Raw genomic sequence first — 288,358 nt, 5'->3', positions numbered from 1 at the left:
TGTAGAAAAGAAAAACAAGACTTTTCTCTGAAGTAAAATCCCACTTTAGCTTCTTTACAAGTTGTTGAACATGAAGCTTAAAAGTCAGAATCATCAATCAAGAATCCACGGTATTAATAAGAAGACATCAACTCAATCACATCACCATGAGATGTAGTAATAGCAGGCAAGCTCAGCGGCTTCTTCAAGTTTAAAAAAAGCTGAGATTGGTTTTTTATCAGCATTAAGAACCAATTCTAACTCACTCAGTGTCCTGTATAAAATCAAAAGCTTCCTGTAAGTGAGAGAGATGCTGTGTAGGAGCAGAGCAAGAAATGACAGTGTCATCAGCATATAAATGACAATTTGCACTGGGTACATTATGACCAGTTCCATTTATATCAAGTGTAAATAACAGCAGTCCCAAGACTGAGCCCGAGGCACTCCATTTTTAACTTCAAGATATTTAATACGAGACAAAAAGATATGGTGGCTTTTAGTCTACTGGAACACAACTTCAGCTCAGTCATCTTGCAGTCAGATCAGTCACACCCCATATTATTAACTCTTTTCCTTTATAAAAACGAGGGCTGCACAATATTGGATTTTTGCTGACATCTGATGTGCCAATATTCCTAAATTCATTTGTTCAATATGGATATTGAATATTGGATATTGAAACTGATATAAGAAAATGTGCTGCCCAAGACTCCAAACTTAATGCTCCCATTATAAGGAGAAGCAAGGGATGACACATATTTTATAAAGAATCAGTCAGTATGTTTAATAAATAAATACATTAATGCCGCTGTTATCTTATTTTAAAACTGTATTGTTTTTCATTATTCTTACCAGTACTTGGTTTTAAAGGTGACATATTTTACCCCTTTAGGACAAGTTTACATTGGTGTCAGATGTCCCCAAAACATGCCTGTGAAGTTTGTTTCTGAAAACAGTGGGTAGTGGTGGGGGGTTCTTCTGATTCTTGTGGGGATTGTGGACAGGCCAGGGGATCATATTTGTTAGAAAAGCCTGAAAAGGTGTATTTTGCATAATATATGACCTTTAAAGCGGTACTACCACCAGGTGGTGGCTATAGCACATCTAAAAGCTGTCTGAGAACTGCCATTATAATCACAAAAGAAGTAGAGAGCAGGCAAGTCTAGTGATACAGCTGCACCAAGAGTTACACTTTACTTCTCTAAACTTATAAAATAATCTAGTTTACTTAACATTTTTATGTAAATGACCGGATAAAGAATCTACTTATCTTGGCACCAAGCAATTAGCACCAAGCAGTTAGCCTGTTAAAGGCTATTTTAATTATGTGTTAGCATCAAGCTAACAAAAGCCAATATTCATGCTGGTCAATCTCTTAGAAACTTTGAATTTTTTGTGACTTTTGAATTTCAATTTTCTTTGAATTTAACATCTGATACTGCTGATGTGTAGCCAATCAGCATTGATTTTTGTTTTTGCCTGTACTAATGAATTACTTTGTAAGCTTTTTTCCGCCAATAATTATTATGCTAGTAATATTGTGCATCCCTAGTAAGAACATCAATCAGACAAGTTACAAAATAATTCAGTCCCTGTACAGTGTGCTGATAAAGATGTGAACTATTTAGACCAGTGTTTGTTTCTGTTAGGTTCTAAATATTGTTATTTCTGCAGTCAAACTGGCATTTTATCATGGGTGTATATATGGTCAAGTCAAGTGGACACTCGCCTGTTTCCACCATGCAAACTGTGTCAGATAAAATCAAGCCTTCTGGGAACATGATCAATGCTTTTGACCAGGAGCTTTATTCATCCAGTAAAGCATCTACTGGGTTAATGTTAAGAGGCATACATTAGTATATCAGTAGAAATATGATGAACCACTTGGACTTTGATGTTACATCACACACCCTTCACCTTGACCCCTGTGAGTCGTTAGTGACTCGATGCATTTCTGTGAGCAGAAGGACACCACCTGTTTTAATTCCTAAATGAGCCTCTGTCCAGATTGGCATCTGGCCCAAAGTGTCATAACACAGGTCACACCAACAAGCCCTGCAGTCAATCTACATTACACAAAGTAGAGTCAATGTCAAACATGACACTGAAACAACAACCAGGGTCGCCTGTCCATCAGCCTTGTGACGCTGATTAAAAATACCAATGCAACACCCTAAATCAAATGTTTCCATTCAAATAGGTGAGGTTTTCATCAGATTATCCCTGCAATAAATGTCCTATTGCTGTAACTGACAACATGTGCATTGAGGCTTTAGTCTCCCCCGCAGGCAGGTAGAGGTTTATTATGCAAGAGAGGCTATTTTGACTACAGGTCTGTGAATTTGATGTTGTAAGTGCAAGCATGACAATGTTTGGTGTGTGTGTGCCAAAGCTTTACCTGACATAGAGGGAGCGTTTCTCACTGGTACGCAAGGAGCCAGATCCTGAGCTCATGCTGCTGTTCATCATCTGCTCCCTCAGGTCGTGGATCTTGGACTCGAAGCGACTATACTCTGCATGAGAAGAAACAAACAAACCAAGTTAAAAAAAACGCTCAAAAATATCCTCAAGCGTACTTTTACACCTTCGGGATTTTTGGTTGGTACATTCAAGGTCAAAGCTTTCTTGACCATGTAGAATAAAGATGCCAAAAACGCGCTGAACTGTGCCCTTGTTTCCCTGGAAAAATTGCAAAAGATGTGTCGTTATAGCTGCAGTGCGCTGGAGTGAATAAAGGGAAGGTTCAGCGAATCCTCAAGCTGATTAATGACCCCAGGAACAGATGGTTTATCAAAGATCTGCCTTACACATCCAGTAATGTCTCATGTCAGGTAATTAATTATACAGATTAATTAAGTTCAACATGGGCTCTTTAGTGTGGTTAAAAAAAGGGAAGACCTCCAACAATTTCCAATGCATGACCATTTGTCATAGGTGTGCAAATCCAGTTGCTGCTCAGGAGCACAGGGATGATATATGAATCCACCTGGACCTGCTCATTAACAATGCTCTCATTAGCCCGCTGTGCACCGTGTCCTCTGTGCCCAGGCTGCTGGAACGAGCTAGGCCAAAGCACACGGCTAGATAAACAGAGCAGCAGATGCAGCTAGAAAAACAAGTCGGCTAGGTGGCTCATGTGATCACACAAAAGAGATGTTAGAAGTACAAAAAAGCAGCACACATTTGTAATAAATCAAGCCGTTTTGACAGTTTTATTTTTCACATTGCTCATGAAAGAGAGGTAATTGAAGTTTTAATGAATATTTTCAGTTATTTTTCATGTTAAGTGCAGGGATTAGGCAGTACACAACGAAATATAATCACATCATGAATGTGATAATGTGAGCCACTACTCTAATGGCCCAACATATCAGTGTCTTAATCATAATTAGCCTATAAAAGTATAAGTGCTGGAGAATATTATCCACAATTATTCTGCATATCTCATTTACTGCCATTCCTTTTATGGGTTGACTCCTACCTTATGGCTCAACAATCCATATCAGGCAACACTTCCTGTAACGTGCACAAGAGATTAAAGTCCAGCTTCTGTCAAACAAGCCTACAAGTAGCCTTGAAAAACAAACATCCATGACAACAGAGAATATTTAGCCGAAGTCAGTCCTAGTTCCCAAGAAATTTTGGACAGGTGCAAAAGCAAAATTGAACTCTAACCCCCCTTGCCGAAACCTAAAGGGGAACCAAAGCAAACACAGGCCCTGCCCCAGGCCTCCTGCCAGCTCCCCACCCTCGTCTCTGCTCAAAGGGTTAACAATACAACAGGGTGACGCTGCAAGGTGAGGTAACCAGACACCGCCTGACTGCCTGTAACCAGGAGCAACGTCGTAGCACTCCTAGAACAGGGACAGCACATGCGGAAGCAGCCATTCAGACTAGTCCACTTGGCTCTCAAGCATAGGAGGTAGGAAAGAAAGGCAGCCTGGGAGAGGAGGGGTCGACAGACAAGACAAAGAGTAGCTTTGGCAGAGCAGTTAATGAGCTGCGTCACAATACGACCAACCTGAAGAGCTGGCTGTGTGCTGTGCTGCTGAGATAGTGCTTTTAGTAGCACAGGTGATACAGCTTAGCTTTTTTAACACTCATTATATCAAAACGATTAATCTAAATACTGAGGAACTGAACCACTACCAGCTCTGCTGGAATCAGACTTATCCATGCCTATAGTAGAAAATAAGACGGTCAAAATTTCTGATACAATATTTGTTTACACCACGTACTTTAAAACAACAGTATTTCCATTTTTAATAACCAATAGTTTAAAAAAGTATCAAAAAATACATTTACACACCTTATTTGCATATCAAGATTGATGGCTGTTGAGATGATAGTAATCGCAGTTAATTAAGGTCAACGGTTAACACACTCATTTTTAAATCTTGATAAATTTCATGCTTTATTGTCCCTTCTGCACACTTTGGTTAAGCCGCTGCAGCATCTCCCTGCAGCCATAGTGACATTAAATAAGTCCAACACTAGTCCTTAATGTCTCATTTCACTTAAAAAAACTGACAGCTCAGTGGACGAGTCAAAAGTCATCTGCACCTTGTGTTATCAATTAGTTACCTTTTAACAGTTCAATTATTTCCTCTTCAATCCATATCAAGTTCCTTGTTTGAGGTTGTGTTCATGTTTAATCATCAATCTACATTTAAAAGCAGGTCTGTATTCAAACCTGGAATCAGTTACCCGTAGTTTAAGACAGAAGAAAACTCCAGAATGATACAAAAACAGTTTTGAATGCAAAATAGTACATTTAAACTGTGATTAAAAAGATGCAATTAATCAGGATTAACTACAGAGGTTATAAGATTAATTGCAATTACAAATGTTCATCTTTTGACAGCCCTGATTTAGACGCATCTCTGCTATGAGCACTGTGACACTGTCTAAACTGTATAACTACATTGACAGTGTTTTGGCGCTGAATAGGTGACAATAAATATTACTAATGTAATTGCGCCATGTCTGTTTGTTGTGTGTGTCTGTGTAGATTTGCATATTCCAGATTTGCTCCAATTGTCCTTGAAACATCTAAGAAAACTTCTTGGGTATACTGGTTTGAAACTGGGACCATGAAAAGATCATTAGCATGTACAGATTTTCTATAAAATCCCAAAATGTTGTGCCAAATCATCATTCGAGTTCTGCTGTGTCCTATTTACCTCGTTAACTAAATGTCGGAGCCGGGAATGACGTCACACCTGAGTTAAAGCCATTCAATTTGCTACGAGCTTGTAAGAGTAATTACAGAACCAGAAAACAGATGGACTTTATTGAAACACGCCCACAAGGAAACGTATTTGGATGAGATGATACACCAGCTCCATGATCCCCACTCAATGTAAACTCCCTTTAAATCTCTTTTCTGTGCACATATTAAACAAGATCAAACAGGTCGCATATTGGTGTTACAAAAATTCACTGACAAATTCATGGCTCAATTGCCTCTTTGTCAGCTGTAGTTGCTAGTGCTGTGTAAACATGTTTGAATATGGATCCGTCTCTGTGTAGCCAGAATCACACGACACGTGGGCCATGTGATACTTTGTTAAAGCTCCACGAAAAAGTGTGTACACTAAAATGTCATAAATAAGTCAAAAGGTGCAGCTTTAATGCTCCCCTTTGTGTTGTTGGCCAATCACTGCACATATGCACCAATGCATGGAGATGCTAAGCTCATATGCAGTTATTTGGGGGGAAAAAACCCTTTCTGTGCAAATTGGCCTGATTGCATTTAACATCTCATTGTGTTAAGAGAGTAAAGATTAGTTTACTATCTGCAGGAGCTGATGGAAGTGTGCGGCAGTTTTTATGATGTACAAACTTTCCAGAGATCAGAAAACAATTTCACCTCTGTATGACTCAAAATAAATTATGAAACATGATGTTTAAATAAGTTTGGTAAATATTGCTTTGACGTTGCTATTTTTAAGCCATAACCAGGAGTTAGATAAGTCTGGGACTCCAAGCTGCTTTCTTCATCCATGTGTGGCACTGTTACACATGACAAGGATGTGGATGTTTTTTTAGCGTCTCCTTTATTCTGAGAGGAAACTTAATCAGGGTGGCGCTGAGGCGAACATATCAATATTGCCTTTAATTAAACACACTGTTATTCTAAATATTTGACATGGATTGGCAGAATCCGTGTGGTATGAATGCGGGAGTTTGCCCGCAATATATATTTATAAAAACAAGAATTGACCTAATATTGGATGCCTACAACTCCAGCCTTTTTGCAGCAGGAGCAAAGCAGTTTTCAACATTGATTTTTGGGAGATTAGAATTCTGGTATTGTTAGGAATGAGTATCAAAACCCAGTACCAACATGGTACCGGTACCAACACAGCTAATATCTACTGGACTGGATTACAACACAGATATTGATACTTCATTTTGATAACCCCCACCACCCCAAATGAAAGGCAAGGAAAAAGTTATGGAATTTGTGTGATATATTTGCTCTCACTTTATTTTAGCTGAGCATAAATGCCTTTAAATTGTTTCGCAGCCTAGAGCTATGTCTCTGATCTGCTTGCATTTTCCTACCAGGAAATAATCACAATTACCTTTCACTGGTTTCCCTTTCATATCCCATGTTCTACTGGCATCTTTCAAAGATATTTCTATAGATCATTTACAATTCCCAGACAACTTTTATTCTCCCACTGACTTTCAGCACATTTTTTTCCTCTAAAAAGTATCCATTAAAGCCCTGTTTAGGCACCAGCACTATCAAAAAGTATTGATTTAGAACTGGTACCAAAAAACAACAAACCTCTACACGATAGCCAGCCCTAGTTATCATGACAACCGTGTCCCATGAACACTACACAAAAACATGATATAATAATTAAACTCTCAAAACCCAGATAAAGTTACAGCTCTTTACAGTGACATGAATGTCACTGTAAAAGTGTCAGTGAAGAAAGCATCCACCTGTAACACAAACACAAGAAGGACTCTCCCAGTTCTTAAACAGAGAGCAGCACTGTGTGACAGGTGAACACAACGTCACAACAGTTCCACTAAAGAGCAACACATTATACTGAAGCTTAGGTTCTGTAAAGACAAAGATCAAAAGCAAGAGGAAATGGAGCTGAAAATATCTTTTGACGTGTGCAGCGACTGTGAGGACATCACCCAGACAAATGACGGTAAACTAAGTCACATGATGTTAGACTTCTCATTCAGATCTCATATACAGTAACTCTACACACTGATGATGAGTTAATTAGTGATTGACTGGGGCCCATAAAAAGAGCGCTGATCTTGATATCATTTCTCGGTCTGATATTGACCCAAATACCTTGACACAGAGCATGTACTTTGCCATTCAATGGTTTACATTCAAGTCTGTATACTTCATCATGCAACATGCCTGGTTACACATCATCTGAATGAAAAACAGTTTCTTCTACACAATGAGACATCTTATATTAAGTAAACACTAGTATTTCTAAACTGGGGCCTGGTCCACAAATAGGCGGGCATTTCTGATAACTGAAAACTCCTACCAGGGTGAAGATTTTAATAAACTCTATTTACAGAGTTTATATGAAGACAGGGAAGAATAAGATCTTGAACTAGACTCCTGTAGTGCTCACACATACACTCACAGATTCTCTCCCACCTGCCTGAAGACAGACACCTAAATAGACTACCAGAGGTCACTGCTGCTTCGTACAACACTCTGAAAACACAAACCTGGGCCCTAATGTTATTGGATGAGACCTGGTTTGGGTTGATTGGAAAACTTTGAAATAAAATGATCATTACAGAGAAATGGTGAGAGAATTTTTGCATGTCAGCCTGTTTTTGCTTCTGCTGTTGACATGGCGTGCTCTTTACGGCATGTTACGGTTTGTGTCAACAAGTGGTTAAAGACGTTTTTGAGAATGGTGCTTGTGGATGGGATTATTTTTTTAAAATTTTTTTAAAAAGCATGGCCTTACCTTTTTCTCTCTTCCCTTGATTGCCATCCTCACTTACATTACCCAAACTTTCACTAAAAATCAAATCTCTTAGAGAAAAACATATATATTTTCACCTCATAAAAAGTCTCAAGTTTATGAGGTATTAACTAAGTAAATTTGGCATTTAACACTCTATACTGTGGATTCCTGCACTTAAATATAGTTGTGAAAATGACCAAAAAGAAACAATGTAGGGATGCACAATATTGCAATTTGCCGGCATCCAACATGCAGATACTTAAAATTTCATTTAAGCTGATACAGATATTGATATGGGTACATAAATGTACTTCAGACCTTAAACTTTAGTCATTAAAACACAACGCATTTCTAAAAACACACTTAGAGGTTTAAGGAATGAGGATAAACAAAGAAAAACACTGGTCCTGTCTGAATCTCCACTAACTTATTCATTCATTTAGAGTATTTACAGCCATAAAAGGGGCTGACTGTTTATTGGGGTGGCATTGAGTAAGTTTTTACTTATAACCCCTTCTTTTTAAATGTGTAAACCAAATCATTAAGTGTTGTTTTTCATTTCTATTCCATGTATGCTTTTTATGTTTTTCCATGACTAAATGAAAACTACTTTTTCCTTTTTATAAATTTTTGTGTGTTTGAAATAAACTATCAAACAAATAATCAGTATCAATGCTGAAAAAACAATATCGGTCAACCCCTACTATATATCTATATCTATCCATGTTAATTCTGTAACATTTTGACGAGATGAATTTATTCACGTTCATTTGTTTTCATGACTAAATTGAGACAACGCTGTAAATGATGAATATGTTGGGAAACAAAATAATTCTTTTCATTAACCTAACAAAATTAATCTTGATTTATAACACCCTGATAGATCACGACAGCAAATAGCAGCACCAATGACATTTCAGGGAAAGAGCCCCCTGAAATCTGATTGGCCACCCCAGACTCTTCAAAGTGAATGGCTATTTGCCTTGTCAGCGATTAAATAGCCATTTTAGCATAACTTAAGCTACATTAGACTGGTTTAGCACTCTCCTCTGGCATTTATTCAACTAATAGTCAGACAAAGTTGAAAAGACAAACACAATTCTGACCAAACTGTCACTTGCATTGGAGAGAGCATGTATTTGTTTGAAATGCAGGGATTTTCAAAGGATATACAAATCTTAACTAGGATCCCGCAATATTATCAGCATGATATCAGCAGATAATAGCTTATAGTGAATTATTGGTATAGGCAGATATGACGATTTCTGTTGATATTTTGGCAATAAAAATCTCCCCATATCAGCGGTAAATATTGGCTGTAAGAACCAATAAATTAGCAGAGTTTTAGGCTGGACTAACAGACCTACATCAGCTGAAATCTTTTCTTTTTTCATCATCATTCTTTCCACTTTAAAGTGTGCTTTAAGAACTGAAATGTGCTGACTTTTTCAGCCCCAGACTTTAAAGTGTTTTAAGGACTGTAGTTTTAGGTCTGAACTACATTTAAATCTGCTAAAATCAGTTTGCAACTATCAGAAGGAGATATTGGGAAAAAAAATCCACTATCTTGCATCTCTAATCTTACTAATTCACAAACCATTGAAAATGCTGTGGCCTTCAAAAACAAGCACTAATAATATATAGATAGGCCTGGCAGTCTGATTCAACTGATGAGATAAGTGACCCTTACAATAACTTATTACTAAGAGCCAAAGCATATTCATCACAAAAAAGTCATTAGGGCCAAGTCGATTAAAACATTCTTGACTAGTCCAGCTCTTAATCCAACATCAATTACTCATTAGCATCCCTACTTACAAATACACATAAGAAATGGCAGCCCACAATGGAAGAAATCTGTCCCTTAAAGTACTTAATACACAAGAGCGAGTCTGTATTTTTAGGAGTGACCCACAGGATGAATAGGGAGCTAATAGAAACTGGGACTACTCTGCATCTCTCACTCCCACTGTGTGTCCTCATTAGTCGTACAGCTTTTTTATTTTGGGGGACGGTCGCTTCTCTTTTGATCCAGTTATGCAACACAGCAGGCATGTACATGTAATGTGAGTGTGTTATGTTCTGTGGGAGAGACAAGCCAGTGAAGACACAAATCCCATCCCCAATGTAATACACTGCTGAAGGAGCATGCAGACCCTGCTTTAAGTGTTGCTGCCAGTGGTGTAAGTTTAGTAAGAGTGCCTTTCCTCTGTGGGACTCCTTCCATTTCCTACATGCAAAGATTTTAGAGTAATTATACTCTTCGATAGTGGTACAAGGCGGTATGTGGAAATACACCCTTCACGTCCACTCCTTTCATATAAATGTGAAGTTAAGACTTAGTGATGCTTCAGTAAGCCACTGAGAGTCAGGGGGGCCTCTCGCTGCAGCCTGTCTGCTCTGTTTTACTTGTTGTCTCTTTTGCTGGCCCTATTTCTGATGTCTCAGGACCCCCAGACCCAGAGCACACGCATTGAGGCAGAGTCCCCTGAAACCCAGCATTCATGCCTCCTTCTAACATTCTTTTCCAAGCTTACCAGGGTTTCCACCTGCTTCATACTAAATATTAACAATACAGTGCTAAAGGATGCTGTAAGCATAACTGCTAACAGATCTGAGGTCAGCAGAGGGGACGCAGGAAGTCAATCATTTGCCAGCACTTGACTTGTGTGTTTATGCATTGTGCACAAACAGATGACTGTCCTTCACAGGGTTACAAAGGGGGCGCAGAGCTGAAAGCATGGTTTGGTATTGAAACAAAGGTTCCCTTCAACTAACCACATCATTATTCAAGATGCTGCCTGATTGGTCTGGCATGTGAGACATCAACTCACATGGACAAGAAATTGAGCATTATTATGAGTATTGTGCAGCACGAGGAAAATCTATGCCACAGTATTGTCAGTTTCGATCCCAGCACGTGTTTCTGTTTTGTCCCTGTCAATTCCCTGATCCTGTTCCCCCTCAACCTCAATGACCTTGGAGAGTTACCGGACATTGTCAGTGCTTATGTTTTATTGAACGAAAAAGGAATAAAGAGTAAGAGCATGCAACAGCTTAGGCCCCCTCACATTCCAGTCATAGTCCAACCTGAGAAGTCAGGCTAAATCTAAAGCTCACAATATCCTTTCTATTGTTGTCATAGCATTACTGAAGCATGCTCAAGGAGGCATGGCAAAGAAACGTTGCTGAGAAAAATGCAAATCTCAAAGCCAGTGGAGACTTATACACAGTCATTCTTAAATTTAGGGCACCAAAGAGTGAGGGCTACAGTTTTGGGATATAAACCACTGATTCTGAACAGGTGGGATGGGAAGCTGTTGGTTGTGAATGTTTGCCTGGAAACAAAATGTGGCAAAAAGTATGTGAAGTAAGGAGGCCCTTAGAGGACATACATCCTTATAGGGAAGGGGTGTCCAACCACATTAGAACATGAAGCTAGGCTGTATTGTACTTCTTAGTTTCAGCATAAGGTAGTGCTACCATGCTACTTCTGTAAACAAACATTTTGACAAGAACAATTTACTGATGTTCTAGTGACTAAATTGAGACACCAATGCAAATGGTTAACATATTGGCAACCAAAATAATAACAAAATTGTGATTTATAATGCCCCGATTGATTACAGTAGCAAACAGCAGTACCAAAAGCATTCTAGAAGTGGTGCCAGTGGTAGCCAGGGCCCACAGGGCCTCCCCAAAATCCTTAAAACCATTGAATTTTTTGCCTTGTCAGCTGTTAACTAGCCATTTCAGCATACTCAATCACTAAGCAAATCTAAACTAACATTTGATTGGTTTTACTCACCGCAGTACCCTGAAGAAGAGGTATATGGAAGTATTACAGAAGTGGCCCTACCTTCCCTATACACTTCTGCATGTGGCCCTTGGTGGAAAAAGTTTGGACGCTCCTGTTATAGGGGATACATAATATTGTCAGCTGATGTCTTATGCTATAAAACTCTGCCTGTATCAGCTGTAAATATTGGCTTTATGACCAAATAAGTAAGCAGAGTTTTTAGCTGGTACAACAGCAAAATGTCAGCTGAAGTCTTTTTCTTTACTCATTATTTCTTATTTCCAAGGACTACAATTTGTTCATCCTCTGACTTCAAATTGTATGTTTTAAGGACTGAAGTTTTAGGTCTGAACTGCATTTAAATATCTGTATCAATAAAATTAATTTCTAAATATTGGCCTACCAGATATCGGCAAAAATGCAATATCATGCATCTGTAATCTCTATATTCTTTCAAGAATCTGTGGTGACAACCGGTTAATGCTAGTTGTTTTCTTGAGATCTCGACTTTTTTGTCTTATTATCATATTATAAAACTGCTTTTTCCATCTTAACGTGTGCTAGATCTCTAGAACCCAATGAAAGTGTACACATATTACAATAAAATGACAACAGAAAATTAAGGATGAACGATATTTTATGTCTGGTATCGCCAGATATTAGCTTAAAAAGGCAAATATCAGTAAAAAATGTATGATGATATTTATTATCTTTTTCTCTATTTATCCTCATTCTTTAAACTTTAAAGTGTTTTTAAGGACTGAAGTTTGTTTCCTTGGTCATCCTCAAACCTTTAAAGTGTGTCCAAAAGGACTGACATTTCTTGTCCGAAAAGCATATTGAAATGTGAGTACTGATATCAGTTATCGGTAAAAATATCAGCAAAATTTCCAAAATATTGCATCCTTACAAAAAATATTAAAAAACATGCTTGCATGCATGTATGGCTTCTGCAACGATGCACTTTCAAAAACATGTTTGTCCTGTCTATTCTGCAACTTTTTCCATCAATTAAAAAACTGTTTGAAAATGAAGAGAAATGGGGTCAGGATTTGCCATCGTGGATGTTGTGATGGGTCCTGAGGCTAGCCCGGCTGAGAATCACAGAACTAAACCAATTCAAACAAATGAGTTATAACTTTAGGATTAGTCACCCTGTTTATAGCCATGATGTCAGCCACCTCTGTGTCCAAAGTCTGCCATGTCAGTACAAACAAGTGTAATATACAAGCAAATAGGTGAAATCACAGGTTAGCTCACAGTTTTAAGACACCACAACCTGGCTGACACACACCTGTTTGACCACACCTCTGTGTCCCCACCTTAAGGTTTAGGTTACATAAGGACAGTAAAGCAGGGGGGTTTAAGTGACTAAATCAGTCCTGTTGTGAATGAATTGCGACATAGTGCTATTTTAACTGGCCTCAAGTATGACTTAATGGAAACAGTGACCAAAAAATGAAACAACCCCAAACAAACACAGGCTCCGGATAATGACAGGGGTGTATTAACAGTATAGTAGGGGTGAGGCTATCACATGTCTGCTACTGTTACTCATTAATGTAAATGCTCTTTTTTTAAAGGGTGGGTTTTCACCGCTAATTCTTACCTTATAGGAGCTAAAACAGCCGGAATCTTAATAACTGATGCATGGGTGAAACTAGCTTACAGGTTACAGCAAGGAAGAGCAGCACACTACCTCTGCACTGTAGTCCAGATAAACCTGTTTTACAATGATAGGACTCACACCGTTTGTTCCTGTTTCACTGACTAAATGTTTCCCATGCTCTCTCTTCCCCCTCTCACCTCAATCAATTGAAAACCTGGTTATTATTTCGCTGTCGCAGCCGGTAGTTTCTTCATCCAGCCATTAGGGAGTTCATGCGGCTTCTTCTGCTCGGCTGCTGTTGTATTATTCGAGCCCATCCCCCATCCGCGCAGGCTGGTAGACAGATAAAAGTTTTTTTCGTCCTCCACCTTCAGTTTGAACCCGTTTAAACTTTCCTCTCTCTTCTAAGTAGCAACAGAGCTCAGATAAGTCTCCTCTTTCCTCCGTGTCCGGGTTTAGAGTCCACGAACAGTGGCTGCTCTCTGTGGTTTGAACGGGGAAGGACAACAGCGGTTCGTTTGCCCGCCTTGCAGTTGGCTCAACACTTCAGCCTGCTAACACAAGTGCCGCCCCTAAACCTGAATACAGCCTGCCTGCCCTCATTTGCAGCCACTTTATCTCACATCCAGCGCCAGGTAAATCTCCAGATACTCAGCTATACTGTAAAAGCACTCGTGAATTAGCGTGGCATTAGTCTTTAAATACGAACAGAAATATGTCAGAAACGGCCTAAATCAGAGAAGCGGACAGTGCGATATCCTGACTTTTATCTTCTCCCACATGAGCTAGTGAGCTTCAACGGGATCCTACATTTCCCACAATGCAGCTTGACAGACCTGCATGGTACATGCTACCCACATCTTTTGAAATATCTGACAATTTGAGGAGCGCTTTGTAATTACGTGGATAGAAGATTTTAACTTATTTGAAGGAAAAACAAAGGTGGAAAACAAGTACCCTGTTAGCCTTGTTTATGTTAGCGAAGTACAACTCTGACAAAAGAAAGTAGATGGTTTAGCTTTGTCCAAAAGATGTGGCTTAACACACATCTGCCAGAAACACAGCATGTGGACTTATATTTTTGAGCAACCAACAGGTATGGAAGCCCATTTCCTCCTAATAAAAAAGAAAAAAGAGTGAAAGTAAGGCAATTCTCGAAAAAAGAAAAAATCCCAATTCATAATTATGGGATAAATGTCAAAATTATGAGATAAAAAGCCATAATCACAATATTGACATTTTAGCTCATATTTTTTTCATAATTTTGACTTTTAAGCTCATAACTATAACATTTTATCTCATAATTATGATACAGGATTCTTTATTTTTTATTTGCCTAACTTTAACATTTTTCTTTTTTAAGTGGCGTAAATAGGCTTCCATATTTGTAGGGGTTTGTTGGACTGCTTCCTGGAGTTGAATTGCCAGATTCGGCAAAAACATTTGTGACACTGCCACTTCTAACATTTTTAATACATGATAATAAAGTTTAAAAAAAACGTGCAGTCCAAAATGTACAAAAATGTATGGGCGGCCTTTTCTTTTCACTCTACAAAAAGGAGATATGAAAACAAAACATGAATGACTAAAAAAAGTTCATATTCATTACAATTTATAAAAAGTTGAAATTGTGACGGGAAAAATTCTCACAATTATAGGATAAATTGTCAACATCACAAGATAGTCATGATTATATAATTGAAGGTTATAATAAGAAGAATTTAAAATTAAGAGATAACGTTAAAATCACGACATATGATAGAAATGATGACATTATTATGAATTAAAAAGTCACAGATATATTATTATTATTATACTGTGACTGAATTTTAACTTATGAATCTTGACTTACGTTAGTGATGTCTACATGGACCACTTGTAATCTGAATAAATGCCTGATCTTAATAAAAAAATCTTCATACAAACACTTCATGTGGAATTCTCTGATCCGGCTCATTTGGAACAAGATTTCCTTCTGATAAAGAGGGGTGGTTATGCCAATGGTCATTACGCTCAGCTCCCATGAAAACACTCGATTTGATCGTCTCTCCCTGTTTGGGGGGATTCTTGTCTCACTGTGTACATCTGCCCTACGGACAGAAACATGGCAGCAGCGAAACAAAACTTGTTTGTTGCCAAGACAACTTTCTTAGTTGAAACTTTAAAAGAGCTCAGAGATCTTGACCAGATAAGATGGCACAGACACATGAAAGTAGAACTATCCAGTACTGATTTTGACAGCTGTTTTATTTTAGTCTCAGTTGTAGTCCCTAGATTAAATATCTTTTAGTTTTAGTCACATTTTAGTAATTTTTACCCTTTATAGTTCTAATCAAGTTTTAGTCAATAAAAACTCCAAATCATTTTAGTCTAGTTTTAGTCCAAAAAGTCCCTACAGTTTAGTCTTTACATTTAGTCCTAGCATTTATTCTCTTGCCTTAATCTTGTACCAAACTGTAATAAGTTCTATGCACTCTGCCAAACCTGGGGTCCCTTCTTTCTACAGCTGAAAGGCAGAAGAGCAACAGATGTGTTGTATTTCAACAGATTAACCCACAGCGGAGAAATATCATGGATTTTAAATGACTAAATGAAATTTTAATCTAGTTTTAGTCATCTTGATGAAAACTAAACTTACAGTGCTTAACAAATTTATTAAACCAACCTAACCATAACCATAACCAAAGTAAGGTTTATGCCACAGCTGCCCTAAATTAACAACATTGGTAATTACCGAAATCATTTTTTATTTTTCTGCAATGGTTAATACACCAATACGTAGGATCTCTTAAACCCAAATGATATTTTCAATGCTAAAATATAATTATTATTGTTACTCGTGAATTTTCAAATTTACTGATTTACAAAAAAAAAACAAAAAAACTGAAAAAATAGTCAAGCACATTAATATTTCTTGATTCATATGTCAAATTATAGTTATTTACTTGCATTCCAGATAAGTTAGTTTTAGTGCTTGAATGTTATGCTTGATTCATTCCTGACTTCTCAGAGAAGCCCAGTGAGCCAGCTCAAATTTGGGTGAATTCAGTTTGAAATCCCTCATTCCTGTTCAAAATGGTAAAACGTCGAGAGCTCACTGAAAATGAAAGTGTCTGCATTAAAGCACTTCATGATGCTGGATGGTCTCTGGGACAAATATGACAGGTGGTCTAATAAATTTTTTAAGCACTGTATTTTAAGTCAGTTTTAGTCATCAAAGATCTATTTTTGGATAGTCTAGTCTTTCTGATGGAAAAGAGGTAGTTGATGAACAATTTTAAGTCCTAGTTTCAGTCAATGGAATTAACATTTGAACAATGCAATATTTTCGCAGAGTGAGTAGTTAAAAAACGAGCGAGTGAAGATGGTTCATTCACAACAGAAGTATAGAGAAGAAGAAGATTGTTCTTATTTGGCAAACTTTCGGAAGATATGACCAGTGGGCCATTACTGCACGTCAGAGCATTTTTATTAAGATGAAATGTTTGATGCATGGGCACACCTATCTGAATAAGATCGCATCTTTTAGTGTTAATGTGAACAGAGACATTTAAATCTCAGGTAAGTATGAATTTCGGTCTGTGAAAAAAAACACTCATATAACCACAGCTACTGAGGGACTTTTTCTAACATCAGTGCTTAGTTTCAAAGTTTTCCTCTTCTTTTACTGGTCAAAATGGGCCTTAAAAAAATTTGGGCTTTACAGTACTGGCAGGTGAATTATGTTCTTGATTAAAGTTGTTATTTCTTCTATCAGGCTATAAGCGTGAATTCTTTTTGTCCCTAAAAGTTTCTCTTTATAACCCCAGTCGACCTGTGGAAGTGTTTCCCATTCACTACAGTCAACAAACCCACATAGCAAGCTATCTGGGCATTATTTACCAAGTTGTTAAAGCGCAGTTATCGCTAAAAGTTTCAATGATAATTGAAAGTTAACAGTATAATAACAGAGGAGAAGTTTTATCGTGGTTATTATTATAAACAGAAACTATTTTAATCGTACTTGTGTGTGATTTTCATCAGTATTCCTGGCCAGAAGGCAAAACTTTCCCAATCCTCTTAGGTTTCTGTTATAAATTTGTACTCGTAAAGCCAGAGCTGGGATGCCCCTAATGACAACATACAAGCAGCCCAACTTTAAACCTCAGCAGCCATAGAAGACCTTAGAAAACTTTTTTTCACTCTGATTTGATGCATTAAATCAGCACTGTATGTCTTTAATATGCCTGAAGAAAAATCCTGGCTTGTTCCCTGTAGCATTTAAACCTTTTATTTGGTTAGATTTAGTTATTTGCTAATCATACATTTGATAAAGGGGTCATAGAAATTCTAAATTGCAATGCCATTTTGTTTGAGTTCTACTTCACTAGCTAATTCAGTTGGTATATATTGTAGATGGACTAGTTGGGGGTCAGCAGAGTCTGGATAGGAGATATATTAAACTCAGATGGCTGAAGGGTCTCAAGAATACTGATTGATGAAAACTCTTTCAAACACAGCCTATTCAAACTGATAATTTAAGACTCATTTTGTCCCAGTATCATGAAGTATTCATGTGTGATATGAGAGGAAATAGCCTCACCTTCAGGCCTGTACTGAGCAATGATGGTGACAGTCTGCCCGGCTCTCTTCAGAGCTGCAGCCGCCTGCTCATGTGTGGCATTCCTTAAGTTCACTCCATTTACCTGCAAACAAAAATTCTTTAAGCAAGATGATCCAGATAATATCCTGAGGGTGTTTAACTATGTGCATCTGTGGAGAAAGCAAGTTCAGCTGGATGGTTTTGTTTCAGTGGGTGGAAATACCTTTTGCCTTTATAAATATAAGGGCTACATTAAATATGACTCAGTTATAATTATTTTTCTTTTACTGAAACATAAGTCAGTAAAATAAAAACATGCTGCAGCTCAGATATTTAATGACCCTTCAATTGAACAATTTGGTGTTTGCTTTAGTGTACACAGCACTGATATAAAACAGGCATTTATTAAGAGCAATGCTGCTTTTTGAAAGGTTAACAGCTATAAAATGCAAATAAGGGGATTTAAATATGTAATTTATTGTTTACTTTATTGATTCACAATATTCTGTTATCTGGCACAGCACAGTTAATCCCCCTCTGAGTTGTTTTGGATTTAATGTCTGGCTCAAGGACATTTTAGGAGGGCAGATGTTTGCAGGCTTTCTAAACACCATGCCCCATGAATTCTCCTCTAATTATTGTGACTACAGGGTTTCCTGACAAAAAATATATATGAAGAATAATTTGAGCCAGCTTCGAACATGTCACGGTTGTTGACAGGAGCAAACTCCATGTTGAGGGATACTGACCGAAAGAATCCTGTCGCCCCTCCTCAGCTCGCCGCTCAAGTCAGCTGGCCCTCCTGCCAGGATGAAGGATACAAAGATGCCTTCCCCGTCCTCCCCACCAACGATGTTGAAACCCAGGCCTGTGGAGCCCTTGTGCAGCAACACCTTCCTTGGCTCCCTGCCAAAACAGAGGGACAGCGTTAGGGTGAAGGGCAGGGCAGAGGGTAGGTAGAGAAAGGGAAGATAGAAAACTACAACCAATCAGGGTTCCCACTGCTCTTTGGACAGGACTTTTCCTGGAAACTTTCAGCTATATTTAGTTGGTATGACAGGGACACAATGTGCCCATGCACGACTATATCCTTTCTCTGGAAATCTGATTAAAAAGATGTGCACTGTATGGCTATAATCATGGAATTTCAAAGGCTTATCATCATCATGAAATCTTAAATGCTTACAAATGATAACAAACTGATCAGAGAATTACCCAAATACACCTGCAGAAGTATATAAACCATAGGAATTTAATTTAGGGCTGTAAAGATTTATCACATTAATTTTTATTGAGCTTCACAATTAGTGCACTAAATCTTTTAATCACGATTAATCACATGAATTATTGTCTCTTTTAACAAAATTTGGTTTAGCCATTGCAGCACATTCCTGCAACCACAGTGATGTAAAATAAGTCTACCACAGTTAAAGCTATCTGCAACTAGAGTTATCAAAAAGTGACATTTTTACTGTCCCCTTATTCCTTTTCAATCCACATCAAGTTCTTTTTCTGAGGTAAATTAATGCAAAAATCTTTATACTACAGATAAAGCAGGTCTGTATCCAAATAGGAAGTCAATTACCCTTAGTTTAAGACAGTGGTAAAATACAAAAGGACACAAAAACAGCTTTGATTGCAAAATAGTGGAATTTTGAAATGCTATTAAAAAGATTATCAATTACGATTTACAGAAATTCTCAGATTAATTGCAATACAAAGTTTTAATTTTTTTTTTTAACAGCCTTAATATGATTACATTACAATAATATGGTGGGCATTTACAACCTAATTTTTTATCCTACTTCCTATAAAAATCAGCATATTTAAAAAAATAAAGAGCCATGTATTTTGCACATGCCTTATTCAAAATAATATCACATTGATAATCACAAATGATGTTGTACAACTCTTTTCATGCATCAGATTTTGGTCGCAGTTCTCTGTCTAGTGCAGGTAGCATGTTGCCTTTTCTTAAAACTAAGGCTGCCAAAAGATTAAATATTTTACTCACCATGAATCCCAGAATTTCTGTTACTAATTGTGATTAATTGCACCCTTTTTATTGCCTTTTAAAATTCCACTATTTTGCATTCAAAGCCATTTTTGTGTCATTTAAAAAAAAAAATTCTGTCTGTAACTAAAGCTGGGGACACACAACTAGACTTTTTGCCAGATTTCACCCACGATCCCCAGTTGGGCATCAGTCTGCACTAGTTGGGGAAAGCTGGCATGGCTAGTTGGTTTAAAAATCTGTTATTGTGGGAGAGGAACAGACCTGACCTCAGTTGCAGTCGCTCAAACATGTTTGAATTTGCGGAGCCAAATCTGGACACTGATTACCAACCCAACGACAAACACGTGTTGCCAGTAGCCAATGAAAAAGAGAGGGTGGGACAAAGGAAATAGCGTCAGAAGATGACGCGACATAGCAGGATTATCAAAAATTTTAAAAATGTTTGTTTTCTTCGGCTGCTTCTTTCCGCTCCTCCTCATTTCTTCTTTGTAGAGTTTTAATAGAGGTTTGCAAACAACAAATTGATGCATTTCTGCCACCAGCTGGGAATTTGTTTACCCTTTAAACCAGGCCTATTCAATTAGTGGCCTGAGAGCCACATGTGGCCCAGCCTGTGGTCATGCCAGGGATGCAGAGGGCAACCTGTTTGGCAAGTTTTCATAAATTCTCACAGTATTTCAGACCATGAATGCAACACTCCGTGGCTAGCGAAGCTGACAGAAGTAGCCCCAAGATACCGAGTATAAAACATGTCTTTTTCAACTGTCGCTACAACTGTGCAAATTTAGTTTTTTTGCACTTTAAGATTTGCCTAGAAAAGATGTGACCAAAATTATTCTTTACAGAATTTCATTTTAGTTTTTATTCTATTTATTTCAATTTTTTTTCAAGTGGAAAATTACATTTCTACTACCTCAGGTTATGTTCAAATACAGCTCTGTTGTTGTTGTTTTTATGATCTTTTTCATGTGCTTTTGTCATGTTGCCAAATTTAAAAGTGAGACTATAAATAAAAAGTGCAAATTTTTCATCAAATTGATCTGTATTGGTTTAAAATTTGACATTACCTGCTGCTTACTGGCGCCCAACACGTGTGGCCCAGCTACATTTCTTGGTTTTAAAATTTGGCCCAGTTGAATTTGTAATTGAATAGCCGTACTTTAAACTGTTGCCCTCACAAGAGTTCAATGCGTTCAGTTGGCTTTAGTTGGTGTTAGTCTGCAATCCCTCATCAGGCGCTGTTGTTAAGTGTGTGATCCCGTGTCTTTCAAATACAAAAATCTGCTGAAACCAGTCAGTTAGTGCGTACACCTAATCTTTTAAAAGTCTGTAACGACCGTAAAAGCTGTGTAGTGTGTCCCCAGCTTAAGGGTAATGGACTTCCTGTTTGGATATACACCTGCTTTTTATAGGTAGATCGAAGATCCTAACCATGGAAAAAGTGACTTGTTATGGATCTTAAAGGAAATAAGTGAACAGTACAAAGGTAAATGTTTAAAGACACAAGGTTCAGATGACCTTTGACTTTTCCACTGATCTGTCTGTGAGCTTTAAAGTGAGGTGAGGAGCAGTGGTGGACTTATTTACATCACTGTGGCTGCAGGAAGATGCAAACATGGCTTAATCAAAAGGACTGAAAGGGACAATGAAGCATGCGATAATTCCAGATTTTTTTTAAGTGCATTTATTGTGGAGCTTGATTAATCACGATTAATCTTGACAGCCCTACTTAAAACTATTGTCCATGAACGAATGTTAATATTTGATATAATCCTTGCATGATTCAGCCCTTTCAGATTACAATTTAGAATTATGAAATAAAATATGGAGAATATTTTAAATACTTTCTAAGAAAGCTGAGGATGTTCCAGGACATTTTGATCTTCCCTTCATTTTTCATGTGTTTTCCCCTGACTAGAATATTAGTTTTCCAGGTTTTCCTGTGTGAGTGGGAACCCTGCCAACACTGAAACAGAAAGAGGTACATAGACCGAGGCTGTTTCATCTAGCAGCCATCTTTTATTGTCATGTTGTTTTTAAAGGTATAGCTTGAAATAAAAGTTCAATGATTAAGCTACAGCACCAATCACCACCAGAACACAATACAATGATCATGCATTTATCATACTGTTTATAAAGAAAACTCTACCATGATAATACATCTGCTCTATGTACAATAAAAGCAAATCAAAAGAGGCAGCACAATCAGCTAAAAAAGCCCACTATCTGTCTGTAAAACTTTCTGCTTTGCAATCTCATGGAAATGTACACGTGTACTCACTTCAACACCCCCTCATATTAATGTACGCAGACACAATGAGCCACCTCCTGCTTGAAAGACCCACTGAAGCTCTGCTTTAGCTTTAGCTGCTATGACTCATCCTCCGGCAGGCTATTCAGACTGCCTCAGTTTTTCTGATGCTAAAGAGGCCAAAATCCGCCGCTGTGGTCCAGCAAAAACCCTCGGAGATCACACTTCACACGGCTGCAAACACACTCACAAGAAAAGTACAACACAAAGCCATGCACACATACTTTATAAACTCACATACATGCATGCACAGACAGTAGGGAGAGACTGGCACAGTTTCCTCTCCTTACAGAAAACGCTGCATGGTTCCCATTAGTGGTTTCCTCAGCCTGCGGTCGACAGGAACAATTCCCTCTCAATCCCTAATGGCTGCGCTTTAACTTGCTGTTTAGACCATTTTCCCATCGACAGCAGCAGAATCTGCATTCCAGGCTCTCCGAATCAAACCCATGACTGACTGGAAAAAGCCCTGATTATTCCACTAAGAGCAATTGAAAGACCTAAAAATGTGCCTGGAGAAAGCGGAATTGGACTGTTAACCTGCATTTGATCAAAATTAACCTAAGTGAGATGGAAGACCACGCATAAGGATTGATTAAAAGCAACATTTTGATTCTGGATTTGCAGGAATCTTTAAAGGATTTCTATAAGGCTGATTCAAAAAGTCTCGGACCATCTTTGCTTCACTATATTCTTACATTTTTCTATATTCTTTAAGATCTTTCTCTCACAAGAGATAAAAAACTATCAAAACAGCCTTCAAAAATGCTGAAAGAACTGACTTGCCTACAGACGTCAGGCTTAAAATAACCTCACTTTCCATCTTGAGCCTTTTATCCCAGCTCGACACATGCATGCACACATTTCCATGGTTACCTTACAATCCAGAACCAGTGCTTGCTTCTGAAAGAGCATTTCCTAGCAGAGCGTTCAGGCAGCGACATAGAAGATGAGATGTTTACTGTGAACATGTTGGCTATGGCACATCGCTCAGCTCAGTGTTACTCCTTGGCCCCCCGTTTCTATCTGGAGCCGCGCTTTTAGAAGCTCCTTTGTTTGAGGCCTGGTTGTTTCCTATCTCATCCCTGTGTGCTGTGATGGGAAGCAGCTCCTCTTTGGGTTGTCACAAATAACTCTCTCACCATCATCACCAGCAAGGCCAGACTTATTACTTAACCCTAACACTCCCAAGCGCATCATATTCTGTACAAGATGAGGCTCACATCTGGAATGACCAAAACTGCGCTACATCAAAAGAAAGTTGGATGCTCCGATCTGGAGGTTATCCAAGTTTCACACCATGCTGTCCCCTCATTTCTGCTCTGATGCTGCTTTAGACCAAACCCCCCCCCCTTTAGATCCAGCACACCAGCATTCCTGTCTGTCGGCTCAGACCTCTGGAGACTGTGCAGACAGATTTCCAGAAGCTCCTTGCTAATTTGTCTGAGTGTAAACAAACTGAGAAGCTCTTGAACATAACTTTCCTGACTTTCAGGGCCTTTGATTTAACGCCCCCATATTCTGTGCATACTGAAAGCAAGATTTCCTCACACTAAAATCAAGTGTGGACTACAAGGAAAAGTAGAGGCCTTTCTTTTATCGTACTTTTTCTATAGGACATTTTCATAGAGTGATTTCCTAACGATCCACTCCTCTCTCTCTATCACAAGACCTGCCTCTCCTCCCTCCTTTCCCCTCCTTTTGCCTTTTCATTCATGCCAGGAATGTAAACAGTTATAAACCCTTTCTCTTTGTGCAGCCATTTCTCCTTTTCTCCAGCTCAAACCCCACTCCCACAGCTATATTTCCCCCACTGTCTGCGTTTGGCCCAGGCTGCCGCAGCTCAATCCTAAAGCTGTGAATAGATATCTAGGCTGAGGGGTTCAGCAGGTCATGCTGCCCTGGACTCAGCCCAGTAATTGGCTCTGCTTGGCTGATTAATGGTGGACACTGCAGATGGACGCCATTTCCCACAGACAGGCAGTACCTCTCACTGCACTTTCTCTGGCTTTATCTTTCCCCACAGCTTATGTACAGACGTAGATGCTGATAAAATCAAAATGCTGCTTATCTCTGTCTGCTTCCTAAATTTCAGCCATACATTCTTTGTTGCAGTCTTGTAATCATGGTGTGCTATCTGTTTGACATAGAGCAAAAATATGTTCACTGCTGAAGTGACAGATGGTTTAAGAAATGTCATGCTTCTCACATTTAAAGCGATGAATGATTAACACCATGACCCATTTAGACTGGATGCCATGTTTGTGTGTCTACACCTTTAAGACCAGATGAACCGTGACACTGTAAGACCGAGCAAGCTTCTGAAAATGGAAATTAAAAATAGCAAATATTTTTCTGAGTTAATAGAACACATTTTTAGTTTTAAATACACAGTGCTCAATTACTGTAAGTGTGAGGGAAAGGTTTTCCAAGCATGCCCTTGGGCACTGGGCTTTCGGAGGTATAATTTAAAGGAAACTGTGTTTGCATGTGTTCTGATGCTGCCTGTTACGCAGTTATCACTGTTATGATATTTTGTACATATTCCTGAAATTAGAGTCGCTTTTTCAGACTTTTGCACCTTGGGTGAAGTTACTCACTCATTTAGTCAGGTCCAAACCAATGGGACACAAATGTAGCATAGAAAGAACCTTGCCCTGAACTTAACAGAGAGTTCCTGATTAAGAGGTCACAGATCTGTCACTTTTTAAATATAGACACCCAAGTTTGTCACCTAAGTTTCTCACTTAGAATTGAGGACCATTTTTAAATTTATATGATTAAAAAAAGAAACTATGAGAAAGTCTGTCATTATTATACATAATTATGAGATAAAATGTCAAAATGATTAGATAAAAATTTGCCATTATGAGATAGAGAGTCAGAAAGCCATAATTATGAAAGTCAAAATGATATTATAGTAAAAAAGTACATAAATAAAATATAAAAAGTAAATATTATGATATTAAAAGTCATAATCTGATTATAAAAATGAGATAGAATTATGATAAAGAAGATAAAATGTTGGAATTATGACGTAAAACGACAAAATTATGAGACAGAAAGACATAATTGGGAGTAAGTTTTAAAATTCTGAGATAAAAAGTTGAACTCATGAGAAAGAAAACTACAATTATAGAATAAAAAGTCTCAATTATAACAGAATGTCATTGTGATGACAGAAAAAATATTAAACAAAAAAACTCAAAATTGTGAGGCAAAACTCAAAATGTATTTAAAAAGTCATACTTATGTTAGTAGGTCAAAATTATGATGTTGAAGTTATATAAATTGTCATTAAAAAGTCAAAATTAAGAGTTAAAAGTTATAATTAAAAAATACAATAATGAGATGGTAGGTCATGGTTATGAGATAAAATTGTGAAATTAAAAAAAAAAATCATAATTATGATATAGACACTAAAAACTGAGATAAAAATTATCAGATTAAAAGTCTATATCATGAGACAGAAAGCCATAATAAGAGAAGTCAAAATTAAAACTTTTTTTTCATAATTATGACTTTTGTAATAATTTGTTTCTTAACTCATTTCCATGACTTTCCATCTCCTAATAAATGTGGATGTAAGATATTTTTTAAATTATTGATTATTGATTGTTATGTTCATATTTTTATTCTGAAGGTGTGCAAATGGGCCTCCATACATTTGGTAGAAATTAATGTGCTAAATATAATAATGTGAAACCCACGAGTGAAATTAGCAGAAGATGGGGATTATGTAACTCTAAGAAAGCATGTTTTTATGACTGGATTTAAATGGAATATTCAAATACATAGATATCTCCACAGCTAAATTAAAGACGGTTAATGTGATAAAAATTCAAACATATATCATTTAGAAGTATCATTAAGTTACCTGAACTTAAGTGCCTGTTGCGTGACAAATTCTATTTCTTTGCTCTAGTATTTCTTGGACATTTCTGTAATCAGTTTCATCTGTTTTTTAAGTTCCTTTAACCCAGTGGTTCCCAAAGTGGGCCATGGGCCCCCCAGGGGGGTGTGACGTCATGATGGGAGGGGCTAAGCAGCACAAGCAGATGACTTCAGCGCTGCAGAATAGGAGCAGTTTATTGACGTCACCTCAGATTCAACAATGTCACTGAGAGCCTTGGTGCCTCTTTCGTTTTGCAACATCATACCTGTGTGAGACAGTTGTTTTTTCTGCTGTTGCTGCAATTAAGACAAAAAGCAAATCAAGGCTAGACACTGAAAATGAGACTGCCAGCCTCACAGCTGCACCCAAGACTGAACAGATCTGTAGTACTAAAAAAAGCCCACAGTAGTCACTAAAACTATTGCAGGAGTTATAAATCTTAAAGATGTTTGTTAAGTTTGTATTTTCAGTGAACTGTTCATCTGCAGAGAGTTAGAAATGTAAAAATCAAAATTTGTAGGCTTTATGTTGTGGCAAATTTGTGTGCAAAAGTTGTGAATGCCATTGTGGGGTAGAGAGGTGCCTGAAAATATTTTCATCTGCCAAAGGGGGGCCTGACAAAAAAAAATTTGGGAACCACTGTTTTAACCTATCAGGTTTTACAGTATTGTGTGGTTCTGCCTTTAAGACTGGAGGTAATGTCTGCATATTTTGGTTGATCTCGCTAGTTTTACAACATCTGACATCTGACGAATGCACTGCAACGTGATTTGCTGAAATACAAATGTAGAGGGCACATGCAATTAAAAAAAAATTAGACAACAACAAAAATTAACTGGACAAGTAAATCGTGACAGCAGTAGTTATTGAGTTCTGTGGGTTTTGTGATGTAACATCATCCCTTTTTGTTGTTTGTAGATGATTAAATAAGGCAAAAAAACAATGATTTACAGTAAGCACCGAGGGTTTAAGCTTCCTGTTAGTTATTATTAGTCTATCTGCTAGAGAGGCTGGAAAAAAAATTGGTAAATGTTGAAGTTCTATTTTTCAGAAAACCCTCATCTTTTGGGGGGTTGTTTACTTCTAGGCGGCCTAAATGGGTTAAATGAGCACTCAGCTGAATCTGCTCTGATTACTCTTATGTTAATCTTCATTTTGCTTTTACAGAATCAAAACCAAAAGGTCAAAGTGTTTCTTGTCATTAATGACTCAGAGGTTGTGTGTTCCTGAGTAGGAGACACATGTAGTTACTGATTAGCTCACCTGCTGCAGTCCACAGGCTTCTGTGCACACAAGCCTCATCTGAACAAAGCCGCCTAACTAGAAGCATTGTCGTGCATATCTAACAACTGCAGCCCTGATAGGAGCGGCAGACTTGTTTGGTGATTATGCACACAGTCACCACTGCACACAACATATGTTTACACTAAACATGCACTGAGGTTTTTTATCTCTTATCAGGGTCCAACGTGGACGGAGACAAGAGGGCTGTGTACAGTACCGACATATCTGCAGAAGAAGGGGGTAATATCAGATGGAGAAGAAGGGGGAGGGGGTTGTCGAGGGATGTGACTGTGATGACACCACTGAGGGGGAGGTGCAGATGGGCAGAGTGCCGACACAAGCTCTGACTCACTCCTCACACAACCAGCCTGCTCCACTTCTGCGGAGGCCTGCACTTACTACAGCATCCATCTAAAATAACCCCCTTTTGCTCTGAGCCAATGGGTGATCTGCTATCTGCCCGTCAGTCTGATGGGGTCTGATGCTTGTGTGCTGTGATTGAGAGTCAAATCAGCCATGAGAGCCCTCTGAGACAATGCCTTGTACATCCACTAGGGGCAAACAGGTGCACCACACATGATCACAGGTCTTATGTAACTCTCATTTGCACCGATGACTGACGACTTGTTTGGTTTGCAGGATGTTTACCCGCAGGTCTGTGTCTGCATTGCATTTGAGATGTGTATATGTGCTTGAGAGTGTCAGCACATCATGAGCGAACGTCTCAAAGCACAGTATGTATGTGTGATTGGTGCTGGCAGCACGGGTGACAAGAGGGGTAAGACCCGGGTGCATGGCCTGGTTTTCCCAGTGTGCAGATGAATCATGACAGCTGCAGGACTGTCTACTGCTACAGGTCTGCTGGCCCGTACCGGATCATGCTCTTACTGCCCGTTACATTTATGGAAACAGTGAGGTCTGGTGTTTATATTTACATGCATGGTGCAGCAGGAAACATTCCAATGCTGCATTCCAGCATGGTTCATGTTGAGTGGCCACAGTGAAGTTCTCCAGTCCTCCTGTACTGTCTTTCCTTTTTAACACCACAACCTGCCTTTAGTTTTAATAAACAGCAAGCCAGCACATGGCTCTGCCAGCTGTGTGTAGGATATACAAATATAGCCTAATTTGAACATGATTTCAAACCCGGGACAGAGTTTATGCACTATTAACATTTAAGGTGTTGCACCAGCTGAACAAGAGTAATCTTCTTGATTGCTGCTGCTACACCTGACAAGCTTTAGCACCTGCTGTACTGAATATGGAGTTTACCAGTGTATAAGTAGGGGGGTATTCCAAAGGACATCTATCAAATTTAAAGATAAAAAGTGTTAAAAAAAACATCAGTAGAAAAAAATGATCTCTCATATCTTAGAGTGAATTTAAGAACTGTTCAACTCGCATTGCTATTATCACATTTATATATTTTATACATCTTATACATGACGAGGATGTGAGTGTTGCGATTGTTTTCTTTGACTTTTCCTTCATCCAGGGAGGAAACTTTGTCAAGGTGGTGCTTAAGTGAACACATTAATAATACTATTGCTTAAATGCACTGTCTGTTATTCTGAATAGAATCCGAGAGTGATGCGGATGGGATTGGACAGAGCTGTTGTGGAAGCGTTAATGGTCAGAAATCCAGTAGGAGCGGGATTAAGAAGCATGTAGTCATTCTAACTTCTATAATCATTACTAGTGCAGTTTCATTAAATCCAAGAGCCATACTACTTCACTGCTATATTTATCAATAATAGTCTCTCTATTTCATTGCCGTACTAGCTGATAGGAATAAGCATGATAGAGTCCCTTTCTTTTCTTTGTAAATTGTTTTGGACTGGTTTTCATGTGGGAAATAAACATTGGGTTAAGCTGTGTTGGAGTGTCCGACCGTCTTGAATGCACCATGACAGCAGTGCACGCGAAGCTGCGGCTCTGTCACCTTTAAATGACATCAGAAGACTCAGGTAGTGGGGAACGCTGCCACTGAGAAGAAGAAGACGCCAACTCGGATTCTACAGCAACCAAAACCCCACGGATTTGAATGAAACTAGTCTTTGTTTTTGAGTTAAATCTCAACTAAACAAAAACTGAACTGAAAGAAAGCTTGGGCTCACCGATCCACGCAACGCTTCAATACCGAACTAGGCCGGAGGCCCTGACGACCACGGCGTACAGGTGAGCTTACCCAGCTTGTGTTTCTCCATACTGAAAACCAGTCCTGTTTTCCTTCATCTTTTCTGTAATACACTGGATGTTAGGGCTAGAGTTTTGACATTGTTTACTTACCCAGGGTTTAGCCCGTAACACTAGCTGCTAATGCTAATACTGCATTGTTCTGTTTTCTATCAACCATAACTGTTACTACGATTTTTCCACATACTGTTACCATTATAAATAAAGTAATATTAATTTCCTACAAAACGGGAGATAGGTTTATGGCCACAACTGCCATAAATTTGTCTTTTATATGTTGTTTTGTTGTTTCTCTTGTCCTTCTCCACTTCCTGCTTTTCTCCACCTTCAGCAGAGAGCATTTATGGTATAAATGACTGACACTGGTCTGTTATGAAAGGGTATAGTCTTTTTAAAAATATTAATGATTAACACTGGTCTTTATTATAATAGGGTGTAGTCTTTATCATAGTATTAATGATTTACACTGGTCTCTTTATTATAATAGGGTAGAGTTTTTTATTATAGCATTTATGATTAACAGTGGTCTTTAATAAAAAAGGGTACATTATAAAATCAATGATTAACACTGGTCATTATTCTTAAAGGGTGCAGTCTTCATTGCAATATTAATGATTAACACTTGTCTTTATTACAACAGAAACTGTATGCTTTTCACTGATTGGCCAGATGAAGTGAATAAACTATTTTTTCAATGATATTTCCATTAGTCTAGATGTAACGCTCCTATAAACCTTTCATCTCTGTGATGCAACCAAATAATAACACAAGTTTAGTTCCAAACCATCTACTTTCAATGTACGATCAGATTGTTAACTATAATCTGAGAGAGAACTTCAACAGCTGAGCTGACAAGGGACGGAAACTTTGACTCTCTTTCACTCACACAAACAAACAGGGATAAAGACACTGGTGTGAATTCAGAGCACATATGACACAATATAACACATAAAATGCATAACATAAAAGCAATGGGTTTAGTCACAAAAACATGAGCACATTCATCCATCAGGAGAGCAAAAATGGCATATTTGCTGATATACTGGGATAATTGAGTAAAAGAGAATCATGTAACACTGAAAAGAACATACTGCCTGAATAATATCTTTACTAGAATCCACCAGTGGAGGTAGTCTGGCCTGATATAGAGGCTTAGACGTATCCAAGCCTCCTGACAGATGGAAAAGAGCAGCTTGTGGGAGCCTGAAGCCCTTTCAGCTGCACCCCTGTGGAGATGTATTTGTGCAGAGCAGGTACGGCTCCATTTTAAACCACACTAAAAAGGGAACTATTGTTTTTGATTCATAGATATGAGCTGAGAAAATAAGTGGACCAATAATGACTATGGGGTAGATTCTTTCAAATACCACACTTGAAGCAAATCTAAAACAAAAATAGGGCACAAAGGCCAAAAAATAGTAGGCTACTTTCGTCTACAATGTTTAAGCTCTTTGGTTGATTTGCTGTAATACTTCCTGAAATAATTCAAATTAAATTGTGAAGGATTACTGTAAAAAGTGCAAAATGCATTTTTATCAATAACAGGAGGGCTTCAAACAAACATGAAAGCAGCAACATATTTAAAGCAACACACAAAGCAGTTAAAAAGACATGAGGGAAGGAGACATTGACATGCAAACACAGACATAAAGCAAAAACAAAGCTCCATTTAAAAATCAGAACTTTCCCTTACATCTGCCTCTCTTCTGTTGCCATTTCTTCACACTTGACTTTTTCTACCTGTGCAATCTGAGCAAAAATGTGGCGTAACATTCTCCAGGAAAGGCAGGTCCCTCTCTGGCCCTAATCCTGCTACACAGAGGAGGGTTAGCCAAGCAAGGCGTGATGGACTAGGTTAGTACCTGCCAGAGAAGGGGAGTGGACCTTGGCACAAGGGAGCAGGGGAAGGACAGAAGCCTCTGTAGAGGGCCTGGGGCCCCTTGCTGTCCCCAGGTTTGTGGATGACACTGTAAATAGGTTCAGCTCTGCTGTGGGGGTACAGGAATCACAGTGAACGGGACAAGTGCAGGACACAAAGAAAGCACACAAACCAACAAAGATGCAACAAAAGCACATACAAGTCATGTAGACAGCTTGTACAAGGACATTACAGGGTCACATAACACACACTCATCCAGTAACACATGCACTCCGAAGCACAGCACACAGACACGCTTCAATGCCAGCATGCTGTTACACGCACACATAGGGGGAATACAGCCTCCTCCCCAGAGCTGTGGGTTAAGATGACTCAAGGCCCCGTGGGATTCTCCAATCAAACCTCTACGACTGCTACTCCTGATCCAGTACTTGGATAGGATGTCAAAGGTTAAAACACAGTCATAACAAGTACGAGAAGTGACAAGCGGCCTCCCTGCAAAGTATTTGGTCAGCACACAGCCACCACATACTGTCTAGCTTTAATATAGTTTGCACCACCAGGACCACCATCAGCTAAATATCTCTGAAAAAGCACTGATCTCTTAATGAATAACTACATATCATCATTCACAGCTGGACGTACATGCATGTAAAAGAAACAACACCCAGAAATTGCATATTGACAACTTAATGGAGGCTGCTGGGGACAAAAAGAAACCCATGCAATCTTAAAATTACTTGAGGAAAAATTCTAACTTAATCTTAAGAAATTTAGATTTAAAGTAATGTAATTTTTCACATACTACTCCAACAAATGTCAGCAAGGCCTTTCTGTGATTCTCTTAGTCTCCTCTCTGTGTGTTGTGCTAGTCTAAATGTACAATCATGGAGACTGTGTATAACATATGTGAAGAGTTTCATTCATAGGGGAGACAGTGTATAGCCTACCTTGTGAAGTCTTCCTCCCCCAGCATGTGGCGTGGGACTGGCGAGTATCTGGACGGGGTGACCTGGGGCGGTGGGTAAACAGGTTTAGGCTCCATTGCCCCCATGTAGTTGTGGCTGACATGGTTGTCCACCATGGTGGGGAAGGCTGGAGGGAGGGCCAGGCCGGTAGGGGGAAAGAAAGAATGATTACAAGACAGGCACAACAAGGACAGAGCAACACATGAGAACAACAACACATTGCCAGTGACAAAGGTAGATGAACTGAAATCAAGTAAAAAAGTTGCAATGTGAAACACAATGGCTGGAAATCAAAGTCCTGAACTCTGACAGAGAGGGAAGAACGTCAATCTTTATAGTTTGCTGGAGTATAATCCATGGTCTTAGGGCATCAAAGGATTAGCTTTTTTACCAAGGTCAGTACAAGCTCCATGGACTTTAACAAGTAATGAATCAGCAGAGCGAAGTCATGTAGCTACCAAGATTCGACTCAAGCAAGGTTGAGATGGAAGGTGATAGCTTTCCAGTGAGGGTTTTAAAGACATATAAAAACCCATATTTGTTGCACCTCTCTCCAAGGGAAAGCCAACCAGCCTCCTCATACAGAACACAACAATACACACTGTCCAAAGGCTTTAGAGCTGGAGCTGAAGCATATCTTTAATTATTACCTTCCAGCTCCCACAGCCAATCACAGCTCTTTCTCTCAACACAGCGGTCCATTTAAATATGATGTACTCCTCACTAATCCCTACCTGCATTAATCCTGATGCACCATACTGCTGCTGCTGGCAAAGCTTAACCTCCTCCACCCCAGCCTCCTCCTTTATAGCATAAAGCTTGTTGCACCCTCATTTTAAGATTCATGCTACTATGTAGTAATTGCTTTTGAACTAATATTATATTCAAAGTGAACTGTCATCAATATATCTAGCCATAAGGAGGTTTCTAACCATGTGCACCCTGGAAAGTCAAAGCATGCTGCTTGACTAACCCAGGGAGCATGATTTGAGCAGATCCTTCTCCCCTGAGTAAAACTGTATATCAATTTTGCAATTAAATTGTAAAATCTATGACAGGAGTGTTCCTGGCTGAACTGTTTTACTGTGAAGGAAATGAGCCTACCTCTAGAGCCATGCAATTGCCTTTGTAATAGCAATGATGTAATAAGCAATGAGAGGACTAGTCCAAATTATGAATGTACAGCTTTTAAGAAAACAATATTTTTTGCTCCGTTTTACGCTAATATTTGCACAGTAAGTTACTAGCACTGTCTTTGTGTGATCTGAGATGTTTCAGTGATTATGTGCTCATGTTAGCTGTCATTTAAAGCCAACAAAGCCAAATTAGGGGATTTTTGTTAAACAGTTAATGCAGTCCTTGTTCTTCTATTCAATAGCCAATTCACAAGCCTAAAAAAAAAATCTCTGAATTAACATTCCTGATTGAGGCAGCTGAGCGTGATAAAACAAGCGTCTCAAATCCAGATCATCTGACTACAGGGCACACTGTCAGAGGGGGGTTAAGTCTGCATCACAGGCTCGCTTAAACCCAGACAACTGCAAACATCAAGAATATACAGAAAGCCCTCGATAGTCCCGCTTCTAACGCTAAATCACTGTTGTGTGGAAATCTGAGATGCTGCAGCTCAAGATCGTGGGCTATCATGAGCAGGTGGGATGTGAGAAAGCAACCACACTCAGTGGGAGGCAGAGAGCTGCGCTTGTTGTTTCTGTGGGTAGGATAGGATTGTGTGTGTGTGTGTGTGTGTGTGTGTGTGTGTAAGCATTCACTACATTCACTATGTGGGTGTGTGGGCATAACAGTTTTGGGAAGAGAACAGTGATCCAACTTTAAAATTCATGCAGGCAGGCCTACTGTAATATCTCTGCTAAAGATAAGGAAAAAGGTGTTTCGCAGTGAAAAATACTCAAACATGGTCCTTCACTTATAAATCACAGTTTCCTTGCGTCAAACACGTAATATAAATAAACCTGTTCAGATTTTGGAGCTTGCTGCTTATGGATTAGTGAATAGAAGATTTTTTTTTTAACATTTAAAGTGAGGGAAAAGGCTCTCTGTGCTTTACACATGCACTCCTGAAAATTTCAACACAGCCAGCGCCCTTGAAATCTTCCAGAGAGGCTTTTTCACACGTTCCTTACACCGTATAGTGGTGTTGGATGCTATCAAAGTCACAGATCAATGTTCATAACATATCCATAACAAGCAACAAGCAAGCCTTTTAACTGATATGTGTGATTAGTTAATTGGAAGTATTCACTGCATAGACAGAAGAATGGAAAAAGCATACTGGTGAGCAGGAAAGAGTACCAGGAAGCCTCATTACATTCACTGTTGCATGACATAGACATAACCACCTCCTTTGACACTCAGTAAAATTTCCAGAACATTTCCTGCTACGTTCTCATGTCAGCTCTCCCTAACTTTCATAGTTATTCTTCCACAGAGTGAAATATTCAGCCATTGAGTGTACACGTGCAGCTCATCGGAAATTATTTTCAGGAATTTGTGCAGATTTGAAAAAGACTGTAATGCCTAAACTGTCAAATAACAAAGTCATAGAATTCTGATTGCTTGGATCTGGAGTCATTTTATATTGTGCAAAGCAAATGAATCGGCCAGGTTTCATGTCTGTCATCAGGCAGATCCATCTCAGCTTCAGTATGAAACAATTGTGCCAGGATGCAACAATCAGCTAACCTGGCACGTCAGATGGATTTGTTTCACACATCCATCTGGTAAACCACTCATACACAGCATTTGGGAAAGGGCAGATCCTTTGAAAACAAACTCAGAGGGTGATTAGATGAACGCTCTGTCAGTCACATCGGGGCCGATCAGAGCAAAAAAAAACACGTGACGTAGCCGCTACCGAGGAGTAAACTCTAAAGAGAACTGCATAACGGGAACCATGGTGACTGTAGACATGTCAGTACACAACTTTTGTGGTTTTTGAAAAGAAAACAACTCAATGCTGTTCTTTGTTTGTCTTTTAATGAAGAAATGTCATCAAGTTCTGATAAAACTGGTGCTTTAGCAGCATCCACACTAATTTCTTCCACCATAATTAAACCAGCCTCTTGTTGCTGCTTGCTTACGTCATGACTCCGCTGTGCCTGAAAGTACTCCCCCCTCGTTGTTGATTGGTCCTGTCACTTTCTAACCGGGCCCAAACGGTTCAGACGGGAGCTTTGCAAGATGGATTCACCGGTGAGAAACATGGAAACAGGCATATCCATCTGCTTTGCAAGGTTAACAATCAGCATCATTTGAAGAGAATGAGGCAGTAGCAATGGGCGTGTTTAGTTGTACTGCAAGCCAGTAAACAATGGCTGCTGGTGGAGAGATTATTTAAAGACCCTGTAAAGTAAAATCCAAAATTTGTGTCTTAACACTCTTGATATTTTGGAATAAGGTTGCCGTAAACATATAAAAACACTGAGATCTACTTGTTACTGAATTTTGGATTTAGATCGATCTAAAGTTTTTCACCTTTTTCCTGGCTGGGTTTAATTTGGGTGGGGCAAATATGTGAGCTGGTGATGTCATAAATATGATTCATTTAGCTTTAAAGTTTTAAAAATATTTGTGGAAATGGTATGTGCAGAAATTTAATTTGCAGAGATCACCTTATCACTTCCATTTCAGTTTTTCACCTTGTATACAGTATATGTGTCTGAAATTAGCATTTTTACCCTTCATACATTCATTTGGACGACTTAAGAGAACAAGAATATGTAGATACGTACTGCTGGAGTAGTCTGGCGGGGCGTACATGTCATTGAGGTGCACAGGTCCCGGTTTGGCCACCTTTAGATAAACCATATCAGAGGTGTTCTTCAATGCAGCCACTGCCTCCTCATGACGCACATCCTGCAGCACGATGTTGTTCACCTGAATGTGATGATTGTCAGGAAAAGAGAGGAGGATGAATCCGTGCATCAACACCTGAACACCTCGTGTCTTTGCTGCACTGTGACAACATCAGCCATCACACCAGCCATCACACCAGCCAACACAATAATGAATCATAGCTTGAAGGTATTATGAGACTTCATAGCACAGTGAAAGGTTGGTGTGCTGAGCGGCGTTAACAGAGGTCAGAAGCAGTAGGTAGAAGGTTGAGAAGATGCTCTGAATTTCTTCAGTTGCTCTTTTAAGATCCAAATCCCTGGAAACATGCTGTCAATCTAAAGTTATTCAACACCCTGTATTTCAGCAGTATTCATAGGAAGCATCATGCACTTTCTCAGTAACTCAAAGAAAAAGTATGTGTGATCTAATACAGAAATGACGTTTAACACTGCTGCCGGGACTTTGTCTTCTGATCAGATGCCTTGAGTGCAGCATGGTTAATCATCTACTATTTAACTGTAACAAAAATTAGAGTTTGCAGCTTTTTCACACAGAGCTGTGCAATTAACACAGCACATTTCTGCCAAAATATAGAATTGATGGTTTTATAAACTAAATAAAATGTAAAATTGTCTAAAATTACTGAATCAAAGTAACATGAATTCATATTATTTGTTACTTTCTACCTCCTCAGTAACAGAGCAGTTGTTTGCAGGTTTTTCTCTACACTAATGCTAGCTTTAAATTATGTCTTTTTCTCCTAATTTAATATTTCTTCCATTTATGCACCACTCATGGGCCTTTTAAATGTCCCATGTCCCGCTCTTGAATGTTACATTATCAATCATCCACACAGTCACACTGTAAATGCTAATTTGTGCTGTCCGTATCGCTCAGCAGAAAAAGACAGGATGAGGCAACCAACCTGATAACATCCTGCACTTAACATGTCCCATAAACAGTCTGTCATCTCAAAACCCTTCCTGCCCAGCGGTAGCACTAAGCACTCGTCATCGCCGCTAACAAGAACTCATTTTATCCGACTACATTTACAGCTAAAATGACTTCATTTGTGTTTCGACAAGTGGGTGAGTCAGAGAGAGAGGCTCATACAGCGAGCAGGCGGTCTCCAGTCTGCAGGCGCCCATCTTTTTGGGCAGCTCCCCCCTCGATGATCTTGGTTATATAGATGCTATTGTCTCCCGGGATGTGCTGGTTTCCAATCCCTCCAGCAATGCTGAATCCCAGCCCTGTTTGGAGAAGACAAACAGTCAGACAGTCAATACGAGCAAGTATTTACACATTTATCTATATTCCATGTCTGGAGCTGCCTCTTCTTGAAGGTATACTTCATTTCTTTGAACATAAAATTGATTTAAAAATGTACTTTTTCTCTGTATTTTCAAACAAAATAGTCAACTAATCCTGAACAGTTTGTCCATTTAAATGTGTCTGTATGAAAGGCTTGTAAGGCAACAAACCTATCAGTCAAATCAATCAGCTTTACTGGCATGTGTTTGCATTGCCAAAGCAGTGTAGAAATAAATCATGAATTAAATATTGCATGAAATGACAGGAAATAATTCTAACTGCTGTACACACTATACGGACAAAAGTATTTGGCCACAACTGTGTATCTAGCAATGGGTTTTTCTGGAGAGCTGACTGACTTTAAATGTGGTACTGTGATGGATGCAACCTTTGCAATAAGCCGGCTCTTTAAATTTCATCCCTGCTGGATATTCCACACTAAACTGTAAGTGATCTTATTAAAAGTGGAAGCGTTTAAGAACAACAATAACTCAGCCAGGGAGCGAAAGACCATGTAAAATTAAAGAGCAAGGTGCTTAGAGGTTACCAAGACTCTGCTGAGTCCATAGCTGTGGAGTTCTGTACATCCACTGGCACTGATGTAAGCACAAAAACTGTGCAGTGGGACCTTCATGAAATGGGTTTCCATAGCCGAGCAGCTGCATGCAAGCTTCACATCACCAAGTCTAATGCCAAGTGTCAGATGGAGTGGTGTAAAGCACAAAGACACTGGACTGTGATGCAGTGGAAATGTGTTCTGTGGAAGTTTCTCTGTTTTGCAGTCTAATGGGGAGCCTTGGATGGCGGGTGCAGGGAGAATTTTAGCTCTCTGACTGCACTGTGCCAAATGTGAAGTTTGGTGGAGGAGGGTCAATGATATGGGCCTGTTTTTCATGGTTTGGGCCCCTTATTTCTAGTGAAGGCCAATCTTAATGCTTCAGCATATCCAGATGATTTGGACGATGCTATGCTTCCAACTTTGTGGCAACAGTTTGGGGAAGGCCCTTTTCTATTCCAACATGACTGCACCCCTTAAAGATGTGGTTTGATGAGTCCAGTGTAGAAGAACTTGACTGGCCCGCACAGAACCCTGACCTCAACCCCACTGAGCACCTTTGGGATGAACTTGAACAGAGGTTAAAAGCATGGGCATAGCACAGGGGGGAAAAGGGTACTGATTACCTGGGCCCACAGGGAGGGGCCCTTGGGAAGCCTGCAATGAAAAGTGTGTTTTCATTTATTTATTTTTTAGTAATTAGTGTCATTATTGAATCAAAAGCAACTAAATGGATTTGGTAACACACTGAAATTTGTATCAAATAGAGTGAAATAATATACTGAAGGGCCCCAGTTCCTCCCTTTAAAATGTCCAAATGGTATAGTCCAGCACTGCCAAATAATGCAAGTAAAATAGATTTAATCATAGTAAAAAATTGCTCATACATTGGGAAATTATGGTTCAGAAGTACATTTAAATGCATTGATATTTTCAAAAATGATGATTGATGATTGATGATTGTTGCTTAGCTCGCCAGCTAAGGGGGGCCCTGTGTAATATTCTGTCTGGGGGCCCAAAATCCCTAGCTATGCCCCTGGTTGCCAGGTCTTCACATCCAACACCAGCGCCTGACCTCATAAACACTCTACGGAATAATTGGATACAAAAAAATCCCCCCAAAACAATCCAAATTCTTGTGGAAAGCATTCTCAAAAGAATGGAGGCTGTTAAAAGGGGTTAACTCCATATTAAAGTGAATGCATTTGAATATAAGGTCATTACAGTTCCTGCTGGTGTAATGGTCAGGCAGCCAAATTCTGTTGTCCATCTAGTGTATATCAGAAATTTAGATGTGACTTGACAAATTTGGTTTTCACTTAAGTACTAATATATTAGTAAGTACAATTATGATTAAAATAATAAATTAATGGTGTCTTTTTCATTATGTTGCTGACCTTTTGGCCCTTTCAGCAGGTTAACCTCCAGGATCGTCTCAGGTGGAGCCTGCCTCCGTCGCACCAGCAGCCGCACCACCGGCCCCGCCTCCTTCAGGGCTTCCACCGCTCGGCTGTGCACCACCTCAGACACATCCACATCATTTACACGCAACACGCAGTCGTTCACCCTGCAGAGGAGAAGTATTTAATGAGAATCACACTCCGCCTTGTCAGTCAACAGATAAAAGCGATTGAGTTAATTCATTGTACAAAGGCATGGGAAGACCTTAGCACAATCAAAAATCTCCAGAGCACACAAAGAGCACTCCATATCATCGTTTTTGCATGTTTAAAGCTTTAATTTTCCAGTGAATCATAACTTTGAGGAAACAGAGAGCCTGGAGGCAGTGGGCTGAAGGAGCTCTGCCTCCCACACAGCTCTCAGGCCGGACACTTGGCTGCAGAGCGCTTTTAAGTGGGGAGTAAGGAGGTGAAGTTGGAGAGAGGATGGAACATGCAGAGCAGGAAAGGAAGGAAAGAGTGAGGAAGAGGAGGGGAGGGTAACATGGGGATCTTACCCCAGCCTTCCGTCCATAGCAGCTGCTCCTCCAGGAATGATCTTAGTGATGAAGATCCCTGGATCATCAGGAATGTGGGGATTGTCTATTCCTCCAGCGATGCTAAAGCCCAGGCCAGAGTTCCCCTGCACACAGGTCATGATTGGCACTTTGATTAGGATACAATAAAACACATACACACTTAGAGGTAAGTGATGGAGCAGATGTGGGTTCAAGGTCAGCACTGTATGGCTCTTAAGTGTATTGGTATCTCAGAGGAACACGTGATCAATGGAAACTGCTCCTGGGATTTCTTCATGTGTTGTCCATTTTTGTAGACACGTGTGTATGTCCTTGCATGTGATGAATGATAATGGCATGTATTCCATTAGCAGAGGGCACTTCATTCAAAATGTCATGCTTTCTCTATCAACCCACAGAGCAGCGTCAGTGTTAGAAATGCCCTGCGCCCTCACAAAAGTGGATTTATGAGGCAAAGTGAAGATGAGAGGAGAAGCGTAATTTCTGTTGCATGATTCAGAGTTTAACCTTGTAAAGCCAATGGATTGGCTAGATTCCATGTCTGTCATCAGGCAGGTCTATCTTGCAAAGCTCCAGTCTGAAACACTGTGCCAGGTCTGAGAATGAAACGGACCAATCGGGCTCATTTGAGTTAAATGAGGCAGTAGCTATAGGTGGGGTGTAGTTAGACTGCAAGCTGGTAGCAATGACTGCCATTGCTTCAAATGCCACCACATTTGAATGTAGCTATAGTATAGTGGCAGTTTTATCAGAACTGGAAATAGGTTAAAAAGTATAAGACAATTGTTCTCAAGTGAAAATACAGTAGAATTAAAATTAGTAGCCTATAAATCTACTCAAATACAAGTAAAAAGTGTTTAATCTAAAGTTTACTCAAAGTACTGAGTAGCTATGGGGCGGAGCCAGAAGTGTTTGATATCTGGGGCTTAGCCCAAACTAGTGTCTAGGAATATGCTTACCAAGTCAGTTTTTACTCATCAGGCAGTTATAAATATAAAATCATACATTTCATAAATTTAGATTTAAACCACCCACAAATTTAAACATCATTTGGGCAACAATGATTGAGCTCCACTTTTAAAAAGCATCTTTAACAGCTAGCATCATTTATTTCAAATGCTTTGGCTCTCAAAGTGTGCCAATCATTCTAAAACCATGACACACTTTACTGAAGATCAATAATTTTCACTTTTTCTACCTAAAAAATTGGAGAACTGTCTAAGGTTTCTTTTTTAAAAAGGACAATAAGAGCCAAAACTAACAGACTGAAAAACAGCACATACCCCAGAGCAGTTTCAATAATAAATGATAATTGCATCAAATGGAACTGCGCACAATTTCGTTGTACCTGTGTACAATGACAATAAATAAATGATTCTGATTCTGAATGATTCTGATTAATTCAAAGGAGCATAAAAAGTGTGGGTTTCTAGATTTAGATACATTATCAAAAATATAGAACATGTTCATATCTGATACAATGTTAAAAGTATTACTTATACTGTAGTTTTAGCTCTTACAGGTTATATAAAGTGAAATTACCATGTCCATACAATAAATGATTTATTTTTGCATTTATTGATCGTAATACTAAGCAGAAAAAATACTTCCACCAGCCTGAAAGTTTTGGGGCTTTTGAGAAACATTCAGGGCCCTGTAAACTACCCCCCACTTCGCCTATCATAGCTACTGAGCAGTCGTACAGTTAAACGTGACCTTCCTGAGAATATCGATCTCCAATCAGGTTATTTAGGTAAAGTCACAACTTCATAGTCCTAACAGTTGAAGGTAGCTTTATTTTTCTGAGTTGATTGAACACATTTTTAGTTTTAAGTAAACAGTACTCAATCACTCAACATATTATTTTTAAATTACACACAAATTATTTGATAACTGTCCCTTAGTCTGCATATTTTTCCCAGCATGCCTTTGGGAATTAAAAAAGTTTGCACCATGAGTGAAGTTACTCACTCAGTTAGAGCAGTCCCACCTGTGAAGCGTATCTGAAAATGATGGAAGAGGACGTCCTGTTCAGAGTGCACTTTTCAATTAGAGTCACTTGAAATCCCTTAAGTTGGCCTACCTTAAGATGCATTTATGTTCAAGTTAAAGATAATAGAAATTAAGGAAAACAACAGTGGATGAAGAACATGTAGCTCTACGAAAAAAACTTCCATATATTGTTTTGTGTTGGACTTAAACATATTTTTTTAATCAAAGGCAAGTTACCACAGTGCAGCTTACCTTAAAAAAGCCAATTAAACCAACATAAAAGTGTGAGCAATGATTAGTAACAAAAAAATTCCAACCTAAAAACTTTGACATAAACAGTTTCAACAAAAGTTTTGAGAAGGTTCATGTTGTTTACAGTGTACTTCAACAGCTGTTTTGGACTGTAATGTGGAATCACTCTCGATATGTGCTACGGACTCTCATGTAGTCAAAACCAAAGTACTGGCCAGCTTTAAAAAGTTGACAGAAAGCTTGGACCTTCTCATTTGGACTTTTAATGTGTTTTCTTAGCTCAGTAGTTGATCTTTCTTTAAATCATAATAAAGTACAGAAATTCACTTGAAATATACTTAAGATAAGTAAAATTATAGATTTTAAAATGCACTCAAAAAGTACACAATAAGCTACTCAATTACAGTAAGATAAATAAATCTAAGTAGGTGCTCTCCATCCCTAAAACTGAACCAATTTCTTTATCAAACAAAGAGAAGAAAACCCCAATGAAAGCTTTTCTTGGTGGCTGACATGTTTTTGTTCTGCTTCAGCATGCGTTTGCAGAAGTTACGGGGAAGTGTTGAGTTGAATTACAAGCCAGTGAAACTGTCAGCTCGGATGTAGCTTTAGTGACAGTTTTGATCAGATTTGGATGGCATTTCTTAATTGAAATAGGAGCAAAGAACCTCACTGTCAGTGGTGGAAAGTAACAAATTACATTTACTCAGATAACTGTAATTGAACAGTTTTATTTTGTGTACTCTTTTGAGTAGTTTCAGTAATGATTACCCAAGTACTGAGAGCCCTATTGTAGTGCTAGGTGTTTTGTTTTTTATTCCCACTCTCGCCCATTTTTGGGGCTTTAGACATACACCAATTTGCGTGAAAACTTGGTTGATGATTTCTAAAATGGCCCTTAGAAAATCGTGCTTTTATGGAACAATGTCGAAAGGCAGTTCTACTGAGATTTATGAAATTTAGTGTGTAGATACGTCTTGGGGGGATCTTCAAACAGCCCAGTGGGACCATGTTTCTATTCCATTTTATCCATTTTGAATAAATTAGTCAAAATGTGAGTGTTTTGGGCCTGTTTCAGGGGTCATACTTGATCTAATTAGTTTTACTTGTTACTTACAGCCGAGTTTACTGCATGTCCTCTCTCTCTGGCCTTTCTCCTTCTACCTGTGTGCTGCAGCACACCTGATTATGATTTCCAAGTAGCTTTCCTCCCTTTAGGTTAAGTCCCCATGCATGTTTAGATTGCTGGGGTTGGTTATTTTAGTTTGGGCTGTAGTTTGTCGGTAGTCCTGATTTCTCGTTGTTTCTTTTCAGTCTTAAGTAGGTAGTTTATGTTTTTGGTTCAGGTAGCATTTTGTCGACGGCTGTCGGTCCAATAGCCTATCACACGTTATTTTATTCTTTTTGGCTGGTACCTACAGCCCCTTTTGCTTCACTGGTTTGATCTATTAACTGATCAAACTTCTGATCAATAAAGCTTGGCCTATTTTTCAAATTTTTAGTTTGTTATTTTGGTCCGTTCTTTACATGTTGCTGGTCTCTTTGTGTTCCAACCTTATTTTGTTGCTAATTAATTTGTTCAATTCAAGAGGCCATGGCATACTTTAGTATAGTTTTGGGGAAGTATTGTACTTTCTTACATTGTAAAAAGCATCAAGTAATAGGTAAAAAAATAACACTAAAAGACAAAACAAGGAGGTCCAAGCTTTCTGCTGGTGACATGAAACCGGCCAGTAGTTTGGTTTTGATTATGCATGAAAATCAGTAGCACAAAAAGAGAGACTGATCTCACATTTCATCCCAAAACAGCAGTTTTATTTCATTCTTGGGTCAAGTCACTCATTGTCTTAAAAACCTGGTTGGAGATTCATATTCTCTTAGAATTGCACATTAAGGAACACTCATATTTTACCGTGAATGCACCTTGGGTAGCCAAAAGTAGCTTGAGTGTTAGTAACTTGAATGCAACAGTCTTGTACCTTTTCCACCCCTGCACACTGAAAGCCTTTCCTGGCAGAAAGAGGCTTTTGTTCTTCTCATGACCGGCCTTGGCATGACTTCGATGCACCAACTAGCTCCAACGTTAGAAGACTTCAACAATGCCTGGCTGCGGAGCTCAAGTCACCCACCAAAGCTGCACATGCCTACTACCTCATCATGTCTTTTGGCTCTGATTGGTCCATAATAATTGTGACAGATAGAACATTCATACAATCACCCTCTTAGAAATTTTTGACAAGTCCTGCCCTCCCCAAACACTTTCTATCGGCTTTTGTCGGTATAGATGTGAAACACATCCCACGCAAATGCTATATGAAACAGTATCTCGCGTGCCAAGTTCACAGAGCTTCTCGCTCACAGCAGGACCCACTCCCTACGACAGCCCTGTCCCTCCTGACCCCTCTGCAATGACAAGAGGACCCATTTGGATCTGGTGGGTCTGGGCACACTGCTGCATCTGACAGCCATGGCCACAGAGACAGTCAGCAAACAAGACAGCTGAGAAAAGACCTCACTTTATTATTTTCTATAATTAATGAGCAACAGTCGCAACAAATTAGGACAGAGGGAGTCTGAGGCCTCCCAGTGTGCTGCTCTGGAGCCGAGAGAAGAGGACCGGGCCTCACCACCAAATGTTACACACCCACAGACCTTTAAAAGTGTGACTTAGCCAGGCTTATTTAAGCTTTCTGTCTGCCTCTCGCAGTGGAAGGGGCAGAGAGGGGCTCTGCATCCATCAGGGGTTTGGAGGTGCATCTATATGTGGGTGGAATAATAAGAGCAGAAACATATAGCGCTGCCTCTACAGACCGATTCAGCACTGACAAGTGCAGCAGAGCCTGCTGAACAATTGAACAGAAGAGCACTTTACATTTCTGGCGTCTGCTGATGACATGTGCATCAGGATTATGTAAAAAGCTACGCTTCAGTGGCGTTATTCTGTCCTCATACTCACACATCGGATATTCTTACAGCAGTGAAGTAACAGCTTTAACTTCACAGGCGTAGCCTATCATATATGATTTAAACAACATTAAGAGATTATTTTTTAGGAAGGGGGCTGTTCATGTTCCTTCTGAGCAAAGACTGAGATATTTACTACCACCTAGTGGAGGAAAATCCATCCATCATGCAGATATCATTGAGCAATAATGTGTGTAATGTGGAGAAAAATGAAAGTAGTAAAGCTCACCCGCTCCAGAATGATCTCCTCATATTTATACATCCCATCACTGCCATTTACCTGTCAAAAGAAAAGCATAACGCTTAGTGACAACACTGAGCTTGATTCCTGTCATTTTCTTAAAACATGGTAGGAAGCATGCAAATGTTATATCTGAATCCTTCACTATCTCACACAGAGAGGCATGGAGAATGGGATTATTGACAAAATACACAGAGGACACATTCACAATTTTACTTTCTAGAAATACCATCATGCATTTTAAACTTGCGGCAGTCAGATCTGCTTATTTCTTCTTTCTAATGTGCTGTAAAGTATGCGACTGCAGAATGCACATTCCACACAAACAGGCGGGGTCAATAGGATAATAGATGATGGTCCAAATGGCAAACAGTATGCTGCTAGCAGGAGGCAGCCTTGTCAGCCACGCTCACACTGAAGCATGCTCATGCGCCGACACAGAGGGAGTGAGAATGAGAGACATGTATACTGTACAGAGAGAGAGAGAGAGAGAGAGAGAGAGAACAGATACTTACATAAGGGCCTGCATCTAGTGAGTCTGCGTTGACGATGATGGGGGGAGGGTTGGCCTGTGAATATGAAGAGATACACATTATCTCGGTGTGTGAGGCTGGCAGCACACAGACGTAATGCGGTACACACACTCTCACTTGGGAGCAAAGTGAACGGATGCCATGGGAACAAGTTGGCAAATCTCCTAGGGCCGAGGTGTGTTTGTGTGTATGTGGAGGTGGGGTGGGGTGGGGTGGGGGAGCTGGAAAGGTGTGAGGACTGAGAATGAAGACTGGGGCAGAGAGACCTCTACTTATTAACCAGAACAGCCTGGTGTCCTGCGGTCAGCTCACAAAACAAACCGGCTTGTGTTCCAGACGCTACGTTTACCCCACATCATCCGTCACTCCTCACTCTTTTATTTCGCACCGTGTAGTACCACATTTTCACATGTAGAATTTTATAGAGGCCATTCAGTTTGTATGTGAAAACACAAGAGGAGCATCATGGCAAAATTAGCCTGATATTAACATAGAAAGAAGAGGGTGAGTGCTACATGGGATCAAAAATCTCTAAAATATTGCAACAAAGATCAGGTGCTCTTCAGGATGAGAGGATAAAAATGCACCAAAAGAAAGAATGACCAGCCAGGTTATTTGCAAATAGAGTCCATGGTAGAAATGGCAGAAAAAAAAATGAAAATCTGGGCATTATGATGAGATAAAAATCCTTTAATAATCAGGGGTATCTACACATTTCTATACCAACAAGTCTTCATTAGAACATCGGTTTTCAGTTTCAACTACCATTTCTACTATGGACTCTATTTGCAAATAATCTTGCAAGTCATTCTTCTTTATTTTTCAATTTTCAGTTTCATAATTATTCTATCTCAGCTTCATTTTGCATTTGCAACGCTAGATTATTACTAAATAACTTGAGATGCACTGATGTATCAGTTTAGAATCGGTCTGACATCGGTTTATCATCGGCCATCAAACAAATGATGTTGCATGCCCACAGATTTGGTTGGGCCCCTGACAAACCCAAAGGTTGGGCCCTCCACCTTCACAGTAGTGATTTAATGATGATAACAAGGATTGTATACTTTAGAAGTAGCATTGGTGCTAGCATTCCTTGCTAACAGTGACTTTATTTTGGAGCTGAAATAATATTGAAATCATTTATTTGGGCCATTATCCACTTTTTCCCACTCATTTAAGCCATTATTATTTGCCTTACTTTTCATATATTTTTAGCAATTCTTGTCTATTGGTACCCATTTTGCCTCTTTTTCTGCCTGTTTTGCCATTTCTAAACCAATTTTTGCCACTTGCCACCCATTTTTGCCTTTGTTGACCCATAGTTGCCACTATTAACCCCTTTCACCACATTTTACACCCCTCTTTTCCCATCATAGCTGCATTTCACTATTTATTATGCACATTTTTGCCATTTTTAACCCATTTCTGCTAATTTTAAAATCCCATTTCAACACCATCACCTTTCCTGTCCACTTTTCCCATTTTTACCAAATGAAGCTCAGAGTTAATTCATGCGGGACATGGTAGTCATGCAACCAGCTGTGATCAGCTGACAACCAGCTGATCCCAATTATCACTGCCAGGCTCCCACAACCAATCAAAGCTCTGTCTCTCAACACAGCGGTGTATTTGAATATGACGTACTTCTCACTTCCCTGCTTATATTTATTCTGATGCACCACGCTGCTGCAGCGGGCAAAGCTTAACCTCCTCCACCCCAGCCTCCTCCTTCATAGTATAAAGCTTGTTGCACCCTCACATTCAGAATAATGCTTCTGTGAATTAAATGCTTTTGAACTAATATTATTGTATTCATTATGCATTGTCATAAATGTATGCATCCATATGGGGGTTTCTAGCCAAGAGCCCCCTGAAAATTTAAAGCATGCTGCTCGACCAACCCAGGGAGCATCTTATGAGCAGAGACTTCTGAATATTTGTTGCTCTAATAAGAGTAGTTATTATCAAAATTTAAAAAAAATGAAATATGGTTATCACAGCTTTACTTTACAATGGATCATGATTTCCTGACCCCCTTTATCCCTCCTTATGGCTGGTCTTGGGCATGAACACACATCAGTCATTGATGTTTAACTGTTGCGCCCAGTCACCTTTATTCTGGCATCTGGTCCTTCTACTACTGTATCAGATAACTCATTTACATTTTGTTATGTTGAAGCCTGATGCTGCAGTTGAAAGAAAATGATTTTATTCTCATTAATTTACAATCAGTACCCCATAATGAAAAGATGAAAACAGAATTTTAGAATTTTTTTGCAAATAAAGGAAAAATAAAAAACTGAAATATCACACTGACATCAGTATTCAGACCATTTGCAAAAGCTTGAAATTTAGCTCAGGTTCCTCCCATTTCTTTTTGATAAATTTTTCATATATTTGCAAAAATAATCTAAAATTCTGTTTTCACTTTGTCATGAGGGGGTACTGAGTGTAGATTAATGTGTTTAAATGTTTTTGACTGTAGCATCAGACTGCAACATAACAAAATTAGGTCATTCTACTTCCTTTTTGACAGATAAATGAAATTCTGGTTTATCAACAGCAATGGAGTTAAATACGGCAAAAAAGAAACATTATAAATATTTAAATCTTTCATCATGGGACGCTCAAAATTGTGATTAAAATTCAATTAAATTCAATTAACTGTGCAGATCTACAATTTGGAAAGTCAGTAAAAAAAACTGAAAAATAAATAAAATAAATTAAATGTCCCGGTCTCTTGAGGATTTTTGGCTCGTGTGTACCTGATTTTTAATATCTAACTCATCCAGTAGACAACATCAGAAAAGTCTGTTTGTCAGTTGTAGTCTCAGATTTGTTCAGTATCTTCAGATTTGGATATTTAATTCAAGCCAAAAGGATTTCAGCAATCTGAAGATTAATTTGAGAGATTATAATTGCATAAAATTGTTGACTAAAATAATTTCGGCTCTTTAAACGATCACCATCTGCTGGTTTTTTAGTCTCATATCCAACAAATCCCCGTGGATCAACGGCTGGAGAGGCAAAACAATAAATCCGTAGCCATGGCGTTATAGTTAAAGACATGAAAATTAAGGACTGACTGTTTTCTGACCTATAATTCCTTGTCAAACTAATCTTAAAAAATTGTCAACAGATATAAAAATATAATAGCCCTGTGGAGAATTGCTGGTCTTATTTCCTCTTTCTTCTGTCAGTAAAATATCAAAAACAATGACTTCAGTAAGACTGTCCAAACTTTACATAATGAAAATGCTCTGTTTGAAGCTCCCCTCTGTGGCATTAACATTTCTTTTAATTCTGTCATATCTTGTTCTCTTAGGGCACATTTAAATGGTAAAATGTAAATCACAGATAGGCTACCAGCCCCTATTAATGCACAGAATCAGCCTTTAACACCCATTACAGCTCAGTGAGCTAAGACAGGGTTAACAGTTAAACTTAGTTTCCAGTGTAGCTCTTTTGTGCCACCTGGTGTTTCTTTTTCCACCTCTGGCCTGCAGAGGAGCTGGAGTTGAGACCTCAGAGGAAAGACAGCAGAGAGGAAACAAGAGGGACACACTGGTAACGGAGGAGACATCGGTTAGGTTTAGGAGCCGCATCATGGCGGTCCACTAACTCAGCACAGTGGCTGTCTACTCTTTATTGATTTGATCGAGCTGTGTGGGTGAAGGGATGCTGACAGCGCTGCTTGGGGAACTGACTCCTCCTGAGGTGCAACACTGAAGAGCAAATCACTAACTCTGTATCTTATCCCAGCCTCCCCTAGCTCACCCAACCTCCCCTCCAACCACTATCATGCAGATAGTCTGTGTCCAAGCAGAGTTTTCTCATTTAACCTCATCTTTCACAACAATCTTACAGATTAAACAACTGATGTGAACTGTTATTCATTTACTAACTTTACTAAATGAGGCCAGTGAACATATCACTGATATGAACTAATGTAAACGTGTCAGAACAAGCACAATAGCTTCATTTTCTCTGAAGTCCTAAGGCATACACTCACAATAGCAGGTATACAATAGCAATTGTAAAGTGGAATCACTGTTACTGACCTCAATAATGCTCTACAGAATGAATGGGCACAAATTCCTTCAGAAACACTCCAAAATATTGTGGAAAGCCTTCCAAGAAGAGAGGAGGCGGTTATAGCTGCAAAAAGGGAGGGCAACTCCATATTAAAGTACATGGATTTAAATGCAACGTCATTACAGTCCCTGTTGGTGTAATGGTCAGGTGGCTGCTTGTCACTTATGTTAGATGAAGAGCAGCAGAGCTCCAATTATCACTACTTTGTTGAAAAAAATAACTTGTAACTTTTGGAGCCCTGCAGGGTGCAAGATGTTTTTGCTTGTTAGAACTATGCAGAACTTTTAGGCGCGTTGAAGCCAAAAATTGGAGCTGAAGTAAAGGGTAGGTGTGGTGAGCTCTCCTTGCATATAACCAGGGGCATCGGAAAATAACGTGTTGAAAAAATAAGGAGTACTACGGGGTGGATGTGGGGAGTAAGTGTGGCCTAGGGTACTGTCTGGGCAAGTAGGTGGACATCTCGGGCGTACTAGCTGGGGTGAAAAGAGATGGCATTGAGCTTGACCTTGGCTGCCAAGCGATACCTGTGTCGACGTGTGTCAAGCTTGACTCTGCCTCCCTCCAGCCATGCATAGTTAGTGGCCAACACGCCTAAAACTTATGCAAAGACTGTATGTAATGTGGCCAACAATTTTAACTGGGGATGTAGAAGAATTATGATTTTTCTGAAGATATATTTTGGGGCTTTTTATGCCTTTACTTGCAGAGAAGGGCAGGGGTAAGGAGCAACAGGCCCGACATGAATCCAGGCCATCTGCCTACATGGGGCATTTGTCCACTAGGCCAGCTGCTCCCCCAATTATGATTTTTAATTTCAACAGAATTTCTACAGTAAATTGATAAATGTCCAGTTTTTGGTGCATTTAGAAATTCCAGTATTGCAGTCAAACTGCTTTATTTTCATTTTTGCACTCTCTTAAACTTTGGGTAACTGATTTCCTGTTTTGATTCATACCTGCTTTTATTTTGAAAGAAAATAAGGAACCTCTGGCAGATCAAAGATTTTGGCATGTACTTTACATGGCAAAAGGAACTTGTTATGGACTGTAAAGCCTACAAGGTGACTGTAAAAGACAACACAAGGTGTAGATTTAATTGCAATTAAAAATTAATACACTTATAATAGACAAAGATTAATCAAGATTAATGCATATTAATCAAGATTGACAGCCTTAGTTTGAACTAATCCCATTCATACTATTCAAGATTTAAAGTTAAGTGTCTTACACAATCACACACCAGCATGTTACTGCAGGAACTGGGGCTCAAACCCCCAACTCGGTTGAGAGACGACCAACTACTGAACCACAGTCGTGTGTATGTTTGTATCCCATGTACCAGTGGTGTAATCTGGGATAACAAATATACCCAGAGGGAGTATTGTATTGTATTATATTGTATTGCAATGTATTGTATTGTAATAGCTAACAAATTAAACACAAGGCAAGTCAAGCTAGTTAATGAAATGTATTGTGATGCAAGGAATAAAGTACTGTTCACTGGATTATGATTCACAGGAGTTTTGCAGAGAAGGCTCTGCTAAAAAGATGCTCCCTGGGTTATTCAAGCAACATTCTTTGACTTTTCAGGGAGTGCATGGCTAGAAACTCCCATATGGATACATACATTCTTGATAATGTGTATTGAGTACAATAAAATAAGTTCAAAAGCAATCAATACATAGTAGCATGAATCTGTATGAGGGTGCAAGAAGCTTTATGCTATGATGGAGGAGGCTGGGGTGGAGGAGGTTAAGCTTTGCCAGCAGCAGCAGCAGCAGCAGCGTGGTGCATCATCATTAATGCAAGCAGGGATTAGTGAGAAGTGTGCCATAGTTAAATACACTGCTGTGAGAGAAAGAGCTGTGATTGGCTGTGGGAGCTGGGAGGTGATAATTGGGATCAGCTGTTTGTCAGCTGATCATGGCTGGGTGTATGACTACAGTGTCTCACATGAACTAGTGCTAGTTTACATTGAAGGAAATACATTCTGCCTCCTCTGCTATAAAGTTCCATGTACAAATTATTTTCAAACCTGGTTATGTATTTTTAAATTGATCTTAAATGACACAACTTAAGCAAAAGCTTTTGGAGTCAATCAATTACATATGGCTGCAACATTGAAAAAAAGGCAGCTAAGCCAAACTCTAAAAAAGACATCGTTCTGTGATTAAAATCATCCGTCTCCTAACAAGCTGTTCAGGTATCCTTTCACTCCTCCAGTCCTTCTAATCTGATGGTTTCCAGATAATCCGGAGCTGCAGATTTGACCTGCTCTGCTCGGTAGTGATGCACCATGACTCTGGACAGCTGTGGCTGACCACCTCCCCCCCCCCCCTCCCCCCCAGTCAGCACAATCAGGCCTTGGTTGTAATCTGCATATGGACCGACAGATGCTCACGTCTCTGCTTGTGTTTGCACATTTCTCCGGAATGCACTGCACATCGTTCCCCTTGTTTTTTTTAATCTTAGAAGCCAACTTCTAACACATGCCCCAAATCCAGCAGAGGGTTTGGTCGTAAAAAAAAGCATCTGTATTTTGTTTACACAGCAGCCATGTTAGTGACAGTCTAAAACCCCTAAAACCAAAGCACATACGGAGAGAAGTGATGAAACACAGCCCGAGGGGAACACGGGGGAATTCATTGGCTACTACTGTCCTCTGGTGACTGATAGACTAAAGCTACTGAATCCTCCGCTGAGCCTACATGTGACAAAACACACCTGCAACAGATGGACGCCTGCAGTGCTTATCATGAGTATCAGAGTGGAGAAATGCTGTCAAATGGGATCAGCGAACCTACAAGTACAGATAAAAGACAATAAAAGCCAAACAGCAGACTTATCCTGGCCTGGGATTTCTGTGTAATCCCTCTATCTGAATCTCACATAACAAGCAAACAAAAAGGAGTAATAAAAGATAATCTTGACACATGTAGGCTCAACATGCATTTGTTTTACATTTGGTAATTTACTCAGGTATCTGGGATTAGGTTGGATTACCCCTCTCTCCTTAGGACTGCTGTTTACCTACATTTTTATCTACGCTCACCTGCTGTCCACAGGAGAACACACCTTATAAACACACAGACATTTATGGCACAGACAAAAGTGAGAGCAACATTCACACAGTAGCCATTTTCTTTTGATGTAACAATCAGGAAGGGAAGCTATAATGCTGCCATGCTGCTGTGTTCCTGTTTTCAAGTCATTAAATGGAGGAAATGTGACCATTTCTATCACTAATTAGCTGAAACATTTACTTATGAGCAACTGCAGGAGAAAGAAGAGTGTAACGGAATATCAACCAAAGCTTGAAGTAAAGTAACACTTTGGTTGACTCTGCAGGTAATGTTCAACAACAGCTAACCAGATCTCAACAATATCTTCCTAAGATTTTTCTTAAATTTTCTCTTAAGAAAATTCCGGGTGATAAGTATGACCCCATCTTAAACTGCTGAATTGTTCAGACCTGCATGCTTGAATCAAATGAAAGAATGAATGCCAGGAGTGTGTAAGCAGGAAGCACATGTGCATTCATCCTAATTAGCACAGGGAAACGCCCCTTTGTGCTCATATAAGGGCATGGGACTGCAGAGCAGTGTGCAAACACAGAGGGCACACAGGAGTAAGAGGAGAAGGAGCACCATCCAGATTACATAAACTGTCTTGATACTTTGATATACTTCAGTAGTTCGTAAGCAGATGTAGTGCTGCTGCACCTGACACCAAAAGAGGAAGATTTAATCATATTGTTAGCACTGCTGCATATTAAATATATGCTTTGCATTTCTTAAAAGTATGATTTGATAAAATCACTGATTTATTCTAAAACTTGATGCTTTAAAATGATGGAACATCTTTAAAACACGTCTATACCTGCTGATGAACATATACCTGTGTGTTAAGATTGGTTTTTACTGTTTTAAATAAGTCTTTGACAATAAAACTCTTACACATGTGCTAAATTAAAAGTTGCCTCTAAAAAAACTAGAATATCATGAAAAAGTTTATTATTCCTTTGATTTTATTTAAAAAAGTTAAACTTTCATATATTTTAGATTCATTTCATACAAAATCAAATACTTTATTGTTTAAATGTTGATTTAAAAAATCAACTATCTCATAATATTATCACAAAACACCAGTCCAAAAAAAAAAAACAGTTAAATTGTAAAAACTGTTAACTGTCAGTATGATGTATACAACATATAAATTCTATATTTTTTAAATATTGTAAATATATATTAAAAAGAAAAAAATGTTTTGAGATGGTGGATCTTTGATTTTTCTGAGCTGTAATCATCAACATTAACATGAAAAAGTCTTGACTTTGTTTAAGATTAATCTTGCAAAAATGAAATTTGAACTTTCTGAAGTAAATCACAGGAAAAAATATGAATTTTACTTGATATTACATTTTTTTAGATGTACTTAAAAATTCACAATTACACATTTTGTAGCTAAGATCAAACACTGCATGTCTTACTTGATACCAAACCAAATGTAAGTCATGGTTTTTAGCATAAATGTTCTCACATACAAGTGTAAAACTGATAAAAAATGTAGTAAAATGGAATTAAAAGTTCTATTTTGTTGTGTCATTCTTCATCTAGCACATTTTAGAGCTGATGAGTGCAAAATTAAACATTTTATTCATCAGCACTTAAATGTTCAGAAGAGTGCTCTGGAGAGTTCTTAGATTTCTTTCTTAGTTAATAACAAATCACAAGGAAGAAAACTTGTGTGAATGTCAAAATCCTCTTTAAATCTGCTGAAGGTTTAAAGGACAAATGTCTTCTTAAGAATGGTTGTTGAATGAGGTCCACTTAAATCAGGCTGTGTTACAGACACAGTAGACCTTTTGCTGACACGTCACTACAACAGTTTTACATGCTGTTGACATTAGGCTACCATGTATATTAATGGATAATTATGCTCAAAGCTGGAAGGCTGAAAAATTTAAAGACAAATCATCATACCTAACACAAACGTCAGTGACTTTGTCAAATAAAGGAATTCACCTGGAGAGCTCTCACAAACAGAGTAAACAACTGGGAGAGCATACATGGCTGTCCTCATGAATAACTCTCTTTTTAGTGTTCATTAAATGTCAAAATATTCTCATCAGACAACACAGACAGGTCTAACCCACAAATTCCACATACTCTGCTGCACCGTAGTCAGCATTTTGCACATACCATACCAGGGGTAAATTTTTGAGAAGGTTTTAACATTATCAAAAAATGAATACCATCCAATCCTACTGCCATTAGCATTCATGATGTTCAACTCCTGAGTCAAAGCCCAGCATGGAGATTGTGGAGGATGCGTGGAATGACTGGGCCAGTCTGGTCCAGTGGTGTTTGAACACAAGAATATTTATCTCCAACAGCATTATTTAAACTGTCGGTCTGACTTCAACTCTAAACATTATTACCATAAAATCACAACTCCCTCATCCTTCAAAAATCCCCAGAGCTGTTTTAAGAGACAGTTTTTTCTCTCTTCCACTTCACACCGAAAATTCATGACACAATGAGCCAGAAAAACTGTTAATGCTAAAACACAACAGTATTACTGGAGACAGTGTCAAAGTGAATCCCAGTCACTCACACATTTTTTTTAACCTTGCAAAGCAGATGGACTGGCCAGGCTCCACGTCAGTCATCAAGCAAATCCACCTCACAAAGCTCCAGTCTGAAACGATTGTGCCAGGTCTGAAAATGGGTCTAGCCAATCAGTGTAATTTCAGGAGAATGATGCAATAGCTACTGCCATGGTTTAATTATACTGGAAGCTGCAAATAGCCTGGATGCAGCTGTAGTAAAGCATTTTATCAGAACTGGACCACATTTCTATATGACACTAAGAGCAATAAAACGCACTGAAAGCTTTCAATGATGGAAAAGATGTTTTGCTTTTCTCCTGACCTTCTTCAACATGAGTTTATGATAGTTACAGGTGGGGTTTAGTCATATTGTAGGTATACACTGGCTGCTGGAGGAGCAATTAGCTTGGATTTTGCTACAGCATAGAGGTAGTTTTATCTGAACTGGACCCCATTTCTGTTTGTCATTCAGGAACACTCTTTTCACATAATAAACCTTTAAATTGCAAAATGGAATTAAAGATTAAATTGGCGGCCTTGCTCATGGTAGCGCAAATCTAAAGTTGAGGGTTCAACAAGCTTTATGCTATGAAGGAGGATGCTGGGGTGGAGGAGGTTAAGCTTTGCCAGCAGCAGCAGTGTGGTGCATCAGCATTAACGCAAGCAGGGATTAGAAAGAAGTACGTCATATTCAAATACACCGCTGTGTTGACAGACAGAGCTGTAATTGGCTGCTGGAGCTGGGAGGGAATAACTAGGATAATCTGGCCATCAGCAGATCACGGCTGGGTGGATTACTACTGTGCCCTGCATGGACTAAAATAACAGAAAAACTACACTGAAAGCTTTTCTTAGCAGAGAAGTTGCACATCAAGTTTTTACATCATCAAGCTCCACTTTTGGAAAACTATGATGGAGTATTTCTGCCTACTGGCTACTACCAGGACATGCTTATTACCTGATTTTGTCTTGTAGCTCTGATTGGCCCGTGATGAACATGACAGACAGACTTTTTTAAAAGTCCTGGTCTTCCCAAACACTTTGTATGAGAAGTTTTCAATGTAGAACATATCAATTATGAAATAGTTTATTTGGCATGTCAGGTCAAGATTTTAAACATTCTGAGATACAGTAAGACAGATTATCAAGGATGCACAGATTCTATATTCGGGCCTGATATGGCACAAAAACAGGGATATTTATCTTATCAGTCTTCATACTTGCTTGCAAAAAGGCCAGCAGAAGGAACTGATATGGAAGTGATTGTCCAAAATCAACACAATGGCTTGACATTGTAAAATAAAAGTACTCCATGGAAAAACTGAACCACTGTTTGAGAAATAACCTAAAGACCAGATCAGCACTGGAGTAAATGGACTGAGTTTCAAAATGATGCGTCAGCTCCTTCAGTCTCAGTGGTGTGAACTGGTGGGCTTTCAGGACATCACAGAGCGGTCGTCATAAGTGGTTGCAAGTTTCAACCCATCTCGTTGCCAATCTTTGGTCTGAACTGGGCTTAACAGTAGTCTTGGCACTATTTGGACACCTTACACAAGGACATGGAAGTACGTGAGCATGCAGGACACAAAGGCCTCATGCACGCACAATGACAAAGAGACCAGACTGCTTCCCCAGCATGAGATCATTACAACAAGTCCCTGCTGACCACAAGGAGCGATGAAAATTCAGTCGCTACAGAGCTCTCTTTCACTCACTCCCTCGTCTCATCCACCCATCTGTTCACAATAGCTTCTTATTCATCAATCTATCATCTTGCTCTTCTGTCAGTTGTGTGTCTGTCTCTTGTCTCTCAGCATCACGTTAGATGTGTATCATGCCTCCCCAGCACTGCAATGCACAGCACTCGCTCGGCCGCAGACCCTCAGGACAGTAAACGCCACACAGACTCCCACCGCACCACAGCAAGCGCAGGGCACAGGCTCTATCCAAATTGTTAAATAATCAATGTGTTCCCATGGCAACCAGCACTAGACAGTATTGGCCAGAGAACTCCGTTTAGCCGCCTCCCCCTGCTTCACCTCTCTCTGGGCTCTCACTGCAGTTTATGCGGCTCTGTGCTTTCACATGCGTGGCCATGGGCTGGATGTGCCTGACTGCCTTCAGCTCTGCCTGTTACACACACAACACACATATACACATATACACACACACATGCTCGCTATCAAGTTCATACATCATGTCTTAAATAATGAAAGGCTGTGTTAAAAATTTAATCATGGCTACAACTGAGTCAGGACGGCAGATCTGCATGATTACCGGACATGCTGCTATTTATTATGTATGTGTGTTTAAACATGAGGATCTTAAGCACTTGACACTCATGAATCAGCTGAAATGCCTTTGGTCTCACTCATCTGTGCTTAATACTACTGATTTTCCAGCACTGTAAAAATGAAGCTATTTTAGGGGTGCAAAAACCTGCAGTTCCTTGAAAGTCCACTGGCAGTACAATCCATGGAAATCTAATTAACACCCTCATGTGAAAATGTCCATTTTTACAGCACAAATGAACATGTTTACAACCTGGCACAAAAACTTGTATGTCTTTATATGCACTCGCTGTGCAGGAGTACATATTTCGTAACTCATTTGTTTAAAGGATTTTGAAGCAGCTCTGCATAATAAGGGCTACAGCTGATACGACTCACAGGTGGGCATGTTGTACCTGGTTGCTAAGGCTACGAGATAAGTCTGCACCATATAATGCTTTCCTACATATGGAGCTTGGGACTGGATGATATTTTTAGAAAGTGATGGGTGGTAAACCAGTATTAATATCGTCACCAATAAAATTTCTGACACTGAATAGATTTTTGCAACACCGTCATCACCAGCATGTTGTGTTGTTGTGCATATGAGGGATAACTGATGCCACCTTTAGTGTAGAAGAGTGATATGTTGTAGAAAACAGCTCAGACTGAGTCAAATCATCAGTGCGTTTTACTCTGACGTGAAAGATCAGACAGGTAACGAGTTAAATGTCTCCCGTCTGTGTCACTGGAACTAACATGCATAAAGGCCAGCTCACCGTAATTCAGTCAAATTTTGGCCCGACTGCATAGTTTCAGCTCATCGTCACACATCGGGCCCAATCATGAACCTTGGGAATGACAAAAACTCTTGTAATATGACATGATGAATGATGCATCCAAGACGCCCCATGACCATGACTCAACAAGACAAAAATGACAGAATTTAATGTCAACAACGGGAATCCTGACCCTTACAAAACGGAGAGCAATCGCTCCTTATCTTTTACTTTTTACTGCGATGTCACCACTGTAATTTTTACTCCCCCCAGGAAACTACTGTGTACCTTTTGTTTTATGTACTTCACATTATTAAATGCTAAGGGTGGGAGAAAAAATTGATACAGCATAGTATTGCGATATTTGGTCTGGTGATATATCATATCATCTCGCTTACCAAGTATTGATTTTTTCAAATTCATTGCTAATATAACTGAAGTCTATGATAATGGAAAAATAAAACAAACGTTTGGACAACTGTTTGTCCAGTGAGGTCAGCAAAGGTGACGATCATAGAGCAGGAGAAAGTTAGTACAGCAAACATGGCAGCACCAGGGGAAGGACATTAGGAATGCAAGTAGAGCACAAATGAGATGGACATGACACATGAGGTTTGCAAGAAGTGCTTCATGAAAATAAAATACTGCAGAAATATTACAAACATGAGGGCAAGACTTATGCCTAATCAGCTTAACAGTGAAAAAATGGTATAGATCGCAATATATGGTATCACAATAGTTACTGTAATGCAAAATGTTTGCAATCACAATAATATCGAATCGTGACCCAATAATTGTGATAATACCATATCATGGGGCCACTAGTGATTTCCACCCCTATTACATGCATACCTTAAAGGGATACCCCAACATTTTGGCAAATTTGCCCATTGCCATAATTACTATAGTCTTAGAAATAGGTCTGTTTCCTTTAGTTGTCCGTGCAAGCTGTTTCTAGATCTGGGGGGACCGTTAAACCAGCTGCACCAGCTAACGCTATGTTAGCAGACAGAATTTTTACTTTTCCTCATCAAACTCATCAAATACACAATCCAACAACTCCAAAATGCTCTCGTGGACAAGGTGTGACCTGCACATTCACCACGCTATTTGTTCAGATACTAGTTCAGAGTATTTGCTTCATGTGTCGTACTGTTACATAGTTATACGTTATTATTTCATAGTGTGGTGAATGTGCAGGTCACAACTTGTCCATGAGAGCGTTTTGGAGTTGTTGGATTGTGTATTTCATGAGTTTGATGAGGGAAAGCAAAAATTCTGTCTGCTTACATAGCGTTCGCGGTGCAGCTGGTTTAACGGTCCCCCCAGATCTAGAAACAGGTTGCACCAACAACTAAAGGAAATGAACCTATTACTAAGACTACAGGAATTATGGCAATGGGCGAATTTGCCACAATGTTGAAGTATCCCTTTAAGTTCTATCTGAAGGACTACTGTAACAGACATCCATAAATGTTATCTGTAATCCATCAATAATTGTTTCTTCTTTGTTGTGTTCCTCTTCTACGAGCAAAAGGCCACTCCAATCACACAGAGCACTTCTGTTGTAGAGTGATTGACACTCTTATATGACACTATGTTAATTTCTAAGACCATGCAGACTACCAGAAGGATGCAATGAGGAACGTGCCATGGATTAAGCTGATTTTGAGATAAAGTGAAGGTTCTCTCTCTTCTCTTTCTCCCACCAGAAGGACCAGTTGACGGGTCAGTATGGGTGTAATTTCAGTCACCCAAGTTTTTCTTAGGTTAACAAAAGCCCTAGTAATAACAGCAACATACATGTCTCAGTCAGCCTTTCTGTGGCTGGAACACAAGCTCTGAGCAGCAATGGATTGACCCTGTTTGTCGTGAACAAAACACTGCAGCAATTCAAATAATTCCAACAGTGATATGTGGGAGACAACAGCTGAGTCCATGTCCAGTCATCAGCATGTCCCACAGAATTGCGAGCAACACGGTTACAAACTGGACATCATCCAGTCATGCCGTTGGACTTAACATGCAACACAGTAAATGGAAAAATACGATTTTTTTTTCTTGTCCCAATTCAAGGTCTGTAATAACAGCAACAAACAGTGAGTGCACCTGCTTTGCAAAGCATCTCTGTCTGCCTGTCAGGGGCTGTAACACAAGCTGCAAGATCGTCCTGGTCTGTTTCTAGCCCAGTGCTTCAGCAAGGCATATAACAGCTAAAACTACTGTTTCAAGGTGTGTTTGAACTCATGACTGGCTTGTTTTAAGTCAGGGGTGTCCAAACTTACTGAGGGCCAGATACAGAAATACAAAACGATGGTGGGGCCACTTTCTTATACCCCATCTTGAGGATATTAAAATTAGTAAAACCAGTCTAATGTAGGTTAAAATATGCATTTTTGCCTCTTTTTAATCCTACTCTATCCATTTTAAACCAATGTTTCCCTACGTTTGCAGCTTTTTGCCCATTTTTGTCACTCTCTGCTACTTTTAATCAATTTTTGCTACTTCATGCCTTTTTAAGGCTATATGAAAGTTCATAAATAGATACAAAAAACAACAAAAAAAAATGCTGCTTTGATAAGAGTGGTTATTATCCATGGCCCTAAATTTGGCTCAGGCCCAGAAAGCCCTTCCCCCATATAGGCAGCCTTGGCTGAAATCAAGAAGTGCAATACAATCAGGCATGAGCATCATTTTTTAATGTGGGCCATATTTCATTTTATTTGAGCATTCTCCATGGGCCAATCAATATGGACCATGGGCCACATTTGGCCTCCAGGCCATAATTTGGACACCCCTGTTTAAGTCTACAGTGTTTCGAAGAAGTGGGCTGTGGCATTTAACAAGGTCAGAGAAGCACGGTTGCTCTGTTAACACACCAGCCAGCTGCTAAGTACAAGCAATGAAACACACTATCTCCAACAAGTTCTTCAAAAAAAGTCTGTAGTTTTTATTTTGCTGAAGTGCTTTAATCGCAAACACATCAGGAAATGTGGTTTAGTCGGAGGCAGCTTGACACAATCAACCTAAACTACAGATGCAGTTACAAAGACCTGAACACAGAGCCTTATAAAACACTCCAAAAACAGTAACCTCCATATCTAAACCATTCCCCATTGGGAAATTTTGCATTTGAAAATGTTGGTCCAATCATGCATAGTGTGCATAAAAGTGGATGTACTTTTTTCTGACTTGTGTTTTTTAAACCCCCGTCTTCATCTCAGTTGGAGTGTAGAAGAAGAACGGGGAGGGTTCAGCATGTGCAGAGCGACGGCATGCTGACAGGGCAATAACCCCTCCCTCCTTAGCAAACATTTCCACATCACTTCCTCCCTCGCCAGGTTCACCGACATGGCAGCTCGGTCTCCAGTGGTGACATCGCAGTGAAATATGACAGTCAGCCTTGCTCAGATGATGCACCCAGACAGTCAAATGATACAGACATCGCTAAAGGAGGCCCACAGTCAGAGCTCATAGCAGATAAGAGACTGGAAATAGAAAATGTAATATTCTTTTGTAATGCATTTTATGTTCTCCTGCAGAATGTGGGATGGGAGACGCAGTCGGTGCTGCTTCTGCTCTGATCCCCGCGGCTCTCATTGGCCTCTTGTAGGCCACGCTGCAGTCCAATCAATACCGACTCAATTACCATGCATCCAACATCTCATTCACGCTGTGGCCCCTGCGCCGGAGGGAAGAGGGAAGGAGAGAGGCAAGGTGAGAGAAGAAGAAGAAGAAGAAGAAGTGACAGACGGATGGCGGTGAGAGGGACAAACACATGATGGTGAGAGATGTGTTATCCGATGCATTGATGTCGCATTCTTTGTTGGAAAGAAAAAGGAGACGTAATAAAGAAAACCACAAAGCGGTAAAGGGCAGCAGCTCCTCTCCTGCTACAACACAAGGCATTCATTTTAAAAGGAAATTAATTAGTCCCCTCATAAAACAGCACCCATTACAGCTCAAAGTTTCCTGATTTGATGGCTGTGATTGAGCATTGTGACTATGTTTTATCTCTCCCCTCCCCCCTCCCTCAAACGCACGTTCATGAAACCATAATTAATAGCCCGTCACAGCTGTCAGCATCGCTCCCTCCTCATCTTTATGTAATATTACAAAAGCATTCTCTGGCTTACCTCTCTGCCATGCTGAGCAGCTCCACACAGAGCTGGCTAGTTTGACCTTCAGGAGAGGCAGCCACAGAGGGGAGAGTACTTAACGAATATTCATGACCATGTTGCTCAAGGAGGCCTTCTACAAGCCTGCTGACAATTTATCAGGTGTAAACATGGCAGGGTGTGTGTTTGTGAGGCTTTCACTTAGGTATAATGTGTGTGTGCATTTATACTTGGTTAAAACTAATGTTAGTTCTTCATAATGAGGAGCTGTGCTGCTAATCTACAGTACATCAGTCACCAGGATCACAATCACACAGCCACCACCAGGAGGCTAAACTAACAGCTAAAGTGAAAGCATCATAAAAGAAGCCTGTCATGTGTGAGTGTTATCAGTATGCCTCACATAATCCCGCCCCCACTTATTCCTCTACATCAGAGGTCACTGCAGCGTGTTACCTCACAGCTCTTGACTAGTTGCTACCCCCTTGTTGCCAAGCTGAGACAGCTCGGTCCTCTCCGGTGTTTCAAATCCTGCGCTGATGACAAGGCACAACAACCGCGGCACACACGACTGAGCGCTGCCATTTTGATGCTCTCACCAGCATCTCGTCGCCTCCTTGGTCGACAAGAGGGAAGAGTTTAACTGCTATGGTGTCATCGGGGAGAAAAGGGATTTTTTTAAACACATCTTCTAGGGATGCATGATATCGGTATGGGCAGATATTAGCTTAAGAAGTTAATCATCAGTGTTGGCAGATATGAACATTTCTGTCAATATATCAGCTGTAAATATTGGCCTATATACCGAAAGTAAACGTCAGCAGTATGTGCAAATAAGGCTGGACCAACAGACCTACGTCAGCTGAATTCTTTCACTTTGTTTAATGCATTCCTACAACTTTAAAGTGTGTTTGAAGGACTGAAAGTTGTCTCTCTGACCAGGATTTTAAAGGCTGAAATTCAAGATCAGAACTATATATTGAAATATCTATGTTGTAGGCCTTGGCAAAATGGCTTGAATATCATTTTTTCGCCCTTTGCGGCAACAGAATTATATCACAGTATTACCAATTTAGAAGAGACAATGCATTTAAATGCATATTAAGTGGTTACAGCCCCCTTCTCCTCATAAAACAAACCTGTAATAGCATACCAAAGTCATGCCTGGGCTTACGACCACAGAAAAACTCTCTACTTGTTCACATTTTTATAACAAAACCTGTAGTTTTAAGTTTATCTCCTCATTCACTGAGATGTGTCAAGCTGCTTCTGAAAACATCGCATGTCCTGATGTTGGCCTTCACAATAAAAGCACTTTGGGACAACCTGAACTACAGCCTTTTACTATGAAGGATTTGTCAGCTGTACCAGGTTTATCATTGATTTAACTTAGCTCTAGCAGCAGTTCTTGTGAGTTTGTGCTACTACAGAGTCATACAGCTGCTTCTCTGATCTTATTTATCACCACAGCCTGCTTCGTTTAATCATCATGGATTTATAACATGAAAATCATCCATTTAAACACACTTTTAAATAGCTGTTTAAGGCGTTGTAACAAGAGTTGCTGCAGAGCTGGGCAGAAGACAAACCATCTTCAGCCCAGCTTATATTAAAGCCCACGGAGTGGCTTTGCGAAACAAGTATTTGATTGATGTTGCTGTTATTACAGACACAGAGAAGAGACTACAAATCACTTCTGTCAATCACAAATCCCTTTGTTATGGTTTTGGCAGCATTGTTTATGCACCAGTGATGACTGTGTTGCAAAAATCCATACCATGGCAGGAATATTACTGGTGACAGGACTGACACTGGTTTAAAGCCAACTATTACTGTAATAATGCTCCATACATCCGTCTTCTTCTGCTTATCTGGGGTCGGGTCGCAGTGGCAGCAGACAAAGCAAGTCAACCCAAACCTGCCTCTCCCTAGCAATGTTTTCCATTACTTCCTTAGGGATTGAGAGGCGCTCCCACACAAGATGGGATATAAAATCCCTCCGGCGAGTTCAAGGTCTGCCTCTGGGTCTCCTCCCATTTGGATGTACCTGGAAGATTGTTAAAAGAAGGCGCCCAGGAGGCATTCTGGTCAGATGTCCGAACCACCTCAACTGGCTCCTTTCAATGTGAAGGAGCAGCGGCTCTATTTTGAGATCCTTCCGGATGTCTTAGCTTCTCGCCTTATCTCTAAGGCTGAACCCAGACAACATCCTGAGGAAACTCATTTTGACCCACGATCTTGTTGTTTCTGTCATCACCCAGAGTTCATGACCATAGGTGAGGGTTGGGACACATATCGACCGGTTAATCGAAAGCTTTGCCTTTTGGCTCAGCTCCCTCTTCACCACAACAGTATGGTACAGCACCTGCCAAACTGCTGATGCTGCACCAATCTGCCTGTCATTCTCACGCTCCATTCTACCCTCACTCAAGACCTGGAGATACTTGAACTCCCTCACTTGGGGCAAAGACTCACTCCCCACCTGGAGGGAGTAATCCAAGGTTTTCCAGCTGAGGACCATGGACTCAAGCTTTGTGGTGCTTATTCTAATAAGCACTAATGATACTGGTGTCAGCTAACATGAATTTGTAAATATCAGCATCATATATCGGCAGAAATCCAATACTGTGCATTGCTAGTACGTTCATTTATTTTTAAGGTTTGTAATGAGAAGCATGTTTTCCGTGTGACTCTGTAAAGATTCTGGTGCTGTTGACAAGGTAGTGTCTATTTTTATCTTTTTTATCTACTGGTTGGTAAGACAACAAGCCAAAAGTTGATTTTTTTTCAGATTGTGAACACCTTTATCAAGACTAAGGAAGGAGCAACAATAGGAAGGTAAGTGAAGGAGTGTGTGAGCAAGTTAGGAACCAAAGAAACACAGTACTTTTTTTCAACCATGCAAAGCAGATAGATTGGCCAGATTCCATGTTGTCATCTAGTGGATCCAACGTGCAAAGCATCGAGTTGATATACCTGTTCCCAGTCAGAGAAAGACCGGACCAGTCAGTAGGGGTTTAAATCACCAGTTTCTTCACGATACAATATGATACTGGTTCTTTGGACAATGAAACAATATTTTCCAATATCACAAAATCTGCCACATTACGATTTCCATACAGTAGCCTGCAATTGTTATCAGAAACCTCATAACACACCTTTCATAACACAAGGACCAAAGTAATGAAGTCCACACCTTTAGGGCAGAGTGAAGGGTGGATGTGGTGAATAGGCATGGCCTAGGGCAGTGGTTCTCAACGTGGGGGTTCCTAAGACACTGAGAGTGGGTCTCCAGATACCTTAAAAAAACCAATATTTTCTTAATCACACTTTTGCCACTATACAACAATTTTGCCACATATTAACCTATTTTGATCACTTTTTCCCACCAATTTTGCCAATTTTAACACATTTTTGCCACTTAAAAAACATTTTTGACAATTTTAAACCCATACCACTACATTTTTCTACCTGTTTGTGCCACTTCTAAAACATTTTTTGCCACTTCCTCTCTATTATCGCCTCTATCTAACTCTAACTCTATCCACTGTCCTCCTAACCTGGCACGCCAGATGGATTTGTTTCACACATCAGTCTGGAAAACCACTTATACACAGCGTTTGGGAAAGGGCAGAGACTTTGAAAAAAGCTCAGAGGGTGATTGGATGAACATTCTGTCTGTCACATCTCTATTGGCCAATCAGAGCAACAAAACACGTGACGTAGCTGCCAGTGAGCTGCGCCCCTCTGAAGGAGTAAACTCCATTAGAGCTGCATAATGCGAAATGTGGCGACTGTAGACATGTCAGTACACGACTTTTGTCGTTTTTGAAAAGAAAACAACCCACTTGTGTGCTTTGTTCTTCTTTGAACAAAGAAATGTCTTTAAGTCCTGATAAAACTGGTGCTTTACCAGCATTCACGCTAATGTCTTCTGCCATAATTGCATCAGCCTCTTGTTGCTGCTTGCTTACGCCACAACTCTGCCGTGCCTGAAAGTACTGTCTCTCAACGCTGATTGGTCCTGTCACTTTCTAACTGGGCCCAAACAGTTCAGATGGGAGCTTTGCCAGATGGATTCGCCAGTGAAAAACACGGAAATGTGCGATTCCATCTACTATGCAAGGTTACTGTCCTCCTCTATCAAATAAAGGCACAAAAAATGTCCAAAGAAAATATATAAAATATGGATATCAAAGCTTAACTTTACAATTGACCATGCTTTTGCTGACCCACTCCCATTTATCCCCCCTTTTGGGCGGCCTGTCTGCACATGAATATTCCTGATTGTACATGGCTGTGTTCAACCACCTTCAGGTACCAGGTCTCTGGCATCTTTATTTGTGGGGTCCAGCGCCACAGGCCTAGGGTACCATCTGGGCAGGTGGTAGGGTTTCCACAAGCTCCTTGTCACATGTTGGATGTACAAAGGGCCCGAAAAACTGCCAGCAGTCTCCTGACATATTACCAGGAGGGGAAAGGCCTGGACAAAAGAGATGAACCGCTTTCCCCACCTCTCCAGCTCCACGTTGTGGTACATCATGCCCCATGACGAATACTGGGTGCCCTACATGCCAAAAACGTATGCACGACTGCACAAAACATAAAGACCACCAAAGTAAAGCTCTGCTGAGTATTTTCTTTTCATAGTGATTGAAATAGTGTCTTAGTGCTGTATAAGAATCCAAGCGGACCAAAACTTGTGTCACATCTTAATATGTAATCTTTTCTGTGGTTGTCATGTGATGTTTGTGAGTCATTTTGGTGAAATGTTGAATTAAAAAACAGGGTTTTAGCTCCACAAGTTTCTTTTGCCCTCCAAGCCTCCACACCATGGCTGAAAGCTATGAATTGACAATACAGGCATTTATAGAAGAATCTGACTCCCATTAAAGGTATCCACATAAAATTAACAACCTGTAACAACCAGAAAACACACCTGATGTTCTGGGATTTGTCAATGAAAGCTCTCTGCTCTAATTCTTGTTTGCCATGTTTGTTTTCTTCCTGAGCACCCCAGAAAACAATCTTCAGTGCTGCAATTAAACCCTTTCCTATCTTAGACCTATTTCTGTCGTTTAATTGGGAACATTAGACTCTGATTCTGCTTCATGAAACTCAAGATGTAACAAACATTAAGGCCTGGAGGAACCTGAACACCACCTGATGTTTTATTTTGAAGATTTAGGGATTTTGTGTCTGATTCTCAAACAAGTCACGAGTACATAATCTAATTTAAAGTTTTTTAATCACCTAAAATGTGACTGTTTTATAAAATAAATAGACAATGGCTTCTCAGCTTGTGCTGGTTCACAAACCACAGTCATGAGACAGCGATAAAACCCCAAACCAGAAACACAGACTACTTAGAGCATCACTGTAAAAATAGTCCAGTGAAAATCACAACGCTAACTTTGACCCAAAGCCAATGAAACCATTGGTCCAGACCTCCCAGGGGGGCTCAGCTGGTCTGTGCAAACAGCAGCAGAGATCCTCCTGTCATGGCTGAGGTTTCATGCTGTTCTATAAGCTCTGCTGGGGAACGCCCACATATTCACATATCTCCATTCACTACCCGTGCTGAGTTTTGGCTCACAATAAGTGTAGGTGTTGAAAGTGATAAAGAATTACAGTAAGTAGGACAGCGGGCGAGGCAACAGAAAGAAGCTCCAGTTTCCCTGTGATAGTTACGAATACATGAGCACATTTATCCATATGCTGATGGATTTAGCGCCAAACAGCAGAGGGGAAAAAAAACAGGGCATTGTTTGAAACATTTGTAGCACTTTGGTGATTGCCAAATCAATCTGCCTCCTGTCGAGGGTCCAGATTTGCCCTTCTTCTCTGCCCACCTCGGGTAGCTCAGGCGCAGCACACCGTCGCTGAAAGAACACGTCTCAGCAGAGATGAGAGCCGCCGCCTTATTGGACGATATGAAGGCAGATCTGAAGACGGTCACAGCTTTAAGGCTGGAGGGATTTCAACAGAGGTTCCTGTGATGAAGCGCAGTAACCAGCTGGCTGTCAAACGCAGTAAAGCTCCTCTGTTGAACAGAATCAACCGTCTTCAGACACTTAAGCACAACATTAATACAGGAGGAGAGGTCTGCTGCAAACAAGCAGGTCCAGGCTGAGCAAATGTTACTGCTTTTCTCAGTTATCATCATTATCAATAGGAAAAAAGGGTTTTTCATCTTTAAATTCAGCTTTTTAACCTTTCATTTGGACATGGAAAAGCTGCTAATTCCTAGTTTACAACATTATGAGTTGGGATTAAAAATGCTAGAAGGTTATGCTGTTAGCTGTTTATTTAATCTATTCATTTAGTCTATATAAGGGAGGCACAGGTGAACAGATTAAGCATTGCTTGGTGCTACTTCTAATTTATGAGAAAATCAATTTAGTCAAAATCAAGTTAAAAATGAAAAGATTGCTTAATTAATGATTTTGATAAGAATATTCAGCAAAATTGATCATTTCTTGAATCAAGAGAAGTGACGTTAGCTTCTTAGCACCTTCAGTTTGTGGAGTTTAAGGCAGAATCTTGAACATTTGTGTATTAATATGCTGCAGCATCCAGTCTAGCCCACCTGGACCCAGACAGCCAGTATGTGGTGAGCTGGATCAGGCATGGGAAACTGGGCCAGACGCCAGTAGAAGCACAGCTTCCTGCTTCCACTCCCGTACCCAGCAGCTGACCCTTCCCATCCCTGCGCTCTCCTGAGCACATCAGCATTAGACACATGGTCTTGCCATCGATACCCAAATATGCACCAAAGAACAAAGGAGTCCAGCCAACTCCTCTGCCCATTAGTCAGCATCCAGGCCTCATAAAAGTATAGTAAGACCAGGAGGACCAAGGATCAAAAGACCTTTGCCAGCATGGACAATGTCACGCTGCCTTGCTCACTTGCACAAGTCCAAGTCTGCAATTGATCTCAGCCTCGCAGATAGCAGATCTATGGATTACACTGCCAAGGTAGGCGAACTACTCCACAACTTCCACACTATCACCATTCACAGTCATACTGGTATCCGTTTGAAATTTTGGCACATTGGAGACCAGCAAAAATCCAAAATCCTGTATCCCTAATTTACATCTCAGTTCCCTTTGTACATTAAGAAAGACTGTGAGCTGATGTCTCTATAGAAGACCATGGGTTTGTAAGGTTTTTACATCTTCCTGCTCAGGGGCCACAGATATAAACCTCTGGATCAACAATGCTTCACAGCTAACTGACCACAGAAGGAGAGTTTGAGCGTGACCACTACTTACATGTGTGATGCACACATGTACACTCTGACAGACTCAGCAGAGAAAAGAGGTAACACTTCATCAACAGGGGGCGCCAAAACGGACACAAATCAACAGTTTCCTCACTGGGTTTTTAAGCCCAGCTTCTTTGTGACAACAATATGACAACAACGATTTAAAGTTACAGCTAACAGCTTATTTATACAGTTAAAACAAAAGAATATTTGCAATTTTTGCACATAACTTTGCTCAAACCACAGCTGAATCATCAAAATCTGATGGCAATTCATCATTTGTCAGAATACTTCATCTATAGTCGTTGGATGTCAGCTGTATTTGTTCTACATGTGTACAAATGGGAGAAATCCTGTCACCCAGTTGGAAAAACAGTGTTGTGAGTTCAGTATAATGCAGAAAAAGTGTGTGGTCTGGGTTCAAATTTGGCCTGTAGGGCTATTTCTATTGATACTGAGATTTAAGTTAATAAGAACAATCAATCATTGATTTCAAAATATCTGCATTTGTGCATAAATTCCAAATAATCAAATTAATCTGTCTTACCACTTTTAGCTGCAGCTGTAGCCATGCAACAAATTCTGGAATTATACCAGCCTAGGGCTCCAATCCATGGGCCAGTTGGCCAATACATTTACTTTTACTTCAGTAAATTCTAACCAAATAACTGAAATACAATGGTCTTGTACTGTTTACACCTCTGCTTATTAGCAGATCGCAGTCTGGAACCAGACCCAGATGCTGTCCGATCTGGATCCGTGTGTACCTGCTATATCATTCTGAGGAGTGCTCTTATCTCAACCTGTGCAGCTCATTTACATTTAGAGAAATCTATTTTTAACTGTGCAGCTTCTCTCGTCTTAATGGTGGCGACATGTGATGTTACTCAGCCAATCAGATGAGTTACAGCTGCAGACATACAGATATGTGTTGGAAGTCTCAAATGCACAGCAGAGAAAGTAAGTTAGAGACACTGTGATGTAATAAGAAAGGATATCAATGAAAAGAGACTTTATATTTGGGAATGACCGGACTGTTATGTTTATTCTTCTCACAGGCAGATTAAAGCCTGCATGCATCGCATGTTTCAATACGCTTGCAATCATAATCTCAAACATTACTAAGAGTTAAAGCACACATCTTTAAAGAACCACATAGGCTAAGATCTGATCTGAGGAAGTAAAAATGAAACGATCTTAGAGCCTGATATAATCAATGACATAATCATTATCTGACAGCATAGTTCCCTTAAAGTTCTTTGGCCCTGAAGTTGTCATATAAATCCCCTCATGAGTGAGAAGTTTTCTGATATGGGCCTGATTTCAGCTCAGATTTTACTAAATGTGATGTGACAGAGGGAAAAACAGAGAAAAGCATATGTAAAACTGTTCATTTTTTAATGTGTTGAGATTTTTTATTTAAAATTTGGTTTTGAAAATTAATACTGAAAAAAACAAAAGTGAGGGAATACCAACACTTTACCCTTGATATGTATTTTTCTAATACCAAGCCCTTTGTATTTGAACAAAGCTCTTTTCAAGAGCCGTCTTTGGGACGCCTGGCTCATATCTAAATAGCCTACAAAGCTGCTTTTATTTGCAAAAAATATATTTTTTATTAACACTGTTTCATTATAATTACATCTTACTTCCAGTTCATGAAACATTGCTGCTTTCAATGATTTTGTGAACAAGACCGAATTATATTACAGGACAGATAAAATTACAATCCTGATTTTTGCTTAGGGAAATTCTATTTAACCAGATCACAGAAAATTTTAATTTATCAAGACTTTTTGAGGCCCAAACAAAAATAATACAATTTTTGCACCATAAGGCATTGGTGCTATTTGGATTTCCCTACCAATCAGTGAAATTTCCTTCAACTTGCATGTCTCCATCTTCTCTTTCTCTCCTCCACTCATGCTAACTAAATGTGTGCATAAAAACTGTCGAGTAAACAAAGCAAATATCACAAAAAAGGAGTAATACACATTTTTTAATGCAAATGACACATCGTAGATGCAACAAGGTATTCAGATATGCCTATGTTAAAATGCCATCTATATTTAAGACCTCTCAAAAGTAAAATATGACTTTTTTAAGACTTGAAATGCCATGTCCATGTATGTAGGTGAAAAAAATGAAAAAAAATGCACTACTTAATTTCCTTTGATGAACACCAGGCCGCTTATTTCAGCATTTTTTGGCTTTGAGCATGTTGTTCTCTTCAGCCGTATGATAATATAACTGCAGCAAATATGACAGGCCTAGTTTCCTTAACCTCATAAGATCTTTGTACTAACAAAAACCCAAAAAAAGGTCTTGAGTTCTCAGTGTACGGACTGATGTTGCATCATTCCTCCTATTCAGACCCCCTCCTCCTCTCTCTCTCTCTCTCTCTCTCTCTCTCACTACCCTCCCCTCCTGCCTCCACGCCTGCTGAGAAATTCTAGTGAGCATATGCAGGGCTTGGATTTGGCTGATTACATAATTGGAAATTTTAATGGTGAATATTAATCCACAATGGCCCATATTGGGTTTTATAAGCAGGCTGATCAGGATCTGCTGCCTCTCAGAGAGCAGCGGCGGTCCGCTGACAATGTAGCAGTCTTTATATTACACAAGTGGCATGGCTGACACAGCAGAGCTCCACTACAGTCTTACACAGCGAGGCGCACCAGCACATGTATGCATTTGGTGTACAGGAAGATGCATTTCTCTACATGCAAACAGATCCATTTTAATGTGACTCGTGCTCATGTGTCAGTGAAGCGTAAAAAAACAGCACAGGGAAATCCAGAAGGCTTTAGCTGCCTGCGTATCAACATTGCAGTCTGTGGGTAATTAGCTAGCTGAGCAGCAAAGCTACTGTGCAGCTCTGACTGAGCCTGCACCATGGCAACACACAGGGCTGTGTCTGAGCACATGCTCCCATCTTCCCTCCCCCCCTCCTCCTCCTCTTCTTCCTCCCCATTTTTTTTCACCTTTTCATTCCTCTTCCTTATCCTCACTGGCTTCTACATCTCTCATCTCTTTTTGGTACGCCACACCTCTCATTTGTTCACCTCTTCCCATCGTTCCCTCTCTGCTTGCTGCTCTCTTAATCCCCCGCCCCTCCTTCTCCTCCTCTCTTGCATCATCACAGCTCAAACTGACAGCTGAAAAGACGCTCGCTGGTTCATGTTTTGGGGAGGGCTCGGCGTGTCTGCCTTTTCCTCGACATTCTGAAGACAAGATCCAGATATTTTATGACTTATGGCATCGATTGGGCATGCAGAAAACACAGACTACTAAAATCTGCATGCTTGCATTTATGATTGATAAAATAAATAAACATGCCCTTTTAAACGGGATCAAAATTTTAATCAACATAGCATAAATTGTGTGTAGACAACAAGCTTTCCCCTACAATGTTAAAAAAACTGTATATCATCAAAAGTGATTTTTGCATACATTTATTAGCCTAGCAAGAGTTAGATGATCACACTGATATTACTTTGATGCCTGGACACTACAGCGCACATAAAGCCAGATAAATGAGATTTATAGCTTAAAGACTGCAAACAGGGTTAACAGATTACACAAGCTTAACACACTGTATATGAGCGTTAAGTTGTTAGCATTAGAAGTGCTGGTAGGCAGATTTTTAACCTCTAGGAAAGCCAGGCTCGCCGTTTCCCCTGTATCTGCAGTCATTATGCTAAGCTAGGCTATGCTAACTCTATATTATTGATGGATTTAATGGAAATATATGACTGGAATCTGTCCATTCATCAACCTGGGAAAAACCAGACTATCCCTTTAACATACTGGTTCCCAATCTGGGGTCCAGTGACCCTAAAGTGGCACCATAGACCTCAGAGGGGCGCAGGGTTCTGTCTGCTCTGATGTCATGATCTGATGTTGGGGCTTAATGATTTTAGGAAATACAATAAATGGGATTTTTCTCCCAGTATTGTGATGTAATATGCCATTTTTTAAAGTTCCCCACCTTGTGTATTTTTCTGCAAACACAAGCAACATTACTGAGAGGAATCATGGAGACACTGCATGACATTTTCAACATGCATTGCATTCGTTTTAATAGATTAAAAACAAAAAAGGCAATGTAGTGCAGATTGTGTTTGCAGGTGACATTGCCTCCATGTATCCTACACATACTGCTGGCCAGAGTTTCCAGTAGATAGTACGTGCCAGAATGTTACAGTTTAGAGCAGTGTTAGTCAACCCTGCTCAACCAAAGAGACAAATTGTTGAACAATACATTTGCAAGACACACAACATAAGTGGTGAAAGGTGCCAATTAAAATAAGGTAAAGGTGACAAAAATGTCAAAAGCAGTGAAAACTGGGAGAAAAGTGGCAAAAAGGGCAGAAAGTGGCAACAGTTGGTTAAAAGTGACAAAAATATAAGTTACAGGTGGAAAAAAAGTTAAAATGTGGCAAAAACACGGCTAAAAATGAGTGAAAAGGGACTGAAATGGGCAAAAACCAGCACAAAGTTGGGGAAATGGACAAAAAATGGCATCTAATTGCAAAACGGACAACAAAGGCAAAAAAATGAAAAAAAGCCCCCCCCCCAAAATGGCAAAAATGGTAATAAATGTAGCAAACACTGGGAGAAAATGGCAAAAAGGGGAGAAAAAGTGGCAAAAATGGGCGAGGAGTGACCAAAAAACAAGTTACAGGTGGCAAATGCAGTCAAAAACGTGGCAAAAAATGAGTGAAAAGTGACTAAAATGGGCAAAAATCAGTAAAAAGGAGGGGAAATGGACAAAAAGTGGTATGTAATTGCAAAATGGGCGAGAAGTGGCAAAAAAGACAAAAAATTGTGAAAAAACAGAATTAAAGTGTCAAAAATGGGTGAAAAATGCCAAAAAAAATGTGGCAAAAATAGTCAAAATGTGGCAATTGCAAAAGGCAGCTCAAATGGGGGAGAAGTGGCAAAAAAGGCAAAAAGTGGCAAAAATTGCAAAAAGCAGGATAAAAGTGTCAAGAATGGGTGGAAAGTGACAAAAAGAAGTGGCAAAAGTGGCTAAAAGCAGTAAAAATGTAAAAAAAAAAAGTAGCAAAAATTGTAAATAAGGGCAATGGAAATATACAGACAAAAAATAAAGGTTGACAATTAAAGCCAAGTGTGTAAGAGTGGAAAACAAACTGATTAATGCTACTTGCAATGGATAATTTCTGAGGCCAACGTTTTCTTTTCAAGGTTTTCTGGGGAGATAATAAATTATTTCAAATAAGACATAAAAGAGCCACAAATTCTCACAAAAGAGCCACATGTGGCTGCAGACCCACACGTTGAGTATCACTGGTTTAGAGTAAAATGAAAGGGAGGACAACAGCTGTGAGAAGAACTTTGTTGAAGCACGACTTGATGCATTCAATATTGGTGTCATTATGCATCAATTATGGACCTCATGTGATTTATCTTTTGGATACTGGATTATACATGACCTCCCTGATAAAAGCTAATATAGAAAAAAAAGGCAGTTGCATTTTTTGTGCAGCCCAGCTCAAGATTCTTTCTCTATCTTCTTAAAATCATCAAAGTGTGCAATTCTGCAAAATATCAATTTAGATGGATGATTGCATGATTAAGAATAGCTAGGTAAAAGGCATTTAACTATCTGTGTGATCATGGGGTCTGCTGGGTTTTTATTAGTGGGGTCTTGCTCCACCTGAGAGAGTACAGTCTGGATAAAAAGACACCTTACAGCTTTCAGAGGATTCACAAGAGCAGCCCCTCCCCCCGTATAAATCAGACATGACAGTGGCATTTCAAATATGTGTCCTGATTTATTTCTAGCTGCAATCGGTAAAGCACATTAAAACACAACACGTCTGCTTTGTTCTTTCCTCACATGTCTCGGCTTGTGAGGCGTCAGCTCTGAGGCAACTCTTTCTGTCGTTACTGAGATGCAGCAGCAGCAGCGGCAGCAGACCTTTTGGACTGCTGTATATGATGACAGAATGTAATCCTTTTTTAAGTCTAAGAAGCTAATCATAGCATACAGCATACATTACAAGGTTATGGTTTTCTTTTAATAGAACATACAGTTTGTTTCACAGCAGTGGGAGGGATGGGGAAGCAGTCTGAGTTGGACGTGTAAGTTTGTAGTGTAATCTCAAGTTCATGCTGCAGAATAATTAAATTACAGGATGGAATATGGCTTAAGCGGTTTGTTAAATACGCATCCTTTGACAGAATGACCAACATGAGAGCTGGATTTAAAAACATATCTGAATTTTATAGAAACCTTTCAATAAAACCAAACATTCGACACACTATATGAGCAAAAGTATTTGGCAGCACCTGTCAGTTATTGAATTCAGATGTTTCAATCAGACCTGTTACCACAGCTGTACAAAATCAAGCACCTAGCCATGCAGCCTCAATTGCAAACACTTGCGATACCAAACAGATCGCTCTGAAGCGCTCAGTGACTTCAAGCTTGATGCTGTGATGGATGCTACCTTTGCAATAAGACAGTTTGTCATATTTCATACCTGCTGGATATTCCACAGCCAACTGTAAGTGATATTATTAGGAAGTGGAAGCGTTCAGGAACAACAGCAACTCAGTACTCACGATTTAAGAAAATAATCTCATTGAGATTTTTTACCAAATATTGCAATTTAATAAGCGATTATTTCTTAAGTCCCTCATCTCATGCATTTTACAACAAAACAAGAAATAATTCATTCTATACCATAACCAACACAATATTAGATTAAAGTAAGGCAGAACAATTTTTAAAAAATACCTAATTCTGATGATCTTTTCACTCATTTTGCAAATTTGATATGAACTGTTGAATTAAAGGGAATGATCATTTGTTACATATTTCTCATATTCAATAAGAAAAACATACAAAAATGAAGAAAATTTGATTTTTTTGTGCCCTATTCTAAAAATATGGCACTAGAATGATTGCATGATATGTAATGCGTAACATCTCTGCCGCATGAAAAGTTCTAAACAGGTTTTTTGACTAAAATTTCAGTCTAAAGAAATATTTCACCTTCTGAGATTTGAAAATTGCAGTAGGCCATATTGCAATTCAATGTAATTTTTGATTAATTGCCCAGCCTTAATAATCACAGAGAGGATCAACAATGGCTGAGACGCATTGTGTGTAAAAGTTGAAAACAAAAAATGTACAGTGGGAGCCTCATGGAATAGGTTTCCATGGCTGTGCAGAAGCATGCAAGCCTCAGATCTCCAAGTCCAATGCCAAGTGTTGGATAGAGCGGTGTAAAGCACACTGACACTGGACTGTGGAGCCAATCTTAATGCTTCAGCATACCAAGACATTCTGGACGATGCTATTCTTCCAACTTTGTGGCAACAGTTTGGGAAAGACCCTTTTCTATTCCAACACGACTGTGCCCCAGAGCACAAAACAAGGATTATAAAGACATGGTTCGATGAGTTTGGTGTGGAAGAACTTGACTGTCCCACACGGAATCCTGACCACAACCCCATGGAGCACCTTTGGGATGAACTGGAGTGGAGATTGAGAGCCAGGCCTTCTGGCCTAACATCAGTACCCTACCTCATAAATGACTATCAGAATGAATGGACACAAATTCTCACAGAAATACTACAGAATCTTGTAGAAAGCCTTTAAAGCAGAGAGGAGGCTGTTAAAGCTACAAAAGGGGGCCAACTCCATATTAAACAACATGTGTTTGAATTTAATGGCATTACAGACCCTGTTGGTGTAAGGGTCAAGCGTCTGAATACTTTTGTCAATATTGTGCAAATGCTCAGTCAGAAAGAACCTAATCTTTGCTTTTACTGTTTGTTACTAAATCATGATACATTTAAGTCCATTATTAGTGCAGTGAAAAGAATGACTGGCTTTGTGGACAAGTCAAAAAACATCAGCAATTTGTTTTCAAACATATATCTTTTCACCATCCCTCTTTTTCAATCCATAACAACTTCCCTTTTCCAGTAGTTCATGTTGTATTCTTTGATTCAAGCAGAGTTCCTTTTTATATTTCAAAATAAAAGCATCACTATATCCACACAGAGAGCCAAATAACCTTAATTAAGACAGTACAAGAATCCAAAAACAAAAGCTGTTTAAAATGCATCACAGAGGAATTTCAAAGTAGATCAAAGAGGAAATTAATTATATATAACTAAACTCATATATTAATTGCAATTAAAAAAGATGTTTGACAACCCTGCTCACTGCTGTTGATTGTACACTCTATGTATTGTAAGGAGAAAATCTTCCTCATGAGGGTGTTACAAATGGCTTTTTACTTTGTAAATCTCACATCCTAACAAATATATTTGTCTCATTTCTGGTCAAAAATGTGTCTTAAAGCATCAAGAGGAAAAACACCATGCAAAGACATTACAAGCAAAAAAGGCTTGAATTGCCTGTAATGACTAAAAATCGCTGCCAGAGCAGCAATCAAATGTACTCGTCAAATTTCTTCAACTGGAATATACTGTCTTATCTCGAGGAATTTAACAAGTACATTTACGACTCCTCGGATATGAAGCTTAAATTAAACATAATGATCCATTTTTGATAAGAAATTAGACATGTCAGCTTGAAGAAAAATGAGTGGAATCGCTCCAGGGTCTTTGTAGTATTCACATACAAGTGCTCTTTTGGGCTTGTTATGCTTGAGCCATCATGTGAAGGAGAAGCATGGATAAATTATGAATCCAGTTAAAGAATACAAACTGCAACTCTCATTCTAAAACAATCCAAGGCTAACTGAGGGATTTACACAGAGCTGAAAGCACTTAACATGGCAGGACTAGAGTTTTTTAAAGATATATTTTGGGGGTTTTATGTTGTTAGTTTGTGGAGGAGGACAGCGGATAGAGAGAGTGGATGTGGGATGGGTGGGGGAGAGACATGTGGGAAAGGAGCTGTTGGCCAGACTTGAGCCTGGGCCGCCTGCACACATGGGGCCGTATGCACCCCAAGACTGGAGCTTTTAAGATTTGCATCAGTCTTGACATAGTGCTGAATTACTTTTAAATGAGCTCACCTTATTTATGCTGCTTTACTGACTGGATTACACAAAACTTAAATCAAAGCAGCCATGATGATTTCACAGAAGTAGCTACGTAGCTCTCACATAAAAGGTTGGACCACAGCCTGCTACCATGCTAAGTGCTGATATTTTCAATTCCAAACAGGGCCTTCAAAAGTTTTTAACTGCAACTAATTTTAGAATTTCTGTATAATTAATCGCCACCTTTTTTTTGAGCATTTAAAAAAATCCCACTATTTTGCATTCTGTGTCATTTTTTTTATTTTACTACCGTCTCAAACTTGACATCCTGTTTAGATACAGGCCTACTTTAATGGGTAGATTAAAGATTTTAACATGAACTTAGCAGAAAAAAAGAATTTTTTATGGATTGAAAATGAAAATAAAATAAGAGAACATTAAAAAGGTTCAGATGACTTTGACTAGGCTGCAGGGAGAGGCTGACATGCCTTAACCAAAGTGTATTTAAAGGGACAATAAAGCGTGTAAGTTTCTATAAGCATCTGGCTGATCATTAAATCTGCTAATTAACTTTAGTTCTGACATTTCAACCCATATTTGAACACTAGATTGATCATTTTAACTCATACAACTTCCTACAAAGTTCAGGAGTACTTTTCAGTGCTGATCCAAGTAGATGAAGAAGATCCCTGCAGGTCTCATCCTGCATACCTCAGTCTCCTCCTCCAGTCCACCTCATTTGTTATCCAGCTTCTCAGAAGTCTATGCCTCATCTGATCCTGCATCCTTCATCCACACCACCACATAGGGGGGTATCCTATCCTTGCAGTATGAAGTCATCACAATGGAGTCTAATGACCAAATACACTGCACATTTCCCTTTCATTAAAATGGTAAATTATTGTTAAACCTGCATTAGCCTCTCCTTATTGAACTGATGTATGTTTTTGCACCAGTGATGACGAAGTAATGTTACATCACACAGAACCAGTGAGGGTCAATGGTATCAATGAGCAAAAAAAACATGATTAATTCCCAGGTTTAGAAAAATCAGAACTGGGCTTTTTCTCCATCCCTCCTTATAAATGCTGACAAACTGATCATAGAATAAGTCAAACACCTACTAATGAATAGCACTTAGTATGCTACACTAAGAGTTTGGGCATTTTCTACCTAATTTTTTCCTTCTTATATTCTCTAAATAAAAATCAAGCTACATAGATGACAAGCCAGCAAAAGTATTCATCAGCAAATACTGGAAAACTGCTCAGTCTTTCCCAGGTTTTCCAGGACATGTGTGAACCCTGCAAATCCCTCCATGTTTAGTGAACCACAATGGGGCATTTTTGGGAAAACTGATTCCATTTTCAGGAAGAAAAATGATCTCTCTCATTTCCTTGGCTACCATCCACATCCTTTTTCCAAAATGTCTGATATTTAGCTGGGATTGCTTGTATTGTTCCTCTCTGGTACAAGGTAAAAGGCAGGCTCTCTTCAATTAAAATGTATTGGGTCTACACACATAAAAACAATCATTTATAATAAGCAGAGAGGTTTGATTTAGGGATCATCTGCAGGGCTGTGTATGTTCATCAGACATGAAAAAGGTTTGCTCTGCTTATGTTTTGTTTCCTTAGTTGGGGAGAACACAGGAAGTCTCCAGGAGCCAAACATATGCTGTTACTATATACAGCAGGTCTATACAGTTCAGTTCACATACCAAGATGTGACTATAATGCTCTGTCTGTGAGCCAGAGAGGAAGAGAAATGTAGAGTTTCTATTAAGAAAGACAGAGTTATTTAAATTAAAAAATAAAAAAAAAACATTGTCAGACATTATAGTGTGGTAAAATGTTGTTGTTATGTGCATTCTTTCAGGGATTTAGCCAAAAGGCAACAAATGAGGTATAACCAACCAGTACCCTCTTCCTAAGGTAGTCAAAATTGGCATTTTTCTCTGAATATTAATAGTAAAACAATCGCCTGAGAAATGTTTAATATAGCAACAAAATGGCAGTTTGATTCAGAAGAGGCATCTACCAGTACCACCTGATTTATCAATGAGTCCTTAAAGGGTTCATTTCTGGTTACAGTCATCTTTCCAGCTGGCTAACACATTCCTCATGAGTAGGTTTGATGAAAAACAGGTAGAGATATAAGGTATTTTGTTTGTGTCATTTATTTTTCAAGCAAAATTTTGAAAAAATGATGAGATAACCCAATGACAACTTCCAGTGTTGAAATTTAATTCAGTGCAGACTTGTGAAAAAAAAAAAAAAAAAAAACAGCATTTTTTTTTTGGAGTGTACACTTGAGGCTAAATGCCAAAGCCTCCAAGTCTGTCCATGATAGAATGGCCATTTAGCAGCAGAAATAAACATGTTTGCAGCCTGGTACATAGAGCAAAATTGCTCTTTTACTGGCACACATTGTGCAAGAGGTGGTTATTTTTTGCAACTTGTCTAGTTTATAAGGACTATCAGGGGTATGGCTAACAGTGTTAATTTCGTCGACTAAAACCATGACTAAAACTATTTGTCGACAGCCTTTTTTTCCATGACACAAACTACACTAAGACTGATAAATGTAGATCTGTGATGACTAAAACTGACTAAAATGTAACGTAGTTTCAGTCAGACATTCAACATCCATGATATTTCTCTACCGGTGGTAAATCTGTCTAAAAACAATGCAGCTGTATCTCTTCTGTCTCTCAGCTGTAGAAAGCAGGGACCCCAGATTTGGCAGAGTTCAGAGGACACACTACCATGACTTGGTATAAGATTTAGGCAAGAAAATAAATGCATGGACTCAAAGTAAAGACTAAAAAGAGATGACTTCTTATAGGCTAAAACTAGTTTGTGTCGACTAACACTAGACAAACTAAAAAGGGTAGAAATGACTGGAGTGGGACTGAAACTAAAAGACATTTTGTCTAAAGACTAAGACTAAAAATAGCTGCCCAAAATAACACTGATGGCTGATCTGGTTGACAGTCCATGCACTGCAACTGTTTGCCAGGAGGCAAACCCCAAAATTCCACATAATCTGCCTGCACCACATTTTAGCTGCACGGTGATTAGCTCTGACCGCTACTGTTGCTAATGAGGGAGTGTGCCCTGGAGGTGTTTATGGAGCGCAGCAAAGCAAAGTGAAGCGCAGTCTGGAGCTGGAGACTGGAGATCAAAAGATCACTGGAAGAGATTACTTTGCCTTTCTGGGGTTGACTGGCCATACATTTCAATACTATTCCATGATTCTGTTGTTTCTAGCATGTTTGAGTGCATTAAGAAGTTTAGAGTAATGATTTAGTATCAGGAGTCCGTGCATTGAGTTGTATTTTGAAGTTGACTGGACGCTTTGCATTCTTATTGCCGTTAGGTTCAGTCTGCTGGATTGACGCAGTTTAGCTGCAGCCGGTGCCAAATACAGACCTAGCGCATATCTTGAGTGGGCTGGAATGAAGTGGCTCTTCTAGAGCGGTATCACAAAGATTGACAAGAGAGGGAGCTCTGAAGTGCACTTCATGTGCGGATCACTGTGTAGACGAAATGTGGAATTTGGGGGTAAATTTTGGGGCCTTGTCAATCTGGTGACTCAAAAGTGTATAAAAATCACATGGACTGATACTGTTAGCTTTGTTTTGATCACTTTTCATGACAAGAAAAATCTCAATCATACTTAATATACAAATTTTCTACTTAAATAACAGGAAAGTATTCAGCTGTGTCATGACCTAATTCTACTGAGCCTGGTTTCTTTGAAGCAGTGAGTGAAACATGTAGATATTGGACCATAAAGCACATGCATCCTCATATAAAACCCAAAACTCCACTGCTCATCAGAGGCTCAGGACTGAATGTGTTCACTGCTGCAGCATCCTCTCTGAATCCTGCTCTACCCCCTCCCCAAAATGAAGCCTTTGATTCGTACTATGCATGAAAAAGGAAAGAGCGGAGGAGGAGAAGGCCAGAGGAAGACAGGAGGGGGATGATAGAAATGAAGAACACTGAAAAACAGCACACACATGCACCGCAAACACACACACACACTCACACACAGAAATGAGAGGCCAGACCAAATGGCTGAAGGGCTGCTTGGATAATGCATTAGACAGAGATGGCACTCTGAGCAGCTACACATGGTAAGAAATGCACTGCTGCGCCAAATGTCCTCCACTAACACACACACACACATGCATAAACACAAATACACACATGTTCACAGAAAATGGAAGAAAGAGAGAAAATTATTCTCCAGGGTTTTTACATATTTAGCAGAGAGATATGAAAACTGACCAAGAAATAATACTGGGTTTTTTTTGCTACTAACAAAAGTGTATCCATGTCTGATGGTCAGGTAGGGATATTTTTAAAATCCTCATCTTTGTCAATGAAAGGTTCTACTGGTTCAGACCAGAAAAGGACATATTTTAGGGAAGGTTTTGCTAAAAAAGAACGAGTTTTGGGGTTCCCTACTTTTGAGGTTGTGAGGGTGGGATGGGGAAATCACTCTTTATATGTGTATAAATACAACAGCATTTAATTTAAACAAAGACAACTTGAATATCATCCACTGTTATACTGTGTTTGTTGTTTGTGTTGAAACAACCAATCAGCAGAGGTCCACAGGACTGTTGCTTAAAGTGCATTCACGTAAATGTATGGAGAAGTAAACCTCTTTGAGTCTTATTTTGGATATGTTCGTCTTAACGCCTTTCTCTTGATTGAAACTAGCATGCTAGCTAATAACATGAAATATAATAGGTAGCAGATGCTAACATTAGCTAGCACGCTAGCACGCCAACAGTATCAGCTATGTCACCAAAGTAGCATTCATTGAGGATGCAAAAATCTTGGGTGTTTTTGAGTGTGCCAGTAGTATACTGAATGTTTCTCTCAGTTTGAATGCACTCAAAGTATTCAGTAATTAGCACTTAGTACAGAAGTCTGCGATTTAGGACACACTGATTCTTGCAACGGTACAACGTCACATCTAAACTGTGCAGAGTTGGTTTGCAGAATGTTGCTAACATTAGCAGAGCGAGCACAACAGAGCTAGTTCTTGACCCTCTTTGCAGGTTAGCAGCTATAATCCTGAGCTGAATGTCATCACAGTTATTTTCTAGCTCAAAATAGAGCTAAACCACCTTTTTTGTTAAATAAACTAAAATACATAAACATTTTTATCTGATTAATGTATTTTGGTTTGAAATATATATTTTTCACATGGACATAAATTTGATCCTTTGGCAGTGAGTTCAGTCATGATTAGCTACTTTCACACTGCCTCTCTTTTCCGTGTCTGTTATTCCTTCGTTCTGCAACGCCATTCTGTATGAAAGCAACCGTTCTGCAATGGGGGGGGGTCGATCTCGCCCCATCTGTGAGAGACTGCAAGGTTAGAGAGCTGATCACACTCTGTACAGGAGAGGAGAGAGCAGACACATCTCTACCCACAGCAGCATCTGAAAAGTTTCACGATGTGTTCAAGTGAGCTTGATACTCTGAAGTTTCCAACCTCCAATGTAAATACGTGCGCTGTGACACTGCTTAAGGTCGGACCTCCAACTCAGAAACATGGAGGAAAAAAAGTCTATTGGATCTAATCGATCAAAATGAATGTTCATGTTATTTTTCCCGTATTTCATTTAGAAAATACAAAGTTTTGAACTGAGAAATCCAGAGTTGAGTTTCATTGAAAGCAGCAGCTTGGGCAGCAGCTGCCATTTGATTACGGGATGCCGGGGTGTGTGTAAGCTTGGGCGTGCACGGCTCTGTTACACCTTCGTGTGAATTGCTCGTTGCGGAACAGAGACGGTCATTCCTTTTCGCCTTTATTGTTAATCTCTGTGTAAAAACTTCTATTGCTATACAGCAACCAGCCACAATTGAGATATATTTGCCTCTAATTTCTAGGGTTGTCGTGTTGCCCATTGCTGGGTTTGATGCTTTTATGCCGTGCCATGATTGGGGAAATCGTGAGAAGGAAACCAGACTTTTGTTTTGAATCCACTATTGATGCAGCAGCTTTAATCAAGAATGGACTGACAAGTACGTCCTGATCATGCAGCATATTTGCTTCTTTCTGGCTGACAGGCAGATGTTCGTAAAGTGCGTCAAATGTTAAGTCATTACTGATAAAGTTTATCTTAATTTTTTTATGGGTTGTTTTAATAGGTGTTGGGATACAAAGAAAAAAAATCCCCTAGATACATTTTTTTTTCCACTGTACGTTCTCTGACTTTAAAGATCATTTGGGGGCCAGATGGGAAGCAGTGGGGGCCTGATGTGGCCCCCGAGCCGCCAGTTGATATTCAGTGTCCTACAGCATATATTTTTCAGATTAGGGAGGCCGGAGTCATTAAGAACAGCTGCAGTGGCTAAATGTGACAAGCAGCTGTGTTACATTTTAGACTGTTTGACTCCTGGAGGATGTCAACAATTAGCTTAACCAACTCATAATTCTGGTGCCAACTACAAAGGGATCTGAATTTAACAGTTTAGCTGGCTAAATTGGGGCTATATTCCAAACCAAGCCATGCTAATTTACTTTCCCATCACCATTTCGACTGCCGCCTCCAAATGCCGCAGTGACGTCAAAGCGATTTGCTCGCTGTGATTTGCTCTCTCCTTCTGCTCCTGATATCCCACCCTCTGATGATGAATTCTCAGCCCACAGATGATGTGAAAGTGCTTTAAATTCTCAAATGATGATGCTCTGTTAGCTTACATGCTAAATTTAGCTCCTTTTTACACTCTCACTCTTAACTTCCACCAGTCAGCTTTGACTTTCTGATCTCTGTGCTTACTCCTTCAGCACTACTACTGATAACTGTCTATTAAACCAGTAGTTCCCAAAATGGGGGTTGGGACCCCCAGGAGGTTCGCAGGATGCTTTCCGAAAAACAAAGCGGAATGCATTATGATTCAAAGTGGTACATTTTATCCATTATTGTACAAAATATTGTTAAAATAAGTTCAATTAAAATAAAAGACAAAGTTATTATGTGAGATTGATGCTTAAATGTAGGTTAAGTGTACAAAACTTGAAAGAAAGAATCAGGAAGGAAGCATCCCTCCTTACTACAGTCTAAAAACTGTAGTAAGGAGAGCTTCATGGGTTTTGTTTAAGGTGCTTTTCAGCACGGGACTCGTGTAGTCAACCAATTAACTAGAAAAATTTCCAAGTGTTATCTTCAGACATTAAAACAGCTTCATTTGGACCTTAAAACAACACTTGATGTGTTTCAACATCACGCTTCCATCAGGAAGTCAGAAAACAGAAGCTTCTGTTTGTTAAAGAGGAGAGGCAGATATGATGTGATGCTGTTTTGCTGCACTGATAGAAATGTATACAATGCTGACAGGCTAAAGTGTCTTGCTTGTCTTTCCTCTGTTGAGATTTTTCCTTTATAAAGTGGCTGACATGCAGATTTAGTCATGCTTATACCAACCATGAGCTACACTGCTTTTAAACAACATAGGCTCTTATAATTTGTAATTTTTATTCAATATTCAGTAGTCATCCCCTGTTTCTTTGCTACTGCAACTACTACCTTCTTGTAAAGTGTTACCAAAATAACAGCTGATATGATGGTTGAATAAAAGCAATAAAAGCACAAGCGCTGTTGAAAGCACCCACACACCCACACAAAAATGAAGAGGAGTCAGAAGGCTTAGGGACTAGCTCTTCTCTGGTATTGATTGGATACACACATATTCCATGGCAGCATGTGGGTGATGGAGCTGGTGTACCTTGCTGAAAACGCTAGCAACTTCTTGTTACAAAAAACCCCCAGCTTTTGTATGTGCACACACAGAGCCGATCACACACGGACGTCTGATTCTTTTAATTGACAGTGACAGTGGTTTCGCATTTAACGCTGCCGTCTCGTTCCATCAAAGGCCCAACGTCCCTCTCCCTTGCCTCTCTCTCTCTCACTCGCTAGCAGGAAATCTGACGCTTCCATCGCTGAATCAGGAGTCCACTCTGCCCCGCACAGCACAGTCACATTTCTAGGCCAGTCGCTTCTGTGATCAGCAAAAACCTCTAAATAAAACAAAGCAGGCAAACAAACAAACAGCGTTCCCCTCCCTTCTCTTTTCTCCCTTCCTCTCCTCCCCTGGCAGCAACAGAGTCAGAGAGGGGAGCAGGAGAGCTGATACGGGGCTGAGCTCTGGCAGGGCCTCTGACAATGACCATATGGATCACTGGGACACCGTAGCCTCAGCTTCCAGTGGGACAAACACCTCCACGCTACAGAAACTCAAATCTAAACAAGCATATTTGTAGTTAAATATCTAATTGCATTTATTTTAAGCTACATTCAGCTGCTCTAAAATAAGGCCTGAATTGCTTGTAATGCTTGCATAAACATCCACCAATGGGGCAAATATTTTTTCGAAAGTCTTGAAATGAGATTTGATTTGAAGTTTTTGTGAACACAGATCTGCAGATTTAGGCCCCTGCAGCACTTTTAAACAGTTCCTTCACATGCATCAAAAAGTTGCACAAAAAACTGCATGCTTGCACCAAATGAGCAATAAATTCCTTGAAATCCTGCACCTCACTCAGGGAAAATAATAGCAGATTCAGTTTGCGAGTGCATTGCATAAAGGTAAAGAACAACAGAGCTGCTGAGTGGAGGCTGTGTAGGAGGAGGTGGGCTTCAACACAGCTCAGGAGCTCAGGTCTGGGGTCACAGCTACAGCAGCGTTCCCTGCACATCAGCTCTTCAGCTCCCTTAATGGTGGCTCATTGTCGAAGCTCCGTGCTCACGTCAACGTCTGACCGGCCTCTGCTCAGGCACTCGGTTCCTGCCCTCTGTTACACCGAATAAAAAGCAAACTTTTGTCAAATGGACATAAATATTTCAGTGAACCTTGTTCCCTGTGTTTCGTAGTGCATTTCTCATGAATCACCGTCCCCTCCTTACCCACAAATTTCCATGGGTAAGGAACACTTTGTTTGGGGGGTAAAGGTCTGTGTTAGGCGTGGGTGTGTGTGCTCATGCTTTTAAAGTGTGGAGGCGGGCTTGAGAGAGAGCGTGGAAAGGAAGATATGTAGGAGTTTGCAAGCAGGAATCAAATCTGATTTTTGTGATACGCTGGCACCTGCATCCTGATTTAATTTAGCAGTTTTAAATCCTGCTACAGTCTTCCAGAAGTGTGTTTGGTGTAATTTAGGCAGGCCTTAATGCTCAATCCAATTTTTTTTTTTTTTTTTTTTGCTCGGATTTGATTTTTTGATTTGGCTGTTCATGTTACATTTTTATTCTGGCATGTATGCAGACTTCCATATTAACAAGTCACAATCCTAAATAACCGAATTGGGTTTTTCCCCTCAGATATCAGCTCATACAGAGACACTTGATCTGACCATGGCTATTATGTTGATCGAAGTCTACCCCTCTGTTTCAGCCCTGCTCAGAACGAGCTGTTTCTGTGTCTGTGGCTTTAAATTTTAATGAGCTATCTGACTCCGCCCCTCTCAGGAAATGGATGTGGCTTAATGGATATGGCTCTCCTGATCAGGGTCAGAAGATGGGGGCGGAACTTTCTTCCAAGCAGGGAGGGCCAACTGAACCTAGGGGCCGGACTAACTGCCCACATGACATCATGAGGGGAAATTCTGAGAAGGGCTTGTTTCAGCACACATTTTCTGAAAGGTGGAGACAGAGAGTGGGGGAGGGAATGGATTTTTCTGATTCTTGGGGGGTTGAGGACAGGTCAGGGGCGCATGTTTTTGCTAGAAAAAGTGTATTTTGCATAATATGTGACCTTTAAAGCCAAGTTTAGACCAAAGATTCATGACAGTTTCAGTCTAGCTTTTGCAGCTCAAATCAAGCTGTCTGATGAGGTTGTCTGCAATTCATACTGGCAAGGTACAAACAACTGGTTTTCGAACACTGCAAGCAGATAAATGTGAAATGTGAAATGAAATCTTGCTTCGATGGAAATAAAAAATATCAAATAATTTTCTCAAAGTAGAATATTCACAATTATCCTGAGAATTTTAGAAATTATTTTATCCATCGTCCTTTTTTTGTGCATGTAAGCAGGATGCATGGTGCTTTATAAGCTAATGCATGATATATTTATGGCTGTAGGAGCTTTGTGAAATATTCATAACAAGATTGAGCTAGCAAAGCATTTTTGTGTTTATATGTGCCACAAAACTGAGCTGCCACCCTATGATGATGAGGACAAGTGGGGTTGATATGATAGAAATAAAAGGGATGCATAACCTTATAGCTATACCGATATCTAATACAGTTCAGACCTAAAATTTCAGTCCTTGAAACACACATTTTAATGTTTGAGGATGGACAGATAAACACATTCCATCTCTTAAAACAGAATTTAAAGTGTAAGGAATGATGATTAATAAAGAAAAGACTTCAGCAGATGTAGGTCTGTTGGTCCAGCCTAAAACTCCACTCACTTATTTACTGTTGGCCCAATAAAGGCAGATTTTTACACCCAAAAAATATCATAAACATCTGCAGAAATGGCCATTTCTTCCAATACTGAAATTCACTTTTAAAGCTAAAATCTGCCAATACCGATATGGCAATAATATTGTGCATCCCTAGAAGACATGCATTGTCTCAATGATGCAAACTGGCCAGCTTTTATTGCAGAATGGCCCATCACAAGTAGCTGTAATTTCAAACCATCCCATCATGACTCTTTGGTCTGAACTGGGCTAAAGGCTTTTTGGTTTCCTTTGGTACTACAGCCACATATTTTCTGTGACCACGTTCAGCTTTTTCATAATCATAATATGACAGTTCTTTCACAAACAGGTCTCTTGGGGCCCAGGTGGCCTAGTGGTTTAAGACGCACCCCATAAACACAGGCGGCCCCACTCTCTCAACCCTGTTTCTAATTCTATGCACTGTCCTTCTCTATTAAAGGGGACATATTTTACCCTTTTAAGACAAGTTTATGTTGGTCTCAGAGGTCCCCAAAACATGCCTGTGAAGTTTGTTGCTGAAAAAACACTCCAGTATTGGATTTTTACATGTCTGTTTCAGCCCTGCTCAGAACAAGCTGTTTCTGTTTCTGTGGCTTTAAATGTTACTTAGCTGTCTGACTCCACCCCTGACCATGCCTCCTCAGGAAATGGATGTGGCTTAATGGATGTGGCTCTCCTGATCAGAAGGGGAGGGCGGAACTTTTGCTGAGTGGGGAGGGTCAACTGAACCTGGAGGCGGGGCTATCTCCCCACATCACATCATGAGGGGAAAATCTGAGAATGGCTTGTTTCAGCACACATTTTCTGAAAGGTGGAGAAAGTGGGGTGGGGGGGGGTGGATTTTTCTGGTACTTGAAGGGATTGTGGGCAGGCCAGGGGCACATATTTTTGTTAGAAATGCCTGAAAAGGGATTTTTGCATATGTCCCCTTTAATTAAGGCATAACCCCCCCAAAATATATGTAAAAAAACATGTCTGTTACAAAAAAACCCTCAAGTTTCGCTTGTATGAAAGCCTCAACTCTAAGCAGTGGTTCTCAACTTGACGAGACCCAAAAGTGGGTTGCAGATGTGCACCTGGGAAAAAAAAACTGTGCCAAATTCTCTATGAGACTCTATAAAACATGCATGTTTTTTCCTGTTGCATTGTTTTGTTACACCTTTTGCACTGTTTTAGGCCCAGTTTCTACTGTTTTTTATCAAACACATCTGATTGACCAAAAAGATCTCCAAAATTTGGGTAGTTTTGAGGGGCTGATGGTGGGCCCTGAGACTCAACCAGCTGAGAACCACTGCTCGAAAGGTCTGACATCGCACTCTCCCTTTGCTTACATCCTCCATCACTGCTGTATTACATGTTTGTTCCCAATGAGAAAGAAACTCCCACCTCCACCTATAGTGCTATCACCGGCCCAGAACTTGGATGTGTGTTGCTCCAGAAGACCGCAGTCAAATTCCACAAGAACAGACATGTTTCTGATTTAGAACTAAAAATAAAAGTGGGCTGAATCTGATATTTTTATACCAGATTCAGACTTGTACCGCTTGCACTGTCAGAAAAAGTCAGATATGAGTCACAGATGAGCAAAAAAAAAAACAGACTTGGGTCACTTTAAACTGAAATGTGAACGTAGCCTTACATGTAATCCATCTTGCATGTTTCTTCTAGCACTTATTCATTGAAACATGTTAAGGAATATTTAACATAAACGTTTTCTCTGTTGTCATACGAAGTTAGCAAGCTATCGTGCAACCATGAATGAGTGTGTGAGGCAGTTATAGGAGTGAGTAGTTGCTCGTTTTTGTGGAGCAAAATCTTCATACAGCCTGTTGTGGATTTAACATTTGTATATTTGTATGTTACACTCCGGCTAATCAGTTTTTCCAATATTGTCAGCTCCTTGAGCAAAGTCTTCAACACGCTGCTAAATTTGAAATAATGGAGAAACTTCACTGAACCGGTTCTTACTGCCTGAGTCTAATCTTTCCAGGAAATGCAGGTCACATAAGACTAAAGGTTTAGAACTCATTTTTCCTCTAAAATCCACTTACTCTGACGACTGCAGCTGTTCTACACCCTCGCCGGAATGACTTGAGTTCATAAAACTCCTGTCGAGTAGCTCACGTTATTACCATCAGTGCTCACTGTGGTTAAATATTTTATGCTGCCATGCACAGTTTGAAGGAACACTTAGAAGGAATGGTAAAAAAAAAATGTATCAGGATGTCTTACTGCAGGATTAAGCACAGAGGTGTGTTTAAGATTTACTTAGAGCTAATTCTACGATGCTGGAAAGAGCCAAAAACTCTGGCAGTGAGATGGGGAAAGAAGACATGATGGCAATGTTTGGATGTGAGGATATGCTTGGAAAGCTACTCCTCTAAGCAGCAATGGGACAGTTTCACCAGTCAAGATCTTAACAGGATATTGATGGACTGCAGGCACAAGCATGTCAGTTTAAAGGTCGTTCATTTATGATGCATCTCAATGATTATATCCAACGTCTGCCACATTTATTCTGTGTTTCCTACCTCTTTTGTTAGTTTTTTGTAGATTTATTGCAGTTGTGTGTTTTATATCTACTGCCATAAATGTCTTAAAAATCATACAGTGTGCACTCTATTACTATTTTCTTGAGGATAAATACCTCACTCCTGAGTAAAGCAGGGATTATGTAAGATGGTGGCTCCAAATACAGCAAGGCAGGCAGATGAAATGAATCCCATTGAATTTGGAGGACTTTTACTTTTCTGTCATTTTTAACTGCTTCTAAATTATTGTAGTTGTGTTAAGTGTGAGAGGAGCAGCATGATCTTGAGGCAAAATGTAATCTGATGCTGAAAACTGTCTTTGATGCCAGAGGTGTTGTGACATCACAAGTGCACTGGCATTGCTGCAGGGGTAATAATGTGTTATATAATTTAATATATTGTGTTTTTATTTCTAAATCTGCTGTTAAATATCTTGATTTTGCATGTCTGTTTAAAAATGTGGTTGGCTACTAAATCAAGTGTATCACTTTAGTTCAGTCAAGTGCTGCCATATAATTGAGATCAGCTGATTTCATGCAGGATCTCATCAGCTGACGGCCATCTGATTCACTCTAAGCATGCTATTGGCTAACTGCACTCATGCTGCCATATCTAAACTGCTTTACCCTGCCTATGCTTTGCTGCTCCCTCTGCAAGCTGCTTTTTGGAACCCTCCTCCACCCCAGCTCCTCCTTTATGCAGTATCTGGCTTAATCAATGTCCTTCTGTTGTCACTGATGCCTGCTCTGCTCTGGGGTTTTGCTGCTTCTCCCCTTGCTTGAGGCTTTCCTTATGGGCACAGGAAAGGCAGGAATGTGTGTTGTTTCTGCTTGGTGCTGTAGGCTTGTGTGAAGCCTGAACAGCCATAACAGCAAACATAAATAACTGCAATAAGTTAAATAGCTGCTAGAAATATTTATAACTACAAATGGTATGTGTTTCTTAACAAAGTGGACCAGAAAGAAATGATGCACACGATTTTACAATTCTTCACTCTCACTTTCCAATTTAAGACTTTAAAGACGTTAATTTAGAAAAATTCAAACCACTTAATGCAGCAAATTACCAAAAATGAAAGACATGCATGATTGTTCTGTATGAGTTCAAAATTTGAATTTGAATTCTGAATTTGAAGCGCGCTATTGGCTAACTACACTCATGCTGACATATCTAAACTGTTCTTGCCTGGCTACGCTTGCCTGCTCCCTCTGCAAGCTGCTTTTTCGCAACCCTCCTCCACCCCAGCTCCTCCTTTATGCTACATCTGACTTAATCAGTGTCACTCTGTTGTCACTGATGCCTGCTCTGCTCTGGGGTTTTTCCTGCTTTTCTTCCTGTTTCAGAATTTCTTTGTACGCACAGGAAAGGCAGGTATATTTGCTGTTCCTGCTTGATATTTTCCACGTAGGGTTGTGGAAGGGCAGGGGCACAACAACACTGCCAAAATATAAATTACGGCAATAAATGCAAAATAAAAACTCCTTTATCAGATTTCCTACAAACTGATGTCAGAAAAGTTAATACCACATTTTGCAGCAAATGTTTGAAAATGAAAGGCATGCAAGATTTTTTTGCATCAGGGCTAAATCTGCTGATTAAATACACTTTTTTTGTTATGTCAAATGGTACAAAACACCAACATTTTGGTCTGAAACACCCATATCTGATGACTTTTGGCACATTTATTGCACCTATTCAATCAATATACTGCATAGTGATGTATATCTTTACACCTTTAGCAAGAATGATTTGAAACAATGCAAAAAGAAGGATTAAAATCAAATATTTTTTCTAGAAAATGAAGATTGGATAGAGACATGTCTTAGGCTGTATCCGAAATTACTCCCTATTCACTATGTAGTGCACTATATAGTGAATTTGCCATTGTGACAGATAATGAACTGCTGATGGTCACTAACCTAGCAATATTTACCATAATGCATCGTGGTTGCTGCTCTCAAACATTACGGACGAACGAGAGGAGCTCAGGAACACATAGAAACTTTTATTAAAAGCTTTTTTTTTGTTTGTTGGTTTAAACCAAGGTATTTCATCTATAATAAAATGTTAAGGATTCAAAACAGAGTAACTCACCCCTCCCATGAGGATTACAAGACACAAGACCATCATTTTTATGCAAAAATAAGTGATAATATACACAAAAATGTAGATTATTTTACCACTAAAGACACAAAACTTTTTTTTATCTATTAGTAATTTTTATTTCTTTATTTCTTTGTGAAAATACGTTACCTTCAGTATCAGTTTTCAGGGAAATTCTACTGTTAATTTCAATCCTCAGCCATTGTCATGAAAATCTACAAGCCGTCATTGCTAAACGTTTTAATTGTGGGACAGTGATGACGTCATTACCCGCAGTTGGGGCTGTGTCCGAAATCATTTTTGTGTTTTGCAGTTGAGTCCACTATATAGTCCACTATATGGTGCTCAGTATATAGTGGATAGGGAGTAGGGAATGAGCGTGTAGTTTCGGACACAGCCCAAGTCAAAGTGCCCTCTAAATTTTAGGACCCCCACTGTTAAAAAAAATGAGACTTCAAGATTTTAATGGCCTTACATTTTATAAGTCCAATTCAAGACTTTTCAAGGATCTACAGGCTCCCTGTTTATGTCTTTAAATAAAAATGTACAACTTACAGTAAATGTTATGACTGCCTGAAGATTTATCACAACTCAATGCCACGTGTGAGAGTCAATATTCACTCACATGTAAAAAGCCTGTTTCCTGTTGGGAATAGTTGTAGCCGCTAGTTTTGGATTTCTGTCAGAAAAAGAACCACGTCATGGATGAGCAAAGGGCCAGATCTGTCATACCTAACAGCGATGAGTACCACTGCTCCAAAAAAGAGTCACAAAAATGTACAAAGTGCTCAGAAATCTGGGGTGAGGGGGCCCAGCAGCTATGAAATACCTGGAATATTGTCCCGATCTGCCAGGCGACATCACAAGTCATCATCCTGACACTTCTGGCCTGACAGAAATGTGACCAAAACTACAGGCAAAATATGCAGAGCTACACAAACAGATTGTGCGAGTCTATAAACAGCAAAGCAGTGCTGTCAGTGATGGCCTTCTACTGGAGGTCAAGGCTGCCTGGTGTTATGAGGAGGGGGAGGGCTTTGATTCGAGGAGGATGAAGAAATTCTGAAAAATGGTCTTAAAAATATCTTATTGGATGGTATTCAAATCAGGTTTGCCGACCAGCTATCAGTGCCACCTTTATGGTATCATTTTTTGGACTTGAATAGGAAAATACTGAGTACTCCTTTGATACCAGTGTGATACAAAGAAATAAAGAGATAAAACTGATGGGAAAACAGACATTTAGGATGCCAGCACCCAAACACAGAGGCTGTAGTCCTTGACATACTGGTTGCGGGTCGTCCATTGGTCCATGTCTTCCCCTTCTCTACCTCCCCATATTTCCTGTCTCTCTCCAGAATAAAGGTTAATCTGTATCTAGTGCATTCTCCTGTCTACTTACCGATAATTACTATCAAGGCCAGTACTGCTTTGTGCTGTTTCTGTGTTAGTCCCAGTACTGGTTTTAGGCCAAGTCCAGTTCACAGTTATTTATCCTGCTGAATTTAGGTTCGTCAAGACACAAGAATTTTAAACTATGATGCGATACCCTTCAAAATCAAATGATCCTGTTACCTGTTTTGATACCATGGCATCAAAAAAAGAAGTCCTCGGCAACCAGCGTTGGGCAGTTTCCTGTTTACACTTCTCCAAAACTGTTTCTCCACTAAAAATGTTGCCAATGTTTTTTTCGAGTTAGACAGTGTGCTGGAGTTTGACTGCAATTTTTGATGGTTTTTCTCACTCTCCAACACATCTGTCTCATGAAATAGAGATGAAGATTTTATTGTTTAGGTATTAGAAAAACTAAAAATAGTAACCTGTATAGTCTCAAATACTTGGACATCCAGGGTTAAATTGAGATCTTTCTTTTCTATTTCCACATAATTTAAAGAGCCAAATGATGTGTTTTTATGCAGTTATCTAAGCGCACATTTTGGATGCACTGTGGGAATTGGTGTCCTGCCTCAGTTCAGACTTGGACGACAAGAAAATCATTGTCCAGTTTAGACTGGATCCAAGGAGAGAGAAGGGTTTTGGGTAATTGTAGGTGTGTTTTATTTTCTCTGTCATATGTTTTTATTCACATCACTAAAATAGGAATAATTATGAAAGCGTTTAAGGTGATTTGGTCTGGCTGTAGATTACTTTTAACAGATGTCAGCCAGCTCACTCCTGGATGAGACACCTCAGTGGTGCAGTACTGGACTGTTCTCCTCTAACATTACTCCTTGTCATTTTTGCAGCTTGAAGTTTTTCCAGGTTTTGAAATACATTTTTTTCTTTTTCTTTTATTTGGAATCACACATAATAAACAATAATATGACTGGCAAAAAAATTTCTAGCATGATCCCTCTTTTAAGGTTTTTTTTTTTTTTTACATAATTTCCAATCATATCTTAAGGAGATGCGCTACATAAAACAATACAGATTAAAAAAAGGAAAAATATAATTAAGAAAAGGGAAAACCCCCCACAAAATTACCCTTATAACATCAGAACATGGGGTGTCTCTTATCTAATAAAACAGAAAAAATCTTTTCATACAGGTGTCCGTAAAATAAACATGAGTTTAAACAAAAAAGGGTGTTTAGGGAGGATATAGATTTTCCATTTTTCCCACATTTCTTGAAATTTGTTTTCTGAAGCCACAATGAAAAGGTGATTTGTTCCATTACAAATATTTAAATTATATTGTGCCAGTCATCTATAGTTGGAGCTTCTGGCTTCAGATATTTTTTCTTATTACCTTCCGGGCAACAATACTCTTGAAAAACTCTTAAAAACCTCCAGTGCTGGGGGCAAGGATGGCCTTGTGGTTAGGTTGTATGCCTCACCCCCACTCTCTCATTCCTGCTTCCAATTTCATACACTGTCCACCTCTGTAAATAAAAGGCTTAAAGAGCCCCAAACATATCTGAAAAAACATAAAATATTATTTCACTTATGTATCATGCTGTACTGAATATTGTCAGTAATTTCACCTGTAGGTAGGGATGTAATGATTCGCTGTCTCATGATACTGGTTTCAAACACAATGCTGATTTTTCAGGACTCTCTTTTCTATGATGGCATGAGGTTGAGGTCAGCTGAGGTCAATATATACACTGAAATGGTTCAACATTTTACATGCTGCATGTGCTATTTTTGCTGTTCATTAGTCTCGTTCAATATGTGCACACTGTTTCTGTCTTGACCATTTTCTGCTCACCTTGTCACACTCCTGTTTCAAAACAAGACACATTTTCAACTACAAAATCCTCACTTGCTGACACCATGTTTACTCTTCCTCAGCTACTGACGTCAAAGCCGAAAGATATACTTCTGTGAAAATGATTTTAATATTTTGTTTTTAAATAGTTGGCCTAATACCGTCAAGATGTGACACAGGTTATTGAAAGTTAAATAACTTGAAGCTAGCCATCACTGGCTGTTTCACTGATGCTATCTGTGCCTTTGTAGCGTTTGTGGAAGCTTTTCTAGCAAGCTTGGAACTTGGGTGACTTTTCAGGAGCTTTAAGGATTAAATCCAACCAGCAGTTCAGATGTTAACAACTTTTTATCCAATATGGCTGCATGCTTGAGTGCTAGTGGCCATGTTGTTTTCCCAGAATGCTTTGTGAAGGTCTGCCAGCCAATGGCAGGCTCTTCTGGGATGCTGTGTCAAACTGTGCATGCTTAAACAAGCTGGTCATTATGTAGACAGCCTGGACAGAGCATCATAGAGAAAAAAAGAGACAGAGAGCCCGTGACGTGGCCTTCTGAGTTGCTGTTATTATAATATTTAGCAGTAAAACTCACAGTCATGGGCAGAAAAAAACTTTAAGTGTGTACATTACCATTCTACTTGTTGAGTTCACTGTAGAGCTAAAATAATATGCCAGCACTCCACAGGGCAGTCTGTCAGGAAAGTTTACACCAGTACTGAAGGGGGACTCATTATTGGCCAGTACCCACTGCTCTAGTATCAGTATCAGGAAGGAAAAAATGGTATAAGAACATCTCTATTTATATTCTTTAGTTAAAGCTGCATGAAAACAACCTCATCCATCTTAGTGTTATCTATATATGATACTGGATTTTTTATATTTGTCAGTATTTGCATATCAATTTTAGCTGATACTAATATTGGTATTGATATATAAACCACAGGTGAATAATCAAAAATATTACTGGATACCAATTATTATGACTTATACTCCAGATTTGATTTGATTTGTGGAGTGAAAATTGTTCTCCTTTATCCAGAAATATCGAATAATTTTTTAAAGAGCACCAACACGATTGATGAGTATGATTTTCAGCCATTTTTGCACAAAGAAAGAGGATTTATTCTTGCATCTGTGCACAAAGTGTTCACCAGGACATCTCTACCTCAAAATACTTAACTTAAAGTGGGCCATATCCCAATTCCAATAAAATTCGATTAATTGTTCAGCCCCAATATAAATGTAGTCAGGCCTTAAATTTCAGTCCTTTAAACACAATTTAAAGTTTGAGAAATAAGGATGAGCCAAGAAAAGGACTAGGGCTGGACAATAAATCAAAAATTAGATTAAATCACAATATGGCCTGCTGCAATTTTGAAATCAATGCAATATTTCTTTAACCTGAAATTTAAGTCAAAATATCAGTTTCAGACTTGATGTTATACATTACATATCACGCAATCATTCTAGACCCATTGTGTAGAATAGTCAAGAGAAAAACCCATCTTCTTCATTTTTGTACATTTTTCTGAGTAAATATTAGGATGACATAAAAACAATCATTCTCTTCAATACTATATTTCATATTCAATTTGCAATACGAGTCAAAATCATCTCAATTAGATATTTTCTCAAAATTGTTCAGCCCTAATTTTATCTAATATTGTGTTAGTTGTGATATAGAATGATTTATTGCTTATGTGTTGGAAAATTCATAAGGTGAGCAACTTAAGGAATAATCGCATATCAAATCGCAATATTTAGGAAAAAAATTACAATTCAATTATTTTCCCAAATCGTTCAGCCCTAAAAAGGACCTCAACTGATGTAGGTCTGTTGGTCCAGCCTAAAAATCATATACATATGCATACATACGGACGATATTTACAGCCCATATCAGAAATATCAGCTGAAATGTTCATATATGTGAAAGCAAATACTTTACTGCTTTTGATGAGCTTTTTTGTCTTGATTTGGACAGGACAGCTGAAGTGAGACAGGAAACATGGGACAATAGAGTGGGGGTAAGATATGCACCAAACACTGCAGCCAGTGCGTTAAGGCCTCTGTAAATGGGCGCCTGCTCTACAAACTGAGCCAAGCCGGCATCCGAATACCTAACTTTTTAAGCTTATATCTGCCAAAACTGATATCATACTAATGATACTTGACTGTGCATCCCTAATGCAAATATGTGAGGGTATGCATAGATCACTCTCATTCATGTCATGTGTTTCCTGCCTTTTTTTTAAATCCTAAAGTAAGAACATAAACCTCTCTTGATCTGATGAGAATACTCTGGGTTTTAGACAGATCCTTTCAAGATCACAGCAGAGGGTCTGGCTCAAGACATCTGGACACGGAGCACATGTAAATCCCATCGTTTAATACTCTCTGGGTCGCCGTTACAGGAGTGGCAAATCAAATCCGACAAACAAAATCTCATCAGATGGATGTACAAACCATTGACACCGATAAATCACTGCGTCTGTCAAAGAAATAGCACACGCAGATGCACTTAAACACTTCTGATCGAGGCCTGAAGGCTTTAAAGTCGTAATCACCTATGAGAGAGCGCGACTAAAATGCCTACCTTGTCTGTGCATTCGAACTACAGAGGCCTGCTATGAACGACGATGCTGGCAGAGCATTTTAGGCCAAATCTTGATGCTAATAAATAAAGTAAAATCCAATTAATATTTAAAGCTAATCATAGCCACAGAGCTGGAGAACACACAAAGACAGATTGGAGCCCGCGGGGAGAAGAGGGAGCTTTTCTGACTGCAGCTCCCAGCAGACCGAGGTCTCTACTTTCCTCAGATTTAAATTCAAAAGCTCTTGTTTTAAAGCATCCTCTTATAATCCAGACTGCAGACATCCGCAATTATCCAAGCAAGCCCCTGACAAAAGCGACACAATCGTTTACTAAATAGATGAGAGAGGAGAAACGATTAATAAGGTGTGATTATGTGTAATGATTCCCTCGCACATACATGAAATGTTCATGGCATACACGCACAGGCCGTTTAGAAATGTCAATGCTGCAGCTATAAAAAGCCGGCTCTGATCGTTCTGAATGGCTGTGCAAGGTTATTACTTCAACATCCAAAACCACGAGTTGTTATGAAAGCTATAAGATAACAGGCATGCGTGTGTGAGTGTTTGGGCATGTGTGATATCTGCCCTGCTCTCTGGCTGTGTATAGGTAGAAGGGGGAGGGGTGGCGTTCACAATTCCCATCCAAGGATGAGCAACAGTGGCTGAGTGGAGCATCTTAATCCATGCTACGTTATGCTACAGCGGCAGTTGGAGACCGAGGAGCACATAGTGGTCGTTCTCATGCCTGGGTTTTTAGGAGATGGAGGGACAGATGCTTGTCCACAGTGTCAGGGCCTCGCTCGCTTTCTCTGTCTGACAGCACCACCAACTGCCTCCTCTTACATAACCCCCTCCCCCTCTCCAGGCCCACTGCCTGCCTTCATTGGCTTATTTCTCTCTTTTTCAACCTTAGCATTTTCACCCCACTGACTGCTGCCTTTTTTCCCCTTCCAAATGGTCCATCACTGATTCATTCGCTTTGATTTTTCGGTCTTTGCATCAAGTGTAGGTCCTCCTCGACTACAGCTATGAGTGGATATTTTCTCGACTGAGTTTGCATGATACAGCGAGAAAGCAAAGGCAGGATGCTAGAGGACTGTTACCATACAGGAAACAGAAACATATTCCATCCACTGGGTTTAGTTTAACACGCATGCTCATATTTAAACATGCTGGAAATGAGCAGCAGAAAATTAGGAGGTTATACTGAGGAGACAAATCTCCATGTAAGCAATAAATGCTTATGTAATCACATCTGCTGTGAGCTTCCAAACATGAAATAAGCCTAACTGGTTTGTATGCAGCTAATAAGAAAAAAAAAAAGCCTTTTTTTAATGCAATCAAGAGGTAAGTATCATCCCAGTTTGCCTGATGAAAGCTAAACCTCCCTCTGGCTGTAGTAATCTGCTAATATCAGCCAGGTTGCGTCTCATATGTGGGCTCAGCTCAGGGGGGGGATTTCTTCCCTTCTGCCTCTGGAATTTTCAGCCTCCATTTTACCCCCAGTGCGTCTTCCCTCACCTCCCGTCTTCCTGTTGCCTTGTGCATCTCGCTCAGAGACGGCGAAACCGAGGAGCCACAAACGACGCGACGAGGGCTTCACTCGCCGCAAAATACAAGACTGCAGAAGCACATACTCATGCACGGCAAGAGCCATTCCTTGAATCCCATGCTCACAGAGCTACCCTTCCCCCACCCATGCTCACTCTTGTGCTCACATACATGCACCTTGCTTAATTAAAGACTGTGTTTCTGAAGCTGTTCTGACCTTTTATCAACTGTAATTCATAATTACATGTAAATAAAGGGAGATCATGGAAAGAGGCGTGCTGATGTAAAGAGAGGGATGCTTTAACACTGCTCAGAATGTATGACTGGGAACATTCAGACTCATATTACTGTTGATTTTCTATTTTTACAACATCACATTCATTATGTTGTCATTCTTTTGAGCAAAAGGGTCTGGTATGAATGGCAAAAGGGAAAATTGGACTGTCAGGGTGATTGATTTCATCATCTCAGAGCTAATGACTCAATATGTTGATAAATCTATTACTTGCATTAATCCCTTACTAAGTCAATCTGTAAGAAAAGGTTTAAAAAAAGGCTTAAAAATAACTTTCAGTAAATGCAAAATGCATCTCAGTGCTGCCTCAGTGAATGAAATTGCACCATTTTTTTGGCCTATGCTCGCTGCATCATTGGAAGCCTTTGACGACATACACTAGGTGTGTTGAATCTATATGCATTTGTCATCTGCATCAAACCAAACATGAATGTTTCTCTGCACACACACGAGCATGCATGTGCAGGGGAACTGGATCAGTCCTGTTCTGATCTTCTCAATGCGTCCAACAAACGAACCACACTCAACAAATGGTGAACGGGAAGGCTTGACAAGAATACTAAATATGAATTCTCCTCTTTAAACTGAAAGCTTCAGCCGATGCGTGATCATGTCTGTTTTACTACAACTCATCTGATCCCAGCCCCCCCCCATCAGGTCCCACAGGCCTGAGCTGTCTAAGAGAATGAGGAAGAGGAGTTACCTGGTCATACCACTCCCGGTTGGTACAGGTGCACTCAGGCCACCATCCTCCTTGTCCGCTGGAGTTGTTGCCGTTTACTTTGGGGCCCCCTTTGGATTGGCCCTTTGGGTTCGGGCCTCCAGGGCCCCCACCAGACATTATCTTGCCCTTACTTCTCCCCAAAGTGCCTGATCCTCCTCCCATGCTTCCACCTCCCCCTGAGGCTGGAGGGGGCAAGGTTTGGCCTCCCCCGTACCCAGGTGGGTATCCATAGGGCTCGGCCTGCCAGTCTCCTCCTCCGTACGACGGAGCATCCATCCTACGCAGGGCAGCCATGCGGGTCACCTCGTAACATTCTGGGCACTTGCAGCAGTGGTGGTGTTTGTGCATGCTGGCTGTACTGGCTGGGCTGACGCTGAGCGGCGTGGCACTCTGTCTCTGCTGCCTCCTCAGATCTCACTCAGCACGCTGTGATCTGCTCACAGTGTGCTAACGCCGACGGAAATGACACTAAATTTCTAGAGATTTTTCCCTTTTTTTCCCTCAGATCCCCGTCAGTCTCCAATTTTATTCCTCTCGAGTGTAGAAAAAAAGAACGATCGAGAGGGGATGGGAGGCAACAACAGGAAAACAAAAATACAAAATGGGCACGTAGTCTTTGTCCTCTTGACGTAGAAGATCAAAGGAAATATTGAAGATATTTTATACTACCACAGAATCAGAGACCAGCCCCGATGATAGAAATTTCCTCTTGCTTCTCTTGGATCACAGTGATACGCATATAAATTCATATATATATATGTATAGATATATATATATTCTTTTGTTTATATATCATATATATTTACACACACAAATACATATAAAAATATTAATATAAACAGACAAGCACAAATACAGATATGTACAGGAATAAGTGTATATATAAATATCTATATGTGTGTGTACAAATATATATATAGATATATAAACAATATGTATAAATAAATGATATCCGCAGATGAAAATCTTCCTCTGTTAATTCTTGGTGTCTTCCGCCTCTGTGAAAACCTCTCGCTTTTTCCTCCTGCGTTGAAAATCGTCTTCTTTCTCTCTCTGTCTCTTTTTCTCAGCCTGCAGAGAGGAGCTGAGCTCTGGATCGCCTCTCAGCCAGCTTGCCCTAAATGTGGATTATTCAGAGGGATGCGAGCAAGCAAGAGGGAGATGGGGAGAGAGAGAGGGAGAGAGAGAGAGAGAGAAAGAGGGAGGGAGGGGGAGAGATACGTAGCAGCATCCCTCCAGCACCTCAGCCCTGACAGCCACAGCCAATCAACTGGCAGCGCTGCCATCAGCAGCAGCAGCAGCACCAACAGGACTGAGCGCTTCACTAGCTGCTCTTAAAGGGCCAGCAGCACTCTTAAATGCTAGTCGTGCCTGTGGAGGGTGAGAAGGTGCTGCTTCGCCATTCAATGCAGGATAAAAGCATTGTGTCTGTGTATTTTCTTTGCAAAAAAAAGTCAGTAGTCATGGTTATTAATGTGTCAAAGCACTACCTTAGTGCTAATCTACTAATTATGAGTCTAACCCATGTTTTTCATCAGACCAATGCAGCCAAAATCCAACCTGCGCTGAGCAAACTGTGGTCACTGGTCATCTCCATGGTCATCTCCAGTTCAGCTGCAGCTTTCTTATGCTAATAGTTTGCAACCTGAGGCTGTTTGTCACAAAAAACGGAGATTAAAAGTCTATTTTCACCTTGACTGTCACTCACTCTTCTTCTGACTATTTCATGTCAACGCAGTGTGATGTCTTCACACTACACTGCATTCACTATCTCTTTGATTTCCTAGTGTTACGTCTGCCTCGTCAGCACTACCGTTTGATTAATTTATTCTTCAGTTCTGCCCCAATAGGAAGGAATGGGTCACAATGAGAAGAAAAAACAGCTCTCCTGAAGGCTGGTTCAAGAACCATAGAGGAAATATTTCATGTTCACAATGATGACATCAACACATGTGTACGAAACCAACAAGATTACACGCTTGAGCTTTCAAGTGGGTGGAGGAAGAGATTGAGAGTGAGAATGTGAGAGGAAAAAGGAGACAGGGAAGCAGAGACTGTATGGTTTTCATGTATCAGTGGCAGAAATATGTTCAGGACTGCCAGTGAAACATTTGTGGATATTTGCAGGTTGATAAGAGCTCAATATAAAACATCCTGACACGAAAGGTGAGCATTTATTTTTTGGAGAGCTAAGAGGGGAATGTAAGAGTGTCGCCATTAAAGCCCTGCATATATGCATTATTAATGAAATGTGACGGGGAACAGAGCTGGGTGTGTCTGTGTGGGGAAAAAGGGAATGTATTTGTACAGTCTGCATGTTACAGCGCTCCTACATGACTGTTAGTGTCTTCTCAGTGTTTTTACACACACATAAGACAAAGTGCCTTAAAACTACATGCATGTTAGGGTGCATCCATGCAGCCATCCTGGTGAAAAAGGCTGCATGTGAGGCTGACGGTATGCTGCATGGTGTTGCAACCTTAAGAGCAGGCACACACAGCAGAATCAGCTGTGAAAGTACAAGCCTGCCATGTTATAATGGCATTCTTTTGAGAGAGAGCACAAGCTGGAGAAACTTGGGCATTTTTTTCCAACAGAAACCACTGAAAGCCTCATGTTACATTGTCAGATGCAGCTACAAACCTTGATGAAGCCAATCAGAGCAGGCGAGGAGGGGCTTGGAAAGCCACGGTTTAAAAGGACGATGTAAGCATATCGATCAGAGCACACACGACCGAGCACATGTTGCAACCATCCTTCCCCAGCATCCCCCTGTCGCTTACAAACTGTCCAAATCGCATAAACCGCTCCATGCAGTTACACTTAAAAGAGAGAAAACACACTGATATGAGGAGGGCAGGCATGACACATGATATAAAGAAGGGCAGAGACTGTGTGTGGACATGGATGTATCATTATGTATGAGTGAATGTGCAAAAACACACTTCTTTAATATCAACTGTGCATGTAGAAATATTTCATAGCTCCAGGCGAGAGAAACCTCTCCCTTTAAATATTACATAATACAAATACATAAAAAAATTGGTAGGTCCTCTTAGAGCCAATCAATTGCTGGTTTTCTGAATCAGGAGGAGCACATGAAAAGGAATCCAGGAAGTTAATGTGCTCTAATCAAATTAAGAGGACAGAAAAGGTCTTGAAGGTTAATGCAGTGTTGGTGTCTTGTGAGACATTTCATCTTTATGTAACTTTGAGGATCAAAACATGCACATTTTCTCTTTTATTCTTTATTTCACATCTTTTAACCCTACTACCTCTGCTGCTTTAGGGGTAGATGTTGCAGTCAAGTGCTTACAATGTGAAAATCTAAGAAACTGCAAGCTTATAACGTGAAAAGCCAGATGGCTGATTCACATGGGATATACTTCATATCCATATGGGAAACCTCCCATACTATGTGTCTGGGACATTTTAAAAATTATCTGACGAATGTTCTGTCACATTCATTACAGCCCATTCAGAGCGACAAGACAAAATGAGGTGATAGACAAACGGTGGAGCTAGTTGTTAGATCAAACTCATGCCGAGGCCAGTAGGGGGAATGCAAAAACACTTTCTCCACCAAGAATGGCTTTCAGTGTGGTTCTTTGCTCCTGTTTCAATAGTGAAATGCTGATAAAAACTGCCGCCAAAGCTACATCCAAGCTTCGCCGGCAGCAGTCATTGCTATCACCTTTATAGTGTCGTAGTACTCAGGAATGGTCTTGGTCTTGAGTCCGGTCTCAAGACCACATTTTGAATGTCTTGGTCTTGTCTCGGACTCTAGAGCATTTTTACTTGGTCTTATCTCAGCCTCGGACTGGCAGGACTTGAGATTTACCATCAAGACCGGTCGAGACCAGCACTGATCTGCTATTCTTCAACTTCATCAATGTGATAATAAGGAGAAACACTTGCCAAAACAACAAATAGCTACACCTGCAAAAGCTCAGACATCAGTCCATCTTATTTCTGGTCAGAAATACCTCTGAGCACTTACTTTTGGCCTCATTCACATGAAAATCTAGATAAACAATAAAATAATTCCAGACTTGTCAGTGGCCTTTAAATACATACAAGGATTGATTTTTTTGACAAGAAGTTAGTCAAACAAATCTAAGATTTAAGATTTTTGCAAGTTGTCCTTTGAAAGAGTTAGACACCTTGTTTTTTCTGTCAGATTTATTAAAAGTAAAACTAAAATTCAAGAGAGAATGCTCTTTAACTGTTCAACCATGTCATGGTTTCTTTTAATTGACTTAATGGTCTTGTGTTGGTCTCGGTCTTGACTTGGGCCAGACCCCCAAAAGGCTTGGTCTTGTCTTGGTCTCAGTGCACTCTTTTCTCGGGCAAATCTTGTTCTCGGATAATGTGGTCTTGAGTACAACACTAGATCTTGCAACACAGTCTGTTACTGTTGCAAACTCACACTGAAGCAGGTCAGGAAAGAGCAAACACATATTATTAACTCCAATAAAAGCTTACAGTGTGTTTCTGTACCATTCTTTAAATAAGGAAATGTGGTCCAGTTCCTGGACCTGTGGCAACACTACAGCTACATTTGAGCTAATCGCTAATCAGCCAGTGTCTGGTGGTTACAAATCGGTGTTATATAATAAACATTGACTGATTGATTTATACATCGGCAACAGCCTTGCAGCACAACTAAACCTCACCAGTAGCTACGGTCTCGTTCTCCTCAAATGATGCTGATTGGTCAGGCCCGTTCTCAGACTTCGCACAGTCATTTCAGATTGGATCTTTGCAAGATGGAACTGCCAGGTGACAGACATGGAACCTGGACAATCCATCTGCTTTGCAGGGTTAGCATGCTTATGTAGGAAACATAAAACCAAGAGTAGAGAGAGTACAACAATATTGCACTAGCTTAAGATTCTTTGATTAAAATTTACCAAAGAAGATAAAAAGTAAGAACTCTTTAAATGTACTAAATTAAAACAAATCCATCCATTTTCTTCTGCTTCTGCCCCCTAAACTGTACAGTGGTGCAGAAGTCAGCACTGTTGCCTCACAGCAAGCAGTTTCCTGGTTTAAATCCCAGTTGGATTCCACCCAGTGGGTTCTCTGTGGGTACTCAGCTTCCAAAAACATGCCTGTCAGGTTAATTGTTGACTCTCTTAAGTTGTCCATTGGTGTTAGTATGACACCAAGTCCTGAAAGCATGCATTAGATGTTGCGTTCGTCTTCCTTTGTTAAAAAAATGACAACTACCCCTTTTTATTTTTAATGCAGACAAACGAAATGTTGGGCTTTATATTGATGAGCATTTGACGGCTGTGAGCCAAATAGTTTTGCCTCTGTGTTGGCATAAGTCAGAGCAGAACTTTAAATCATGGATGTTGGTATTATTCAAGTACCACAATTTACACTTTGTAAAACAAGCTAACTAACTGTGTTGAGTGAGGGAAGTTAAGGAAAATAAAGATATCCCTGTTTGGCACTCCTGATGCCTTGTCATCTCCCTCTTTCCTTGTTCCTTGCCCAACCCAACATAAACAACAGGGGAAAATAGAAATGAAGTGTCTCAGAAGAAGTGTCTCAGTACCATTCGGGACTTGACAGTTTCAGACAATGGGTATTTAGGACAAAAGTGTGCGAACTACAGTTACCACTTGTGTACCCATCATCCTTTGCACTCCACTGATCTAATGACGCAAAAATATGGATGCTGGGGCACAGGTGGTCGAGTGGTTAAGGCGCGCCCCATGTAAGCAGACAGCCCGGGTTCGAATCCGGCCTGAGGCCCGTTACCACATGTCTCTCCCCCGCTCTCATCCCTGCACCCGACTCTATCCACTATCCTTCTCTATCAAATAAAGGCACAAAAATGCCCAAAATAAACCTTTAAAAAAAAAAAAAAATGGATGCTACAAGTGGTGAGGCAGAGCCAAGTAACAACATTTTTTTAGATTGTAGAGGCTCAAACAACTTTTAAGCATTTTGGTTTCCTGGTGTCAAGAAATGAGAAATGAGAAAAAGTGACGGACCAAAAAAAAAAAGCACTCGATGGGGAGTACGAGTAACATAAGGAGCCACTTGGCAAATCCTCACCCCTGAAAGATTGGCGGAGATGCCAGGAGCAGACTCCAGCCGGGCCAAAAGACACTTTAGAAAGCGTTCACAATCCTATTTCCCCAAAACAATGGCCACTGATACACCATGACTAAATATATCGCAAGACCTACAGCTATTTTTAGTGGTGGACAACAAAGGTTTGAGAAGGTCAGTAAACAAACTGGAGCTATTGTGCTAACTCCAGCATATTTACATTGACGTTTATTGCAGATATGATCATTAGAGTGCACTGAACATTTAAATAAAATAAAGTATAAATACATATTCTGAGTCAGATGCACACCTATGGCACTTTCTTGCACATACTAAAATATTCAAAGTGCCAACATGACTTTTTTCTAAGTCTTCATTTGTTGTTTTTTGTTCTTTAATAACACATTAAATACTGTATCCTGGACTTGTTACTCAAAGTACTGAGTAGATACTTGAGGGTTGAAAAGAAGAATCTATCTTCATGCAAAATTCAAAAACAACAATAAAATATGAATATACATCAGGTTGTTTGATTCAAAAATAGATTTTCTCAATAGGCTGAAATGCAACAGTTGGTTTTGGATGTTATAGGGAATTATTTTCTCGCTACATGCCACTGACCATCATGTGGTAGCCAAACAACTGGCCAGTTTGACATGATTCTTGTAAAGCTAGGCCCACATCTTTATTCCATTAAGTGGACTCGGTAAAAATGTAGTAAAGTCCAAAAATTACCCTGGAATAAAGTCAAATTACTAACTTTAAAAACCACAACGACACAAAAAGCTACTCATTTACAGAACTGCCAGTAAATGTCATTTGTTAATTTTCATCCCTGCACAGATCTTCGATTCCATCGAGGAGCATGTGCAGCCCGTGCTTTGGTAAGACACCATCTCACAATCATTTTCAAAGCTGTCGTTTCCAGCATCCTTGTATTAGATTACACAATATTGTCCAATTTAATCTGCAGTTTATTACGTTATAAAGCTGTCGCCTGTATTGGATTATTGTCATCAGTTATGACACACGGCCAAGCAGAAAAAGCAATATTCAGTGACTGCTGGTGTTTCTTTGGTGGTTGGATATAAACACAAGAGATGAAAATATCACTCTCAAAATTGAACTTAAAAATTTGAAAGATGTTCCACTCAGCGAAAAAGCTTTTTTGCCATAATTACTGTAACTACTTAATGACACAAACACTAAAACAACATTGCACAGTGGGATTGATTTGCTTATAATTACTCTCTGACTCCTACTAAATCTGATAACTAGTGTTAAATACAATAAGAACAATTTTGTTTTAGCAGACCCAGAGGAATAACAATCCCTTGGGCTTGTTTCAGAGTAAAAAATATCACACCTTACACATGTGTTTGTGCAATCCTTGATAAATGCTGTGCCCAATTAAACAGCCTGCACAGGAAGGATGTGGATCAACAGCATGGAGTGATTTATCTTGTGAAATGAAAGCGCTGACCTCTGATCTTCTGTTGACAAATGGAAAAGAAGGAGCAGTGATTTATGGCATAAATGCTGAAATCATCCTCTGCTTTTGAACAGAGATGGTTCTCTGCATCCCACCTTACACCCCCCCCCCAACCAACTCCTCACACTCAGCATCAGTCTGCACAGCCCTGATTACATAAACCCACCTGGACACAGTGTAACACACACATACACCACCGTAATGAGCACTACAACGCCCCTCCCCGACCACTGCACAGACCATGTATTGAGCTTTTCAGTCATTTCTAGGCATTTCTCCGAGAAGCTGTGTGACTGCTCCTTCGTCACCTGACCGGATGCAGCTCCATAAAAGGACAGTCGGTAGTGAGGCGGTCTTAAAGGGGCAGCGCCACATCAACACGCATGGACTGTAGCCTTAACTAACTGCAAGAGGGGGTGAGGAAGCAAGTCCTGTAAGACTCTCTCAGGCGTTGTTACATTTGAGCAGATACAACTTGTTCCTTCCACAAACAGCTGATATTAAAAGGAATAAATCCCACAGTGTAGTATGGGAGAATCTTTACAGCTGATGTGTCTGCAGCTCAATGAATCATAGCTTTTGTGCTGTGTGAATATGCACGAAGGGGGGGTGGCAGGGTGCACAGCAAAATGATGAGAGACTGCAAGATAGGAAGAGGCTGAAAGAATGAGAGGTTCTCAAATGTAACATGAAGAGGAGCCTCCACGATGCAGATGCAGAAGACAAAAGCTCCACGGCTGAGACTCCTATTAATAGGCCTCAGTGGCAGGGAACAGCTGCTCCAGCACGTACACCAAACCACTAACTGATGGAAGAATGAGAGAGAGAAGCATGACCATGGAGCGAAATGGAAGAGATGGAGGACGGAAAGGGAGATGGCAACAAGGGGGATCACAGGTTTAGTTTAGCTTATTTTGGTTATTTTTTAACACATAAAACTCAATTAAACTGGTCCAATGACAGTTAATACACAAAGTTAATGCGATATCAGCATTAACACCAAAAGAGAAGAACTGGACCAAAAAAGGTGTAGGCTGAAGCCTTTGCTTATTGCACCTGTACTTTTTCACACTAATTTTCTTTTCGCTGCTCCCTTAAATTTATATAGAGCATTAAAGAAGGTAAACAGAACTAAATATATGGGCTGTCACGATTTATAGCATCAATTGCGATTAACAAGGATACACAAATAGTTCACAAATTTTCCCTTTCAAAGCATTTTGGTTAAGTTGCTGCAGCATCCTCCCACAGCCACAGTAATGTAAAATAAGTCTACCACTGATCTTTAATGTTTACTTTCAGTTAAAAAAAACTCAAACAGCTCAGTGGACAAGTCTAAAGTGTTCTAAAACATTTTTCTTTTTACTGCCACCTTTTCTCCTTTACGATCCATAACAAGTTCCTTTTAAGTTCCTAAGTTAATGCTATAATCTTCAATCTACCTATCAAGCAGGGGGATTGATTCTGAACAGAATCCAAACAGGATGCCAACTACCCTTAGACCAGTTTTTCCCAAAGTGGGGGCCGGGAGACACTGGAAGGGGGGTCGCTGAATGCTTTCAAAAAAATAAAAAGAGATTTAAAATCATTTAAAGAGGCATATTTTCTCCATTATCATAAAAATACTCTTAAAATTGATTACATTTAAGATAAAACTATAGCAATTAAGTGAGATTTGTGCTTAAATGTAAGTAATTTGTACATGATGCATTGGCAACATGGTTCATTTTCCCCACCTCCAGGTATGGTGGGGTCCCTGGCCTTTGGTGCTAGTATTTTGGGGGTCACATGCTGAAAAGTTTGGGAACATCTGCTGAGACCATAGTAATATCAAAAATGACACAAAAACAGTTCAATGCAAAATAGTAGACTTTCAAAATATGTTAACAATAAAGGATCCCATTGACTGCTGATAACTGCAGAAATTCTGCGAATAATCACTTAAAATCCTGTGGTCCAAGGGGTCTTGGACCCCAGGATTACCCTGCAAGATTACTTTGACTATATAACAGCTTATGATACTTTTACATGTGTTTGCATCGGTATTTTTCTGTCACTGATTAAGAGAACCCTTGTTATGATATTATTGTTTTAAAACTTGCATTATTATAAAGTATCAAAAAGTTGGACCTCTAAGAAAGCTAAACTCTGTATATTCTGGATAATTTGGTGTAAAAATGCCTATTAACCAGTGAACAAAGTTTCAGATTTGCTACCGCAGATTGCTTTGATCAGCAACTGTGAATAAGGTAGATAGAGCTGAAATATATGCTGCAAAAACATACATCTTAAAGTGTTTTTTCGTATTGTTCCCAAATGATGAAGGCCAGTAATGTCTAGGTACACGTTGTGAATTTGAACCACCATGCTTTATTACTACAACTGTACATCAAGAGAAGAGATTTTGCATGACAATGGAGATGGTGTGATTTGAGATTTTGGCTCAATCTTCGGTGTAATTTGTGCACTAGACCATCTGCATCTGCATGTTTTTTTGATTCAAGACTAGTCGGCTAAATGCTATTACAATTTGTGTCTAATCAGAAATGATATGCCTATAGGAACATCACTAGTTCATACTCACATTATCTTATAGTCTTTTAGTCTGTAGTCATCTTATAGTATGCAATCTACAAGTTCACAGAATTTGAGAGCCTGTTGGCTCAGACAGAGGAAAAAAAAGAGAGGTGGGAGATGGGGTGCAAGTCGTAGGTTAAGCAGTTGGTAAAACAGAATGAAGGTGCTGCACAGGTCCATGACAGACCCCATAAATTAACAGAAACGAAGCTAACATGCCCTGTGTGTGGGCAGAAACGCGATGAGGGGGCATTACTGAAGCATGGTGCTGAACAGAAGGGGGATTGAAAATAGAGAGATACGAAGCAAAAATAACAATAACAACAACAACGACCATGCAATGCTTATGAGGCCACGAGTGCACTGGAATGCACAATTACACATTCACCTTGCCACAGAGAGCAAAAGCATCTGAAATCTATGTGTTTGTGTTTGTGTGTGCGCTTGCTGAGTGTGCATCATCACGACGTGCTCGATGTGTGTTCGGTGTGAAAGCGGAGTGGAAAATAAAAGAGCGAGAAAGAAGAAGAAAAAAAGACACAACAACAAAGACACAAATTAAAAGAGGAACAAGAAAAAAGACAGGATGACAAACAGAGAAGCCAGGAGAGGGAGAGAGAGAGATACAGAGTAAAAGAGAGTCAGAGCAGTCTGTAGGGATGCAGGCGGGGGAGGAATGTGGTTTCCATGGCAACTTGAGGAAGGCTGAGCTCTGGGTGTCCGTTCCAGCTCTGCACTGCACCGGCCCTTGCCTCTCAGCCGCCTTGCTCTCTCTCTTTCTCTCTCTCTCTCACTCTCTTTCTTCAGCCTCCCCCACTATATCTCCCTCCTTACAGCCCCCTCTTCACTCCCTTCCTCCCTCCTCTTACACGCGCCTCCTCAGCTTCCTTGCCTCCTCCTTGTGATAGAGGGAGTCACACATACACAAAGCCAGCTCCATGTCACACACATCCAAGTCAACCTGTGCTGTTGCTCTATTCTAAAGCATACATGATCACGCTGAGTCCATGAGCTGACAGAGAGCATCTTCCTCTCTTTTACGCCCCCAAACCCACTCGATCCTCCTGCCTCCGCCCCCTCTAACCATTGCACTAGTTCTGGGCTCAGCTGAAAAGCCAACGCCTGCGGCCACTGTGTTGCCATGTGCCACTGGCTGTGCTGTAATGGCATGTGAACACAGGGACTCTTTTTTTTTACCATACTGTGAAACACATCAAGCCCTTGTCACACACACTATATGGACAAAAGTATTCAGACAACTGACCATTACACCAACAGGGACTGTAATGGCACTGCATTCAAATACATGTACTTTAATATGAAACTGGCCCCCCTCCTGCCACCATAACAGCCACCACTCTCCTTGGAAGGCTTTCCACAAGATTTTGGAGTGTTTCTGGGGGAATTTGTTCCCATTCATTCTGTAGAGCATTTATAAGGCCATGCACTGAAGTTGGACAAGAGGGCCTGCTTTGCATTCTCTATTCCAGTTCATCCCAAAAGTGCTCAGTGGAGTTTGAAGCCTGGGCTCTGTGTGGGTCAGAAGATTCTCAATGTCTTTGTAGTCCTTGCTTTGTGCACTAGAGCACAGTCATGTTGGAAAAGAAAAGGGCCTTTCCCAAACTGCTGCCACAAAGTTGGAAGTATAGCATTTTCCAAAATGTATTGGCATGCTGAAGCATTAAGATTGTCCTAAACTGGAGATAAGGGGCCTAGCCCAAACCTTGAAAAACAGCCCCCTACCATTACCCCTCCTCCACCTAACTTCACAGCTGGCACAGTGCAGTCAGGCAAGTAACGTTCGCCTGGCATCCGCCAAACCCAGGCTCACCTATCTGACTGCCAAATGTGATTCATCACTCCATGGAACAGGTGTCCACTGCTTCTCAGTCTAGAGTTGGTGTGCTTTACACCACTCTGACACTTGGCATTGGACTTAGTGATGTGAGACTCAAATGCAGCTGTTCAAGCCATGGAATCCAATGAAGCTCCTGCCACAGTTTTTGTGCTTACATTAATGCCAGTGGATGTTCAGAACTCTTCAGAGTTGGTGACTTTCATGCACTATGCACCTTAGCAGTCGTTGGCCTCCCTCTATATGGTCTTCCACTTTATGGCTGTTGTTCCTGAACTCTTCTACTTTCTTGTATCACCTACAGCTGACTGTGCAGGGATGAAACTTCATGAACCGTCTTACTGCAAAAGTGGCATCTATCACAGTACCACACTTGAAGTCACTGACCCTTCAGAACGATCTATTTTGTATCACAAATGTTTGCTCTGTATGGCTTGGTGCTTGATTTTAAAAACCTGTGGCAACAGGTCTGATTGAAACACCTGACCATGGCTAAATAGTGTATCTTTATGATGAAACATGAGGACTGTGTTTGTTTCTCATGTTAGCAGAAAGTTGGCCATCATTCAGAAAGACAATGCTTAACATTTTTGGAAATGCACTTCCTTGTTTCCATGTGAAATTCAGAGGCAGAAAGGATAGATCTTCCTGTCATACCCTATTTTCTTGATATAAATCTGGCTAGTCCTTAGTTTGGCATAGCTAAGAGAGACTGGAAACAAGTGTAAAAAATTATCCAATAGAAACAAGAGCAGAGTTGTTGTAGTAGTTGAATGTACCTTGCCTGGCAAGATATTTCAAGATTAAAAAAAAATCAGTCAATAAATAAATGAGCTTGTAGGCATCTGGATACCAATCAAATTCATCCTAATTTGTTTCTACTTATAAAATTTGCAATGCAAACTCAAAAAAAGGGTATTAATCTGCAAACTTGAAAATAACAACCACACAGTGCAAATATTAACTTAAAAAAAGAATAGAAGATCCTTCCTAAACAGGTTTTGTGAGGTCACATTTACCTTTTAACACCTAAATATTACAAGAGCTTCCATGAGATCAGATTGATTGTTAGAAACTTCTTCAGTGTTCCAAAGGTGTTTGTACCATGTACTGTAACTCAGACAGCTCATACCGCCATGCCAGCGGCTGTTTCAGAAACTGTAGTCTTGAGAGGAAGCAAAGGAACGCCTTATTGACAGTGGATTTTATCCATAAATATTTATTATCTGAATAACAGAATTTGATTTTTTTGTTGCAAAGGAAAGGAAAGAGGACAGGGTCTGAGATTCGGGAGAAGGAGATCAGGGAATGACCGCCTGCACCAAGGATAAGAGTCCCTGCTCATGGGACCAGACCAAATACAGACCTTTGAACTTTTAACAGTAAGGATTTCAGTTTTGAAAACACTGGAGTAGTCATTTTTAATTGATGTAGGCCTTTTTGTGTAAAAATTCAACGTGTTGTACCTTTGATGCTTGAATAGAATAACTAATGAAGAGTTCGGTTGAACAAACTGCATTACTTACATTTGGGACGTCCACATGGGAGTGAATCACCAACCCAGAAACTCGCTCTACTTTGTGAGGGCTCCTCCTACTGGTCACTCGTACCAGAGACACACCCTCCTCTTCCTCCTCTTCGTCCTCCTCCTCCTGTGAGACACAAACAGCTCAATATTTCACGTAAGAGTGAACAACATCAAATAAGAACATCTCAAAAGCATCAGTCAGGATATATTAGGATTCTAAAGATAGCTGTCATCGTCATTTGAATAAGATTCTCACACCTGTTGGACAGTCACATCTTATCAACAGATGACCGATGGTACTCTTTCCTGTCAGCTCTGAGATGTTATGTGTTTCTGAGAGCACTTTGTATGATTCACAACTTAAAAAAAAATCTGTATCTATTTTATACCGGACTTTCATGCAACATCTCAGGCCATCCTGTCTGAAAACAGTTTTAGCTCTGATCTTTTAACAGCAGCTTTCCTGGAACCTGTGTAGCTTCTGCTTCTTCACATCAGTTTAAAAAAGCCAAAAAGCACAAAATGACTCATCATCTCATCCCTGGCAGAAATGGAAACGTTTCAAATCCATGCATGCACGTTTGGAACCTTGAAAGTAAAGTATGGACAGGGCGTCTCTTCCTGTTGAATGACATTCCAGTTGATCCTTTTTTTAACACAAGCCTTGTGCACATTTTTAATGTTCCTGTTGATTGGTACGAATGTTTGAAGTTTTAAATGCAATTCATATACATATGTGTCCAATACCCAATATAAAATATGTTTTTTTTTTATCATTTTTGGAGGTATAATGGGTAAGGTTACACAAAGCTTCAGTAACTTGAAACATGTTTTCTTATTCAAAGACTAAAAATATTGTAAAATGCAAAAACTTAATCAGAATAAATGTATTTAAACTTTGTGCTGTTTTCATGTAGAAACAGGCAGCAGCAACAAATGTTTTGGTTTCATATTAAAAATTTGAATCTGCAGTGCACTGTAAAAACAGCAGCAAAACAACACTGAATAAAAAGTGAATATGTAAATATACTGTAATTATCTATAGAAAACTCTCTAAGAAGTAAAAAATAATGATAAAACTAAACAGGATCATAGGACCTATGTAGGGATTATTGCAGCAGGAAGCAACAAATGTAAGGTTTTCAAACGAGCTGCTACTGAAAACAAGAACTACTGACTTTTATTTTGAAGGACATGTTGACTGATTTACCTTAGCTTTAGCACCGTGTTTGCAGTCAGCCTTGCTGTCACTCTGTATAGTGGCTTCTCTGACCTTGTGTAATCTCATGCAGAGACCGTTACTCATCTTTTTTGGATGTACATATATTCAAAAGCTATGGCAAGATATTTGTAGATTCAAATTAGATAACGTTACCTTTGACTTTGAACCTTTTCTGAAAAATATAACATTTCTTGCAAAGTTTTTTATTCACAAGTGTAAATATTCAAAAACAAAACCCCACTTTGCAGCTTTCCACAAAGAAACTAAGTAATATATAACAGGGATGCACGATATCATCAGTCTGGTATCAGTATCGGCAGATATTAGCTAATAAAGGCACATATCTATATCGGCAGATGTCAAAATCTCTGCCGATATTCACATCCGATATTTTGCCTCTGTATTTCTGCATATATCGACTGAAAATTTTGTCTGTATATACTAATAAATTAGTGTAGCTTTAGGCAGAACCAACAGACCTATGTCACTTGAGGACTTTTCTTTATTTATCCTCATTCTTTAGACTTTAGAACCATTTCTTCATCCAAAAACAAGACAGCTATAAGAACTGTAAACATATGCTCCCAATTCAAAGTTTTTGTCATTGATTTATTGAATTGATTTATTTTTCCTCAAATAGTATGTATTGATGTAATTTTCCCCCTGGGTTTTCTTTTTTTTATTACTCTTTAATTTTCTTTGTCCCTTGGTGTCAATTCATTTAATTAATTCAATTATTTACATATATTTTTAACCAAATCATTACTACACTTATTTTCGTAATTGAAAGCTGCATTTGAATTAATGCATTCATACATTGTTTGTACATTTCAATCCTGAAATAAAGCTCTGGGGGAAAAAAAACTCAGTATAAAAATGATACAGGAAATGGTCTCCACTAATAAAGAGGGTCTGGCAAATTCTGCATGAAAATTTGAACATGACAAAAGTGTGTGCCAAAGTTGTCCAAAAACTTCTGACCCCTGATCAAAAGGAAAAATGCAGGTAAATTTGTGGAGACATTTTCAAACAAATTAAAAGAAACCCACAGATTTTAGAAGGATCACATGAGAAGAAACTTGTTTTTGTTCTTCTTCTAATATGATCCCGAGACAAAATGTCAGTCAGTGCATTGGAAAAACACCATCATCACCAAGGATGAAGAAAGCATGACAAAGCAAGTCCAAATTCAAGGCCATGTTGATTGTTTGCTTGTGTAATTTGGGTGTAATTTTGGAGGAGTGGGTTCTAGAAGTATCGACGGTGAATCAACACAATCACAAACAGGTTCACTCTTGGTAAAGCAGTTTCTGGCACAAAATCAAATTACCCTCCCTATTCACATGACCCAGCACTGTGTGACTTTTCCCTTGTTCCTCAGATCAAATCTGTGCTCAAAGTTTTGAGTCTGTCAGAACTTAAGAAAAGAACGACAAGAGGTTCTGAGACGACTCTCTAAAGATCAGTGGGAGACCTGAATGCATTGGTGTGTTGATGCACAAGGGGAGTATAGTGAAGGAGAAAACATTGAAAAATGTTTCATTTAAATTGTAGTCTTGTTTTTTAACAGCCATACCTCATATACCCAGATCTGCCTGCTCCACCTTTAGGTATCAGCTGAGGCTATGAATATTGCACTGCTCACCCATGTGCACACATAAACATACAAAACAGTGCAGGCACATTATAAATGAGACCATGAATTAATCATTTTAAGTTGTTAAATATTAATATGAAATGTTTCAGTTTCTCATTGGTTGAACACATGAAATCAGACCAGGTTTTTCCAACCCAAACAATAATTTCTTTAATACTCAAACCAACCTGACAACTAAAAAAAAAAAACGTCTTCTTCTTTTCCAAAGGAGCTATTCTTGACTCTCACCTACTCTGCACCAAATCAGGGAATTTGCAGACTCATTTAGTTTTTCTCCCATCCTCCACTCAGGTGACAGCACGGCTAGAATACTGATGAGAGAGTCCATTAACCAGCTCTCCCTCTCCCACTCTTCCTCTCTCTACCTCTCTTCCTCTCTCTCTCTTCAGGACAGTGCCTAAGCAGCTGGGATTCAGAGACGAAGGGATGGGGAAAGGATCAGGAGCCACATTGCACTGAATTAAAGGCTGCACAGGGTGGATCACAGACAGAGGAGGGAGCTTGGAATAACAGAGGCAAGTTGAAGCTTTAGCTATGGTTTGTGGGTAAGAGCCTCAGCTGTGGGCGTGTCAGACTAAAGAAGGAAGCTCTGCAACTGACCTCTGAGTTTCAGGATCGACCAACAGTACTTCATGTTGTCTCTTAACTTCAGTTTCACTCTTAGGAACAGTTGAGGATGTGAAAATTGAACTTTACTGCTCACAATAAGCTTTGACCAAACGAGGTGCAGCAGTCTGAAACTCTGACAAATACAGGAAGTTGTTCCAGACAAATGCAGTGAGTTTTAGAATACCTAAATGTGGTATAATTACTATCACTATCATCACTACCATATATTGGAAGATTAGAAATTTTCGCTCACAGTTTTTGGAATGCTGAGTTCAATTTCACTAGCCACACCCAGGCCTGATTACTTCCAGACCTGTTGAACCTAGAAATCCCTCAAACAGAACCTGTCCAGCAAAGTGAAGTAGGATAAGAGATCTCAAAATGCAACACATCATGGTGCCATCTAAAGAATTTTAAGAAAAGATGAAAAAACAATGTCAATGACATCTACACAGCGTTCCACATTATTATGCAAATGACATTTTTCTCTTATTTTCCTAAATATTAATGCAAATGACAGAATATTTTTCAAGTCATCAGCTGTTAGAGCATAATTCAAATGTTTTTGAACAAACGTCATAATGATAACCTTTTTTTTTTTAATAAAAAATTCAAAATGCACTGTTCCACATTATTAAGTAGGCCACAGGTTTCAAGCAATATGGAAAAGAAAAGGGATCTCTCTGCTGCAAAGAGGTGTCAAACAGTGTAACGCTTTGGGAAAGAAATGTAAACATTAGATATTTCATTAAAACTTAAGCGTGATCATCGTTATGTGAAGAAATTTGTGGCTGATTCAGAGCACAGATGGGTTCATGCAGATAAAGGCATAATGAGGAAGGTTTATGCCAGACAAATACATCAGATTACGAGAGCAGCTGCTAAAATGCCATTACAAAGCAGCAAACAGGTATTTGAAGCTGCTGGTGCCTCTGGAGTCCCACTAACCTCAAGGTGTAGGATCCTCCAGAGGCTTGCAGTCGTGTATAAACCTACTATTCAGCCCCCCCTAACCAATGCTCACAAGCAGAAACGGTTGCAGTGGGTCCAGAAATACATGAAGACTCATTTTCAAACAGTCTTGTTTACTGATGAGTGCCGTGCAACCCAGGATGGTCCAGATGGATGGAGTAGTGGATGGTTGGTGGATGGTCACCATCTCACAACAAGGCTGAGACATCAGCAAGGAAGTGATGGAGTCATGTTCTGGGTCGGATTCATGAGGAGAGAGCTGGTAGGTCCCTTTAGGGTCCCTGAAGGTGTGAAAATGACCTCGGCAAAGTGCATAGAGTTTCTGACTGACCACTTTCTTCCATGGTACAAAAAGAAGAGCAGTGCCTTCTGTAGCAAAATTATCTTCATGCATGACAATGCATCATCTCATGCTGCAAAGAATACCTCTGTGTCACTGGCTGCTATGGGCATAAAAGGAGAGAAACTCATGGTGTGGCCCCCATCTTCCCCTGACCTCAACCCTGTTGAGAACCTTTGGAGCACCCTCAAGCTAAAGATCTACGAGGGTGGGAGGCAGTTCACATCAAAACAGCAGCTCTGGGAGGATATTCTGACATCTTGCAAAGAAATTAAAGCAGAAACTCGACAAAAACTCACAAGTTCAATGGATGCAAGAATTGTGAAGGAGATATCAAAGAAGGGCTCCTATGTTAACATGGAACTTGGCCTGTTAAGATGATTTTTTTCGATTGAAATAGTTTTTGATTTCAGTAAATATGACCTCCTAATGCTGCAAATTCAACAAATGACCATTTTCAGTTCTTTACAACCTATAAAATGTTTTAAAATTCTGTTGTGCTTAATAATGTGGAACAGTGCATTCTGAGGTTTTTATTAAAAAAAAAATAATGGTTATCATTATGAAGTTTGTTTTAAAACATCTGAATTACACTCTAACAGCTGATGACTTGAAAAATATTCTGTCATTTGCATTAATATTTAGGAAAATAAGAGAAAAATGCCATTTGCATAATAATGTGGAACGCTGTGTATTTGTTTGATGAACTGAAAAGTTTGAGTGTGGCAAATTTGCAAAAAAATAAGTTATCAGGAAGGGGACAAATACTTTTTCACAGCACTGTATAATGACATATGTATTTCTGCTTTATAGATCAAACTTCACTCAATTTATCTAACATTTATTTAAAAAGTATATATATATAGCATTGATGCTGTGACGTTTAATGGTGTACAGATCCCAGATGCCCCAGTTTAAGAGTCTAATGTTAAGAGTCTATTGTTACAATACTGGAACTAGACCATCCTATGATATGCTCACTAACCAAACAATCCACAAACTTTAATTTCAACTAATAAAACATGGTCCTAAATCACATCCAAATGAAACCAGTCCAAATTAACACATTTGGGACATCATTGCTACTGCCAATAAAACAATACTTCAGCATTTTTATTCTTAAGATTAAAAAAACATGGCAACCATGGGACTAAGGCAGCATGTAAGAGGTCCAAATTCTTGGAAATACTTCACAGTGTCTGTCAGATATTGAAGAATCAGAAAATGCTGCCATTACTTTGAGGACAGAGTGTCAGAATGCACAGGAATAATTTTTAGTAGAAAGTTTTCACTCAGTCCCGTCTCCACTCAAGTGAGATGAGGACAGTCTTTTGCACTGAGGCGTCCATTTAATACAGTCAGTTAAATAACAAGTTTACTGTAGTGAGGTCACATAATCCAGTTCAGACATAGCACACGACTTTCCAAAAACATATTGCCATTAAGTGATTGAGTGGAAGGCGGGGCTTTTAAGCATGAAAGAATAATGTTAGATTAAAGATTCTTTCTCATGTGAGGATTGAATTGGCAGATGGAGCCTGATGACCCCTTTGTGCTCGATGGTCACACAAGGGGCACTGTAATGTATTACATGATGCAGTATTGTGTGGCTTATAGGCTTTTCAGTTCAGATTTCTGTCATTAACTTATTGCCCCCTGCCACAGCTCAGACAGGACACTTAGGAAAGAAGAGCTGAGAAGTACAACAACAACCTAAAAAGAATTAAACACACTTTAGTTGCTAACCTCAGCGTTTATGATTTGGAAGGTGCCTCTTTTAAAGAGTTCTGATTTGCATGCTCCATGGCCCTGGTTTCATTTTTGCATCACTTCAGTGTGGTAAACAAATAAAAGCAACCTGTTACAACTGCACTCTTTTCCCTTGTGAGGTATTTTAGCCTTGATGTTTGCAACATTGTCAAGACTTCAACTCTCTTAATGGCAGGGCATACCTCGCTCCCATTTCTGTGGCAATATACAGTGCATTGAGATAGAAGTCAGACCCCCTTTACTTTGCTCGGTTTTGTTATGTCAGTACCCCATCATGACGACATGAAAACAGATTCTTAAATTTTTTTTTATCACATTAACATTAGTATTCAAACCCTTTACTCAGTACTTAGTTGAAGCACCTTTGGCAGACTCCAGCCTTTATGAATATGACACAACAAGCTTTGCCCACTTGGACTGGGGATTTTCTGACATTCTTCTTCACAAATCCTCTCAATCTCAGTTAGGTTGGATGGGAACCATTGGTAGACAGACTCTCCAGAGATATTCGATAAGGCCACTCTAGGACATTCACTGAGATGTCCTCAGCCACTCCTATGTTGTCTTGGATGTGTGCTTAGGGTCACTGTCATGTTGGAAGCTGAGCCTTCGGCCCAGTCTGAGATCCTGGGCTTTCCTAGGTTTTCACTGGGGATATCTTCATACTTTACTCCATTCGGCTTTCCCTCAACCCCGACCAATCTCCCACTCCTTGCTGCTGAAAAACACCCCCACAGCATGATGCTGCCACCACCATGCTTTACTGTTGGGATGGTGACAAGCGGTGCCTTGTTTCCTCTGGACATAATATTTTGTGGTGGGTGGTAAACTGGTATTAATACCATCAGTGGTAAAATTTCTGCAGCAAACAGTTAAATCTTGGTTTCATCAGACCAGAGAATCTTGTTCCTCACAGTCTGAGAGTCCTTCAAGGGCTTTTTTGTAAACTCCAAGAGGGCTTTTATGTGTCTTGCACTGAGGTGGAACCACTCTGCCATGCTTCCAGATTGATGGAGGGCTGCAGTGATGGTTGTCCTTCTGGAGCTTTGTCCCATCTCTACTCAGGATCTCTAGAGCTCTCATGTTCTTGGTCACCTCTCTAACTAAGGCCCTTCTCCCCCGATTGCTCAGTTTGGCCTGGCGACCAGCTCTTTCCAAACTTCTTTCATTTTCTAGCAACCAAACTTCTTTCATTTGACAATTATGTAGGCTACTGTGCTCTTGGGAACCTTTAGTTGCAAAATTTATGAAATTCTGTTTTCACTGAAGGCACTGAGAGTAGATTAATGAGAGAAAAAAATGAATTTAAATGACTGTAGCATCAGGCTGCAACATAAAACTGAAAAAAGTGAAGGGGATCTGAATACTTTCTGGATGCACTGTAGCTGAAAGAAACCTCAATATCAAATCAGTAAACCACAAAACAGATTGATTACATTAAACAGTCACATTACAATTGTTTAATATATGCCCTGTCCTTCTTATGACGCACATATAATTCAATAAAATTAAATTCTTATGTTTCAGAAGAGGAGCCCGGTTTGTGGGTTGAAAGAGATTAAAGCCAGCTATTGTGCATGAAAATTTAATAGTGAAAATTTAATTCCTCAGATTTAAATCACATTTTTGTCTTAAGCCCAGCTTTGATTTTTCACTGCTATTTAAAAACACACAGACACAAACGTTTAGCAGGAGCTTTAGTTTGGTTCCCATCAGTAAGACACATGCCAATGATCTTCCAGTTTACAAGCTCTAAAAACAGCCAAAGATAAATTTCATTTTCATGTTGGCATAGCTGTAGAGAATTATGAGGCAGTATTAAATCTACAATGTGAAGTTTCTTGCATAGCAAAGAATATCAGTGCCATAGCGCTGCTTTTGCTTGCTGTAACATGCAAACCGAAGCCTTGTTAAGCCTTGATAAAGATCTGAATGAGGTTTAAATAAACTAAAAATGCAACCTTCAGCATTCCATTTGTATGAGTCCTACACTAAAACAGCAATGACTCCGCAAACACTTATCATACAAAATGACTTGTTGACATCATGAGGGCGAATAATTCCTTCCTCTACTGTGTCTCTTCCCCTGACTTTTTTGTGCTTCTCATTTGACACCTGCTCACCAGGCTGAAGTCACAGCCACCCGCCATGACTCATGATCATATTTAATCCATGTAGGAGTGTGAAGGACACAGGTAGTGACACCTCGCGTTGGCTGCCAAGTATTTGTTTTTTTGTGCAGACAGAAGGCAAAGCACCACCGACAACAGCACGTGTAACACCAGATACAATGTAAACATGAGCATATTTCTACAATCTATAATGTGAAGAAGGAGAATTACCTCCCACGCATCCTGCCTGCCGTCTTCTTTCACAACAGTTTGTTCCTTGTTCAGTTGCAAGGTCACCTCGTAACACTCTTGAATATCTGTGAGAAAGAAAACAATGATAAGCTTTTTTTTCCCCTGCTCAGATAATAAACATACAATGTAAGCACTTGTTTTATAGTGTTCTTCTTATTTACTGATGTAACATCCCAGTGTCTTAAAGTCTGCTGTGTTCTCCTCCTAAAAGAATCCACCAATCAATCACAGGCACACTGGGAGACGTCTGCTTTTTTATTGAGTGATACATTGGGTGAAACACGGAGGTGGGAGTCGTCTGTTCTCATGGAAGTTTTGTCTCCATATTTGCAAGTGCTGGTCTTATCTTTTTGCAGGACTATATGACTCATGAGTGAGTTACTCATCAAGTCACTGTCTAGGAGGCCTATATTATAGTTTGTCATACTACCTGGACCACAAAAAACAAAAGCAGTTCTCTTACGTGGGATTCATGACACATTCTTTTACTGATAATTGTTCTCTCCTGTGTTTTTATGATGATGAGTGTCAGCTGCTCATAAGCTGGGTGTATTTTTTATTCAAAATGCATATGATTTGATTAAAACTAGGGCTGTAAAGTAATGATAAATCTGCATTTACAAAAAACATTTCTAAGTTTATAAAATTAAGCTTCATAATCATGAAAAATGAGGCAGTAAAATCAGCTCTAGGATGGTGTTACAACTCTCTTTTTAAGCCACCACAGGAAAAATCACATTTATGTCATGACAGGCAGACAATTTAGTGCTAAAAAGACTCTGTTTCATTTTCTCACCCTGTATTTAACACTTCAGGAATTCCTAATATCTTTTCTGAGTTATGTGAAGTTATGCCTCGCCTTAATAAGACGTCTTTGTTGTTAAATTGCTGCTGAAAACGCTATGTTTCCTGATGGTGCTCTTCAAAATGAAAGTCTTCAATGATGAGCATTGAAGGCTTTTATTGTGACGAACTTGGTAGGAATGGACCATCGGATACTTTACTAAACTTTCCCAACTCGATTAAACTGTTGCTGCTTTGAGAGAGACAAAGCCAAAATCATCCAGAACAAAAGACGAGTAGAATATAGAAACACACCTTCAACAGGTAAGATTTCTGTTCCTGCTGCATCTGGTGCAAGTGAAATATAGACAAGCACTCTAATAGTTAGCCTGCCCCCTGACCTTACAGTGAACTCCAATCAGAGCACAGCTGCCTGGCTCTGTTCCAGAGCAGAGAGACAGAAGTCTGTTTTCTGTCACAAATTTCTCTGTTAGGATGCTTTTAATGACCCATAGGCTACTGAGGCTGATAGATTTGACACAAATTAAAATAATTAATTTAATTTATTTATATTCTTGTAGCGTCAGGGGGGCAAGGTAATTCCTCATAGCGACCTGTGCGGTCGAGGCGCTATATTTGCCCTGGCCAAATTAAACCTAGCCTCAAAAAAGGTGAAAAATGGTCTAAGTCTAACATTCAGTCACAAAAAGATCTGTGTTTTTTTTCATTTTTACAGCAGCGTTATTACAGTGTATTGCTTTGAGACACAAATTTCAGATTTCACTGTATCAGGACTTTAAATAAGTGTCAAATGATAAAACTCTGAAACGTGCTGAAATTGTCTTCATAATTTAACATTTTTCTGTTATGATCAAACACCACATGTTTAGATTAATACATGACCATATTTGAGTTGTGTATTTTTGCATATTATTTAATCATAGAAAGTGTTAAACTGATTAAAAATAATCAATTACTGGAATTTTAAAAATCTGTTTTATGTATAATTCTTAATCTAGCACATTTGAGTGCTGATGAGTGGAAAATTAAACATTTCATCCTCTCATATCAGCACTCAAATGTTCATAAGAGTGCTCTGGATTGTTCTTCAGTAACTTGAAAATCAGCCTTTAAATCCGGAATGAAAAAGAACTGATAAAATTTATATATTTTTTGTAATATTACATTTTTTAAATGTTGCCCACCCTTACCAAACCACTAAATTTTGTCAAAATTTTAGTTGGTATGTGCAAATCTTCTTTTGGCAACCTCAGATCAGACAAAGCCTCCAGCCTCTGAGATCTCACTGGACTTTTGCATGAAGAGAAGAGAAACAGTGCTTCGTTTACTACATCACTGGAGAAGCAGAAGAAGCTAAAAGCTAACGTTAGCATGATAACATGCAAAGTAGTCAACAACAGTCTGCATTCAATTAATAAAACAGTTAATTCTCTTTGTATGTTGGTATGAAACACAAAAAGGCAGAACAAGGATATGGGGTTCCTCAAGAGTCAATACTTGTCCCACTTAAATTACAATACAAACTAAAGCTAGCCTAAATACTTAGAAAAGGCCTGCCTATAATTTTGAAAAGGCACCAAAACATACTGGAAAAATTTTTTGAAAGCACAAATAAATTAATTAGTGATACATGAAAGATAGGCAATATGACGATATATTACTAGTACTAAAAAAGTAAATGATTTATTTATAATTCACAGTCATAATGCCCAATTTTACAGATGACTAAATTAGCTGACAGAATACACAGGCGATCGCCCGGTATTTAGTAGATGGCATAAACAAAAGTAGTATTGTTGGCATTAATGTAAAGGTTGTTCCTCATGGTCTCTTTTCTTGTAAGCCTGACCTACTCCATTCGTTTCTCTTCCTGTCTCGTCACCTCTTGGCTCACATCTCTCTCGTGTCCTGCAGTCACCTACTGAGTGGCAGCTGTGTGATGAGGATGCACTGGGACAATTTTGCTGATGTCTAAAGCAGACCTGCTTACTGCGCTGTCGACATTAAGAGGTGGCCGGAGAGTTCGTCAACTTTCTAAAGTTCAGTGTCAGGACAAAACGTCAAACAAAGGCCTATTTTGAGATGGACACCTCGGGAAAGTGAGTACATTTTTACACGTGTATCTTTTGTTCAAACAGACAGTTCTGCACCCAATGTGTAGAGTGTGAGACACACAGATAAGAATCAGTATGTCCCAACAAGACACAGTGAGAACAAAAGTGTAAGAATGGAGCATGTGACTCATCACTGTGTCTGAATGTGGAGGAGTGGAGCCACGCGTGGGCAGAAGAGTTTGTTGCACAGCTGACTAAAGAGCAATCTCACTTACACAAACTCTTATACCGATACAGATTTGAGCCTAACTTACACTAGAGCACAAATATCACCTATGACACTAGTAAGACATATTATTCTTTAATAAAAGCCTTAAACAGATTCACATAAACTACAGTGTATGGGCATTATCTCTCAAACAGCTAATCTTTATATGTCCCTGAACAATATAAATCAGTGGTGGCATACAGAATATAAAATGCATGGAAGTAGTAAATGGTTCGGATATAATATAGATCTAAAATTCAATTAATCTTAGATCTCCATCTCTATCTTAATCTCCATCATAAAAGATGGAGTTTAAGAAATGTGCCACTTTTATAAACAATGAAATTATGCAGTCGTTACTATTTATTTTTCTAAGACAGTACTGATTAATGTTTTTTTACACTAGGGGGCAGCAAAGAAAACAGTTACCATAACCCACATAGCTAAATATAAATAAACAAATAAATTGAAAAGGTGATTTCAAAAGCATGTAGAGAAAATGAGACCAACCTCACCATTTGTTTGGAATTTGTGTTTTTGTCATCCTGATACGTGCTGATAAGCTTTGCGCTTTTTCAAACATGTACTCCTGAAACTGAAATTTAAAGCATACCACACAATAAAACTGGAGTGATGATATCTTAGTGTTAAAGACTTAGAGTTGATTTTAAAGTCTAAAGTGTAGTGTTTACTCCATTCTGAGTTAAACGGCCTTTGGTGTTGATAGTATTGATTCTTGCCATTTCAAATCTGCCTATATATATGCAGAGTTTTCCCATGATGCCCTTGGGCCAGATGCTTTCATGTGTTTCAACTGTGTTTAGATGTGGTTCCGGGCACAGATGACCAGGGATGAGTATTGAAATCCAGTACCGTCAACACATCTGCTGGGCTGAATTATAACACAGATAACAGTACTTTATTTCAATAACCCGCCACCCCAAATGCGATCCCCTGTAATCCTAAATTAAAGGCAAGTAATACATTATGGAATAAGTGCAATTCATCGGTTATGTTACACTGGTTTCCTTTTATCATCCCATGTTTGACTGATATCCTATTAAGATAATATGGGTTTTACTCATGATACCCATACAGCTTTTATACTCCCACTAACTTAACACTCTCTTTTTCTCAAACGTATTGACTAAAAAGGAATTTAGCATTGCTATCAGACAAAACCCAAATGATACCCAACCCTACAGATGGACTTGTGGTAAGGTCACACCCCATGTACATGGGCAGCCCCGTTTCAAGCCAGGCCTGCGGCCTCTTTCCTGCATATCTCTCCCCCACAATCTTATCCCTATTTCTGACTCTGTCCACTGTCCTCCTCTCTAAAACAAAGGCATAAGAAGCCCAAAAATATATCAAAAAAATAAACAAATGAATATGCCTGTTGTAAAGTGATCACTGCTGGGAGTCCTTGGCTTATGGATTGTTGTTATTTTTCATGTTATACACCTTTCCACCATGAGTGAAGTTATCCACCGAGTTAGCCACTTCCCACTTGTGGAGTTGAGGGGCTCTGTCAAAAGAGCAGACAGTTGTTCTGTTTGAATGAGCACTTCCTGACATTAAGTTTGAATGTCTGCCTCATTATTGCAGGAGGATACCTAAACCTGCTGAATTATTAGATAAATTAAGGAGGGGATGAACACATATTGAAATGCATCAATTACTGATACTAGGGATGGATGTTATTGGCAGAATATTGGCTTAAAAGGGGGATTCACATAATGGCAGATAAGGACATTTCTGCTGATATTTGCATCTAATATTTTAAAGAAGGACATAATCTTGTAGATAAGGACTTTTGGAAGTGCCTGTAATTACATAGCTGTGAACCATCTTTGGGTTAAAATATAGGACAGAATGAAGGTGTACTGCAAAAGGTTTAAAGCTCCCCAACCATATGCAATACTCCTCTATATTTATTTAAACAAGAAGCTAACACTTTGTTTGGAAAAGGTGAAAGTCTGAGGTTGATCTGGCAAAGGGATTTGGATCCTAAGTTTGAACAGGAGGTCTAAATACTGTCCATTATATAGTTTGGCCTTTAAGAGATGTTAAAAGTAAATTCACACCAAGGTTATTATAGTTAACTAAAACTAACTAAATAACTAAAACTAAAATTCAAAAATCAACTTAGTTAACTGAAACTAAATAAAAACTAAGCTTTACCAAAGAAACGAAAACTAACTAAAACTGTATAGTGCACTTACAAAACTAACTAAAATAAAATAAAAATGGAGACAAAATATCCTTAGTTTTAGTCTTTGACACAACCATACTGACTGGCACCGACATCCAAGTCTGGGGAATGTAAAACATCCTGATCTGACTGGTTAAGACTTCATACAGTGGCAGTTTTATGTCTGGAGTTGTATTCAAAATCATTATTAAATAAATAAAATGATAAGTGAAGAGTAGCCTGTTTTAATATGTTTTCAAAATGTATGATGCTCACTCAGCCCCGACATCCATCCGTAAAAAACTAAAACTGACACTAAAACTAATAAAAACTAAACTAAAACAAAGCATTTTTACAAAATAAAAACTAAACTTAACTAACAAACCAGCAGTCAAAACTAATAAAAACTAAACTGAAATCAAACACAGAAAGTGAAAACGAAATAAAAATAGAAACTAATGAAAAATCCATAACTATTATAACCTTGATTCACACATTATATAAAGAATTCACAGATACTAATGGACCCCAGTCAAACTTAAAAAGCTTGGTCTAATTCAGAGTAATGAATTCTGTAGGTGTAAAGGCACCATGGGTACTTTTTCACATCTTATGTGGGATTGCTCCCTGGCCTAACCATTTTGGTCCCAGGGACGACTGCAGAGTGGTTGGACCAACTGTAGCCTTGCTCACCAAATCTTTGCCTTCGTGGAGACAAATCTGTTCTGCCAGATGGACTTTCACAGGCACAGTTTGGGTTAGCCCTTACAGGCTTTCTTAATGCAGCCAGGATCAAACTAAAGAACTGGAAAAGTATAAATTCTATCAACTATAAGGACTGGATTGAACTCAGGACTGCTACAGCATCATATGAGCTGATGTTGGACAAAGTAAAGAGCTGTCTAAGTTTTTAACACTATAGAAGAGCTTATTTAACACCAGTTATGGTTGGGAGCAAATACACTCAGATACAGTGTTAGATTTAACCATTTAAGTGCTACTTTTACACCGCAACATTCACTGTTTTATGATGTAAATCACAACAAGAGACTATCTCTGTTGAACAGTAACAGTGGGTGAGGGTATTGTGCCCATACACTTCTATCTTCTTTACTGTGACAGTTTAATTTGAAAGATCTGCAGTCTGTGGCTTTAACCATGAATGCTTACAACTGAAGCTCTGTTCTCAGATGATTAAACAAATCCCATGCACTAGATGCATGAAACAGTCATCTGATGTGTCAGGTTATATTTTGTTAGGATTTACTGGAAATCTGCAACACTGAAGTTCAAAATATTGGATACTGGGGCGCAGATGGCCTAGTGGATGGGTCATGTCCCATAAAGATGGGCGGCCCGGGTTCAAGTCCGGCCTATGGCTCCTTTCCCACGTCTCTTTCTGACTCTCATCCCCATTTCTGACTTTGTCCACTGTCCTCCACTGTCCTCCACTGTCAATGAAGACCAAAAAAAGCCCAAAAATATATTGAAAATAAATAAATAAATGTTTTTAGATGTTGCCTGTTGTATAGTGATTACTGCTGGGATTCTTCTGCTCATGATCCTGATGGATTGTTAATTTTGATGTTAAAACACCTTTGTACCATGAGTGAATTTGTTTTCCAAGTTAGCCACTTTATGCCTGTAGAAATCAAGGGGTTAAATTTAAACAGATGGACCAGTATTTCAGCTTTCAAAATCTGTCAATTTCAGCTGCAAATTTTTAACCTTGCAAAGCCGACGGATTGACCAGACTCCATCTCTGTCACCAGGAAATCCATCCATGAAAACGAAGTGGTAGCTATGGGCGGGATTTAGTTGTACTGTGAGCTAATAGTAATGACTGCCCCTTAGTGTAGCAGTTAGCTTGGATGTAGCTGTAGTATAGCAGCAGTTATATCAGAACTTGATCACTCTTCTGCTGAGCTGTAAACTTTATGGGAGACAGGGGGCTTGATCTGTAAGCCAGTAACAATTAGCTTGTATGTAGGTGTAGAAAAATGGCAGGACCACATTTCTTTATTAAAACAAGAGCAAAGAGCCACACTGTAAGCTCCTCGTAGCAGAGAAGATGTTGTCACTCTTCTCCCGATTGACCTCGGCATACGTTTCATCCACATCATGCTCCACTGTTGATAAATACGGCAGCGTTTGCTCATTCAGCTTCCTGGAGCTCTGCATGCATATAACCTCATTTTCTCTTGTTGCTCTGATTGGCTCAAATTAATGTGACAGACACCATCATCCAATCACCTTCTGAGAATTTCTGAAAAGTCCTGCCCTTTCTAGATGCCCTCTTTGGGAATTTTCTCAGATGAATCAATGGATTATGAAACAGTCTATCTGGCATGTCAGGTTAGCAATATTGGCTGTTTGAGGCTGGACCAGCGGACCCACATCAGCTGAAGTGTTTTTTTTAATTCATCATCATTGCTTACACTTTGAAGTGTGTTTTAAGGACTGAAATGTATCGTTTACATAATGCTTTATTACCTTTGAAATCATGACAATGAGCTGAAAAGACCGGTACCTCTGACTGGATACATCAGATTGAGTGACACTTGCAGATACATTAGTCATCTGACCGATTGCTCACATAAAATGCTGGTATTTCTCATTTCATATCTAGAGGCCTCACAAACATTCATCTGTTCAGTCTTGCAGGATTTGCTCTTCCACTGCTTCCTGGACACCTGGCTTGCCTTCACACAACCAACACTTCTAATTACATCGCTTGTCTATTCCTGGCAGAGGCTACAAAACACAGAAACATTGCCTCATCAGTTCTTGAAGTGTTTAGGATTCACAGTAGCACAAAGCACTGAGAGTTCAGCTTTTTTAACAACTGCAACTTTCCCAAAATATGTATATTTGAACTGGTCCAACCCTCCAAGACCACATAAATTCCTGGGCATGGAGCATAATGCATAATCCAAGCCAGAAGTCTCTTTCACAGGACTTATTCCCAGATCTCTTTTTGATGTTGGTACTATTTTGGGACAGCCTGATCGGAGCTCTGAGCCTTTTTGTCACAGATATGAGGGGGTTTCCTACACCTTCTCCCTGTCCTACAAAGAGCTCCACGCAGCATCAGCATGTTTGTATGTGTTGTAGGCCTCTTCTTTTTGTCATGTACCTATTCAATTGGACTGATGTCATGCCTTTATGGCCTGCCCTGGGTGAATCATGCAAATAAAAAAAAAGGAATGCGCCCCTGGTTCTTTATATGAAGATGAGCAACCCACAGCTCACTTGAATAACACATTCACAGAAAACTAGGTCACAATTTCCAGGCAGGGTAAACAATTCACCCCCTTGTTTCTGCCTCAATAAAGTATTCCCCCAGCATTTGGGGTCCTCTGTAATTTAACGTGTGTCTGTCTGTATGTGGGCACAACGTCCCTGCAAACAGCGCCCCTCCCCATGCCTCCCACTGCATGTTTATATGTTGGAACAAAAGGGTGGATGCACAGTTTAGGCAACCTTTGTTCGTGACTGTGCAACCATGCAAGCGTCCAATCAAGCAACCAGTAAGCTTCCCACACTGCCTCACACACCTCTTTACTTCCCACAGTGGATCAAAGTTATTGATATCTCTAAAGACAAATACTGTACACTAATTTTGGTACATTTATGCCTTTAGATCATTGACACTGCACCTTTTAATCGCAAAACTTTCTTGTTTTGGAAGGTAAGGAAAGTCTACAGCATTACCAGGAACTTTAAGGTCTGTATTACACTGAGAAAGCAACATAAAATGGTCAAAACAGAGCCGGTTCACACGGCCCTGAGCATGTCAGGCCAAACACAACAGGAGAGGATAAGAGGATGAGTAATGTTTATTCTGCACTGTATTCCTATTAGTGCTGTGAACCGGAGGCTCCTGCACTCGGCTTTCCATGATGAGAACCACATGTTGAATGAAGTCTCATCAGTCCAGCACCTCAGAGCCCATTTCTTTCTCTCTTAGCCTTAAACTCTGTGCAGGTGATCCACAAAGCCAGATGGGTTAGGGAAGAGGCTTGGCGTGGCAGTCAGGAACAGTTTGTTTCCCTGTCTGCTGCAGGCCCTGCGCTGATTGAACATTCTTTGTTAGGAATGTTTGGAATTTGATTTGGGAAGCTAATCCTTAAGATTTGCCAAGGTTTATATTAATAACATAGAGGACTCCAACTAGCATCGATAGTTACTAGATTTAACTGTTAAAAGCGTCAAGCTAGTACACAGATAACTTAAACAAACCTCTTTTGAGGATCTGAATACATTTTTTTTTACATTATTTTGACTTCATTGTAGAGGAGGACAGTGTCAAAGTCCAGGATAAGGGATTGGGGAATGACATTCAGGGTTGGGCTTGAACCCAGGCTGCTCATGCACATTCACAGGTCTTTCCTTAGGATTCTCAGGATACCAAAGATAAAACAGATACAGAAGATAGCCATCACCTTACTATAGACCATTTCAGTATTCTCAGTGTTGACTATCCTTTCAAGGCCGATGGATTGGCCAGATTTTATGTCTGTTATCAGGCAGATCCATCTTGCTAAGATCCAATCTGAAACGACTGTGCCTGGAGAACGGACTGGACCAGTCAGCACCATTTAAGAAGACAGGGCAGCAGCTATGGATTTAGCTGAAGTGCAAGCTGGTAAACAATGGCAGCCAGTGTTGCCTTTAGCTTGGATGTAGGTATAGTTTAACAGCAGTTTTTATCAGAACTGGACCACATTTCTTTATCACAAAAAGAGCAAAGAACCCCATTGATAGCTTTTCATGGTCAAAGGTGTTTTTGCTCTTCTTCCGATTGGATTCAGCATGAGTTTGCAATAGTTAAAAGTGTGGTTTAGCTGTACATTAAGCCTGCATAGAATGGCTGCAGGTGTAGCAGTTAACTTGGATGTAGCTATAGTATAGAGGCAGTTTTATCAGAATCGAGCATTTCTTTATTAAAAGAAAAGCAAAGAATCCCACTGAAAGCCCTTCTGTGTGGAAATATGTTTATGCTTTTCTCCCAGCTGGCTCCAGCATGAATTTGTTTCATCAAATCGCTCCAGAAATAGCATATGCTCACTACATCAATGCTACATTGCACTGGTTGGCCCATAATGAAAGAGACAGACAAAATGTTCATCCAATCACCCTCAGAGATTTTTTCAATGGTTCTGCCCTTCCAAAACACAAATAATAGGCTCTTGCCCAAACTGATGTGAGACATTTTCTATGTAATGGATATATGTAAGAGTCTATCTGGTGTATCAGGTTAAATATTGACATGCTACAATCTTAATCAGACGTTATGCTACGGTAGAGAAGCTAAAACGCTTTTATTAACTTTGTACTGCTGTGTTCCCAGTTGCAAGTTGTGTTCTGAGCATTTAGCGTTAGTTTAGGCAGGCAACAGAATCAAGCTCTGCCATTTATATGCAGACCCTCATCAACTGACTGATTCGCTCTAAGCACGCCATTGGCTAACTGCACTCATGCTGCCATATTTAAACTGCTCTTGCCTGCTCCCGCTGCAAGCTACTTTGTGTAACCCTCCTCCGCCCCAGCTCCTCCTCTATGCTATATCTGACTTAATCAATATCACTCAGTTGTCACTGATGCCTGCTCTGCTCTCCGTTATTGCTGCTTCTCTCCCTGCCTCAGGCTTTCCTCGTAGTCACAGGAAGAGCAGGAATGTGTGCTGTTCCTGCTTGATGCTTTCCACACAGGCATTAAGCCTTTGTGGCAGCCATTGAAAGCACCACTTTCAATGTGATTTGGTTAATATCCCTTTTACTGTCCCTGGTAAATGTTAACAAAAGTTCCCTTGCGTTAATATGACGTGCAACCTGGGGCATTTAAGCCCAATTTTAACCCCTAAAACTGACAATTATCCCTTATATGTGAGGTGTCACCTGAATGTACTCGTTTAATGATAAATAATTGGCACACACTAAAAAAAATACACTTTTCTTCAATAAATTATGGTTTAAACTGACGTATTACTGAGTGGACAGGTCACTTCAAACTGTGTGTATGCTACCTAGCCTACAAAAAGATGACCACATTTAGGGACTAGATCCTTGGAGGGTGCATTTGAAGATCGAGTATGTTACAGCAGTGCTGTTGAGAAAAATCCTTCAAATGCAGCCTGTAAAGGCATCCGTCTTTCACTGTGCAAAGAAACCATCCAGTGCATCCTTCATGGCCCAACATGCCTAAGTATTGGTGCAGAAATTCAAATAAGCAAGTAAATGGTTTCAACTTTGTTAAATGGCTGCTAAAACTAATGTTTTTTTCTTTTAAAAAGGAGGCTTGATTCTTTAAAGTAGTTTTAAAATGGTAGGTTAAGTTAAGTGAAATTATAGCTAGTTCTGGTGCAGCTGTTAAGGCTGAAAGGCAGCAGGGATAGTGCTTAGAAACAAAAGGGTGAGGAAAGGGGCAGCTGGTGATATTTGGCCAAAATAAGGTCCATGAGCTTTGCTGCACTAGAAGAAGCCTTTATAAAGGGTCTTGTTTCCCCTTTAAGCAATATCTGGTCTTGGAGAGCAGATGGTGCCTCGCTGACAAGCAAGAAATATGATAAAAGTAGGTTAAGTATTTCTTCAGATGCAAATCAAGCCCATCATGCTGTATTTATTTAACTGCTGCCTGATCAGACCCTCCCCCTCAGCTCCGCAGCAGTGGGTCAGCAGTGGCAACAGCAGACCCAGGGGCAAGCATCATTATAACATGGCTGGGGTGATTAGGAGGACCACTCAACCATCAGTTAAAGTGAAGTAATGTGCTTTAAAAGGAACTGAGGTGAAGGCTCCTACTGGCTTTTCCTGCGCTCTTTTTTGAAAACACCAAACTTGTTGTGAAGGTGAAGCTGGTAACACATGATGATAGAGGCTCTTCAGATGAGTCTCTGCAGTACAAAGGCACTTTTCGGACACTTTCAGGATAAGTGCATCAGTTTAGCCAGCAGCAGCTTCAGTAAATTACACTAATACAGTGCACTTGTGAAAGAAAATCAACTACAACATCAGTTAATAAAGTATAAGATACACAAGAGGACAATTTGTCTAGGGAATGATTGTGCTTGCACAGTGCGACTGAGCGTACGACAACCAAGTCTATAGATAGATTGTGCAGTGTGGCTTTATTGGGATTTCATTACAGTCTTAGTATGTTACTGAGGGGGGATACAGCAAACCTTTGTGAGCAGGAGAAAAGCCTCTTTCATAAGACTGAATTGGAGAATTAGTTAACTGACAATGAAAATTAAATGAACCTGACCCCATCTACATCCTGTGTCTGCCTGCAGCCACTTACATGACAACACAAAACAGAGCATTTAAGCTACACTTCAGTAAACAGAGTATGTAAATTCCACCGCCAGGAGGATCTCAATCAAAACAATAACAAAAGATGACAAGTAGAGATGTGGTGCTCAGCTTGGCCCAGCTCCATAGCTTACTTCTCATTTTTAATTAAGGACTGTGTTCAATGAAAAACTATGCTTCATAAGGTATATTTAAACAGTAAACTGCTGTTTTACTTTCATGGATGAATTTCACATAATGAGGGGGAAAAACTGTTAAAAGTGGCCTTCCTGGTGAACACTGCAGGTGATCTCAGATTGCTTTGTGAGTAGCCTGCAGTGTAACCAAGAAGGAAAGTTTTGACAGCTTTTCTCTCTTATTATGTGAAGTTTTTAATGAAACAAAGGCCCTGTTTACACGACAACATTTTCAGCAAAACTTTTGTTGCATTTTGTCCATCTGTCTAAATGAGAAAGGCGTTTTGGGGGCCTGAAAATGGAACACTTTAGAAACGAGCTCCATGTAGACAGGCAAAATGCAACTTCCTGAAAATGCACATGCGAAGTTGCACACTATGGTTGCAGTCAATTGTTATCCCCACGTAGGGTTTTTGCACATGCATGAGTGGGCCATAGTTTATTATCCTCTATGTACTAGCCAGTGAAATGCAATTTAAATGGGCGATTAGCTAAATAGGTAGATAGATGCCTGGGAACACCCTTAGTTTCTACGGCAACAACGTCACGTCTGTCATGGCAGCATTACTACAGTAAATATTACAAACTCTTCCAGCTTTGGAAACTGATGGGAAAGTTAGAGGAAATGCAAGCACTCAACCAAAATATATACAAGTAATCATGTTTTGTTAAATCTTGGCATTTTTATGAAAAAAATTCACATATTGTACCTTTAAAACTGATGCAATAACAGTAGTGGCTGGTCAATATGGGGCTTTGAGGCCATCACCCTCAGAAAGAAAGAGAAAGATCCTTAGCTTAGTGAATACATTTAAAATATCAGTTTTAAATATAAGTATATATAAATCTTTACAAATAAACTAAATAATATAATGTATAAGTCAGAGCTGTCAAGATAAAGCACATTAATCACAATTAACAGCAATGAGTTATGGTCCACAATTAGTGCACTAATTTTTCAAAATTGTAGTTAATCCCAGTTCATTGTTTCTGTGGTTAACATGGTTAAGCCACTGCGACGTCTCCCTGAAGCCACAGTGATGTAAAATATCCACCACTGCTCCTTAATGTCTCATTTCACTTTAAACCTCAGACAGCCCAATGGACAATTCATCTGGACCTTGTGATAAAGAACATTTACCTTATTACTGTTCTGTTCCATTATTTTATTTTCAATCCACAACAAGTTCATGCTTTATATACCTATAAAAGCAAGACTGGATTGAAACAGGAAGTCAACTACTTTTAGTTTAAGACAGTACAAAATCCAGAAAGACATACAACAGTGTTTATGCAAAAAAGTGGAATTTTTTGTCTACAGCGCTTACGTGTCTCAGATCCGTGCCAACGGCCTTCCATTGACTGTCGTAAGTGTATCCGCTCCACTTCAATACAGTAGAAAGAGGAGCCTGGGGCGCAGAAATAATGCGCCCTTGGACAAATTACTAACCACTTACCACTAGGTGGCATCAGAGAAATCTGTTCCATTTATTGATGGGTACAGAGTAAGTCATGAAGCGCCGTGGTAAATCCCAGGCTTTCTGTGTGAAATGCCTGCATATGTTATTAAACTTATGGATATTGATGCTTGGAAGACCGTTTGCAAAATGCAGAAAGAAAACAAGAAAACTCAGTCAAGTCTTTAAGAATAAGACAACACATCAAAAAATACCTGCCGGACATGTGAACCCGTTTCATTCAAGATTATCTTGTTTCATCTTGTTTCTTTTTCCTGTCTTTCTGTTCTTACTTTCATAAAAAAATTTTTGTTTTGTTTTTTTCTTTCTGTCTCTTCTCATTTTTTCTCTTCCTCAACTTGAAAAAAATTGTTTATTATGTATAATTTTGTGAATCAACTCCACAGCTTGCTACCCATTTATTTCTTTTTCTCCACAAGTTTGTTTGTATGCATTTATTGGTGAATTAAAAAATCTTGAAGAACAAGGACTTAAAGAGGAGAACATTAGAAGAGAAGCTAAGAGTTAAAGGCTTGAACCAGATCGGCAGACAGAGGAAGAAATTTACACTCTTTCTCAAGATGCTGGATCATCAAGAAGAATTGGATAACAGGAAGCAATGAGGTAAATGCTTTTCTTTGTTATCCCCATTTCCTTTTTCTAAAACCTGGATCAGACCAAGTCTGGATTTAGACAGGTTTGAATGAGTTAAAGCTAAGAAGCATAAGAAGCAAGCATGATTTTATGGCCATCATCTTTTTAAGAAAAGATGTGAAAAAAGGCATTTTAATTAAATTTAATTTGCAGTGTTTTAAACATCTGTTGATATACCACCTTACATACTTAATAAATAAAATTGAGATTTATTTATAGCCCCTTTATGAGAAACACCAGCCACCACTGTGTAGTATGGCATTAGTGTAGCAAAATAGCATCTAAACTGCTTCCTTTAGCAAAAAAAAAAAAAAAAAAGGCAAAGAAGTGACGTGACCAGGAAAAGTTCTTAAGAAAGGCCACCTTGAGAAAACTCCGGGGAAGTTTAAGCAACAGTGAGTTTTGAAAGAGTTTCAAAAGTGTTTTTCTTTTCTTACCAAGAAGGGCTTGGAACAGCTGGCTGCCCAAGATGGAAGACACTTTGCCAACGCTGGTCTTCAGAGCCTGCTCCTCTGGACTGGTCAGGGTGGCCTGGTATCGCCTGAGCAGCCCCACTGCTCGCTCTGTGTCTGCCTCACAAAATGAGTACATGTGTCAGGACAACTGGGGCACGTTACACGCTGGCAGACATTGTTGACAGAGTGAAAACAACTTTTATAAACTAGGACTGAAGCAAGTATGTGTTGCACTGCTGTTAAAAATTAAGTAATCCAGGGATACAAAATTGAAAACACAGAAGAGGAATTAACTCATAATTCATCTGTTGTGTCTGCAACTTTCTTTATTTCTCCACAGATCATTATCTTGATTCAGCGTTCGCACTGTGAAGAAACCAAGACTGGATTTACTTCGTCCCACTTTTAGACAGAGATTCAAAAATGTTTTGTTTTCTATAAAAGTGGAGAAACATTTAAAAGGCTTTTTGTTTTAATCTTGATGATTATGGCTTACAGCTTGTCAAAATAAAAAATCCACTATCTCAAAGTTTTAGATTGTTGTAGAAAAGTTTAATTAGCGAAGGTTTCCAGAGCCTTTATTCGTCACTCTGGTTCAGTCACACAACCGCAATTATGGGGAAGACTGCTGACTACACTACTGTCCAGAATGTAGTCACTGACACTCCACAATGAGGGTAAGCCACAGAAGGTCACTGCTGAAAGGGCAGACAGTTCTTCAAGTTCTCTATATTCCATATTCATGCAAAGTTGAGTGGAAAGGTGTAGTGTGGTTAAGAAAAGGCTGGAGATGGTGGATCAGGAGCCACCACACACAGACAGGTCCAGGAAATGGACTATAAGTGTTGTGTTCCTAGCGTCAAGCTAATTCTGAATCACAGACAACATCAGCATCTCTCCCTCGCTAAGGAGAAAAAGATCTGTACTGTTGCTCAGTGGTCCAAAGTCCTGTTTTCAGATGAAACTAAATTTTGAATTTCATTTGGAAATCAAGGTCCCAGAGTCTGGAGGAAGATCAGAGAGGCACAGAATCCAAGGTGCTTGAAGTCCAGTGTTTTCAGTCTCTACAGTCAGTGATGGTTTGGGGTGCCTCATCTGCTGCTGTTGGTCTGCTGTGCTTTATCAAGTCCAGAGTCAACGCTGTTAACCATCTAACAGGAGACTTTAGAGACCTCCATAGGGATGCACAATATTATCGGTCTGGTATTGGCAGATATCAAAATGTCTGCCAATATTTACATCCGATATTTTGCCTGTGTATTCCAGCATATATCGACTGTAAATTTTGTCCATATACTAATAAATAAGTGGGGCTTTAGGCTGAACCAACAGACCTATGTCAGCTGAGGTCTTTTTCTTTATCCTCATTCTTTAAACGTTAAAGTGTTTTTCAAGGACTGAAGTTTGTTTCCTTGGTCATCCTCAAACCTCTTTAAATATCAGCATATCGGATATCTGCAAAGATCCAATATTGTGCATATACCTAGACCTTCGTGCGTCTATCTGCTGAGAAGTTTTATGGAGATTCTGGTTTCCTTTTCCAGCAGGACTTGGCACCTGACCACAGTAAAGCCAAAACTACCAGAAACTGGTCAGGTGACCATGGTGTTACCGTTTTTGATAGACCAGCCAACTGGACTGACCTGAACACCACAGAGAACCTCTGGGGAAATGTCAAGAGGAAGATGAGCGACACCAGACTCAACAATACAGACGAGCTGAACTTCTTCCTACAAACTGATTTCCATCATGCCACATCTTATAGATGCAGTAATGTATGCTGAAGGAGCTCCAACCAATTACTGAGCATATAAATGAGCTTAATTTTCAAGGTCAAAATTTCTGTATTATAAATCTGTTTCTGGACTGATGTTTTGTGGTATTTTAATATATATATTTTTCCAAGATTTATTTTGGGCCTTCACTCGACCCCCTGCGCGCCCTGATATTCTAATATTTTGAGACAGTTGATTTTTGTGAGCTGTAAGGCATAAGAATCAAGATTAAAACCAATAAAAAGCCTTAGTATCTCACTTTGTATGAGATGAATCTAGAATATATAATATATATTTGTTTTTTAGATGAGCTTTTGCTAGCTGCAACCAGTGACCTGTGCCACTATAATTTACTGTACAATAGGGTTGTCACAATACCAGAATGATACAAGTATGATCAAATGATGCCTATTCTGACTTTTGCAAGAAAAATATTTGCCAAGGCACCTAATATTGGGTGCATTTGTCATTTATTCAGGCAAACTCCTATAATTAGTCATCACTGCATGCATATGTTGGCAACATGTGCATACTATAATGCTGCTAGTATAGTTATACAATTTAAACCAAGTGTAGGGGTTTGCTTTCAATTTCTCATTGATTGATTCTTCTGTAGATCTGTCTGAAACCTCCTTTTATACCTCCTTTTTTAAGCTTTGGCACTTTTAATATCATTCAATCCTTCAAAAACATGTAATTTAAGTGTTCAGAATATCGCAAAATATCATATTACTGACAATTATGACAACTTTTTGTTACAAAACCTCCTCTTAGCTCAGCTCAAAAATAAGGATTAGATGATTTCAAACAACTAAAACAGAGTTTACAACAAATATAGAGGTAAAAAAAACACAAAAGTTAACTTGAACCTGATATGAAAGCAGTGAGTTCTCTTTTGATATCACTGACAGTTTTCTTCAAATAAAAACAATGATTTTATATCTGAGTTATGCACCACGGCAGCACTACTGTTTATTACATACAGAGTACATTATAGGTATTTTTCCTCTTCAAACACGACTGTACAGTTGGTTTTTTGAACCCCGTGGGTGGTGAGAAACACAGCAGAGAGATGATGCACGGATCACGAAGGTAAATCTACAACTTCACGATTTCCTCCCGGATTCTGAACACTTTTATGGAGGAAAACCATCAAAACAAAACACTATACCTGATGCCCGGAAGTTGCACAACTTATACAGTGTTTTACTTTCAAATCCCTCGGGGCACAAAACTCTCAAGGGATTATAACGGAGGACGGTGGACCAGAGTTAAGCCATGCTGTAACTTTCAAAAAGTACGAGCTTGAATTTCCAAGAAAACTTCAACCGAGATTTAAAACAACAGTTAACAAAACTTCGCTGTCACGTGAAATAGACGTTAAATTATGATAACGGTACCTACCATACTTATGCACCATGGCGTGGCCGTCTCGTAACGTCATGTAAAATTACAGTTGAGTGTGTTTTTAGGCATAAAATAATTACAGCAGTAGCCAAGGATATTTCTACCATCAGAACTGCCGCTCCTTCTCCCCCGAACAAAGTAGGATATTGAGTTTAAAATCCAGTCGCTGGACACTCCCCGTCTGTTTCTGCAGCAGTCAGCGGTGGTCCACACCCACCCACAGAGGTTAAGATGTGACAAGAGGAGAGGCTGTTTGGCTCATGACAACTTTCCAGAAGTTTTGGGCTAAACGGCCCTGAACGTGACATGCTTCCCCTCCCTCTCGTACGCCTCGCCTGCGTGGAAAGCGGCCCTCTAGCTCAGTCTCTCTGTGATAACATTGAAACGGCGGGCCTGTGCCACCTGCTGTTGGCTTAGGTAATCTATTAAATGACACAATCAAACGTGATCAATCGGTAAGTTATGCATGTTATCCATGGTTGCATTATCCTCTCTAGTTGTCAACGTTTCAATAGGTTTGTGTTTGGCGCCATCTAATGGTGCAGTAAGGTGGTGCAAGGAAATCACTTTCTGGGAGTAGGATCCTAACCACAGGTCTTGAAGGAGAGGCTAGGCTACATTTACAGGAGAAAAAAAAAATGTTTTACGTAGCCATTGTGGCTCGAATGGGAGCTATGTGGGATCGGATATTTTGCCTTGATTAACTCCGAGTGTAATGTGAAAATTTAACAATGAATGGGCTTAGGAAATATACATTTTTAACACCTGCGTCTCATCTCTGATCCAAAATAGTAACTAGCAGTTACTAGCATAGCACCGGCTATCTTCTTCTTCTGTTGTGTTACGGCGGTTGGCATCTATCGCTTTGGTACTTTACCGCCCCCCTTCGTTTTTGCTCTGACAATGGGGTTAATTACACCAGAAAGCATTAGAATTATGACATTAATTACTAAAATAAACACATTAATAAATAAAACTGAGCTCATATCAAATGTTCTTTATCTTAAATCGCCCTCTGTACTTACAACCATCCTACAGTGACCCATTTATATTTTTAATTCCATTGCAAATAATTCAGCTAAACACAAAACTTAAAGAACATTATATATTAAATGTCTTTTATTTTAATATCATACATTTTGCAAAGTGAAGATGAAATTTAAAGGGGACATATTTTACCCTTTTAAGACAGGTTTATATAATTTTTAGAGGTCCCCAAATCATGCCTGAGAAGCTTGTTGCTGAAAAAACACTCCAATATAGGATTTTTGTATGTCTAAAAACCCCTCTGTTTCAGCCCTGCTCAGAACGAGCTGTTTCTGTGGCTTTAAATGGTAATTAGCTGTGTGACTCCGCACTTGACCACACCCCTCTCAAGATATGGATGTGGCACTCCTGATGTTACAGTGTTATAGATGCTTTTATCCATAGTTAAGGACTGAGATTTGAACCATCAATCTCCCAGTTGAAAGTCAGCACTAAGCTATCCAGAGTCTCAGCTGGCAGTTGAGTGGACTGTGGACAGTCAAGGGGCACATATTTTTGTTAGAAAGGCCTGAAAAAGGGATTTTTGCGTAATATGTCTCCTTTAAAATCCTGACAAATATTTCACATTTATCAAGCGTTCATGGTCCCACACAAGTGCTTTTTATCCAGAAAAACTCCGGTTCCCTCCCTCTTGCCTCTTGCAGTATGGCGGACATGTTGACATATCATGGCCGTGGTCAAACACAGCCAATGAGACATCAACATATAGTATGTCTATGGGTTAGGATCACAAGTCAAAAGCCTACCCTGCCAAACCTAAACACAAAACATTTGTCTTTCATGAAAACAAATTAACACAGCTAGCATAGCAAAGCCTAAAGTGAATGAAGCTTTGTTAGCTGTCAGCCAAGTAGCTAACATAGCTAAAGCTAAGGCTAACAAGGCTAAGGTTGTCTAATGCTACATTTCCTAATGCTAGACCCGTTTAAGAAGTAGTAGCACGAATGATGGCCTGTCTTAGCTTCATTAGCCTTAGCTTAAGCTAAGGTAGCTACATTAGCTTACGTAGTGACATTAACTATGTAGTTAGCATAGCTATGTTATCTTTGCCAAAGCTAATGAAGCTAAAGCAAGCAACCATTCGAATAGAAGCTTATCATACATACATTATGTATACATATTTATACAAATATTTATCCTGGATTAGACCTCAGATCTTTTTCTCTAATTTATTTATGTAATTTTGCTTAGTCTGCAGTGTTTACAATGTGGTTATTTCACGAAGGAAAACTGCCAGACTTTGTTTATGAATACAGGTGATTTTAAAAAACACAGCAAATTCACCATTTCAGTTCTGACAGAGGCAGCTTCACATAGTAGTGGTCTGCAAGGGTGGTGTCTGAGATCTGCAGCCAGAACCCTGTCGTTTTCATGTTTTATGGCACATTTTGTTGGGTTTATTATTTGTTTTATTAATATTATCATCAAAGAGCACAGTCTAGACCTGCCTCAATTTTAAAGTGTATTGATATATATTTCAGCTATAAATTGGTTCTATCCAAATAATATTGGTTGATTAAGTTTTTTTTTTTTTTTTTTTTTTAATTTATACCTTCGTGATAGCTGAGATTGATGTGTGCCACACTTAATGAGTAGGAGGCCCGTATGTGGCCCCTGGGCCAACAGTTGCCAGCAACTGATTTAAAGCAACACAGAGCTTAACTTTGCTTAAAGAAACACTGAAGAGTTAACACTGCAAATTATTTCCTGCATTTGAAATCAAGCCTACTCAGTTTAAACACTGACTGAAAAAATACTCTTTTGATTTGATGGTTTTTGTACATCTCTATATTATAATACTAAATTAACCCAAGGACGCTAATGCATAAATTTAAAGCATTTAATACACAAACTACAATATTTTTTATTGTGTGTTGTTATGCTGTTTGCTGTCTTAGCTTAATTTACAACAGTTGTATTTTATATGCCCATTATGGCCCTGCAAAATTTAGATTTTATGGAAAGTGATGAAAAGTAGTGCAATAAATTATAACCTTTGATAATGTAGTGGGTTTAGAAAGATACAGCATGTCTTACAACTGATTTAGTCCATATGCTTTTAAATTTTAGCAACGGATAATTCACTTTCCAATCCAGAGACACATTAAACTCAAAAATATTTGTCAAGAGAAATAAAAAAAGGGAATTTAAATAAAACAGACATAAGACAGTGTAGAAAAAAAGTTACATTGTTTTTCCTTTTGGCTCAGGTCACAGTACATACATCTGTCCTGTAGTTGGAACACCATGAAACATTTGGTAACAAATCAACCAGAAACATTAGAAATATAACATGCCTTAAAGTGCAGAGAGGAGATACAGTTCATATCTACAGTGCACTACACAGAAATACAATCAGAAAAATGTAACAATTTCAGTAGCATGAGAAGAATGATTACAAACCACTGAGCCCAGTCATCTTAGATTTGTACAGGAACAAAGCTAGACTGCCCTCCTGTGGCACAAAGTAGGTATTAGATTCATATTTTGTAAAAGCTGAAAATCATTTCTAAAAATATTTAATTCATGGCTTCAGAATGCAGTGTATCAATGTTCACATTTACTTTCTTTCTTCCTTATGTAGGTCCAAAGAAGTTAAGCAGTGCATTAATGGATGAATGTCAGTGATGGAACAGAAAATCTCCTTGCAGTTGGATGAACTATACAGTGGGTAAGAATGGAGACAGTTCTTTCTCATTCCACGCTAATGTAGTCTCTCTTTGGTTCTCTGTAGAAAATCAGGAAAACATTATAAGCACAAAAAACTCACTTTATACACAGTCATATTATATTTAGCCTTTAGTATTCACTTAGTATGTTTACAAGCATTGTGAAGTTGAGCTATGGTTATACTGTAGCTTGATCATTTAATTTGACTGGACTTCTGTACTTGTCCCAGTATAGGTTGTGTGCAATCATATGTTCCTGAAAGCTCCACGGGATCAGGAAGTGGGGGAAAGAATGGGAATGGAGGAGAGTTAGGACTTTACATCTCTAAATGAACCTCTGCGCTAAACTTACAATCAGAAAATGTCTACATACATTGAGAACGATCACTACACTTTTCAAAACCTGATTTTTACCAAAGTTTAACAGATCACTCGGTGTGGAGGTGATTAATATCACAAATTATTCAGTCATGCAGCCCTCATAGAGTCTAGGATCGTCTAGCCAGATGAAGAGAGACAAGAGTCTAGAGGAGTCTTGTACTGAGCTAACAGGCTAGCTGAGGCCCTTTGACATATAGAAAAATCCTAATTTTGTCACAAACATGGTTTCATTGAAACAATGATGTACTATCAACCAGATAAACCTTGTGGGGTAAGCACCCGAGTAATGATGTGCCATTCTTGAGCGAGCCTGTTCTATGAAACAGCTCTTTAATGTGAGTCATGGTAGCTAGCTCCTATTTGAGTGCCTGTTCCCTCTCCTCCATCCTTTGTTGTTATTCAATCCAAATTTAAGCCAAACTGGCACCAAAAAAAATGTGGTTTGGGAACCAAACAACCAGCTCTACTGAGCTGAGCCAGATCATCTAGATCTCTTAAAAGACATGGATTTCCTGTCACAACAAGTGACACTGACAGACATCAACTGAGGAAACACAAGTATGATCATGGGAATATAATCACTGCTCATCCAGACTTTAGATGGAAGCTTTCTTAACCTGTGTCTGCTGCTGTTTCTCAAGGTTTTTTTTTATGTTTGGGCTTTTCGTGCCTTCATTTACAGAGAGCAGGGTAGTGGATAGATTTGGAAATGGTAATGAGAGAATCAGGGGAGAGTGGGGTCTCTGCAGGCAGCAGTTTCAGGATCGCAGATTCAGGACCATAGAAATAGGACCCTGCTTGCTCACATGCAGGTTGTTAATGAGCATTTGTTTAAAAACAGATTGCTAGCTATTGCTACCATTAATGACAGCGATGGGTGATAAACAGAGTGTAAGTATTTGGTGAGTGAAGTTTGATCCATTTAAACAAGATATAAATTTAATCCAATTAAAAAGAACATCATGTTGCAGCATGGGATTGTGTAACATTATTGATAAGACAACATTACTGATATTGAGGGAACTAACGTTGTCTTATCAATAACGTTACACAGGTCATTAGAAACTAGCTAATATTATCACTCTGACAACAGTAGATCAATAGAGATTACTAAGCAATTATTTTTATTTATCATATTGGCAGATTTTAAGGGAACAGACCAAAAAACACTTAATATGATTGACTGATTGACCGATATGATTAACATGATTTCTTCGTATTTTATATGATAAAGTTTAGTAAATTGAAGATGTAAGCCAGAGAAAAGCATTGCATTTTTTTTTTTATCATACTCAAAGATTAATTTGTTAGTTGTGTAAATAAACTGTAGACGAGTCAAGTTGTCAAAATCTGCATACTGTACCTTCTCTTTGACAGAAACATTTTGTTTTCCTGGCAGAAACAGTGAGGTGGTTGTGTCAGCCATAGATTTTTTTTTCATGTATTAGACACAAATGTGCAAACGTGCCCAACTTACCGCTGAAAAATGTAGATTCCAATCATCATAATGAAAGACGCGACGTCAACAGTGACCCATATAACTTTGTATGTGTGAGGAGCCTGAAACACAAAAATATGCCTGCAGGGTCAGAGTGTGTGGCATAATTTCCAAACATAACTGGGAAACCTCTGAATGGCTAACATCTTCCTCTGCTAATGCTGTTTATTCTGAATAGTGAGGGGTAAATAATGCATGATGCATGAAACATGCAGCTGTTATGAGAGCTCACCATGACCCAGTCAGGCTCAGTCATGTCTTTGAGGATGTGGCAGGAGTTCGTGGTAACTGAGCTAGCTCCTGCACACCAAAGCAGAGAGAAGAGCCAACGCTCGTTCACCACCCACAGGTTCACCTCAATGCTTCTGTTTCGAAGATCACTGTCGGGTACAAACACAGAGTTTAGGAGAAGCAACAGGTGAACCTGATTTACACTTCTTGTAGATAACCTGAGTCTATACAAAATGCAGTTTGTAAAAGATTCTTCCCTTTATGAGGGGAAAAAGTCATCTAAACCTGCATGTCCCTATGTGAAAAAGTATTTCTCCCCTAAACCTAATAACATGTTGTTCCCCCCTTGGTGGCAACAACTGCAAGTGAGCGTTTGTGATAACTGGCAATGAGTCTTTCACATCACTGTGGAGGAATTTTGGCCCACTCCTCTTTGCAGAATTGTTTAATTCAGCCATGCTGGAGGGTTTTGGAGCATGAGCAAGGTAATGCTACAGTAAGTCAATCGAATTTATGCCCAGACTACCATTAGCCCGCTCCAAAACCTTCATTATGTTTTTTTGTTAAGCCATTCAGAGCTAGACTTGTTGGTGAGTTTAGGATCATTGTCCCTTTGTTTCAAGGGTAGCTAAAGTGACATTGGATATAGAGTTTAACTTTAGGAATATGGCCCAAATATGCCCCCTCAGAAGTTTACCAATCTGTTGTCTTTAAATCAACGGTTCCCAACTGGTCAGACATCAGGACCCACCACCAGGGGGACCAGGGAACAGTAAAAACATTCATGTTTTATAACACATGGCTCAGATGACTTTTGACTTGTCCCCTGAGCTGTCTGGTGCCGCCTCACTCTGCGACTATTGTTTTGAATTGACACCTCCTTTCCTTTGATTTCATATATGTGCACTGGAAACGACGCATGAGCTTCTGGCATAAATGTAGAAGTGCCTTTTTAAGTGCATTTCTCTCTCATTATGAGAATTTTATGAATGAAAACAAAATATCAGTTTTCTTTTTAGTAAATACGGTTCTGTTTTCCTCAATTCAAAACAAGAAGTGAACAGATGGGCAGAGCTGGGCCATGCTGGTCTGTACATGATATATTGTAATTCAGTTGTTTAGTTGAGAGCCCCCTGGTGGCACAATTTTACACACTGGGTGATTTAAAATAATTTAATGCGCTAATTAGTTACCTTAATTGCATGATGATTAATGCACTGATGCTGAGACCCCTAATTTATGCCATACTTAAGTGTAATGTCTTGTCAATATGCAGTATGCACATGTATAATCATATATGCTGTGTTTTTCTGTATGCATAAAAGAACAGTCAAGGAAGAATGATAAATATAACTGCTTCTTTATCGTAGGCATCATCTAATCAGACCTACATGCAGACAGCATACCATTACATCATTTGTGAGCAAATGCATGTGCTCAAAGGTGTAATATTGCATAGGGTTGCAGTCCTAACTTCATATTTCACACATTTGATGTGTCTCTATCATAAGGCAAACAGTCCATGTACAGTGGCATTACTTAGCACTTTCTACAGCACCTCAAACATGTTGCAACACTGCATTTTGTTATTTTTTTTCAAAGGTTGATCTGCTCAGCCATGAACAACACTCCTGGGTTGGGATGTAATTTGAATTTCATTCCCCAGAGGCTGATCTTGTGCTCTGTATTCAGTGCCAACGCTGTGTCTCAGCATGCAACACACACTTTAAATTAATATACTACAGTGTAAGCCCCCTGGCACAGCTACATAGATGGTATGGGTGTATCATAGTGTGTAATAGTGATTTCCTACCTGATCTGCTTTATACTCAGCTTGCTGTATTTCATGTTCAGGTGGTCTCCTGTTTGGTTGAGCATATCTTTTATGTTGTTATAGACCTGGATGAAGCCTGGGGCAGCAGTGTTAACATATTCTCGTTTTTCTGGGGGAAGCCAGCGTATCTATAAGAAGCAAAATAAAACATTTTGATGAAAAAATCCAGATTATTTTAATCAAATTCCATGATAGTAGGTATTCAAATTAATTTTACCAGACTTGGGTCAATGCCAGAACTCAGGATGGTGCTGACTGTGTCCTCTGTGTCATTTTCCACATCAGGACTGTATAAATCAAACATCACAGAGATGTTGTTCTGCTTTGCGAGGTCTAGTAGTTGAAGCAAGGAAGGTATAGTCTGTCTCCGGGCTCTTCTTTTGTCCTCTGCTGAGAGCATGGACACTGAACCGAAAGGGTCTGTCTGCAAAATCAGATCATACTTCCTGTAACTGCAAGGTATCACAGAAATCTCTAGTCATGCTTAGAAAAGTGTGCATCATAGCGTAGCCATCACCTTTATAAACCATTCACCAGCATTCAGACTCTGTAATTCCTTCCAGGTCACGTTATTGCTGTCGGTGAACTGTTTGTCAGGAAACTTCTCTTTAACGTTCGTAGTTCTTCGCAGGAACTCAGCCTTATGGTCGTGCATCAAGAAGGGAACTCTGTCTTCACTGGGTAAGAAAAATACATAGATATGTGGCATATAAACACAAGATTTAAAAGTACATACCACAAGTTAATGTACTGGCATGCAGAACAACAAGAAAAAAACACGCAAACACACAGACAAGCATCAGACAAAGAATATGAACCACTGACACTGATAAAATCATCAATAACAAGTTAAGTTTTGCTGTCTTCGTCTGTCCAGTCATGTCTTAGCAATCATAAGAACTCTGGACATTGGTTTCGATTATCATGACCAAGTTGTAAAGTTTGATGGGATTATAAAACACAGATTAGAAGTGGACTTAATATCAAAATGTAGGATGCTACACTCAGAAACCTGGGTAACTATGAGGCTTCACGTGCAGTGGGTTAGTTTGGCCCAAGTTGTGGGTTGTTCCGGTAGTTTGAATAGCACAACCTGGAACGTGACTCAAAACAGATTACTGAGTTGATTGTAACCCATGCATTATATTGTTTAACCCAACCTAGTTGGAGAATTTAACCTGATTGTCTGGGATGTAACCCATGCCCTGGGTTGTTCAAGCCCTAACAAGGATTAGATTTGACCACTTCTCTTGAATTTAAGCCCAACAGTAGGATGTCCACATAAACCTACCTAATCTTCATGGTGGGTTTACTATTACCAATACACGGGTTAGCTCAAATAACCCAAACTACAGAGTAAATTTAACTCTAATGATGGGTTTAATGAAATCTACAGTGCAGTGAAAAAGTATTTGCCCCCTTTCTGATCCCTGATGTTTTTGCTTATTATCACACTTAAATGTTTCGGATCATCAAACCAATTTTTATATTTCACAAAGACAACCCAAGTAAATAGAAAATGCAGTGTCTGAATGACTTTAATTTTTAAAGGGGGGGGGGGGGGGGGGAGAATCCAAACCTCACTGGCCCTGTGTGAAAAAGTAATTGCCCCCCTTGTTAAATCATGAGTTAACTGTGATTAACCACAGTTTTTGGAAAGCTGAGTTCAAGTTCACTGGCCACACCCAGGCCTGATTACCCCCAGATTTGTTGAATCAAGAAATCACTCAAATAGAAGCTGTCAGACAAAGTGAGGTAGGCTACAAGACCTCAAAAAGAAATGCATCATTCCAAAGAAAGTCAAGAACAAATGAGAAACAAATTGAGTGAAATCTATCAGTCTGGAAAAGGTTACAAAGCCATTTCCAAGACTTTGGGACTCCAGCAAACCACAGTCAGAGCCATTATCCACAAATGGAGAAAACTGGGAACAGTGGCGAACCTTCCCAGGAGTGGCCGGCCAACTAAAATGACCCCTGAGTGCAACGAGGACTCATCCAGGAGGTCAAAAGAAAACCCAGAACGACATCCAAAGACATGCAGGCCACATTGGCCTCAGTTAAGGTCAGAGTTCATGATTTAACCATAAGAAAGGCAAAAATGGCATCATGGGAGAGTTCCATGATGACAAAGAAGAACACAAAGGCTCGTCTCACATTTGCCAAAAAAACATCTTGATGATCCTCAAGACTTTTGGAGAAATATTCTGTGAACTGACAAGACAAAAGTGGAACTTTTTGGAAGGTGTGTGGCCCGCTACATCTGGAGTAAAGATAGCACAGCATTTAATAAAAAGAACATCATGCCAAAAGTCAAACATGGTGGTTGCAGTGTGATGGTCTGGGGCTGCTTTGCTGCTTCAGGACCTGGACCACTTGCTGTGATTGATGGAACAATGAATTCAGCTCTCTACCAGAAAATCCTGAAGGTCAACGTCCAGCAATCAGTTCATGCCCTCAAGCTCAAGCGCTCTTGGGTTATGCAGTAGGACAACAACTTGAAAACTTCCAGCAAGTCCACCTCTGAGTGGCTCAACAAAAACAAAATTAAGGTTTTGAAGTGGCCAAATCAAAGTCTAGACCTAAATCCAACTGAGATGCTGTGATGTGGCCTTAAACGGGCAGTTCATGCTCCAAAACCTTCCAATACGGCTGAGTTAAAACAATTATGCGAAGAAAAGTGGGGCTAAAATTCCTCCACAGCGAAGTGAAAGACTCATCACCAGTTACTGCAAACGCTTGATTTCAGTTATTGCTGCCAAGGGTGGCACAGCCAGTTATTAGGTTCAGGGGAAAATTACTTTTTAACACAGAGCCAGAGAGGTTTGGATTTTTTTCCACCTTAAAAAATTAAATAATCATTCAAACACTGCATTTTCTATTTACTTGGGTTGTCTTTGTGAAATATAAAAATTGGTTTGATGATCTGAAACATTTAAGTTTGATAAATATGTGAAAACATCAGGAATCAGAAAGGGCAAATACTTTTTTGCGGCACTGTACATACATAACTACATACATAGATTAAAAAACTAGGGAGAATAGCCAGGATTGGGTCAGTCTAAGACTAGTAATTTCAAAGGGATGAAAAGGCAGTATCAGTTGAAAATCCCTGCTTTTTTAGAGATTTAATTATAAAGACAAAAACCTTTATATGTCTTTTACTTACTGATCTGAATCTTTCAATAGATATGAGTATGCCTACTCCATCACCTTTCACTGTCATTCTAATGAAGTACAAATATGGATAAATGTGTACAGTTTGTGCCACATGACACAAATACTTTTTGTTTGACCATTTAAAAAGTCTTAATAATTTCTTATCCCTAAATCCACCATAAATCTTTTTACAATGGCCAAGATCGTTCTGATTTTTAGGTCAAAGGTATCCAGATCCTTCTGAAGGCATGATTCAGATCAAACCAAAACTTTATAACAGAAACTATATCTGTCTCAGAAATCATTTTAACTCTTCTAAACCATTTTCAAAATTTGATCTGATATTATTGTTGAAATTCAGTTTATCTTTAACCTACAGAACTGAGACGATAAAATAGGACTCTGATACTAACTTTTACCTTGTTGTGCTATTGCTTTATAGCTCAGTACTGCAGTATAAAATCAATGAGTCTATGTTGGCATTTGTAGCTTAAGCCAGAGACATTTGGTTGGTAGAACTAAATCTAGACTATCTGACTTTTTTGATAATGACTTGATTTGATAATAATAACTCTGTAAGGAAAATATATCACTTACAGGAGAAGGAAAGAGGAAAAAGTTTAGCCACCGCAAAAATGGAGCTGAGTAAGCTGAGAAACCATTAAAGGACCTTTTACGTACTGTACGATTCCATTTTACTGTACCTGAGCTGTACATCGGTCTCAAAGGTTGTGACGCCGCATGTGATGCTCCTGTTGAATGACATCATGGTGTTCTCTGGGGCCAGCTGAACACAGGGAGAACAGATGGGTGAGACACTCGTGTGCTTAAAGCTCACAATGTACCCTAAAGCTATGTGAACATGCACACACAGTTCTGCACAGTGTTAACTTGAGCATATTGGAGCAAAGCCAATATCAAGGACAGAGCAGGATGACACACGGGGTCTTCACGTGACACCTGAGCCAGTTGTAGAGCGGTTTAACATAAAGCATTAGCAAAGAGATCATACTGTGTGAGAGGTAATGATAACAAGGCAGACACAGGGTGTGCAAGGATACTGAGGGCCTCCTCCTGGAAAATTTTGATAATTAGCAATGTATAATTAGCTGTCTATTGTTCAATTCAGCACCTTTTTACATCTAACTAGTTGCCTGTACAAACATTAAACCAGTACTCTGGGCTAATTAGCAGCTGGTCTGTATGCTACTATCAATTACACCATCAGCTGAAAACTGTACCGCTAGACAGCAGGATTGCAAACTCTACAGAGCGAAAACAGATGATATTAGAAGGAGCTTCAAAGCTGCACATTGTTGACTTTGCCTGAACACAATGGAAACCACCATACAGAAAGACAGGTCAAAGGTGCAGTGTGTAAAATTGTGAATGCGTATTTGTGTACAGGCTTTTAAAAGGTAAAGCAGGATGCTCACCATTGGTGCTCCTCGATGGCCAATGAGCTTTGGTTTTTCAGGCAGTTTACTCATCTCTATCAGACAGGGGGACTGGATGGACAAGGGACACAGGAAGATGGCTGCAGACACGGCTACAAACACCACAGCGATGAGGAATCTGGACCCTGGGGAGAACAACAATAAAATAATCCTATCTGGACTTTGATATCAGTAAACAAAGGACCTCCTCAGAAGTCCCTTTAGAAGTTGGAGTAAATAAAGACTACTATTTGTTCTGTGGGAGTATCAAAAATATCAGGGCTTTTCAAAGCTCTGTATTCTTTTATGCTTTTGTGATTTTTTTTACATAAGGTTAAAGAGAGAAATGGCACTACATGAAAGAGTAATAGCATTTGGAGAAGAGTAAACGCAATTTTAAGGGTGGGTATATATTCCAAGCTCCAAATCTAAAATGTTTGTGCCCAGTTTGTGAATGGACAAATGGTTAAGCATCATTTGATTTGAATTCCTTTATTAAAGGGAAGCAAATTGAAAGCTTTTCTTGGCTAAAAGGATGTTCATGGTCCTCTCCAGACCAGCCTTGAAGTCAGTTTGTGGTTATTACAAGTGTAGCTTAGTTGCACCACAAACTAGTAAACAATGTTTGCTGCCCGTGAAGCTATTAGCTTGGATGTAGCTGTAGCAGTAGCAAAGAACCACACTGAAGCTTTTCGTGATGTTTTTGATCTTCTCCTGACTGGCCTCTGCTTGAGTTTGATTCACCAACAAGCTCCACTGACAGCAAACAATATTAAAGGGATATTTCAGTATTTTTTAAGTTGGGTCGTATGAGGTACTTGGAAATTGTAGTGGCATTAGCCTCTAACGATTCAGTGAGCGTTGCCCCTTTAAGCAGAGTGTTTGATTAAGCTAGGCTACACATTACTGCAGATGGGTACAGGTACTCCATGTAATTTCGAGAGTTTTGGTAAACCAAGACTGAAAAACAATGTTGGCTTAATTGTACACTAGGGCTGTCACGATATACCGGTATTGACGATAATCATGGTATTAAAAAATAAAATTTCAATATCGTGTTAAAAATGTGCATATGATAATATCGTGTAAATGATCCCGTGCCACTTGAATACAGTTTGTTTTCTACATCTGCCCCTATTTTCTTCTGCCCTACCCTCCTGTAGCACCCCAACAACCCCTCCCCCTTCCTCCTCACACACAAACACTGACCCTCCGCAATGACACAGCAACTGCAGTACCTCCTTAGACAGGTATTTTGAGTGTAATTCATCTCCCAAAAGAGAGCACACAAAAAAGTTAACGATAAATTTGATTAATTGTCCCATTATTATTTGATTTTTTTTTTTTGAAATCCTGATATCGTTATCGTGACAATTTTTGCCCACAATAATCGTGAAGTGAAAATCTGATATCGTGACAGCCCTATTGTACACGATATTTAACTTTTTTCAAGCGTGCAGTTTTCACTCAGAAGGCTTCTGTCATTGGCACTATTTTGCTATGCAAGTTTCGGCCACATGTCCTTCCGCCTCAGTGATATCTGATCAGCTGTTTTGGTTTGCAACTTCAACAGAAACAACAAAAAATCTAAGCTAAAACAAAACTAAAAGATAGAGACACAACTTCTGCAGATGGAGACTGCTTAGCAGGAGAGATCCTGAGTTACCTGGTGGTGTAGTTGTTAAACTGTGAGCACAGGCCCACAAACACAGAGAGCTACTGTTGTCATGAGTACTGCTTTACAACACATCTTTAGGGCGTTTCTAATTTAGCATAGTGGCTCACAGATGCTTGCAGCCTGCATCACTCCCCAACCAGAGTTCCCTGCCTTAATTAATGCTAGGTGTTTTATGGACCCTCTTCAATTTTCCAAAGATAAACTGGAGATACCAACCTCGACCAGAAGAGCTGAATGGAAATGTGTCATCCAGCTAAGTTTATGGTTGTTGCTTTTTTCTTAAAGGCAAAAAATTAGACAAGCTAAGATGTCTGATATGTTTACCTTATGAAAACGTCAACATATGTGTCAGCTATTGAATAGTAAAACTGAGCTGAGGTAACTCATTTTAGCTTGGTTTGTTGTTGTTGTCTCTGTTGAAGCCCACAGACCAAAACAGCTGATCAGGAAATGACAACATGCTGAGGAGGAAGAACATGTAGCTGAAAGGCTGCATGATAGAATAGTGCAAAAACGGAGGCTTTCTGAGAGCATTAAAAAAAAAATCTGATATAGTGTACAATTGTGCCAACATTGTTTTTTCTGCCCGCTTTTATCCAATACTCCCTAAACTAGATGTAGCAACTGTATCCATCTGTATCACAGTATAGCCTAGCTCCCCCCAGTTGGTCCATCTCAAAGGGACAACGCACACTGAAACCACTGGAGGTTAATTCCGATACGTTTGTCCAATCGCCATATGAGAACTTTTTCATAGGTTCTGTCCTGCCCAAACAGAGACTATGGGCATTTACTCAGGTAGATATTGAATAAAGCCCATGCAGTTAATAGGTAAAAGTCTATCTGGCTTGTCAGGTTAGTAAATGTTGTGTATGCATAAAATAAGGCAACATTTTTCCCTCCTGTGATCAGAAGCACACTAGAATCGCTCCTAACTTAAGCCAAAGTTTCCCTTTAATTTCATCACTTACAGTTCCCCTTAGCTGCATCGAAGCCCCTGAAGACAAATGGACTTAACAGGATCAACGCCCCCACAGCGCCAAACTGCAAGAAAGGAGCCGTGGCCTTCCAGGAGACCAACACACATTAGAAACAATAAATACACAGACAAGAGCCATGTGGAAATAAATGTCTGATGCTTCTCTGACTTTACCTGGAGGGAAAGAGGCACTGTTGGCCACTCCTGACGCCATTCAAGACTTATTCCCGCAACTCCAAAAGCGATGAATATCACTCCCAAAAACAATAAAATCTGTGCCGAGAAAGTTCAGTGTGAAATTCAGCCATCAAAGCGGCTGGGTGCCTATTAAAGTAAAAACAATGTTGGATATTTACCTTGTGTAGCCAGTGTAAGTCGAGTGGCTCTCCTAAGGCAAATTGGAACAATGCAAAGAGCTGCAATGAAATGAGGGAGAAACAGCAGTGATCATTTCATCATCTAATACTATGACTAAACATGTGAGAGGGGTCTGGCTGCAGACCGCCGCTCTCCGATGCCTTTTTGCAAGGGGCACCTGGTTGCAGACATCAGACATCCATAAAGATATGCACACCTGGACCTGCATAAACACATACATACTTATTTATCCATATTTTTTATTTATCCGTAATCTACAGCCCCTCTGAACACACCCAAGAGACGATGTACAAATGACAACCCTAGATGTTGTTGTGCTCCAACCACATCTGTTGCCTGTTATCTTTTAACTGAGGAGTCGCTTCATGAAAACTGACCTTCATAATGTAAACATACTAAACAGTGAACCAGAGTTCCATTTTTGTGGATGAGTTTCACGTATTGATAGAAAAAACCTGTTTACAAAGTGCCAACGTACTCTGGCTTGTGGTTCCAGCAGACGGGAGCAAAGCATTCTGGGAACCTGATGCAGAGTGAGGCCTAAATACGTTGATATTTTTAAACATGTTTTTCAAAATTTTAAATTTATAGATGAAAATGAAATGTTGGTTTACTTAAAATTACCAAATAAAAATTAAAAGTTTAGTTTGTTCTGGTTATATTAACTATTATTGCCACTATTTTGCAACTATTATTGCCACATTTAGCCAATTTTGCCACTTTTTGCCCCACTTTTCACACAGTAACAAATTCTTACAACATTTTGCCACTCTTTCTGCCACTTTTTACCAACTTTTGCTGCTTTTAACCCTTTCTGCCACTCTTAACAGTTTTTACCGCTTTTGCGCGTCTCTTTTCACCACAGTTTCTGCCAGCTTTAACCCATTTTTGCTTTGACCACTTTTGATGCAATTGTGCCATTTTTAGTCCCTTTTTTGCCACATTTAACAAATTTTTACACCTTCTCGTACCTTTTGTCACCCCTTTTTACCACTTTTAAGTCATTTTTGCTGCTTTTCACTCTTTTTTGCTACTTTTCTGGCACACTTAATCCATCTTTCCCCCCGTCTTTCTCTTTCCCCTCTTTTTGCCACTTACATCCATCTTCTCCCCCTCTTTGCCCTTTCTGCCAGTTTTTACCCTTTTTGTTGCTTTTGCCCTTTGCAAATTTTTGTCACACTTTAACACATTTTTGCTGCTTTTCAACCTTTTCCCCTCATTTTCCTCTGTAAATACATTTTAGCACCTTTTTTTTCATTACTTTAAACCCACTTTGCCATCTTTTGCTTATTTTTGCCATCTTTCTTTGCCACTTTTTATTATTTTTTTTCCCACTTTTTAGCCACTTTTACTTCTTTAACTATTGTTAAATGATTTCCCCTTAAAGTTGTCTCAGTTTTTTCCACTATTTATTTTCTGGCATCCTGATGATTGTGCACATTAAGGCTTAGCTATGATGTCTGACATTACTTAAATAAATAACAGTCTAGTTCAGTGAGCCCATCCACATTGTTAACATAAACACAACAAAAAAAACAGTCATTCTGTTTGAATTAAAGAGGTTTACATGTCAAAGGCTATACCAAGGCATAAAAATTGAATAAAATAAGTTTTGTGTTAAAACTTAAACATGATTATCACAGGTTAACTTTACAAAGGACCAGGATTTAACTGATCTCTATGGGCCCCCCAGTTTGACTGGGCCCCAGAAAGCTCCCCCCTCTATGCAGCTTTAAGCATTAATACAAAGGCATATATTCTCATTATAACATTGTTTTATTCATCCCTGTGCTATATCTCACCTCCTGAGACCCCCTCATCCCACAGCATGGATAGTCTCCCTCTTTAAAGTGTATGCATGCACAACCAACTTTCAGGGCAGTCCGCCTGATGTCTCCTAGGAGAGCATTCGAAAAAGCAGCTAATACTTTCTGTATTTTATTCTCACCAGAAGCAGAACGCAGTAGCTGGTTATGGCTGCAGAGATGATGATCAGCACCATGAACCAGTTCACCCACCGTTTCAGTTTTGCAAAGCCCTGCCTGATAGTGGAACAAAAGAGGACAGCGCAGGGTTAGCAGAACAAAGGTCACCAATGATGAGAAGAAAAGACAGGATTCTGAAGCTTTTGTTCTTGTGTTCTGAATTCAATGCAGGCCTTTTGGACATTTTGTGTGTGCTCACTCACCAGTTCACATCATCTTGGTCGTTTAAAGTAACCAGACAAACGTACATCCAGCACAGGGAGAGCAGGGAGACCAGCGCCAGAACGGAGAACCAGCAGCATGCATGCTAATGTCAGAGGAGCAGGTGAAATGTTAATGCTTTTCAGCTTTGACAGTTCAAAGTCATGACATTTCTACTCACAATCAAACTCTTTTCTGTGCGTCTCATCTCATGTGTGCAAGTGGAAGTGAGTTTGTGTGTGAGGGCGCCAAAGAGGGATTGGATCAAGATGACAATGGCATGATTCCAACATTTTTTCATAAATGGGTTTGGGCTAATTGAAACACACCTTCAGCCGCCAAAATAAAAAACACACCACCACATTCCTTTTCACTTTTGTTTAATCCAGATAAATCCAAAAGAAGCCTGCCGGGGCCTGTGAGTTTACTTATTGTGCTTGGCACACTTCTGCATATTCTAATCATCACTTTTTACAGTATTCATTCAAGTGCATTCACACAGCTGCATACAATGATACTGACAGTTAATTTAAAAACAGCAAAAAATAAATAAATAAATTTGAAATATTTTATATTTCTGAATGCAGTTTGGTGGAATGTTAATCCCCTATTATTGGATTAGTAAAAGTGGAACTACAAGTGACCTAAACTTGACAAAATAGTCATGCTCAAATTCATTTCTACTTTTAATTCACACAGATATAGACAAAAATACTCACCTTCCTCTTCTTTACACTCGATTGCTTCCAGTTGCAGCTATACAAGCCCCTGCTGCAAACCCTCCACCAGCTTTCGTCCTGAGACATCACTTCCTCTCCTCATTCACTGTGTCCGTCCTGTTCAGACACCTGATACATGCAGCCTGGAGCGGGACGGAGGAGACTTGAGTAATGTTTCTCTGGGAACTTAAAGGAAGCCTGACCTCATTCACCTCCTTAAACCTATGAAGAGAAGTAAGGAAAAAGGATGGCTGTGATAGCAAGAGAACGAGGGAGTGGGAAAAAGGAGTGTATCTAAGTATTAAGGCAATCCCTGCTCAGTAGCCCCCTGAATAGAGCCTGTGTGTGAAGGGGGGTATAGTCGATGGCAGCACTTACAATAGCCAACACCATGGGGTATTGAGAGTGGCGCTCTGACCAGCCTGAGAGTGAAGTCACTCCATTGAGCCTTTGCATCATGAGCAGCCACAGTGACAGGCACGTCCACGCACAGAGAAGGGGGGTATAAACTGTGAGCGTGATTGGTGAAAGGAGCCTATAGGATGTGGCTAATTCCTGGAGTTCACAGGGGTTCAGATGGAGAAAAGTTGTTGTGTTGAAATGCAATGAGTAAGAATGGGTCATTGCATTTTTCTAAACATGTCAGGGCACATCATTTTACAGCCGTGCCAGGTTTCTGTGCCTCTACTGGCAGAAAATACGTGGGAAATTACCAGCATTTTCCTGTCACCAACTGAAGACAGCATTGGGCAATAAAGGTTTGTTTTCTCAAAGGATTTCCTGCTAGACCTGATTTTGTTTTGTTTTTTCCACCAGAATCGTTCATTTTCTTTCTCTAGTCAAAGCCTTCATAGGACAGGAAAGTTCAGTGATAGAGAAGAAGTGTTAAATTGATCACTAAATAAAGTTAAAACTCAACTATTATGCATGACCCAAAAGTTAACTGACATGCTATGAGGTTTTTATGAAGCCATGATGTGTACAAATGTCAGAATGCCTAAAATAAAGTGGAAAAAACAAACATAACTTTAAGGAGAATAATTAAATAGTTGTGAAAATAACCAAAAAGTGCTAAAAGTTAATTAAAATTGGCAGAAAGGTGGCAAAAATTGATAGAAAGTAGTAAAAGTCAGTTTAAAGTAGCAAGAAAGTGGGGCTTAAAGTGGCAAAAATGTGTTTAAAGTGGCAAGAAAAGGGTAAAAAGTCAAAAAATGGTTAAAAGTGGAAAAAACTGGCAAAAAGCTGTTAAATGTGGCAAATAAAATGAGGCAAAAAGCAGAAAATATTGGTTAAAAGTGGCAACAAAGGAGGCATTAAAGACGAAAAATGTGTTTAAAGTGGCAAAAAAGTGACAAAAAATGGTAAAAATATTAAATATGACATTAAAGGGGAAACAGGTAGCAAAAAAATTGGCAAAAAATGTGGTAAACCGTGGTTAAATTGGGTTAAAAATTGAAAAAAAAAAATACAAAAAGAAGAGGCAAAGGGGCAAAAAGCTGTCAAATGTTGCAAAAAGGGAGGCAAAAAAAGTGGCAAATGTGTATAAAAAGAAGCAACGAAAGGGGCAAAAATCTACAGAAACGTCAAATGTGACAAAAATTGGGCAAATGGTCTCTAAAATGGGTCAAAAATCACTGAAATCTAGCGAAAAAGTGGGATGCAAAGTAGCAAAAATGAGTTGAAAGTGGCTGAAAAAGGGCAAAAGCAGTGAAAATTTGTTGAATTTGCCAAAAAGTAGCTAAAAAAGGGAGAAAAGTCCCAAGAATTGGTTTAAAGTGGCACAAGTTGTGTGAAATGGGCAAGAAGACATAAAAATGTGGCAAAAAGATGAGCAAGAAGGGGCAAAATGGGTAAAAGTGGTTAAGAATGTGGAAAAATGGGCCAAAAAGCAGGGGTTAACTGTGGCAAATAAAACTTGCAAAATGGGCAAAAAGCTATAAAAATGGGCAAAATGTGGTAAAAAGAAGGGCAAAACAGTGACGAAAGGCTGCACAAAGGGGTTAAATGCTGTAAAAGTTAGGTAAAGTGGAAAAATGGGGGAAAAAGTGGCATAAGTGGGGCAAAAAGCTTGAAAATAAATGTTAAAGGTGGCAAAAGAATGGCAAAAATAGGCAGTGAAAATTTGTTAAATGTGGCAAGGGGGGGGGTACAAAAAGCAGCAAAGTGGCAAAAGAATTGGTAAAAAAGGATTAAAAGTGGCAAACAAAGGGCAAAGCAGCAAAAATGTGTTACAAGTGGTAAAAAAAGGTGAAAAGCTGCAAAAGTGATCAAAGTGGTAGAGAGAACTGGAGGAAAACATGGAAAAAGGGCTTAAAAGTAGCAAAACAAAAATCCTTTTAGGGCAGCCGTGCCAGCTTTCTGTGCCTCTACCAGCAGAGAAGACGTGGGAATTTACCCGCATCATTCTGTCACCAACTGAAGTAACGTATTGGGCAATAACGGTTTGTTTGGTCTCAAAGGTTCCTGCTAGACTTGATTTGAGCCAGGGTTTTTCGACCAGATTTGCTCATTTTCCTTCTCCAGTCAAAGCCTTCATGGGACAAGAAAGTTCAGTGATGGAGAGGAGGCGTTAAATTGATCACTAAATTCAGGTAAAACTCACCTATCATGTATGACCAAAAGTTAAATGGCATGCTAAGGTGTCTTTACTATCCTTTAAGCTGTTTTTCTTAAAAAGATTCAGGTGAAAAGAATCATCCAATAGGAGCAGGTCTGGACAGGTTAACAGACTTGAATGTCACTGACAGAAATACAAGACATCTTTTGTCACTGCACAGCGAGCACATTAACCAGGAAGTTTTAAACCTGAGCTGAATGTTGGGTAATCACTGCGTGAGAAAACCGCTCCATCAACTTGTGACAAGAACACAAAAGAAAGCGATGCAGAAAAGTGTCCTCATTACAATCAGCGAAGAATTAAATACTTATTTGCGGTTGGCTGCTTTTAAACAGTGTGGTATTTATAACCTGGAGTAACAAAGTTAATATATTTAACAATGCTTTAATTGTCACTTTTATGTCCAACTGCATCAATGACAACATTTCATATGACAGATATTTTAACACAAAACATCACATAGAGGTGCCTGCATGATGGTGCATCTTGATGACACACAGATAAAATACTTAAAACACCTGCAGGAACTTTATATTTGTGTTGATTTTGGCGCCCCCTGTAGATTAAGCCATACCTCTTACCTCATCTCTATTTTTGCATACACTGAATACTTTTGTCCTTACAGTGCAGCTTTTAGCATTTCTGGACTGTCGGCTTTAATTCGGTATGAACGACCTGTCTACAGAGATGTCTAGGCCCTTGAATGGCACAGTAGACCGACCCTGATGTCATTTAGCATGAACACTTTCATATCAGTGTAGATTATATCAATACATGCATGCTGGATCAGTAGCGTTAATGCTAGTCTCCTGGCTATCTGCCACCTTGGCCTGCCTTGGATCAGCACTGGAGCAGATGGAAAAATGTTGGTGTAAGCATGGCTGTACACCCAGACATTACTGTATGACTGGTTAAGTTCAACAAGCCCACACTGGAAGCATTTTCAAATCGTCTAAGGATAGAAAAGACAGCTAAATATTAACCTGAGTTCACTATTGCATTGCTTTGTAATGCATTACCCCTGTGGTGATGGTAAAATCTGCTTTCCATTGGCTGTTAATTTCATGATGATTGTTAAACCCTGAAACAGACCATGTTTGAACACTAAAGGCCCGTTTTTAGGTGAAATAGATACTAAGATAGTCTTGTATGTCTTTGTTTATAACACAGAGTGAGTACGTCACTTCCCACCCCATGGTCGGGGTCGCCCCGCCATAGAGGTCTGCAGCCAGATAACTCACTAATATTGCTCACCCTCCTCTTGGAACAAAAGTTTTGTTGCTCTGCCACTCTTACTTTCCTTTAAGTCAGAATTTTATTGACCTATTCATTTGTTGTGGTTGTCAACCTTTAACCACCATACGAAGACGATACTTTCCCTCATTTCTTTGTGTTAAAAAAAAAACATAAAACAAAACAAGGGCCAGCTCAGTGTCTGCCAATCCATCCTACATCTTAACACCAGGGTGGCATTACTGGTGGCAAAGTCCACATGTGGCCCTCCACCTTACTCAGTGTGGCCCCCAAGTCAATTTCAAATATCAGAATATTATAAACATGAATATCCATTAAAGTTTTAGTAATTTGCTTAAATTTTCCAGGAGTTTTAACAGAAATTTGATAGAATTTGGAGAGTTTAAAGGGGGCATAGTTTACCTTTTTAAGACAAGTTTATATTGGTCTCAGAGGTCCCCAAAACATGCCTGAGAAGTTTTTTGTTGAAAAAAAAAAACACTTCAGTAAAAGATTTTCACATGTCTAAAAACCCCTCTGTTTCAGCCCTTCTCAGAATGAGCTGTTTCTGTGTATGTGGCTTTAAATGTTATTGAGCTGTCTGACTCCGCTCCTGACCACACCCCTCTCAGGAAATGGATGTGGCACTGCTGATGTTATATTGGCTACATTTACATGAGAGCTTTAATTCCCCTTTAGTTCAGAATAAAAATTAAATCCCCTTTAAAAAGTCCTTGTAAACACCTAATTCAGAATGAAAATGACCATTCCGAATTAAACCTAAATCCAAAGTAAGTGGCTGGTTTATTCTGATTTTAAATCCGAATTGAATAATTCCTCGATCATGTATACGTTCATTCCACTTTAAATTACTTCCGGTCGTTCTGCACATGCTCGTTCTCTTGTCCCGTCGTGATGACACACATATTCCACGCTAGTGGGCACATATTTCTGGATGGCCGCCCGCAGCAAGCGTTGGACTCGAACTGAGACTATTTAATAAGAGCCTTAGAAGATATGGATATAATGAAAAGAGTGGATGGACGGAAGCAGACGGAGTTTGTTTTCTTCCAGTAGACGTTGTTGAGAGAATCAACTTTCTAGTGTTATTGAATTATTTTCATTGAAAAAAAACAAACAAAAAAACAATTATTCTTCATCCCAGTTTCATTATTAGTTGTTCTTTTAAACTTTGGAATATTTAACCAAAGTCAGGTTTAACAAGACAAATGTTTTATTTTATGTCTTATGCAGTAATTAAGCTTCTCTAGTTTTGTGTGTGCACACGTCTATGGATAGATCACGGCTGCTGCTGCACCTGCAGAACCGAAACCTTGCTCTATTGCTGGTGAACTCTTCCGAGAACTTGGTGAACTTAAGTGAACTCATGTTTTCCGCAAACTTCAAATCTGTGTATAAAGTTAGACTGGGACTGGGATTTGATCCACCAATCTCCCAGATCAAAATCAGCAGGGTAACCCACTGAGCTATCCAGCATCTCAGCAGGCAGCTGAGTGGAAGATCAGGAGAGGAACCTGGAACTTTCTTCCAGGTGGGGAGGGCCAACCGAATCTGGGGGCGGTGCTTACTCCCCACGTGACATCATGAGGGGAAAATCAGAGAACTGCTTGTTTCAGCACATATTTTCTGATGGGGGGAGGAGATGGATTTTTCTGTTACTTGGAGGGATTGTGGACAAGCCAGGGGCACATATTTTTGTAAGACAAACCTGAAAAAGTGATTTTTTCATAATATGTTTGATACCTTAAAATTTTTGGTAAGGCCTTTTAATGGACTTTTGGGGAATTTTAGGTGATTTTTGGGGAGGAATTTTGTTGGGAAATGTATTAGGACATTTAGAATTTGATTGGGAATTTGGGGAAGGGGATGGTCTTTTGAAATTTCAATAACTTTTAAGAAAATTTCAGGGAATTTGTTTGGATATTTTGGGGAATTTTTGAGTCATTTTTATTGCATTTGGGAGAATGCAGCCTATTTGTGAGTTTTGGGGATTTTTTTCCAACTCTTTTTATTAAATTTTTGAACCTTACAACAGACATCATATGGTTGCATTGGTTAGTAAGGCACAGGTTTACAGAAATGTCTTAAAGCACTAACCCCACCCTCCCCCAGACCCACCCAGTTCAGGTCCGAACTATACAGGGACTAAAGAATGACACACACTCAACACAAAGACACAGGACAAGAAGAAAACAAATAAATACGTAAATAAATGAATAAGAAATTAAATTAAATAATACAAAATAAGATAATTTTACAAGAAAGTAGAAGGCAGCAGTTGTAGAGAAGAATAAAAAGAGTGGGAGTAAGGTTAATTACTCTTCGTCAGAATCGAGAGTTAGATTAAGGGATTTTGCAAATGTCAGAAAAAGTTTTGGGGAATTTGATAAGAAATTTAAGGGGGAAATTTTCTTTCATGGCATGTTTAGGCTTATCAAAAAAGTTCACTGAAACATTTGGGAATATTTGAAGAAATTTTGGAGTACTTTTAAAGGGATTCTTTAAAAATATGTTTAAGAATTTTCACAGAAACTTTCGGTAATTTCTTTGAAATTCTTATATATTGGAAAGATTTTGGAAAGGAAAATTTCCAAGAAATTCAGAGCTTTTATCCAGTGTTGTATTTTTTGCTAAAGAAAAAGGACTTTCAGGAGATTTGTGGATATAATTTCTGATCAAAACTACGTTGTATTCAGCGACAAGGCTGAGCTTTTACACTTCAGGTCCTCCTTATCGCAAATGAGTAAAAACATTCCGACAAAAACTCAGGTCTTAGGAGGTAAAGTAGTTATTATGAGTGATCTGATGAATGATTTGATCAAACAGAGATCTGATGGAGGATTTATACACTACAGTGAAACTCTGAAGAAATAGATAAACAACCCTTACTGCAGTCAAACTCCTGATCTGATCCTACAGATGATCGAGGTTATGAGATTGGCAGTATTCGTTTATCTGTGCTGTAGTCTATTTATCGTTTACACAGGTAGGCTGCATCAACACTGAGATTAAATGATGTTTTTATAACTGCCATTTGATTTTATTATTATTGTGCATTATAAACTGACTTTTACGATAGTCTTTATGGTTTTACGGTTTTCTTGGAATTGACACGGACTGGATAGTTGGTTGTATCACGTACTCCTTTTTCGTTATTTTGTCGTAAATGTCATTCTTGTAGGTTTTCTGTAGCCCAGTACTACATACCAGTCACACAGAGAGGCTAAATCTGAGCAGAAATCAAACTGGAGGCTAAGTGCAGAAATGTGATTCTCAGGTGACCAGTTAGCGACAATTAGTTTCAATCTGACAGCTTTCAGCCCAAATCTCCTTTGATTTCAAAGCCACGAGGTTTAAATATAAAAGCAGGTGCATCTGTATGTATGTCTATCCATCTATCTATATCTCTATATCTAGAGAATGAATCAAAGATTGAAAGACTCACCGTTAATCAAACTGTTCTGAGAAACTCTCCTTTAGCTCTTCCACCATCATATCAAAACAGACTTAAGGGGACAAAAATCTCCTCTTCTCCTTCCCTCGCACCCTCTTCTCCCTCTGTCAGCCCGTGAACTGAATGTGAATGGTCCCACATGAATGGGTGCTGGATGAAGGGGAGTAGCCCGAGCGGAGAGGGAGGATCCAAAGGACTTCAATTCAGGTAGACATCAGAGAGTGGAGCTTGGAGTTTAGAGGTCAGAATTTACCATGGACTAATGTCAGTTCAACCATGACAGGCTGGCTCAAGTTTGGTGAAGCTATGAAGATGTACAGTGCTTAACAAATTTATCAGACCACCTGTCATATTTGTCTCAGAGACCATCCATGTGCTTTACCATTTTTTTAGTTTTTTGTAAATCAGTAAATTTGAAAATTCATGGATAACAATAATAATTATATTTTAGCATTAAAAATATCATTTGGGTTAAAGAGCTTCTACATATTGATGTATTAACCATTGCAGAAACATAAAAAATGATTTTGGCATAAACCTTACTTTGGATGGTGGTCTAATAAATTTGTTAAGCACTGTATCTCCATGTAAATAAAACAAACTATCACTTTTCTGACATCTCACAACCTCAAAGACATAGCCTAAATTTTAAAAGGAACCCCACGAGATCAGGAAATTTCAACTTAGTGGATAGATATTTGTTTCTCTTTAATGTAGATTGAACAAAAAGCCCACTAGATATCTGCATTTTGAATAAATTTGAGCGTGTAAACTCACCAGGAGGCCGCCATGTTTTGGTCCTCACTGGTAGTGTGACATCACTTGGCCAGAGTGCTCCTCACCGGTCCTATGCAGTAAACAAGGCAACCTCTGGCCTTTTTTTTTTTTTTCCCATACATGCTTTATTCAGCAAAAGTGTAAGTATACAAAGCAACAACTTGTATACAAAAAGAATGAACACATGCCAGGGGGTATAAAATTAAAGTATTACAATCAAACAATTTGTCAATAGTACAGATAATAATTGTTTTTGTGGCCTTTTTGTTAAGTGAGCCACTAATCATTTTTATATATGAGAGGGTATCATTATAGAAATGCTTAAAAGCAGGTTTTGGTTACTGTCCTTGCATTTGTGGAGATAGTATTTTGCTAGTATAATTAACAAATTTATGATAAAAAAAAAACATCTTCTTTTCTTTGCCTTCTGAATAAACAAAACAGAATATTTTCCTATTTTAAAGTGAAGTCCTTGTAGAGCTGTCCAATAATAAATCTGCTGAAGGCCTTCCAAAATATCGTGGAGTGTGAGCAGATCCAGAAAAGGTGCTGAATGGTGGCTTCCACAAAAAGAACAGTTCACGTCAATGTCCCTCTTAAACTTTGTCATGTAATTAGAAACCAAATATATAACGGATAAAGATTCTCTCTGAAATAATGTATGAATATTCCTATTATTGTTTTTGCAGTTTTTCAGACAGATTTTCCCTATTTCTGTATCTACAGGATTGGGGAGAGAAACAGATTGTATGGCCGACGGTTCCCTGCCCAAACAGTCTGGAACAGGAGTCCTGACCTCAACCCTATTGAACACTTGAGGGATCAGCTTGGGCGTGCTGTTCATGCCAGAGTGACCAACATAACCACATTGGCTGACTTGTGACAAATGCTGGTTGAAAAATAGGATGCCATCCCACAGCAGTGTGTGACCAGGCTGGTGACCAGCATGAGGAAGAGGTGTCAGGCTGTTGCGGTTGTGTATGGTTCTTCAACACGTTACTGAGGTTTCTGTCTGTTAAATCAACAAATTGTCAAATTAGGAATATGGCTCCTTTCTTCAGACTTCCATCACCAACACCAAACAAGTCAGTGGCAGAATAAGCTGGTTGGCACTGGCAGGGAAGATTTGGCAAATTTTTCATGGGTGCAACCCACATTCTTAGCTCTGCTGCTCATCCCACAAATGAATGTTCCTTACAAATGTGGCACCATTTACACGGGAAATAAACAGGCTTGCCAATGGTATTAGAGTTATTTCCAAGAAGCATTATTACAACAAAGAAATAACCTACCAAACAAAAATTTCTTTACTTTTGTGCTAGGTGTATAATCTTGAAACCCTTCATCTATCATCATATAAGAGATGACATATGCCTCTGGGACCATTTCTCTGTGATTCTGATGGAACCACAGGCATCTCTGATCTGTTGTCAAAAGGAGAGATTAAAAAAAAGAATCTGACAATGTTTGTTGTTGAAAAGAGGAGATATCAGTCATTTCTGTTGCATTCTGGGTATCGAGGGAATCTAAACCCTGATCGGGCATCCAGCAATTATTGGAATGTAAATGTTTGATTTATTTTGTTATTTTTGATAATAATAATAATAAAACACCATTTACTATTTATTCTTGTTATCTAATTAATTAATCAATTTATTTATTTGAATAATAGCCAAATAAGATTCTTCTCACAAAAAGTACTAATGTAAAAAAACTTCTCAAAAAAAGTCCAATCGTACAAAAAACAAACAAGCAAACAAACAGACCCTTATTCACAGAGACTTGAGGAACTGTTACTTGTTACTTTCCACCACTGAGACCCACAGTGACATCTTTCCTCAGGGGTCCGAAATCTTGGTGACACCCTCCATTAGAGAGAGTGTAGATGGCTGTGATTACTCACATTTAAATGAAATATTATGACTTGCAGGAAAGGGAGACAATAAAGCCATGGTCGAAATAACAAGCTCATAAGTTTGTTGTTTTTCATCTGACATACTTTTTCTCGCTACCTTGCTAATGTAAAACTTGTTGTTTTTAAATGTAGCTACCCAAAGATGTTCAAAACAATACAACTACATCTGAATTTTGTTGCCAGAATCCTAACATGAAAATAAATCTGATCACATAACTGCCTGTTCTTTTGGTACTAATCTAAAAATTATTTGACTTGTTTTTAAAGCTAAATATTACAGACCTTCTTTCATTTTATGTGTGCTTAGGTCCTCAAAGCTTTCTCTTTCAGATGCCTCTCACCTGTTTTGTTTATGCCCCTATATTGATGAGTTCACTGCCTCTCTTTAATGAAGACAGAAAGCTCTCTGGATGTTTTAACAACAAGTTGAGACACGTAATTTAATCCTGGGTTTTAAGCAAAATAGTTTAGGCCTAATTCTATGATTCTGTCATTGTTCTTACAGTTGTTTTATCTCCGTGTTTATGTAGCCTTTCTCTAGTTTTACTTTAATTCTTTTTAATATATATTCGTGTTGCTTCACTATGTTAATATTTTTTTAAGTTTTCTGTTCATTTAAGAAAATTTTCTTACCCTTTTTTTCGTCTTCTTTTTTTTTTTTTTAATTAATTCCATTTATCATTGTTTCCGTTTCTTTCCTTGTTTTTTATATGAAGCCCCTAGATCTCTACGTTAGTATTCATGAAAACTTCCTTAAAATAAAAATGAGTTTAGATGAATTAAGCTGAGGTAGAAATGGTAAGTTTTTTCTGGTTCTCAACTAGTCACGTGTCAGGAATCACATGTGAAGTTTGACCATACGTTGACATCTGTCATGACCACTCCGTAACAGTAGGTGGCAGTAATACTCCATGACAGTTTCCGTGTAATACAAGAAGAAGTACTTGTTTCTAGCCGTCAAACTGGCAGGTGAGAATATTCCTTCTTTTATGACTGTAACTCTCTGTCTAAATTCATAGGTTTTCAAAATGTACCTTACAATAGTTTAGCTGATGACGGTAGTAAATGCAGCTTTTTAAGGTATTTTTCAATAAGAGAGCATAGCAGTCAGACGTTAGCTAGCATTAGCGTTAGCTTGCATTTCGGTTGTAGCTTTATGTTGATTTTAGAGAGGTCATTGAAGCTTTTCCTATTATCAGAACTAAGCAGAAGTATGTTCATGCTTGTCGACATTTTATGTCGACTCATACTGAAAGTGGAAGTAACTAGTCATTAACTATGCTGTAACTGACACTGTATAGTCATTTTGGGATCAAGTAAACCATATGATAATGGCAGGTATGTGTTTTTTATAACAAGAAAAAGACAAACATTAGGGATAAGATATCGCGATAATGTCACGGTTATTTTTCTGTGATTTCAGAAACAATGGATCAGAAGATTCCTTATGATGACTACCAGCTCCCGGTGGTGTTCCTGCCCTCCTATGAAAACCCTCCAGCATGGATACCCCCTCAGGAGGTACCGTATGTCACACTTTAGTTCATCCAGGACTTGTAAGGATGCACAATACTGGACTTAGCAGATCCTGATATACACATTTTTTAAATATTAAAGAACCTCAAAACTTTATTAGAATTGACCTGTCTGTCTGTATTAAGATACTTTTATCAAACAAAATAAACCACATTTTCTTCCATTGCTCCATACAGGTATGAGTAACATACATTTCTTAGTTTTACATTAACAACATTGGCAAACTGTATTTGTAAAAAAAAAAAATCAAACTTTTTCTTCCTTTTTGAGAGCTTCAAACAGCACAGAAACAACCTACTTTCAGACAGTGAGCTCTGCAGAGTACTAAATAAAAGGTGCCTCTTTTAAAGTGCTTATACTTTCAAATTAAAGTCAGTTATCCTATCCTATGCTCGAAGTTACAGAAAACACATTCTTCTTAAGTGAAAAAAAAACAAGCTGTAATTCAGGCCTATAACTTCAGTCCTTAGAAAACCCTTTAAACTAATGAGGTTATGAAACAGAAGCCTATAGCTGAGGTAGATTAATTGATTCTATTTTAAACTGCATTAAAAAATGTACATCCAACTGATATCTTTGGCCAGTACATCTGCTGTAAATACCCGCAGAAATTTTTAGGGATGCACTGATGTGATTAACACCGGCTTAACATAGGCGTCATCTGACAAGGGAGCTGCATGGCTCCTGGACTGTTGGCTCACACAAGGATGTTCCTGGTTTAATACCCGGTCAAGGCCTTTCTGCTCAGACTTTAATGTTCCCTGTGCATGCGTAGGTTCTCTACAGGTACTCTGGCTTCCTCCCACATACCAGAGACATGCTTGTCAGGTTAATTGATGACTCAAAATTGGTTGTAGGTGCGACTGTGCCTGGTTCTTTGTCTCTGTATGTCGGCCCTACAATTGACTGGTATCCTGCCTCTCACCCAGTGACAGCTGGGATAGGCTCCAGCCCCCCATAACTCCAATTGGTGTAAGCTTTGTAGATAATGGATTGGCCCTGTTAAAACATCAGCTTTTTGCTGTCTCTCTTTGTTCAAAGGATTCTTAGGATTTCTGAAAGTGAATTCTCATTAGTAGGGATACATAGATGCAGACAGTTGACAAATATCGGCCAAATTATGTGGCATGAACAGATATCAGTTACCAATGTTTATCTGTTGTGTCAAATCAATTGCTAGTACAAAGAGGAGTTGGCAGCAGATGTCACCTTTGGAAAAACTCTGATCTGTTTTCATGGTCAAACGCCAATGAAAATGTTGGTACAATTAGAGTTTTACACCTAAAGAAGTCATAGTAAAAACATCTGTATCGGCATCCGCTGAATTGAAAGTTTAAACATCGACATTGGTATCTATCTAATATCTGTGCATCTCTGCTACTTGCATTACTTGAAGATAAATTGTGTAAGATGAACTCACAGAGTTACAATGAAATGCCATTTTCAAAATGTCTTTTTCCTCGTGTACTCTAGCGTGTGCATCATCCTGACTACAACAATGAGCTCGCTCAGTTTCTGCCTCGTACAATCGTGTTGAAGAAACCTCCAGGAGCACAGCTGGGCTTCAACATCCGTGGGGGAAAGGCGTCACAGCTGGGAATCTTTATATCCAAAGTATGTCCATTAGTATAGTCCTGGTGCTTCATGCAGCTTTATTTTCAGACTTGTTTGCAGTTATATTCCCCACTATTGTTCCTACATGCCTTAATTGTGTTTGCAGGTGGTTCCAGACTCAGATGCCCACAGAGCAGGACTACAGGAGGGAGACCAGGTTCTTTCTGTGAATGATGTGGATTTCCAAGACATAGAGCACTCAAGGGTGAGTCAGAGCAGTACCACAGAGCTGAGATCCATACAGTTTTTAATCAGCTTATTAAACAGAGACCGGAAGTTACACTATTTTGTTTCTATTAATATCTTTTGTTTGGTTAATGACATGTAAATTGCAAACCTACATTTATGAATGTAAGGAAGACCAGCTACTCCATGATAAGAGCTGCCGGTTATCCAAATAAAGGATACAATAAACAGAATAAAACATTCTCATATGCACAAATTTTAAGTTGCAAATCGAGCGTATTAAATTAAGTCAGCCTCAGAGTGTATTTAAAGTGCAACTTTATTCGTATTTAATGTGTAATTATCACTCCAGAATGTGGGTGAAATTCTTTACATAGTAGTTAACACAATTTTTTACCTTTTGAGATGATATAAAATGACAGTTATAATTTTCTTTGCCTGATCTACAAACTAATCTAAACCAAAACTTATAGCTGAACATTTTTACTGGTCAAAGAAAAAATCCCTTCTGCATAAAATAAACAAACACACCCATGATAGAAAGCAAGCAGAACAACGGTTGTGTCCACAAACGTGTGCATCAAAGACACCAAAAAAACACAACAACAAGCTATGTTTCAATACTAACAAACAAAACAGTGTCAGCAATGCCAATAGTGTTAAGCTACGTGTCAGTAAACAAGTAGGACAACAAAGTCACTTGTTCACATTTTGTCAACACAAACAGCTGCACCAAAACAAGCAATACATGGGTTGCACCTTAGACCGCTAGGCCATCTGCCTTTTTTAATCAAAATGCTTGAGTAAATTTTGTCTTTCTCTCCAGGCTGTAGAGATTCTGAAAACTGCACGGGAAATTCTGATGAGGGTCCGCTTCTTTCCATACAGTAAGTCTGACATCTACTCTACCTCACCTTTGCAACAGGATAAGAAAGTAGCTTTTTACCAGGCTTATACAGAGACCTTACTTCACAGGAGTGTCAGATGAGGCTGGATCAATGAAAAGTCTCTGCCCTTTGAATTTTATTTTTCCTTGTTATGGGTGAATATCCATGCAGTCACTGATTTTTTATAAAATATTTTATTTGATTGATATTACTGTTAAGAAATCTGTCTTCACTTGACATTAGAGTGTCTTTTTTTTTTTTGGTCCTGTTTTGTTTTATTGGCCAAAAAACCCAAAATTATATTGGCCATGGTGGATTTATAAAATCATCAAAGGGTAAAACGTCCAAGGGGGTGAAAACTTTTAATAGGCACTGTAAATTGTTAACATATTAACTGTTGTTGTCCAGGGGTTCTTTTAAGGTAACTGAGGTTAAGTAGAACTATCTTTACACTGTTTTGGTGGATTATAAAATGTTTTGAGTAATGTATGACTGCATCAATGATGTCTCACTGGACAGAGTTTATATAATCACACCATTGTCATAGGTGCAATATGGCTCTGTGCTTTATTTCTCAGATTATCAGCGACAAAAGGAGAGGACCGTACACTAGGTGGCAGCAAAGCGAGCAGAGGAAGAGAGATGTGGACAGATTCGTCACTGCACGTCAGCACCCTCCTCCCACAGACTCTGGCCTCCATTCTGCCTCAGCCTCAAGATGACTGATGCATGACTAACAGAATCATTCAAACCCCTCCATGTAAGGACAACATCTACTCAGCTTTATCCATGTTTTTTCTCTCACTGAGGGATCTGATCAATCTCTCATCTATTGTGACTCAATGTGATCAGGGTTTATCGACAGAAGGCCCCTTTATAGTTTCTTTGAATGTAGAGAATTATGACCTGAGGCTTAGAGGACATTTTACATTATAAATTATGTAACTGATGCATACTTTTCAGCCAAGCATAACATTTAAATCTCCTGCATAATTTAATTAAGCACTGCTTAATTCAGTCCAACCACTATTGAATGTTTGTGCTGTGGTCAAAGAATTATATCTTAATCAAATACCGATTTTCATTTGTTTAATCAGTAAAAGTCTTTATAATACTAATATAGAGGCATACTTTAGTTATTATCCGTTACTGCTTAACAAAGCTAATTAATGCTTATTCTAACGTTAAGCATATTTTAAATGACACTGCGTTACATTGTTGACCACTATAAACTACACACAGTTATTATCTTTGACTATCTGATAAATTAAACCTTCACAAAAGGAGGATTAGTTGCAGGGCTGTGGTGTGAGACTGCAGTGGTTTTAGCAGGGTTTACAACGTTGTCGTCCAAGTGAGTTTTTGTAATTGTAAACTGTAAAGTCTGCCGTAAACTGTAAATATGACACACAGCCAGTATGTGTACATGCAGCCAGAAAAAGTTGAATAACTTGTTTACTTCTTAAACCGTACTTTAAAGATTCATGCAATATGCTTGGATCGTGTGGTTGGAGACTCTTCACTTTTGAATCTGTACATCTCAGTCAAACCAGACTGGCCCAGGCGTCGTGCGAATGATTCAAAGCCTCCACACTGGGATTTGACCTGGTACTTTAACAGCATAAATGCTAAGCATGGCAGGAGTTGCATTGTCATCTACCTTACAGTTAGGGTTGAATGATTTGGGAAGAAAAGCTATTTGCAGTTTTTTTCAATACTGCATTTAAGAGTTATCATCCAATTACGTTTTTAAGTTCCTCATTTTATTAATTGTCAACAAACAAAAGTAAAAAAATCCTTCTACATTTTAACCAATTCAATATTAGATTTAACATTAACTGTTCCTTCTTGTAGGCCAGGTCTGTATGTTAGGGTGTCATAACATGATGCATGAATCAGTATGAATGATATCACTTTATTTATCTTCTTCAATTGCAGTAATAAATTTACTAATTTGTTTTTTATTTATTTGAAGCCTTGTTGCAGTCATCATCATCATATCATCATCAAACTAGAGCTGAACGATTTTACAAAAAAATATCTGTAAATTTTGACTCATTTTGCAGATGCAGTGTGAGTTGTTGCATAGAAGGGAATGTTCAGTTTTAATTCATTCTCATTTGAAGTAAGAAAAAAAAATCCAAAAATAAGTAAAGTATTTTTGGAATTCTTGGAGAAAATTTTATGTTTTAATGTTTGCATGATGTGTGGAGCGTAACATCTCTGCTGCATCAAGTTGCGTTGACTATTTTTTTACACATTTCAGGTCAAAGAAATATTGCTACTTCTGTGTTTTGTAAATTGCAGAAGGATCTAATGCACTTTAATCTAAAATCCAATGAACTGCCCAGCCTTACTTGCAATACGAACAGAAGCTAGACCAGGGATGGGCAACTATGATTACCAACAGGACAACATAAATTTTCCTCCCACGACAAAGGGCAACATTTTTGTACATTTTTGTATATTTTAAATTTGACCCTGTGATAATGAATAATTTAGAGTATAGAGCTTTTATGATAGTTATTATACCAACATTTGTAACATTAAATTTAAGTGAAAATTAAAAATGGTTGATTGAATGTGTAAAACGTAAAATTAGATCAATTTAAAGCTACAATTTTAATGCAGTGAACATAATGGACATTTTGTTGTATTTTACTTCTTAAAATACATTTAGTGATGCATTAAAAAGAAGTTTGACAGGGATCATTTAAGCCATATCTGCTAAGTTTCTGCAAAGAACTAAACATATACCAATAATCAAATATTGTAAGAGAAATTTAAATGTTTTCCTCATGTTTATAAGTGATGGTTTTTTAAATTAACTTGAAGGCTGCATATGGCACCCAGGTCATCATTTGCCCACACCCCAGTGAGTCATATGGCATTCATATTAGGGATGCACAATATTTTAATAGATTTTTGAGGATATCTGATATGCTGAAATTTGGGGAACAATTTTAGCCAATATCAGTATTAAAACAGATTTTTAAATGTTGTTCAGACCTTAAATTTAAGTCCTTAAAACACCCTTTAAAGTGTAAGGAGTGATAGATAAAGAAAAGACTTCAGCTGACGTAGGTCTGTTGGTCTGACCTAAAACTCCACTATTTTATTTGTTCATACAGGAAATATTTACAGCTGGTATAGGCTGATTTTTATAGCCAAAATAACAGTTGTAAATACCAGCAGAATTTGTTCAGATCTGCTGATACCAATTATTTACTTTTCAAGCTTTTATCTGCCAATACAACACTGTACTGATATCATGCATTCCTAATTTATCTCATTTGCACCACAAGTGAAGCGTAGAGTGTTTATGAACTGTAAAGAGCTGTACATTTTATCCATGCTAACCCGTTAGCCACTAGCTAACCCATTACCAAGGTCAACTGGAAGACAGTCTATAGTAACTTGCTGAAAGAGGACGTAGTGCCAGCCATCATGGCAAAGATATTGACAGATGTTGCTCCTGCTGTGCATGCATACTCCCGCAAGAACAGTAGTTCACTTATATTGCCTAATGTTTGACTTAACTGTGCATGTAAACGTACTGACTGAAACATACTGAACGGTACAGAAGTATGACGTAAGAGGGACTAAGAGTGCAAGACTTCTGGTAAATTCAGAGTATAACTGACCAAGATATCACTGTGAATATATGTGGCATATCCACTTTTATATATTTAAAGAATATTAAATGTGCAGGACATTTGACATGTAGATGTATATTTCAGTAACAGCTGGTAGACTAACACATGAATTAAATAATGTTTTACACAAGTTTGTTTATAACTACACCTAGGCTGACTGATATTTTAGTTATTGAGAGTGTAATCCGCATCTTTCAGGTGCCAAACTGTTAAACATCCTAACATGCTATTAAAGTGTATGATAACGGCAGGCTGTGCCCTGTAGCTCATTATAGACGTAGAGCTGGAAAAGGAGTGTTTATCTGTTTGCACTGGACACCCTGATGTTAGCTGGATTTTTCCAGCTCAAGACTCTGACAGGTGCTTTTGAAAATATGATATTTTATCTTTGAATTCAGAGTACCCTTGTGCATTTTATAGAAAACTGCTGAATACTTATGAATATTAACCACATTATGCCAGAATACCTGGTGTCCTTTTGATGTTACATGTCTTGTTCTTTAATTTTCCATAAAACCATGACATTTTGGTTTTTCATTTCATGAACCCAATGATCTTTAAGTGTTTGAGCTTTTTTATAAAATAAAAAAAATCTGACATTTACAGTTGAATAAGAAATAAAATGTGTTGAACCATTGTAACCTTTGTCTTTGTACTTCGAGAGCTTGAACCAGGGCTGGAAATTGACCGGTTTTCTCTGGTTCAAGTGGCCAAACTTGTTCCTCTTTGTATCTTGGTTTCTATTGAGGCTGGTTGACTGCATTCCTCATAAGATGACTGGGACAAATGTCAAAGCATGTAAACCTGTGGGGTTTTATTTTCTTAGAAAGTGAAGGCCAAGTTACATTCTTAACGTCAAATATCTTCAGAAGGTAAAACATCTTTGAGTCTGCTGAGCTTCATTCCACCGTCTTTCTTCATCATCATTGTACAGTAACTTAAAATAAATAAATAAAATACAGAAAATCCTTAAGGGTCATTTCAATCCTTCAGGTAGAGATGTTCAAAGCATATTCTGCGAACTGCAGGTAAATTTTACATGCAAATACAGACCTCTGAGACCGTCCTCGAATGCCATAAAGTCTAAATAACTTTACATAAGGAGGTTTAGTCTGCAGTAATGACATCTAAATAAATACAATGGACCTTCAAAAACTGTTCACCTGTGTAAAACATTAAAAGACAAAATACAGCTCACCACCATGTGAAGCAAAAGTCAAAACCATTTAGAATCAAAACTCAAAGCAAGTGTTTTGGTAGAGATGGGGTATTCAGCTTGATCTTAGCTAAAAACAGATCTAAAGATGATACCAAAAACTGTTGAACAATCCTAGAACATTTAAACAACAACTGTAAAGTTAACGGTGCAACTAGCCAAATTAGTGTGATTTATCAAAATAAAATTTGACTTTTCAAATATTTCAAAATCAGGTCCTTGTAGTTTCTGGTTAAACATTCAACACAGAATGAATGGGTGACATTAAAGACACTTTCAATGACATTATCATTAGGAATTCATGCTAAAAACAGACAAAGCTGACATAATTTCCATTCACAGTCACTTGCAAATGTCAAAAAGTGACAGGTTGATCATCTAAGCTTAAATTAACTTCAGATTTGTTCCTGAATTTAAAACAGCTTCAAATAAAAAGGCTTAATTGAAGACTCATCAATGTAGTGCTGTAACTATGACACATTAAAACCCCAACACCTCCTAGCTTGCACACTAAAAAACATAAAAAAGCAAGGCAGCAAACACTGGAGAGATGTTTAGCTTAGTTCAACATAGACTGAGGTGAATGGCAATTTGATCTGTGCTCATTTCTGTCAGGTACGACGGCTGTAAACACTTCATGCTCTTGCTCATCCATAAAGGCACGCTAGTTTCGATAAATATTCATGAGTATCCGGCAACATCACCAAGAGCTGGGGGTCTCAAGTCTTATTTTGTTTTAGAGTTCATCCCCCGATCTCTCCCTCACCCTTCCTCCGATCACCGAGCTGCGATTTTAGCTGCTGTCCTCGCAGTCCTGAGCGTCCACCTTTGAGCTCTCGTCCACATTTTCTAGAGACTCTGCCCTCTGTATGGACAACAAACTGGGGTCCATCATAGGGAGGGTGCTCTGCTCCGGGAACAGCCAGGGCTTATAGTTGGGACAGTTCACTTCCTTCCACTTCAAGTATTTCTGACCCGCCTTGTGTACACTGTTCATCACCTGGAGGGGGTGGACAGAAAGCACATGAATATCAGAGGGCAGGGGTCAAACCACACCTCCACTCTCAGTCAACAGAGATGAAGATAATCACACAACACTGTAGAAGATTCAAAGTCTCATGAGTTGAACTACTTAGGCCATAGCTGTTTTTTATATTCTTATTCAAGTTTTGGTTTAAAAAATTGATGATTGCAAGTCACACTGAAAAGTCTCACAAGTTCTATTATGCTCAATATTAAAATGTAAATTTTAAAAACAAAAATAAACATTTACCACCTAGTCCGAAACTAAATCTGGTATCAATAGCTCTGGTCTTTATTGGTATGCAATGTGCAGGGATGATTTTCACAGCCTACCAGTTTTGATTATAAAAAGGCTACGACATTTGCATGATTTTGCATGACAAGGGGTGAGGCAGAGTTGCCCCACATGCGAGTCACTGTTTGCCTCAGTGGTTTAGGCCCACCCTATAGCCACCCCTTTGCCTGTTTCTAGGTTGACTGATAGTTAATTTGAGACAGCATTTCCTGTATGGTTTTTAGCTTCAAAATTGTTATTCAAAAAACAGTGGGTGATGTCACTGAGCCTATTTCGATGCTTATATAGTCTACTATTGGAATTGACCAGTTGCAGTGACAATAACTGGAAAGAATTTACCAGTATTCATGTTGCATACTGCAACTTAAAGATACAGAATGTAGACTTTTGCACTGAAATATTGTTATTACTTAAAAAAAAACATTCAGAGAAATTCTTAATTTTCATAATTGTAAGGGGACATGACTAGTCATGGTAGCTACCATAGGTTGTGAGCTTGATCCCCCAAATTGACCTCTGTAACATAGAAAATCTAACACTGGGCATTTCCAACAAGCTAAGACCTAAGGCCTTCTTCTCTATACTACATCTTGTTTTGAATCGAGGACTCTTCAAATTAAAAAATAAAAATAAAAAATCTCATAAGGGGTATTTACTAAACAGAAAACCAATGTTTTGTTTTCATGCATAAATTTCTCGTAATGAGAGAGAAATTCACTTAGAAAGGCACTTCTTGGTTCACACTGGAAGCAGTCTCAGAATGCACATGTGCATTCTTGGATTGCTTCCAGCATGAACCTGGAAGTGCCTTTTTCAGTGCACTGTCCCTGTCTAAAACTCAGTAGAAAAGTGTTTTTAAAGGCCAAGGTTGCCTCCATCAAAATGTGAAGTCTTGATTCCTCACATGAACGAGCAATTTTCATTCACCAGTATCTAGAAATAACAGCAGATCTGTTCTGAAACACTAACACCACAAATTAAGTCCTTCGTCAAATATAATGCAACTGCTGATTTTTCTTTTAAATAAAATAAAAACCTGCATCAGTCTTCGTGTAATTTAAGTCCAGGCATCTGTGCAGGATAAGTTTTTTTACTCTATACTGCTGTATGGCACAAGATATTTTCCAATTCAGAGGGACATCATGAGGGATACGGGGATAAAACATAACTGACAAAAATCTCCAAGTTTTAGAAATACAACCAAAAATCTGCAGTGGTTGCACTTACTGAGGACTGGACTTTTGGCTTTGGTAGCAGTTTTCTACAGTAAATGTACACACTGTTTAGCTGCATCAGCAGAAATGTTTATCCACAAATAAGATGATAATCTGCTCAGGATTATTTAAGATAAACTAAACAACAACACACACAAAAAATACTCATTTTGGCCCAGATCTAACTGCTGTTTTCCCCCCTTGGCATCTTTGATAGTGAACTGGAGATTTAGGGACGTAGACGTATTTGAAAGTGCAGGGGGCATTTTTCACTATTTTTGGACACCTTTTAACAAACAATGAGCTGATTAATTGAGAAAATAAACAACACAATGAAACCAAGTTTAAACCTAGTAAATTATTATTTAAAATCTATGCAACCCAATGGGGCTTTGAAAACCTAATTTTCAATCCTGCTTATCTGTTAAAATTCACATTTGCAGCTTGGTTAAACTTTTATCCATTAAATCAGTCACAGAAATGTATTCAAAAGAAGCTTTTTTTCATCTTGAACTTTTGGTATTTTACCCGTGAAGGTTCTTTTTCTAATTTTAATGTTGAATTTTACTTTTATAAATGTGATAAAAAGAAACCCAAAAGCAAGGATAACAGTATTTTCACTCAGCTAAGGTCAAGGTTTCTGTTAACAGGCAGAGATCACAGTGACACTCACACAATCACGCTTTCCTCTGGATAGTCTGAATCTGCAGAGGATTTGAAACCTGGTGAACGAGTTCTGTCAGGGGAGAGCGTGAAGCCCAAGCTGTGATATTTCTTTGTCAGCAATCTTACCAGGACAGGCCTTAAATGTAGTTTCTATAGTTACCATTGTCCTGTAAGACACATGAAACCTTCCCTCCCTATTACACGCTTCTTAGTTAGAACACACACCCACATCATGACACAGTTTGTGTATTTTTAACCTCATCTTTTCCAACTCTGCTGGGAGTAAAAGTATTCCTGAAAGACAACAGTTCTGTTATGTTACCAACCTTTGGAGCAAGGGCTTGAGACGCTTTGTTTACCACCCATTTAGGAAGAGAACCTGCAGCAGACAGATAAGAGGCAACTTAGAAAATTCTAGCTCTGGCATGAATTTCCAGTGTAAAATAAATTTTAAAAAGCAATACTGGTTTTACCTTTGGGGTCAGCCTGTGACAGGTAAATGAAAGAACAGCTGTTTGGTCCTGTTGGCTTAATCAAATAACCAGTGAGGATGGAAATGGCCCTCACAAAGTCGTTGCGAGGAGGATGGTCCTGTAATTGGATAAAAAAAAACAGTTTTCAGAATAATGAGAACTATTTTCAACAGAGAGGTGTAGAAATGGTGCATTTTTAAAAAAGGCGGTGTTTGCCATGTGCCTGGGGGCGTGTGGAGGAGGTGACGTACCGGGTGTTTGACTGAGAAGTTCATGATAATGTACTCGTCATCCATAACACGCCATGATCTCAGAGTGATAACATCCCGGTTGTTGATGGGTTTTGGACAACGCCCTGCAGAAAAAGGGGGGAAAAGCCTCATTATATTGTTTACATTAGCTTCCTTCATTAACATCTTCACTGTATGTAACCTTACACCAGAGGTGGAAAAAGTACAGTTACTTTGATTAAAATTTATTCAAGTAAAAGTACTGCTCTATCAGGCTAAATGCAGAAAATCTGACATTAAATTTAATACTTTTTTAAGACCGTCTTTTTACATTTACTCTATTGCGTCTTCAATTTCTATCACCAACAACAGTTATGTTGCTGATAGTAAGACACAAATGTGACAACAAAGAGAAGTAAATGCTTGTATTTCCTATTGCAGCATGTAAATTAGGCTTTCTTGGAGAATTATGAGAAAAATAAACAAGTTTTGCACTGCAGATAAAGCAAAAAAGAAAAAAAATTCTTCATGTTGAATGAAAAATACAATATAACTGCCAATTTCAGGATAATTATAATACTCCTTAGTTTTATTTTAAAGCATTTTAGAGAAATAACCTCTCTAGATTAATTTACAAATAAAAACTAATCCAATTTAAGACCTTATAGATTTGCATTTAAGACTTTTTAATGTCCTTCATTTTGGCTGAGTTGATAATAAACTTTTAATACTTTTAAAGACTCTGCAGACACTCTGTTTATAATTCTACTCAAGTAAAAGTAAAAGCTAAGCCATTTAAAGCTTAACCGTAGTTCTGAGTACAGAGTAGAAACTTTTGACCCAAGAGGCTTTCTGAGTAAAATAGGATCTGTCCCTAAACCAGGGGTTCTCAAACTTTACAGTCCCAGGTCACCAAAGCAATAATACCCGAGACCGAGACCGCACAGCCCCGCAGTTTCAGGAATTGTCATGTGCAGACTTGCATTAAAAAAAAAAACTGTTTTAAACATTACTTTGATTTCTGCATAAATCTCACAATGTTTTTATTTCATGTTTAACTAATTTTATTTACATTTTTATAAAAATAGATAAAATATACAATTTTAAATCACTTAAATCACTCAGTGCCTTGCAACCCCCCATGGTGTCTCGATCCCTTCATTGACAACCACTGCCTTAATGTGCAATAACAGGACAATTTGGACCAGGGTGTTTTTATAAAGGTGTGACTAAACCTGAACTAAAATGCAACACTTTTTGGATGAAATGTGTGATCATTCTCTATGTGCTACTGACTGTCATGTGTTGTCAAAGCTAAACTACTGGCCACTTTCTAGTTGTTTGCAGAAAGCTCCTCACTGTGGCTTTTAGAGTTTAATTTTACTCAGTACTCGATGCTTTTAAAAATGTAATGAAGTGCTATACAACCTCCAAAATATACTAAGTAAAAGTAGTGATTTTAAATGCTACTCTGATACTTTCCACCTGCCTTCCTCTGCAGAAATGCAGCCTTGTTTTGACAGTAAATACACAAGTAGGACAGTGGTACGTTTGTTTTTTTTTTTTTACCCCAGAGGGTTTGGGAGCTTAAGACATTCAACAGTAACCAGTAAAAGTAAATTCATAAGAATAGCTCTCAATACAGTCAACACATGCACAGCGATGTATTGGAAAAAGGGAAAAAAAACACCTCCACCACCTTTAAAAGATGGATTAATGACATAGCACCATGTATAAGAAATGAAAAGATAATGTATCATTTAAGGGGCATACCAGAAGAGTTCATGCTGATTTGGGGAGACTTTCTAAAGTTTTTAGAGACAGAAACATAACACCTCTTATGTTTCTTGTAAAAGTAATGACCATATTCCAGTGTAGGTCATGCTTATCTACTATTTCTTTCTTAGTAACTTCATTTAAGTGACTAGTCTTAATATTACCTGGGATGTATGAGTCTGTAATATACACATTTATTTACCATATTGAGTGCATGTATTTTGTATATGTATTGTTTAGCTATTAACTGGGTTCTTCGACCAGGCCAGGACCTGAGGGAAGGGAAAGGGTTGAATATTTCTTTAGGTATTTATCTAAGTACACTCCTTTTCCTCTTAACCCCATGTTTGTAAAGATTTAAATAAATAAAAGTCTAATAGAAAATAATCAGAATTAAGTAAAAGAAAGGTAAATAAATCGATTTTATCGGGACAAAAATGATGTAACTGCTTACTGTTTACTTTAACACCAAATAAAGTTACCAATTGCTCATTTCTTGCAAAGAATTTAACAAAACAAAAGCAATAAAATCAGATATTTCAGTATCATGCCCATTTTGTGGTTAGTGCGCCTACAACACTGTATACCAATGTTAATTTCTTTTAACTAGGCAGTAGGGAGCTTTTAATTCAAAAATTTGCTGCCTTAAAATATCCTCAATACAAGCTGAAAGTACAGAATATATGAAAAATCCCAAATGATAAGACTTTAAATGTTCACTTTCCCTGTTCAGAGTTTGTTTTTTGTGAATCTGGGTCAGGCCTAAACCAACTAGAATTCTCCTGGGTCACTTTGAGACATAAACACACACAGAGGAACCAAAGATTCAGAGGATGATAATTAAAGTCCTTACATGAGTAGTAGCCCACATCAGCGTTCACAGACAGCCGGGCAATGTCAAAACTTTCCTCCATGGCTGGATCCCACGTTTTACGGTACTCGCTGTCATGAAGGACGTCGTACATGGTAGCAGCAGAAACATCTTTGATTGTCATTCTACACTGAAAACAAATGACAGAAAAACGTCAAAATCACAACGGACTACTAAAGATAAGTGCGATAAACTACAAAAATGTGCTGTAAAATAGACCTACCTTGATCTTATGGACTTTCTGTGGTTTATTTGCTTTACTTGAAGGAACTTCGATCCACACTTGCATTCCATTTTTATCATATTTGCTCAACCAGTTGCCCACTGATAAACACTGCTTTCTAAAGTCAGCAAAGGCCGCTTCATCGGGTAGAATACTGGGCTGAAGAGACATCTTTTCTCTTTCTTAAAAATATAAATAGTCCTTTAAAAAGTTTCTTGAAAGCTGTCCAGGAGGCAGTACAGGCCTACTTGTGTTTGGCCCAGTCAGCTGAGGAGGTTTAATGCCTGTGTGTGGTGTAGTAGCTCCAATATATTCGACTCCTTCACCAATCAGGTCGAGTGGGATTTTTGTCATTCCTTTACACGCCTCTCCTGCTTACGTCAGAGCACTTCCTGTGTCCAGGTGTGTTACGCAGGTGCGTTGAAAAAACGGTCCCGCCTCAATAGAAACAACTTCAATCATTCTCTGTCATGTTTAAATATTACAGTTAAGTTATTTAAGGTCTAAATTATTACCAAAGAAGTGTCAGGAAAGAAGTTGTTTTTTTTTAAATGTGTGAAAGTGTGAAAAACACAAACATGGCTGCCGTAGTGAGTGGGCTGAACACCGTGGGCTGCTCTGGAGGATGTGTGAGTTTGTGGATTACTTTGTGTTGATGACACAAATATTATCTTCTACTACAAATGTCAGAAAATGACGACTTTTACAAGCTAAATTTAGGCTTTGCATTCATAAGAGTTAGTGTGTATTTTAACTAGTTTTAAAGTTGGTTTTAACAAATGCTTAAATTGGGTTCTGATTTGGTGTTTTTAATCCATTATTGCTTTATTCCTTAAGGCAATAATGGATAAAAATCTTTATTTTCTGCTGTTATTTCAAAAATAGCATGAATGAAGAAGCTAAATAGATGAGTTACACATACTTTTATTTGGATAGCTTATCATGGGACACCAAGGCTGAATTATTACAAGAGCAACCTCATTATAGCCTAAAGAAATAAAATGAATATTTTGATTACTCCATAGGAGCATTCAGCCAGTCATAAACAAGAAATGTTTAGAGGTGGAAAATTTTTGTCATTTAAGAAAAAAAGGTGAAATGTCAGGAGTAATGTTGACTTCTGGGTTCAGAGTTCTCTTTGAATCTTATCATTTCAATATTTTTTGCTTATCAATCTGACCTTTTCTAACTTTTTTTTCCAGGGCTGCCAGCATTAATGCATTGTTCATGATCAGGGCAGTAGCTAGGGATTTGGGGACTCCAGTAAGTGAAATTGCACAGGGCCCCTTCAGCTTCTCTACATTTCAGTGTTTTTTAAGTGTAATTTCCCTATATTAAAGAGCAGTATTTTCTCTATGGTTAAACTGAATTTACTTGTATTATTTCCTACACATTAGTTTATGTTTTTATTAGCTTATTCTCAGGGTATGAGACAATTTATACCATTTTAGTGTGTAGGTGCTACAGATGTGAAGATAAAGACAAGAGTGCAGAGGCTCTCTCAGTGAAGTCATATCAGGGGATTAATTAATGTTAGCAGTAACTAACGTTAATGTTAAGAATTATCAATAGGAATCATAGAGGAAAGAAAAGTTTAAAAAAAAAAAAGTTAACTATACAACATAATGCTCCAGGCTGGAAAAGGCTGAAAGCCTTAAAGCCATTAACTAAACAGTGTGCATTTACCTCTCTTTCAAAAGAACTTTGTGAGGATTTGTTTCTCTTCATTCAGCTGCCTTTCTCTTTTCTCATGGGTACCAGATTTAAAGTGTGTAGGCATCACTCCTATTTACAGCCCCTTTTCTCCTCTTCTGTGCAGCGTCAGGGGTGGACTACACCATCGGGATATTTTTGAAGGAAGGATTAAGGGCCTCCAGTATTTATTTTACTCTATTTGGTGCAAATTTCAGTTTGTTGACCAATTCATTTTGTTGCTTTTGATTCAATAATGCCACTAATTTTGGAGGGAAAAAAAAGAAAAGAAGACAAATAAAAACACACTTTTCATTCCAGGCTTCTCAAGCCCCATGAGCGCGATTATTTAAGGTATCAAAGTGCCATTTTTTTAACCACAAGCAAACACAAGCTTTAGTGTCTTTCAGTACACTTTGGTTCAGCCATGTCAGCATCTACCTGCAGCTACAGTGATGTTAAATAAGTCCACCACTGCTCCTTAATGTCTAATTTTACTTAAAAAAAAAAAAAAAAACTTAGACAGCTCAGTGGACAAGTTTATAATCCATAACAAGTTCCTTTTCCATGATAAAGTTCATGTCATAATCTTTGATCTACCTTAATTTCCTTATCAGAATCAGAATCAGCTTTAATGCCCAATTATGCTTACACAACAAGAAATTTGACTCAGGTTAGCTTAGCTCTCAGTTTACAGGAATTAAACATTAAAAAATTACAAAAAGAAATAATCTAACAAAGGTATACAATTAAGATTTATAAGTGTAAAAGCTTTTATTGGTATTATTTCTAGTTTATACAAGTCCATTAGCATTGATAGTAAGGTTGTAGGATGTGCAAAGGTTGCAAGTCTGCTCACTTAACATGATCAGAGTATTATTAATGCAAGGATGTAGGCAGATAGTGAGACATTTTACCACAGAGAGCTCTTCTTACAGCATTTAAGTTAAAGTGAATAGAGTTATTACTTGCAGCATTTGAGTACCGTAAATGATTAAGTAAAGCTAGACATTGTTACTTGAAGCATTTGAGTATTATAAAAAGAATATGTAAATTAAGTCATTAGTACGGAAACATATTATTTAGTGCAGATACAGTATTAATAAGAGGTCACGCATTTTACCAGAGAGCCTTCTGGTTCCCACTGCCATCAGACTGTTCAACAGCAGTGGGAGTCACAGTCACAGTCTGTCTTTGTACTAAACAATAATATCTGTCATATTTAAACTGTCAATCTCAAACTGGATGCACTATGCTGTAATTACTATTACTGTCATTTAAACTGAAACACTTATTCTATATTCACAGTATACTTACTAATAATATTCACCATGCCATGATTACTGCATGTCTTATTATATTGTGTTATATTATATTATTGTATAGAAAATTATATTATTTTTAGATTCTACATTATATTATATTATGCTATACTGTACTATTTTATATTATTTAGTTGCACCTTAACTTGATATTAATATTCATTCTTACCAACTGAGCTGTTATCTTTTTATCTTGTTTTACTTATAATCTTGCTCAACACTGCATATGTAACATACCATTCTACTTGACCTCTTTGCACTACCTCATGTTCATGGCATAACACTTCTCTGTGAACAACTTGCTGCCAACAAGTGTACCATTTTACCTACACAAACACGTCACTTTGTTTACTATCTCTGGAAAGGAATGTGAATTGTATATATATGTACTGTCCCTTATTTAATTTAATTATCTATTTAAGTTTTTGTTTAGTTATTTGTTCAATTATATTATATTTTTACTACCGTTGTGTTGGTGCAATGCCAGAACTCCCCCTCTGGGGATCAATAAAGTCTTATCTTATCCTTACCTTATCTTATTTGAGTTACAGTGAGTAGATAAATTACTTGTAGCATTTAAGAACAGTTAAAAAATTAAGTAAAGTTTGTTATTAGTACAGTAAAGTAGATTCATAAATGCATATAAGAAATGAGACATTTTACCACAGAGAGCCTTCTTGTAGCTCTGAGTAACAGTGAATAGATTAATTACTCACAGCATTTGAGAATGGTAAATAGATTTTAAAACATTTTTAGGACAGAAAGTAGAGTAATCAGTGCAACATGCATATGAGTTGTGGCATTTCACTAGAGAGCCTTCTTACAGCATTAGTTACAGTGAGTAGGTAAATTACATTTTTTTTATAATGGTAAGTAGATTAAATTAGTTCTTAGTAAGGTAAGTAGATTAATTAGAGCAAATATGTGTTTGAGGTGAGGCGTTTAACCGCAGTGATTTAAGTTACAGTTAATAGAGAAGTGAGTCTAACTGTGCATTAGAGGTGATCATATTACCACTGTGAGCTTTCTTACAGTATATGAGATACATTAATGTAGGATGTTTTACATTAAGCAGGGCTAAGGTGCCTGATAGATTTAAGTTCTATTTACTGACACTCTGTGACTGTCGAGTTTATTTTCTTTCAAAATAAAAGCAGGTCCATATCCAAATAGAAAGTCCATTGCCCCTAGTTGACTAGAGTTGATTTCAAAGATATCAACCGTGATTAACTACAGAAATTCTGAGATTAAATGTAACTGACAGCCCTACTTCTGTCCCTCAGTATTGCTGTTTTCTCTTGAAATTTCAACACTTTCAAAAAGTTGGAAGTGAAAAACGTGGTTTCTCCTCGAATTTTGCACTTTTCCTGTCTGATCCAGTACTGTTCTGTAGATAACCAATAACATGATCGAGCCCCCTTTCTTAATTTTTTTCAGAAAGCTCAATAACATTTGACTGTTGCGAAAAAGCATGTTCCTTCTGAGTCACACCTTCCTGCTGTAACATTTCATGCTTGTGCTGCACTGTCCAATGAGTTTCAGTCTACATTAGTGACGTGTGACACATGAACACACCTTAAACTGACAGGTTTCTGTGCTTTTGTCTTCTCTTTTCAAATGTGTTTATGTGGTATTAAGCTGTCAGGGACTACTGATGACAAATCAGCCTGTATGGCTAAATTTGGCACATTTACATGATGGCCTAATTCAATGACTGTGCATTATTCCTTTATAGATACAATAAAACCTTCAGCACAAGTCCCGTAAAAGCGTAACGGGATGTTTGATCCGTGGAGTTGAATTAAAATTCAAAGACATAGGGGCTTTGTTTACAAAGAAAGGCAACACAATCGTTAATTTTGGTGAAATATCTTTATTTTATTCCATGTGATAGGTCTACACTTGTGTTTCTTTAACTCTCCTTTTTATACATCAGATAGTAATAGTACATTATTCACACAAACGTTGCTAAACACGAGTAGACAGCATATTTCAAATGGACAGACACAATTCAGAAGAGCACAAAGCTGAGTATTTAGTCAGTGACGAGTTATAGAAGAGCTGCTCATGTTAAAATGGTTGTTCGACGTAATTAAATACTTATATTTTTAAATCCATTTTTAAAACATGGACTTTCCAAAACAAGCTACAGCAAATGACCAGTGTCTTCTGTTGTGCTATGGCTAGTTAGTTACACTGTGAGTGTCTGGAGATGGTGCAGCCTTTACCTGCGACTGTAAACCAAGTTACTGACCACACGCTGCGTGAAGTTTAATTTTAGCAGTGTAACAGACAGGAAAACCCATAATCAGGTCTCAATGTCGCCTTTCTGTAGAGCCCCAGCAGACACGCAAACAATAAATAAAATAACCTTTAACATGCGTGTCAGCAACTGTACTTTTGGTCAAGCATACGTTATCTGTATGTCCAAGTTACAAAATAAATAAACACATAAAACCAATAGTCCTACACAGGCAAGAGCAGTACAGCAAAGGATACTGCAGCTAGCTTCTCTGCGCTTTTTTACAGCAAGGGTGTTAGTTAAGCGTTTTAAGCCGTATCTGAGGACGAACTTATCTACCAGCTCTACAAAACAACTAGTGAAGCCGTAAGCCAGTCAGCAGGCTTCTTTCTGTATTTTACAATATTGTGGCTTGATTCAGTGCACAACGTTGGTGAACAAACAAGCAAGGCATCTGTGTTCTTATCCATAGAAATCCTGCATGGTGAGCATGCTGTATGTTCTTGCAATAGTGTCATCTACACAACACAAATTATTGATGAGATGGTGGGTCATAACGACCAAAGTGACAACTTTCCAACAGCGTGGAAAAACTAAACACTTGTTTCTTTCCTACATCGGGGCGTCTAATAACTGAAAACACCTCCTCAGGCTTTGTTAGTATGCGTGCAGCTAACTTTACAACATTGGGAAAGATGGTTGCTTTAGTTTGAATGCAGATAGCTAGTTTTCTAGTTAGTAAGTTTCTAATAAACCTGGGATGGCTTCCCTTTCATAGGATCAGATTTATTTCCTCTTTATTTGGTTACACATCCCTTTTGCAGATTTAAAAAAGTCTCAGATGATTTAAATTTGTTTATCCTGCCAACACACTGGTGCATTTGGCAGTTTAAGCCAACAGCAGGTTTAAACAACACCCATTGAAAGGATTATTGGCCAACTAAGCCTAATGAAGATACGCAATTATGTAAATTTACTGGTAAGATCCTGTCTCCACATCCTCAAGATAAAAAAGGCAAGAAATAATCCAAGAGATAGAATATTTTGAGGCAAACTCTCCATTAAAAATAAAAAGTTAAATACAAAGGGCTGAAAACTCAACCTTGTAGAGTCATTTAAATAATCCCAAGCAGTATTACTTTACATCAAGGACAAGAGTAACAGCACTAGGAATCCAAACTGTGCAATAACTCATGAGCAGTTAGCTATGTCAGTCTGCAGTCCTAATATAATGCCATGCAACTGGATGAAAATCTGAACATATTTAAACTATTCCTCATTTTAATGTTACCTTTAAACCTTTTTTTCTCCAGATAATCTGTATCAATACAGTAATGCACATCCACACGGTTACTCTGAAAAGTCACTGAGTTGAGAAGGGAAAAAAAAAGAAAAAGAAAAAAGACAGGTTCTCCATCCTAGTGGCGGTGAGCCATGGGTGGAGAGAGTGGCCACTGAGAGACAAGCTGTTGGTGTGGAGGAGACAGGCTGGGTGAGGGTGAGGTGTACTAGCAGGAGCAGCTGCTCTCGGTGACAGTCATCTCTGGCTGTTTCTCCAGTTTGATGTCGATCACTGAGAGGAGTTGGTTAAGAAACATCAAGGATGATTGTGCAAATTTCACTTCTGTATTTTCTGGAGTGTTATCTGGCTGCCATCTCATCTTCTCTGTGCCTGTTAGCAGCTTGTCTGCTATTAAGGCATTAAAGTGGTGGAATTAGACTGTGGTAAGACAGCAATTTTTACTAATAGCAGCTTTTAAAAGGATACTGTCCTCTTTGCTTTTCTCTGGTGTGCTGTCCATCCCGGGCAATGCAGCAGCAACACGGCGAAACAGCTGCAAAACAGAGTCACGGGAATTAAAGAGATGAAAAAGCTGAAAGATCCCTCTCAGGAGGATTATTGCAAGTTAAAGTCGGACAGGGTAGTTTAGTTTATTGCCATATTGATTCAGAATCAGCTTTACTGGGCAGACACGCCACACGCCCCCGCTATGACTAACTGCTTCTACATTAAAGAGTAACTAAAACCTCAGACAACTTTTTTCCAGAGGAATGTATAAGGAGACTCACAGGTCATAAGGGGGGCGGGTCAAAGAGAGTGAATCATATCTACATGCCGGCTCTCCTTCAACTAGAACTTGAAGTATGAATGTGATAACATGCCAAGAAAATTTGACACACTACAAAAGTGTTTGTTGACCCTGACACTAAAAAGTCAGGGTGGACTTTTGACGTTAAGCTGCTATGAAGAAGTTGGGCCAAATTCTAACTGAATTTGTGTAGTCTGAGCGAGCCTTTAGAAAGGACATATTTTACCTTTGTAGGACAAATTTATATTGGTCTCAGAGGTCCCCAAAACATGCTGGTGAAGTTTGTTGCTGAAAACACACTCCAGTATTGGATTTTTGCATGTCTAAAAAAAAAATAACCCTTGTTTTAGCCCTGCTCAAAACGAGCTGTTTCTGTGTCTGTGGCTTTAAATGTTCATGAGCTGTCTGACTCCGCCCCTCTCAGGAAATTGATGTGGCTTAATGGATGTGGCTCAGTTGAGAGGAGGATCAGGAGAGGAGGGCGGAACTTTCTTCAAAGCGGGGAGGGCAAACTGAACCTGGGGGCGGGGCTAACTCCCCACATGACATCATGAGGGGAAAATCTGAGAATGGCTTGTTTGAGCAAACATTTTCTGAAAGGTGAAGAAAGAGAAGGGGAGGGGGGAAAGAATTTTTCTGATTCTTGGGGGGATTGTGAGAGGCCAGGGGCACATATTTTTGTTAGAAAAGCCTGAAAAAGTGATTTTTGCATAAAGTGTCCCCTTTGAATGCCTAAGTTTTATGGGTAATGTTGAGTGCAACCTATTGTCCATGTCTAAATGCCTTTGTTCTTTCCAGGATAGATGCTCCTCAGCTGAAACTCTGAGGTTTAGTTACTCTTTAACTAACCAGCTAGAAATGAAGGTATTCAACCATATTGATGAACAAGCTTGCAAACAAGGTCATAATGTAATTCAGTTCATTCATTTGCCCACAATACTTAAATAAAATCAGAGATATTATAGGATAGTATGAAACTAGATCCAAAAATACATGATGTTTAACAGATTTCTTGTATATATACAGACGAATCAACATCCCCTATAATTAAATGGGCTTTTAAAGTTTAAACAGAAAGTGATCCCAGTTATTAAAAGTCCCATCAAAAACAAAAATATTTCAGGCAAACCACAACAGGCAGTAAAAGCAGTGATATAAAATGTGATTGTAATTACTAGTTTAGATAACAGCATGAAAGTGAAGGTTGTCGTGCCAACTCCTCCACTCAGAAAATGCATTTCATTTTACTAGAAACGTTTTGAAAAGCTGCAAAAATTCTAGTGAATCAGACATAGAGCACTTGAGCAAAAATAAACTCAGTAGCAGTAATCCTGTGCAGACCAAGAAAAGTGAAACTGAAACATCTAAAGGCAAAGCCTGTGGGAGGAAAAACACGACTGATAACAAAATGTACTGAGAAGGCTCAGACATATCGTGTTTAGCCAAAAGAAGAGGAAAAAAAGTTGGAAGAGGTGCGGAAGTGACTGCAAAATTAGCTCAACTACCTTTAGAGATCAGAGTCTCTACCTGTTTGACATTGTAGCCAGTCTTTGCGCTGGTTTCAATGAACATGACATTCAGTTCCTTAGCTCTCTGCTCGCCCTCCTCCGTGGTGATCTGTCTGCTCAGGTAGAAGCAGAGGGGGCAGGGGGAGGTGGACAAACGGACAGATATGGACGAAACAGAGAGGAAAAGGCCCAAAGGAGAAAGAAAAAAACAAAGAGCTCAACATAGAAGCTTATATTGGGTGGAAAAGAGAGAGGTTAGTTTAGTAATAACACAGACAGACAGAGAGGAAGACAAAGGGAGAGATGCTGCTGTGCTGAGTAAAGATGAGGCAGCAGGAAAACTCCATTCATTCAATCAACGGCCATACTGATCCACATAATGAATTCATGGAGGACTTTTACATCCCAGATGGAACACGTTGACTCTTCCTGACCTAAAGGATCCTGTTCCTGTCAGGACTATTTGTCAGTATTACGCCTGCTGTTGTTGCTGCTGGACACCAACCTGTTTGACGTTATAGCCAGCCTTGGCACTGGTCTCTATGTACATCACATTGAGCTCTCGAGCTTTCCTCTCTGCCGCCTCTACAGAAACTTGCCTGCCATCGTCCCAGGAAGGAAGGGGAGGGAAGGGGAGGGAGTGGAGTGGAGTGTGATGTTGAGGGGAAACACACAAAAAAAAGAATAAAAAATAAAAATGACATGGAGAAAACAGAGCAGGAAAGGTGAACAAAAAAGTAGAGCAAAAAAAACTGAAATATGATCAAATCATAAGAAATGAAAATATCCAAATCAAAGTACTTGAATAATTTATAAAACAGCTGAAGTGTGAAAAACACCAAGGGATGACAAGTCAAAATTGGATGAGATGCACTGCAGGGAAGAAAAGTGGGATTCCAGGCTTTGGCAGTTTATATACACTAACTCTTAATGCAAACCATCCTTATACATTTTCAATAAATCTCTATATATAACATTAAAAACAGTCATAACAGCCATTCAGACATCTCGCTCAACCATGTACCTTTTATCTGCCAAGTCTGTTTTGTTCCCAACAAGCATGATAATGACATCACTTCCTCTCTCTGTTCTAACATCATCAATCCATTTTGATGTTTGCTGGAAAGAATTAAGATCTGTGGATAACAAAAAGAAAAGTTTAAATATAAACAACATGTAGCAACACAACATCTACAGCACTTTCAGAAAGTATTCAGACCCCCTGCACTTTTTTTATGTTGCATCCTGATACTACAATTGTTTAAATTCATTTTTATTCACATTAATTAACATTCAGTACCCCATCAAGACAAACTGAAAACAGAGTTTTAGAAATGTCTGCAAATTTATGGGAAACAGAAAACTGAAATATCACACTGACCTAACTATTCAGACCCTTTGCAACAACACTTGAAATGTAGCTCAGGTTCCTCCCATTTTATTTGATCTCTGCTGAGATGTTTCTACACCTTGACTGGAGTCCACCTCCAATCATCACCCAATCACACTCTGAGTTTTTTTCAAAGCCTCTGCCCTTTCCCAAATTCTGTTTATAAGTGGTTTTCCAGATGGATGTGTGAAACAAATTCATCTGGTATGCCAGGTTAGTGGATCTGGGGAAGGCTAGAAATAAAATTCTGCTGCACTGAAGGTTCCTAAGAGCACAGTGGCCTCCATAATTAAGTTTTCACAACCAAGACTCCTCCAAGAACTGGCTGCCTGGTCAAACAGAGTAATTGGGGGAGAAGGGCCTTAGTAAGAGAGGTGACTCTGACTGAGCTCCAGAGATTCTGTGTGGAGATGAGAAAAGTTCCAGAAGGACATCCATCACTGTAGCACTCCACTGATCTGGAGTTTGTTGGCTGGCTTTTATGTGTTTTGCACCGAGGAAAAGCTTCTGTGTAGCCACTCTGCCATAATAAGCCCAGATCAGTGGAGGGCTGCAGTGATGGTTGTAACCTCTTTTACTAAGGCTCGTCTTCCCTGATTGCTCAGTTTGGCTGGGCAACCAGCTCTTGGAAGAGTCCTGGTTGTGCCAAACTTCTTCTATCAGAGAACTCTGGAGGCCACTGTGCTCTTGGGCAGCAGAAATTGTTTTGTAGCCTTGCCCAGATCTGTGCCTTGCAGCAATCCTGTCTCTGAGCTTTGCAGGCAGCTCCTTTGACCTCATGGCTTGGCTTTTGCTCTGATATGCATTGTCAGCTGTGGGGCCTTCAACAGAGAGGTGTGTGCCTTTCCAAATCATCCAAATCATGTCAATTTACCACAGGTAGGCTCCAATCAGTGTGTAGAGGCATCTCAGCAAAGATCAAGAGAAATGGGAGGACCCTGAGCTAAATTCAAATGTTGCAAAGGGTCTGAATACTTGTCAGTGTGATATTTGCCAAAAAAAAAAAATCTGTTTTCAGTTTTTCATGATGGGCTCCTGAGCGTAGATTAGTGAGGAAAAAAATAAATTCACATGAAAAAAGGGGGTCTGAATACTTTCTGAATACACTGTATGCTAAGCTAAATTCTGCTAAGAGTGTGCACAAGCAAAGAGTACTGTTCATGAAAACGACTGAAGATGTTAAGTAAGCATTAATAAGATTTGGAGTTACTGTGTTAATAAGCAATAGTAATCAGGTGACAAGCTTGAAGAAGAAAACTATACTCAAAGAGATATATTAGGTTATAAGCAGGAATGCATTAAGAAATAGCCATGCCAACAAGTTTACTTCGAATTGCTCTAGAGAAAGCTTAAGATTACAGCCCTGACTCACTGGTGATGTCATAAACAACCACGGCAATGGTAGAGTCACGGATGTAGCTGGGAATAAGGCTACGAAAACGCTCCTGTCCAGCAGTGTCCCAAAGCTGGAGTCGGACCTGAGGATTGGAGCGGAGGAGAAGAGAAGGACAAGGAGGTGGAGATAAAAGATGGGAAATTTGGAACCAGAATGTGCAGAAGAGGACAGACATAAAGGTACTGCAAGCCAAGCAGCAGAGATGAAAATGGTCTTTTATGGAGGAATGACCAGCATGCAAAAGAAATGAAAATAGGAGGCCCAGATGAATTATTATGTCCTGCTGCTTTAGCGAATCTCTGCCCATGGGGTTCCATTTAAATACATTTCTTGTTAAATCTTCCATGTGCCTCATATGTTACAGCATTTAGGAAGCACAGCCCCCTCTGGACATAGCTGCAGAAACTCTTTAGTAACACTTTGGTTAATGCAAACAGTCTGAATTATCATGCCATCCAGTGGGGTTTGCCATGCTCAAAGATGTTCTTGTTTGTTGCCCTTTCACAAACTGAGTGAAGGACAAGAAGGTGAGGCAAGGCCATGATACCTACTGGCTATGTCATAAACCACCACAGCAGCAGCTGAGTCGCGGATGTAACTTGGGATGAGGCTGCGGAAACGCTCCTGTCCGGCTGTATCCCAGAGCTGCAGCCGAATCTGTGGCCAGCCGTGAAATGAATGAGTGAAGGTGGGAAGTGGGGCATTTCATGACCCAGGCAGGGGATGGAAGGAAAACAAAAACTTAAAGTAACAATGGGAACTAATAACATGATTACAGTCTGACAAAATGAACAGAAAAGTCTTGGAGAAAGTAAAAACAATGTGAAATGGTAAAAGGGGAATAAATGGTGGCTACAATATTTTTAGCAAATGCAAGCTCTTAATTCAACACCAATGAGTATGATGACAAACGAAGTAAATATCAAGGGCTTACCGTGCGATCTTCTAAGTACATGGTTTTTGATAAGAAGTCAATGCCAATTGTTGCCTGTGTAAAAAATACATGACATTAAAACAATGATATACATAAGAAAAAAATAATTGTATCTGACCACACTGGTTAATAAACATTACCTGATAAGTGTTGTCAAAACTGTCATACATAAACCTGGTGATGAGAGAGGTCTTGCCAACTGTACACAAACAAAAACAGGTAAGATCATATCAGTGCAGGTAGAAAGTCACTAAACACGTTTACTCAGGTCACTGTAACTGGGCTGAACTTTGGTGAGTACATTACAAAAGTTTCAACAGCACCAGTTACTGAGCACGAAATAACAATACCTAAAAGGCAAAAAGAGGAAGTCCTAGCTTCTCATAGAGTATATGGCCAGCTGCTTGTTTTATAGGTAAGATGTGGCGTTCAGAATAGGGCTGAACAATTTGGGAAAATAATCTAATTGTGATTTTTTCCCCCCAGTGTTGTGTTTGCGATTTGATATGCGATTATTCCTTAACTTCCCTATCGAATGTGTTTTCCAACAAACACAAGCATTAAATTACTCTATATTATAACCAACATAATATTAGATTAAACAAGGACTGAACACTTTGAAAAAATATACATATCTAATTCTGATGATTTTGACTAATGTTGCAAATTGGATATGAACTGTTGTGTTGAAAGGAATGTTCTTTTTTTTTGTCATTCTCATATTTAATAAAAAAGTGCAAAAATGAAGAAGGGATGATTTTTGTGGACTATTCTAAAAAAAATGACACTTGAATGATTGCATGATATGTAGTGTGTAACATCTCTGCTGCAAAAAAATGTTTAAAACTGGCATTCTGCTACAAATGTCAGGTTAAAAAAGAATTGCACCTTCTGCAATTTGAAAATTGTAGCAGGCCACATTGCAATTTAATCTAATTTTTGATTAATTGCCCAGCCCTAGTCCCCTTACAGCACTTACCATTCACCCCTTTTCCCTTCAACAAAGCACTTGCCCAATATTTTTTGGAGTTCCCAATAAGAGGGTATCCCGATTCTTGCTGGGACGGAAGGGTACGGTTAAATGCTAGGACTACTTGGCTCTTCAAAGTGGGATTTTCCAGGAGAACTCTCCAAATCAGGTGTTATAGGAAATCTCCCAGAATGCCTTGTGAATCATCAGCAAGATTAAAAAATGATGACAAGAATTGAATATCATAACCTAATGTTGATACAATGCGTTATGGTTCTTTGATAGATTTCACCGAACAAATTCCAAAAAGCATGAGACACTATTGACCATAAACAGTTATCTAAATGACAGAGGTGCAGTAGCTGAGGACTAGCTCATTATTGGCTATCCAGCTATTTAGGGTACATTGTACAATTTATGACTCAAATTCTACATTTTGAAGGTTATGTTGGGGGGGGGGGGGTCTGCAATTTGAAAATTTACTTGGACCATTGTTGTTCATACATATATATATATATTAACGATATGCATTTGGTTTCAAAGTTATTGAAGTGTTTATTTGCAGACAACATAGCTACCTTTTGCAGTGGGGAGCATTTGAAACAGCTTCTGGATACATTCGAGAAAGCTGATAAATTATCACTTTGGTAAAACAAAATACATTATTCTTGGATTTTGGGTATCCCACCCCGATTATAAGATCAGAATAAATGAAGCTGAAATTGAAACAGTATGTGAAAATACATTTTAGGTGTAATAACTGACAGTAAACTAAATTGGAAATCACATATAAACGATGTTTTAGCATAGCCACAATATCAAGATCTATTGCAAATCTGTATGAAACTCAAGATTCCTAGAGTCAGAAAACTAAATCTACACTCTCTATGACTCCCTCATCCCATACATGATGCACTGTGTAGAGATTTGGGGAAACGCCTATAAAACAACCACAAATTCTATTTTTCTATTGCAAAAAGGAAGAAAATAACAGAAGAAATTTAGGAACAGTCAGTACAATCTGAGAGGAACATTATTTTTCTAGAACAAAAGATACAAACTAATGTTTAATCCCCTTGTCAGTCAGTTAGGGGTGTGATGTGGATGTGTGAACCTGTGTGAACTTATTACATTGTAAAAACATGCAGTACACTGGTCAGGCTCAAAGACTGTATAAAAATATTTCTATTATTAAGTTAAGTTAATATAAATAAGCTAACATGCATTTATTGTCACTGGTGGATAATAATAACAATGCATCAGCATTGTTTTTGCTATGAATTTATTTATTTAATGGTTATGTTATTGTGAGGTAAGAGGCAGTGGTTTTAATAAGCTGTAGCTTCAGCCTAAACCCTTTTGGTTATCTTAGAAATACAGAAATTTCATTTTGACCTTGTTAATTGTTTTGTTTGTTGTAAGTGAATGGAAATAAATTTCTTTCTTTCATTCATTCATGAGGTATAATGAACTTGAAGGTAGAGAAGGGAAGGGAAATAAGTACCAGTACCAGTTGAGAACTGGTTCTATTTGGTTCAATCCATCTACATCATTTACATTTAATCTCAACAAGTCCCTTCTTAAAGCCTTAGTTCCACGTGCCTTGAAAAACACAGTCTCATGAGAGGCAAGCAGCATAAACCAGAATAGAGAAGTCGAAGAATAGACATGAGTGGAAAGTCACAAAAACAGACTAAAGTGGCCGAAAGTGAGGCTTCATTTCTCAAAAAAATGCTGGGAGCAAGGCAATGTCCTGCATGCAAGGCATGCATCTTTTTGCAAAAGAACTGTTGATTTCAGTTTATTTTATATGTCCAGAGGTCTAGGATCCAGAGACTAGTTTTATAGATCTTTTAAGGAAAATGAGCAGAAGTATTGTATTCAAGCTGAGAGACTGAAGATCCAGAGAGCAGTTTGTTTTAACTGAGACAATTCCAACAAAAAAGGAGGTTTTTTGCATGTTGTCCTGCTACACACTCATGTTTAACATTTTTAGTTATCAAAACTGTTTATTAAAGCCAGTAATTGAAGTATGCTTGTCAGTGACTCGCACTGAAGGTGGCATACATCTTGCTCCGTGTTCAGAGAAAAAGAGACTCAAGAAAATTTGATCTGGTAAAAGGGAAAGCCTATGTATTTGACTTTTTCCAAATATGAAAGTTCGCAGGAAAGAATAAACAAGTACCCTGAGATAAACCTCCCATAGACAGCGTTTAAAAAGGGCAGAGCCTTTGAAAAAAAAAAAAAAACTTGGAGGGTGACTGGATGAACGTTCTGTCTGTCACATCTTTGCAGGCCAATCAAAGCAACAAAACACGTGACGTTGTAGCCATTATGAGGTGCGGCGCTACCAAGGAATAAACTCCATAGAGAGCTGCATAACGCGAACCATGGAGACTGTAGTCATGTCAGTACACAACTTTTGTCGTTTTTGAAAAAAAAAACAACAACTCAATGCTGGTCTTTGTTTTTCTTTTAACGAAGAAATGACGTCAAGTTTTGATAAAACTTGTGCTTTAGCCGCATCCACACGAATGTCTTCTGCCATAATTGCACCAGCCTCTTGTCGCTGCTTGCTTATGTCACGACTCTGTTGCACCCGAAAGTACTGCCCCTTGACGCTGATTGGTCCTGCCACTTTCTAATCGGGCCCAAATTGTTCAGACAGGAGCTTTGCAAGATGGATTCACCATCGAGAAACACAGAAACGTGTGAATCCACCTGCTGTGCAAGGTTAATCAACAAGGGAATTGATAAAAAAATTGAGTCGATAAGAAGAATCAATAATGGTATTGCTATCAATAAAATCTTATCAATTCCCATTCCTACTCAAAGGGCCATTCCATTTTGCAGGGATAGACTTCACTACTACCCCTTGTAACTCTATTTTAAGGGACGAGGGGGCCCTTAAAACAAGGGGTGCTGTTAAGCTAGAAATTAGAAGAGCCAGAGTTTCCCCATTACATCAAAAACTTGCAACTGTAATGCAGTTTATTGGAAATAATTACCTTTATTTAAACTGTATGGTCAAAGATTCAATATCATCTTTTTTCACAAAAAGGACATAAATATTTTCAACCTCCTTAGGTATCAAAAATAACTCCTAAGAGCTTTGAGTAAAAAATTACATGTATTAATTGTCACTTCTACCTCAGAAGATTTATAGAGCAGTAATTTTACTTTCACTTAAAGACATTTTAACCCATATAATTGTACTTTCACTTCACTATAATACTGTTGTACGTTTTCCACCCATGCATATCAGATGATTTAACATCTGCATTCAACGAGGCACAACACTAAAACGTCAGTTTTGTACTACAGTGTGAAATTTATCAATATGTCTCCCTAACAGTACATGATGATGAGTAAAACGCTCTCCATCATTGATGCAATGTGGACTGCTGAACCCACACGCTGAGCTGGCAGTATGGGTGGAGCTTCAAAATTTAGAGAATAAAAATGGTTGAACTTTTCTATTTCGTGATGGGAAGCCATAATTACCGTACACGACCGTTTTCTCAATAACTAGTCCAGTTTATCGATGTCAGTCCAAGAGAGCTGACGTTAAATGGTCGCACAAAGGCCGACTTGGTTTAAACGTTAACCCTACCCACTAGCCGACGTGGCTCCGCAGGCAGCTACTGTGTGAAGCTAACAGCTAGCTAATGAGTAACAGCCTCAACTTACAATGAAGAAACTGGTAACTTTGTTGTGCCGTGACATAAATAACGTGCTTTCTTTGAAGGCTAGCAATTGTTTGTGACAACTGACAGCCACTTTTCATTCAGGTTGTGTAAACCATCATTTTCTCTGCCCAGCACTAGCTAGCTACTTTACGCTAGCTAACGGCCAGCTAAAAGCATTTAACCGGCTGACGTTACCGTTAGCTGCGGTTCAGCTGTAGTAAGATGATGCCGATGTATCACACACTGATGGCCTCGAGTGGGACAAAGCTAACTACGAACAGGCGTGTATCTTGATAAATTACAACCATTATTTCTACGAAATGGTTGCTCTATATGTTCTTGAGCATTTATCTTAACGAGACGTGATGCTTGGTTAGCATGATATGTCGTAGCTAGCTTTGCAATGACATCATTTCGAATAAGATAACGGATGTTTTGTTAATATCTTCTTAAGACATCCAATTCTCTCTGCAGTACTTTCTAGGCACTTCTGTGTCTAAATACCGGTGCTGATTTCCATCATTGACGGTTGTTCGGGGGGCAACTTTATCCCGCTAGCCAGACAGCTAGTTAGCTATTAAATCTTAGCAATTTCTTCTAACATATTCATAGCATCCAACCAAATCAGCCCTCGGTTCAAGTGAACTGTCCTCTACTTACCACTCTGTTCTCCAAGAAAGACAAGCTTGAACTTTCGGAGAGGGTTGCCAAACTCTCCGCCGCCGGTCGTGGTTGACATTTTGACAAAAAAATAAACAGCTAACTAGCTGACTTGGCTAATGATGTGATGTCTAGACCGGAGAGGACCAAGTACTGTATCTTTATCCTGCACTAGCCAGCGCTATTGTTTTCTTAAACCTACAGAAGAGAAATAGCGCAACCAAGAGGCAATCACGGTGAAACTACAGACCAGCAAAGGTAGTGAAAACTGGCATCTGCACATATTTTCATTGCATTTATTGCTATTTAAGTATGTGTCAAACACAGAAATGTTTGTTGGACGTTGGTAAGTAGAACGAGAGATTATTCCCTCGGCATATTGAGTTTAAAGCTAAGTCCGCCTAGCTAACCACAATTAGCACACTGATGCAGAATGAAGGGTAGGAATTCAACAGTAAAAACTTTATTTTGTCGCGCAGTGGTGGGAAAAGTTGGCCTCATTAAAGCCGTGTACAGCAAATTCAGGAAAAGATGGGCTAGTGCTTTGTAAACCGCCTATTTCGGTGTAGGTTTATTCATTTAGCAGACATTAACAAAAATGGTGCAAGGAGGGAACGAAGCCCAATGGGCTTGTACAAGAGTTCCACCCATTCCAATAATCACAAACAATTCATATTTACAAGGTTAACAAATAAAATTTGAAAAAATATGGGGGCAAAGTACTAAAATAATCAATGTTAAATGGAAAAAAAAGAAAGAAGGAGACAAAGTACAGAATAATCATTATCAAGTGGAAGACAATGGGAAAAAAAAGTCATTCCAAAAAATCAGGAAACAAGATACATGCTGAAAAGAAAATCAACGAGGGATTGTCATCATGGAGAAAAGGGCAATATAGGGGGCAGGAAATGACTGGATGATTCATGAAAGGAAAAGATGTTTTTTTAAGCTGCTTTTTAAAGAGATAGTGGGAAGATATGAATCTTAATGGGGAGGTAGTCAATTCCATAGAATAGGGCCTCTGTAAGACACCATTAATTACCATTAATATGTCATGCACATGCTCTAATGATCTTTATGTGTACCCACATGCTTCTTGAATATTTATCTGTTAAAAATGTGGAAAAATCAACTAATTTTTTAAATTTTCAGACTTAAAGTATCGTATACTCACTTTTGACCTAAACCACGTGATCTGGTAAAAAGGGCCAACAGTGATTTCACTTATCTGTTTAATTGTAACAGCAAAATAAAAAACAACTATTTTGTTTATGTGCCACAGTACCATAAAGAAATATTCCATTAAAAAATAGATTTTAAATCTAACAGATCATGTTGAACATGTCTATATATACCTTTTTTTCTGCTGCTTTTTTATTATTTGCATGAATTAGAATCATTCATCAAATATTTTCCTAAAATCTTACAATTTTTGACACGGAATAAATAAAAATAGAAAAAAATAGGCAGACACAAAAATGTTGGCACTGATGCATCTATACCATGTTATCTATGGAAAGTTCCAAGTCTTTGCAAAAAATTCCAACATTTAGTGTCTTTATTATCTCATGATAATCACTGATATCACCCCTTTCCTTTTTTTTCTCTGGCTGTATTTCTAATCTTCCTATTCCAGTCTTTTTTTATAGTCTTTTTTCCTCTGTGGTCCCTGATATTGTCTGTCCACCTGCAGTAGAATCTGCAGCACAATCCTTGTTAAATGAGTACGATTTTGCAACTCCCCATATTATGCCATATAAAAATGTGGCCCTAAAATTCTGTTCAAAGCCCATGTAAGCATTTCAGGTTGTGCTGGTATCATTCTCAAACAAAGTACTGACTTAAGAAATAAAAACTATGTTAATCATACATATTTCGACAAGAAATACACAACTCTTTCATAGAGCTTAGATGAGAAATTTTTCACAATCCAGTCACTTATAGAATCAGCAGATCAGCTTTTGTTCATTTTATGCCATCTTCAGTTCATAAAAAGCAAAGAAAACAACAAGCATGAAAGAATAACTGGGGAAACGATGTGTTTATTCACTTTTCTGTCGATCAAGGACGACACAAGTTGGATTTTTGTGGAAATTCCTCCCAAGGCTGTGCAGTCTGTCAGAATCATGGCTCTAATGACATCAATATAGATTAGTAATGAATAAAACATTCATTTTTTAAGTTTTATTACACATTAAAGATTACAACAACACCAAACTAAGGGACAAAGACACATGCACAATATTCTTGTTTTTCTTGCTATGATGGCATTTAGCGCTGGACTCTTCACCAGTAATAGTTCTCATTACAATGCTTTATAAAATGTACATGCTCAAGGGAATTAAGAACACTGCAGGGACTCAATGACACTCTGTGCTGTTCTTCATTATTGTTGAGTTCCTTATAGTTCTGTTTTTTCTTCCAGAGAGGTGATTTTCCTTTCCTCGTTGTATCAACCGTCCATGGTTTCAATTGCAATGTCTGACCTGTTGCCGTGAAAAGGACAAAACAACCGATTACAACAGAACCTCATGGTAAGCCATTGGATCCTTTTAATTCAATTTTTCATACAACCATTACTAAGATGGCACTCTAAAACAGATTTGAAAGAACATAAAGTGAAACAGTGCACTGGTTAAAGGACCATAACATCTGTGCTTCACGCTTGACCCGAGTGGCAGCTATTTTAAATGTATTCCTGGTGGAATTAAAAGACTTATTAGTTTTAGTCAATTTTAAGTTTTTTCATTCTTGTAAGTCATAGTTTAGTCCAGTGGTTCCTAACCTTTTTTCCTAAGGCCCCCCTGCTCGCATGAAAGAAAAGCTAAGCCCCCCCCAGGACCCACTTGGTAAGAGTACACATCAGCTGCAATGGTTTCATTGATAAAATTCAAACATTGCAAGCCTACAGACACCTGTTCTTGAAAAAGATCTATTTACAAACTACCCATTATTGTAACAGTGCATTAGGGCCATTCTAGAAAAAAATAACATTAAAGACTATCTGTTCATTTTTTAAAGAAAATAACTCAAAAATTTTGAGTTTGAAAGTCATGAATTCACGGGAAAATATAGAAATTCTTAACTATGAAAGTCGTAAATGTAGGTCATCCAAAACTTTGAATTCTTAAGGATAAGAAGCAGAAAATCTAAGCAATGATTTCAGTTTTGTTTCTTGTAAATTTTTTTACTCTAAAATGTAGTAAATTTATGATTTTAAAAACTTGATATTTTTGAGAGTTTAATGTCAAAATATAAGACTTTTTAAACTCTAATATTTTGAGTTTTTTCAATAAATGTTCAACTTTATAATCTCTAAAACCCTGAGTTTGTTTTCTTGTAACTATAGACTCATTAACAATCTAAAAAAATGTATTTTTTCACCCAAAAATGTGAATTTTTTTGGATTAATAGATCCTCTTAAAATGTTTATCTTTCAGTGTGGTCCTAATACACTGTTGTACATTATATTTCGAATTATGACTCAAAAAAACATTTGTACATCTAATTTTAACATCTGTTTTTTCATTTGACAACAACCTTTAAAACAACAGACAGGGTCCTACGTTCCCCCTTGAAATCTTTGCACCCCCACTAGGGGGTTGCAAACCACTGGTCTAGTCAATGAAAACTAAAAAACATTTTAGTCCAGGTTAAGTCAGTAAAAGCCCTTAGTCTTTACTTCAAGTCAAAACATTTTTTACTAATTTAATTACCCATATTGTAAAATTAATATAACTGTAAAACACCCATACTAATGCACTATAAATGCTTTTTTTTGCTCTAAATAGAATAGTTTTTGTTTTTTGTTTTTTTTTACAGATTACACACACAGCAGAGGCATATCATTGATTCTGGATGTCCAGCAGTCCAGCATTAACATTTTAGTCTCCGTGATGAAATGTAAACCTAATTTTTGTCAGATTTTATTAAGAAAGATCCAAGCTTATTATCATATTCCCCATGGAAAAAGATAGTCGACATTTTTAGTCATAGTTTTACTTTCACAAAATTAATACTGTTTTGCAAATTAACCCTCCTTTTATTGTATCCATCGTGTCTAATGAACCACATATAATAAAGCTGCACTTCTATTTGGTATATATTACAGAGTAGTTGAGTAGTAACCCTTGAAGAATAGCATACAAAGTTCTGAATTGAAGGTGACCTCACCTGAACTAAAGAGGCATTTAATCCAATTTGCTGTAGGTCATAAAACACAGGAGAAAAATATAAGCAGCATGTCACAAATATAAGATACATGTATTCAGCAGACACTCTTAAATACTCACACTTCTGCTCAGGATACAGTGATAGCATGCATTAAAGGAGAAAAAGGAAGGACATTAAAAGTTACTTATTGATTTCAGTTTGTTTAATTCAAGTTGAATGTCTCAGAAAGGATATAAATTGTGACGATCTGCAGAGACCACTGCACTCACCTGCAGGTTTTGGGGACATCAGAGTCAGAGGAAGCTCCAAAGTGACATCACTGAAAAAGAAAAAGTAATTAGTATTTTATTCATGTTACTTACACGCAAGCACAACATGTAAAAAAACAATATTTACCTTCCTGTCAGGCCACCCAGCAGGCTTTTGGGCACAAAAGAAACAATGTAAGTGACTTTAGGCTGTACAATCTGACACAAATGCCTGTGTTTTTCATGCTATTTTCCATTTTAGTTAAGCCTTACCCTCCGCTGGACACCATCAGATTGATCTTGACTTTATAGGAGATCAGAATACCCTGCATCTCCTTTTCTCCTTGACTCCTGTGAGGAGACAGGAATAGTTTAGTGTTGTGAGCTGGAGGATTTGGCCTAAGTCATGATAAGTGGATGACACAGTGTAGAGTTGTATCACCGGCCCACAATAAGAGGATGAAAACCTGTCCAGGGCTCGCTGTAAGCCCTCTGATGTTAGACCCAGGGTGACTTACAGGGTGGTGGATGCTAAGTGGGTGTCCTCGTCTTTTAGCCGTCCATCCACAGCCAGACCACGCTTCTCTTTGTTGTTTGCCAGCAGAGGGGTTACTGTGAAGGACTTCTCAAATGTAGAGTTGGCGTTTATTGTCTCCCTGTGTAAAGCAGTGACATATACAAATTTTAAAATAAAGTTGATCCTAACATTTTTTTCTCTCAGCCATTTATTTGCTTTTATACTTAGGGGTAGAATTTTCAGATATTTAATGGTGCAGAAAAAAAAGCTTTCCTAAATGAATTAAATCCAAAAGAACCCCAGTTTGCCTAAAAGCCTCATTTAGTACAGAGAAAGCCTTACCCAAACTCCTCAGAGCAGACTGCCTTTGTGTAAGTGTCCGACGAGTACAGCACCACATTTGTTAGCTGCTCAACTGAAAGAAAAAAAAAACAGCTCTGTTAGAGATGCACAAGGCTGTAAAAAATACAGCATACTTAATCACACATCTTTCTCCTTTTCTTTTGAGCTACACAAAAAGAAATGATCATAATTCAGCCTTGATTAATTGACTTAGTTCTCACCTGAGACTTTGATTTTCTTCACGACCTTGGTGGTTTCATTGTTGATTTTCACCTTGACAGTGATTGGATCACCGTGGTAGTAAATCTAAAAAATGAAAACAGTTTAAATTAATTTAGTAATAATTATTATATAAGAAAGTATGTAAAACTAAAAATATGGCACATATACTTCAATATACCTCTTTTTCAAGGGAGCCCTCCAGGTGAACAGGCTTGTCAGTCATCATGAACTGTTTGGAGATATCCGCCTTGGGTCCGGCCTTGTTGCTGGCTGGTGCATATTGAATTTTGCGGATCATCAGGCGACATGTGTCCCTAAGACCAGAAAGGTACAAACAAGTACAGCCAGGGTCAGAGTCACTCCTTTTTATCTTTTTTCCCATGTAGCTTAAAAATGCATACATACTTCTTCTCGATGACTTCATCTGGATTGCTAGGTGCGTTGGCAACATATCCTTTCACCTCAAAGTCCACTCCACATGCCTAGACCAAAGCAAAAAAAACCCAAAATTATCTCATTGTCAGACATTTAAAGCCATGCATGGGAGAAAGAGAGTAAAATGGAGAGTAGAAATACCTTTCCGGCGTCATTTGGCCCAGGCTGTAGGGCAACTGAGCATGGCAGATCCGTTGGCATCTGAAACAAGGAAAAACAAAGGTGCACTTTAAAGGAAAGTGTTAAGATGATGACTGGAAAATAGGAGAATCATTACAACATACTGCTGAGGATACAGGTCTACATATATATTGTATATAAAAAGTGAGCATTATTCCTTCCTCACCTGGAAAGAAAAGCAACATCCCTGCTCTCCAACTTTCTTCATAAGGGATTCCTGCATTGGTGTTTTAGGTGTGTTTGAATCTGTAGGTGGATACACCTGGACGCGCTGGATCCAGATGTCTCTCCTGAAGGACAGCCCGATGACATCCAAGTCGTCGCTTCCATAACGGAAGGCACAAGCAAGGTACACGTATACTGCAAAGGAAAATCACGTGTTTAGTTTTTCCCTCTTAATTCATGTTGTAAAACTTGTATCACAAGCAGAAATGATAGGCATACCTTTTCTGCCATTAAGACCAGAAGGGTCCACTTTAATAACACCGTCTGCAAATGAGAAGCATGAGATTAAAAAGAGATGCATTTATTGAATGAGAGCAAATTTTAGGATGTAGACTTTGTTCCACGCACCAACTACATCCACATGGTCCACATGATCCACAAAGTCTCTCTTCCCCAAGTACAGGGCAATCTGAGGGAAAGGCAAGGAGGAAAACAGTCATTCCTTTGCCAAGGTTACAAAAGTTTAAAGTTATTTCTGGGAGTTGGAAGAGCTACATAGAAATTGCACTCCTCCCTTTGACCAAGAGTCACCCTGTAATGACTACATTATGGAGGCCACTTACATTTCCATTGCCGCTGGTCTTCTTAAATACCCTGAAAGAGAGAAAATAGGGAAAGATGGTGAATTGAGCTGTTAATTCACACTTCAGGGCACATTTAATGTATTTAATGAAACAAAATCTACGTCTAGATGCCGCCCCTCTCCTTTCATGAAAGCTCTCTCTCTCTCAGTGTGCTGCAATCATTTTTCTTTTTCTTCCTCTGTTGTCATAGGTCATGGAGTTGAACTCGCACCACCTCCCACAGTTGTCATTTCCAATTAGAGGACACCCCCTGCAACCCTCCAACCCGCTCCAATGAGGATGGATTAGTGCTAAGGATGGAAAAGCACCTGCTGGCAGTAGTGTCTAATCTTGTACAGCAAGACTGGTAAGTCAATATGTAGTAAACAAAAAATGAAGTATTTTCCATTTCTCTTTGTGTTTATTGACACAGCACTTACTGATGAAGGTTTTGTATAGATTCCACAGATGGCGTTCTCTTAAATAGCCCATGTTAGTGGCATAGATTATCTCTACAACTTGCATGCAGAGAAATGCTAAAACTCACATAACCACTCATTATTTATTGTGAATTGGAATTCTGAGTTAGTATCCCACTGTATAAGGTGAATCTGTAGAATTACATAACTATGCAGGTTCAATCTGACACTCTCTGTATTTAACCTTAAGTAAATAAGTAATCCTCAGTGGTGTTTGCCCCTTCTGGTTGTGTGCCAAATAATCCTGTTAAAACTTTTCCTTTGTCTCATAAACCTCTCCTCCAAGATCAAATCCACACAATCCACCTTAATCAGGATTTATCTATACCAAGTGTTAGAGGAGTCTCAGAGACTCTGCATGCATCTGCCAAGATTTTAAATTCTTACATATAAGCCACTGGACTTCTTTTCCTGCCAAGTCAATACTGCCTTGACTCCTGTAAAGTCCCTGAACCATTCTGATATCCTTCAAGTAAGTTTTTCAAATAAGTTTGAAAAAAAGCTCCATATCAGAATCCTTTTTAAATTATTACAACTCTATCAGATACTTAAGAAGTGTTAAACTCGCCTTATTCATTTTGAGAAAGCACAAATAAACATTTTGATCCACACTTTAAGAGTTTTTAGCTCCATCCTATTTCTTTCTTTCCCTTGCAATTGCATTCCAACCAATTGAATGAAAAATATTTAAATATGAAATCCACTTTTATGTGAGGAAAGCTGCAGAATTTATCAGTGTAGGAATCAAAACACCTCATACTCACTTTGACATGTTGATAGCAAGGTTTAAGATCCAGTCTGCAAATTGAAAACAGGGAGGCTGTGTTAGTGAATAATCATACAAAAATTACACTATTTGGTGTAACCCTTACTGGAGCACCTTTAAAAAAAGTCTCCCTGTTTTCAGCATGATTGGTAGTTTACTGCAGCATCAACCTTTAGGGCTGATATGACTCAGAACCTTTTTTGCAAATTGCAATTGATTTAAATATTATAATTTAGAAAATAGTCCTCAAACGTCAGAAATGATTAAACAAGTAAAATGTTGGAAATTTCAATGTTACAGCATATTTCTCTGCTGATGCTCCTCAGTGTGGCCACTATAACCATCATCATGACTTATTACCATCTTCATACATTATACCAATACATCAGTATATTTGTTAATATGTTTTAAGTCATGATAGCAGAAGCAGCTCACTTACAGTGCCTTCAGGTCTATCGATGAGTCTCCTCCACTGTCGTCGGTAATCTGTCACGGCGTGTCAACGGCGTGTGTAAGTGCCTATCCCTGCCTCCCGTTTGCTTTTATACCTTGACCTCCCAACCTTGAAGCCCTCCCTTCAGCTTACCTCGCCTTTCAAGAAGACTGTTTTAAGGAAAATCAGATTAATGCATTAGAACGCTACTGTTTTGGTCCACTGCGTGTGTAAAAATAATGTTGGGTGGGTGACTTGAAAGAAGAAGCTCAGAAACATGGGCGGCAACAAACAGGCCATGATCTGGAGCTAAGCTATGTTGGTTACCCGGTCTTTGTCCTCTTTAGACTTATGTCAGATCCAGGACATGAGCAATTATGTGTGTCTCTCATTTTGCATCAAATGTCATTTGCATTTTTCTTAAGTTAGAGAAGGATCTTGATTATAATCAGGACTAAAATTGGCCTGCAATTCTTTTCTTCTTATATTTCACATGTATTTGGTTTGAACATCATAACTGGACAACACATACAGCTGAATTACTACATTCCTGAAGTAGTAAAAATGTTCAAGAAAGCTGCATTTTTTAAAAAATTCAGCTTAATTTTGATTTATATTCTATTGAGGTTTTTCAAAGTCTTAAACTGCAAAAATCATTCTTAATTATCTTTAAAAAAACATGAAATGACTATATATATATATATAAGTAGGTAGGTTTTGATTCTATTTCCTCAAGAGCTTTACTGCAGTTACAGATTGTCTGAATGGGCTGTTTGTGAATGCTAAAGGACTTCCTTTCCTAAAGCTTAGACAGGAGTAGAGTGGTATTAGTTGGATTGTGGTTGTTATGGTAGCTTGAACGACAGATGGCTCTTCCAACAAGCCTTATGCAATCCAAGCCCATGACAGGTTGACAGAAAGAATAGCTGACTTACTGTGCAAGCAAAATAATCATGATGCATGATTTAAAATTTGTGACAAAGCTCAGAGAGATAATAGAATATAAACTTAGCACAAAAAGTCGGGAAATTTGTGTTTGGTAGATTATTTATTTGTTTTAACAATAAAATAAATCTTATACCGCTGGAAAGCCTGTTTATTTCCCTTTTTGATGGTGGCACATTGGTAAGGAGAATGCATTTGTGAGGTGAGCAGCAGAGCTGAGTATGTGGGTTGTGCCCATGAAAAATTTCCCAGTGCCAAACAGCTTATTTTGCTGTTGCTATTTAGTCTTGTTTTGAGCCTCTATATCCCCAGGTGCTGACAATCAGGTCCCTGATTGGCACCTGTTTGGTTCAGCAATGAGTCCAGATTCTGCCAATGGCAGTTGAATTATAGAGTCAAAATGTGGAGTAACATATTTTGGTGGAGGCGGTGTGATGGTGTGGGGTGGCATCTCCCTCACTGGAAAGAAGAGGCTTGTCATCGTTGGAGGCAATCTCAATTCATAGAGATATTGAGATGAGATTCTGGGTTAGCCAGTGGCAATCCCACACAGTGGGACTGATCTCTGTCCTCCAAGATGACAACACTCGCCCCCACAGAGCGGGGTTTATCAGAGACTACCTCCAGAATTTGGGAGTGTAGAGGATGGAATGGCGTGTCAGCATCAGCTTGGGTGTGCTGTTCGTGCCAGAGTGATCAATTCAACCACACTGACTTATGACATTTGACTTGGGACAAATGCAGGTTGAAGAATGGGATGCCATCCCACAGCAGTGTGTGACCAGGCTGGTGACCGGCATGAGGAGGAGGTGCCAGGCTGTTGTGGCTGTGTATGGTTCTTTCACAGATACTGAGGCTCATTTTTAAATGAATAAATTCTTCAATTGCCAATATGTCTTGTTTCTTCAGATTGCAATCATCCAATCCCCCAAACAAGAGTCAATAAGCAGTTTGGCACTGGCAGTGAATATTTGACACATACTTGGCTCTGCTGCTTATCCCACAAATGCATGTTCCTTATAAATATGGCACCATTTAAAATGAAAATAAACAGGCTAAACAGTACAAGATATATTGCCAAGAAGCCTAATTCACCAAACACAAATTTCCTTACTTTTTGTGCTAGTTTTTTTTTTTACTGTTTGATGATTTAACTTTATTTTGATACACCTCAGACTCACAGATACACCTGGTCATAACCTTTGAATATCTCATAATATGAGCAGACAAACTAAATGCTAAATAAACTAAGAGGGATCGCCTTATTCCAATAGGAGGTGCAGCTTAAATCAGACTAGTCAGTCTTGGCAGTGACCTTTCAGACCTTTCTGTCTCCCACGTGGCACCCTGCTGACTGTAAACCTGGCAGGAGGACTGCTTGGGGATCTTGACACTTCCTCAGTCAGGTGTAATTGATTGATAAATGAAGCTGGTGGATGATGGGTTCCATGAATGGATTGTTACAACTTAGGAGCCGAGGTTAATTAATTAGATTTGTGTCTCTTTGTGACTCCATGGGACTGTCATATGGGGATAAGGCTTGGGATCTCTTTAAAGTAAGACAGCTCTGCTGTTCACTATGGGCAAGGAGCCACAAGTTAACAGGCAACCCCAAAGTTAAGCTGCTGCATGTTAGTTGTAGTGTAGGCTATATTTGTGTTTCTATATTCATGTTGGTGTAACGTAACCCAGATCGGCCAAGGATCAGTGAACTTTAGACCAGCATCTCAACCTTTTTTTTGTGTCAAAGCAACCTTTTAAAATGTGAAAATCATCACAAATGTTTGCAAATGGAGACTACAGGGCTTGGTGCTTGGTTTTACACCCCTGTGGCAACAGGTGTGATTGAAAGACCAGTAAATCGCAGGTGCTGCCAAATACTTTTGTCCACATGGTCGACAAGACACATCACTTTGAAATGCTTGTAAAATTAGGATTCTTCATGCTTAATGCTTTGAATACAAGTCAATAAATGTAAAATATCTGCTCATAGCTTCAGCCTTTAAGCATTTAACTATTTTATTTAACACAAATAACCCAAATGTGTATTTTACCATAAATCTTGGTATTCCATCACTGGCCCTTACAGTCATTCTGATACATGCTTTGCACTCCTCACTGGGAGAATAAAACGACTCATGAGTTGTAAAGACAGAGAGAACCAGTAATGCCCAACATCTTTACATCTTATTTAGATTTAGTTAAACTTTTTTGTGTAACTGAATCAACAGATGCAATACTTCAATGATCAAAGAACACTGATTGTGCAATTTTACATGCCTTAATGGGTGTAAAGACGACTAATTTAAGGGTAATCGTTGGACATTTGAACATGCCAATGAATAAAAAACAGAAGGTAACTTCATATTCATCACTGTAATGACCTTACAAAGGTCAGGAGTTCACTGGCGAGGTCATGAATCGAGACAGGGGATGGATGCTTAATCACTACATATATTTTAAAATGTAACGCTTATGCTCTGTTCGCTCTGATCAACAACATTCCAGATACAAATTTTAAGTTGTGTTTATGCGTCTGAGTGCACTAGTGTTTTTGTTTGTTTTATTCTCTGTATATACCTGGAGTTAAATCTTTGATTATGAGTTGTCACTTATTGCTATTCAGCATAAAGACTCTGGAAAAACCAAGCATAGTCTCATGTCCTGTACTATTAATGCTGGACTGTGTCTGTTGGTTTTCCTTTTTCTTGTTTTGGCTGTGAGAGACTGCATACGCTCACATAAGCCCCTTACAGCTAATCCGGAGCCATTTTTGGAAAGCCCTTTAGATAGACCATCAACATTGTACCTTAAAGAGACTGCTGAATGGTCCCAGTGTGTTACAACACCAAAGTATTACATCTTCTTAACAGCGCAGTCTTCAGCGTGTTGCTAAATAAAGACAGTTATGCATAGACCAGCTAACAGAAACAGACTAATTAGACGAGGATCAATGCTTTTAAATGACTGATATTGGAGGGCTGTTGATATAACCTTCAAGGAAGATGACATTATTACAGTCAGCATCCTTGATTTCAATGATTGTTGCAGCTTGGCAAAAACAAATGCTGATCATGAACTTTGACTGAACATGGGACGTGCGCAGGGAGCTTACCTGCTGGATTTTCACCAATTATGTTATCAGACGTTTAGCTATTTGTATTTTTAGCAGCTTCTACTCACCAGCTCACCCTGCCTGTTGCTGCAGCTTTAGAGGACTGTTGTTGCCATCAGGTGGAAAAAATAGCTGTTGTAAACACACAGCCATCAGCAAAACAGTACTAATTGAGAGGGTCATCTTTATAGTAACACCAGTTTATGATATGGTGGAGTGTACCATTGTGCAAATGGAAATGACATCCAGTATGTTTAATATTTAAAGAAATCCATTGCTTACTTAGCTACTTAGCTAATTTTCATTTATTCCCTACATAATTAACCCTTGAATATTATGTAAATGATGACTGGCTTTCTGTCTGGCCGTGATTATTCAGTATAATACAAGTGCTTTATGCATTTTCTTCATATAGGGTTAATCATTGAACATCTCAGCCAAATAGCTATGATACAATTTATTACTCACTTCAAATAAAACAATGCTTACTGTATTTGTTTAGTATTTCTGAAAAATGCTATCCAAAAAATGACATTGAGCTGGTGTCTGCGAACTACATCTTGTCAAGTCTAATAAACCAAATCAGAAATACGTTTCTGAGAACAAAAAAATGTGAGGAAGGAATAACTATTGCGAACTATTTCTACACCAGCGATGTTAAGGGACATCTGTATTTTTGAAGTTCAGTTGAATAAGGTACTTGGCATACACCATATTCCAAATTATTATGCAAATGATATTTTTCTGTGATTTTCTTAAATAGTAAAAGCGAATGAGTCAGTATAATTATTGAGTTGCCAACCGTTAGAGCAGAATTTAATTTTTATTGAACAAATCTCCCAATGATATCTTTTTCAAAATAAAAAACTCAAAAAATGTACTATTCCAGATTATTATGCACAGCAGAGTTTCAAAACATTTTATAGGTTGCTGAAAATGAACTGAACTGAAAATGGTCATTTGTTGAATTTGCAGCATTAGGAGGTCATATTTACTGAAATCAAAAGCTATTTCAATCAAAAACATCTTAACAGGCCAAGTTCCATGTTAACATAGGAGCCCTTCTTTGATATCACCTTCACAATTCTTGCATCCATTGAACTTGTGACTCTTTGGAGAGTTTCTTCTTGAATTTCTTTGCAAGATGTTAGAATAGCCTCCCAGTGCTGCTGTTTGATGTGAACTGCCTTCCACCCTCATAGATCTTTAGCTTGAGGATGCTCCAAAGGATCTCAATAGGGTTGAGGTCAGGGGAGATGGGGGCCACACCGTGAGTATGCCCATAGCAGCGAGTGACACAGAGATAATTCTTTGCAACATGAGATGGTGCATTGTCATGCATGAAGATAATTTTGCTACAGAAGGCACGGTTCTTCTTTTTGTACCATGGAAGAAAGTGGTAACCTTGCAAAGCAGATGGATACGCCCGTTTCCGTGTTTCTCACTGGCGAACCCATCTTGCAAAGCTCCCATCTGAATCATTTGGGCCTGATTAGAAAGTGACAGGACCAATCAGCAACGAGGGGCAGTGCTTTCGGGCGAGGCGGAGTCATGACGTAAGCAAGCAGCAACAAGAGGCCAGTTTTATCAGAACTTAATGACAGTTCTTTGATAAAAGAAGAACAAAGATCAGTATTAAGTTGTTTTCTTTTTAAAAACGACAAAAGTCGTGTAATTACATGTCTACAGTCCCCATGGAGTTTACTCCTTCGGTAGGGGCCCAGCTCAGTAGCGGCTATGTCACGTGTTTTGGTTCTCTGATTGGCTCGTAAAGATGTGACAGACAGAGCGTTCATCAAATAACCCTCTGAGTTTTTTTTAAAAGGCCCTGCCCTTTCCCAAATGCAGTCTATGAGTGGTTTTCCTGGCGTGCCAGGTTAAGAAATTGGTCAGTCAGAAACTCTATTGACTTTGCCGAGGTCATTTTCACACCTTCAGGGACCCTTTAGGAGCGTACTAGCTCTCTCACCATGATTCCAGCCCAAAACATGACTTCGCCACCTCCTTGTTGATGGCACAGCCTTGTTGGGACATGGTGACCATCCACCAACCATCCACTACTCCATCCATTGGGACCATCCAAGGTTTCATGGCACTCATCAGTGAACAAGACTGTTTGAAAATGAGTCTTCATGTATTTCTGGGCCCACTGCAACCGTTTCTGCTTGTAAGCATTGGTTAGGGGTCTGAATAGTAGGTTTATGCATGACTGCAAGCCTCTGGAGGATGCTACACCTTGAGGTTCGTTCATGAGTTGATCTGGCAGAAACCTTCCTCATTATGCCTTTATCTGCACAAACCTGTCTGTGCTCTGAATCAGCCACAAATTTCTTCACAGTATGGTGATCAAGCTTAAGTTTAAATGAAATATCTAATGTTTTCATACCTTTTCCAAGGCATTGCACTATTTGACGCTTTTCAGCAGCAGAGAGATCCTTTTCTTTCCCATATTGCTTGAAACCTGTGGCCTGCTTAATAACATGGAACGTCCTTCTTAAGTTGTTTTCCTTTAATCAGGCTCACATGGCAAACTAGTTATCACAGGTGTCTGAGATTGATTTCAGTGATCCAAAGAGCCCTGAGACACAATACCATCCATGAGTTTCATTGAAAAACAAAACATTAAATGTTGTGACTCTGAAATCTAATTTGCATAATAATTTGGAAGGCGGTGTAGTAGTGTCATTTGCCCCCAGTGATTGCAATGAGTGTTGGCCCTTCAAACAGGAGGCTCTGCAGTGTAGCAGATGGGTACAGTTTTACAGTGTACTTTAGCGAGTTACAGGTAAAAATGGGCCTAAAAGAATGCTGGGTCAACTGTTTAAATTTTTTTTAAGGTGTTTTATTTTTCACCCTGGAAGCCTCTGTGTTTAGCACAAACAGCTGATCAGATACACTTAGGCAGAAAAAGCTGGTAGCAAAGCTTTCGTTGCAAAATAGTGGAGGCTTTCTGGGTTAAAAATAAAACACTCCAAAAACCTTCAGTATAGCCTACAACTGATTCAACAAGACATGCTCCTCTGGAAAAGTTTTGTTGCAACTCAAGTCATTTAACCAATGGCTTAGAATAGTGAGCAATTTAGAACTAAAATGTCAAAATACCAGTTCATTATTTTGGCAAAAAGTATACAGTTCCACTTGGAAAAAAGTCCCGTTGAATCAATACATTCTCTGAATAGGTAATTATTCCTTTAATGCCCTCCTAATTCAAAAACCAGAGTACTACTACATGTTAAAAACCAGTAGATTTCACTTCTGCCTCCTAAAGAGGGAAGACATGGCTGAGAGGCAGGGACGAAGACACGGCTGAGAGGCAGGGACGAAGACACGGCTGAGAGGCAGGGACTTGCAGAAGTGGAAATGGGCAGAGGTTCATGAATCTGCAAAAAAATTATGTCTAAAAATTAGTTGTGGAATAATTACAGAAAAATTAACCCTAACCCTCAAACATAAAATTGTGATGACTTTGAATAGCCTACTATCAACAGCACATAACATCAAAAGATTAAACAAATCTGGGGAAATCTCTGAGCTCAAAGGACAAGACTGAAGGTCAATACTGCATTCAAAACAGGCATGATTCTCTATACTAGAAATCACTGCATTGGAACACTGCCAGAAATCATTGTCCATCAACACAGCCGTGCCATTGACAAATGCAAGTTAAAGCTGTGTCATGCAAAGAAGAAGCCATATGCAAACAGGATTCAGAAAAGCTGCTGCCTTCTCAGTGCCAAAGCTCATTTAAATGGACTGAGCCAGAATGGATAATTGTTCTGTGGTCAGATAAATAAAAATTTGAAATTCTTCTTGTAAACTACAGATGCCACATCCTGCAGACTAAAGAGGAGAGGGACCATCCAGCTTGTTAGCAGTGCTAGTTTAAAGGCCTGCATCTCTGATGATACAGGGTTGTATTAGTGCCAATGGCCTGGGCAGCTTGCACATCTGGAAAGAGGGGTTGCACAATATTATTGGCCTTTTTCTTTATTCATCCTCATTCTTTAAACTTTAGATTGTGTTTTAAGAAAATACTGTAGCTTGTATCTTTTTTCACACTCAAACCCTAAATTGTGTTCAAAGGACTGAATTTTTACTGTAAAACATATTCAAATATCAGTATCGGCTAAAATGAATCTGTAAATATCGGCATATCAGATATCAGCAAAAATCCAATATTGTGCATCCCTACTGGAAAGGCATTATCAATGCTGAAAAGTAGATAGAGGTTTAGAGAAACATATGTTCCCATCTAGATGTACTTTCTGGGAAGGCCTTGCATATTTCAATGAGACGATGCTAAACCACATACTGTGTCCATCACAACGGCATGGCCTCACAGTAGAAGAGTCCGGGTATTGAACTGGCACCAACAGAAAACATTTGGTGCATTATAAAAGGAAAATTCTAGCAAAGAAGACACAAGGCTGTTAGGCAGCTGAAAACTAAACAAGAATGGGACAACATTTCAAAACTTCCCAAACATTTACAAACTTGTTAAAAGAATAAGGGATGCTACACAGTGGTAAAGTGGCCCTGTCCCTACTTTTTTGAGATGTGTTCTAACCATCTCATTCAAAATAAGCTAATATTTAGTTTATGAGCTTCACAAATCATCACATCCTGTTTTTATTTACAATTTACACAGCGCCCCAACTTTTTTGGAATTGGGGTAGTAGTAGTTAGCATGTTTGCACTGCCAGGGGGTGCATGTTGGCCTGTAAATGTTACCACTGAACTCCAAGCAGAGCTGCACAGTGTCATATATCTTTCAGTAATGTGCATTAGAGAGCTCCCAGCAATATTAAGATCTGATTGCATTTTTAGGGTTAAGTTTATATGTCATCACATTGAGATGGACTTGTGTTTATTTGTTTTAAGGGGTTTGCGGTTGGTGGTCGGCACATTCTGCTGAGTAGTGAGAAGTTGAAGAGAAAATATGGGACTGAATAGCTTCCCACTGAGTTATATGCTCCAGCTAATGGAGAGGGAGGGAAGTAGGAGGGCTGAATAATGGGCGATGTTCTAGGAGGGCAAAAATAAGAAAGTAAAGTATGATCATAACCATATGGAGGCTGCTTTTTGCTGAGAAGGAAGGAGTGAGCAAGAAAGGAAGGAAAGCTTAGGGAGGGTGACAGAAGGAAAAAGGTTGGGATCAGAGAAAGAAAGGGTGAAGAAAACAAATACGCCTGCCAGAGGATAAAAGACTAAAGATAGTGATGATATAAACAAAGAAGAAACTGGGGATTAGCTGGGTCACCTGTGTGTGCAACATTGTGATTAATGCGTGGAATTTAAAGGGGGGGGCAGGGCAGGGTATAAAGAGGAAGTAGAAAAGAGACAGGGGAGAGAGAAAAAGGAAGAAGTCTGCTGTTTCACACACTGGTGTGGAAGCTGAGCCCCTCACAAGAATTCTCCTGGCTGTGTCCGCCATCTGGAATGCCGAGTCACTTCCTCTGTCTGCCCTGCGCTCTAACGGGGTTGTCCTCTGCCTCTGTGCTCCCTCCCTCTGCTCTGACAGCACTCTGAAGAACCACTGGAGAGTACCGAGTGAGGACGGGACTCTTCTGACAAGACACACAAACATCCAGAATGAAAGTGAGACCCCAGGAGTAGCCCGCAACCAGCCAGACGCACGCCTAATGGAATCTGGGGTCTGGAAGACGCAAAGACAACTGCAGTCATCAGCTGAACTTTTTGGAGGGTGTTCCTATTCCCTTATATGGCAACAGAGCTGGGAAATCATTTGAATTAGTCTGGTTTCTGTTGCATGCCTGTCTGGTTTTAGTGCTGACTGAGGTCCATCTGGTGTGTTTCTGTCTCTGCTGCGTGCATGCGTGAGTGTGTGGGCGCCCTGTGTGCGGCTCCATTTGTTTATTTTGCCATTCTTGGTTCTTCTTTTCCTGTTGTTTGCATGTGGGCTTTTTGTTTTGGGACAGAAGGAGGGCTTGTGTTTGTGGTTAAGCCAGAGGCAGCGTCATTGCCTCAGGGGTGGCTGCTTCATTTAGACTGTGCAACAACCTCTCGCTATTTCTCCTCTACCTCCCATGCCCCGCTGTGATGGTCCGTGTTTGTAAGAGCAACACACCCACCTGGGTGAATCAACTTGAAGACAAAAACTGGAACTAATCCCTCCACACAAGGATCACTTCTGGAAAAAAAAGGACTGGAGCTTCTTTGGATCAACCTTCAAACAGCTGGATGTTTCTTCTTCTGACACAACAGGATGTGTTACTCACAAGCAGCCAACACGAACCCAGGAAGTGCTAGCTGATACAAACAGGGTATTGGGTGGTCCTTCTGACACTTTGAAGAAAAGGATCATGGGAAAGTTCCCTCTATGGCACTGACACATCAAACGAAACATCATCGAGAAAGTCTCACACATTAAATGAGCACTAAAGTAGTGTCATGTAAAGCTCATCACCTCATGTGGATTATCTTTAAAAATATATCTTGCAACATTGGTTGCCATGGCTACGGCAGCATGGTATCATCGTGACATCAGCCGTGTGCACGCAGAGGACTTGCTGGCACGGGCAGGGAGAGATGGCAGCTACCTAGTGAGAGATAGTGAGTCTGTGCCAGGAGCCTATGCATTGTGCCTGCTGTGAGTACACATCAAAACAAACACAAACACACACATATACAGAAGCCTTACAGGGACATGCATCCATGCATTTAATTTTACTCTGTTTCTCATGATAGTGGGCACATTTTTTGGCTTTATCTCAGCAAAATAGTGCTTGATTTTCCATGATCCCAAGTCCTTTTTTAGAGCTCAAGAAGTTCTTTATTATTATAGTAAAACTGAGTAAATAAAAGCGATGGATATATGTCTGCTTAGGGCCTCCGTACACACTCTTACATATTAACATACTAAGAGGGCAGCCAATGAATCCTAACAACCACAAAGAAATTTAAAGCATTACACTTGTACCTTGCTCTATAATAAAAACATACACCTTCAGAGAATTCTTTGAAAAGTCCTGCCCTTCCCAAACATTTTGTATGGAATTTCTCCCAGATGAATATGATTATACTCATGCAAAGGATGTATGAAACAGTCCAGGTTCAACGATAACAAAGTTTAATTGCGATTTATCTCAAAATTTCTATAATTAATTAATCTCCCCATTTTGACTCATATTGAAATTCCAATATTTTTTACATTTAAATTTGTTTGTAGTTTTTTGCCGCCTTAAACTGAGGATAACAGACTAGAAAAAACGAGTGGCTAACATGGTCTATAACTCAGATTTAACAACACTCTACAATCACTCAGCCACTTGTGGAATTTCTCACGTAGTTTATAAATTAATCTGCTAGTATTTTATACCCTTTAAGTGTGCAAAGTGTAACAAGTTACTACCCTGAGAACAAAGACAGGAAATCACACAGTTGCTTGTTAGCCTGTTCTGACGTTTTAGTCACTTCCTAGCTCGTTTACAACAAACTCGTTTAAAACAAACAGTAGCTGTTTCTCAAAGTCCAGGATCCTTCCACTGTAGGAAGGACCCTCCTGAGTCAGGTGCCTTGTAGGCAAGGTCAGAGTCATCCCTGGTAACTCTTGAAAACACATTTGGAACAGGCTAGCAAGTGTGCTTGATTACATCTTAGAAATGGTCATGCTCATATACCCGATGTTGGAAGAAATCAAAATTGGAGAGATATTAAAAAAAACTTGTACAACTTTTACCCAGCCCCGTCTAATATGCCATCACGTCATCATAAAATCGTAATATATGTAATAATATGATCATATAATCATATTTGTCATACTATATAATAATATTATGTAATTATATGATATTATAATATACTATGGCAATTCTTTTACCTGTCCAGCTTTACTTTTATGCCATACAATAGTAATGATAACATGTTTAAGATTGAAACAGGACAGTGTATTGAGTGCAGTGTATTGAGGACCGGGCTTCCTCCTGATATTGAGCTATTTATTTTTTTAAGAGAAGGACAAGTGTGCATATTGGATTGTGAGTAATTACATACTGTATATGCATCCTTGGAAATTCTCTGTAGGACGGACTCAGTCCTTGGAAAAATTTCGAGGATTCTTGACATTGAAACAGTTGATTATGCAGTATCCTCGGTCCTTCAAGGATCCTCCTTTGGCTTTGAGAAACAGCAAGAGTGTCCACCATCATATACTTCTTTACTAAACATTTTGAGTGCGTAAGTGCACTATGTGTGTTCACACTGAGAAGTTTTCTCAACAGCAGTTTACTACTGGCAGACTCAAAAACATCCAAGAACTGAGTGTGGAAAGATAGGCACTCGAACCCTGAATGAACATCATATTGGCTATGTAGGTGAAACATTACTATTAGCAAACAAACATGCTAGCTAATGTTGGGATTTGCTAGCCAGCTAACGTGTTATCAGCATTGACAGCAAATTCCAACAAGAAAAAAAGCATGTAAAGCAAAATAAATTCATTTTATTTAAATGAAGAGTGTAACATAAAATACAAGTTACATGAATTTAATAGTAATTGAAAATAACTGTCAAAATTTGATTATAATTGCCGAAAGTCTGTTTACAACTTCCTGTAAATGCAAAACAGCAGCGCACAATTTGGGAAAACCCTAACCAGCTGTGATTAAGTAGTCTATACTGCATTTAAGTCTACTGTGTTACAGTATACTTCTCTGTTTTTAGACACTACAAGATGTCTTTTCACTGTGTGCGCACACATGAATTTACACATACAACCAACTTTAACCTTTTTGAAAAATTTTAAACTAATATATCTTGAAATAATATCCAATTTCAAGACCTGTACATGCACAGCTTTGTTACGTATATTAGCCATCGTAAGCTTGACAGGCAGGCACAGTCGTTTACTAACAGTTGAGTGAAGAACAAAATTAGATTTTTCACCAAGATAAACTCTCAGTGCAGTTTTCTGCTATTCTTTAAATAAAGAAATGTCTAGCTCTGATAAAAAAAAAAAACTGCCGCAATAGCTACATCTGAGCTACTCACTTCGCTGGCGGCAGCCATTGTTTACTGGTTTGCAGTACAACTAAAATGTACCCGTCAAACAAAGTCATGCTGAGGACAGTTGGGATAAGAGTAGACGCATCTTCCTGCCTAAAAAAGTGCCGTTATTTGCACTTTTAAACTTAGTAATGCTGTTCAGTTCTAATAAAGAGTGCTACTATAGCTTCATCTGAGCTAATCGCTTAACTAGCAGCAGCCATTGTTTACCAGCTTGCAGTACAACTAAATCACACCTGTAGATACCACCTCTTTCTCTTCAAACAATGCTGATTGATCTGGTAATTTTTCAGACCCAGCACAAATGTTTTAGATTGGAGTTTTGTGAGATGTATTTGCCTGATGACAGGCATGAAATCTGGCTTATCTTTCAGCTTTGCAAGGTTGTCATTAATGCTGATAGCCTTATTTTTTTGTTTATTTCAGGTACAGTAACACATTGCAAGTGTCTGTTCATTTTCCCAATTTTGACCTAATGAGATCATGACCCAGCACTTCCCAGGAATGATTTTTTTTATAGCAGTTACTGGATGATCTGTCATGAGTCTATTTTTAGAATTCCACCACCCTGGAAATATTTAATGAATGATTCACTCAGGATGTCCTCGAAGAGTGAATGCTGCCCAGTGTGAGAAGCAACAAAAATCCGTTTGACTTCATGTGAAACCATAAATAATTAGCTAATCCTGTGACTCGTTTCACTTTTGGCTCAAAGAGCTGGAAACTGTATTCCTGCAGAATGTCAGCATCTGTAAATTGATTCAGCAGCTTCTCTCCCCCGTCATATCGATCACTTTCACCATCATCAGCCAGCAGACTAAAAATCAGTATAAAGGGCAATCTCATACACACTCTGCAGACTATAGTGGGACTGTCCAGTCTGTAACACAGTCCATCTCAGCCATTGAAAGCCTGGCTCAGGTCTCCCTGTTTCCCTCCTTACCCCTCTCTCTTCCCTGGGGCCCCTTAAAGAGGGCGGGAGCTGCAGCGACCGCACTACGCTGACTGCTCATCAGCCAGAGCCAGAGACATTCCTGAAAGCTGAGCCCGGCCGCTCACAGTGCTGCCTCTTTCTCTTCGTTCTTTCCTCAATATGTCATCCCTTTTTTTGTTTATTACTTTTCTCCACATTTTTGATTGAAATCTGCCGTCACGTTCTCCTTTATTCACATAACAAACAGACTGATATGAACTGTGTTTCATCTCCACATGCTGCCTGAGTCCAGTCCTCTGATCCGTCTGATGGAGCTGATCATCTGAGTGTCACACATTCACATTCACATCGTGTGACTTAAACAAGCCACGTCATTATTTATTCGTAAAAGAACTGGCGCCTTGTTAAAAAAGTTACAGTGTCTTTAACTGCAGCTAGACATCTGGTTCTTGTTAAAACAATACATTTTAATACTTTTTCCCTTTGAGTGTTTTTTCAAAGTGCCGTTGTAGTAATTTGCCGTATTATTGATGATTTATTTCTCGGTTTCCACAGGTTCCAACGTCATGTTCACACATATCGCATTCTTCCTGATGCAGATGGTCTTCTAGCAGTTCAGGTGAGATCCCATCGCCACATCAGTCAATCATCAGTTAATCAAACCTCACTTGTACAGGATCAATCTTTAACACATAATCTCTGAGCACTTTACAAAAACAGCAAGTCCAGGGTGTGAAATTTTTATAGTATTTACAGAGACTCAATATCAGGGGTGGAAGGTAACATTTACCCATGTTACTATAATTGAGTAGCTTTTTTGTGTACTTAGACTTTTTTGAGTGTTTTTAAAATCAGTCATTTTACCTCCTCCTAAGTATTATACCTCACTAAATTTTAAAAGGCATGAATTCCTGAGTAAAAAAGTATCACCAGCGCAGAATAAGAAGGCCCATAATTTCTAGCAACAACATGGAAGTGGCTGGTTGTTTGGCCTTGACAATGACGGTCAGTAGCACATCGAGAGAATGACTCCACAGTTCATCCCAAAACAGCTGTAGCATTTCACTTTGGGTTAAGCCGAACGTATGATAAAAGGCCTGCTTGGAGATTTATATTATCTTGCTGCAATGCCACTTTAAGGAAAGAGTATATTTCACTGTACATGCCCCTTGGGCATCGGCAGTAGCTACATAGTACTTTGAATAAACTTTAATGAATTAGTTTTTACTTTTGAGTAGGTTTGTAGACTAGCACTTTCACTCCTACTTGAATCAATTTTTACCAAAGTAAGTGTACTTTTACCTGAATGTGATAGTCTTGTACTTATTAATCTGCCACTACAGATGGAAATTGGCTTGTAAGGTAAGACTGGTGAGAGGGGTCTAGCTGCAGCTCTCAAATGCCCCTCTTATAGACCACTACAATAAAAATCACCCATGGAAGTGATGTCATTTACAAAATATCTCCAGTTTATGAGGTAGTTACATGTACTCTGGCTAGCTCTAGCTACATTAGCATCAGCTATGTAGCTAAGCATGCTGTGTTGTTAACATTACTATTGAAGCTGACATAGCTGCATAGCTTTAGCTACATTATCTTTAGCTATGTAGCTACACTTGCTATGTAGTTAACATTACTATGTAAACCAGCTATATCAGCTTTAGATATGTAGCTAAACTTGTGACTTGTTAAATGTTTCTACATAGGTAAGCATAGCTACATTAGCTTTAGTTATGTAGCTGCACTAGTTATATAGTAAACATTACTATATATGCCAGTTTAGCTACATCAGTGTTAGCTGTGTAGCTACAGTTGCTACATAGTTTATGTTACTATGTAGGCAATATAGCTCTGTTAGCTTTTGCTACATTAGCTTAAGCTATGTTGGCTTTTTCTATGTTAGCTTTAGCTATGTAGCTACACTGGATTAGAATAAAAAAAAGATTTATATATATATTTTCTGGGGGGGGATGTTCATGCCTTTATTAGAAGACAAGGACATGGATGGAATCAGAAACAGGGATGAGAGAGACCACCCACAGGCTGGCTCTGAACCAGGCGGCCCACGTACATTGGGCTTGGCCTTACATCCGTTTCAGACTGGGAGCGTGAAGCGCACGTCTTGACCTCGACACGCGTGGATTTTCAGTTTGATTGCATGTTAACAAGTCAGGCCTTTCAGACTGCCAGCATGAGCGTCGAGGCTCGCGCGGCTGATATGCGTGGCTCAGGCGTGGAGAGTTCAGAGATTCGAAGCCTCGCCAATTTTTTTATTATTAGACAGGAAAATGATAAATAGAGAGCCATATTTACATCGTTGTGGCAAATATGCACATAGAATATGTTTACAATGTGTTTCTTGATAACACTGAGGAAGGCCACAAGCTTAAATACGCCTGTTTGATAAAGTTGTTCTCTAAAGATCAACTATTAGTGAAACTTTTTGTCTCCACACTGGTAGAATATGTCACAGGAAAGATAAACATCATATGAGTGCTTTTCTGGTTTGTGCTTTTTCAAAGTAAAAGCCCGGTTTAGTATTTCTGTAGAGAAACTCCGTTCACTTGTACAGAATGCTTTTATTTTGAATAGTTCCCGACAAACTTCCTCAATACGCTAAATCAATAAGCATGTAGGGGGGGTTATTCAGGTAAAACTCGTGAGGAAGGACAGGGCTTTGAGAGCAGGAAAATGCGGCTGACGCAGCAAACTTGCGCCCTGTGTGAAAGCCGTACCTGCAGGAGCCGGAGCTGACACGCGTGACACATGCAAGCAGCACAACACGCTCCCAGTCTGAAATGGGCGTTAATTCTAGGCCTTTGCCCCCAGCTTTTTTGCTGTAAGCAGGCTGTTTAGACCGCTATATTAAAAAGTTTGTAATACGGGTTTGCAGGTCAGGTTTTTAACTTTTAACCTAAACTTAAACCATACCCTAACTCTAGTCAGAAGTTTAATGTGATTTCATTTGGCATGTTTTTGCGTGTATCTCCGCAGAAGTAGTGGGGTCTGACAGCAGTGGTCTGCAGACTAGGTGTCTGAGAGGGCGGCTCTGCAACCAGACTGTCTTGGGGATCTGGTACAGAACTAGTCCCACTTTATGAGACTATTTTTTTTTTATACATTGTCTCTCTACACATTGTAAGTTAACAATTCCATACTCAGCAGCATTTGTTTGGTGCATTACAGATTTATGGCCACAATGCCAGTAATAGCCTTTTAAGTATGCATGTGTAAAGTAACAATTAAAAATATAGTAGTAGGCATAGGACTGATTTGACAAACATGATAATAAAAGCAACAGGAAAGAAAACACAATAGATGCGAAACCTTGGCACAAACTGTAACACACACACAGAGAAAAACAGCAGTATAGATGGAGTCAGAGGGATCTAACAGTGCTTTGTTATTGCCTGTTGTAATGAGAACAGGAACATGTTTGTGCTTCCTCTCTACATGGGCTCTGTTACCACTGCAGCAGCCTTGTTGTTTCAATGGCATCTCTGCCATGTGGCCGCATACTTGCAGCATAAGCTCAGCAGCACAGTGAAGAAATTGTTTTATGTCTCAAAGATTCCTACTCAACCCACACACTAGGTCGTTGACCAATGGGTGTGTTTATTTGTTCTGTGCATATATGAGGGTGTTTGTATTAGACATAATGAGTCTGTTGGATGTGGACAAGTTGAAGCCTGTGATGGTATGTGTCTGCGTTTGATACCCTGAGCAGGGGGGGACATTGTCTGTGAATAACCTCATTAATAGGCAATAAAAATACACGCAGGCACAGAGTTTGCAACCACACAAACACTTTCGGTGGTCAAGAGGGTGAGTGTGAAAACTGTTTTCAGGGCCTAAACCACAATACAGATGTGTTTTTTTTTAAAGTATGTCTGCATATTAGGTTCCAAAAACAGGCTTAATAATATTTCTGATGAAGTGGTATTCAAGCCTTTCACTTGGAAAACTCCTATGCTTTCACATGAAAGCCCTGTTTCTATTTCAGTTGTTTTTCCACTGCCATCAGTTCAAACCTCCTGTATGTATTTCCCCTCACTGGATTTGCTCCACTAACTCACAAGTCGCATGCTTTCCTTTTTGTTTTTCCAACTTGGCCATAGAGATATTTTTGGGGACCGTTTTGTCCTGTGCTGTCTCTTGCTCCTTGTCATTTCTTTTTAATTGCTTTTCAAGAGATCCTTGTGGTAAAGAAAATACTGTTTGAAGCGTTTCTGGCAAGAGTCAGGTAGCTCAAGCCAAAAAAACATGCCCCAAACCGCAAAATGAAAACAAAAATGTCTGTAAAAGAGGGCAGAGGAAGAGAGGTTGGTATTGTGGTCTAATGTGCTCTTTAATGATTTTACTAATGCTACCAGTAGCTATGCATGTATCTTGATTTTTGCTCGTAGCGCTTTAAGTGCCACTACATCGAAATTTTGCAGGGCTTTTAATGGAAAGTAAAAGGAAAGGCTTGTTTGTGTGTTCTTAAAGTGTGAACGTACGCATGCAAAAACAGAATTACCTTGAGTTTTTCAGAGAGTTGTGGTAATGGTCGAGGGGGGGTTTGCTTTTCCTACTGACTGGGAATGTTGACTCACAGAGGACCATGACAGCCAAGCTGCTGCTGCTAGGAAGTGTCTGTCAGGGATGTCACCTCTGCTGCTCAGTGAGGCAGAGCTTTCTGAATCCCCATATGACACTTTTTTCACACCATATCATTTACATGTGTCCTTTTCGGACATGCAAATACACACTTCTGCTTTTTTTATTCTAAGAAAGACCTCTAAAGGAGGGTTTTAGGAGACCATTTAAATGACTGCAGGAGTTATAAATAGACCGTCATTACACTTCGTCTTCAACTGAATGACTAAAATACAAGATTAGGGTGTTTATGAACTGCACAGTTTCAATAGAATATTTTGAGAGAGCAAGTAATGACTAGAGTTGATATTTCCCCAATATTCCCCTAGGGATAAATAAAGTTTTCTGATTATGATACAACTGCAGGCATCTGATAGGGAGAACTGTAAATCTTAATTTATTCCTCTTCCCCCAAATTTTATTTCTTCTTTTTTCCCACAGAAGACTGAACAGTGCAATATAAAGTATAGGTCCTTTGCAGATGACATCTTGCTGCAGAGAACTCAAAAAGGCCATGTTTTGAGCTTTTCAAGACTATGCTGAGGTGTCAAAGGGCTTATTATTAAGCTACTTCTGTGTCCTAGTAGTGAAATATTCAGGCAAAAAAAGTATATAAAGCTTCACTGTAAAAGACTTGAATCAGCAGTGTCACTCAACACTCCTGTATGGTCCATTTCCAGAAAGCAGGCGGGTTTGGTTCAGTCCAGTTTTCCACAGTTTAGCTTATTAAACTCTGAACTCAATGATGTTTCCTTAGCGGATGTCCGTCTCGCCTTGCTAATTTTGGTGGAAAATCTGTCTCTTTAAAAAAAAAGATTTATTTTGGGCTTTTTTTGCCTTTATTGATAGAGGGGGACAGTGGATAGAGTCCAAAACGGAGTCAAGAGAGTGGGGAGAGACATATGGGAGAGCGCCACAGGCCGGATTCAAACCCAAGCCATCTGTACCCCAAAATTTGTCACTTTCAAGAGATCCGGATCCTTTGGCTCTTCTCAGTAGAGCTGGTTGTTTGGCTCCCAAGTAGCTCTTCATTTTTACATCAATGTTGCCTTTTAAATGTGGGCTAAATAACGAAAGAAACTGAGGAAACTGGCACTCAAACGGGAGCCACTTTCCTATAACATTAATGAGCCGTTTTTAAAAACAGGCTCATTCACGAATGGCTCGTCATTACTCAGTTGCCTGTCAAGGTTTATTTGGTAGATAGTCTTATCACCATTTCAATTGAAAGAGTGTTTGTGGCAAAATGAGGAGCCATTCATGTTAAGTCTCCTCTAGACTCTTGTTTGGCTAGATGATAGATGCCAGGAGGTCTGCAGGTCTGAGTAATATGTGATCACCGCCATGCCAGGTAAATCCATTAAACAGTGAAGAAAAATATTTTTTTTGTTGTGTAGGGATCGTACTCAACGTTTGTTAGGTTTTTCTGATAATAATTGCAGCATATAATTCTATTTAGCACTGTGAAGTACTAACTTTCCTATGTTGCCATTCATTCCTAATGGCTATCACAACTTCCTGACCCCCATGGAGCATTTACATGTCATTGGGATGGTGTGACAGCAAACTACCTATAGCTGCCTTTAAGAGCTACACTTTAGGGAAATAGGAGTGAAGAAGGTGGCTTAATTTTGGTCATTTGGCAAAAGCAAACAAATACAGTGGCTGAAATAGCCACAGCAAGTAAAATGTTTTTTCTGTTTTTTATTCAACATTTATTTTTACCAGGAGTACGTTGCAATACAGAACCTATTTTACAAGGGAGTTCTGGCCAAGACAGCAGCACAAAAAGTTCCAGACATATAACAAATAAAGATTATAACAAATAAAGATTGTATCAGTCAGCTGCTCCTTCATTCTGGTTTAAAATCTTGAAAAAAAGAAATTGTGTATTGTCCAGCAGCTGGAGAGGCCACAAGTCAAGCTGATGCCCACTTAGCTTGTTTCAATTTCCTTTCTGATTTAATCTGGCAAACCTAACCATGCTAACCTTGCAAAGCAGATGGATCGGCCAGATGTTATGTCAGTCATCATCTTGCAGAGCTCCAATCTGAAACAAAAATGCACGGTCTGATTACAGGAGATACCAATCAGCATCATTTGAGAGGAACGAGGCGGTAGGTGGCAGGGTTTAATTGTCCTAGTGATTAGCTTGGATGTAGCTATAGTATAGCAGCAGTTTTATCAGAACTGAATCACATTTCTTTATTAAAAGAAACATGGTTATTAGTGGCTTTTAGTTCCATTGCAAGCTGGTAGCAATGACTGCCATTAGTGAAGCTATTAGCATGGCAATAACTAATCATAAAGGTAAGAATGTACATTTCTGTGAACATTTTTATTTATTGGGCTTTGAGCCTTTATTTTAATAGGACAGCTAAAGAGAGACAGGAAATATGGGGAGAGAGTGGGGTAAGACATGCACCAAACAGTGCGGAGATCAGGATACGATCCTGTGACTGGTGCATCATGGACTATAACCCCTGTGTATGAGTACCTTCTCTACCAACTGAGCAAAACTAGTTTTTTTTTTTTTTTTGATCGAGGATGTCAGGGAGGTCCAGTGAGAAAAAGGGTATGGGGACATCATCACTAATACCTGCCACAAAGCAGATGTATCAAAAGAAAAGGCTTAAAACTAAAAACTCAAAACTTCTGCAAACAACTTTAGGTTTGTGTCAATTTTTTCAAACCCTGTGAGCAAAGCAGGATTTCTCTTTTCTTTGGTGGTTGGTGGTTTTCTTTGGTGTCCTGTAAATGTATAAACTCTGTTTTTGGAAATACTATTTCTTCTTCTTGTATAACTTCTCCAAAATATTTGTTGTGGAAAATGCATGAAAAGGCTGTTTTTGTGCTCTGCTGTTTATCGCCTCATCTGACACGTAGCCTGCAGCAGCGGTTTCAGAAACTAAAATATCTTTGTAAAAATAATCAGGCTCTTCCCTCATGGTTTTATTTGTCTCTGTAGGTCTTAAAAATCTTTGAATCTAAATTTCAGCCCGTTTGATGACTTGCAGTCTTTCTAGGCTATATTAATGCAATGACAGACTGTTGACTAACTTGTATGCCTATCTGATATGCACAGTACATGCTGTTTACTCAGTGTCTTGTATGTATGTCCCACAGACAACACAGGGGGTTCAGGTGAACTGTTTCCGGACTCTGGAGGACCTGGTGTTGGGGTACCAGCATCCACACAAGGGTCTGGTCACTCCTCTGCTCTACGCTGTTCCCCGAGATACCGACACAGGGGATGAGAGCTCAGGTGGGCTCACGGTCTGTTAACATGACAAATCAGTCAGGATTTAGAGCTTTTTCAAACTAGTGGTGTCCCAATCTAAGGATTAGTATAGTTAAATTTCACTGGCAACCAAGGTGATTAAATTTAACTAAAAGTAACAAAATAAATGAAACAAAAACTTCTAAATTAGGTTTTTTTCTGTAAGACTTTGTCTTTATTCTAATTCTAACTAAAACTGTGTTGTGTTCTTGCAAAATTATTTGAAATGAAATCGAATTACAGACAAAACATTGTCAGTTTTAGTCTTTGACTGCACCATACTGATTGAAACGTCCTTTATGATTTCTGTCTGGCACTGTAATTTACATTTTGGATGAGCTTGTTCATTGCAGAAGTTATAAAGGGGATACTATGTTTTTGTGTGCATGAGACTGTATTTACATGTTCTGCATCACATCTCCAACAATCAAACCCATCTCCAATAATGTGATTACATTTAAACTGGGCTGTTGATAGATTGAATTTTTTTAATCTCAATTAACCACAGGACTTCTGTAGTTAACCACCATAAGTCACGTTCTAGCACACTGGTTTGTGTAATTCTGGATTTTTCTACCATCCTAAAAAAAGGTAGGAGACTTTAGGCCTGCCTGCATTGATAGGTGAAAGATTTTAACATAATCTGTACAACTAAAAAGGAACTCTATGGACTGAAAAAGGGAAAAAAATGGATGGTGAAAAGGTAAATGTTTGATAACAAATGGTTCAGATGACTTTTGACTTGTCTTCTGAGCTGTCTGGGAGTTTTTAAAGTGAAATGAGACATTAAGGAGCAGTGGTAGACTTATTTAAATCACTGTTGAAAGAAGACACTGCCCTGTCTTAACCACAGTTTTTGGAAAAAATGAGTGCACCAGTTGTAGATCGTAATTAATTGCAATTGATGCGATTAATCTTGACAGCCCTAGTATAAACCCTTGCATTAAAGTAAATATGTATGGTCAACCAAATCCAATCAATCCAATCAATTTGACTGGTAAAGACCTCACACAATGGACATTTTCTGTTTTTATGTAACCTTCATTTAACCAGGAAAACCTTGTTGAGATTAAAAAGACAGCAGCAGTTAACAGAGTTTCAAATAAAGAGCCGTCAGCAAACATAATACAAGATATCTCGTTTAAATGCTTTAAATGAAATGATACAAAATAACATATTTGGAGAAAAAAAAGTTGTACTCAAATATAAAATTAGAATAAATAAAATGAGGAACTAAGATCAGCCTATCAGAATATATTTTTGAGTTTATATGATGTTTAATTTTTTTGATTCTTATAGGTTTCATCCCTGACAAATATCCCACATTACCACAAATCTAAAACTAGGTAAGACAAGGCAGGACAAGGCAAGGAAAGTTTATTTGTATAGCAGGTTTCAATGACAAAGTATTCAAAGTGCTTCACACAAGACATCAATAACAATGACAAATGGAAAAAGAAACACAACAGAAACATTAAAAAATGGTTCAAATGGACAATAAAACACACAAAAGATAAAAACAAAGATTACAAAATCATGTCTGTGGTAATTTCAATAAATCAGGACTCACCTGAGATTTAATAATTCTCTTCAGACATCTTTCACAGAGATTCTTCTTTCTTCCCAGGCAAAAAGCCTAATTGCCTGTTAATGTTAACACTTGGCCCCAGCAGTAAAAATGGATAACTATCCCAAAACTGGCACAGAAACTAATAAAAAAATGGAACTAAATCAAAAACACAACAGTTAAAACTAATTGAAAAAAGCTGAAATTAAAAACAAAAAACTGTAGTAGTAGTAGTAGCTGTAGTAAACTATATTTAAAAACAAATTTAAATCCAAAACTATTATAGCTGTGATGTCCAAAGTCGACTGGCAGAAACCACTGCAAAATATACATTTAAAAAACACCCCCCCCCCCCCCCCCCCCCAAAAAAAAACAAACAAGCACATACTTATGATTTTAATCTCTAAATAAAGCATTCCTTTACATTCTGATGAGCAAACTTTTTTGCTGAGAATTGCAGAGCAATAAAAATGTAAAATAGAATGTAAAGCACAGTACATTTTGGATTATAGAAAAAGAAAAACACCAAAACTTAAAGATGACATAATTGATAGTAATATATAATGAGATTTTTTTTGCAAAATAATTCTGTTTAATCATGTGTTTCAACTTTCATTTAGCAAAGAAAGTGATTAGAAATACAAGTTATTTACAGAAACACATTATAAGTATCAATAACTTCCAAAAAAGGCTATGAGTCATAGTTTATCTGTAGAGAAAAGAAAATGAAGTACTCAACTAATCTGGGTCACCCCCAGTGCACTCAAACACTATATCCAGAATTAGTTTCAAAATCAGTCAATTCACAGCACTAAAAATATGTCAGAATTCCCAGTGACACCAAGCTGCAATATTTCTGATATTCATTGATTATTAATTTTTGACTTTGTTTCATATTCAGATGATGAGAAGCCGCCTCCAGCTCCAGTTAGCACAGTGCCTTTAGCGGGACTACCAGCGAAGCCAGCCCCTAATGCACCTTTACTGGATAAGCTGCAGGAGCTGAACACATCTAGGTAAGATTTTCTGGCTTCTACACAAAGCAAATATGAATTTCCAAAAGATGTTTCCAGCTTGCTTCTCATCAATGATCATCTATCACAGGTTTTCTAAACAAATCTGTTGATTCAAAATACCAGTTAACAGGAACAGGTTTGCACATGTGACTGCTATTGTGTTAATGAGTGTGTACTTCCTTCAAATGATGTGTCACATTAATGTTAGCCATTCATTCAGTTCAAATATCAAAGCTGTTATCATCTAAATATGCACCTGCCATCAGTCAAGCATATAGAAAAGCCACAAGTGAAACTTTTTAAGAATTTTTCTTTGCATACTGTTAAAGAGTAGAAGTTGCATCTGTTGTGTGCTTAACTTCCTGTCTACGACTTCTGTATTTCCCTAAAAGGATTTTTTAGCAGGTAAATTAAACAGAAGTAATGTTCATAGTGAAGAAACAGCTGCAATAATAGCACATATTTCAGGCTTTGTATCTTGTTTCCAGTACTGCAGGTGAGGTGATTGGTTTACTCAATGACTACCTCTTCAGCGAGCTGCCTCTCGACATTGAAAATGTGCAGAAAGGAGCAACAACTCTCTGCCACCTCAAGCGTACTCTGGGTACTGCCTGCCAAGGCCTTAACAGGTGAGTATGCACTTTTTTTTTATGATTGAGTGCATGGAAATGAGAACTATATGCACTACAGGTTCTGAATAGAAGTATGTATAAGTAGATGTAAAATCATTAAAGAATATTTTTTATTTTGATCTAATCTACAGTGAGATTGATCTGACTCTCTCAAGCCTGGAAACCCTGGCAAAGGTCTTTGACCATCCCAGCTGCTCTCTAGCAAACACCAAGGCACAGGTTTGAAAGGAACCAGGCATTTTTCTTGACAATGATAGTTGTCTCAAAATCAACACTGAATGTAAAGTGCTGAGAGAAAAGTATTTCCCCCTTCCTGATTTCTTATTTTTTGCATATTTGCCACACTTAGATATTTCAGACCATCAAACACATTTGAGTAATAGACACAGGTGACCTGAGTAAATATAAAATGCAGTTTTTAAATGACAGTATCATTTATTAAGGTAAAATAACCTACCTGGCTCTACATGAAAAAGTAACTGCCTCACCCCCTTGTTAAATCAGGAATCAAGTGTAATAACCTCATAATTTTGAAAGCTGAGTTTAATTTCACCAGCCATACCCAGGCCTGATTACTGCCAGACCTGTTTAATCTAGAAATCCCTTAAATAGAACCTGTCTGACAAAGTGAAGTAGGCTAAAAGATCTCAAAAAGCAACACAGCATCAAGAACAGATGAAAAACAAAATCACTGACATCTATCAGTCTGAAAAGGGCTGCAAAGCTATTTCTGAGGCTTTGGGACTCCAGCAAACCATGGTTAGAGCCATTGCCCACAAATGGAGAAAACTTGGAACGGTGGGGTACCTTCCCAGGAATCGCCAGCCTATCAAAATTACTCCAAGAGTGCAACGGCAAGTCATCCATGAAGTCACAAAAGAACCAAGAACAATATCTGAAGACCTGACTCAGTTAAGGTCAGAATTCATAATTCAGCAATAAGAAAGAGACCACTGCTGACCAAAAACAAAACAAATGCTCTTCTCCTCTCAAAACATCTTGTCAATCCCCAAGACTTTGGGGAAAATATTGTGTGGACTGAGGAGACAAAAGTTGAACTTTTTGGAAGGTGTGCGTCCCGTTACATCAAGTGTAAAACAAACACAACATTTCATCAAAAGAACATCATACCAACCGTCAGACATGGTGGTGCTAGAATGATGGTCTGGGGTTGCTATGCTTGCTTCAGGACCTGGACCACTTGCTGGAACCATGAATTCTGCTGGAGGATCTACCAGAAAATCTGAAAGGAGAATGTTCAGTCATTAGTTCATGAACTCAAACTTATGCAGCAGGACAACGATCTGAAACACATCAGTAAGTCCATCTCTGAATGGCTTAAAAACAAAATTGTCTTGGAGTGGTCAGGTCAAGGTTAAGTCTGATTGAGATGCTGTGGCATGACATTAAACAAGCCGTTCAAGCTCAGAAACCCTCCAATGTGGCTGAATTTAAACAATTCTGCAAAGAAGAGTTGGCAAAAAGTCCCTAACAGTGATGTGAAAGACTCTTTCACAGCTGTCACAAACGCTTGCAGTTGCTGCCGCTCAGGGTGGAACAACCAGTTATTAGGTTTAAGGGGCAAATACTTTTTCGCATAGGGCCAGGTAGGTTTGGATGACTATTTCCCATTGTAAATGAAATCATCACTTAAAAACTGCATTTTGTATTTACTCTGGTTATCTCTGTCTCATATTAAAATTTGTTTGATCTGAAACATCTTGGGAAAAAAAAAATCAAGAAGGTGGCACATACTTTTTCATGGCTCTATAGGTGATTATTCATATCATCTTAAAGCCATAAACACCAACTCATTGTTTCTTTTGTGTTTTATTTTGGATGAAGGGACCAGAGATGGACTTAGATAATCTGCTGTGTAAGATCTCAGCTTTAGTCAGCCTTCTTTCTTCACTGGAGAAAAAAGTAAGTTGTGCTAAAATTTTCTGTAACCTACAAATGTGGGGAAAAGTTCTTTTATAACAGTGTACATGATCTGTTCCTGAAGGTGTTGAAAGCATTGCAAGACGCAGTGACCAATCACAACCTGGCTGTGCAGCCTAACCCACCCCCTCCTGAACCAACACCCACCAATGTCACACCAGTGAAGAGCCAAACCAGGCAGCTACCAGTCCACTCTTTTCAGGTGAATGAATATAAACAGCTGATAATATTTTCAGAATACATTCAAAATTGCCACCTAATAACTCACAGTATTAAAAGTTGCTCGTCTTTGTGTGTGCAGGTAAAGATGGTGAGGTATGGCAGACAGACCGTCTCTGTAGATGTGGACACAGGAGTGCTGCTCTTTGACAGGAAGGCTGGTTCATTTGGGATAGAAAGGGTGTCACATGACAGAAGTAAGATTATCTCATTTTCATTATCTGTCTTCATTCTCTTGTTTTTAGATATATACTGTTTAACCGCATTTCTCTCACATCAGTCCTCCAGATTGTCAAGTTCCAGAGCAGTCCTGCAAAGGTGCGCATGGTAGTAGACAGCCACCACAGCACACCATGGGAGATGACGTTTGAGAGCGCACGGGTAAGGCACTCGGGAGTTCACTCGTATTATCACTGACTTAAATTCTATATTACTTTCCCATAATTCACCGAGAGACTCTCATTTCCTTTAGAAGCGTGATGCCTTCTGCCAGCTCCTTCAGCTGATGAAAACCAGACACTCTCAGCTGAGTGAACCTGACATGGTTTCTGTGTTTGTTGGCACCTGGAATATGGGTAACCATGAATATGATGACAATCATTCACTCACATATAACAAAAAAAAAACCTTTGTGCTGAACGAGAGGAGTTTAGATGATTTATTCTGTTGTCTTTTGGTCCCAGGTGGTTCCCCGCCTCCTCGCAGCCTGCATTCGTGGGTGACCTGCTGCGGTTTGGGGCACACTCCTGATGAGTCCGTCGCATTGCTCCCACATGATATCTACGCCTTTGGGACTCAAGAGAACCCTCAGGGGGAGAGAGAATGGACAGAGCATGTTAAAGCAACCCTCCGCAGCTATACTCACATCGACTTCAAACAAGTACATTTTCCCTCAATTTTAAGCATCAGTTTAGGATTTTAGTTAAGATGGAGTGATGTAGCTTGTGTGAAAAAATTGAATGAAATCTTTTATCATTTGATATCACAACCTATCAGTTCTATCAAATATATATAAACTAAAAGTCAGGGCAGTCAGAGAATTAATGCACTAATCACAGTAAATCAAAGTTTTTAATTAGTGCATTTTTATCAAGATTAATTGCATGCTTTATCTCCTTTCAGCACACTTTGGTAAAGGCCCCTGCAGCATCTTTCTGCAGCCACAGTGATATAAAATAAATCCAACACTTAAAAACTCACAGAGAGCTCAGAGGATAACAGGGATCAAATGACAGAAAACCTTTTTTTTAATTCCACTTATTGCCACAGTGACAACCAGAAGTGAGCATTACAATCTTCTGATCCCCAGTTTTATAAAATGCACCTTTAACATTAACTATACACACTGATATAACCATCCAATTGCCCACTACAGTATTAATATTACAAAAACAAAGGCTCAAACTCTAATTAACCCTTAGAGGTCCACAGCTATTTTGCCATTTTGTTAATACTTTTTCTGTGACAAGAAAAAAAAACGCTCAGAAAATATATAACATGCTTATGTTTGGTATCATTTTTTCATCACTACCTCAACTTTATGAAATGAAAACTATATATTTTTTAATGTTTTATTTACTGTATTAGATATAGGACCGCCAAAAAACACAAACCTCCCTAAAATTGTTTTTTTTAATTGATATTTAAAACAATATATTGCCATTTTTAAAAAGAAATTACAAAATGCTGAGATTATGAAAAAAATACCAGTGCCAGTCCTGTATAGCAGGGGTTCCCTAACTTTTCAGCCCACAACCCCCAAAATAACAGTGACTGAAACTGGGGACCACCATGGTCACTAAGGGTGCTTGAGGCATAGCTGAACATATCTGTGCCAAGCATGTGCAGACCTAAATTTTAAGGATTTCATAAATATTACTTTGATTTCAGCATAAATTTCAACAGATGACCATGTTTTTATTTCAAACTGAGCTTATTGTATGCATATACAGTGCTTAACAAATTTATTAGACCACCCTAACCCTAACCAAAGTAAGGTTTATGCCACAGCTGCCCTAAATTAACAGCATTGGTAATTACCAAAATCGTTTTTTATGTTTCTGCAATGGATAATACACCAATATGTAGAAGCTCTTTAACCCAAATGATATTTTTAATGCTAAAATATAATTATTATTGTTATCCATGAATTTTCAAATTTACTGATTTACAGAAAAACTGAAAAATAGTTAAGCACATTATTATTTCTTGATTAATATGTCAAATTGTAGTTATTTACTTGCATTCCTGAACAGAAAATGAGTTTTAGTGGTTGAATGTTATGCTTGATTAATTTCTGACTTCTCAGAAAAGCCCAGTGAGCCGGCTCAAATTTGGGTGAATTCAGTTTGAAATCCCTCATTCCTGTTCAAAATGGTAAAACATGGAGAGCTCACTGAAAATGAAAGTGTCCACATTAAAGCACTTCATGATGCTGGATGGTCTCTGAGACAAATATGAAAGGTGGTCTAATAAATTTGTTGAACACTGTATTTCTACAAAAATTGGCAAAATATATGATTTAAAAATGTTCTTTGTTTTTTGAAGGCATCTCGCGACACCCTCTCTGTGTCTCATGACCCCCCCAGGGGGTCCTGACCCCCACTTTGAGAGCCACTGCTGTGCAGTCGGTCCACTGTCCCCTTTGTGTAAAATTAATTTTTGTATCAAATGATCATATTTCCCGTTTTACTTGGCCTACTGACATCAAACAAAAACAGAAAGAAAGCTAAAAAAAATCACACTTTCCTCACTAAAAGATTCCAGTGCAAAATGAAGCTTTATTTTCATGCTATCATGTGATAAAAATAGCAAATGTTGAAATCATGCCGTCGTGATCGTGGGCCCCTAAGGGTTAAAGAAAAGGGGGTGTAGCCTAGTGCGCAGGATCAACAGCGCTAGTGTCTGTCTCTGGAAAACATTTGCCTCTTTGGCATGGCTCTGATCAGAGTTTAAAAGCACATTATTGTTGGGGTTAAAGTACTAATTAGCTTTTTCTCCTTCTTTATTTTCTGCCCTTACAGCTTTATTGCAGATCCTGGAATGACATTACACTGTTCAGCTTTAGAAGGCGCAGTGTGTAATATTTGCCTTAGTAGCATTTACCTGAACAAACAGTAAAAATGTTACCTAAAGTAAGCCTATCTCAGTCAGTGTTTAATCACCTGGCTTCATAATTTTTTTTTTAATTTATTTCAATGAACTTAGAATAAGGCTTTTATTCATGCATAGGAAGGGTCTCTTCCACAGACTCTAGAATCTTTGACTTTTGCATCTTGCATGTTTTTACAGTAACACAGAAGAGACCAAATAACACATATGCTTTTTTTTTTGGTCATTCCACTGGCTACCACAGCCATCACCCCAAGTAAGCATCGCAACTAGAGCCTGTGTACTGTTGGAAGTCATGAATATGGGGCGCAGATGGTGGTTGGGGTGCGCCCCATTTGCACGAGCAATCCAAGTTCGGGTCTCTTTTCCTGCATGTCTCTCCCCCATTCCCTCATCCCTGTTTCTGACTCTATTCAATATCCTCATCTGTCAAATGAAGGCATAAAAACACCCAAAAATATATACTTAAAAGTTTTCACACTTTGTTCAATGACGGCCCAACAGTTAAGTTCAGTTGAACTCTGCACCATGTTAACATTACAAATTAAGAAGGCTGGTACCAATTTAAAGAAAAAAAGTGGTTTGCATTTTGAAACAGGCTTCATACTACTGAAGCAAACACAAATAAATGTGTATTTTTGTAATTTAGATAGTTAATGCTGGGTATTTTAGGTCAAAAGTAAAATATTATTGTTTGAATCTAGGGTGGATAACTTATCTTAACCTCCATGGCCCTCCAATGAGACTGGACTCCAGAAAGCTTTCCCCTTTCCTCCTCTTATGGGCAGCCATTAAACCAAGATATATGACACTGTGTAACCTACGTAGGGCAGTTAAGTTGTATCACAAAGGTGGATATGACAGCAAAAAGCCACTTAAAAAGTATTCACTCTTTTTGGTAAATGTATTGAGTGTTAGGGATTTCATTTTCGCTTTGAAATAATAGCAAGCATTACTTTATTTTGGAAGTTGGTTTTCCACAATAAGTTTCTGTTTCGTTGTATGAACTGAATGAAGCCTGGTGTTAAAGAACTGACTCTCACTGGTAGAAAAATCACTGCCTAAGTGTTCTTTGACTGGTAGACTTTTGTTCTGCTCCCTGCTGTAATGTGCCGCATTGTCCTGTAGGTGGCAGTACAGTCCCTCTGGAATATGAGGCTGGCTGTGTTTGTGAAGCCTGAGCACGAGAGTCGAGTCAGCCATGTGAACACAGCCAGCGTGAAGACCGGCCTGGGAAACACATTAGGTATGCTGCCCTGCATGAGCTCTCATCACAAGTACACAAACAGAGAAAGGAAAATAACCCTCTCATTACAGTACACCAGCACAGAATTCAAAAAGACAACATCAGATTTTGTTGAACTACATCTTCAAGGTTGAGACTGTGTTGTTCCAGGTAACAAGGGTGCTGTTGGGATCTCCTTCCTCTTTGGGGGAACATCTTTTGGTTTTGTTAATTGCCACCTGACCTCTGGAAGTGAGAAAGTTCTGAGGTATGATGTGTTAAGATCAGTGTTTTGGGCTCTTGTTTCATTTAAATGTAGAATTTAAATGGCTGATTATCATCTCTTGTAAAATATGCCATGTCCAGGAGGAACCAGAACTTTGTGGATATCCTCAGGCTCCTGTCTTTAGGGGACAAACAACTCAGCGCCTTTGACATCAGCCTACGCTTCGCTCATCTCTTCTGGTGTGGAGATCTCAACTACAGACTTGACTTGGATGTTCAGGTCAGACTGACTGTTTTTATTCCTACATTGAGATTTTATACTCTGACTTAGAATTGTTGAGGATTTATTGTGACATCAGTTATAGTCAATGAAGAGTTTCCCAACATCAGTGCTATTTTCCTCCGTGTCGCTCTGACTGCAGGATATCCTGAAACACGTGTCTAAGAGAGAGTTTGAGGAGCTCATGTGTGCAGATCAGCTGACCCGAGAGAGACACAAGAGGAAAGCCTTTCTCAATTTCAGTCAGTTTCAATTTCCAGTTGTTCTCTAATCAAGCGGTTCTCAACTGGTCTAACATCAGGACCCACCAATATTTCCTTCACAAAATATTAATCCAAATTTCTTACATTTTGCAATCACAGACAAATGTTTTTAGGTATAATGGGCCAGTTTTACTAGAAATAATACAAAAGATATAATGGGTAAATAAGATGGAGACATATCCTTCAAAATAAGAGCATGTCATAGATTTTTTTTTTTTTTGGATGGCTTCTCGATCCACTTTCAGGTCAGGACCCACCAGTTGAGAACCACTGCTCTAATCTGTACTGGGAACTTAAAATAGTTATATGTCAGTAATTTTACAGTGTCTGCACATCAGTATGGAGAAGCAGAAGCTGTTAAAATAAAAAAATGAATGAATAACCCCCCCAATTTTTTTTTTACATTTTATCTATTTCTTTTATTTGTTTAAATTTACATTGGTGCTGTCAGCATTAATGCATCCATCATGATTAATTAAGGCCCACAATTAGTGCATTATATCTCTCAATCTTGCTTAATGACATACTCTATTGTTCCTTTCAGCACATTTTGGTAGAGCCACTGCAGCGTCTCTCTGCAGCCACAGTGATGTAAAATAAGCCCATCACTGCTCCTTAATTTCTCATTTCACTTTAAAAACTCACAGACAGCTTGAAGGACAAGTCAAGAATCATCTACACCTTGTGACATTGAATATTTACCTTATTCTGCTCCCATTTTTCCCTTTTAATCCATAACAAGTTCCTTTTTCTATTGGTAAGTTCATGTCATTAACATCAACCTACCCAAAATTCCTAAATTTCTACCAAACAAAATCGGATCCCTATCCAAACAGGAAGTCAGGCCAGTACAGAAATCCTACATGAAATAAAATCAAATTTAAATGCAAAATTGGGGAAATTTAGAAATGCAACACAAAGGAAAGACCAATCGCGATTAACTACAGAAGTTCTGAGATCAATAGCGATTAAAATTTTAAGTGTTTGTCAGCCCTTATGGATATTAATCAATACATTTTTCTAAAAATCAACTTTTATTTTACACATTTATTTATGCACTTGATTGAATGATTATTTACATTTTTTTTCTTCTTTAAAATTTACTTTAGTATTTTTTTTTTTTACGTATATCTTTGTCTGTCTTTACAATTCAATTTTGAATCAAAAATGTGAGAACAAAATTTAAAAAGATATCACTTTTTGGCTAATTTTAACACTTAAAGGTGCAGTGTGTAATATTTAGCCTAGCAGCATTTTAGCAGAACAAACTTGGTGTAAAATAAAAGAACATAATTATAATTTATAAACAGGCATATAACAGGCATATCTAAATTAGTGTATAAAATCCTTTATATCGTCAACAAAATGCAGTTTGGCAAACTCAACAACTTAGCAACATCAGTGAATAATTTATAAACATAAGAACAATTTCCCAAACAATAAAATCAAATAACATAAAAACCAATACCCCTCAGCCCAATAAATAATCATCAAATCTCATAAATAATCATTAAATTCAGTAAATGATATTAAAAAGGGCAAGGACGGTGATTGAGTGGTGCATTCATAGCCCTGATGTAAAAGCTGTTCTTCAGGCGGTTTGTCCGTGCATTTATGACCCTCAATCTACTCGAGGGAAGGGTGCTGAAAAGGCAGCGGCCAGGGAGTGTGGAGCCATTAAGGTCTACACAGAAGGAACCAAATAACTGATTCACATTTCCTTATAATTCCACTGGTTGCCACAGTTATAACCTGTGAACATTACAATCTGGAATCTGACTGTTAGATGTCACCAGTATTCCCATTTTTACACACTGCATCTTTAATGAATGGGTTCAAGTTTTTATTGTTTTGTTATCTTTCATGATTATGTGACATTTTAATCCATGTTCTCAACTAGTTTTTACCTTTGGCTTCTGCCCTCCATACTTTCATTTAAAAACTATAGGATGTGTTAATAAATAGATGGTGTTAAAACTGTTTCAGCTCTGCTTTTGTTTACCACACTCTGAACTTCTCTGTCTTTATCGTGTTTAAGAGGAAGAGAAGATTGCATTTCCACCCACTTATCGGTACGAACGAGGCTCCAGAGATTGTTACCTTTGGCAGAAGTACAAGACTTCAGGGGTGAGTAATTTGCTCTTTCACAAGAAATTCTCAGGGAAACAGGAAAAGGATGCACGGAAAAATACTAGAGCACTAGACAGAGGATCCATTTTCAAAACTCAGTACCCTTTAAATCTCTGAGCAGCAAGAAATTATAAGACACCAGAATCACTAATACTTCTAAACTTCAGATTTTGAACCATACCAGTAGTATGGATCTACTGAAGGCTGTGTGCGCCACCAGCACGCGTCCAGACTAAAACATCTTGGCAAGAATCAGATAGATTAATATAACATCATGTGTAGCTATTTATTGTCTCCAGTGTTGTTTCATGTCATGGAACCTGATGCCATTGATGGTTTTACCATTGGAAAAAAATACATAATTGCCTGGGCCCACATGCTCCAAGAGGCCTCAAGATATAGCCATTATAGCATGCATCAAATGTGAGGTGCACATCTAAAATTACTTTAAACTACTTTCAATGATTATGTCATGAATTTTAAATTTAAATAAGGTGCTAAGAAGGAATTTAGTTGCATCAAAATAGATGTTGAAAAAGAATCCTCGGGAAAACCTCTGACTCCAACATCAATGTTTATACTTTCAAAAAGCCATAAAATGTCTCCATATCAAGCAAATTTTAATGAGGTAGATCTCTGTAAACATAATGAATAAAATGAATTGGTGGATTTCTGAGTGGTACAGTAGCATGAAATAAATATGAATGTTTGATACAGTACTGGGAAAAAGTATCTGCCCCCTTTCTGATTTATTTTGTTTTTTTGCATATTTGATTGAATTAACTGTGATTAACCTCATTTTTTAGAAAGCTGAATTCAGTTTCACTAGCACCACTCAGTCCTAATTATTACCATACCTGTTGAACCCAGAAATCCCTGAAATAGAATCTCTCTGACAAAGTGAAGTAGGCTAAAAGTTCTCAAAAAGCAACACATCATTGTTGCAACTTAATAAATTCAAGAACTCATGAGAAACAAAGTCCCTGACATCTATCAGTCTGGAAAGGGTTGCAAAGATGTTTCTAAGGCTGTGGGACTCCAGCAAACCACAGTGAGAGCCATTACCCACAAATGGAGAAAACTTTGAACAGTGGGGAACCTGTCCAAAGAGTGGCCAGCCTACCAAAAATACTCCAAGCGTGCAGCCATGACTCATCCAGGAGGTCCATAAAGATACCAAAAACAACATCTAAAGACCTGCAGGCCTTACTTGACTCAGTTAAGGTCATTGTTCATGAGTCAACAAAAAGAAAGAGTGGGCAAAATCCATGGGAGAGTTCCGAGGCAAAAACCACTACTGATCAAAAAGAACACAAAGGTTTGTCTCACATTTGACAAAAAACATCTTGAAGATCCTCAAGACCTCTGGAGACAATATTCTGTGGACTGACGAGACAAAAGTTGAGCATTTGGAAGATCCTGTTAGATCTGGAGTAAAACCAGCACAGCATTTTATAAAAAGAACATCATACCAACAAACATGGTGGTGGTAGTGTGATTGGTGCTTCTTTAGGGCCTGGACCACTTACAGTAATTCATGGAACCATGAATTCTGCTCTCTACCAAAAAATCCTGAAGGAGAATGTCTGGCCATTAGTGAGCTGAAGTTCAAGCACACTTGGGTTATGCAGCAGGACAATGATCTAAAAAACACCAGAAAGTCCACCTCTAAATGGCTTAAAAAAACAAAATGAAGGTTTTGGAGTGGCATCGTCAAAGTTCAGATTTAAATCAGGCTGTTCATGCTGGAAAGCCCTCCAATGTGGCTGAAAAAAAAATCTGCAAAGAGGAGTGGGCTAAAATTCTTCCACAGCGATGTGAAAGACTAATCATCAGTTATCGCAAATGCAGGTTTAGGGGCTAATAACCTTTTTCACCAGGGGCCAGGTAGATTTGGTTGGCTTTCTCCCCTTAATAGATAAAATGTATTTACTCAGATTAATTTATCTAACATTAAAATTGTTTTATGATGTGAAACATTTAAGTGTGACAAATATGCAACAAAAAGAAATCAGGAAGGGGGGAAATACTTTTTGACACCACTCTATGTGAAGGAGAATGCTGCTTCAATAGGGATCTTACTTTCCTACCTGTACAAGTCACACCTGTCCTAGTGACGTGTATATATGAAGATATGATGACTTTCTATTTATATTTCAGGTTTTGGGTTTGTCCTGTAGTTCTACCTGAAAAGATGCCTCAGAATATTTTGTTCATTTGCTGTAATTGTATTAGGCTAAATGGGGAATGGCCTTATTTCAGTCTTTGCCTTATTCCTCCATGTAACTCACACCACCCTGACTGATGCTATATTTAAGATGTACTGTACCAGTATAGTACAACAAAGAAAAGACCCTCAAAGCACTCTAAGTATAAAGCTGACTCACTTCTTAAGATATCTCTCTGTGTAACCTAATCCTGTTGAAGGGGTCTGTAGGCTAAGTTGGCTTTGAGAGCAGCTGCCACGGCCACTAAAAATAGGTTTTGTAGCATAACCTACAGACTAAAAAAAAAGGCATGTTTAACATGACAACAGAAGCACACATGCTTGTGCTTTCTCTGTCTAACATTCTGACAGACAAACATAGAATTTATTGTTTGTGTATAAATCTAAATCTGTTCCTGCAGGTGAGAGTAAATGTTCCCTCGTGGTGTGACAGGATTCTGTGGAAGTCCTACCCAGACACACACATCATCTGCACAGCGTACGGTAAGATCTGGAGCAATAAAACAAAATGTTCAGAGGAAGGAATGGGCAGTGCAAAAGGTCTAGACATAACCATACATTTACACAGTAAACCCAAATTAGACATATGCAGTTTTTTTCATTCTCACCACCGTAAAATGTGAGCAACCCTACATACGAAAACAGTTAAACCTACATCCTGGTCTGTGGTCCAGAGAGAAACAGAGTCATTTCCCTTCATTACAGGCTGAGTTTAAGAATAACTCAAACATCATATCAGTACAAGCACTGGGTGGAAAACTTCCTCTTTTGTCATAAATCACGCTTTTGACACATCTTGAGTTTTGATACCTGCTTATCTGACAGTCCTCTGCACAGGTTTTAGCCGCGGTACTGAACACATTTCCCTCTCTAGGTTGCACAGATGACATCTTCACCAGTGATCACTCGCCGGTTTTTGCCACATTCCAAGTGGGAGTGACTTCACAGTTCAGCTCCAAAACAGGTGCCATCATCATTCTGACGCTCTAAAAACAAACCAATGAATGATAACATATTTATTCTTATCTGAATTGGATTGTTTTGCATTGTTTTGTCTGGCACAGAAACAAACTCAAGTGTGGAGAAAGCCTGGATAGAGCTTGAAGGCATTGAGGCCATCGTGAAGACAGCAAGCAAAGCAAAGTTCTTCATTGAATTTCATTCAATGTGTCTTGAAGGTATGGAGTCGCATTAAAACACATTTTCTATACAGTATCATGAAGCATGGCTACATGAATCATTTCAAATCTTTTTCTGCAGAGACTCGACGCTCATCTGAAAATGATTCACAGAGCTGTGATGTTCCTGGGTTTCTCAAACTGGGCTGGTCCTTCAAACAGCTACCGAAGGTTAGAGGCTCAGTCCATTCTTATTCAGGTTAAAGCTTAGTTTTTTTCTCCTAAGTTGAGACCTCTGTTTTTTCCAAAGCTTCTTCCAATCATGTCTGACATGGAGTACCTTCAGGATCAGCACCTGCTGTTGTCTGTCAAGTCATGTGATGGATACGAGTCATACGGTTGGTCACAATGCAATTTAATTCTGTTTGATTGACTGCTCCATACATCTCTGCTGGTTTAGCTAATGACCGCTAATGACAGTTTATCCATAAAGAGTAAAATGTCTTCCTTTTTTTGTTAAGAACAAAACAGAAGCACTAACAACCAATAAAGAGATTATACCATGTTTTGGACAGAGGAGCTTGCACTTGCTGGATTACTGAAAACAAATTATTAATGAAGAAGTTTTTCCTGATATATGTGGGATTTGTTGTTGCTTAAAATCCAAGATTATTTGTCTCATTAATATACCAATCCTAACCTTGCAAAGCAGATGGATGTGCCAGACACAATCCATGACTGTCATCAGGCAAATTCATCTTGCAAAGCTCCGATCGACGTTTGTGCCAAACTGAAAACAGTTCAGCCAATTTGCATCATTTGAGAACGAGGTGGTAGTTGCAGGCAGGGTTTAGTAAAACTGTGAGCCAATAGCAATGGCTGCCACTTGTGTAGCAATTTGCTCAGATGTAGCTAAAGTGGCAGTTTATATCATAACAGCACAACATTACTTTATTAAAACAAGAGCAAAGAGCCACCCTGAAAGCTTTTAATGACAAAGATGGTTTTACTCCTTCCAGCCAGCTCATAGCATAATTGCCCAAGTCATATTTTAAGGTTTTCAGAAAAATAAGGCACAATGAACCAGCAGCGTTAGGAGAGTAGAGTTAGACCGATATTACAATAAGGACAAAAATGACTTACGCAATTTTGCTATGAGGCTAACAACATGCAAAATCTAACTAAAGTTAAGATTGCTTGATCAACGTCTATCAGATGTGAGCTGACTCACAGAAATGGCCGGGCCCCTGAATAGGCCAGTGAACGGACTCTCTCCAGAAATAATTTGTTGGTATGACTGCATATGTGTTGGATCAGTAGCATTTGTGCTAACCTGGCAAAGAGCGTTGAATAAAACGTTGACTGAAAATGTTCGTCGATTACCTTTTTTCCTACAAGCTAGAAAAAGATCTTTGGATCTAACTCTTTCCCCAACACAGCAGGGCCCTAGAAGACCCCCTGTCTAATGTGTTTAATCCAACTATCCAAGCTGCTGTCACAGTCAGCAGGCAGCAGCAGATGCTGACATATTACTACAGTAATAATGGCGGCAAGATGGCAGCGAGCATAAATCAGCCCCAGGTTCTATATGTGTTAACAACAAACTGCAGGTTAAGGAATGTGTCAAAGTCTAAGGTAATCATGCTGAAAAAATCTGGTGAGAAAATATCCTGTTGATCTTCTGGTTATTCTTTTCAACAGGTGAATGCTGTGTTGCTCTGCACTCCCTCTTTGGAGCATCGGAGCAGTTTGAGACATTTCTAAGTCATCGTGGCGAGGAGATGGGCTCCATAAGAGGACGGGTGAGGATCCATGTACCCAAAGACAGACGAGGGAAGCAGGAGAAGTCCTACGGTGGGTTAGCTGGAACAGCTCCTGTCATAACTCTCTGCCCTGCTTGCACTATCACTTCCCACTAAACTTTCACATCTCCACTGTCTCTGTCTCCTCTGACTCTCCTGTGAGTCTCACATTGCTTCCTCTATTTGGTTTCTCAATGATCCCTGGCTTGGCTTTACACTTGCTGGTATCTATCGACCGCTTCCTCTTTTGGCTCGTGAATGACTGACCCTGAGCAGATGCATCCTGAGACAGTGAAACCAGGACAGATGGGTATAATGTCACCAGGTCAGACACTCCAACAACACACATAAACACCACTCTGCTGTGTGATGATGAAACCTGGCATGGCCTTTAGTCCAAATGCCACATGCAGATTTTGAATACTTCCTGTTCAGAAACTTAATGTTCTCTTCCTGTGATTTGACTTTTTCAGAGATGTTCCTTTTTGAGAAAGATCCTGTGAGGGGACATGTGTCTCCTGCATCTTCTCGTGTCCAAGTTAACAGGTGAGGTCACCAACAACTTTGACCTCTTTTGACCTGCTATAGCTTTTAACCTTAAACTGTATCAAACATGGTCATAGTTTGAGTTATGTCACTGAGATTGGTTTCAGAAATAAAGCTTTATTTCAAAGGCTTATGGAGGAAAATAGGAGCCTCACATGGAATTCACATAAACATTTCTTCAACCAACAACAGTTTAACAAAAGCATGACATCACTGTCTATCTATAAAAAGGGATTACTTATTCCTTGTTGGTAGGCAAAATGTTGTTTCATCAGAGTACAAAATGAACAACAGAACAAGAACCCACCCCACCCAAGCCTTCAACCTTCCTGAGGAGCACCACCTGACATTGCATATACAAGTTTAACTGATTGTTTTAGGTCTGAAAAAGGAGAGTAGTGGATACCTAGCAATCTCAAATTTCAAAAGGTTGATTTTAAGAATAGATCTCATTCTCTCTAAATGAAATACATCTGTTATAGTCTGATTTTTTTTCTCTGAGAGTGGTTTTAAAGCCCGGTAATGACAGTTGCCATATAGGAGATGTTACCCAGAAACAGGTTAGGAAGTGGGGTTGAGGCAGCCTTTAGCCCACTGGCAAACAGCAACAGCACTCCCACCTATGCGTCAGATGAGGGGCGGGGAGCTGGAGTCTGGCTCGACACATGCCGACACAAACGTGTTGCTTGGCAGCAAAGGTCAAGCTCAAGCTCTTTTGTCCAGGCCTTTTCACCCCTGGTAATATGCCTGGAGACTTTCGTCACTTTTCGAGCCCCTCAGACATTCACAGCACAACTAGGGGCTTGTGGCAACCCTACTACTTGCCCGGACGATACACTAAACCGGGGGTTCCCTGAGCTTTTCAGCCTAGGACCCCCAAATTAATAGTGCCAGAGTAGGGACTCCCACTAGCTAGACAATAAATATATAATGTTATATATAATGTTATGAACAGCCATGCACTATCACTAAGCCTTCCTCAATACAGGTATAACACAAAAGAACACAGCAATCTTGGAAAAATCATATTTTATAAGGTAATTTATTGTAACAACAATGTGAAAACATCTCATGCCCCCCCCCCACTTCACAACACCCACTTGTGTCTCTGGTAATATGCAAGGACACCCAGAGCACAACCAGGGTTGTGACAATCCTCCTTAACACCAGATAGTGCCCTTGGGTGGCTTACTCACCATATCTACTCCTTAATGCAGCTCCCAACATGCTTATAAGTTTTGTTCATTACTGTATATAGATTGTGATTTTGCGGTGCATTTTAGTTCTTATCCAGGAGGCTAGGCTTCAGCTTATCCTGTTATGGACTTTAAACTGACAGTTTTATTTGGGTTTTCATAATTTGAAATTATTCTAGCTGAATGATGGCTCAGACAACAAATTCAGGGGCTTCTGCCCAAGGCCCACCTAAGATCAGGACAGAATCTCAAGGCACACCATCTTCATATCCATGAAAAATAGCTTCATCAGGCCCATAGAAATGGCTGTGCCCCTGAAAGGCCCACATAGGCCCACACAGATGTCATTTAGTAATATTAATATATGGTCTGTTGCATGGGTGCTAGCTCCCAGTTAACAATATCCAGGCTTCAATCAACTTTGGAGCAGATTAAAAGATAAAATGGGTATTTTTCCCCATTAGGAAGTACTAATAGGTATTTGTAAAAGCTTATAATTGCTTACATGAAGGATAGACTATGTCTCTGCTACCTTCATGACTCTGGGCCCCACAAAGCTTCACCCTCTATCCCCTATGGGCCTCTGTAAGCCTCCTTAACACATGTTGCAGTATCTTAAGTTGTTGTACAGCTGTGGTAACAAGGAACAAATTCCCATGGCATGCCTAGAGGTGTCTAAAGGCCAACCAGTGTGTCCTCAGCACACCATTTACAAACCACTGAGCTAGATGGGCATATTTCAGCAATCCACACATGAATTTAGGAGACACTGTTAAATTAACTACATTGAACAAAAGGGTATAAAATGGTTATTATTAGCAATTAACTTCAAATTAGATAAATAAATTTCCGCTCTGATTAATCGAGAGCCATAAAATCCTGCCTCACAGCAGTGAAACATGCTTTCTTATGTTTTGAGGTCTTCTCGGATGAAAATATTTGAGTCATACATGGTTTTTTTTTTCAGGTCATCGGCACCTCCTTCCAAACTCACCCCAAGCAGCTACACCAATCCAGCCTACTTCATCTTTGAGGGTGTGTCGGTGACACGCAGGGTAGAGGAGGCTCTCCCCCCGCGGAGGGATCCTCAGGTGATCTGGTCAGGGAATGAGGCCTTGCAGCTCCCAAAAGTCTCAGGACGTCCGGGGTTTGACAGAAGGCCCTGTCGCAGATCAGACTTTACAGAGATTGAAATTCCAGCCGTCCTGCCCCAGTATACCCCAACAAATGATCTTCATACACCCCAAACCAACTCCTCCTATCAGCTTTTCCCTGCCAAAAACCCATCTCCCATTCCTCCACCCTCAAGTAACGCCATGCCACAGTACCAGGAACAGACTCCACAACCCAGAGATAAATACCAAGGTAAAAACATAGTTCAGGACTCCATACTGCCAGAGAAGAACCTGAGGAACTTATATATGAACCACTCAGCTATCATCAAGGAAAAGACCAGAAGGGATCTGCATCAGCTTCTTCCAGAAAGAACCAATCCTGTCCGGGCAGCTAAGAAGCCGTCAGCGTTCCCCTACATCCCCACTCACTTAGCACACAGCCAGGCCACCGTGCCCTGGATAGTGGATCAGCAGCCGCCTGCACCTACAGGAGACAACTCCCTCACCGCTCTGCAAATCGCCAAGTCTCTCAGCGAGGTTGACTTTTTCCCCAGTGAGCAGAGAGGCCCCTCCATACCCAACCAGAGAGTAAGTTACAGAAATGGCCCTTCAGTGCACGTAGAGAGAGGCCACTGCTGGGACAAAGAGGTAGGACTCTGGTCTTAAGGACAGTTTATGATTGACTTGATTCCAGTTCTCTGTGAAAGACATAAGTTCCTCTGTTTCAGGTTTCTGTTCTCCAAGGTGCTCCAGAGACTGTGCGGGAGCTTCTCAGTGCTTTAGGTCTTCAGAGATACACACTGGGACTCAGTCTCAATGGCTGGGACGATCTGGATTATTTCAGGTAAATAGGCTGCTAAATACGCCTTTTCAAACCAAATCAGAACTGCTATTTATTTCTTATGGGAGAAATTTTGCCTTCAGAGTAGTGATGCCGCCATCCGATTCCAGGGATTTATGTTCTAGAATTGATTCTCATGTAAAAATATTTATATTTTAATAAATGTGGGCAAATGTATAGTTTACCATTAACAGGAATACAGTAGAAAGTAAAAATACTATCGCGAACTTGTCATAATGATTCCCAGTTGGTAGGAACTACTTCTTCTTTCGCCTGTCAGTCATATGCATAATACGGCTCTATAAGAGCGTCACAGGTTCACAGCACGCTGCTGCTCGGTCAGTCCAGTTGGCAACAATGGCCAAACATAAACGCAGTCATGTGGAGCTAGTTCAGCTCCACAAACAGCAACGACGCAGCACGTGATGTGTTTGGTAAGACAGTTAAGTATTAAGACAGTTAAACATCTTTGAATCAACCATTAAACAGAATATGATGAGGCGATCCAAAGAGCAGGAGAGAAGAGAGAGACAGGTGCTGCTAAGGCGAGACAGACATCACACTCTGAGTCCTTTGGTGCTGCAGGCAGACACCTTCCAGGTACAGATAGAGAAAATAATGAGCTGTTGGCGATGTGTAGCACTGTCCCTGAATTTTGGGAAAGTAGTATATGTCTGTCTTCTAGAGTTAGGTTTTTGTGTTAATGATCAAACAACGGGAGTTCCCTACAGTCTTACAGCTATGGAATCCTATTCTATTCAAATGTCCATTAATAAATATGGTTATTAATGAAATAAATAAACAAATGCAACAATAAACAGCTGCATGATTTCAGCCTGCAGTAAAAATCTATGTCCCTGAGATCACCTCACATCCACTCAGTAGGCCTAGATTTAGTGAGGTAAGGTTACCTGTAAGGTAAAGCATTTAAAATGCTTTACCTGTATTAACTATTAATTCTTTTTGTCTTAGTGTAGGCTGTTTTGAAAGTCTGCATAGATGGCTGAATCTAAATAAGATCAAGCATTCATGGCAAGTATTGGTATCAGATCAGTATCGGCGATACCAGCCTGAATTTTACTTGGAATCAGACCGGAAAGGAAATCAGTGGGATCGCACATCACTACTTCAGAGGTTGAAGTTTCGATTGGAGTGAAATATTAGCACATATTCAATTTTATGACATTACTAAGTTGGCAGGTCAGTTGAAGCCAAAATGGTAATAAATCAAGAACTGTTTGGGAGCTGTTAGAGCTGAGCCAAATGATACAGATCACTGAAAAGAGCTGGAAAACCCATCACTGATTTGCACAGTGTACACCAGGCTTTAGAGACAGCAGAAAGGATGAAGTGTGTGTGTGTTAGTTAGTCTTTGAGTTTCAATCTAACCTTTGCTCTGGGATGCTGTGAGTGTGAATGTGCTAACCATGCCTAATCATGGATAACATGTACCTCTCCCAACTTTAAAATTGCTATTCATCTCTCATCAGATTCTGGTATCCAGAAAAATGCACTTGCAGAATGAAGCTGAAGCTAACAAGCAAAACTTTTGCACAATTATTTCTATTTATCTTTTAATAAGCAGGAAGAATTCACTGAGACCTAGGTCTCTTTTCAGGGGTGTCCTGCAGCAATGAAACTTTGCTTCAGGCTGTGAAGTTGAAATTGTTGCAACTCATGTTTAAGTAGCAGGACAGGATGGTCTGAGTGCTTTAATAGGAATATCATTGTGGCACTGGGGGGCAAGATAATATTAAGGAAGCCAAATCTGTCACAAAATGTCCATTTAGCCCCACCCAAAAAAACTTTCTCCACATGTTTTGTGTGTTCAGGGACCAATTTCCAGTTTAGCTTTACAATGACTTTAAAGCAGGTTAAAGCAACAAGAAAACACCTGCAGTATAGTGTAAATTAAGTCATAGTTTGTTTCATTCTTCGTTTGAGAAAGCTGTATTTGTAAAGATTGCCTGAGTGCTATGAGACAGCAGCAAATAGGGCTTGTGTCTCAGTTTTGAAGGCCTTATCAAATTACCAGTGCTCATGTGACTTTGAACTCATGATCTGAGTGAACGGCTCAGCATGCCATGTCAGGTCAACATTTACCTCCTCCCCCAGACTCACACATGCTTAAATAATCTCAGTCATGTTGTGTAAATGTGTTGGGACTCGCATGTTTTTTTACAGGCTAACAGCCATTTCATGCTGTCAGTTTTTTGAAAATGAGTAAATCCTTCTAAAGATTGTGTTTGAATGTCTCGCTGAATGTGTTTGTCTTTTCAGTGGTGTTACTGAGGAGGATCTACGTGCTGCAGGAGTGACAAACCCATCACACAGACGCAGGATCCTTGAGAACCTGCCCAGAAACTGGAACTAACTCACTGAGATGAAAAACACCAACGGTACAATGCATCACTATCAAGCCTGGAAGAAGAATAAAACCACCCAGATCTAAAAGGACGAACTGATCGGATACCAGGGCTTATAATAATCCCTGTCTGCTTTTCTTTTCTCCAGCCATACTATAGGAGTGGTTTGTCTGAGTCCACACAGCAAAGGCACAGGAAGCACTTGTTGCACAATCTGCTCCATTCATTATTTCATGTTGACGAATGATGAACAACATGAGAGATATGAATGAATAGGTTAGACATGAGCCTCCAGTTATTGACTCTTGTATAAATATTGATCATTGCATCAAGGCCTCATTGATTTTATTTCAAATGAATTTTAAATGACTATGAAAATATCCAGTGTTCACTAAGGCAGGTGTTTACAGTTCACCTTTATCCCTGCTACTGTGTCCTTTCCATTACTCTGCTATCATTGAGCCTGGATCCAAGCTTGTAAAAGCCCTCTGTTAAACCTCTGGAGCAGAAAATCCCTGACTGTAAATAACCACATCTGTAATTTGGGTGCAGAGGGGCCTGTCATATTTCACTTTGTTTACTGTTATCATGTCACTTAATCAGCACTTATGTCCACTGTGCATGTTTTATGCGACCTTTGTAAAGTGCATAAAGCAACTCTTGACCGTTACCGAGCAATCGCAGGTGTTATTTTATGCTGTCAAGCATGACATCGGACATAAAATCTTTTCTGTTTGAGTGCTCACGTCACACCGTCACAGTATGTTGCTACCAAAAGCAAAGTGTAGCCCACCTAATACATGGAGGTCACTCTGGTGAAGAAGCAACAGCCACTGCCAACAGTAAGAGATGTTATTTAAAGTGTAAATGAGACTGTTTATCCAAGGGAAATGTCTCAGATATCATTTTTATCACATTTTAAAACATGAAAATCTCTCATGACATGAATAACATTATTACACAGTTTACCAAGATTCTATGGAGCAACTAAGGAGACAAGGGCAGAGATTTTTTTCCCCAAGTTTCTGGTTGGCATCTCTCCTGACAGCACAAGAAAGTTTCTCATACCACTTGAGAAGGTCTCATAGGATGAGCCCAATAGGCCAGATATAGACTATATGGCCCTCTTCTTGGAGGGCTTTCCATAGAGCATTTATGAGGTCAGACACTGATGCTGGGCGAGAAGGCCTGGTTCACAATTTCCAATCCAGTTCATCCCAAATTCCTTGATGGGGTTGAAGTCCTTGCTTTTGTACAGTCATGTTGGAATAGAAAAGGGCCTTCCCCAAACTGTTGCTACGAAGTTGGAAGCATAGAATCGTCCAAAATGTCTTGGTGTGCTCAAGCATAAAGATTGGCCTTCACTGGAGATAAGGGGTCTAGACCAGACCCTGAAAAACAGCCCCATATGATTATCCCTCCTCCACCAAACTTTACAGTTGGCACAATGCAGTCAAGCTGGTAACATTTTCCTGGTATCCGCCAAACCCAGACTTAGCCAAGTGACTGAAGAAGTCAAGTCAAGTCAAATTTATTTATATAGCACATATAAAAACAGCACAAGCTGACTAAATGCTTTACGGAGAAAGGCAAGGTACAAATAACCATATATACAGAACAGCAAAGAACAATAAACAACACAAAGTGTGAAGAGACGATAATACCGGGAGTGCTGGTTTAACAGAAAAGGGATATGAGAGAGCGATCTAATTTGAGTCAAAGGCCAAGGAAAAAAGATGTGTTTTTAGCTGTGCTTTTAAGGAACATAGTGAATTAGCAGATCTGTATGACTTGTCACTCCACAGAACATGCTTCCACTGCTCCACAGTCCAGTGTCAGTGGTGATTTATACCACTCCATTCAACACTTGACATTGGACTTGGGGATGTGAAGCTTGCATGCAGCTGCCCAGCCATGGAAACCCATTACATGACGCTCCTGCTGCACAGTTCTTGTGCTTACATTAATATCTGTGGAAGTTCAGAACTCTTCAGCTATGGACTCAGCAGAGCGTTGGAGACCTATGAGCATCATGCACCTTACCAGTTGTTGACCCCACCCTGTGGTCTTCTGCTGTTGTTCCTAAACACTTACACTTTCTAATAATATCACCTACAGTTGACTATGGAATATCAAGCAGAGATCAAATTTCACAAACCATCTTATTGCAAAGGTGGCATCCATCACAGTACCACGCTTGAAGTCACTGAGCTCTTCAGAACAACCTATTTGGTATCACAAATGTTCTCAAATGGAGACAGCATGGCTAGGTGCTTGATTTTCTACACCTGTGGCAACAGGTCTGATTGAAACACTTGAATTCGGTAATGTACAGGTGTGGCCAAATAATGAAGTCTGTATAGTGTATCTCAGAGTTTTATAAGTGCAAAACTTTGTTGTGTGCAAGAAAGAAATCTTATAAGCTCAAGAAGTTTTCTTGTGTGCATGTTTTATTTTCTGCTGCATGAGAACAACTTTTTTAAGCCTTGTCTCCTTAGGTCATGTTTTTGTTGGTAACTGAATATCAGGTTTGGAAGAAAATGTCAATAAATTTAAAATGTCTTATTTTCTTATTTTTTGTGTCGAAATCATAAAACAATGACTGAAAGACAGGTTTTTGATTTTCATGGTCAAGACAAGCAAAAGTTCAAAAATGACTTCATTTTCCTTTTTCATTTCAAAGAAAGACAGAAGAAAATAATAAGATTGAAACAAAAAATGTTTTTTTTTCAGTTTCTAGTCTCAAAATGTTTTCATCAATGAAGGATGATCCAGTGAGGATGGTGAACAACTTTTTCTCAGAGAAACAGACATGGCTGTGCAAAAACTAAACAACATTATTTCAAAATAAAAATGATATTTATGTGAGGAATGAGGAATGACTTTTTAAACTTATTTTCAGTCTTTTTCATAGGGTTTAACAGATTCTGGCATAATCCAAGACTCAGGGTTTAACTGAACAGGCTAGCGGGCTAGCAGCAGTCACTAATGCCCTTAAGTGAAGATATTAGCTTGTCCAACACTGATCCTTTTGATTTTTTACCCTAAATATACAGTTTAGGGGATGCAGATGGCCAAGTGATTAGATTGCGACTGATGTATGCAGGCGGCCTGAGTTTAAGTCCCACGTCTCTCACCCACTCTTTCATCCCTGTCTCTGACTCTATCCACTGTCCTACAATATAAAGTAAAGGGCAACCTGCTATAGTTTGTGTTTGGGAAGGGTAGGACCTCTGAAACATCATATCTGGTGATTTGACAGATGTTTTACCTGTCACATTCAGTATGAGCCAAACACATATGACACTGTGGACATGCCCAACACCGGGGAGTACACTACATAATGTCAGTTAGGCAGGCAGCCACTATTGCTGTTCACTATGAGTGGAGTCAGATGGTAAATCAAAATTATACTAAAAGCCAGTCAAGAGAAGAGTAAAACATTGCAGTTCATTACTGTTCTTTTAACAAATAAATATTATCCAGTTCCTGCCGCTATAGCTACATCTGAGCCAATCTCTTAACTGGCGGCCATTGTTTACCAGTTTGCAGTACAACTAAACCACGCCCTTAGCTACTGCCTAGTTCTTCTCAAATGATGCTGATTGGTCCGTCCATTCCCAGACTTGGCACAGGTATTTCAGACTGGAGCTTTGCAAGATAGATTTGCTTGATAGCAGACATGGAATCTGGCCAGTCCATCAACTTTGCAGGTCATTGCTCCATGTCCACCTCATTGGCTCACTCTGCGTTGATGACGACATCTATTGGGGACAGGAAACGGAAAAAAATTACCATTTGTGTCTCGTCTTGTAATCTTATTTTTTTTTTTAAATGACAAATGAAATCCAAACTGTTCTTTAACTTTTGCACATCTGTTTTGACCATGAAAAAGAACATTATGTATTTTGATTTTCTAATGTCTATTTCCAAACGTTCTATTCGGTTACCATAAGAGACAGTGACTGTTTAGGATCTCAGCTAAATTTGTCCTCAAAAGTGAACAAGAATATTTCTGTGTGACTGACAACCTCTAACAACCTTTAACACCTTGTCCTAAATAAGACAACTACCACCTTTGTGCTTTCAGGTTTCCTAAAATGATGTCAATGAACAAACATGACAGAGTTGTATTTATCGTCTCAGTTAAATAATAGACCACAGCAGAAAGAGATTAGACGAGCGTGACTCCAGTCCTAAAATAACTCTAAATCTCCACTGTAACCGTCAGCGTTGTTGCTGGTAGCGCTCAGTTGGGGTTGTTACTTATTAAAGCATGACCAAACACATCTCTCTTATTGTCTGGCAGCAGGGACAGTAGGTCAGTGACCACTGAGTCACTGTTGCTCACACTGGAGTGAAATCGCCTGCTGGGAGTTTTTGGCAAAGTAAAGCTTAGGAAGGAAGGAAAAAGGTGGAAAGTATTCAGTGTTTTTCCTGTGATACTCTTGAGTTTAACTGAATGTGGGCTCTAAAACAATGTTTTGGGCAGCTACATTTTTAAGGGACTGATTAATGAGATTTTTTGAACATTTTTATACATTGCAAAGTGTTTTCTGTGAAATCGAGGCATGCTTTACAACAAAAGAGTGTACTTTTAATAACCATTAGAGTGATATGGTTTCCCACTGTGCAAAAAGATATGCAGGTATTCTAAAGTTAAAGTCCCAAAACATAAAAAAGTGTTTCGTTCATGCACTGAAGATTTTGCATTTAAAAATTACAAACTCTGTCAATTGGCTTTTTGACAAGATTGTGTTTTCTATAGGTTAAACATACAGGTAGAGTAATGATAAGCAAAAGTGAAACTGAGTAAAACCAAGTTTAATTACCGATATTAATTTTATTAATAACTTTAACTCTGTTTTTATGAGATCATTTCCCACACATGAAGTGTATGAAAACCAGCTCTGATCTTTGAGCAGGCTTCTGATGAAGAGCATGCTTTGTCGCTGGCCCACTCACATTCCAGACATCTGAACCACTGAAACCCACAAAGACATGCACAAACACAAAGACACACAACTGGGTTGAGGGGGTCTGGACTTCCCATTTTTTAAGGGATGTCCTCTACAGTTAGATGAAAATGCTGGATTAAACTGTGAAAAAATATATCTCAAAAATGCTTCTAAGTAGGGCTGAACAATTTGCAAAAATAATATTGCAATTTTTCTGCCCAATATTGCGATTGTGATTTAATACGTGATTATTATCAGGGTCATCATCTTATGTAGGCTATTTTTTTTAACAAAACAAGCAATAAAATAATTCTATATTATAACCTACATTCAGTCAGGAACACTCTTGTCATACATTTAACCATTTTATTGCAAAACAGATAAACAGTTTCACTTGGCGCATGCTTTGACTTTCCAGGAAGTGCATAGCTAGAAGCCCCCATGGATAGATGCATTAATGACAAAGGGTACTGAAAACAATATAACTATTTCAGAAGCATCCGTAGTAGCATGAATCCCAATAAGAGGGTGCAACAAGCTTTATACTATAAAGGAGGAGGCTGGGGTGGAGGAGGTGGAGCTTGGCCAGCAGCAGCAGCAGCATAGTGCATCAGCATTAATGAAGCAGGGATATGTGAGAAGTACGTTGTTTTCAAATGGACCCCTGTGTTGCAAGAAAGCTGATTGTAGCTGGGGGTATGACTTCCTTGAACTAATGCTAAGCAACATTAATATTAGATAGAATGAACTAGAGCAGAATGCTTAAAAATACCTAATTGCAATTATTTTTGCTCATATTGCAAATTTGTTATCAATTGCTTTATTGAAGGTGATTTTCATTTTCATGTCACTCTTAAAAAAACAAAAAAAGGAGGATTTTTGTAAACCATTCTAAAAAATATTGACACTTGAATTTTTGCATAATATGCATTAAATCTCTGCTGCAAAAAATGCATGTATTATACTAACATTTTGACACATTTTAAATCAAAGAAATATTGCAACTTCTGTGGTTTGTAAATTGCAGCAGGCCATATTGCGATTGACACCTATTTGCAATTAACTGCCCAGCCCTACTTCTAAACCCTACAATAACAAAACATCACTGCCAATTTTTAAAGTTTGACTGAGCAGAAAAGATGACTTTCCCCTGTGCAGTCCTACTATACAAAAAAGGACTTCACAAAGAGATACTCTCTGTCTATAAATGGTTCAATTTTATTTATTGTCCGTACCCCATTGGTGTGCATCCACCAAGTGGTCTGCTTTGGTTCAGTACCGTTTGACACACTTTGGTATGGTAAACCCTGATCTTGCTTGAGTTTCTTGAGAAAAGAAGAGGAACAGATTATAGTAAACAGGGGGTGACCTTGGAGAACATCCGGCATTTACTACTCTTTCAGATAAAGTTCAAAATGCAGCAGTAGAGCGGTTGTTCTCTAAACTGAGGTCAATCAAGACTCAGCTCAGGATCAGATTTGGGAAAGGCATGCTATACAAATCGGTTATTCTGGTGTCTTTTCCAACATATGGCATCAGAACTACTGCTTACTGTACCAAACTGAACCGAACCAGACCGTTTGGTGAGGACCCAGCTTAGAAAAACAGTTCTTCAAAACAACTGTGTTCATAAACTTGGGTTTATATGAGTTTGTTCGGTTTTCAGTAACTTATTAAGTGACAGCCTCATCTCACCTCAGTTTATAATCCATCTCTGATCACTGCATGTGTCATCCTACCTGCTTTTATTCCTTTATGATCAGACTTTATAATTCCTCACCTCATCATGAGAATCTTGCAGAAAAGACCTGAGATGTCAAAGATTACTGAGGCGATCAGTTATCCTTTTGCAGCTCTTGGGAGTAAATACATTTTATAACCCTGCTGTACAGCTGTGCAAATATTAACTACATTTCTTTATGGCTGCACTTACAGTAAATGTCATCATAGGACTATAAGACACACGCTGGACTGATTCTTTAGAGGTATTTACAACTTTTATCAAAATTAAAGAGAAGAAATAAAACAATAGTGATCAAATGTGTGTGTATGGTGAAAGTTTTGACAGGAAATTACTATCTTATATTAAAACAAACTGAACAGGGGTAAGGGTGCTGCTTCTTTGGGTTGGGTGTCAGTGTGTAAGTAACATTTTGATGCTGTGGTCAAGACATTGATTAGTCATTATTTTGGGGGAATTTAAAGCCATGGGTGAAAAAGACATTAAAACGGACTAGTGAAAACACAGAATATTTAAATTACTACAGACATTTCAGTATAGGGGAACATTTGTCTTTTAGAAAATTCTTTATAAAGAGGAATGCTCTTCTTTAAGGCGCTAAATAAAAAAATTGGCTTAAACTGGCTATAGCTTATGGAAGCCCATTTCTGCCAAATAGAAAAGAAAAAATGTGAAAGTAAATCCTAAGTCATAATTATGAGAAAAAATATTAGATAAAAATTCATCATTTTGACTTTGTATGTTATAATTTCAACTTTTTATCTAATAATTTTAACTTTTTATCTCAAAATCTTGACTTTTTATCTCATAGTTTCACCTTTTATTTTATAATTATGACTTTTTATCCCATAATTTCATCTTTTTATCTCATAATTATGACTTACTCTCATAATTTTGACTTTTTATCTTGTAATTTTAACATTTCAGCTCATGATTTCTGCTTTTTATCTGACAATTTCGACTGTGTATCTCATTATCATGGCTTTTTATCTCATAATTTTGACTTTTTATCTTATAATTATGACTTAGGATTCTTTTTTTTAATTGTCTTACTTCCACATTTTTCTTTCACTGTGACACACTTAGAAACGCAAGTAATTGAAAGTAGCTTCCACTGAAGGTTTTTTTTAGGGGCGGCAGTTTTGCACACTCATCACCTTGACTTCCCATTTCAGCACTATAGTGAAGAACCCTATAGCCTGCTCTCATGTCTCTGAGCTCAGTGCTGTTTACTCTGTGTGCAGCAGCGGTTCCTTCCATCATGGACTCCGACAAGACCTGAACCAGAAGCTTTAATGCGTTTCTAATGTGAGCCAGGAGAGAGCAAGGAGACCAGCGAACAAGGAGAGAAGAAGATACCGAAGTTTTAGCGGGCTGTAAAGTTTACCTTGTGACTTCAGACGACTTTTCTTTGGCGACGCCAGCGCTTTCCAAGCATTGGGGTGAGTTTCGATAGCTGGGTTCTTGTTTTATAGTGGAAAAGGGAAATGTCGACCCACTCTTCTGTCGTGTTACACGTGCAGAATCACATGGAGAAGACCTAAACACTGAACACAATGGTTGAAGAGTTATTTTTTATCGAAACAGCCAGCCTACAGTTAGAAAGAGTAACAAGTGCTCTTACTCCAGAATGTTACTTCACGTGAGTTCATTTTCTGGGTGCTCGTGCTTCAGTAGACGTTATTAGTGACACCGTGTACCTCCACGTTCACGTTTGAAACATGTTAAGTTTTCTAATAGCAGCATTTACTGAGAGCTAGTTAGTTAGGCTGTAACATTTTACCACGCAGTAATAAAGCAGTAAAATTTCTCCAGCTGAACAACTACAATATTGACATGTTCTTATATGACAGTCACATTTTTTATATGCATATGTTTTTATCTTTTCAAGGAGGCATTTTCTGAAAACAATCTAAGCTGTTTGCATGGAAGCCCATTTCTGCCACTTAGAAATAATATGAGTTTGGCAATTAAATACAAAATCTTAATTTGAAAGAATGAGATAAGTCAAAATAATTAGATAAAAGTCATAATTAAGAGATTAAAGAGTAAAAATTATGAATAAGATGTAAAAAAAAACACGAGATAAAAGTCGAGAGTATGCAATAAAAAGTCAAATTATGAGACAAAAAAGTTGAATTTATGGGGATTAAAACGTCAAATTGATATATAACAAGTTGAACTTGTGAGAAAACTAGTCAAATTATGCAAAAAAAGTTGAACTTCCAAATGTATGAGATAAAAAGTCATATGATGAGGTTGAACAGTTTATTGTTTAGTGGGTGGAAAAAAATCGTGGGGGAAAAAATGAAAATTATGAGTTAAAAAGTTGAAATTATGGGAAAAATGTCAGATCAGTACAACTTTCTAACGCTAATGAGATAATAGTTACAGTTATGAGGTAAAAGTCAAATTTATGAGATAAAAAGTCAAATATGACATAAAATCTAGAAGTTATGAAATAAAAAGTTGAATTTGTGTGATTAAAAAGTCAAAATTATTAGGTAAAATGTTAAAGTCATGAGAAAAGTAGAAATTACAAGATAAAAAGTTGTTATCACAAGATGGTTACTTCAATTAAAAGATAAAAGGTTAAACTTATAAGATAAAAAGTTGAATTTATGTGATAAAAAGTTAGATTATGAGATTAAAAATCCAAATCATGAGTTAAAAGGTCAAATTCGTGAGGAAAAAAGTGGAAATTATGAGATTAGTCAAAAGTAGGAAGTGGTAACTACAGTTATGAGATAAAACTGAAGTTAGTGAGAAGTTAAAGGGATTTATCTCATAATTCTGATTCTCATAGTTTCAACCTTTCATCTAATAACTTTGACTTACTGTCACATATTTCCTATTCTTTAATCTCAAAGTTACGATCTGCTTTTTCGTAATTTTGATTTAGATTTATTTTTAGAGTTGTCTTCCATATTTTTCCTTTTTTAAGTTGCAAAATGGGCCTCCATATGTTGGTAATTTTTTCTGATATAGCAGTAAAAATTTGGCAATTCTAATTTTTACTTTGGTTTGTAATTAGAATTTGTTTTACACTTCTGTTTGCCCCTGTGAGTTTTTTATGATAACTACACACTCCCACACATTAGTAAATACGTAACCCCTCATTTATAATGCTTTATTATCTTATTTATGTGCATTAGTAAAGCTTTAGTAATTAGTTGTCTCATCATCAGCATAAGAATGATTAACGATTAGCTGTAGAAGCAAAGATGTTGATGTTCCCTTGTGTAGCTTGTGTTACTGCCGTTACAAGTGAGTGTTTTTGTTTTTTTTTTTTGCTTTTTTTTTTCTTCTAAAATATAAAAATAGTGTAAGCACCAGTTTATAAGTTCATTCACAAGTGAAAGCCTAAAGAAAGCAGCATAATGTTGAATGTTTTTATCTGGTGAACTATAGATTTTTTCTCTTCTCTTTCTATAGTTTGATCATCTGCTGGCTTCACTGAGAAGTTACCACTATGGACCTGGTCCTCAGCAGCCCTGGCACACCCAACCAGTCGGCGTTCATCGCCATCTTTAACTCCAGCTGCCGCTTTGATGAAGAGTTCAAATACATCCTGCTGCCGGTGTCCTACAGTCTGGTATTTGTGGTCGGCTTCGTGCTCAATGCTGCCGCTCTGTGGCTCTTCATGAAGATGCGTCCATGGAACCCGAGCACTGTGTTCATGTTCCACCTCGCTCTCTCTGACTTCCTGTATGTCCTGTCCCTGCCAACCCTCATCTACTATTACGCCAACCGCAGCCACTGGCCCTTCGGCGTGGCTCTTTGCAAAGCAGTGCGCTTCCTCTTCTATGCCAACCTTTACTGCAGCATCCTCTTCCTCACCTGTATCAGCGTGCACCGCTACCTGGGCATCTGCCACCCCATCAAGGCGCTGACCTTAGTCAAGTCCCGCCACGCCCACCTAGTGTGCGGGATGGTGTGGGTGGTGGTGAGCATCTGCCTGGTGCCGAACCTCATCTTTGTCACCACGTCAAGGCGGGACAACGACACTCTGTGCCACGACACGACCAGCCAGGACTCGTTTGAGGAGTATGTGGACTACAGCTCTGTTGTCATGGTGCTCCTGTTTGGCGTTCCTTTCGTGGTCATCATGGTGTGTTACTGCTTAATGGCCCGGACCCTGTGCCAACCCAGACATGGCTTATCTCCAGGCCAACGGGGCCACGCCTCACGCCAGAAATCCATCAAGCTCATCATCGTCGTATTGGTGGTGTTCGCTGTGAGCTTTGTCCCGTTTCACATCACAAGGACTCTCTACTACACCGCCCGCGTGTTAGATCTCAACTGTGAATTCCTAAACATCGTAAACTTTACATACAAGATCACCAGACCGCTGGCGAGCATCAACAGCTGCATTGATCCAATTCTTTATTTCCTGGCTGGGGATCACTACAGATCCAAAATGTTGTATGTTCTGACTGGAAAGAGGCAGACGACAAGCAGTCAAATACCAGAACAGGCACCAACACAACCAAACAATAATGACAACATCGCTCTGGTGTATAAAAACACAGCCACTAAAGAAACAGGAGAGATCCAGAGATAGGGGGAATAGTAATACACATGAATGGACTAAATCTACCCTGGTTAAGCTATAAAAAGTAATGCAGGAGGAAGAAACACTTGTTAATTTCCTTTTTTTTGCACTGAGACATTTATACTGTAACATTTACTTACAGTGTATGATTGTACCCTGTTAAATCTGTAATTTTGGCCTGTAAGAGCCCCATGTTTTGATTGCCTGCACTCTCTTGACGTTCAAAAGATGTAACTAGGAGGGATTTAATCAAAGAGTCCCTAGTGTCTCTCTATGGTGCGTCTACAGTAGAGGAGTATCCTGCTTTGTTTTGGAAACAGCAGCTGGGTCACTGATGGCCACGGCGGCCCTGAAGTTTGCTTTGAAAAACTAAGTTTGTGTGTGTGAACAAGGAGATAGCACAAGCACTGATGTAAAATTCATATATGACCAAAGACGTCAATTTGTCTGGCTGTTGTTTTAGGAATTAAGCAATCCTTCCTGTTTGATCAATATTGTCTGTATGTTACCAAGAAACCAAAGATTCTGATTCCAGCTGTTTTTGTCCTTCAGTTTTGCAGCTGTCTCTCTCTCTCGCTCCTCTATGAAGCAATAACAGAGAGAGTGGTCTGTGCGAGCGATATCATTTCATATCACCCACACTTCATTAGAAGGATAAGGGATTTTCCTTTTCATTCCTTTACCTTTGGGATTGAAGGCTTTTTTTCTACCAGCAATCTAGGCTTTTATACTTTAACACAATGTGAAAGCAGTGTTGGAAAGTTTAACCTCATGCCCCCACCCTTGTTTATAATGTTGTTGTGTTAACCTTTGATAGAGCCGATTTTTTTTCTTTTTACTGCTCTGGGTTGTAATTTTCTCATGATACAAAGTCAGTGCTTCATTTTTATGGACAATTTTTTTTTTAACAGCTTGATTTGTATTATACTGCGTGACTCTGGGAGCTAGTGCCTTTTGCTTAATGCTACAATTGGGGGCGTGTCTGTTTGTCTGTATTGATTTGTATGCCACACTGTTGCTCCAGTTTTCCTCAGTACCTCTCTGAAGACTTTTTGGGTGTAGTGGTTCAAAACTGGTGCCATGAAACAACCATAAATATGTACAGATTTTCTATAAAATCCCAAAATGTGCACCAAGTCATCATTCGGGAACTTCTGCTGCGTTCCATTTATGTCACATGGCCATGGGTCATGTGATGCTTGGTGAAAAAAAAAAAAAAATGTGTGCACTTAAACTTTGAAAATAAGTCAAACGGTGCAGCTTTAATGCTCCCCTCTTTAGTCTTGACAGAGACTCTGGGGGCCAGAATTTCAAATAAACAAAACTTAATATTTTGGTCTGATTAACATATTACTGTATTAGTATTTGTATTTGCTTTCAAAATGCAGGAAATTTTTGGGCATTACCAGTGAGATCTATCCCTATTATCTATAATGCAACAGGCCACGAGGAGACACTGAGACTACCCCTTTTCACTATTTCATTCAGCCATTTCTGCATTTTTGGCCACTCTTCACCCATTGTTTAAATCATTTTTGCCCCTTTTAAACCAACCTTTTCCACTTTTTCCCGAACTTTTCCACTATTTAACCCCTTTTTGCAACTTACCTGCCAATTATTTCCATGTGCCACTCTTTAATCCCTTTTAACTACATTGAAGGGTATTTTTTCTATATTTTTGCCACTCTTAACCCATTTTCCTGCATGTTTTATCCCTTTATGCCAATCTTTTATCACTTTTATCCCATTGTTGATACCTTTACCCATTTTTGGCATGTTTTAACCTCTTTTCACCACTTTTCCTGGCAGTTTTTTGTCTCTTTGTGCCACTCCACAACCCATTTTATCGCTTATCAACCAATTTTGCCACTCTCTGACCCCTTTTCCTCACTTGATCACCACCATTCTTGCAACATTTTATTTTTCATTGTCTTACCCATTAAAAAAAATGTAGTAATAATGGCTGACAATTGAATTTTTGTAAAAACAGATTAAATGTTAATTCATTTTCAAACTTCAATATTAATTATTTTCTGGGGTAGATTTAACAGCTGCAGACATTTAAAGCCAAAACATACTCATAAAACCACAACGTCTTTTTCTCCTTTTCTGAAATGAATGATCTTCTGGACAGGAAGCTTTCAGGGGCCTGATATGTCCATCGGACCGCCAGTTGCCTTATGGTGTTGTTGGCCTATCATCACAAATATGCACTGATGCTGAGACGCTGAGCCATTATGCAGTTATTTGGAGAAAATACAGTCCTTTTCATGCAAACTACTCTTTCTCATTAAGCATCTAATGATGTATATTGTCACCGGGATACTATTTCACCTCTGTTTGACTTTGAAATAAATTATGTGTGAATAAGGTTGGTAAATATTATTTTGACATTGCTATTACTAAGCCATAACATGGATTTAGATCAGTCCAACTCCCAGCTGATCTTTTATCGGCGTGTGGCTCTGTTACACGTGACAAGGATGCGGCCGTTTTCTTGGGTTTCTTTTATTCAGTGAGGAAACTTGATCAGGGTGGTGTTTAAGTGAACATATCCATATTGCATTCAATTAAACACACTGTCTGTTTTTCTTAATATTTAACATTGATTGTCAGAATCTGTGCAGGATGTGAGCTGGATTTAACTCACCTGCTGCGGATGCGGATCAGAGTGGACAGCACATGCTGAGGGAGCAGGCAGCAGTGGTTGGAAATTGGGCTGGAGTAGGATTGACAAAAGAGTCCAACACAGGCCTCTTGTCATATGCAATTGTACATAAAACCAGTTTAAAATCCCCTGTCATTACAACCTAACTTCCTCTTTACATGTATTAATGTAGAATACACATGTAAACCATGTATTAAGTGAAACTGAAACTACTCTACCTAATGCAACCTGAATACAGTAGCTGTGGGACAGATGATTCTTGGGAAGTGAAAACAGAGAAACCAGGTTATAGGTCATGATAGACTAACAATAACCTAAAGCAGAACAGTGACATGTAACAATTCTGAGAAATGATTCAACCAGTAGTTCACATCTGGCCCAGCCTCAGTTCCCACCACCACCTCTTTAATGAGAAAATGTGGCTCAAGTTCCCAAAAATGTTCAACCAATTAAATTTATTCAGCGAAAATGGTTTCATGCTGCACGGTTGATGAAGCAAAATAGGGAAAAGCAACCATGTTTAAAAAGTTTAAAAGGAGATGTGTGTTTACATAATATTTTACTGTTTTTTGCAGTGGTAATACAATTTTATTTCCTAAGACTGGACGCTGGGTAAAATGTAAATAAAAACAATGCAATGATTTGCAAACCTCATAGACCCATATTTTAATCACAACGGAACATAAACAGCATATCAGATGCAGAAATTGAGACATTTTACAGTTTCATGAAAAATATTAGCTCATTTTAAGTTTAATGGCAGCAACACATCTTAAAAAAGTAGGGACGAGGCTATGCTATAAACATCTGGAAAGTGAGGAGACCAGTTGCTGGATATTTGGGAGAGGAGTTTTGTCCCATTCTTGTCTGATGTAGGATTATTGCTGCTCTACATTCCTGGCTCTTCTTAAAGATATGAAAAATCTTGTTTAATGACGTGCCGAATGTTTTCTGTTGGTGAGTTCAGTACCCAGATTCTCCTACTGTGAAGCCATGCTGTTGTGATGGATGCTGTATGTGGTTTAGCATTGTCTTGCTAAATAGTCAAGGTCTTTGTTGTCTGGATGAGAGCAGATGTTGCTCTTATCTACTTTTCAGCATTGATAATGCCTTTCTAGATGTGCAAGCTGCCCTTGCCATACCATCAGAGATGCAGGCTTTTGAACTGTGCACTGATTACAGGCTGGATGGTACCTTTCATTTAGTCTGCAAGAAACAGCTTACATGATTTCCAAAAAAGAATCTCAAGATTTGGATTAATCTAACCACAGAACATTTATCCATTTTGCCTCAGTCCATTTTCAATGAGCTTTGGCCCTGAGAAGACAGTTGTGTTTCTGGATTGTGTTCACATATGGCTTCTTCTTTGCATGATACATCTGTGGATGGCACAGCACAGTGTATATGGACAATGATTTCTGGAAGTGTTCCTGAGCCTATGCGGTGATTTTCAGTAGAGAACTATGTATGTTTTTATTGCAGAGCAGCCTGAGGGCATGAGCATCCAATAACCTTCAGCCAAATTCATTATTATGTAGTTGTCTCAGCCTATAGTCTTAAGGCCAATGGTGATGGTGAAATTTACTCTTCTTTGTGTTGTTGATTTCATTAATGATCCTTATTCCTTAAAACGGCAGAAGTCCCGTGACGATGAGCAAATACCAAAGGCGTTTTTAGGTGAACTACATATGCAAGATTTCCTTATGTCTCTGTTTATAATGCAGGGCCAATCTGGTGCTTTAAAAATGTGGAGAATGAACTAAGAGCAAACCCATTTGCAAAAAAAAGGAGCAATGACTTTCCTGTATACTTGTCAAAAAAAGTCCATAATATAGATGGCTGTCAAAACTGAAGATCCGAGGCACTCTGATGTAAATAAAAATCCTTTATTAAACAGGGATTTACATCCCTGGACTTTTTTTGACAACTATACAGGCAAGTCATTGCTCCACTTTTTTGCAAACGATTTTCTCGTCCATTTCCTGAAGAGCACCTGATTCTCATGACACAGCGTTGGATACTTTGACCCCATGTCGCACTCACCCACCCCCCTTTATTCTAAGAGCAAACCCACTTTTCCGTGCACCACTACACTACTAGTTAGCACTGTTACCTCACAGAAAGAAGGCTCCTGGTTTGTTACATGTTCTCTCCATGCATGCGTGGGTTCTCTATGGGCACTCCAGCTTTCTCCCACAGACCAAAGATAAGCCTAATAGGTTAATTGGTGTCTGTGAATTGACTGTTGATGTTAATGTGAGTGTGCCTGGTTGTTTGTCTCTGCTGACTGCTGAACAGTCCAGAGTGTACCCCACCTCTTGCCCAATGAGAACTGGGATCAGATCCAGCATCCTGCGACCCTGAACAGGATAAAGGTTGTGAAAAACTGATGGATGGATTACTAGATCTTGGAAAAAGAACCCTGAAATTTACTGTGTGTCATGGCAAGATGGGGTAAATGAATTTTATGGATGCCTAGGGCCTCCATACATTATAGAATTTTTGCCACCATGGCATGCACATGTTTGTGACCCACTGAAAACAGCTCCTTGGCCCACTTGTGGGTCTCAAACCGGCAGCTGAGTAGCACGGATTTATGCTACAACAATGCCACAATGATAAACAGATATATATTTACTCTGGTGTCAACCTCATGGTTAGCAAGTCACTTTAGGTAAGAAAAACTTGCAGTATTTTTACACAATTTGAAACCGTCACTTGTGCATTTTGAATTTGTGTCTTTCAGTGCTTTGCATAGCTGCTTTGCAGCATATTGCATGTATGGAGGAAATATACAAAGATTAAACTAGATATTTTAATGGCATTGCCTTCATTGAAAAGATTGCATATGCATCATTTTGCGACTTTTCTAACAGCCCTCTACCTACAATTTGAGCAGGTTTGTCCATATCGCACAAGATGTGACTGTCAGTTGAACGCAAGTAGGATAAAAGGGATTTCATTTAACACTTTCTAAAATAAAATATTGCTTAAAAATATTACTCTGGAATGCCTTTTATGAAATAAGATGTCATTTTCTGTGCTGTGAGCCATTGTCATGTTTATGATTTATCTTGATGGATGAAAGTTTTATCAACAGGTAAATAAACACCTTCCTACACCTGTACCTTCATCTCAGAATTAAAATTGTGAGCATGGCTTGAAAAAAATCTGCTATTGAATCACTACATCTGATATCAGATTAATGAATGCATCAAGGTTCACTGCCTGAAAGAGCATGACAGCATGTTGTGAATGTAGCTCCGTCATTCCGGAGCATGAGCGCCCCCTTGTGGCCTATTTTTGACAGGAAGTCGTCTGCAGTCCAGCAGCAGGTTTGGAGGGAGAAGCTTTTCAGCCTAAGGCCTGAAAATGTAAGAGATACAACTTAATGTTGACGTATTAGGAAAAACGAATGTAAATTTTTATAAACTCTATCCTTACAGGAAGCTTTTTGAATGTGGTGCCTCTTTAATGCCTCACAGCTTAACAGAGGAGGAAACAGAAAAATCAGAAAGCTCTTTCAACACTTTGAAGTTTAGAGAACAGCCTGATGAAGATGAAGATCCTGATGAAGGCGTCGGCCTCCTAAAGTTGTTCTCCACTACATGTGTTGTTGGAGCTTTCTATTTCCTTTAAGACTTTTTTCATCCTCCACGCACCATGAAAGTTGCTGAGGCTGTGCCTGAAAAACCTACTTTAGCTTAACGAAGGAGAGCAGAGAAGCCCCAGAAACACGGTAAACGCTTACATTTGTATGTGCTGTTAAAAAATCTCCTAAGTTATATGACTTTAAATTTCCACATGTCTTGTTAAGATGAAAAATTAAACACGTAGCCTCTTAGTTGGCTCTAAGGCAAGACATATACCTGGGCTGTACCTACCCTTCTTTTTTGTAGCAAACCTTTATTTAAACGATACTCTCGGAAGATTGAAGAGCTTTTTCAGTCAAATGAAGTATCTTATTTCATGTGATTTAGATTTTAGATTTAGTCTGTCTGTAAATAATAGTGGACAGACCTATTTTAATATGCTGTGACTTTATAGTGCTTGTCAGAATTAGTTCTCTTTATAAGGGAAGTAAATGCTGTATGCCCTGATAAGAGCTTATGGATTTCAAGAATGATCCGTTCTTTATTGGTGACTCTTCCTGCTCTGCATATGAAAATCAGTCTGCCTTGAAATCTCACCGAACATTGAAAAGAGCAGGACCTATTTAGGTTGACTGGAAGATACCTTACTAAAGTACATGAACAGAAAATAGAGTCAAAAGCATATTTTAATTATTTCTCGTGTTTTTTTTTAGACCCAAGGCCTTCGTGTTGGCTGCATGACACAGATTATTAACCATTCTGCAGATGAAGAGTAGTGACCAGCAAGCTGAAAAGATGCAGATTTACTGAGGACGTCGATTTTGCAGCTGTTAGGCTTCAGGATTGTACTGCCCTAAGAGAGAAGGTATTGCTATTTAGAAATAAAGATACATAAATGAATAGATAAGGCATGACTCATGCTTACAGGATACAGCCTGTTAGTACGTTGAAATTGTCCGTTTAAAAAAGAATTATATGACAGACTATCAGAAAAGTCGGTTTCCTTGATATAAGCTAATCTTTGTCAAATAGCCGTTATGAAATTTTAGGTTTACAGCTTAATTTGTCACATTAACGGAGATGAGTTGTGTTTTTGTTTACTTTATGTCATTTTTAAATTCAAGGTTGCAATATAATGACATAGTAATGTAAGGGGAAATTTCTTTTTCGATATTTCTGGCAAAAGTCCCACTCCGTGCCTGTAAGACTGCACCACGGGCATATTCAGCTTTTCAGAAAATGCTTCTTAATGGTAAATAAACAGAGCCATTTGTCCAAACCTGAGGGGGGAAATCATGTAAATGTACGACTGCATATTCATGTCTGCAAAATAAAAACGGGGTAGATTTAGCATTCATTTTGTGTCGTTTAATCAGCGAGTTGTCACTTTTAAATGACGCATTTCAAATTATTTACGTATCCACTGGCCCTCAATTTATCGAAATAATTAACAATGTTTTAAAGAAATGAAAACATAGTAAGTAGAATGATCTTTACATGAAAAACAATCACTCGCTTAACAAGCTTTAATTGAGCTGTAATTCCTATGCGAATTATCAATTTTAAGAAAAAAGGAGGATTTAAAGTGTTGTTTAGTGTTATTTTTATAGCCTATCATTAAAAGAGAAAAAATCTCTAAATAAATTTTTTTGATAAATTATCCTGTGTCAAACCCTCTCCAGTGTTGCTGACCTTGTTCTTAGTTGTCTGGTTTATTTGGACCTGTCTGCTACTTGATCATTCAGCTAGACTTGATAAGTAGGATTTCTTCCATTTCTAATCGACCATCCTACAGAAAGACATCATGTCTGAGAAGAAAAAAAAACACTTGATGTCCTCCTGCTCTGAGGATGAGTCTGGGCTCAAGGACACTTTATGGACAGTGGAACAATCAGTGATCAGATTCAAGACATCTAGAGGAGAGAAACATTTTTAATCTTCTTTTATTCTCATAGAAATATAGAAAATAACCTCGCTCAGGGGCACATTTCAGACGTCTTGGAGGAGTCTATTCAGCTCAAAGCATTCAGCATTAGATTTAACAAAGTGATGCTGTATAACACTACTGACTTTTCTTCTTTTTAAAGCTTCTTTAAGCAAACATAGTGAATCTAAAATGGCTTAATATTTGCACAATATTGCAATTCAGTAATGAGGCTTTTTGAAATATGAAATATCACATATTAAGAGTTTAACAGCTGTTTATGTTTGACTTTTAACCTTTTTGAAACTATTTAAGTTGTTTAATTTAAAAAATAAATGCAGTTTAAAGAAACATTTTGCCTATCAGGGTCAAAGAAGTTTTAATTCAAAACTCCATAATGAGTAATGAAAAGTACAGTGTAGAAATATAGAAGATTTACCTTTAATTAAAAGCTAATATTCCTGTTAGTGTGTGTCAATTGTGAGATACACCCACGCCTAGGCCTAAAGTGATGCATTTGTCGAGCCTTGAACATTTTTTTCTGTGTTTTTCTCTTGTTTGGCAAATTATAAGGCAGAGAGAGAGACGAGGGATCTCAAGGACGGCGTGGACTTCAATTTAATCGAAGAGGCTGAGAGTGGAGTGGAAGAGTGACACACGGAGGAGAGAAGTTCATTATTCTGCTGAAAAGGAAACCAATGGCTTTCACTGTCGTCATGGCAACCGGCCTTTCTTTTGCCGTCAGACTTATGATAAGGTACTTCACAGCTTTAAGCACAATTATCGCAAGGTAAAAAAGGGGAAATATTGCTTTCCGATGCTAATAGATGTTAGATATTGATTGGCATGGAGGTTCATATAAAAGTGTGCCCCAATGGTTTCACCCGCCTGACTCTCTGGGACCTTTTATTGAAATGTGATGGAGATGATGCTGGATATAGGCTTGTTTTTACAGCATAGTCTCTGGCATCTCTTGCATCGTTACATTTATATCAGGAAAAACTCTTTACTTGTGTGAGCAAGAGATGAAGGTAAATAGTGCCGTAAAAAAAGTGGCAAAAAAAAAACAAGATTCATTTCTTTTTGTAGTGAGGAAAAAAATGAATGAATGAGTATTTTTCCAGTGCCTTTTGTTGCAAAAAGTCTCATAACATAAATACTAAACAGCGTCTGCTTCCTGTCATTAGCATGCCATTTTGTTGTCAAGTGACCCTGCTCGCACTTAGCACAATGGCAGGTTGGCCTTGGCAGCAGCGAGGTCAGCGCCAAGCACAAGTCCAGGCTATGGGGGGTGTTTGGTACGGCGGTGGCGGCCTGCTTGGTTGGGGAGAGGATGGAGGATTAGCATAGTGGAAAGCATGAGAGCTTGTGTTAGGAGGGGGGGTAGGATGTTGGGTGTGTAGGTGGGGGGGCAAATTGTTTTAACCCCTATTACAGCAACCGCACGGCGCTCGTCTTATCTGGGCGGCTGCAGCCACTCATTAATATTCCGTACATATGGCAGCGCTTTCTGTATCATTGTCTATTAATGGGAGGGATAATCGCTCATTCAATTATCAGGCAGTCAGCAAAAGACCAACGGCGCCTGTACACCCCCCCCGGTTCACACAGTGGCACGGCCCAAAACAGAGGTGTGCCAGCGAGAAGGTGAGAGCGATAGCGGGGATTACAACATATTAGCTGCTTTAATAAATCACGAGGCGGAGAGAATGTGAAGCAAATAAGGGATCTGTTGGCGAACACGAAACATGCCTGAACTTTAGAGCAACAAAGCAGAACGGGGGGCTTCTGAGAAAGTCGCACATCCAAGATCCTTGCTGCTTTTTAATGCTGACCTTTGTGTTTGATAGCCGAGTGATGGACTCTGACATCTTGCAGACTGAAGCTTGACCCTGGTGTCTGCAGGGCGAAAGATCTGTGAAGTGATCAAATACCGCCTCCATCCCTGTTGATCTGTGCTTTGTGGCCCCCAGGACCCTGCGCTGTCCCCCTGCTGCAGGGGCCGTGGCCTGGATGTGAGGGGGTTACTGATAATAGTGTGGCCTCTGGCTGTTTTGACCCGAAGAGACCTTGTTGAGTCAACACAAGCACACCGAAAGAGAGCCAGGAGGAGAGAGAGGGAGGAAGAGTTGGAGGAAGGTTGTTAAGTTATCCAGAGTTTCTTCAGGAGCTGGAGCAGGAGTGGAGTGCAGAGCTGTTGCAGGGAGAGGAGGGAGGGAGAGAGGGGGTGTGAACAAGATAGGAGGTGAAATGTTAACAAAATCTTATAAAATCCGTAGTTTGATAAATTTTCGCATCCTGAATGAACCGGAGGCGGCTGTGGCTGTGGTGGAGGGGGCCTTTGTTGGAGGTCCCATTTTCTCTGGCGGAGCAGCACGCTCACAGGGTCAGCGAAGTTACGAAAGTAATTAAAGCTCGGTGATTCACTGCCTGCTGCAGAGAAAAGAAAGCAAGCTGTCATTCTGATTTAGAAAAATAAATTACAATTTTAATAATGGGGGAGGATGGGGGTGCGAGAACGTCTCGAGCCTCGGTTGGTTTGGGGAGGGGAGGGGGGGGCATGTTGGGTGGGAGGAGGGGTCGAGGGGGTTGCTGGCTGCCTACTTATCAATAGTTGCAATTTTTTTTTTTTGAAACCGCATCGGTAGTACATTGCGCGAGCACAAGTGCCCTTAAAAAAAGAAAACCCTGGAACATTAACATACTGATTTCATGCGCATGGCAAAGGGCCTGAGCCAATATCAGAGAGGACTCAGCACTCCTTTTGTCTGCAGGGACTCTGGTCCCCTCTGATATGAAAATTCAATTATTTTATAACTAGATCTGGCGCTGCGTTTTGACAGTCGACAGTAGCGCCTTGCCAGCTGCATCAGTGTGGGGGACCAGAGGCTCCTGATAGCGAGAGGGAGGCCCTTTCAGACATTGACATGTTTTTGGGGGACAAGATTGCCTAAATGTGTTGCATTTAAGGACTGAAAGTTAATCTAATGCACCACCATTATCTCACTCAGGTAATTCCAATACCATCCTCAATCTATGTTTACACTCCTGCACGCAGCCGCATACTCGCATAGCCATTCATTCACGGGCACTTTGAATCTGATTCCCAGGCTTTCTGCATCCAAACAGGTAATGTATTTATTTATTTCTCAGCCGGCCTGGAAACTATATAAAAACAACTTGTTTTCTAAGAGACATCAGCAGTTTCTGGGTAGTAATTCAGTAAGAAAACACACAAGAAAACACCCAATACAATGCTAAAAAATCTTTTTAAAAAACAGTTTCCCAACTTCCTTTTATGTGTTTGCATCACTCAGAATAAATAATTTTCCTCTACAGGATTAACATTCAGAGTTATGTACACTGCACGTCTTAAATACGGACACTTTTACTCAAATTTTGCTCAAATATCTTTGAATGGAAAGCGAAAACATACCACTTTCTGTATGTTTAGGGCCCTTAGATTGTGTTGAAGAATTTAATTCAATATTAAATGAGAACAGAAGCAAACTTTAAGGTTAGATACACTATATTCAGGCTTAAGATACATCCCCTGATTCTTTGAAAAATTCTTACTCTATTAAAAACCTACTTCTTTCAGGTTTATTGCATCTATATTTTGTATAAGGTACAGCATCTTCATAATGTTTAGAGAGTTATAACTCAATGCTTTACCCATGAAATATGGACACAGAGCTCCTGCTCACTTATCTTGGAAAAAGGAAAATAAGACATTTTTATTGAGGTAAACCTTTTTTTATTGTTGAATTTATCATTTTTTAAAATGTAAAAGCTTATCTGAAAAGATACTTTTACTTTTACAAGGTTCTGAGTTGACATCCTGACAGTAACTCCCCACAAAAATCTGTATTGAAAAGAAAATCATAATAACAATAATAATAATAATACTCTAAGTTTATGTTGAATAACACAGATTTCCTGAATGATAAAGAAGTAATACACACACCAAAGTTTTTACAAGATCAAGAACATATGATCTGTAAAATATGGACGTCAATAAATAAATAAATAATTACAGTGCATTCAGTAAGTATTGCAGCCTGATGGTACAGTCATCTAAATTCATTTTTTTTCTCATTAATCTGCACTATTACCCCATTATGAAAAAGTGAAAAAACTCAGATTATTGCAAATTCATGAAAAAGAAAAAACTGAAATCTAACACTGACATCAGTATTCAGATCCCTTTCAACAACACAGCAGGTTCCTCCCATTTCTCTTGATCTTTGCTGAAATGTTTCTACACCTTTTTTTGAGTTCACCTGTAGTAAATTAAATTGATTCGACATGGTTTGGAAAAGGCCTCACAGCTCACAATGCATATCAGAGCAAAAACTAAACCATGAGGTCAAAGGAACTGCCAGCAGAGCTCAGAGACAGGATTTCTGCAAGGCATAGATCTGGAAAGACAACAAAACAATTCCTGCTGCACTGGAGGTTCCAAAGAACACAACTGCCGAAGCCTCTTCTCAGTGCAAAAAAACATGAAATCCCACTTTTTGTCGGCTTTCGTGCATTTTGCACTGAGGGGAGGCGTCTAGTTCTCTAGTTCTCCACCAAATGCCTAGATTGGTGGAGGCCTGCAGTGATGGTTGTCCTTCTGGAACTTTGTCCCATCTCCACACAGGATCTCTGGAGCTCAGTCAGAGTGAGAGTTCTTGATCACCTCTCTTACTGAGACCCATCTCCCCTGAGTGCTTAGTTTTATAGGATGACCAGCTCTTGGAAGAGTCCTGGTGGTAGCAAACTTATTTTATTTGAGAATTATTAAGGCCACTCTGCTCTTGGGAACTTCAGTGCAGCATATTTTTTTGGTAGCTTTCCCCTGATCTGTGCCTGTCAACAATCCTGTCTCTGAGCTCTGCTGGCAGTTCCTTTAACGTTATGGCTTGGTATTTGCTCTTAAATGCAGCTGTAAGGCCGTCTATAGAGAGGAGTGTGCCTTGCCAAATCATGTCCAATCAGTCTAATTTACCACAGGTGGACTCCTATCAAGGTGTAGAAACATCTCAGCAAAGATCCAGAGAAATGGGAAGCAGCTAAGCTAAATTTCAAGTGTTGCAGAGGGTCTAAATACTTATGTCAATGTGATATTACAGTTTTTATTCTCTATATATTTGCAAGAATTTCTAAAACTCTGTTTTCTCTTTGTCATGATGGGTACTGAGTGCAGATTTATGAGAATATTTTTTCAACTGTAGCATCAGCCTGCAATATTACAAAACTGAGAAAATTGAAGGGGGTCTAAGAACTTTCTGAATACACTGTATGGCTGCTTATTGTCTGAGATTTTGAACTGCTGCTGCCTCTCTCAGCCAGAACACTTTTTTATTTTCAGTGAGGTTTTCTTGGTTAAATTAAGGTTTAAAAAATTGTGAAGATTATTTTGAATGTTAAAATTTTGCTTGTGCACTTACCAAACTTTTATATCTATATGGACACCTTTCCCCTGATTGATCACTAATACATTTATCCAAAAATATGATTTTTGTGAGTGCACAGTTGTCATATGTTGTATTAAATCAAGGGATTCCTCCTATGTTACATTTTTATAAGCATAAATATCAAACTTTTCCTCAGTGTGATCCACACAGACACATAAACCAGGCTATTTTCCCTGTTTACGGGACATATCCTTTCATTACCTCAGCGGCTCATTGTGCGCGTCCTGAGGGGGGTCTGTAAAGATTAGGGAACAGGAAGCAGCCCCCTGGTAAGGCCCTCTCTGCTCAGACCCTTACTGTGTTTCTCTTATTAACCCAGCCTGGGAGAAGACGTACCTGCCTCCCCTCATTAGGGCCACTCTGAAGGAGTACACGCTCAGCCTGCAGAAGAATGGAGCATTAATTAGTATTCTCTGCAGGGGGAACTGCCATTAGCACTTAATTAGCAGCAAGAGCACCATTCAGCGAGGCGACCAGTTAGTGTCTGACACAATATGTCCTGTGTCTTTTTCCCTGCGTGTCATGCTAAAACGCAGATGAAAGACTTGTTTGTGCAGAGTGCTGCTTTTGAATACATGCTCTGTATATTTTTATGTCCCTTTCCAGATATAAGCTTGCAGTCTTTCTGTTTAATTTCTCTCACTATAAAACAAGATTATGCACCACTTGTCTCAGAGCACAAGGAAAACTTTTAAATCCTTGTAGCATTTAATTCTCTGCTGTCCCCTCTCTCTACCGTCATTCTCCATGAGGGCAAACTGTATCCTCATCTGCCCGCACGCCTCAGCCTGGGGTGTTAAAGTGGGCGATTTGGTGGGTGATGAGGTCAACTCTCCCCTGTTAGACTCGGGGAAGTCCCTTTGATCTGCTGAGTAGGCATTCTTCTTTCTTTTCTCTGTGTTCTCTGTCCAGCACCGTCACCGCCGAGGAGGACAAGGAAGGCTGTTAACCCACCTCGGTCCACTCCTCGGCCTCTCTGCTCCTCACTCTCCCCCTCCTCTTTCCACATCTAGCAGCGTTTTGGAGGCTCAGGCGGATGGAAAGTGGCGGTGGTACCTTTCTCTTCCCCGAAATCTGAGAGGCGGAGAGCTGCCATTTGCCAATTTGGCCTGAATGGAGCGGACAGCGGATTGAATGTCGTTTTCCCACCAGGCTGCACCATCCAGACCAGCGGGGGAGGAAAGGGGGGACGTGGGGAGCGGGGTGTAATGCTAGAGTAAAATTAGAGCTTTGATGGCAGCTAATAGTGTGTGATGGGTGGTGCTGACGTGGGTTTCCAGTAAAGACGCCACAGGTTCTCTCTCTGTCTCTAAGCCAAGCAGTGACACACCTTTAAGATTATACGGGCTCGGCCTCCTCTCTCAGAGCTGTTATTTCTGCCTGATCGGTGTAATTATACAGCTCCAACTCCAAAGCTGTCCAAGTTAACGGGCCAGACCGGTCCTGTTTCTCTTACTTTCTCACACAGTCACACACAGGAAACATATATTAACATGTCGGCCTTCAAGCAAAGAAAGATGATGCAGCACAAGACTCTTTGATTATAATGACACTGTAAAGCTGAATATGCTCTCTTTGGGGTCCTGCACTGCAAAACCTCCTAACATACCCATTTTATTTCTTGGCAAATTAACTTCATAACTCATAAAATCCAACTGAAAATCCCAGATAACCCTCTTATTTTCAGCTAGAAGAGGCGAAACAAGGCTTTTCTTTTCATGAGTAAAATGTCTGTCCATGCAGGAGGCATCATTTACTGAGGTACCTTCAAATTTGGTATTGATCTTATTTCAAGGAGCTTAAGTAAATTTTGCTTGCTGCATTGACATTGTTGCACAGTGTTCCAACCAAGGCTTTTCAGAATTACTTCCATACTTTACAACTATTTCCAATTTAGGAGTTATGATTGCCAACTTGCTTTTCAGCTCATCTCATGGCATGTTACAAAATGTGTGATCAGAACATGTTTGTGGTGAGAGAAATCCAATCTTCAGCCCAAATATGAGTCTTATCTTAGTCTGTGAATACAAATTTATGCATTAACAGTGATGTTTTATTAAACCTTTATTTAATGAGGAGAAACTTGTGGAGATAAAAATAATCCCACCTGTAATGGTGGCCAGGCCAAGACAGGCAGTGGCACAGTCAGTCAAGTTTCCAGCAGACATACATGTATTATACTTTGATGCAAAATGAATAGTTGGAACGGGTTGAAAAGATGTTAAATGACAAGTTAAAGCAGCAGATATTTGTTAAAATCTACCACAGTCCTTTAGATCAGTGATTCTGGTCTAGCCTAAGGACCCACCAATAATTTTGATGAAAAATCATGACCCAAATTTCCCAAAAATTTCAGCAGTGCACATTTAGTAAATAAAAATGATGGACTTAACATCTTGGATGGAACAGAATTTATGACAGGAACAACTGACGGGGCAAAACTGATGTTGTACACCCCACTTTTCCCATGATAACATGTATATTTAAACCAGTTTTCCAGAGATTTTTAGAAATTACTTCATTAACGTAGTAAAAATCACTCTTTTCCTGCAAGAAAAGGAGATAAATAATTTGAAATATTGATAAAACATTTAAATTTCCGTAATATCACAATAAAACAGAGTAAAATCAATGGTATGTTTGCATTTTTTCATAGCATTTTGCCACCATTTTTCCAGAACCACATCTGCGACCCACTAAAAACTGCTTCACGACCCACTTTTGGGTCCTGACCCACTAGTTGAGAACCACTGCTTTAGGTATTAGGTGAACAAAGTACAAACAGGTATATTTGCCCCCAAGTCATTTATCCGTACAGTGGATTCAAATAGTAATAAGACCCCTTCATGATCATTTAATTTCATTTTTATTCTCATTAATCTACACCCACTACCCCATCATGACAAAGTGGAAACAACATTTTCAAAATGTTTGCAAATTTATTGAAAATAAAAGCTGAAATATGCCTTACAGAAGTATACAGACCCTTTACTTAGTACTTAGTTGAGGCATCTTTAGCAGCTGTGAGTGTTTTTGAATATAATGCAACTAGTTTTGCAGACCTGGATTGGGGGATTTTCTGCAATTCTCTTTGCAAAACCTCTCAAGCTCAGTCAGGTCGGATGGGGACCTAGAACATTCACAGAGTTGTCCCTAAGCCTCTCTTGTGCTGTCTTGGCTGTGTGCTCAGGGTCATTGTCATGTTGGAAGGTGAACCTTCGGCCCAGTCTGAACGCTGCAGAACAGGCTTTCATTGAGGACATCTCTGTACTTTGCTCCATTCAACTCTCCCTCGACCTTGACCTGTCTCCCAGTCCCTG

General features: G+C 39.0%; 8 protein-coding genes across 24 annotated transcripts in view; 3 read left to right on the top strand and 5 right to left on the bottom strand.

Moving 5' to 3' along the window:
• Positions 1-144,113, bottom strand: part of dlg3 (discs, large homolog 3 (Drosophila)) — a 161,401-nt gene extending 17,288 nt beyond the window's left edge. Inside the window, exons 1-14 of one of the 9 annotated variants that reach the window (XM_041796996.1) lie at positions 143,823-144,113; positions 140,626-140,757; positions 125,248-125,333; positions 116,334-116,459; positions 46,163-46,216; positions 45,636-45,686; positions 40,178-40,302; positions 39,618-39,787; positions 37,467-37,603; positions 36,248-36,392; positions 32,478-32,640; positions 18,695-18,851; positions 17,946-18,048; positions 2,378-2,492 (exon numbers count right to left, since the gene is read on the bottom strand). In XM_041796996.1, coding sequence (XP_041652930.1) covers positions 2,378-2,492; positions 17,946-18,048; positions 18,695-18,851; positions 32,478-32,640; positions 36,248-36,392; positions 37,467-37,603; positions 39,618-39,787; positions 40,178-40,302; positions 45,636-45,686; positions 46,163-46,216; positions 116,334-116,459; positions 125,248-125,333; positions 140,626-140,757; positions 143,823-143,862 — 1,604 coding nt within the window. In that variant the 5' untranslated portion in view covers positions 143,863-144,113. Of the gene's footprint in view, positions 1-2,377; positions 2,493-17,945; positions 18,049-18,694; positions 18,852-32,477; positions 32,641-36,247; positions 36,393-37,466; positions 37,604-39,617; positions 39,788-40,177; positions 40,303-45,635; positions 45,687-46,162; positions 46,217-102,793; positions 103,955-116,333; positions 116,460-125,247; positions 125,334-140,625; positions 140,758-143,822 lie in introns of those variants that run through there. The other 8 variants (XM_041796993.1, XM_041796995.1, XM_041797000.1 and 5 more) reach the window with 8 other exon arrangements.
• Positions 144,114-146,485: 2,372 nt separating this feature from the next.
• gdpd2 (glycerophosphodiester phosphodiesterase domain containing 2) lies at positions 146,486-169,449 on the bottom strand. 4 transcript variants are annotated; one of them, XM_041798015.1, is made up of 16 exons: positions 169,336-169,449; positions 162,020-162,241; positions 161,303-161,406; positions 161,063-161,156; positions 159,093-159,152; positions 158,911-159,009; positions 158,729-158,822; positions 156,080-156,225; positions 155,348-155,430; positions 152,003-152,162; positions 151,703-151,909; positions 151,465-151,613; positions 149,653-149,800; positions 149,400-149,482; positions 149,286-149,314; positions 146,486-147,600 (listed from the first exon to the last, which is right to left on the bottom strand). In XM_041798015.1, the coding sequence occupies exons 2-16, from the start codon at positions 162,104-162,106 to the stop codon at positions 147,533-147,535; spliced, it is 1,611 nt and encodes a 536-aa protein (XP_041653949.1). In that variant the 5' UTR covers positions 162,107-162,241; positions 169,336-169,449; the 3' UTR covers positions 146,486-147,532. The 4 variants fall into 4 exon arrangements, with proteins under 4 accessions (XP_041653949.1, XP_041653950.1, XP_041653952.1 ...); XM_041798016.1 differs by having other exon boundaries at positions 162,020-162,162; positions 169,336-169,419; XM_041798017.1 differs by having other exon boundaries at positions 147,287-147,327.
• Positions 169,450-172,938: 3,489 nt separating this feature from the next.
• pdzd11 (PDZ domain containing 11) lies at positions 172,939-179,278 on the top strand. 2 transcript variants are annotated; one of them, XM_041797531.1, is made up of 6 exons: positions 172,939-173,005; positions 173,460-173,557; positions 175,046-175,186; positions 175,293-175,391; positions 176,199-176,259; positions 176,838-179,278. In XM_041797531.1, the coding sequence occupies exons 2-6, from the start codon at positions 173,465-173,467 to the stop codon at positions 176,870-176,872; spliced, it is 429 nt and encodes a 142-aa protein (XP_041653465.1). In that variant the 5' UTR covers positions 172,939-173,005; positions 173,460-173,464; the 3' UTR covers positions 176,873-179,278. The 2 variants fall into 2 exon arrangements, with proteins under 2 accessions (XP_041653465.1, XP_041653464.1); XM_041797530.1 differs by lacking the exon at positions 172,939-173,005 and adding an exon at positions 173,098-173,374.
• A 30-nt stretch (positions 179,279-179,308) lies between these two features.
• stard14 (START domain containing 14) lies at positions 179,309-188,238 on the bottom strand. The gene is made up of 6 exons (XM_041797529.1): positions 187,903-188,238; positions 187,662-187,809; positions 185,054-185,157; positions 184,803-184,920; positions 184,656-184,708; positions 179,309-182,131 (listed from the first exon to the last, which is right to left on the bottom strand). The coding sequence occupies exons 1-6, from the start codon at positions 188,071-188,073 to the stop codon at positions 181,925-181,927; spliced, it is 801 nt and encodes a 266-aa protein (XP_041653463.1). The 5' UTR covers positions 188,074-188,238; the 3' UTR covers positions 179,309-181,924.
• A 4,540-nt stretch (positions 188,239-192,778) lies between these two features.
• On the bottom strand, positions 192,779-205,986 carry rab41 (RAB41, member RAS oncogene family). 5 transcript variants are annotated; one of them, XR_005992450.1, is made up of 9 exons: positions 205,796-205,986; positions 200,617-200,675; positions 200,477-200,530; positions 200,094-200,199; positions 197,781-197,892; positions 197,262-197,355; positions 196,776-196,869; positions 194,927-194,993; positions 194,664-194,731 (listed from the first exon to the last, which is right to left on the bottom strand). XR_005992450.1 is itself a non-coding variant. In XM_041797347.1 (8 exons), the coding sequence occupies exons 1-8, from the start codon at positions 205,872-205,874 to the stop codon at positions 194,667-194,669; spliced, it is 636 nt and encodes a 211-aa protein (XP_041653281.1). In that variant the 5' UTR covers positions 205,875-205,986; the 3' UTR covers positions 192,779-194,666. The 5 variants fall into 5 exon arrangements, 4 of the variants coding, with proteins under 4 accessions (XP_041653281.1, XP_041653283.1, XP_041653282.1 ...); XM_041797347.1 differs by lacking the exon at positions 196,776-196,869 and having other exon boundaries at positions 192,779-194,731; XM_041797349.1 differs by lacking the exon at positions 197,262-197,355 and having other exon boundaries at positions 192,779-194,731.
• Positions 205,987-207,841: 1,855 nt separating this feature from the next.
• Positions 207,842-214,497, bottom strand: arr3b (arrestin 3b, retinal (X-arrestin)). The gene is made up of 18 exons (XM_041797346.1): positions 214,385-214,497; positions 213,944-213,977; positions 212,701-212,731; positions 212,486-212,546; positions 212,357-212,401; positions 212,079-212,272; positions 211,874-211,933; positions 211,703-211,779; positions 211,476-211,611; positions 211,297-211,381; positions 211,076-211,148; positions 210,735-210,872; positions 210,490-210,567; positions 210,365-210,388; positions 210,238-210,287; positions 210,088-210,091; positions 209,969-209,998; positions 207,842-208,281 (listed from the first exon to the last, which is right to left on the bottom strand). Exons 2-17 carry the CDS (start codon positions 213,949-213,951, stop codon positions 209,986-209,988), a joined length of 1,077 nt encoding a protein of 358 aa, XP_041653280.1. The 5' UTR covers positions 213,952-213,977; positions 214,385-214,497; the 3' UTR covers positions 207,842-208,281; positions 209,969-209,985.
• A 9,069-nt stretch (positions 214,498-223,566) lies between these two features.
• On the top strand, positions 223,567-263,177 carry inppl1b (inositol polyphosphate phosphatase-like 1b). The gene is made up of 27 exons (XM_041797154.1): positions 223,567-225,048; positions 228,952-229,015; positions 236,161-236,299; positions 238,783-238,897; positions 239,386-239,526; positions 239,661-239,748; positions 241,375-241,452; positions 241,535-241,672; positions 241,772-241,886; positions 241,970-242,070; positions 242,162-242,264; positions 242,373-242,569; positions 245,929-246,046; positions 246,197-246,293; positions 246,392-246,530; positions 246,673-246,772; positions 248,832-248,920; positions 251,552-251,633; positions 252,025-252,114; positions 252,215-252,328; positions 252,411-252,499; positions 252,579-252,666; positions 253,970-254,122; positions 254,544-254,616; positions 256,780-257,575; positions 257,656-257,771; positions 260,049-263,177. The coding sequence occupies exons 1-27, from the start codon at positions 224,912-224,914 to the stop codon at positions 260,140-260,142; spliced, it is 3,654 nt and encodes a 1,217-aa protein (XP_041653088.1). The 5' UTR covers positions 223,567-224,911; the 3' UTR covers positions 260,143-263,177.
• A 4,862-nt stretch (positions 263,178-268,039) lies between these two features.
• Positions 268,040-277,166, top strand: p2ry4 (pyrimidinergic receptor P2Y4). The gene is made up of 2 exons (XM_041797155.1): positions 268,040-268,275; positions 270,269-277,166. Exon 2 carries the CDS (start codon positions 270,306-270,308, stop codon positions 271,395-271,397), a length of 1,092 nt encoding a protein of 363 aa, XP_041653089.1. The 5' UTR covers positions 268,040-268,275; positions 270,269-270,305; the 3' UTR covers positions 271,398-277,166.
• The last annotated feature ends 11,192 nt before the right edge of the window (positions 277,167-288,358 follow it).

Source organism: Cheilinus undulatus, linkage group 10, assembly GCF_018320785.1.
Source record: "Cheilinus undulatus linkage group 10, ASM1832078v1, whole genome shotgun sequence".
Taxonomy (NCBI): domain Eukaryota; kingdom Metazoa; phylum Chordata; class Actinopteri; order Labriformes; family Labridae; genus Cheilinus; species Cheilinus undulatus.
The sequence above is the reverse complement of the archived record's forward strand: the minus strand, read 5'-3'. Positions and strand labels throughout refer to the sequence as shown.

What these genes read in the sequence shown, in the direction of transcription:
- gdpd2 (XM_041798015.1), bottom strand. Translation starts at nt 162,106, where the DNA reads ATGTCTCAGGACGAAAGCTGGTGGAGGGTTTGCAGCAGGGGCTTGTAT. An exon ending in GACCAAGATGATGTGAACTG is followed by an intron (nt 161,157 to 161,302) that starts GTGAGTGAGCAC and finishes TTCCACTATCAG; the next exon opens with GCAGGGCTTTGCAAAACTGA. An exon ending in GCCATCGAGGAGCACCAATG is followed by an intron (nt 155,431 to 156,079) that starts GTGAGCATCCTG and finishes CCCTGTGTTCAG; the next exon opens with CTGGCCCCAGAGAACACCAT.
- p2ry4 (XM_041797155.1), top strand. Translation starts at nt 270,306, where the DNA reads ATGGACCTGGTCCTCAGCAGCCCTGGCACACCCAACCAGTCGGCGTTC.
- arr3b (XM_041797346.1), bottom strand. An exon ending in GGCCAAATGACGCCGGAAAG is followed by an intron (nt 211,780 to 211,873) that starts GTATTTCTACTC and finishes GCTTTGGTCTAG; the next exon opens with GCATGTGGAGTGGACTTTGA. An exon ending in CACTTAGCATCCACCACCCT is followed by an intron (nt 210,568 to 210,734) that starts GTAAGTCACCCT and finishes GTCTCCTCACAG; the next exon opens with GAGTCAAGGAGAAAAGGAGA.
- pdzd11 (XM_041797530.1), top strand. An exon ending in CATGGATACCCCCTCAGGAG is followed by an intron (nt 173,558 to 175,045) that starts GTACCGTATGTC and finishes CGTGTACTCTAG; the next exon opens with CGTGTGCATCATCCTGACTA. An exon ending in TGGGAATCTTTATATCCAAA is followed by an intron (nt 175,187 to 175,292) that starts GTATGTCCATTA and finishes TTGTGTTTGCAG; the next exon opens with GTGGTTCCAGACTCAGATGC.
- inppl1b (XM_041797154.1), top strand. Translation starts at nt 224,912, where the DNA reads ATGGCTACGGCAGCATGGTATCATCGTGACATCAGCCGTGTGCACGCA. An exon ending in CACAGGGGATGAGAGCTCAG is followed by an intron (nt 236,300 to 238,782) that starts GTGGGCTCACGG and finishes TTTCATATTCAG; the next exon opens with ATGATGAGAAGCCGCCTCCA. An exon ending in TGATGGATACGAGTCATACG is followed by an intron (nt 252,667 to 253,969) that starts GTTGGTCACAAT and finishes TCTTTTCAACAG; the next exon opens with GTGAATGCTGTGTTGCTCTG.
- rab41 (XM_041797347.1), bottom strand. Translation starts at nt 205,874, where the DNA reads ATGTCAACCACGACCGGCGGCGGAGAGTTTGGCAACCCTCTCCGAAAG. An exon ending in ACAGACTTGGCAGATAAAAG is followed by an intron (nt 197,356 to 197,780) that starts GTACATGGTTGA and finishes GGACGATGGCAG; the next exon opens with GCAAGTTTCTGTAGAGGCGG. An exon ending in CTGGCTATAACGTCAAACAG is followed by an intron (nt 194,994 to 197,261) that starts GTTGGTGTCCAG and finishes TCTGTTTTGCAG; the next exon opens with CTGTTTCGCCGTGTTGCTGC.
- stard14 (XM_041797529.1), bottom strand. Translation starts at nt 188,073, where the DNA reads ATGTCTCTTCAGCCCAGTATTCTACCCGATGAAGCGGCCTTTGCTGAC. An exon ending in AGAAAGTCCATAAGATCAAG is followed by an intron (nt 187,810 to 187,902) that starts GTAGGTCTATTT and finishes ATTTGTTTTCAG; the next exon opens with TGTAGAATGACAATCAAAGA. An exon ending in TGATGTGGGCTACTACTCAT is followed by an intron (nt 185,158 to 187,661) that starts GTAAGGACTTTA and finishes CTTTTTCTGCAG; the next exon opens with GGCGTTGTCCAAAACCCATC.